This window comes from Diorhabda carinulata, chromosome 2 (assembly GCF_026250575.1).
Source record: "Diorhabda carinulata isolate Delta chromosome 2, icDioCari1.1, whole genome shotgun sequence".
Classification (NCBI taxonomy): domain Eukaryota; kingdom Metazoa; phylum Arthropoda; class Insecta; order Coleoptera; family Chrysomelidae; genus Diorhabda; species Diorhabda carinulata.
Window position 1 is genome coordinate 872,776 of NC_079461.1, and position 266,384 is coordinate 1,139,159.

General features: G+C 30.5%; 29 protein-coding genes and 2 long non-coding RNA genes across 62 annotated transcripts; 13 read left to right on the top strand and 18 right to left on the bottom strand.

Moving 5' to 3' along the window:
- The first annotated feature begins 5,428 nt into the window (after positions 1-5,428).
- Positions 5,429-11,799, top strand: LOC130902786 (phospholipase A2 group XV-like). The gene is made up of 6 exons (XM_057815091.1): positions 5,429-5,978; positions 6,036-6,357; positions 6,414-6,641; positions 9,557-9,728; positions 9,797-9,919; positions 9,979-11,799. Exons 1-6 carry the CDS (start codon positions 5,841-5,843, stop codon positions 10,247-10,249), a joined length of 1,254 nt encoding a protein of 417 aa, XP_057671074.1. The 5' UTR covers positions 5,429-5,840; the 3' UTR covers positions 10,250-11,799.
- Positions 11,800-11,890: 91 nt separating this feature from the next.
- On the bottom strand, positions 11,891-17,093 carry LOC130902777 (TBC1 domain family member 20). Of its 2 annotated transcripts, none has more exons than XM_057815067.1 (8): positions 16,833-17,093; positions 16,665-16,784; positions 16,461-16,610; positions 16,309-16,403; positions 16,006-16,199; positions 14,818-15,144; positions 13,835-14,035; positions 11,891-12,273 (listed from the first exon to the last, which is right to left on the bottom strand). In XM_057815067.1, the coding sequence occupies exons 1-8, from the start codon at positions 16,984-16,986 to the stop codon at positions 12,258-12,260; spliced, it is 1,257 nt and encodes a 418-aa protein (XP_057671050.1). In that variant the 5' UTR covers positions 16,987-17,093; the 3' UTR covers positions 11,891-12,257. The 2 variants fall into 2 exon arrangements, with proteins under 2 accessions (XP_057671050.1, XP_057671059.1); XM_057815076.1 differs by lacking the exon at positions 11,891-12,273 and adding an exon at positions 14,102-14,184 and having other exon boundaries at positions 14,007-14,035; positions 16,833-17,076.
- LOC130902758 (uncharacterized) lies at positions 13,122-22,884 on the top strand. Of its 3 annotated transcripts, none has more exons than XM_057815055.1 (2): positions 13,122-13,290; positions 20,742-22,884. In XM_057815055.1, exon 2 carries the CDS (start codon positions 20,752-20,754, stop codon positions 22,081-22,083), a length of 1,332 nt encoding a protein of 443 aa, XP_057671038.1. In that variant the 5' UTR covers positions 13,122-13,290; positions 20,742-20,751; the 3' UTR covers positions 22,084-22,884. The 3 variants fall into 3 exon arrangements, with proteins under 3 accessions (XP_057671038.1, XP_057671031.1, XP_057671023.1); XM_057815048.1 differs by lacking the exon at positions 13,122-13,290 and adding an exon at positions 18,403-18,534; XM_057815040.1 differs by lacking the exon at positions 13,122-13,290 and adding an exon at positions 19,129-19,380.
- Positions 22,885-25,002: 2,118 nt separating this feature from the next.
- On the bottom strand, positions 25,003-28,248 carry LOC130902751 (EGF domain-specific O-linked N-acetylglucosamine transferase). The gene is made up of 5 exons (XM_057815027.1): positions 27,291-28,248; positions 26,899-27,232; positions 26,570-26,845; positions 25,467-25,569; positions 25,003-25,410 (listed from the first exon to the last, which is right to left on the bottom strand). The coding sequence occupies exons 1-5, from the start codon at positions 27,967-27,969 to the stop codon at positions 25,246-25,248; spliced, it is 1,557 nt and encodes a 518-aa protein (XP_057671010.1). The 5' UTR covers positions 27,970-28,248; the 3' UTR covers positions 25,003-25,245.
- Positions 28,249-28,453: 205 nt separating this feature from the next.
- LOC130903485 (myosin-VIIa-like) lies at positions 28,454-55,052 on the bottom strand. 2 transcript variants are annotated; one of them, XM_057815603.1, is made up of 24 exons: positions 54,901-55,052; positions 53,577-53,837; positions 52,635-52,819; positions 51,836-52,182; positions 51,652-51,776; positions 49,471-49,606; positions 47,181-47,780; positions 45,875-46,104; positions 45,506-45,814; positions 43,727-44,061; positions 43,473-43,668; positions 42,398-42,656; positions 39,195-39,265; positions 38,895-39,127; positions 36,474-36,789; positions 36,236-36,415; positions 35,736-36,180; positions 35,371-35,661; positions 30,414-30,953; positions 30,122-30,351; positions 29,655-29,961; positions 29,382-29,596; positions 29,040-29,321; positions 28,454-28,763 (listed from the first exon to the last, which is right to left on the bottom strand). In XM_057815603.1, exons 1-24 carry the CDS (start codon positions 54,925-54,927, stop codon positions 28,578-28,580), a joined length of 6,306 nt encoding a protein of 2,101 aa, XP_057671586.1. In that variant the 5' UTR covers positions 54,928-55,052; the 3' UTR covers positions 28,454-28,577. The 2 variants fall into 2 exon arrangements, with proteins under 2 accessions (XP_057671586.1, XP_057671587.1); XM_057815604.1 differs by lacking the exon at positions 54,901-55,052 and adding an exon at positions 54,419-54,556.
- LOC130903486 (uncharacterized) lies at positions 44,625-48,414 on the top strand. Its single transcript, XR_009060748.1, has 3 exons — positions 44,625-45,234; positions 45,313-45,476; positions 45,548-48,414. It is a non-coding gene; the product is annotated as an uncharacterized LOC130903486 (long non-coding RNA).
- Positions 55,053-55,542: 490 nt separating the features above from the next.
- On the top strand, positions 55,543-57,068 carry LOC130903487 (heparin sulfate O-sulfotransferase). The gene is made up of 5 exons (XM_057815605.1): positions 55,543-55,836; positions 55,899-56,193; positions 56,246-56,381; positions 56,437-56,534; positions 56,587-57,068. The coding sequence occupies exons 1-5, from the start codon at positions 55,722-55,724 to the stop codon at positions 56,945-56,947; spliced, it is 1,005 nt and encodes a 334-aa protein (XP_057671588.1). The 5' UTR covers positions 55,543-55,721; the 3' UTR covers positions 56,948-57,068.
- Positions 57,069-57,931: 863 nt separating this feature from the next.
- On the top strand, positions 57,932-64,834 carry LOC130903453 (transcription initiation factor TFIID subunit 5). The gene is made up of 9 exons (XM_057815557.1): positions 57,932-58,069; positions 58,121-58,349; positions 58,401-58,748; positions 58,811-59,018; positions 59,075-59,194; positions 59,440-59,596; positions 62,406-62,726; positions 63,716-64,007; positions 64,573-64,834. Exons 1-9 carry the CDS (start codon positions 58,013-58,015, stop codon positions 64,788-64,790), a joined length of 1,950 nt encoding a protein of 649 aa, XP_057671540.1. The 5' UTR covers positions 57,932-58,012; the 3' UTR covers positions 64,791-64,834.
- A 72-nt stretch (positions 64,835-64,906) lies between these two features.
- On the bottom strand, positions 64,907-70,442 carry LOC130903454 (uncharacterized). The gene is made up of 3 exons (XR_009060743.1): positions 70,304-70,442; positions 66,651-66,774; positions 64,907-65,144 (listed from the first exon to the last, which is right to left on the bottom strand). It is a non-coding gene; the product is annotated as an uncharacterized LOC130903454 (long non-coding RNA).
- A 1,202-nt stretch (positions 70,443-71,644) lies between these two features.
- On the bottom strand, positions 71,645-103,302 carry LOC130903455 (DNA-dependent protein kinase catalytic subunit-like). The gene is made up of 26 exons (XM_057815558.1): positions 102,868-103,302; positions 102,455-102,808; positions 102,094-102,396; positions 101,836-102,044; positions 101,342-101,777; positions 99,384-100,592; positions 96,193-96,395; positions 94,258-96,128; positions 92,766-93,321; positions 91,966-92,236; positions 90,987-91,274; positions 90,749-90,930; positions 90,388-90,697; positions 90,166-90,333; positions 88,248-88,575; positions 87,789-88,199; positions 87,318-87,720; positions 86,882-87,252; positions 83,288-84,330; positions 82,591-83,054; positions 82,302-82,513; positions 80,401-80,663; positions 79,696-79,919; positions 77,615-77,815; positions 77,280-77,554; positions 71,645-74,262 (listed from the first exon to the last, which is right to left on the bottom strand). The coding sequence occupies exons 1-26, from the start codon at positions 103,001-103,003 to the stop codon at positions 73,554-73,556; spliced, it is 11,400 nt and encodes a 3,799-aa protein (XP_057671541.1). The 5' UTR covers positions 103,004-103,302; the 3' UTR covers positions 71,645-73,553.
- A 176-nt stretch (positions 103,303-103,478) lies between these two features.
- Positions 103,479-116,188, top strand: LOC130890931 (tetratricopeptide repeat protein 14 homolog). Of its 5 annotated transcripts, none has more exons than XM_057795366.1 (13): positions 103,479-103,776; positions 104,080-104,434; positions 104,493-104,618; positions 104,679-104,899; positions 107,093-107,230; positions 107,289-108,211; positions 108,276-108,609; positions 110,724-110,804; positions 112,834-113,078; positions 113,137-113,388; positions 115,081-115,573; positions 115,628-115,969; positions 116,040-116,188. In XM_057795366.1, the coding sequence occupies exons 2-12, from the start codon at positions 104,084-104,086 to the stop codon at positions 115,959-115,961; spliced, it is 3,498 nt and encodes a 1,165-aa protein (XP_057651349.1). In that variant the 5' UTR covers positions 103,479-103,776; positions 104,080-104,083; the 3' UTR covers positions 115,962-115,969; positions 116,040-116,188. The 5 variants fall into 5 exon arrangements, with proteins under 5 accessions (XP_057651349.1, XP_057651348.1, XP_057651350.1 ...); XM_057795367.1 differs by having other exon boundaries at positions 103,535-103,776; positions 115,628-115,989; XM_057795365.1 differs by having other exon boundaries at positions 103,503-103,776; positions 115,628-116,188.
- A 606-nt stretch (positions 116,189-116,794) lies between these two features.
- Positions 116,795-119,867, bottom strand: LOC130903858 (uncharacterized). The gene is made up of 4 exons (XM_057816205.1): positions 119,773-119,867; positions 119,653-119,715; positions 117,524-117,781; positions 116,795-116,973 (listed from the first exon to the last, which is right to left on the bottom strand). The coding sequence occupies exons 1-4, from the start codon at positions 119,776-119,778 to the stop codon at positions 116,860-116,862; spliced, it is 441 nt and encodes a 146-aa protein (XP_057672188.1). The 5' UTR covers positions 119,779-119,867; the 3' UTR covers positions 116,795-116,859.
- A 1,088-nt stretch (positions 119,868-120,955) lies between these two features.
- Positions 120,956-125,607, bottom strand: LOC130903856 (interaptin-like). Its single transcript, XM_057816204.1, has 7 exons — positions 125,316-125,607; positions 125,025-125,203; positions 124,752-124,889; positions 124,572-124,694; positions 123,438-123,897; positions 123,153-123,380; positions 120,956-122,519 (listed from the first exon to the last, which is right to left on the bottom strand). The coding sequence occupies exons 1-7, from the start codon at positions 125,494-125,496 to the stop codon at positions 122,458-122,460; spliced, it is 1,371 nt and encodes a 456-aa protein (XP_057672187.1). The 5' UTR covers positions 125,497-125,607; the 3' UTR covers positions 120,956-122,457.
- Positions 125,608-125,647: 40 nt separating this feature from the next.
- On the bottom strand, positions 125,648-132,567 carry LOC130890947 (partner of bursicon-like). Its single transcript, XM_057795408.1, has 6 exons — positions 132,240-132,567; positions 132,026-132,150; positions 131,151-131,313; positions 126,821-126,942; positions 126,357-126,482; positions 125,648-125,928 (listed from the first exon to the last, which is right to left on the bottom strand). The coding sequence occupies exons 1-6, from the start codon at positions 132,352-132,354 to the stop codon at positions 125,788-125,790; spliced, it is 792 nt and encodes a 263-aa protein (XP_057651391.1). The 5' UTR covers positions 132,355-132,567; the 3' UTR covers positions 125,648-125,787.
- On the top strand, positions 126,091-139,447 carry LOC130890945 (zinc finger CCCH domain-containing protein 10-like). Of its 2 annotated transcripts, none has more exons than XM_057795399.1 (9): positions 126,091-126,321; positions 127,738-128,099; positions 134,077-134,299; positions 134,356-134,651; positions 134,710-134,932; positions 137,155-137,218; positions 137,400-137,673; positions 137,737-137,993; positions 138,050-139,447. In XM_057795399.1, exons 3-9 carry the CDS (start codon positions 134,115-134,117, stop codon positions 138,335-138,337), a joined length of 1,587 nt encoding a protein of 528 aa, XP_057651382.1. In that variant the 5' UTR covers positions 126,091-126,321; positions 127,738-128,099; positions 134,077-134,114; the 3' UTR covers positions 138,338-139,447. The 2 variants fall into 2 exon arrangements, with proteins under 2 accessions (XP_057651382.1, XP_057651383.1); XM_057795400.1 differs by having other exon boundaries at positions 127,762-128,099.
- A 983-nt stretch (positions 139,448-140,430) lies between these two features.
- LOC130890946 (IST1 homolog) lies at positions 140,431-144,853 on the bottom strand. Of its 6 annotated transcripts, XM_057795402.1 has the most exons (9): positions 144,578-144,853; positions 144,309-144,471; positions 144,036-144,255; positions 143,832-143,983; positions 143,467-143,574; positions 143,311-143,361; positions 142,186-142,233; positions 141,497-141,535; positions 140,431-140,851 (listed from the first exon to the last, which is right to left on the bottom strand). In XM_057795402.1, the coding sequence occupies exons 1-9, from the start codon at positions 144,757-144,759 to the stop codon at positions 140,675-140,677; spliced, it is 1,140 nt and encodes a 379-aa protein (XP_057651385.1). In that variant the 5' UTR covers positions 144,760-144,853; the 3' UTR covers positions 140,431-140,674. The 6 variants fall into 6 exon arrangements, with proteins under 6 accessions (XP_057651385.1, XP_057651386.1, XP_057651387.1 ...); XM_057795403.1 differs by lacking the exon at positions 141,497-141,535; XM_057795404.1 differs by lacking the exon at positions 143,311-143,361 and having other exon boundaries at positions 144,578-144,844.
- A 125-nt stretch (positions 144,854-144,978) lies between these two features.
- LOC130903651 (clavesin-1-like) lies at positions 144,979-146,541 on the bottom strand. Its single transcript, XM_057815878.1, has 5 exons — positions 146,448-146,541; positions 146,223-146,317; positions 145,938-146,088; positions 145,227-145,534; positions 144,979-145,170 (listed from the first exon to the last, which is right to left on the bottom strand). The coding sequence occupies exons 1-5, from the start codon at positions 146,539-146,541 to the stop codon at positions 144,979-144,981; spliced, it is 840 nt and encodes a 279-aa protein (XP_057671861.1).
- Positions 146,542-147,332: 791 nt separating this feature from the next.
- LOC130890949 (alpha-tocopherol transfer protein-like) lies at positions 147,333-150,707 on the bottom strand. Its single transcript, XM_057795411.1, has 7 exons — positions 150,366-150,707; positions 149,053-149,281; positions 148,834-148,919; positions 148,587-148,781; positions 148,154-148,300; positions 147,835-148,087; positions 147,333-147,453 (listed from the first exon to the last, which is right to left on the bottom strand). The coding sequence occupies exons 2-7, from the start codon at positions 149,114-149,116 to the stop codon at positions 147,422-147,424; spliced, it is 777 nt and encodes a 258-aa protein (XP_057651394.1). The 5' UTR covers positions 149,117-149,281; positions 150,366-150,707; the 3' UTR covers positions 147,333-147,421.
- A 36-nt stretch (positions 150,708-150,743) lies between these two features.
- Positions 150,744-156,630, bottom strand: LOC130890948 (alpha-tocopherol transfer protein-like). Its single transcript, XM_057795409.1, has 7 exons — positions 156,367-156,630; positions 152,716-152,910; positions 152,569-152,663; positions 152,324-152,474; positions 151,635-151,828; positions 150,985-151,165; positions 150,744-150,906 (listed from the first exon to the last, which is right to left on the bottom strand). The coding sequence occupies exons 2-7, from the start codon at positions 152,876-152,878 to the stop codon at positions 150,773-150,775; spliced, it is 918 nt and encodes a 305-aa protein (XP_057651392.1). The 5' UTR covers positions 152,879-152,910; positions 156,367-156,630; the 3' UTR covers positions 150,744-150,772.
- A 2,893-nt stretch (positions 156,631-159,523) lies between these two features.
- LOC130904216 (alpha-tocopherol transfer protein-like) lies at positions 159,524-166,859 on the bottom strand. Its single transcript, XM_057816854.1, has 7 exons — positions 166,691-166,859; positions 163,471-163,616; positions 163,005-163,099; positions 162,670-162,820; positions 161,806-161,999; positions 160,424-160,602; positions 159,524-159,833 (listed from the first exon to the last, which is right to left on the bottom strand). Exons 2-7 carry the CDS (start codon positions 163,607-163,609, stop codon positions 159,665-159,667), a joined length of 927 nt encoding a protein of 308 aa, XP_057672837.1. The 5' UTR covers positions 163,610-163,616; positions 166,691-166,859; the 3' UTR covers positions 159,524-159,664.
- LOC130904215 (clavesin-2) lies at positions 166,697-183,235 on the top strand. 8 transcript variants are annotated; one of them, XM_057816846.1, is made up of 7 exons: positions 166,697-170,887; positions 176,683-176,862; positions 176,924-177,018; positions 178,395-178,548; positions 179,477-179,670; positions 181,540-181,801; positions 181,861-183,235. In XM_057816846.1, the coding sequence occupies exons 1-7, from the start codon at positions 170,806-170,808 to the stop codon at positions 181,899-181,901; spliced, it is 1,008 nt and encodes a 335-aa protein (XP_057672829.1). In that variant the 5' UTR covers positions 166,697-170,805; the 3' UTR covers positions 181,902-183,235. The 8 variants fall into 8 exon arrangements, with proteins under 8 accessions (XP_057672829.1, XP_057672828.1, XP_057672833.1 ...); XM_057816850.1 differs by having other exon boundaries at positions 167,999-168,926; XM_057816851.1 differs by having other exon boundaries at positions 169,434-169,663.
- A 2,041-nt stretch (positions 183,236-185,276) lies between these two features.
- Positions 185,277-193,432, bottom strand: LOC130904082 (alpha-tocopherol transfer protein-like). Of its 4 annotated transcripts, none has more exons than XM_057816639.1 (7): positions 193,364-193,432; positions 190,562-190,763; positions 189,072-189,317; positions 188,824-189,017; positions 187,676-187,786; positions 187,369-187,519; positions 185,277-185,473 (listed from the first exon to the last, which is right to left on the bottom strand). In XM_057816639.1, exons 2-7 carry the CDS (start codon positions 190,740-190,742, stop codon positions 185,385-185,387), a joined length of 972 nt encoding a protein of 323 aa, XP_057672622.1. In that variant the 5' UTR covers positions 190,743-190,763; positions 193,364-193,432; the 3' UTR covers positions 185,277-185,384. The 4 variants fall into 4 exon arrangements, with proteins under 4 accessions (XP_057672622.1, XP_057672618.1, XP_057672619.1 ...); XM_057816635.1 differs by having other exon boundaries at positions 193,335-193,428; XM_057816636.1 differs by lacking the exon at positions 193,364-193,432 and adding an exon at positions 192,470-193,237.
- Positions 193,433-194,074: 642 nt separating this feature from the next.
- On the bottom strand, positions 194,075-201,402 carry LOC130903493 (clavesin-2-like). The gene is made up of 5 exons (XM_057815616.1): positions 199,033-201,402; positions 197,683-197,904; positions 196,216-196,372; positions 195,496-195,800; positions 194,075-194,564 (listed from the first exon to the last, which is right to left on the bottom strand). The coding sequence occupies exons 2-5, from the start codon at positions 197,902-197,904 to the stop codon at positions 194,382-194,384; spliced, it is 867 nt and encodes a 288-aa protein (XP_057671599.1). The 5' UTR covers positions 199,033-201,402; the 3' UTR covers positions 194,075-194,381.
- Positions 194,783-206,906, top strand: LOC130903494 (transmembrane protein 18). Of its 2 annotated transcripts, none has more exons than XM_057815618.1 (4): positions 194,783-195,020; positions 202,510-202,627; positions 204,092-204,240; positions 205,550-206,906. In XM_057815618.1, exons 1-4 carry the CDS (start codon positions 194,910-194,912, stop codon positions 205,661-205,663), a joined length of 492 nt encoding a protein of 163 aa, XP_057671601.1. In that variant the 5' UTR covers positions 194,783-194,909; the 3' UTR covers positions 205,664-206,906. The 2 variants fall into 2 exon arrangements, with proteins under 2 accessions (XP_057671601.1, XP_057671602.1); XM_057815619.1 differs by lacking the exon at positions 194,783-195,020 and adding an exon at positions 201,518-201,727.
- A 673-nt stretch (positions 206,907-207,579) lies between these two features.
- Positions 207,580-222,739, bottom strand: LOC130903799 (uncharacterized). 2 transcript variants are annotated; one of them, XM_057816136.1, is made up of 15 exons: positions 222,382-222,739; positions 222,160-222,323; positions 220,413-220,559; positions 219,469-219,571; positions 219,157-219,405; positions 218,937-219,103; positions 218,493-218,879; positions 218,140-218,441; positions 216,191-216,452; positions 215,393-216,130; positions 215,044-215,338; positions 214,669-214,976; positions 212,046-212,335; positions 210,891-211,051; positions 207,580-210,829 (listed from the first exon to the last, which is right to left on the bottom strand). In XM_057816136.1, exons 1-15 carry the CDS (start codon positions 222,632-222,634, stop codon positions 208,893-208,895), a joined length of 5,763 nt encoding a protein of 1,920 aa, XP_057672119.1. In that variant the 5' UTR covers positions 222,635-222,739; the 3' UTR covers positions 207,580-208,892. The 2 variants fall into 2 exon arrangements, with proteins under 2 accessions (XP_057672119.1, XP_057672120.1); XM_057816137.1 differs by lacking the exons at positions 222,160-222,323; positions 222,382-222,739 and adding an exon at positions 221,191-221,271.
- A 2,307-nt stretch (positions 222,740-225,046) lies between these two features.
- On the top strand, positions 225,047-236,512 carry LOC130903594 (gustatory and odorant receptor 24). The gene is made up of 7 exons (XM_057815791.1): positions 225,047-225,337; positions 225,399-225,551; positions 227,582-227,806; positions 229,613-230,005; positions 230,067-230,138; positions 232,808-232,897; positions 236,347-236,512. The coding sequence occupies exons 1-7, from the start codon at positions 225,047-225,049 to the stop codon at positions 236,443-236,445; spliced, it is 1,323 nt and encodes a 440-aa protein (XP_057671774.1). The 3' UTR covers positions 236,446-236,512.
- Positions 236,513-236,859: 347 nt separating this feature from the next.
- Positions 236,860-248,998, top strand: LOC130903598 (uncharacterized). Of its 5 annotated transcripts, XM_057815796.1 has the most exons (10): positions 236,860-236,996; positions 238,670-238,758; positions 238,888-239,027; positions 240,301-240,508; positions 242,245-242,348; positions 245,872-246,060; positions 246,117-246,348; positions 246,404-246,531; positions 248,594-248,759; positions 248,829-248,998. In XM_057815796.1, exons 3-10 carry the CDS (start codon positions 238,964-238,966, stop codon positions 248,893-248,895), a joined length of 1,158 nt encoding a protein of 385 aa, XP_057671779.1. In that variant the 5' UTR covers positions 236,860-236,996; positions 238,670-238,758; positions 238,888-238,963; the 3' UTR covers positions 248,896-248,998. The 5 variants fall into 5 exon arrangements, 4 of the variants coding, with proteins under 4 accessions (XP_057671779.1, XP_057671781.1, XP_057671780.1 ...); XR_009060756.1 differs by having other exon boundaries at positions 238,670-239,027; positions 246,404-247,970; positions 248,833-248,998; XM_057815797.1 differs by having other exon boundaries at positions 236,879-236,996; positions 238,670-239,027; positions 248,833-248,998.
- A 153-nt stretch (positions 248,999-249,151) lies between these two features.
- Positions 249,152-252,985, bottom strand: LOC130903595 (cytochrome P450 6k1-like). Its single transcript, XM_057815792.1, has 5 exons — positions 252,857-252,985; positions 251,491-252,355; positions 251,221-251,433; positions 250,685-250,939; positions 249,152-249,689 (listed from the first exon to the last, which is right to left on the bottom strand). The coding sequence occupies exons 2-5, from the start codon at positions 252,344-252,346 to the stop codon at positions 249,520-249,522; spliced, it is 1,494 nt and encodes a 497-aa protein (XP_057671775.1). The 5' UTR covers positions 252,347-252,355; positions 252,857-252,985; the 3' UTR covers positions 249,152-249,519.
- Positions 252,986-253,724: 739 nt separating this feature from the next.
- LOC130903600 (probable 28S ribosomal protein S25, mitochondrial) lies at positions 253,725-254,574 on the top strand. The gene is made up of 4 exons (XM_057815801.1): positions 253,725-253,938; positions 254,042-254,148; positions 254,198-254,285; positions 254,351-254,574. Exons 1-4 carry the CDS (start codon positions 253,802-253,804, stop codon positions 254,526-254,528), a joined length of 510 nt encoding a protein of 169 aa, XP_057671784.1. The 5' UTR covers positions 253,725-253,801; the 3' UTR covers positions 254,529-254,574.
- A 1,073-nt stretch (positions 254,575-255,647) lies between these two features.
- On the top strand, positions 255,648-264,794 carry LOC130903596 (protein odr-4 homolog). Of its 2 annotated transcripts, XM_057815794.1 has the most exons (6): positions 255,648-255,893; positions 262,362-262,498; positions 262,565-263,071; positions 263,123-263,311; positions 264,086-264,473; positions 264,554-264,794. In XM_057815794.1, exons 2-6 carry the CDS (start codon positions 262,403-262,405, stop codon positions 264,709-264,711), a joined length of 1,338 nt encoding a protein of 445 aa, XP_057671777.1. In that variant the 5' UTR covers positions 255,648-255,893; positions 262,362-262,402; the 3' UTR covers positions 264,712-264,794. The 2 variants fall into 2 exon arrangements, with proteins under 2 accessions (XP_057671777.1, XP_057671776.1); XM_057815793.1 differs by lacking the exon at positions 255,648-255,893 and having other exon boundaries at positions 262,200-262,498.
- LOC130903599 (regucalcin-like) lies at positions 259,602-261,673 on the bottom strand. Its single transcript, XM_057815800.1, has 5 exons — positions 261,459-261,673; positions 260,621-260,821; positions 260,078-260,293; positions 259,850-260,028; positions 259,602-259,796 (listed from the first exon to the last, which is right to left on the bottom strand). The coding sequence occupies exons 1-5, from the start codon at positions 261,613-261,615 to the stop codon at positions 259,635-259,637; spliced, it is 915 nt and encodes a 304-aa protein (XP_057671783.1). The 5' UTR covers positions 261,616-261,673; the 3' UTR covers positions 259,602-259,634.
- Positions 264,795-266,384: the final 1,590 nt, after the last annotated feature.

Sequence of the window (266,384 nt, forward strand, 5' to 3'; positions counted from 1 at the left end):
ACGTATTTTATTATTAATTGACTCCTGTGGTTGGATTTTTGAGTCAAAAACGATTGTGGATTATATAAAAACAACTAGAGATTCGTTTTAATACAGTCTAACCAATTTTTGAAGAATAAATTCGAAAAATCAACTACGAAAGTTGAAAAAAATCACAAATAAAGTCGAAAATTATGAAAACTGGAGTAGAACCAAACCTATAGAGTTTGTAAAAGTAAAAATACGATGGTGGAAATTGCAAATCGATGTAAACAAGCCTCGCGATCGAACTGCAAATTTTCGGGAAGAAAATTAATCAAAGACTATGTATTATCGTTCAATTTATTCATAATTTGCTACGTAAAAAAGAAGAATTGATTAAAAAAATCGATCTGTCACTCAAATTACTGTATATTATTGTACAACAACCAAAATTCGAAAAATCGTGTTTATAACACTTTTAAGACATACTGTATAACTGAAAATTATTTCGAAACGTTGCCGTTATGTTTATACAGAGTAAAACATCGAAAACACTCCGATATTAGTCGGCATTCGATCGATTTCAATCGATTTTTCTTCAATACAAACATCTGTCATTTGTCTTACTTCAATCTCGTCCATCTTGTTTTTTAAATAGCTTCCGTTAATTCAGAATATGCATAACTTGAAATTTTCATCTTGTAATTCGAAATTATCGTTCGTAGTTTATCAATAAGTACGCCTCTGTTTTGTAATAAACATTTGAAGGGTTTATTTATCATATTAGTCATATTTGTTGTACGTGCACGGTTTTCGTATATATTGGACATCTTCAAGGAGCGTAAAATAAGAAATCGGACGCCTTCAACCGTGCAGGTAGCATTGATGGTACTAAGGTGTGGTAAATTACTACTATTAGTGGTACCCATCAAAGATTATTTCATAATTATCATTAGGATCTCACAATGTATGACGAATAAATAACAAAAGTTGGGTGTTGGCAACCGTTATATTTGTAACATGTAAAAATATGACCCGGATTGACTGAAACAAACTATAATTTGACGTATTTTGACACAAAACAAAGTGCGTTCCATGAAGAGAATTTATGAGATTCGAGAAAATGGCCGCGCCGTGATTCTCGTTTCGTATTTTATTGAAAATTCAGTCGCAATTGACGATAAAAACGTTTTATGAAGAAAAAAATTGTCTAAATCGAAATTCTACCAAACGAAAAAGAAATTTCCACTGAACGACTTCCAAGAATCGTTGCTAAGGTATTTAAAAAGATTGAATGAAAATTAAAGACAGCGTGACGGATTTTAACACCACATTCAAAAGAATTTCGAGTGTTAGGTGTCGTAAAAATACCTGTCCGTAAATTGTTTGTATATTCTGACAAATATTTCCGAACAATCGAATCGCTTATTATATGAAATTTCGTCAAACTAGATCGTTGAACTGGATTAAAAAACGCATTGTATATATTCGGTGTATGGAAGAAGGAATTTGGCGTGTCAAAAAAGTGAATCGAAATAAACCCACTACGAGGGCTGTTTGCAATGTGTCAAGTCGACTAGACTATAAAAACTTGAGATTTATGCAAGACTTTCGACCGTTAGGTCCTTTTTTAGAACTTACAAGTGTCAATTTACAATAATTTGTACACGAACTTCACTAAAAGATGTCTGATGGTCCCAGAAGTACCCAGAGAAGTCTACAATGGTATTTTTCAAGCAACTACCGCCATTTCTAGGTCACTTCTAGGACCATCATCAGATTGATTCATTTGACATTTGACATTTGACATTTGACGTTTGACGTTTGACGTTTGACGTTTGACGTTTGACGTTTGACGTTTGACGTTTGACGTTTGACGTTTGACGTTTGACATTTGACATTTGACATTTGACATTTGACTTTTGACTTTTGACTTTTGACTTTTGACTTTTGACTTTTGACTTTTGACGTTTGACGTTTGACGTTTGACGTTTGACGTTTGACGTTTGACGTTTGACTTTTGACATTTGACATTTGACATTTGACATTTGACATTTGACATTTGACATTTGACATTTGACATTTGACATTTGACATTTGACATTTGACATTTGACATTTGACATTTGACATTTGACATTTGACATTTGACATTTGACATTTGACATTTGACATTTGACATTTGACATTTGACATTTGACATTTGACATTTGACTTTTGACTTTTGACTTTTGACTTTTGACTTTTGACTTTTGACTTTTGACTTTTGACTTTTGACTTTTGACTTTTGACTTTTGACTTTTGACTTTTGACGTTTGACGTTTGACGTTTGACGTTTGACGTTTGACGTTTGACGTTTGACGTTTGACTTTTGACATTTAACGTTTGACGTTTGACATTTGATAAAATTTAGTAATCAAATTTTGATTTTTTAAGGCCCATTTAAATCGAGCTTTCTTGTTATCTTCAGAAAATCTTCACAGCATTCCATATCAACCTTCCACGAGTATTTCGAGTAGATATTTTCCTTATAATTCATATAAATCAGCTAAAAATGTGTGTACAATTATGAATAACACACAATTTTGACTATAACTATATAGAAAAGTTAATTTCGAACCCATTTTTTGATTCCTCAACTTTTCTTACTTTTTGAATAGCTCTCGTATCAAAAAATGAAGTTATAGAAATCATCTAATGAACTATTACCATTAAACAACTCTGTTTAGTCGAAAAAACTATAATTTTCACTATTTAAAATAGCATAACTAATTGTTTTTCCAAAAAATCTCGTTTTTCACAAACGTTTACTTAATTCTAGAGGGTACAATCCCTAAATTGAGATCGCCGATTCAAAATTCAGTTAGAACGATCTAATATTATCATGTCGAGATTAAAACTTTTCGAACGAACCTCGTAACAATGTCAATGTATGTTAATCGTACATTAATACAATTACAAATATAATTATTTTCATATTAAATACAAACTAGATTAAATAAAAGGAATTTTTTTATATGTAAATAAAAAAAAGCATTTTATCAATATCCGATTTCACGGCTGACTCGATTTGATATTTTTTTCTTGTTGTGGTGTCTACACCTACACGTAAATATGTGATCGTTGCAGGTGGTCTAGAAATCGCCATAAAAACAACCATACATACTTGTCCCTGAATCAAATAACCTCGAACAACATAACAAACCAATTTCGGTTATGTTTTTAACAATTACACATATTTTCATAGTTCATAAATATTATTTACTATTTGTGAATGTATAAAATAAAATAAATAACGAGATAATCGTAATAATAAAACACCATTACGTCGTTTATTAAATATTTAAAACGTATTAATTTCATAGCGTATTTCATTTTTACGAAATTTGTTTCGACGATACGGTACCCGTTGATCTTCCATCTCGAATCCATAAAAACAAAAGCAATAGTTAATAATGTGCAAATAGATTTCTTTAATAAGAATATCGTGACCGAAGTCACCATAATTCAAAGCATAATTAGTTTGAACTGTAGCAGTACTCGGTCATGACCACTCTTCGGGAGTCCTTTCTTCTTTTTTTTTATAGATAGTGACTAGTCTACCAGCAAACCGACAAAATTAAATATAAACATTACAAATAGATTTAAAATACCCACATATATATTTTTATTTATTTATTGTTGAAATATATAGTTAAATTTGTCTTAAAACTAAATATTGGCTAATATGAAATTATCATTTTCTATTTTATCGCACTATACATTTATTATACTACTGACAGTTATTGTAATTTTATCATTTAATTTTTGTATCTTATCATAAATAAAGTAAGTAACTTTATTTATTATTAGTGGTATTTATTTTCAATTATATTCTGTTAATTACATTCATCTACTAAATAGTTTCAATTTGTATTAAGTACGGAATAAATTTAACAACTTTTTGGTCGAATAGCTACTACCGATTCTTCTTTTCTGTTTTTATTCCAAGTTGTTCTCAGGTGGAATTCTACGAAAGGTTGAGACCACGATTCAAACAACTATTTGTCTACGTATTTATATTTTGTCGTTTTTAAGTAGATAAAATATAGTTAAAGACATGTAGCTTCACCAACAGGAAGAATAGTATAAATGATCACATTCTAACATCCACGTATCTGATTAATATCGAATACGTACGCGTGCACCTGATTCTCATTCGAGTCTCGTTTCGATAACAAACAACCACATCATCGGAGCTGTCAACTACGAAAAAAATTGAGAGAATAAATGTCATCGAATTAAGCAAAATCGCATTGAATCTAATTCGAAGGCAAGTAGGCGGTTGATATATTTCGGCCACACACTAGATAACTTATCAATGTCATACTGATCTAGATAAAGTCAGTTGATGCAAAAAATTTTGTCTATTATCATTTTTCATTCGCGCATAGTTTTATAATGAGTTAAAAGAAGGCGGAATTCTTACATTTAGATCTCATTAATTTAATAATTGTGATCAAATATAAACAACGTTGCCAAATTTTCAAAATTTATCAAATATCGCTTATTTGTATATGAATATTTCTTTATTAGAAACCGATCCGCTCGGTATAAGAGATGTATAATTAATATCGTCCAACAATGACAAGAAAATGGATGACCAAGATTTATAAAACAGTAGCAAATATGAATGGCAGCCATTAAGAACATTAAGAAAGTAACTAATGTAAATCGTAGAACAGATTAACCATATCCAATTATTAAATCTGAATTCATAATTAGATTTATAAAATATATGAATCAGAAATCACAACTAATAGCACTGGTTTGCTGTTACTTACTAACTATCAGTATTCTAAGAAAGATAATAAACTCCGAGAAATCGAAACGAGTTCTTACAATATACCGTTCGAAATAATGATAATATGTATAAATCCTCAATCGACACTAATCCAAAGAACAATCAGAATATAATAATATGAATAAATAACATGTACATAACCTAATTTTTTATTAGTAACAAGACGGGAATGGATTATATTCAATATAATGATATGTTACATAAATTTTAACATTAAAATATATTATTCGTACAAAGGCTTTAAAGCAAATAATAAATTACCTTAAACATTTAATAATTAGAATTCGAAATTTGAAAAATTTATGTTATAAAATTACCATTTTATACTATGACTGCCATCTATATTTCGTGGTTCGAACTTTACGTGAAACCAAATTAGAAATATTAGCTGCCATCTATAACGTGAAATTCGAACTTCTTGAATACAATACAGTTTCCATTTTAAGTCCATAAATGTTTTAAAAGTTTTCATTTTTTGTAAATATATTAAATTCAATCTTAACGTACGATTTTTTATGTAATTAGATGTTTATGATCATATTGCATACATACCGGGTGGACAACTAAGAACGGCTGTCAACTAAATACCAAAAAAAGAATTGCGACATTAAAGTCGCCATCTATATTTAGAAGTACGAGTTTCTAGCATTAAACAGTCTCCATTTTAACTCCTCGAATTTATAAAAATTTTCAATAATAATTACAAAATAATTAAAACGACATTTTTCATCGTGTTTTATATATTGTGAAATCAAAAATATTTATTGTAAATATCAAAATTGGTACATATACATATGATTTTTTAAACTGACACTGAAGACACGTGTTTATATTTACATCCACACAAAAGACGTCAAAAATTTTTAAGTGTTATTGTACTCTAAATAATCATCCGATGGGTAGCGACAAATATTACGTATTTTATTTATATAAATAGTTTTATCATGTTTGTTGCGGCAATTATCGATACATAAAAGTACCTACAATGAAAAAATGTTATAAATCATCAGTATTGTGTTATTCTTTGTACTGAGAATATGAAATTCCAGTATAACCTCACTTTATTTTTTCTTTTACTATTGTTCGAACAAATCAAAACTAATTTAAATCCTGTTATACTAATACCAGGTGACGGGGGTAGCCAATTAGAAGCCAGATTAAATAAAACACAAAGGGTAAGGTAATTTAATTATTAAATTGATAAAAAAAATTAGAAACGATATATTTTTTAGATACATTATTTTTGTGACTTATCCACCGCTGATTTTTTCAACATATGGTTAAATTTAGAACTTTTAATGCCTCTAGTCATAGATTGTTGGATAGATAATGTAAAACTTATATATGACAATACAACTAGAATTACTAGAAATAACGACGGGGTTGAAATACGAGTACCGGGTTGGGGTGGTACTGAATCTGTTGAATGGTTAGATCCAAGTCATACGTCAACCGGGGCTTATTTTAAAGACGTCTCGAATACTTTAGTGAGTATGGGATACGTGAGGAATCACAGTATAAAAGGAGCACCGTACGATTTCAGGAAAGCACCAAGTAAGAATTTTTTTTCATATTACACAAGTTTATTTATTCAAGTTACGGGTTTCTAGATGAAAATGGTGATTTCTTTGTACAACTTAAGGTTTTAGTAGAAGATACTTATAGTGAAAATAACAATAGTGCTGTAGTTTTGTTGGTGCATTCTATGGGGGGACCTATGGCTTTGAGATTTTTAAATATGCAAACTCAAGCTTGGAAAAATAAGTATATCGCAGGGTTGATTTCGTTAGCGGGGGTTTGGGGTGGTTCTATGAAGGCCATTAAAGTTTACGCTATCGGTAAGTTGATTTTATTTTGTAATTTATAATATTCATTGTGGTTCCATTGTATTATGGTATTTTTATTTTTTGGGTCTAGAAAATCGAAAATTATCATTTTTTTAAATAGTTTTTATGGTGAATTTGTAATGAAAAATCTTATTTGAACATTTTATGTAGTTTTATGACTTTGAATGTTAACCCACTTTTATAAAATGAAATCGTTCATAACTTTTTCGTAAAGCTTTAAATGGAGTTCATATATGTTTTTTTGTTAATATTCATAAAAAAATTCAATCAAAAGTGTTTGTTTAAATAATTTTTTTTGAAATTTGTAAGTAATTTTACAGTTTTACAGTTTAGTCTTCGTTTTTTGGCTCTAGAAAATCGAAAAATGATCCAATTTTGATAACCATTGTTTTTATGGTGAATTTATCATAAAAAACATGAAAATTATTGAAAATTCTATAACTTTACGACTTTAAATGTTAACATAACCCCACTTTTTTTAATAAAATCGTTCATAATTTTTTTATTAAGCATTAAATGGAGTTCATATATATATTTTTTAATAAATCCACACAAAAAAACGAATATTTCGAGTGAAATAAATCGTACAAAACGTTTGTTGATTACTTTCTTTTAAAATTAAACTGTAAATAATTTGCTAGTATCCTGATCCCTGCGCTTTTTGACTCTAGAAAATCGAAACTTGATCAGATTTTTATGATTTTCTTCGAAAAACTGTGTTTTCATTGTGAATTCATCATAAAAATCATGGAAAATAACTCATTTGAACATTTCATATGATTTTACGACTTCAAATGGTAACATACCCAACTTTTTTGAATAAAATCGATCATAACTTTTTCGCAAAGTATTAAATAGAGTTCATATATTTTTTTTATTAATCTACACAAAAAAACGAATATTTGAAGTGCAATAAATCGTACAAAAAGTTTGTTGAATCCTTTTTTATAAATTAAATTGTAAGTAATTTGATAATATCCTGATCCCCTCGTTTTTTGACACTAGAAAATCGAACATCGATCAGATTTTAATGATTTTTTCGGAAAACTGTGTTTTCATAGGGAATTTATCATAAAAATCATGGAAAATAACTCATTTGAACATTTCATATGATTTTACGACTTTAAATGTCAACATAACCCAACTTTTTTTCGTTCATAACTTTTTCGCTGCTCATTATTAAAAAAACTCATCGAGATCGAATAATTTATCAATTTTCTAGGACTAAAAAACGAAGGGGGAACATCGTAAAATTCAAATATTAATTTTTATACACAATAAAGTTTTATCTACCAGGTTTATATCGTTTACTAGCTACTGATAAACGCTGATTTTATGATAACATAAAAGTTTTTTTTCATTTCAATTTATTTTAAATTAAAAATTTTGATAAATCAATTTTCTAGTGGGCATTTTATCATAATCCAATTAAACAGTAGTGTTTATGTAATTTTGATTAATTTCCTTAGAGACTGACCGATTTAATGTTTAATATTTTGTTAATAATATTCCTATCAACAATTTTCGACTAATTTATTCGCTTATATTAAATGTTTCTCCTACCTGATATAGGTATAGGCGTTTTATTCATTGATTTACAGAAGGCTTTTAACAAATCTTTTAAAAAAATATGGAATATAAGGTAATTCCACCAAAAAACTAATAGGAATCTCAAGTGCTAAAGTACAATATTATGTATACTATAAGTTAGTTTCAACTCACTGTTCAAAATCACATAATATTCAATTCTCTCCAATACGCACGTTAACAAATAGAAAATAAATATTTTGTATTACAACTCTAGCAAAATGGCCGACTTGTCAAATTTGTGTATCCTAGAATATTATTTTAAAAGAAAAAGTTGATTCTAGAAACATTTTCATTCGTAAATATTAATAATTAGACATTTTTGTATGATTTTTTTGTCAAAATGTTTGTTTTTTTTATCTAAATTTACAAAAAATATATATAAACTACGTTTGATGTTTGTCGAAAAAGTTGTGAACAATTATATTGAAGAAAGTGCGGTTATGTTAACTTTTAAAGTTATAAAATCATATAAAATCGTTGAAATAGATATTTTCCATACTTTTTTCGTGTATATTTTGATAAAAAGACGATTTTTGAAAAGAAAAATGATTGAAATCGGATGTTTCTCGCTTTTATAGAACCTAAAAGACGAGGGGACTTGGGTAGTATAAAACTAACGAGAATTTCATTCGTATAAAATTGATAATTAGACATTTTTAAACGATTTTCTTTTGAAAAGGCTCGTTTTTTAGTACATATTGACAAAAAAAATGTTTAAACTAAGTTTGGTGCTACTCAAAAAAGTAATGAATGATTATATTGAAGAAAGTGCGGTTATGTTAACTTTTAAAGTTATAAAATCATATAAAATCGTTGAAATAGATATTTTCCATACTTTTTTCGTGTATATTTTGATAAAAAGACGATATTTGAAAAGAAAAATGATTGAAATCGGATGTTTCTCGCTTTTATAGAACCTAAAAGACGAGGGGACTTGGGTAGTATAAAACTAACGAGAATTTCATTCGTATAAAATTGATAATTAGACATTTTTAAACGATTTTCTTTTCAAAAGGCTCGTTTTTTAGTACATATTGACAAAAAAAATGTTTAAACTAAGTTTGGTGCTACTCAAAAAAGTAATGAATAATTATATTGAAGAAAGTGCGGTTATGTTAACTTTTAAAGTCAAATGAGATTTTTGTTTTGATAAATTCATTATAAAAACAACGATTTGAAAATAATTTATTAAAATAGGATTTCTTTTTCTTCAATTTCCCATAGTTAAATACGAGGGAACCACGATAGTATAAAAAAATTTTTTTTTACATAATACATGAAACTGTCAATTTTTTTAATAAAATGTGTTATTAAAGGTGACAATTTAGGATCTTTCGCCCTTCGAGAAAGCGTCATGAGGGAAGAACAAATAACGTCACCAAGTCTAGCTTGGTTATTACCGTCGAAACTTTTTTGGAAACCAGACGAAGTTCTTGTACAAACCAGTAAAAAAAATTACACCATCAACGATTTAGAAGAATTTTTCCAGTAAGTTGTCTTCGTACAAACATCGTTTAATGTTATTTTCAAACAATTAGACAGTTTCTTCTTCCTAGGGGAATCGATTTTATGGACGGTTGGGAAATGAGGAAAGACACCGAAAAGTATCAACTCGATTTCAAACCACCTGGAGTAGAGGTCCATTGTTTGTACGGTACGGATGTGCAAACCGTAGAACGGTGAGTGTTTCGAATCCGTCTTTCGAGGGGTATCGAGTCTTCGTTTGAATTTATTTCAGGTTGTATTATAAACCCGGTACCGATTTGACCGGATATCCAACGCTGATATACGGAGATGGGGACGGTACCGTCAACAGGCGGTCCTTGGAGGGATGTCGCCATTGGCAGACTCTTCAAAAACAAAAAGTTTTCGTTCAACAATCTCCGAAAATCGAACATTTGCAAATTTTGCACGACAAATCGACGCAGGATTACATCAGAAACGTTATGAAAAAATTCGCCAATAAAAAAAGAAAAAAGCAATTTTGGCATTATAAAATGTTGAATTGAAATTTTGTTAAATTAATTTTTATTTAAAATATATTAGTGACGATTTTTTTGATATTTTTTTTTAACTACGGGGGTCCAATTTTCGATTTTTCCACCATATTCCCTGAAATTCAATTATTTTTCCCTTTAGTAACATTTTTCAAAGTACCCTCGTATTTCTATTACCAGAAGAATATTCAATTCCAACTTTTCTTTTCCGCAAATCTTTGTGTCACCCTCGTATTTCTATTACCGGAAGAATATTCAACTCGCCCCCCTCGTATTTTTCACAAAACTCGCCTTTTTCGTAATATTTGAAAGTACCCTCGTATTTCTATTCTCAAAAGAATATTCAGTACAATTTGACCTTAACGTTATTCGTTGTAACGCCCTCGTAATTTTCTTTTCGATAAAAAATTCCTTTTCGTAATTTCTCAAAGTACCCTCGTATTTTTTACTCAATCCCAGCTTCTATTTTCCCTAATTATTTCTATTGCCCTCGTATTTTTTTGGGAAGAATATTCCTTCTCATAGCTCGCTCTTTTTGTAATTCCTCAAAGTACCCTCGTATTTTTATTAAGAATATTCAATTCCAGCTTCTCTTTTCCGTAATTCTCTGTATCACCCTCGTATTTTTTGTGAAAGAATATTCCCTTACATAGCTCGCCCTTTTCGTAATGTTTTGAAGTACCCTCGTATTTTTATTGTCAAAACAATAATCAGCATTCCTATTTGTAATTTTTCAAAGTACCCTCGTAAGCACCCTTGTATTGTTTTTTTAGTACCCTAATTTTTCTTATTTTTTTTCTTTTCAACATACTATGTAGCACCCTCGTAATTAGTTCAACAAAAAAATAATCTACTACCAAACTTTTTCCCCGAATTCTTCGTTACACCCTCGTAGTTTCCTTTTTAAAACAATATTCCGGTAACTCGTTTTTTTCAAAATTTTTTGTAACACCCTCGTATTTTTCTTTTTGATATAATGTTCTAATATCAAGTTTGTCAATTTAATAACGTTTAGTACCGCCCTCGTACGTTTATTATCTAATAGTATTTCAATACCAAGCTCGTAGTTTTCAAAATACTTTATACCACTCTCGTATTTTGTTTATCAACGGGATATTTAAATACCAAACTTTTTTTCCAAATACTTCGTGGCATTTTCGTATTTTTCTTTTCAACAAATTTTCTATGAAAACTATTTTCACGCAACATTTAATTGAACACTAAATTTTAAGGAATGTTTTATTATAAAATTATTACAGTAATAACCTCATTTTGACGTGAAGCAGCCATACTAATATTTCTTCTTTTTTAACATATACAATTTGTGTAGACAACCTACTGTAACGGATGTGACGTTGTATATAACGATATAAGGTGCATCAGCTTTTGTATGATATTTAACACAATTACTGACGACTTTTGAATTTATTTATTTATTATGAAGGTTGTTTTTTTTTTCGTATAGGTTTGTTAATTCTTTTTTAGATATTTATTATTTATAAATCTTCCATATAACATTTTTTTTAATTAATTTGTTTATGAATAAAAGAATTTGAAAGCAACGTTTGTTTTAATTTTTTTATAATTGTTCTTCATATTAAAAAAAGTGGGTAAAAAGGGAGAAATGGGATTGGTAATAATGAAACTACGGTTTTTTTGAAAACTATTTTTATTAATTATTAAATTAATTGCACAAATCACATGTTCAACTTCGGTTCTATCAAAATGACATTTAAATGCGATTTTAATACATTTGAGTACATATTTTTTGAGAAAAAACATAACACGACACCTATATAACAAACAATAAATTAAATAATAAAAAACAACTTAAAATTATTTATAATTTTAATCATTTTTGTTTCGTAATAAACACTTAAGCCATTAAATAATAATAATAAAGGCTTTGTTTATCGCTTTTTTTAAACCTAATTTATATACCCCTTAAAAAAATAAATTAAAAAATTGTATAAAATCTTTTATGCGTTAGAGAACTTATGGTACCGGGAACAAGCAAATGTCATGTGTTGAATATGCTGAAAAACGAAAATTTCATTAAAAAATTTACTTCGAAAATATTTAATTTTTGAAATAACAACTTATTGAAACGTGACAACACCGTAACTTATTCTACCGATAACACTTTTCATCAAATGGGAACGTAGACGCCATATTAGAGAGCGGTAGTTCAAATATTCCCTACAGTTTTGTGCCAAAATGGCGCATGAATAAATTTCCAAATACGGCAATAAATTTTTATATAGGACACCTATGGTAAAGCGGATATTACCGCCCGCCATATGCACCAAACTTCCGTTTATTGCTCCTTCCTTGATTATTAATACAATTATCATATCAATAACCTATGATAAAGAGGAAATTTCGAATTCTGTTAATTTTTTTATATTATTTATCTCAGATTAATTTTTTATGGCACGCCTATGGTAAAACAAAAATTACCGTCAGCCATAAGCAATAATCATCTCAAAGTCTATTGCTCCTTCCTTTATTCTTTATTCAATGATCCTACCAACAATCTTTTTCGTCAAATTAAAACGACATCTTGGAAAACGGTAGATCAAATTTTCCATTTTTATAACAATTTAATTTAGATAAAATCGTATTAGATTCATTATATTTATAAAACAATAATTTTTAATTCAGAATTCTATACATTTTTTTTTAATATTATTTACTTCAGAATAATTTTTTATTGCACGCCTATGGTAAAGCGGATATCATCGTCCGCCATATGTGACAACTATGTCAAAGTCTATTATTGCTCCTTCCTTTATTTCTTATTCTATGATCCTACCAATGAACTTTTGCATCAAATGACAACGTAGCCGCCATATTGGAAAACGGTAGTTCAAATGTTCCTTACAGTTTTATGCCATAGTGATACATTAACATCAACGACAAACAATTTCGAATTTGAAAAAAAATTATTCATGGTGATATATTTGTTAAAAATTTAATCAAAGTGAATTGTGAATAGTGAATAATTAAAAAATGTGTCAAAAGCGTCATAGGATTTCGTTAAAAATTTAGAGGTTAGTTACTACGAATAATTACATAAAATTGAAGATATTGATCATTTACCATCATTAATAGCAAAATTATGTAAAAATAATAAATTTGAATAAAAATTTGACATTAAATATATACCCTTTAGGTTATAAATAAATTTAATGATATGCTACGTTGCCGAGTTTAACTACATTATGGAGATTATCGGAAATAATATAAACGAGAACATTTCAATAGAATTTTTGTATTTTTATTATTATAAAATAAGTTTTTCAAAAATTTACATAAAAAAGCTTCTTATTTCAAAATTATGGTTCAACTTGACAATAACTTTCTTTTATTATAAAAAATGATACTTTTCCTTAAAACTAACTGAAAAAAAAATGTAATAAAAATTCATTTGTCTCAATTTTGAGTATTTGCTCAATTCCCTTCATAAATATAAGAATAAAGACAAAAATTATCCTTAGAAAGTCAATTTATGATTTGTATACCAATATTTTTTGGAAAATCTGACAACATGATTGGAAAAAACAGAATTTACAATAATAATAAATGACTACTCACCTCTTGAATGGATGTCGTCCTTCGGAAAACTTCAAATAATATATATATCCAATAAGAACCGTAGCAGCAGCGAATAACAAACCGTATTTTCCCTTAAACACCAACCAAGCAGGGAAATTTCGGTTCATCTTGTGCCACAAACTCTTGTTTCTATTCAATCTTCTTCTCATAATTTGTTCGTCTCTTTTACGTTGATCTAACCTAAAAAAACGTCCAACCGATGGTTTTTTTATGGGGGTAAATTTTTTTTATTGGTATCAAACTTACGAAAAAAACAAGCCATGCTCGAAATACTAAATAAGGGTAATGAATATTTTTAAAAGCGATAGTTGTGTGCATACAGGTTGTCACTATAACAAAGCCAGAGGTGCTATATATAAAAAGCAGATATTACTGTTTAATCAATTTTTTTTAAATTCTGATTAGGGTTTAGTAGAAGACACATGAATTTGTAAATCAAAAGATTTTTTTTCACATTCTTATGAATACGAAAATTAATAATACCCTCTGTATATATCATTTTACAATAATTTTTTAGATAATCGTTATAATACGCCCCTGTATATTAAAACAGAAGTTTGGAATTTTAAAACAAACCCCTAATCATGTATCTTTACTTTAAACCCTGTTATACAGAGCGAAATATATGTAATAGATAAATTAGTATCTATAAGTATATAAGTCACCTTGTATATTAAACATCCACCAAGTAAAAACATTCAGGAGCAAGCAAGAAAAGGACAAAGTAAAATATAACTAAAAGAAGTGCAAGTTATTTATTAAAAAAAACATTTGGAGATAAAAGCTACGAAAAAAAAACAAAATAAGAAATAAAAATATTTAGCTTATACTACAGATTTTTATGCTTATCTTTTCTCAAAAATAAATAGCTAAGCAAAAAAACGTAAAAGCGAAAATTAAATATATTTTTAAAAAAAGACATAATCGATCTGATTATTAACATAAATCCAAATTGTACATACTCTTTTTGCACCCGTTTCTTCACTATCTGCTCCAATTTTTCCGGAGGAAATTTCCTGTAATACTCAGAAGCCTTTTCCAAAATAATTTCAAAATTCAAATTGTCAGGTATCTGCGAAAGTAGACAATGAACACTAGCCATATCGCAACCTTCTGTAAACACTTCTTGTCTTCGAGATATTACCAAAGAAGTGGCTACGTACAGGGACATGTCTTGAGGAGAAGCTAAGAAAAAGTCGTACAGTCTAACCACATCTTTGTATTGGTTTAGAGAGTGGCCGAACCAAGTCAGGTACCAAGGCAAGGCAAACATGGTGCCAACTGAGGCGCTATGAAAAACAGGAAAATTAATTTATATCTACAACAAATTTTGTAACTACAGAAAGTTAATATACAATCCTCAGTACATATAAATAGCAAACATATAATAATAAGAATGGCTCAACACCCCCAATGGGTTTACACCACAAACATGCTGTCTAGATCCTCTTGTTGGGATGGAACAGACCCCATAGTCCATACTTACACCTTGTATCTGCCACACGCTTACTCTTCTTAAGTCACCCTCCACCTCTTTTAAACATGTTGTCCTAGGCCTGTGGCTTCTTTTTCTACCACAAATAGCGAACATATGTGGAATTCAATTGAAGTCTTTGAGCTCCATCTGATCCAAGCTAAGTTGATCTAGGGAAAACCCAGAGAGCTGTTGTAGGCTTTTTTAATCTGCATCCATTCCAATTTGAGCTAGGTTGATGTCATAAAGACCTGGAGGGCCATGGTCATATCTTCCAATGGCTAAGTTATATCAAAAAGACCTGGTGAGGCATAGTTAGCTTCCAATGGCTAGGTTGTGACATAAAGACCTCTGGAGAGTCATAGTTAGCCCTTCCAATGGTTAGGTTATGTCATAAAGATATGGAAAGGCATGGTCAGCCCTTCAAATCTAGGATAATCCTGTTTTGATTTGATTAAGTCGGATTTTTGTTAAGTTAGATCAAGTTAGTGCCAAGTCAGTCCCTTTTCTAAATCAAACTCCCCCGAAATTGGGACCCATCAGTGAAATTTGAACTTCAATATCTTTGAATGTAGACATTTGAGCCAAGCAGAATCTGGTCAATAACTTTGGCATTCCATGTGTATTATGTATGTGAAATTTCATTAGAATCATTAGAAAAATAATTGTTACTTACCTATCTAAGAAATTACATAGATCTATATCGACTTTAGATAAAAGAGCATAGATATAATTCAATCTGTAAGATGTTTTTTCCATTGTAGGTTCCATACATTCCCTCAAATGAGTTGTACTCAATTTTTCCATTATTCTAAACGCCACTACTTCTCCAACGACTAATAAAAAAGTTATAGCAACATCATGATAACCCTATAAACAAAATATTAAATTTAAACCTGTAAAAGAATCAAAACTGGATTTTTTCTTCAATTCTAAACACCATAAACTACAAAAAAATGATTTAAATTCTAGTACTTACCTGATAATAACGTAAATGTGGGTATTTAATAATAACACGCAGTATTAAAACAGTCAGTTGATCTTGTAAAGCTAATCTTTGTTTATACGGAATGCCTGAAACAAAACAAATATAAAAACTTTTTATTATAAACTTTAAATAAAAAAAAATACCTGGTGGAAATCTTTTCAAAGATCTATTAACATCTAAAACTACCTGCTGATATTCACTATGACTAGATAATTCTTCTAAAGAAGGTATTACTTCGTTTGGAGTAGGATCTACCTCTAATAACAAAGGCCAAACTTTGCACCTCAAATCATCTAAAAAAAACGTTATTCGGAGATTTTATACGAATATTTATAAAAATAAGATACCCGCTACTAATCCGTACGGTGATATAGCGAAATTCTGCCAAGTTTTTACAGTACTGAGTGCATTACTCAAAGCAGTTTCTATTAATAATCTTTTATCTGTTTCTTCCTCAGTTTCCAATTCTAAAAACGATATTTGAACACAGTTTTAAATATTGTTCGTATTATTACCTCTGTCGAATTTTAATTCTGACCGGGTATCTTCTACATCCTCATCCAAATCGTTATTAAATTCATCTGATCTTTTTTCAGAAAATGAACCATTATTGAACAAAGATGTAGTTTCTTCTTCTACACTACTAATTTCGTCTTCAAAATGTTCCATTTTCAAATCAAAAATATATAAATATACGCTTAAAACATCATCAATTATACCCTAAACAATTTTTAATAACCTCGACCCCTATCTCAACTAACAAATGTCAAACAGCTGATTAACACAATAAAACGTCAGTTCAGTGGGTCGATTTTTAGCGATGTTATAAATATGCTACCTACATATTTGTATCAAAAAGTAATTTTACAATTGGAAAATTCAAAATCATTTATTTCACTAGGTTTTAGACTTCTACGCTTTTTATTACGAAAAGAAGTTTTTCAATAAAGTGTCTAATTATGGTTCAACGCACTATGTTTAAAAATAAAGCGTCAATACATGACGTCATTACTACTAGTATCAATATATTTCGAAATATAGTTTTCAAGAAAAAACAAAATCACACTATTGGGTTACAATTTATATAATTGTCAATTATATATCAAAAATATAAATATATCAATCAGGAATCTACAGACTTACCAACTTAAAATTCAAATCAGTCCTAGTTTAAAAACAGGGTATAATTAAATTCTTAGTACCCTTTTGTCAATAAAATGTCTTGTCGATTTTGATACATGAGTTTCAGGTTTAAAAATTCAAAGTGGTCATGCTCAATCCAGATGATATTTCATTTACTGGAGAAAATTTTAAACAAATTGAAGATATCATAGACTCAAAAAAGATATTAGGCCAATATAGTATTAACGGAAACGGATTCCATTACCGATATGCGTATTCTTATCCAAGTAGCGCCATCGAAAACATTCCGAGTTATTCACAATTCGATGATAATGGTTTTATTAACGAGGGAGATTATTTGAACAACTCATTTTTAAAAAAAACCGATTCCGAAATAACCGTAGTGCGTGTTAAATGTAGTGATTTAACTATAAAAGGAAGAAGAAGTAGATGGGATATGCACGACATTGCCATTCCCGGAGACGGTTCTCACTTAGGTGAAAGTCCCTCCCTAGTTAACCTAGTTACTTTAGTCGGTGACAAGAGAATGCTCGAAACCGAAGAATATCTAGTACCTCTCTCGTCATGGGATCCATTTATTAAATTAGATGTTAAATTTAATGATGCTAAATATAATTCCGAATCGAATTTGAGAGAAAATTTCAAGGAAAATGAAGAAGAATCTGAAGTGAATGTCGATGAAAGTAAAGTTGTTTGTAAATACCCCTCGTGGGCTGGAAAAATTTCTAAATTTATTAAAAAGCACTACGTTAAACATAAACCTGTAGAAAATCACACTAATAAATATGAGAAATGACTGTATTTTCTTGAAATTTCCTTAAAAAATCAAAAGTTAGTTTTCCTTTTTCAATTATGCGTAATTAACTAATAAAAATTTGAAAACGTCAAGTAATTATAATAATAGTCACGAAAAATTGCCTGACTTTGATAACTGTCTTTTGTCAAAGCCATTGAATTAAGTCAAAACAAATCGTCCATTATAATTTAAATTTGTATTAATAACAAAACGTTATAATGTTAATATAGTGAAATTATTGTTTTATAATGAAGAACATCTGAAAGCAATATACACATGTAAGTAAAAAATGGATATTTGTAAATTTAAAACATCTAAAATCGTATACTCAAATAGGTTCAAAGGTAGTCATTTCATAAATAATTAAATGAAGAGTAGGGGTATAAATTTTAATATTATTACTTTTTAATCGACCAGATTTTTGTCTTTTTTTGTTTATACATTCATTTATTCGCTTTGAAAAAATATCCATAACTGTTTATCAGTATCCAACACGTCTTATCTTAAAACTGATAAGTGTAATGAATAATATAAAGTAAACATATTCTATTTTCTACTTAAAACAGTTGAAGTATCTATAGGGTGATTAAATAATACAGGTAATATTTTAACTAAAATAATATAATAAAAATTAATTAATTCACTTTGTATATAATAATAAAATAATATTAACAACATTTACTAACAGAATGAGAATTGTGAGTAATTATTATTTCACAATATATAAAATTAGTTTTGAAAATATATAAACAAGTATTTGGAAAAGGGTACTAACATTCAAATTAAAAAAAATCTCAGTGGCAAAAAATAATTTATAAATATAAAATTTCGTTGTTTATTTATATGTTTATAATAAATATCGTTAGAAAATGTGACACTTTTAGTCAAAAAATGTTGACAGTATACAAAAAAATTATTTGGTTTTGTCTACATACCATTTATGTAAATACTGTTGTTCGTTATGATACTATATTCACCCTGTAAGAAAAATCTGAACTTTTTTCTAATTTAGACTGATAAAATCTCCAAGATAATACATGTAAATAGATTTGTTGGTACTATATGTTGATAATAGAAAAGTGTAATATTAACAAAATGCGACTTCCTGCATATTTTTATGAAAAGTAAGTGATTCAAAATTATTTAAACTATGGTTTGTGGGTAACTATTTAATATTTACAGCAGCATAATTAATAAACAACTAAAAGTGGTTAATTATGAGTTGAAAGTCGTTGAAAGAGAATTAATTGTACCCATGTATTTTGAGTTAATTATTTTTTTACCAAACAAAGCATCTAAGTTGATTTAGTCCACAAAATGATCTTTAGAAAATCGTTTTTCCAAGTCCAAGTCTATGTGGCCTGCACGACTCCTTTAGATAAATTTAAAAACAACATTGGGCGTATTAATGGATTCATCTTTAATTGAAAATTCATACCACAAATTTGGTAAAACATCGTTTTCCTAAATACCAAAGCAAAAATTTTTGAATTAAATATTTTTAAACTTAAAAGCAATGTTGTGACTAATTTTATATAAATTATAATAAGTAACTAGTCTAAATAATTTCTACTAGGTTATTCCGAAAAAGTTAACTATCAGAAAATATATACGAGGGTTGTCTGAAAATGTTTCTGTCTAACAAAGAAATAAATCCCTTTTTGAGTCTATACAATTAGTCAAGCGGTGCTCCAACCTTTTTAACCTCTCAAAAATATAATTACCTTCGTCAGAAAAACACATTTTTTTGCCAAAAATCGATTTTATTAATAAATATAATAATGCCAACGCCTCTAACTTCTCGATGTCGTGCTTGTTGTCTCAAAATAGGCTTCAGTTTCAGAAATTGCTTCTTCATTTGAGCTGAATTTCTTATCGGCGAGTAGCTGGGGGCAAGATCTGGGCCATACAGTGGATGAAGAAGCAATTTAACCATCGTTGCCATTGACTTGTGAATCGGTGTATTGTCTTGGTGAAACAGTGACTTTTTTTTCGACATAAGAGGCCGTTTTTCTTGATTTTTGCATTCAAACGATCCAATGTAGCATTCACTATTGATTGTCTCTCCCTTTCGACGAACAATAGTCCATGCGTACCCCGAAATACTGAGCCCATAACCTTCCCAGCTGACTGTTGTGCCTTTGGAATTGGTTCACTGCCTTCAGTCCATCGTTTTGATTCCGGAGTGAAGTAATAGATCCATTGTCATATTTCGAGGCAAAAATTTCATTTATTAAGTGTAAACGTGGCCAAACACTATTCTAAATCATCAATACGTTGTTTTTGATACACAGTGCCTTCTGATACTTTTATGACTTTAGTAATTTCAATTTATGATTAGATATAACCTATTTGTGGACTTTTTTCAGAACGTTCACTATCGATATTGCCTGTCACTTTTTTCTGACTAATTGAAATGTCAGCTTCAGACAACGTTCGTTGTAACATTTAATTTGACGTAATTGTTTATTTTTCTCCCTTTTAGAATCAAAAAGATGATAGCGGATATCAAGGATGAGGGAATAATTACAAGTAATTCCATTCCGGAATTGAACAGAACAGGTTTCGATACTTTCATCGTGATATTACCATCATTTTTCTACGTTTTCTTTATGGTTTTCTTAGAAACTTATCTACAGACTGAAAAATTTAATCTATTTATATTAGAATCGACTTTCGTTATATTTCCATTAATATTAGGTATGACTTTGCTATCAGATCATCCAAATTTTGTATTATTTACACTAGTTTCATCGAGCGTTTTATTCCTCTTTTATATTTGGAAAAAAAATAATTCGCCGATTAAAAAAATTTCGTTCGATACTAATTTTATAACGAACACTAGATCGACCATAAACATTTTATCTGTGATAGCTATTTTGGCCGTAGATTTTCGAATATTCCCATCGAGATTCACCAAAATGGATACTTTAGGTTACAGTTTAATGGATACCGGGGTAGGTTTATACGTTTTCTCGAACGGTATAGTGTCGCCGGAATCTCGCGGATTGAATAACCCCGTAACGAAATCCGTTAGAGGTTCGTTACCGTTGTTTCTAATAGGTAGCGCTCGATTCGTTTTAACGGAATTGTTTCACTACCACGTCCCAGTTTCCGAATACGGACGCCACTGGAATTTTTTTATAACTTTAGGCGTGACGAAGCTTGTCACGTCGCTTTTATTGAATATGTTCAGTATCGAAAATCTTTATATTAACGGTACGTTGTTGCTGTTGCTCGATCAGATATTATTATCGGGGGGATTGGAAAAGTTTGTTTTCGACGATTTCGAAAGGGATAATTTTTTTAAAGCTAATAAAGAGGGTATAGTTTCTTCTTTCGGATTTATAATACTATATTTATATTCGGTTTATTTCGGTTTTATCTTAGATATGAAAAATAAGAATCAAAATTTTTTTAAATTGTTGAAAAAATTCCTAATCGCCAGTTTGATCTGTTTGTTTTTTTCTGTTTGTTTTCAACAAATTTTCGGTATATCTCGACGAATCGCGAACGCCGCCTACGTCTTGTGGATCTTATTTTTGGGTATTTTCATGACCGGGTTGTTTTATTGCTTACAGGGTATTCAAAAAGTAATGTTCATTCATAAAAACACCATTTTCGTTCCTTATATTTACCAAGCTGTCAATAATAACGGTCTAGTATTTTTTCTAGTCGCCAATGTTTTAACGGGCGTTATAAATATGACGATTATAACTTCGGACGTCGAACAATATACCGCGTTAACCATTGTTGTCGCGTATATGGCTGTGAATTGTTCGATTGTAGCTTTAATGCAATCTAGAGGATTAAGACTTAAATTTTAACAATTAAATCGTTGACATACAAATTTCAACATTTATAAACCACCTAAAAAAAAGTTCATGGCTCTTCCAGAGTTGCCAGAATTGAAAGATTTTCTTCGGTATAAGAATTTTTTATAAAATACACAGTATTGAACTTTTTTCTTCTTAATTTGAATATTAATACAATAATTTCACCTAAATTAAATTCATTCAACGGCATTTTGATAACTAAAATCCAAAAAACATCTGATGTCAATGAATTTTTTCGAACTTTGTAAAAATGAAAACTTGTACAAGCTTCTATTCAACATATAATTGTTAATAACTTTTTTTTACCAAAAAATAAAAAAATTAAGATATATATACACAAGAAAATAGATTTTTCATGCCTAAAATAATAAAACACTAAAAATTGACATTTTTTCACACATTATTGACAAATCATTAAAGCAATATAATTTGTTTTAAATAAAAAATAAATAAATAAACATTTTTATACGATTTTTTTCTATAAATCAACAAAAATATGTGAATAGCCTACGTTAATGCTTTGCAAACAAGTTATAAACAATTTTATTAAAAATAATGGGTTTATCATAACAATTAATTATATAAAATTTTTAATTTCCCCTAATTTTTTCATGTATCCTCCGTAGAAATGAAAGTTTTTTAAAAAAAATTCATTGAAATCTGATAATTTATCGATTAACTATAATCAAAAATGTAAATACTCTAAAAAAATTTAAACCTACGAATATAAAAGGCCATTTTAAATGTAGGTAAAATAACAGTATAAATTGAAATAAAAAAGAAGAAAGAAAAGCTTGTAAAAATAACAGTTGCCAATCACAGATAAAATATAATGACAATGCATTATTTCGGAATGACATCATTGACAGTTCGGCCATCTTTGTAGGATGACTCACTGGAATACGCGTTGTATTTGTAAATATTGACGAGTTTTTCATTTTTAAATCCTAATCTCACTTAAATTTATTTAAAAAATTCTATTTTCCTGCCGTTTTACTTAACAAAGAACATTGTTAGAAGGACTGGGGCCTTTAACAGGCACAACATAGGGGTCAAAATTGTCTGTAATTGTAAAATGTCAGATAATACAGGAGGTATGTAATAAGTAACGTTACAAGGGAAGAAGTAGGAAACTAACGCAGTATTACCAGACTTTCTAAAGATACTAGACGCCGCTTTTTAGTAGATAACTATGAAAGTTGTGGTATATTGCTGCATGAGAAATTTTTTTCTGTATAAACCTAAAGAATGGAACGCTGGACGTTATGTTGAAACTATACGATGGGTTTTCATTTTGAATATTTATTTAATAACAAAGTGAACTTATATTATTTATGAGACATCCTTTATATTCACTTCGATCTATTTCGTCGAAATAATAGCAAATAACAATAAAAGATATGAGTTGTCTAAGTTGAAATCTTGGACGCAAAATGTTACTGAAAACTTGTTGAAAATAAAAAATTCTATTTTATATTTTAACCCAATAATAATTAATTGTTAGTATTTTTATGGTATAAGTATAATTAATAAACATATGTTGTTATAATATTTATTTTTTTGTATTTTTGTTAACAAATATAAATTAATTGTAAAAAAATATGTAAAAAACAATGTTTCTAAAAAAAGGATTGAATAAATTATGTTTTTGTTAAACATTTCAATATTATTTACCCTAAAATTTTCCTTATATCAATCGTATTATTACAAAATAAGTTTCTTAATATGGCATTTAGTTTTACCAAGAAAACTGGAACCAAAACATGTCGAATAAATTCTAAAAATATATATTATAATACGAGTTTTGATTGTAAATCATATAAATAACACAATTTAAATGTACCGATCATAATCGTTACTAAAAATGTGGAAAGTCTCAACCATTATCTTTATTTATTTATATAAATGACATTGTGTAAAACTTTTCACTTATTAATACTGAATTTTCTTTAAATACTGCATTACCAATACTAAAAATCGCACTAAAAGTATTATAAATATCGTATGCAAAAATAAATGTTAATAGTTAAGTAACTATAATGCTAGAAAGTCAAATTTGAAGATTAACAAAAATGGGTCTTTTTTTCTGATTACTTACTGTAATTGCACAGTTCCAGGTTTCTTGAAAATATGGCAAATATTTTAGCATAAATAAAAGCACAAGTATATTATTTTGTTACACTCAACACTTTGTAATTTATTTCGTGTTAATCGAACTAAACTTGCATTATACGAGTAAAATAACTACTATTTCAATAAAGTGAAAAAAATAGCACCTTATTTAAGAAATTTTAATTGAAATCAAATATAATTAAACCCAACTTCTATTCAAAACATTTCTTGAGAGGTTAAATGAACTACTGCTTTTAGAATAAAGTTGCAAAGACATATGACAAATATTTTACATTGTTGCCACATTGAAATTTTTTCCGGTCATAGCATAAAATTTGGAAGTTAATTAAATTGAAAATATAAAATATTCAAGTAATAATCTTAAATAGAAGAAAAAATTATTAATTAAAAAAGAAGAATGATAATTTAATAATAAATAATTATAAAATGAGAATAAAAAACAACAAAACAAAAATTTTTACGAAATCGCTTGATTTTGACAAATCTAAATCTTACAACACGGCCGCTATCACGCGGCTGCCAACCTTTAGAAAATAAAAGTACTGAAATCACTGCACGAGTAATGATTTCACTTACACTTCGGATATTTATATTTTGTTCCATGCAAATGTCACAAATTGGAAACTTATAAGAAAAACTGTTATGTAATCATATTAGAATTTAGTACGAGGTTGTCAGATTTTTTTGCGTAAATGACAAGAAATTTTCACAAATCTAATTGTGACAACAATTTTGAAAAGTAATAGTCATATTATTATTTATGAGAAATGATTTCGCTTTCATTTTGGTTATTTAAATTTTATTCAATGCAAATGTGATAAACTTGACATGAAAAAAATTAATTACCTGCAACCATACTCGAGTTTAGTGCGAGTTTGTAAAATTTTTCTAAAAAGATATTATTCTTCATTAATTTCATTTTTAACCAACCGGAAACAAATTAATGCAGAATGTCTCAAATTATTAATAACAGCGTTGATAAACATATTAGTTAAAACAAGATATTAAAGCCTATTTTAGTTAAAGTTCTTCATGATGTTTTACTATATCTATATATTTGATATATTCCTGAAATTTTGGATGGTTGTTAACGTACTCTACTGCCCTGTTTACCAGTTTAACAAATTCTTCAGGATCAAATTTGTAATTGACGAATTTAGCGTGTGCCCCTCCCGAATATGATCCCTAAAATAATTTTTATATGAAATTTTTTCTTTCTAGTTACGTAGGCAATTACTCACATCGTCGATTATGGTCAATTTATTTATGTCCTCCCATGTTATATATTTGATTCCTTTCAATCTAGCCAAGTCAAAATAACAATTGTTATCTTCACAATTGTATCTATGGATAAAGTAAATACAAAAATGTATCAATTTAAGTTTGACAGTTACAAAATAAGGTTAAGTTTGACACTGACATTAAATTTATTGCCAATGACAGTGACAATAAAAAGAAGAATGACTGTTGTATATAAATCATTTGTTGCGAATGACAGTAGTTTGTAGATTAAGCATTTGACAGTGACAATAAAAAGAAGAATGACAGTTGTATATTAATAAAAAAAAGGAGAGAGAAATCAATCAGTAACAAGTTGTAGTCAAGTAATTCTAGAGAATTGGGGAGTAGAGAAAAAAGAAAGTTGAATTGGAGATGATAAATGATAGAAGTTTTTATTTTTTGGTTTCAGTTTTTTATAGTTTCCCTCGATCTTTTTAGTTAATTAGTCTCTGCAGGATCTGTTTCCATTGATAAAGCTTCTTCTGATCTTGGAGAAATTTCCTTCTTTAATAAAGCTTCTTCTAACCGCTCCTATTTCAGTTTTCTGTTGTTTCCCTCGTTCTCTCTGGTCGATTGAATCCCTGCAGGATCTTTTTTCATTGATAAAGCTTCCTCCGATCTTGGAGGATTGTCCTTTAACCATAAAGCCCCTTCTAACTGCTCCTATTTTAGTTTTCTGTGGTTTCCCTTGTTCTCTCTGGTCGATTGAATCCCTGCAGGATCTTTTTCCATTGATAAAGCTTCTGATCTTGCAGGATCGTCCTTTAACCATAAAGCCCCTTCTAACTGTTCCTATTTCAGTTTTCTGTGGTTTCCCTCTGGTTGATTGAATTCCTGCAGGATCTTTTTAATAAAGCTTCTTCTGATCTTGGAGGATCGTCCTTTATCAATAAAGCCTCTTGTAACCATCTTTATTTCAGTTAGTCGCTGTAGGACCTTGGGGAAAGTGTCTTAATTAATAGATCCTCTTCTGACTGCCCCTATTTCAGTGGTATTCCTCGCTCTTTTTGGTTAATTAGTATATATAATATATTGTTCATGATAAAAAAGTATATTTACTTACATTTCAAAAATTGCAGCCCATTCTGGTAAAAATAACAAATGAGTCAATCCAGCTCCGTGAATTCCAATAAAAATATCAGAGTTTCTGGTGAGTTCTAACTGTTTTTTGAAAGGCATATCCTTGCCATAAACAACCCTCTGTATCTCCAAATTATCGTTTTTTCCAAGAGCATTTATTAATTCTATTTCATTCAATATCCTTCTATATTTAGTTGTTCTACTTAAAAAAGTGATGCGAACTTTCTTGTTCTTTCTTTTATATTCAGAAATTTTCAATCTAGAATATAAAACTACTCGAAAAGTGAAAAAATATACAAGAAAATCTGTTACCTGTGTAAAATATGTTTTGAAAACGCATCAAATAATCCACTTTTTTCACAGCCGTAGATTACAGGTGTATTGTAATAAAGCCCAAAAATCATCCTCGGTAGAAGAGGGAAAACAACATTTTTAAAACAAACTACATCCCCTCGAAACGTTTTTAAATCCCACAAATCATTATCAGTGAATGCTTCCCAAGTTGCTTGGAAAGCTGATCTGTAATTATACGTTTCCCAAATTAAAACATGTGTGTCTGTTGAAAAAGCATCTTCTTGTGTGGCGTTCAAGTGTAAAGAAGCATATAAATTTAAGAAATCACAAAAATGGTGATACATATTAACAGCTGAAAAATTTAAAGAAAAACATAAATAACTTATAGTAGAGTTTTTTTATAAACTTACTAGCATCTATTTTCATGAGGAAAGTGGGTTTTTCAATAACTATATCACAGTGTCCTTCAACAATTGGTCTATGATCTAATCTCTTGAAATATCTCAATTCAGGTCCCCAGCTTTGCAAAGGGCTGATATGATCACATTGTTCCGTCAACCACTCCTTTTTCAAGTCACAATAACCTCCGATATCACCTTCACCTAATACATCCATTTTGTACCGAATAGGTTCATCTCTATTCATTAATTTAGTAAAATTTATCATTATGTTTCTTCCTCTACAGAATCGTAAATGTTCCGAACATTCCAATGAACTGTCGTGAGGAAAAAGTGGCTCACAAACTACTTTTAATTCCCTCAACTGTTGTTTAATATATCCGAAGTCTGCTTGTGTATAAAAAGTACTTTCTTGGGCTGCTTTAGTTTTCACCCACCCTTTATGATCTCCTGGACAATTAGGTTTCGAGTATTGTTTCTCCCATTCACAGTCGTATTCGTATCCCCAACATACATCTTCATTTAAATACGATTTATACGGACATTTATCATCATTTAAACATTTACCTGCCATTTTGGGAAAGTTTCGAAAATAATAAGGAATGTGTTCATCAGGTAGGTTGATTGTAGTAAAGTTTGTATCACAGTAAGCTTGTACGAATAATACTGTTAAGATTAATACTGTACTCATTGTAATAAAAACTGAATATTCTAATTTTCTTCACTTCACTGCTTTGATTTTAGTACGCAAATTGACTGAAGAATAGGAGATTTATTATTTTAATGTAAATTTATTAACGTATATTCAATGATAATTATATGGTATAAAACTTTTCGTAAAAAATATAAGCGTAGTTATAAAAACGAGATTCTTATTTCAGGTTAGAAAATTCTTCTTTTTCTATTTTTATATAAGAACTACTTTCGTAATAATGTATGTTAATTATAAATGAAGTATTTAGTAGATTTCTTAGAAGATTCAAGATAAATTTATTATTCTCTTTTTGTTTAGAGCTTCATAAATGAATTTAATTTTAAAAAATGGGATAAAAGTAAATAATTGGTAGTTTATTGGTGACTGGTTGTGGTACATAGTAAAAGGTACTTAGGTACTAGTTCTTCTGAAGAGTAGGCCCAGTTTTAAATTTATCTGCATAATAATTTTTATTAATAAGTTAAATAAAACAAAATATTTTTGTGAAATAAATTTTATCAATACCAAGTAAACTTATGACCATATACAAATAATAAGCACCATTAAAAGTATATAAATAATAAAGATTTATCACTTAAATTTATCTAAATCTGTCCATTATTGCGAATAAAGTTAGTATATGAGGTTATTAAATCATCCATTTTGTACCCTTGGGAAGTTTCACATAAAATTTTCGTTCTTCTCATGATATTACCTACCGTCATATGGAAATAAGCGTTACCAGACGACCAATTACTCAATTCGGAATACTCGTGAGTCGCCAAAATATCCTTAAAAATTATAATTAAACAATTTTTAATATAGTGTGATTTTTTTTTCATATAACTAAGAATAATGAACATTTTCATATTTTTTCGACTTAATAAGTTACATTAGGGGGTGATTTCAATTGGATGATAATATATGAGAAATTAAAAGACTCGCTGGGTTGTTATTTCTGTGCAACAGAGATATTTCGATGTGAGATATAGTATTGCCCTGATGTAGTAAAGATTTATGATTATGGTAATGATTATAGATATAAAATAAAAAAACTAGTGACTCACTTTGGTTAGAGGATGTATAATATTAACTCCTTTTCTATTTATAGCGATGATAATAACATCGGGGTAAGAAGGATCCGAGGTTTGTTTAACTTCGAAGAAAGCCGATCCGAAAGTGGGCCATTTGTATGTTATTTTCAAAAATTCAGTTTTAGCTTGTTCCGCCGTTAATTTCGATAACTTGTATTCGTTCAATATATTTTTTCTCCAATCAGACGTACTGGCAGCCTTCACTATATCCGCCGGTATGAGGTCTTTGATGTTGTGCTGAAGAGTAGAAGTAGCCTACAAACATAAACAAATCGTTATTCACTTTATTATCACACACAGAGGTATTCGTCTAACTTCGGAATTATTATCCTCGAAACGCGCCCTCAAAATAAGCGCTGCCAATTTGACAGCATCCTGTTTATTACATTTGTGATATCCTTTAAGATATTTCGGCACTTCTTGATGGTAATGGAAGATCTGATCGGCGTAATAATCCTTTTCCGGTACAGTCCCAACCCACAATTTTTTCATGAAGAATACTTGGTATTGCGCTTGCACTTGAATCGCACCTAGAAATTACAAAACCGTCGCATCGAAAGAAAATAATCGATTAAATCGATTACTCACTTCCCCAACTCGGTTTAGTCTGTCGGAACCAATCGATTAATTCGCTCAAGAAATCGTAGAAGAATTGATCTTGCGGTATGGAGAAAACTCTATCGGCTATTGCGACGAATAAACTGAAACCGTCGGTGGATTTCAGTTCCAATCTATTCCCGATCGATTTACAAAGATCCAAAGCTCTAGTCATCGAATCCACTACGAAAGCTTCGTCGGTATCGTCCGGGAAATATATCTTGTGGAATATTTCCATGCTTTTGTGTTGTACCGCTTCGACTTCGATGGTATTCGGGGGGAATTTTCTCGGTCCCAACTGGAAAATAAAAATAAAAATATATTGAACATGTTTACACTACAATTACCCGTTCCGAAGACGATAACTTGGGTTATAAAAACGCGCTTCGAACGGTGCAATTGTGAGTGTTGGTGTAGTGTAGCGTAATTATGTTTCGATATTAAAATCCTTTTGATACCTTTTGAGTTTTGGCTAATCTCTTTAAGCAATGCTCGACGAAAGGATGCGTTCTGGATTTCAAAAACTTCTGTAATTCCCCGTAGAGTTTTTCGCTCGGTAAATATAAACCCGTGATGAGATACATCAATTCCCATCCCCTCTCTTCGCTCAACGATAGTCTGTTGTACGTCAATTGTTTCATAATTTGACAGTACACTTCGTCTTGTAGTAAATCGTTTTTGAGAGGACCTAAAACCGATATGAAGTGAGTTGAACCGACGCGAGGACAATTTTTTTCTGATAGGACTCACCTTGGAATATCTGGTCGGAATATTCGGTGCTATATTTAACTTTTGGAGCCGGTAAATCCCCCATATACTTTAGAATGGCGGTGAAGATGTTGCATGCTTCTTTACTGGTTTCTTCGTTGGTCAATAAGGTCTTGAGCAACGGTTGGTAGATGGGTTCGTTGGAGTATTTCCACAATTCCTCTTTGGACATCCTCCTGGCGGCTGTTAATATGGCGGATCTGTTCGAAGACGTCGTTTTACCGGGTCTAAAGTGTTCTTGGGCGTATTGCGATAAAGTGTACATCTTTATCCTTTGCGTAGTACTTATCGACGATTCCGTTTTCTTTTCGAGGATTATTCCGTCTTTTTTGAAACACGTCAATATATCGGAAGGAGGTAGTTGTAATGTTGGTAATATGTAAACGTTTTCCGTTGGAAAATCGCCGGTTTTTCCGTTAGATTCGCCGTAACCCCAAGTGGATGTCAAGAGTTTTTCTCCGTTTAGACCGTTATTCAATACGATGAGGTCACCTTTACGTAACACCAAAAATGATTCTGCTCCTGAGAAAAAACGACACTGTGTTAACCGGTACTTCGTCTACTACAAAAATGTGGTACCGAGACGGGTTCGGAAGAAATGTATGAGAAAAAGTAAGTACTGCCAGTTAGTGGCGACAAATAACGAAATTTCAAGGCAAATATTGTAGTATTTGAGTATCCAAAGGTAGTACCTTAAGTTGGCGGTGACAAAAACTGGAATTGTAAGTGAAATATTACAAATACAAAGGCAGTACTTTGAGTTAGGGGCCGCAAAAACCAGATTTATTTGGCAAATGTAGCAATATTCAAGACAGTACTGTCCGAAACGATAAGAATAACCCCCTAATTGGATTCAAAGCAAGTACTGTCATATTAGGATGAAAATTGTGGTAATTGAGAGTGCGATGGCAATATATCGGATTAGGTGCGGTAAAAAATGAAGTTCTCAGTAAATAATTACTACATTCGGAAGATAGTATCGTTGAAAAATATAAAAATTACCTAATAAAGATATCTAAAGAAGCTACTGCTGGTTAGGGGCGACAAAAACTTGAATTTAAAGGTAATAATTACAATATTTAAGAATTCAAATGCAGTATTCTGAATTAGGGGCGACAAAACCTCAAGTTACAATATAGTTATCGCAATATTTGGAAATCCAAGGGTAGTACTTTTAGTTAGGGGTTAAAAACTTCAATCTTACGGTAATTATTGCAATATTTGAGAATATAAAGACAGTATTCTGAGTTAGGGGCGATAAAACCTCAAGTTTCAATGTAGTTATCGCAATATTTGGAAATCCAAGGGTAGTACTTTTAGTTAGGGGTTAAAAACTTCAATCTTACGGTAATTATTGCAATATTTGAGAATATAAAGACAATATTCTGAGTTAGGGGCGATAAAACCTCAAGTTACAATGTAGTTATCGCAATATTTGGAAAACCAAGGGTAGTACTTTTAGTCAGGGGTTAAAAACTTCAATCTTACGGTAATTATTGCAATATTTGAGAATATAAAGACAATATTCTGAGTTAGGGGCGATAAAACCTCAAGTTTCAATGTAGTTATCGCAATATTTGGAAATCCAAGGGTAGTACTTTTAGTCAGGGGTTAAAAACTTCAATCTTACGGTAATTATTGCAATATTTGAGAATACAAAGACAATATTCTGAGTTAGGGGCGATAAAACCTCAAGTTACAATGTAGTTATCGCAATATTTGGAAAACCAAGGGTAGTACTTTTAGTCAGGGGTTAAAAACTTCAATCTTACGGTAATTATTGCAATATTTGAGAATATAAAGACAGTATTCTGAGTTAGGGGCGATAAAACCTCAAGTTTCAATGTAGTTATCGCAATATTTGGAAATCCAAGGGTAGTACTTTTAGTTAGGGGTTAAAAACTTCAATCTTACGGTAATTATTGCAATATTTGAGAATATAAAGACAATATTCTGAGTTAGGGGCGATAAAACCTCAAGTTACAATGTAGTTATCGCAATATTTGGAAAACCAAGGGTAGTACTTTTAGTCAGGGGTTAAAAACTTCAATCTTACGGTAATTATTGCAATATTTGAGAATATAAAGACAATATTCTGAGTTAGGGGCGATAAAACCTCAAGTTTCAATGTAGTTATCGCAATATTTGGAAATCCAAGGGTAGTACTTTTAGTTAGGGGTTAAAAACTTCAATCTTACGGTAATTATTGCAATATTTGAGAATATAAAAGACAGTATTCTGAGTTAGGGGCGATAAAACCTCAAGTTTCAATGTAGTTATTGCAAAATTTGGAAATACAACGGCAGTACTTTTAGTCAGGGGTTAAAAACTTCAATCTTACGGTAATTATTGCAATATTTGAGAATATAAAGACAATATTCTGAGTTAGGGGCGATAAAACCTCAAGTTACAATGTAGTTATCGCAATATTTGGAAATCCAAGGGTAGTACTTTTAGTTAGGGGTTAAAAACTTCAACCTTACGGTAATTATTGCAATATTTGAGAATATAAAGACAGTATTCTGAGTTAGGGGCGATAAAACCTCAAGTTTCAATGTAGTTATTGCAAAATTTGGAAATACAACGGCAGTACTTTTAGTCAGGGGTTAAAAACTTCAATCTTACGGTAATTATTGCAATATTTGAGAATATAAAGACAATATTCTGAGTTAGGGGCGATAAAACCTCAAGTTACAATGTAGTTATCGCAATATTTGGAAATCCAAGGGTAGTACTTTTAGTTAGGGGTTAAAAACTTCAATCTTACGGTAATTATTGCAATATTTGAGAATATAAAGACAGTATTCTGAGTTAGGGGCGATAAAACCTCAAGTTTCAATGTAGTTATTGCAAAATTTGGAAATACAACGGCAGTACTTTTAGTCAGGGGTTAAAAACTTCAATCTTACGGTAATTATTGCAATATTTGAGAATATAAAGACAATATTCTGAGTTAGGGGCGATAAAACCTCAAGTTACAATGTAGTTATCGCAATATTTGGAAATCCAAGGGTAGTACTTTTAGTCAGGGGTTAAAAACTTCAATCTTACGGTAATTATTGCAATATTTGAGAATATAAAGACAATATTCTGAGTTAGGGGCGATAAAACCTCAAGTTTCAATGTAGTTATTGCAAAATTTGGAAATACAACGGCAGTACTTTTAGTCAGGGGTTAAAAACTTCAATCTTACGGTAATTATTGCAATATTTGAGAATATAAAGACAATATTCTGAGTTAGGGGCGATAAAACCTCAAGTTACAATGTAGTTATCGCAAAATTTGGAAATCCAAGGGTAGTACTTTTAGTCAGGGGTTAAAAACTTCAATCTTACGGTAATTATTGCAATATTTGAGAATATAAAGACAATATTCTGAGTTAGGGGCGATAAAACCTCAAGTTTCAATGTAGTTATCGCAAAATTTGGAAATACAACGGCAGTACTTTTAGTCAGGGGTTAAAAACTTCAATCTTACGGTAATTATTGCAATATTTGAGAATATAAAGACAATATTCTGAGTTAGGGGCGATAAAACCTCAAGTTACAATGTAGTTATCGCAATATTTGGAAATCCAAGGGTAGTACTTTTAGTCAGGGGTTAAAAACTTCAATCTTACGGTAATTATTGCAATATTTGAGAATATAAAGACAATATTCTGAGTTAGGGGCGATAAAACCTCAAGTTACAATGTAGTTATCGCAATATTTGGAAATCCAAGGGTAGTACTTTTAGTCAGGGGTTAAAAACTTCAATCTTACGGTAATTATTGCAATATTTGAGAATATAAAGACAATATTCTGAGTTAGGGGCGATAAAACCTCAAGTTTCAATGTAGTTATTGCAAAATTTGGAAATACAACGGCAGTACTTTTAGTCAGGGGTTAAAAACTTCAATCTTACGGTAATTATTGCAATATTTGAGAATATAAAGACAATATTCTGAGTTAGGGGCGATAAAACCTCAAGTTACAATGTAGTTATCGCAAAATTTGGAAATACAACGGCAGTACTTTTAGTCAGGGGTTAAAAACTTCAATCTTACGGTAATTATTGCAATATTTGAGAATATAAAGACAATATTCTGAGTTAGGGGCGATAAAACCTCAAGTTTCAATGTAGTTATTGCAAAATTTGGAAATACAACGGCAGTACTTTTAGTCAGGGGTTAAAAACTTCAATCTTACGGTAATTATTGCAATATTTGAGAATATAAAGACAATATTCTGAGTTAGGGGCGATAAAACCTCAAGTTACAATGTAGTTATCGCAATATTTGGAAAACCAAGGGTAGTACTTTTAGTCAGGGGTTAAAAACTTCAATCTTACGGTAATTATTGCAATATTTGAGAATATAAAGACAATATTCTGAGTTAGGGGCGATAAAACCTCAAGTTTCAATGTAGTTATTGCAAAATTTGGAAATACAACGGCAGTACTTTCAGTTAGGGGCCAAAAAACTTGAATACTAGAGTAAATCTTGTAAAATTTTATAATTCAAAGGCAGTACTTTTAATAAGGGGCGGCAAAAGCATAAGTTCTATAGAATATATTGCAAAGAAAGTAGTGTCAGTTAGGGTCGACCAAAAATTCGATGTTAAGAAGTCTAAAGCAGTCATTCGAATTAGTGGCAGTAAATAGTAAATTTCCAAATGCAGTGATTCGAATTAGGAGCAATAAATATTAGATTTAGTGATTTGTATTGTTTTTCAACAGAATAGACAATTGATCTGAAAAAAATCGAAAAATCCACGTCGATGTCGTCAAAATATTTCCAAAAAGACCATTAAAAACCTTAACGCACCTTTTGTACGTCGCAATTTCCCGTTATTATCGATTTAATCGATCACTAAGAAACGTCCGAAGCAAATAAAAGACGAATTAGATTCCAACCTTCCGCGAAATGATAAAAATGATCGATTATCGCGACGGTACTCACCTGCCGGATGCGAATAATCGCTAGTAGCCACACAATACACCGACCTCTTCTTCAAACCGTCCAAAATATATTGCAACAATCCGCATATACTCTGCGCGTCCATCGTATGGAAACCGTATTCTTCTTTGGCCACAGTATTGAACCTCAACGTCATCTGGTTACTCTTTTCGTAAGTAACGAACGATATATCGGCGAAAGTCAATTCCATATGGATCTGTTCCTCGTCGTCGATCATGAATATCCCCGTACTGTTAACGGCTATTATCATTTTGCTTTTGGGTAGTCGAGGACCTGCGAAAAAAAAAAAAAAAAAAAAAAAAAAATACCGGATCTGAATCTCCCCCCGAATATCGCTCGCGCCTTACCGGAAACTTGTACGGCTTCGTAGAATTTCGAAAACAATATAGGCCACGTCATCTGGGCGTACTTCACCATAGTTTCTTTGGCTTTTATCGACGGCAATTTCTGTTTGACGCAAGCCAAGTTGATAAACGCAGACATTATCTTATTTTCCCAATTGGAAAGATCGTTTTGGCTTCTTTTGACCAAATACGTCGGCATGTAATCCCCTATTCTGCTATGAAGTAGCTTCGGATTGAATTGGGCGCCGTTGTCCACGTAATATTGTATGGCTATTAGTACCGCGACGTCTCCTTCTTTAGAACAACGGTACTCGCCGTGTTTCACGCCTCTGATTATTTGATGATAGATCAGATTCGAAGCGACGGAATCGGCGGAGGGGTCGTGCCAAGGCGCGAAGATTTCTTTACGTAAAAACAATCGCCAGGGGGTGGTGCTTTCGTGTTGGCCCTGTTTAAATGGAAATTAAACGGATATGGATACGATAAGGGGATCGATTATTCACCTGTTCTTTGGCGTATTGTTCGCATTGCGATATGGCGTCCATTATATGATCGTTTTCGCTACCCAAGGACATAACCTTATCGTCCAAAGCTACGAATATCGAAAATCCGAACGTGTCCTTTAGCGTTAAACTCGTAGCGATTTGCGATAATATTTCTTCGGAAATCGTAGCGGAATCGGCCTGAAATTAATCATTTATTACCGATACTTCTTCTTATTCTTCTTCTGTTTTAACTTACTTCGACGATATGAGTAGTACCGTCCATTAGTTTGACTTCTAAATTGATGTGATCCTTATTTTTGGTGGCTATTAATTCCAACCAACTGGGCGGTTGGGTTCTGGTGCCGTTTTGGAAGGTTCTGTTTAATCTGCCTTCGCAATAGGGCGCGTAACCCGGCGGACCGGATCTTATGAAAGCCCTTAAGTAATTTGTGAATCGGTCGGAGGGGGCGAAACAACCGACGCATAAAGAAAGAAGAATCCAACCTCTGGCGTACGAGGATTTTATGTAATTGTTTGTTAATTGTTTGCATATCATGGCGAATATTTCGTCTCTAGAAAAAAAAAAAAACGTTTGAAAAATGCCAAAAATAAAAACAAACAACGAAGAAACGAAATACGCGAAGGAAAATGCGGGGAAATCTTATTAAAAAGCACAGTGAACAGATGATCAGAATGTACAAAAAACAAACAAAAAGAAAACAACTTTAGACTGCCTCAAGTGCGTAATGGCACAAAAAACTAAAGAAACAAACAAAAAATAAACTTAAAATCGTTTTAAGTACGTAATAGCTCAAAAAAACTAAACAAACAAACAAAAAATCAACTCAAAATCGTTTTAAGTACGTAATAGCACAAAAAAAACAAAAAAAAACTAAAGAAACAAATAAAAATCAACTTAAAATTGTTTTAAGTACGTAATAGCACGAAAAAAACAAAAAAAAAACTAAAGAAACAAACAAAAAATGAACTTAGAATTGATTTAAGTAAAAGAAAAATACCTAAAACCAAACAAAATATAAAATAAAAATTGTTTTAAATACGTAATAGCACAAAAAACAAAAGAAAAACTAAAGAAACAAACAAAAAATGAACTTGGAATTGATTTAAGTAACAGAAAAATACCTAAAACCAAACAAAATATAAAATAAAAATTGTTTTAAATACGTAATAACACAAAAAAACTAAACAAACAAACAAAAAATCAACTTAAAATCGTTTTAAGTACGTAATAGCACAAAAAACAAAAGAAAAACTAAAGAAATAAACAAAAAAACTAAAGAAACAAACAAAAAATGAACTTAGAATTGTTTCAAGTAACAGAAAAATAGCTAAAACAAAACAAAATATAAAACAAAAATTGTTTTAAATAAGTGATAGCACAAAAAAACTAAAGAAACAAACAAAAAATCAACTTAAAATTGTTTTAAGTACGTAATAGCACAAAAAACAAAAGAAAAACTAAAGAAATAAACAAAAAAACTAAAGAAACAAACAAAAAATCAACTTAAAATTGTTTTAAGTACGTAATAGCACAAAAAACAAAAGAAAAACTAAAGAAATAAACAAAAAAACTAAAGAAACAAACAAAAAATCAACTTAAAATTGTTTTAGGTACGTAATAGCACAAAAAACAAAAAAAAACTAAAGAAACAAACAAAAAATCAACAAAATTGTTTTAATAAAGAGAAAGGAGCTGAAACAGAAACAAAATCCTAACTTAAAATTGTTTTAAGCATGTAATAGCAAAACAAAACAAAAAACAACTGAAGCAATGTAAAAAAATTAACTTTAAATTGTTTTAAATATGTTAAATAGCAAAAAACCAAAACAGAAATCCACTAAAACTCAAAAAAAATCATTTAATTGTTTCAAATCTGTAATAGCAGGCTAAACTAGAAAAACAACCGAAAAAAAAACAAACTTGGTTGTTGTAGGGGTGTAATAACAAACAAAAAAACAAAAAAAATTTTCTGAAACTAAAACAACAAATCACTACTCTAATCGCAGAAAGAAACATAAAAAAACTGGAAAAAAACATAAGAAATCAACTTGGAATGGTTTTAGGATTGTAATAAAACAAAAAAAAAAACAAGAAAAAACCACTGAAACTACAACAAAACAAAAAAAATCTGCTTGAAATTGTTTTAAATATGTAATAGCAAAAATCGAAAACGAAAAAACCACTGGAACTAAAACAAAAAAATCACAAAAAATAGTTTCAAATTTCTAATAATAGAAAAAAACAAAAAATAAACTTGAAATTGTTTTAGGGATGTAATAACACAAAAAATTGCAAAAAAACGAGATAATCAAGAAAATCCACTGAAACTAAAACAAAAAAATGATTTAATTGTTGCAAGTTTCTAATAGCAGGAAAAAACAACTGAAAAAAACAAAAAATCATCTTGAAATTGTTTTAGGGATGTAATAATAGCACAAAAAAAGCAAAAAACGAAGAAAACCACTGAAAAAAAAAAACAAAAAATCAACTCAAATTTGTTTTAAGTATGTAATAGCACAAAAAATTAAAATAAAAACAAAACAAAAATATTTCAAGATGAAATTTAAAGCGAAAATAATAATTTTTGTGTTTCGAGTATGAGTCAAGAGATGGCGCTATAACTATTGAAAAGTGTTTTAAATGATACGTAGTTACCTAAGTTCCGGCCGCAATATTCCGTGACCAATTATAAAATGTAATTTTTCCAAATTATTCGTCCGCCGTCGATGTAACCATTCTTCGTATCTTTCCGTTGCGAAACTGTCCTCCACCAAACCCCTTCTGACGTCTTCCAGAAGTTTAGTTTTCTTTTTCAAAGTCAAATGAAGTAATTTCTGCCGTTCCGATTTCTTAAGCGAGGAGTGTATACGTTCCTCTTTCAATATTTCCTGAAAAAAAAGTAAAACAAAAACATCGTTAAACACCAAAAAATACACCAACAACCATCGTAAGTACCTGGTACTCTTTTCTGTTCGTGAAACTTCTACTTAACGTTTCCGAAACCACGGTCATTATCGATTCTTTACCTAAAATAAATATTTGGTTAAATCCGTTCTTCTATTTTTCATTAAAACACCATTTTTTACTCTAAAACACTGACCAGCAACTAGATTAAAATCCTCTACAGCCGTTACAATATTTTTTGTTTAATTTTATCATTTTATAATAATAAAAAAATTGTTTACGATTCATTTGACAGTACATAAGTTTCTATATTGTCAAATGTCAACTAACGTCATAGTTGTCAATGTCATTTATAGAAATACATTCACTTATTATTTAATTACACATTTTTAATATTTCAACGTAGCCAGATCGTTCCCACAAGGGAGAAACAACTTTTTTGTCTATATCGTCATTGTTGACCGGTTTTTATCTTGTTGTATCTCTTCAGAACAGTTTAACGTAACCAGATCGTTCCCACAAGGGAAAAACAACTTTTTTGTCGATATCGTCATTGTTGACCGGTTTTTATCTTGTTGTATCTCTTCAGAACAGTTTAACGTAACCAGATCGTTCCCACAAGGGAAAAACAACTTTTTTGTCTATATCGTCATTGTTGACCGATTTTTATCTTGTTGTATCTCTTCAGAACAGTTTTACGTAACCAGATCGTTCCCACAAGGGAAAAACAACTTTTTTGTCTATATCGTCATTGTTGACCGATTTTTATCTTGTTGTATCTCTTCAGAACAGTTTAACGTAACCAGATCGTTCCCACAAGGGAAAAACAACTTTTTTGTCTATATCGTCATTGTTGACCGATTTTTATCTTGTTGTATCTCTTCAGAACAGTTTAACGTAACCAGATCGTTCCCACAAGGGAAAAACAACTTTTTTGTCTATATCGTCATTGTTGACCGATTTTTATCTTGTTGTATCTCTTCAGAACAGTTTAACGTAACCAGATCGTTCCCACAAGGGAAAAACAACTTTTTTGTCTATATCGTCATTGTTGACCGATTTTTATCTTGTTGTATCTCTTCAGAACAGTTTAACGTAACCAGATCGTTCCCACAAGGGAAAAACAACTTTTTTGTCTATATCGTCATTGTTGACCGATTTTTATCTTGTTGTATCTCTTCAGAACAGTTTAACGTAACCAGATCGTTCCCACAAGGGAAAAACAACTTTTTTGTCTATATCGTCATTGTTGACCGATTTTTATCTTGTTGTATCTCTTCAGAACAGTTTAACGTAACCAGATCGTTCCCACAAGGGAAAAACAACTTTTTTGTCTATATCGTCATTGTTGACCGATTTTTATCTTGTTGTATCTCTTCAGAACAGTTTAACGTAACTAGATCGTTCCCACAAGGGAAAAACAACTTTTTTGTCTATATCGTCATTGTTGACCGGTTTTTATCTTGTTGTATCTCTTCAGAACAGTTTAACGTAACCAGATCGTTCCCACAAGGGAAAAACAACTTTTTTGTCTATTTTGTCATTGTTGACCGGTTTTTATCTTGTTGTATCTCTTCAGAACAGTTTAACGTAACCAGATCGTTCCCACAAGGGAAAAACAACTTTTTTGTCTATATCGTCATTGTTGACCGATTTTTATCTTGTTGTATCTCTTCAGAACAGTTTAACGTAACTAGATCGTTCCCACAAGGGAAAAACAACTTTTTTGTCTATATCGTCATTGTTGACCGATTTTTATCTTGTTGTATCTCTTCAGAACAGTTTAACGTAACCAGATCGTTCCCACAAGGGAAAAACAACTTTTTTGTCTATATCGTCATTGTTGACCGATTTTTATCTTGTTGTATCTCTTCAGAACAGTTTAACGTAACCAGATCGTTCCCACAAGGGAAAAACAACTTTTTTGTCTATATCGTCATTGTTGACCGGTTTTTATCTTGTTGTATCTCTTCAGAACAGTTTAACGTAACCAGATCGTTCCCACAAGGGAAAAACAACTTTTTTGTCTATTTTGTCATTGTTGACCGGTTTTTATCCTGTTGTATCTCTTCAGAACAGTTTACCATAACCAGATCGTTCCTACAAAGGAAAAACAACTTCCTTTGTGTCTATACGCCACAACGAATATTGATTTAACTTCTCGAACAGCTTAATCAACTTTTTTGTCTATTTCATCATTTTTGACCGATTTTTATCTTGTTGTATCTCTTCAGAACAATTCAGATCTTCCCTACAAAGCCAAATAACTACTTTGGTGTCTATACGCCACAACGAATATTGAATTGAATTTCCTCTGTAGAACGCCATCGACCATTTTTTCAATATCGACATATTTATTGACTTAACCGGTTTTGACCTTGTTGGATCCCTTCAGAACCGTGTAATAATCACAAAAAATTTAGGTGATATTTTTCAAATTATTAATTTTAAAGAAAATCAGATATACACCAGATGCACCTCCTATATCTACTAAATTCTATTTCGTGCCATCGAAAAATACAGCTCGAAATATCTGATTGGTAATTGGAAATAAAGATGGCGTCGCAGTAAGTATGTTGGGGTGTGTTTACTTCCAAGCACTGGTTATTGTTCAGACTAGAGGTATTTACACAGTTCTGAAGAGGTCCAATAATACCGAAACCGGTCAACTGACTATACCTTTCGATATTAACTAAAGAATCATCATCAAAACAACTAATTTTCTGTTTATATAAAATGACGATTATTGAGTTATCTCCTCCAAAGAACGAGATCGACACCTTCAATGCCCTATCTATAATTCATTAAACGGTTTTTATATCGTTGAATCTCTTCAGAACAGTGTATAATTTTTTTTAAGCACGATTTAGTGCAATAAAAACATATTATTTATAATGCTACACCCAGAAAAATGATTATTATTTGGTTTCAGTGTAATTTGATTAATTAATATTACGAGGTTTAATCAAAAAGTACATTGTAAGTAATTAAATAACTGGAAGCATTTCTTGGAGGGTTCTTTATGCACTTTCATGATGTTTTCAATATAAGAAACGTATTTAATATGTTTCGTTTTGATTTTTATCGCTTGGTGTCAAATCTGGTGAATAAGGGGGATGTGAACAAACAAATCATCGATCCAATCGATCTAATTGGCTAATATAGATTTCAAGTCGAATATCATAGTGGAATATCAGCGATTTAACGTAAAAAAAGCGACGAATATACGGGGAAGATTCCAAATATACTCGTACCTTTAACGGAATTATCGAATTTAGGTTCCGGATAATCCCCCATAAATCTGAGTATGGTCAACCATATTGCCTGAGCCGCGATCGTGTCATCGGGAGTCGGTAGATAATGCAGGGATTCTTTTAAGGGTTTCTTGGAAAATTGGTAATTCGCCGTACTGGAAAAGTACGTGGCGGCGTATTTCCGGAAACTGTACTCGCTCAAATCTTCCAATTTATCGTTAGCTTGGATTTCTATAGTTAGAGGTGTTTTACGGTATTTCTGAAACGTCAATTTAATATACAGAGCGATACTTCGAATATTACGCAACAACTAATATGTGAAGCCGGTCCTGTTTTATTGTGTCGAATTTCTGAAATTTTGATGAGGTTTTGCGGTAAAAAAATCAAATTTTCTATTATAGAGAAATAGATCTTCGGAAACTACATATTTTTATGAAAAATTTATCAAAATCCGCTCGGTAATAACGAAGTAATATTAGAAAATTTTGATATTTTGAAATTTTTTTTTATACCCTCCATCAAACTACAACTTTTTCTCTATAAATCGCAGCGAAACGCATTTCGAAATTGTTAATATTTATGAAATTAACGGCGATATAAAAATGTGTAAGAAAAATCAGTTTAGGCGGCCGCCATTTTGAATTTTTAAAATTTTTAAAACATCGACTTGTGTAGAAACATTTCCTCTTAATTTTTCATATAATATTAAACTAATTCTGTTTTTATTTATTGAAAAGAAAAATATTTTCAAAAAAAATTCATTTTTAGACCTAATTTTCCTGGACTATTATCATAGCACCATATTATTGGAACGCCCTATATTTTCACTTAACATAATGTGTTTCCGGTAGTCGAGAAAACAATTTTTCATATTTTTTGGTAACAAAAAAAAATCCAAGTTCAAATCCGGTTCCTGTTAATACAAAAAAAAATAAAAATTCGTCGCGCCACCTGTTGGAAAACAATTAAAAAACCATTGATTGTTTATCGTTGAGTATAGCATCGAATTCGTGTCAACCCATACGCCACCTGTTGGGAATAAAAAAAATTATTATAGTACAGTCATTTTGATTACCTTGGTTGGAGTATTCGGTAACTCATTTTCCTTATTATTACTTATCATGTCGTCTATTCCGTTAAATATAGAAGCAAAGTTATCATCGACAATTTTTTCGGCTTTCTTCAGTTCTTCTTCTTGAGCTTTCAGTTTAGCTTCGTATTTGATATTCAATTCCGCCAATTCCTGTTTCATTTTAGCCTCAGCTTCCACCCTGTAAAATCCAACGACAATAATTTTCATTTTTTAACGGTCATTTTTCATCTTCTCACCTATAATTCTTAACCCCTTGCTGTTGTAACATCTTTTCGTCGATCCTCCTCTGCTTAACTATATTGAATACCTGTCCGAACTTGCTCTTTCTTCTGACCAAATACCCCCTGCATCTCGCTTGGATGATGGTGATGTTCTTTTTGATTCTGAAGAAAGCGAAAGTCAATTGTCTGGATACTATGCAAGCTTGCATTCTCTTATAACCGTTTCGCATCACCAAGAACCTCTTTCTGTATCCTCTGGCTCTGAAATGTTTCTGGATCGTTATGGCTGCTTGCCGCATCTTCAGATAACGCCGTCTGTACACCCATCCTTTCAAAACTTTTTGTAACAACTGAAAAAATTTGTTATTACTATAGAATTATCGTTTCGCCGCCTGAATACGGTTCTGTTCACAACGGTATTCACCTTGACGTCACCAATTGTCAAGAAACAATTCGGATTCGGCGTGTTGAAACAACGGAAACTAGCTGTCAAGTTTAGAATCATGCGCAGTTACAAAAAACTAACCTTATTTCTATGAAAACACCACGTCATAATCTAACTTTTTTCTTTTATTTCGTTTTTATAATTTTTCTCAAATGATAATTGAGATATTTTTCTCAGTGTAACTTTACTATTAATTTAATAGCGTCAAATACTTTATCAAGTTAATCGGGGTATATTATAACTCCAAAATAATTTATTAACATATTTTTGTCACTAAATATACTAATTATAAAGAAAAATTGTCCATACTGCACCATTCTACCATTAGTTGTTTTAAAATGACAGTAATTTGAAATTAAAATTATTAAAAAATTGTTATTATCATGAAAACAAGCATGAAACAAGCAGTTCAAATTAGGCGCGTTGCGGTCAAGGAAACGGAAACGACCTGTCAGATTAGTTATAGTATATTTTGCATGTAAATTATTGAAATCATTCTGTGAAAACATAACATCATAACCTAATTTTTTTTCTTTTATTTTCTAAACAATAATTGAGATAATATTTTTTCATTTTTATCAGTTGTATTTTACGTACAATGATTTCGATTTTGATACCTATTTACATTTTTCGAAACTGGATTTGTGATTTTGTGTTAAATAAAAGTTTAATAATTCATGTCGATTGGAAGTATACCGTCACTACTAAATAACTCATCTACATTAGTTTCAAAATTACAGTAATTTGAATTGAAAAATTGTGTCATTAATTTTGTCATGAAGTATTTTTCATTATAATTAGTGATAAGTGCTTATTGTAATTACAAATAAAATAACGATTTTTAAGCCGAGTGGTTATAGTGTTTATAAAAAAGCTAATGACAATGTTACTTTAATTATACGTATTCAAATCGTTATCAAATTATCAATATTTTAGTTTAGAGGATTATAGAACTAAAAACAATTGTCAAATAACAGTATTTTGTATTGTACAAAATCCAGGCACGTATTGGAAACATGATGTTAGTGTATGTAATATTATCAACAAGAATACGTTCTATTCTTTTCAAATAACCCTTGTAAGTATTACAATTAGATAAAAAAAGATATTAGAAAGGATTTGAATGAAAATATTAATACGAAAAAAATTAAAATAGGGTATAACCTGAATCTTCAACATCTGAAAAGTTAGAAGGACTTATGGTAATTTAAGAAAAGAAGAAAGTTGAAATAAGGTTACCAAGAGATTAGAAAGGATTTAAACGGAAAGATTAACAAAGAAATAAAGAAAGTTGGGTATAATACGGATCATAACATCTGAGTAAGTATAAGAACATATTGTATACTGACCGTAATTGCTTTATCCAAAACTATGTTCCTTTGTTGTTCCAGATACTCATTTTCGTGTTGTTTCAAAAAAACCTTTGTGTTTCCCAGCTGATATTGTACGTTATCCTTGAAAACGTTTTTCAAAATACTAGCCGATGAATTTTTGCAATCGCCCTTGTAAGAAGGTTTTATATTTTTACCGAGATATCGAAACCTATCGACGAATTCTATGTAATTGTATCTAATGGGGTAACCTGCTTGGCGGATTTTGGCAGTTTCCATCATTCCCGAATAGCGAAGCTGTCTTGTACACAACAGTTTATCAAATTCCTGTCAAAAAAATGAACTGTTCAATCGAAAATGTCCGCACATCTCTTTGTAAACAGTTACCTGCGGTTTTTTGTTGTGATTCGGTTTGATGCATCTCACGAAAAACGGATGGCAAGTTTCTAAGGTTTTCATTAATTGATCCAAAGACGTTCGAAATTGTGACGACAGTGTTTTCTTCAAGTTCGTGTCTAATTCTTTTTTAAATAAATTTTTAAACATCGGGTTTTGAGATTTTAACATGAGTTTAAGTAAATCGTGACTGAAAGAGTCTCTATTCTTTTCCAAAAATCCTATAACGAAAATTGAACCCGCTTTAAATAATTAATTTTTTCAAAATAAATAAAACCAACGGAAATGTACAGATGTATGTAAAACAACACAAAAACTACAGAAAAAAAAAACAAATTAATTTTTCGAAATACACAAAAATAGAATAAGAGGTGTGATAAACAAGTTGGGCATTCAGCTTTAAAAATGTCTTTCATCTGTCGTTTTCAGGAAGAGCCAGAAGTCACACGGTGCTAAATCTGCTAAATAAGACGAATGTAAACAGACAAGCGGACTCTTAGCAATTAATAACTCCAAATCAAAAGCGAATTATCTTAACAAAATGACAGTTTATAATTATTCCATTTGGAACAAATATTCTGCGATGGTTTTACAGAAAAATCAACCATCATTCATTAATATGAGGAGATGAAACGTAGCCGTATAACCACGGTAATCGTTCAGAATGTCTAAATAACGCAGTTACATCAGAAAATCGTGTTGGAAAACCTCATAGTTGAATTAAGACATCACAAAGCATCATATTTCACCATTACCGTGCCACCATATTCGCCAGATCTAGCTCTCACGTGCTATTGGTGACTTTTAGACCTGAAAAAATGTTATAAAACCGTCTCATGGATGTCTTTATACGTTTTACATCAATTTTTGAGCATGGAAACGCTATAAAGAAGAAGAAACATCATATTTCACCAATATCGCGCCACCATATTTGCCAGATCTAGCTCTCAGGTACTATTGGTGACTTTTATACCTGAAAAAATGCTATAAAACCGTCTCATGGATGTTTTTATACGTTTTACATCAATATTTGAGCATGGGAACGCTATAAAGAAGAAGAAACATCATATTTCACCAATATCGCGCCACCACATTCGCCAGATCTAGCTCTCAGGTACTATTGGTGACTTTTATACCTGAAAATATGCTATAATGGAAGAAATATTAAACATACGAAGGAATCATCGTTGAAATCAAATCCTATATTTAGACCAAAGGGATATTGTTGCATAAAAATGGTTATCACTTTCGAAGGAAACTATCCTATTGAAAAACTTGTGTATAAATAAATACTCACCCTCGACGTCGTAGAACACCTCCCCAGCAAAATGTTTGATACCAAATGCTGGCGTCATTTCACTTTTCGGTTTGGAATAATTAGAATGATTTCCATGTTGTTTGTGCAACTTGGTCAAAAACGAAAAATCGGTCCCTTTCGGAAACTTGGATTCTTCATCCATCAACGAGAAAATATTCAACGGTTTCATACCGATAAGATCCAAAATGGTCTGGTTATCATTAAAGGTTATGTTCGCCCAACTTATCCCTTCTTTGTTATAATACTCCTGCTCTAATTTGAATATATGTCTGACGAAAAACTGTTGAAGATTCTCGTTGGCGTAATTAATACACGTTTGTTCGAAGCTGTTTATATTAAAATTCTCGAAACCGAATATATCCAGCACGCCTATGCTCGCTTTACTTATCTTTTTATTCAGAGATATCACGCTGTTGATTTTATCTACTATGAAGACAAATAATTGACCGTAAATTCCTTTTACGAATGCGTGACGCGAATCCGAAGCCTGCTCTTTGGTCAGGTTTGCGGTAATTTGTTCGCCTTGGGCGTAGATTGATCTCTTGGTCAAAGCTTCGTTCAAATCATATTTATTTACACCTAAAAACACATACTACACTCATATTTTCGAGACGCATCGTATAATTTTTGTATTTTGTAACGTGTCTCGATTCAATTTCAAAGTGCTAAACTCTTTAAAAATCTATAATGTACGTTTTTCATTTACGAGTATAACGCCATTTTGCTATATAGTCATGACGTCAGTTGATAAACTATAAACAAATCCAATAATTTATTTTATTTTCCATTTAATAAACTTAACGATATAAATTAGGACATCCTGTATACATTATTTGATATTAATCAAAAAGTTTGAAAGTTTTTTTTTTAAAAATAACACTGTATTTATATCAAATTGAACTCTGTACATCTGTTGATAATCAAAACAAAAATGTTCCCGCGCATTTGTACTGGATTCAAATTTTACTAAACATTGAAACAATTGTTGGTTATTTAAGAAAAATTTTATACTTTTTATTAACAATAAACCTTAATCAATTAATTTTTGATAAAAATTAGTCGTTATTAAGTAGAATTAACCTTAGATAACAATCTACTTTTCTTTTGACATCGAAAATCACGTGTCACTAGATGGCGCTCAAAATGTATTCTATAGAGGTGGGTAACATTATAATCTGTAATGCTGTTTAGTTTTATTATATGTTTTTGAGAAGATTCTTTTTTATTTTTGTGATTTCCGTTATTTCCTAAACGTGTTTGTGTGGTTAAAACAAAAAGTAGTGCTTAAAAATCTGTCTAAAAATGACGAAAATAACCCTTTTTAACATCGTGCACCAGAAGCACACCACTAAAAGAAAGTGAAGCGGGACATATAAAAGTTTGTATATAAAAGCATCAGGTCTAATTTCCCAGCCACGTGAGATCAAAATTAATCTGAATGATGTGGTTAAAGATTGGAAATGCATTTGTTTTAACAACTAGTATGTACACTACAATTTTTACCACGATTTTATCGTCAAGTGCACCTTGTGGATGTGTGGTTGTTTTTATCTTAGAAAATCACCTTTAACTATATTAAAATTTCACTTCTATTGTTTATAAAACAACAAAATTGATTTATATTGTTTTGTTTCCCACCTCTATTAAAGTTTTTCGCGAATATACAATAAAAAAATTGATGCACGTCCATGGAACGGGTCAACGAGGTTACATTTAAACAGCGTTGCCAAACTATAGAAGTAATATAGAGATTAAGGTAAAGTAAACAGAATTAATTTGATATTTGAAATCACATTTTGACGTTAAATATAAATTTATTTAATGTTTGTTATGCATATTAAAAATTTAAAAAAGTTTAATTTTATTGGGGATTAATAAATAACCATAAAATAAGTTTGTTTATAATAAAAGGTTGTAATAAAATTATACCTCATCAATAAATTTAGTTGTTCTGGCAGATATGCACACAATGTTATGAATATTTGAAATCATTTTATTTTTAAAAAAACATTTTCTTGGTAATTATAATAATCATGTTTTTAACGATATAATATTATAAGTATAATAATTAATATTCAAAATATTTAGTTTTTTGAGAATATATTAGTTGTTAGTGAGAATTACCGCGAAATTAGGTTATGGTATTAATAATAAAATAATACAAAGTAAAACAAAAAACCGAGTGATTGAAATAAGTTTTTTTCAAAAGTGGAGCTTCGAAATGATTATTTCATGTATAAAAATGGTTATTTTGAATGTTAATACGTACCTAAAAGTACGGAAATTGTTTCTCCAGCACTTGCATCTGCCAATTCAGAACTTTCCGAATGTGCTAGTGTTCCAGATTTAAATTTCAAATTTCCCAAATGTAGAATAACAGACAATAGATTAAAAATATCGTCAACCTATAAATAACAAAAGAAAAATCCGTTTTTCGGGAAAAAACAACCACTCTCCTGGCTATATACCACGGAAAACATTGAATTATATTTAGATTACGATTTTTTCTTGTATTATACCAAAAAATCAAATAAAATACCAAGAAATTCATAATAACATAATCGAACAATGTGAAAAAAGTTTATCCTCAGTGTAGAGGTAGTATATACAGTGTGTTCAAGTATAAGAAGGTTAGTGAATCGACAATTAAAAACAAACCAAATAGCCTGGGACTTCAATTCTAGGATCTGAGGTAGTGGTCTTTAAAACTTGACGAAAAACCGGGTCCCGACAACATACAGGATGAAATATTGAAATTAATAAGCTTGATAAACCACATAACCAAAGTTTTTACCAAAATTATACGCAAAATGTGAAACAAACCTACAGATTCTCGTACACTTGAGCTTTATCGATTCCTCCAAGGCTTTCGATAAGGTAAAACACGAAAAATGCATCGAGGTCAGATGGCATCAGAAGCAATCAACATTAGAGATGATAATGAAGAACTACAAACTATTGTGCAAGAAATATACGCTGCAAATGAAGGATACGGATTATTCTTGATCGGATCGAGATCAAGATGTAGATCCGATAGAAACTTTTACGTATCTTCGAACCGCAGTAAATGTAAAATGGGACCGGGAATCACGTTCGAACAACGTTTAACAACAAATAGAAACTTTATACCTTCTTAGAAACATTTTTATTGATGGAAAAGATAATTTTCATCGGAGAAATTGATGGAAAAGATAATTTTCATCGGAGAAATTGATGGAAAAGATAATTTTCATCGGAGAAATTGGTGTCAAGAGAGTTGTGCGACAGTCGCCTTTCTTATTCAACATTTTCTTCGATGAAATATTTAGAAAAGCACTGGGAGAACTATGAGATTGCATCAGAAGCTTTTTATTGATGGAAAAGATAATTTTCATCGGAGAAATTGATGGAAAAGATAATTTTTATCGGAGAAATTGATGGAAAAGATAATTTTCATCGGAGAAATTGGTGTCAAGAGAGTTGTGCGACAGTCGCCTTTCTTATTCAACATTTTCTTCGATGAAATATTTAGAAAAGCACTGGGAGAACTATGAGATTGCATCAGAAGCTTTTTATTGATAGAAAAGATAATTTTCATCGGAGAAATTGATGGAAAAGATAATTTTCATCGGAGAAATTGATGGAAAAGATAATTTTCATCGGAGAAATTGGTGTCAAGAGAGTTGTGCGACAGTCGCCTTTCTTATTCAACATTTTCTTCGATGAAATATTTAGAAAAGCACTGGGAGAACTATGAGATTGCATCAGAAGCTTTTTATTGATGGAAAAGATAATTTTTATCGGAGAAATTGATGGAAAAGATAATTTTCATCGGAGAAATTGATGGAAAAGATAATTTTCATCGGAGAAATTGGTGTCAAGAGAGTTGTGCGACAGTCGCCTTTCTTATTCAACATTTTCTTCGATGAAATATTTAGAAAAGCACTGGGAGAACTATGAGATTGCATCAGAAGCTTTTTATTGATGGAAAAGATAATTTTCATCGGAGAAATTGATGGAAAAGATAATTTTCATCGGAGAAATTGGTGTCAAGAGAGTTGTGCGACAGTCGCCTTTCTTATTCAACATTTTCTTCGATGAAATATTTAGAAAAGCACTGGGAGAACTATGAGATTGCATCAGAAGCTTTTTATTGATGGAAAAGATAATTTTTATCGGAGAAATTGATGGAAAAGATAATTTTCATCGGAGAAATTGGTGTCAAGAGAGTTGTGCGACAGTCGCCTTTCCTTTTCAACATTTTCTCCGATGAAATATTTAGAAAAGCACTGGGAGAACTATGAGATCGCATCAGAAGCAATTAGAGATGATAATGGAGTACTACAAAATTGGAATTGCCGCTCTATTTGTCATTTCCAGTTGTTTTTTACGAAAAAATTCAACCTAAAGTGCTGAAAATTTCTCTAAATCGAATCTATATCAAAATGGATGTGATAAAACTTTCAATTACCTCTTTATCGGTAAAATTGAGCACCTTGAAAGCGTTAATGATATCCGACCATTCAGCTTGTTCGTTTCTACCATCACAAGTGAAAGTCCTGCCGTGTTTCAAGTATTCGTAGGATTCAGGATTCCCTATAAATATACCGCACAGTTTCCCGTAAATTCCTTACGTAATTTATAAATTTCCCTACCTAAATCGAGAGCTTTCTTCTTCTCCTTGCTCATTCCAGCTAACATACTATAAAATATATGATAATTCCTTTCGCCTTCGTTCTGGGATATTATTCTACTTTTCTCCAGAAGGTATTGTTCGATAGTAGCTCCCTGTATAGCGCCCGTTTTGTTGAATTTAATATCGATATATTTTCCGAAACGAGACGAATTATCGTTCCTAACTGTCTTAGCGTTACCGAACGCTTCCAAAATCGGATTAGCTTCCAAAATTTGTTGCTCTATCCACGTATGTTGAGCGCTAGTCGATGCTAAATACTGTAAAATCAATTTAGTACTTTCCGTTTTACCCGCACCACTTTCCCCGCTAAAACAATCAAATTATAATAAAAACAAAAACAATTAAAAAGTTATATAAAGGGAGGTTTCGTTAAAGCTACCACCTCAAGACATCATAACCCCATTCTTTCACCAAAAGAATGGTGTTTAAGTCCAACGAGAACCCATTGAAACTCAAATAATGGAAATGAGATGCTGAACAGTTAGAAGAAGACTTAAGACGTCTCCTACTGGTTCCAAATTAACCCCAGCAGCTAGTCTACGATTTACCAAATAATTACGATCGATGAAGCTCCGTTTTCATATCGAAAGAAAGCATTTAGTGGATGTATGATGGAGATTCTTCATAATACTCGTCCACATACCGGATACCGGTACTGTACGGTGTTATTTACATGATGTCGAACTTTCTGCTAGGATGAACTTAAGAGGAAAACTTTGAGGTGGTAAAATCAGTAGGGAAAACTTCAGGTTACCTACCTTATGACAATACATTGATCTGTTTTGGTTGTTATCATGTTGTTGTAGCTGTTATCTCCGACTGCGAAAATATGTGGAGGCATTTCCTCCATTCTTTTACCTTTGTAAGTACTGATAACTGAATTTGTATATATCGGTAAAATTTCATAAGGATTTATCGCTATTAACATCGATCCTGTATAAGTCTAAAAAATAAATGAATTTTCCGTTTATTTTCAACCCTAAAGAGATGGCGCCAAGTACATCAGATCCAAAACTAAAATTTAATAATTTATCGAAACATTTTTGTGTAAAAGAACGAACTCGTTAACTTTTTCTTCCAATTGAAGCTGCTACAGAAAGAAAGAAGAAGATATTATTTAATACGAATTAACTGAGTGTGATACTGATCAGAAATTGGGTGAATGAAGCTTATTACTCATTCGACCAACCTCATAGACTATACCCAATGAAAATCTATGGTTTAATCTGGGGGAATCTGTTGTATCTACGGTTATTTTGGTACTCCTGATAATAATCAAACTTATCAGTCATTCATTCTGTCAATGTCATTTATTATTCGATCTATTTTTAACTATTTTCGCTGAAGAAAAATCACAATATGTATAATATATGAAGCGACGCCCTCTAGCATTCATATTACGAATAAAATTGCTCAAATTTATATATTTTGTGTTACTGGACGAAAGTTCTTTCGAACAACATCGAGGTTATGAAAAACGGCTGAACAGAACCGGACTTACAATATTTTTCTCATAATAAAAATTTCCACTCTCCCCTATCTCTTATTTGAACAGTTAGATTTGATATTGTGGGATGAAAAATGCGCAGAATTTATTGAAGAATTCGATTATCTCATATAAAGTGCCTTTTAATTGGATGAAATATAAAAATTTTTGATTTTTTAACAGACATGGCGATACCTTTGCATCTCTCACTTACATAAATCAATTTTTCTCTATATCGTTTATGTAAATTTCTCAAAATAGCATATTCCTGTAAATCCCCCAAATTTATCATATCCTCCACTCCATCAATAGAAGATATATGCATAGTTTTGATGACTTGTTGAATGGAGACATAACTTTCTTTGCCATCATCGTCTAGGACTCTAACTCTATTAGATTCTACACCTACTATTTTACAACCAATGGGTATGTCGAATTCCCCATTACCTACAGGTTTTACCCATATATAATCACCCTAAAACATGCAAATACTTGATTAGTTTGAATAATTTGCCCGCTAGTTTCCTATGATCCAATGTTTCAAGTTTATGCCTTTTTTTTTTAAATAATATTTTGTAATATGTTAATGGAATAATCTAAGATACGTATTCTCGAAGTTCCTTGTACACATATGATAAATATTTATTCATAAAATGAGTTTAAAAATATTGTATTTTTTTCAAAAAAAAGAGATTGAAAATAAAAAATATTCCAAGTCTTATTTTACCTAGTAAATATAATAATCACATATTTTTGTTTTCATATAAGAACGCCTTTTGTTTTGGATAATATATCTTATCATATCAAATCTTCAAATTACAAAGATAAGGTTACTGATTGAATAAAGATTTTATCATAGTTGAATATTTTCAACGCAAAAAATGTGGATTAGACCCCTACTATGCTTATTACATTAAAAACATTCAAAATATGTTTATATTTATTAAATTAGTTCAAAACATCCCAAGTGGAAGATTTTAGAGTCAATGTAATAAAGAAAATAGTATATTACGTAACGACAGTAGAAAGTGGTAAAGGCGCCAGATTTTAAATTACCTTTTTTTAAATATGTGTACAGAAAAGTAATTGGAAAACTACGACTAATGAATTTCATTAGTTTCATTATAATTTTTTTCAATTCTGTAATTCTAATAAAGCTCTTAATATGTTTTGATATTGTCATCTTCTTTTTTGTGAGAGGTCTATCATCCATTGGCCTTCAAGCCACTATTGATTAATAATTGAATCTTTTATACCAAACAAGTGTGTAAATATTTTAGCACACAGGTGAAATTTAATGTATTTTACTAATACAAATCGTGTTAAATTAATCATTTTCGTATCTGATTATTGAAAAAATATATATATAAAATTTAATTATTTTATTAAAAAAGTAGACTAATTTAAGGAAGAAAAAAAAGGGTAAAAGCTAACAATTTAAAAAACGTCATAATGCGAGTAATTACCAAATACTGTATATTTGAAATATTTAATAATAAAAGCTTTTTGTGTCTTTAATTTTCATTACAAATACTCACCACAACCAACCTAGGCTTATTAGCCATAATGGTTGCTTAGAATAAAACTTTTCCACAATCTTATTGTTCACCAATATTTTTAGACTACAATTTTGCGTAATATATTTTATAACTAATTCATGTACTATATAGTTATCAGACGAATTATCTCCCGTAAAGGATTATTGATAAAATATAATTACTAATATCGATAACGAAAAAAATGTTATCTCGTTGTTTGTCTTAATTCTTGGTCGCAATTATTTGTCATAAATCTCGTTCAGATCGAAAGTAATAGTATTGAAACTTTTAAAATAATAAAGGTTCTACGAATTCATTAAAATAACGAAGATGGTATTGATTCGATAATTTGCGCTACCTTTTAAAACTTAGTAATGTAGAAACTAATTTTTACATTAGCGTCATCTACTAGTAAAAACTCCAACCTTTTATAAATGACATTTCAATGGAAATTATTAATAATCGACGAGTCGGGAATATAAAACCTTTTAACTAAATTATCATTTATAGTTATAGTTTGAGTTTCTAAATGAATTTTATAGTAAATTCGTAAATAATTTGTGTCTTTATCTAATAAAAATATATAGAAATATTATTAAATTATTTATTTTAATAAAAATATGTTGAGTAGCGCCTCCTTATTACCCAACCACCTGAAAGACGGGTGTATCGTGAATTCCTAATAGTATAGAAGGTTTGAATGGATTTTATGTAAATAATTTACATTTTGATCGAATAAAAAAACAACGTAAACTATAATGAACACTTGTGGAATATTGTACGCTAAAAATAGATCTCCGATATCTCGTTGTTAATAAATTATGTCCATACCTTTAAAATTAGGTTATGTTTTGATTATTGTACTCTTATTTGGATCTCTAGCTGTATTATATCAATTTCAGCTTACAAAATTACAAGATAAATTAGAACAGTTAGGTAAGGAATCGTATGATTACGATCCATTCAAATTTTATTAAATATTTGATTATTTTTCGTAGAATCGAATCAAAATCGAAATGAGGTTATATTACGTACCGAAAAAAATATTATAGAAGATAAAGATTTGGTTATTTTATATAATCGCGTACCTAAGACCGGTTCTACAAGTTTCGTAGGTGTAGCTTACGATTTGTGTAAAAAAAATAAATTTCATGTTTTGCATGTGAATATTAGTGCTAATAGTCATACCGTAACGTTAGAAAATCAAATCAAATTTATTCACAATGTAACTAATTGGAGGAGTATAAAACCTGCATTGTATCATGGACATTTCGCATTTTTTGATTTTTCCAAGTAAGTATTGTTGATATATTTATTTAGTATTATAAATATTTAAAATTTTTAGATTTGGTGCATCTAAACCTTTATTTATAAATCTAATTCGTAAACCATTAGATAGGTTTATTTCATATTATTATTTTGTAAGATATGGGGATAATTATAGGCCATATTTAATAAGGAAAAAACATGGAAACACCATGGTGATAAAATTGATTTTTCAAATTTCTAACGGTTTAATATCAATGTAATTTTTAGACTTTTGAGGAGTGTGTAAATAAACAACTACCCGAATGTGATCCTAACAATATGTGGTTGCAAATCCCGTTTTTTTGTGGACACGCCGCCAATTGCTGGTGAGTAAATGAATTATATTTTATTGGAAACGTGTTAGGTTTTAAATTTCAGGAAACCTGGGAACAAATGGGCTTTGAATGAGGCCAAAAAGAATCTAATCAACAATTATTTTCTAGTAGGACTAACGGAACAACTTAAAGAATTCATACAACTACTTGAATTATCTCTTCCGAGGTTTTTTAAGGGTGCTACTGACCATTTCCAGCATAGCAATAGATCTCATTTGAGGCAAACTGTTCAAAAAGATCTACCGTCGGAAGAAACTCTGGAAAAAATCAAAACTAGCACCGTTTGGCAAATGGAAAACGAATTTTATGATTTCGCTCTAGACCAATTCAATTTTGTTAAAAAATTTATTATGAAAAATAAAGGGCAGGTTGTGATGTACGAAAAAATCAGACCCAAGGTGTAAAATCTCAAATTTATGCCAAACATTGTGTGATCTACTCATATATTTTATATACCTGTAATATATGAACTTATTTTTGATTGCAATTTCATTTCAAAATCAAAATAAAATGTCTTAATACTAATTTTTGTTTCATTATATTCCAATAATGTATTTTTCCCATAAAAAAAAACAAAACATCCAATCAAACCCCTTATCCTTCTAAGATATTCAAACATTTGTATCCTAAACATACAGGATGATGTAACATCGGCAGTTCGATAACCGTTACCAGTTAGGTTGTTACTCCCATCTCTAAAATATAATGCTACCATAGAATGATATTAAAGATAGAGTGAGTTAGTTCATTTGCTAATAGCTCTCTGTTCTGATTCAATCGATTCTTCTTAAATAGCAGATCTTTGTTAAATGTGCTTGCCAATTCGTTTAATCAATTTATTGACTTAGATTCGTTTTGTGGAGCATTTTGTACCTTTCTCCTCCTATAAATTATTATTTGCTTTTCAATATATTGAATAGCTAAGGTACTATTCCAGCTTTTCTAATGACAATTTTGCTTTAATTTCAGCTGCATCATTTACATTTCGACATTTTTTAATAACGGTTTTTTCAGTTTTCCAAATCGTACAGTGTTTACAGTGAGGTAACATCAATTTCGACAGTTACGTGGTTAGTCCTACCTCTAATGCATAAAATATATTGCAGATATTGAAGATAGAGAGAGAGAGCGAGGTATGAGATCATATTCATGTGCTAATAGAGAAAGAAAGAGCGAGTTATGAGATCATATTCAAGTGCTATTAGAGAGATAACAACCACTCTCTCTGTTCAGATTGTATTAATTCTGATTAAACTGAATCGATTTTATTGGCTTGGATCTGCTTTGTGGAGTATTTTGTACTTTTTATCAAATAGAATACAGAAATTTTTGTAATTTAGTATAATGACATCTGTCAACAATTAAAAACATTAATTTGACAACTGTCATTTACGTTGACATTGTTTGCTGCCAACTTCATTCATGTGAAAATAAACAAGCTGCTTATGTTGTTACAATAATTTTTTAAAATGGACAAAAATCAATTATCTGCTGTCCTCCAAGTACTAAAAAAATATAACTTAAAGGTGAGACCAACAATGATAATTAGTTTTTTTATTATAACGAATTTTGTTTAGGGTACGGAGGAACTTCTTCGAAAAGAAGCTAATCTTACCGAATATAATGAAGAATTGAAGGAAGATACGGACGTTAATAATGTTTTAACAGGTTATAAAAGTGACGGAGACCCAGAAGCTTACGAGACAGCTTATTCCGATCTTAAGAAATTCGTTGAGAATTCTTTAGATATATACAAACATGAATTGGGATCTATATTGTTTCCAGTTTTGGTCCACATGTATTTAGGTAAAGTTGTTTATTATAATTAGTATATTTTAAATTCATTTTTTTATATAGAATTAGTGTATAATAACCACCCGTCGAAAGCTATAGAATTGATGAAAAAATTCGGTCCCGAACAAGATTATTATTACCAAGAAGATTTAAAAAAATTAGCAATGATAATGAAAAAGGAGCATATGAATGGGAGCGAAATAGTTGAAACTTTCAAATCAAATCAATTCGTCATTAGAATATCCCGAGATACATTATCATTATTAAAAAGACATTTAAATGAAAAAAAATCAACTATATTGTTAAATATTATCCAAGATCACCTCTACTTTGATATGTATGAAGGTGTAGCAAGGAATAAAGCGCAAATTGATGCTACTGCTGGATCTATGGGGGGTGAAATATCCAAACGTGAGTTTTTACCAAAAAAACAAAATTAAATTTTATCTTTTATTTTAACTTTTTTTATTTAGACAATAAAACGAAGGTATATTATGGGATACCAAAAGGTCCTGATCCAATTACGATCGCTGCTCCTTTAGAGGAGGAGGAAGAAGGTGCCGATCAGGATAATCCTGATAAACCTAAAAAGAAAAAGGCTAAAAAAGATCCTATGTTTTCGAAAAAGACGAAATCAGATCCCAATGCTCCACCACCTGATAGAATACCTGCTCCAGAATGGTATTTAACTCAGAAGTAATAAAATTCACTTCCACTAAAATATATTGACATTGTAGGAAAGATAATGATCGAGCTGAAAAATTTAAAGCAAACAGAGAGATTTCAAAGAGGGTTACTTTAGGTGGAGATTCTTTACCATCTTGTTGTTGCTATACTCTACTTAATGCTAATTACTCGTGAGTATGTCTTTATATAGCCATTGTTAGGTGGTTAAATAATTTTTTTTAGCTGCAAAGTCAATTGAGCCTCTATTGCTTAATTTTTTGTTTTTTTTATATATCAAATAGGTATTGTTCTGTTCCAGCTTTTCTAAGGATTTTTTTTCTTCTGCAGTATCCACATTCTGAATCTTGTAATGAGGTTATTTATAATTTTTTTAGTTATTTGTTGTTTGATTGGTTTTTTCTTGTATATTTGTTAGAGTTTGCTGTGCAGAAATTACTGAGGATTCCAGTATGGTTGCTGTAGGTTTCAATGATTCCATAGTGAAAGTTTGGACACTTGTACCGCAGAAATTGAAGGCTATGAAAAGTACAGAGCAGCTAGAAGAAGTTAATATTGAAGCTGAAGATGTTTTGGTAAGTTATCTCTTTTTGAATATGTTTCACTTTTGTTTTTATGGAAGCATTTCTGGCCTTGAGTAAAAATATGGTTTTTCAAGTTTAATCTAATCAAAAATTGATTTTTTACAATTTGAATTTGATAAAAAATGTTAAATTTCAATTATATTCGATAAAAATTTTTTTTTCTGGTGAAGTTTGTTCGAAAATTGATGAAAGCTGCCTTTCAGCAGTTCTAAGTAAACTTAGTTGGTTTTTCTTAATTTAATTTTGTCAAATTTCGTTTTTCTAAGTTCAAAATTGGATTATAAAAGTTTAACTCATTCAAAAAATTGTCAGTTTGGCCAAAAAATTATTTTTATTTTATTTAAGTTTGTCAAAGTTGTATTTTCTAAGTTTTATTTCATCACAAATTAGCTCTTTGGTATTATGAGTGAAATGTAACTGAAAATTGGCTTTTTTCATATTAATTTTCTAAAAAAATCACTTGTCTAATATAAATTTGTTCAAAAAGTGATTTTTTCGATTTCAATTATATCAAAATGTGGATTTTATTAGTTTGAATTGGTTCCAACGGCATAAGTAATATGAATATGCCCAAAAAATTATTTTTCTGAGTTCAATCTGGTGAAAAAGTGGATCTTTATTACATTAAATTGGTTAAAATAGTTTTTCTGATATTAATTTGGCCACAAAGGGATTTTCATAAAATTAATTTAGTCAAAAAATGGCTCATCCAAGTGTAATTGGGACACAAATTGGTTATGTAACTTTAGTTTGGTGAAAAAATAATTTTCTGATATTAATTTGGTGAAAAATTGGATTTTTCTTGATTGAAATCAGTCAAAAGTTGGATTTTATTGGTCAGCATTGGCCCAAATTGGATTTAATTGGTTAGAATTGGCCAAATATGGATTTTATTAGTTATGAGTGGCCGAATTGGATTTAATAAGTGAGAATTGGTCAAAATTGGTTTTGATTGACGTAAATTAGCTAAAAGCTGGATTTTATTGGTTAGAATTAGTCAAAATTGGATTTTATTGATGTAAATTAGCTGAAAGCTGGATTTTATTGGTGTGAATTAGTCAAAAATTGGCTTTTATTGGTTAGAATTGGTGAAAATTAGATTATATTTGTGTAAATCGGTCAAAAATTGGATTTTATTGATGTAATTTAGCCATAAGTTGGATTTTATTGGTTAGAATTGGCCAAAATTGGATTGTAATGGTGTAAATTAGTCAAAAATTGGATTTTCTTGATGTAAATCAGTCAAAAGTTGGATATTATTGATTAGAATTGGCCAAAATTGGATTTTAGTGGTGTAAATTAGTCAAAAATTGGATTTTCTTGATGTAAATCAGTCAAAAGTTGGATACTATTGATTAGAATTGGCCAAAATTGGATTTTAGTGGTGTAAATTAGTCAAAAATTGGATTTTCTTGATGTAAATCAGTCAAAAGTTGGATATTATTGATTAGAATTGGCCAAAATTGGATTTTAGTGGTGTAAATTAGTCAAAAATTGGATTTTCTTGATGTAAATCAGTCAAAAGTTGGATATTATTGATTAGAATTGGCCAAAATTGGATTGTAATGGTGTAAATGAGTCAAAAATTGGATTTTCTTGATGTAAATCAGTCAAAAGTTGGATACTATTGATTAGAATTGGCCAAAATTGGATTTTAGTGGTGTAAATTAGTCAAAAATTGGATTTTCTTGATGTAAATCAGTCAAAAGTTGGATATTATTGATTAGAATTGGCCAAAATTGGATTTTAGTGGTGTAAATTAGTCAAAAATTGGATTTTCTTGATGTAAATCAGTCAAAAGTTGGATATTATTGATTAGAATTGGCCAAAATTGGATTTTAGTGGTGTAAATTAGTCAAAAATTGGATTTTCTTGATGTAAATCAGTCAAAAGTTGGATATTATTGATTAGAATTGGCCAAAATTGGATTTTAGTGGTGTAAATTAGTCAAAAATTGGATTTTCTTGATGTAAATCAGTCAAAAGTTGGATATTATTGATTAGAATTGGCCAAAATTGGATTTTAGTGGTGTAAATTAGTCAAAAATTAGATTTTCTTGATGTAAATCAGTCAAAAGTTGGATATTATTGATTAGAATTGGCCAAAATTGGATTTTAGTGGTGTGAATTAGTCAAAAATTAGATTTTCTTGATGTAAATCAGTCAAAAGTTGGATATTATTGATTAGAATTGGCCAAAATTGGATTTTAGTGGTGTAAATTAGTCAAAAATTGGATTTTCTTGATGTAAATCAGTCAAAAGTTGGATATTATTGATTATAATTGGCCAACATTGGATTTTATTGGTTTGAATTGTCCAAAATGGCTTTCTAATATCAGTTTATTAAAAAAAATGGCTCATTCGAATGCGATTCAACCACAAATCGATTTTGTAAACTTAGTTTGGTCAAAAAATAACATGTCTCTAATTAATTTGTTCAAAAAGTGATCCGTTTTGGTTTGAATTGGAAAAAAACTTGTTTTTCCGCTATTAATTCGGTCAAAAATGGCTTTATCAGAAAAATTAGTGATTTTCTCGGTTAAATTTTGTCAAAAAATCGTGTTCACAAGATTTGTTTGGTAAAAATGGATTTTTTGAGGTTAAAATTTATCAAAAAACAACTTTTCCAATATGAATTTGATCAAAAATAGTTTTCCCGAAATAAAAATTGGCTTATACGGTCAAATAATGAATCGCCCATATGAAATTTGTTCGAAAATAAAACTGTATTAAAATTAAAGAAAAATAAATAAATAAATTATTAATCGCCTCCGTTCCCCCCCACCGGCGGATTCTTTCAGGTACGTATGATGGACGAACGTTCGGGCGAAACGTCGCGCACCTTATGCGGACACAGCGGCCCCGTTTATTCGGTATCCTTTTCGCCGGATCGAACCCTTTTGCTGAGTTGTTCGGAAGATTCGACAATAAGATTGTGGAGCTTGCAAATATGGAGTTGTTTGGTCGTATACAAAGGACACATGTTTCCCGTATGGGACGTTAAATTTTCACCGCTCGGTTATTATTTCGCTTCGGCATCGTACGATAAAACCGCAAGACTTTGGGCCACCGACCATTATCAACCGTTGAGGGTGTTTGCCGGACATTTTTCAGACGTCGACGTAAGTTCGCACAATTCCCTTTCACTTCTATTCGTCTTTTTAACACTGTATATATAATACCCCATCTCTCTCTCTCTCGATCTCTAACAGTATATTTGTCTTTCTTTATCTTTGTCTTGGTTTTTACAGTGTAATTATTTGTCTCTTTTTATCTTTGTCTCCATTTTTACAGTGTATTTGTCGTTCTTTACCTGTCTCTCCATTTTTACAGTGTAATTATTCATCTGTTTATCAATTTTTTTCAACTTTTTCTCCATTTTTACAGTGTATTTGTCGTTCTTTACCTGTCTCTCCATTTTTACAGTGTAATTATTCATCTGTTTATCAATTTTTTTCAACTTTTTCTCCATTTTTACAGTGTATTTGTCTTTCTTTGCCTTTTTCTCGATTTTTACAGTGTAATTATTGATCTGTTTATCAATTTTTTTCAACTTTTTCTCCATTTTTAACGGTGTATTTATTTATCTCAGTTTCCACGTTTTTTACTAATCTTTATTCATTTTCTTTTCAACTTTTTAGCAGTGTATTCATTTAATTTTTTTCTCGATTTCTAACAGTGTACTTATTCATATATACTTTTGCATCTTTTTCTCGATTTATTTATTTTTCTGTTTAACTTTTTAGCAGTGTAGTTATTTATCTTTCTATCGATTTTTTACAGTGTATATATCCATTTTTCTGTTCTATTTTTGCTCTATGCAATCATTTTTATGTAACCATAGTATTTATTATTGATTTTTGACAGTGTACTACATTCTTTTTTTATTGCTTCGTTTATCTCTTTCCTTATCTTTTCCTCCATTTTTAATGATGTATTTATACATGTTTCCACCTCTTTTTAATAGTGCATTCATTCAAAATTCTAATAGATTTCCATTTAACAAAGCATTTAATTATCGATTTTTGACAGTGTACTTATTTATTTTTCTATTGCTGCGTTTACACTTTTAACAGTGTATTTGTTTATCTTTTTACACGATTTTTAACAGTGTATCCAGTTTCATCCGAACGCGAATTACGTGGCCACGGGATCCAGCGATCGAAGGGTTTGTTTGTGGGATTGCACCAACGGGAACCACGTGCGGATTATGACGGGTCATAAGTCGCCGATTTATTCTTTGGCTTTCAGCATTTGCGGAAGATATTTGTCATCGGGCGGGGCAGATAACAAAGTGCTCATATGGGATTTGGCCCACGGGCATTTGGTAGCAGAGCTGGCGGGCCACGAAAAGACCATTCATTCTTTGGCGTTCAGCAGATGTGGAAATCTTTTAGTATCCGGTATGTTCAAGAAATAATTTTACTTTTCAGATCGTTTTCCTTGCAAAAATATATAATAAAAAAATCCAGATTCACTGCAGGTGTTTCCGATGTAAAAGTGGACACAGCTCATTGTGATATACCCTGTATGAGCGTAAAATGAATCATTTGAACCCTTAGATTTAAACCAATTGCTCGATTTTGTTTAAATAAAGTTGTAATTACGGAAAAATACCTTTTCCATGTGTTTTTTTGGTGATTACACCATGTTCCGATATCATAGTTGCATCGTTAATAAAAGCTTTAGTAGATAGATTATTGTGCCCCCTATTAGGGCTTCCCTTATACATTTTGTCCTCAAATAAATGAAATAACTTCAACAATCGCACATCCTCATAAAAATATTTTATTCATCTTCTGATACTGTTCCTTTCCTTATAAGTATCCGAAACAGTTCTAAAAAATGGTTTTTTGGCCCCCTTTAGTTTCTTATAATTTCAATTAGATAACTTGGGAGCTCAGTACACCACTATCATGATTTATGATATGCTTTGGAGGTTTTCTTAAGAGAATTTTTATTCGGTAGGTGGTTTGGACTGTACTTTAAAAATTTGGGATTTCACCAAGTTGATAGAAGAAACTAGCTCGGAAGAAGTGAACGTTTCCCATAATCCTGACGTAAAAAATGGTACGAATTATGTTTTACGAACTTTTTCTACAAAAAGTTCACCTCTAATAGCTTTACATTTTACACGAAGAAACTTATTGATTGCCGTTGCTATTTTTGATAGTGTACATACTTAAAAATCTTTTTTTTTTAGTGTAAATAAACATTTTTTGTATATAAACATATTTGTTTCATTTCACTGTTTCGAATCGTGCAAAAATGTTGTTTCAGTGTAACTACAAAAAAAAACACATAAAAACCAACAAATTTTATTTACACTTAACCATAAAAATATGATCTAGTCTAAAATAGAATTTTTAACAATTATAAAAATATAAATAAATTGCCTCGCGTTAATTAGCAAGGGATGGAAATACCGACAAAACCGACGACATCCTTTGGGGTGTTATTTTCCTACATATTGAAAGTGATGATGTGAGACAAGATGCGTCGAACTAAATTTGTGGAATATTAAATTGTGTTGAGAGTATCTGAAAATTGACAAAAAAATATATATCAAACATGAAAATTATTATTAGATATTAAAATGTTTAACTAAAACAAGTTGAAAATGTCACAAAATAGTCGAAAAAATACAGCGCGTTGATTTGAGGCGGGAAATTAGTGTAAAAGTGTCTGAATTACTAAAGAAAACTGAATTTTAATAAGGAGTATATAAAATTGAGATTATTTCTCTTCAATTCGTGAAATTAGAAAGTTTAAAGTAAGTCCACAACATCATTTTTTTAAATAACTTGATCTCGCAACATTTATTTATAATGATAAGAGTCTACTTTAAACGATAATCTACTTTGCAACAACTTTTTTTCAAATTCTATACACTTTTAACACTATATCAACCGAAAATATCCAAACAAAGGACGAAACTCGAAAATAAGGGATACTTTCATTATTTGATGATAAATTTGAAAATAAAAACGTGTAAATGAACTTAAACATCGCAATTTATCATTTTTTTCGATATTTTTAATAGAAATAAATTCGGGTGGTTTAAAAATTTGTCGGAATGTTTACTTTAGTTGGGGTACCAAATTAACTAGAACTACTGACTCAGTTTGATCTATGAGAGTATAAAATTAGTGATTTCACTTGAAAAACACGTTAGAAATTATTCGTATTCTAAAATAACTGGTTTTTGAAAACGTGCCAACGAAACACTAGCCTGTAGGTAGATAGTAATAAAATTTTTCTCGAAAAATACGTTGAAAAAACTAAAATTAATTCGTTTCCTATATAATTAATTAATATAATTTATTCCGACAAGCTACCACAGTTTATAACTCACTTGATGATGATTACTAACGAAAGAAAAACGTTAAAAATAACTTCCAACTGATAATACACAAAAAATCAATAACGTCAATAAATTCCTAACCTTAAACAGAACAATAGAAAAAAAAGAAGATATTTCTTCTATAAATATATTAATCATAGATACATTAATTATATCTATAACGACCCCATAGATAAATGAATTAAAATATGGGAAAACCACAAAACAATTTATTTCATTCCTGTTTTTAGTTTATCTATGGTATTACGTTTGCAGTAGTTCTACTGTTTCGTATCATTTGTGTTTCTAGTTGTTTTTTTTTTCAAAATACGTACTGACCTATAATCACATCAATCACTCGTGAAATATAAACAACTAATTAAAAATAGTAAGTTATTTTTAGAACAAAAAAAAGCGGGTCACGCAAAATTTGGAACGATCTTATTCATCAAGTAATCCGTGATGGAAGCTGTCAACTCTGTCAGCTTTTATCGAATTTATTTCCATTATAAACAGTGAACCTTTTAATATTATCTATCCACTATTCACCTGTTGGAATATACCGAAATAAATAATCTATATATAAAGAGAGCGTTTTAAATATTTAAAAATAAAAATGATTAATGGTTATCTGCAGTTAATTGTAGATCAAACAAATTTTTTAATTCGTATAAAAGAATTTTTTTTTTTCGTTTTCACTTACGTTTAACATATTTTCTATAAGAGACCGGAATACAGGACCCATAATGCTATAAGAAGGAGAATAAGAATCATGTAGGTAGTGAGCAAACTAGTTCCTTCGTTCGGCTGAGGCATTGTGACGATTCCTGTGAAATAAAGTTACTACATTATGTATTTTTCCTATTATTCCTTTTAAGCTATAATAAAGTTAAAAAATCCTATATCATTTCCATATTGTAAACCTATAGCGTTAAAATTTGCGTTCGACTAACGCCCTCAGGGAACAGGAATTTCAACGATCGTGAGCATTGCAGCCTTCAAGTGGAACGCACCCCATGAAGCTAGGAATTTATTTTATAATAATGGCGTTTGCAATAAACAAACATGGTGGAAAGTAAATAGTTTAGATTTTTCTGGTCTATTGTACCCAATAAACGAAAAGCAATTTCTATTTCTTAGTTATTATTTCTACTACATAAATTCATATATAAAATTGGTTCCACTTAAATATTGTACTAGTGTATAAACAGCATATAGAGTTTTACAGTTAGGTTACGACTTATTACTGCAGTTTTCTATTATGGGTAAGTACTAGGAACAATAATTGATATTACTGAAATAAAACAAAAACGACACAGAAAAAATTAAGTAAATTATAAATAATGAAAAGAGCCCTGCACAATAATTCTGAGTAGTTGTTTTAAGATTATTAAATCTAATAGGTATTTAAAAATTGATCAAAAAAGACACTTAAGTCGTGGATAAATCGAAAACAAATTATTCAAGTATAACTAGTTGTTTTAATTATAACCCTCTGTATTTTTTGGTGTGTATGATATTTCAAAACAACTTTTTCAAAGCACTTTATAAATAAATTGTAAAATGTAAATGTAGTTAAAAAAATATTTAGGAATGCACGCTAGATTTATTTTGGATGAAATCCAGTTATCAATTTATGAAATTTTACCGAAAATATTGGTTTAAATGTTGAATTGTCAAAAAAGTCAAGGATTGTTTGCTTAGTAATTTATGTAGTCGAAATATGAAATTTTCTATTTAACACATCATCAATTCTATTTTAACGATACAGTCTCTTTCAAAACTGATTTCTTCAAATATTATGTCTACCACGAAAAATGAAATATTTTTTTTCGAATAAATTCAACTGGTATATTATTTTTTAGAATATACGATATTTACAAAAATTTCAGATATTTTTTCAAAGCATATGTTTTGATTATTGATTTAATAATACTATAAAGGTCAATTAAACATCAAATATAATCAATCCTGTACACACGGTAAAAAAATGTATATATCTATTAGATAAATCAACATTTGACGTGTCTAAGACCAAACAACATATTTAGATATATTGGGTTAACTTCATGATAGCTCGCCGAAGTTAAAAGAGAAGAAGAAGCATTCTACAAATGAGAGATTTAAACTTCGCGCCATGATACCCGAGGTACATCTTCGAAATAAATGCCAAATTAACCATATGTATTGAACATAATCAGTATAATTTATCTATTACATTATAACTTTTACAGTATTTTTATCTGGTTGTTTTATTTAAACTGAATTATGTGTTTTTTGTGTACAATTTAATATAACATTATTACATCACGAGCCAAAAATCTGTTCAATATAAAAATTTTATATTTTTATAATTCAAATTTATTGGATTTTATATTTAGATATGAAAGTAACGAAAAAATGTAACACCAAAGATGATTTGTTGTTCAATTTACGCATTAACTTTCATTTCAAAGCGAATTAGTTTTATTCGAATAAGAAATTCAGCCATAATTTAAAATTGATAGTTTGTGCCATATACTCTATTGTTACGTCAAATTTGTCTATGGAAGACGAAGTACACGTCATGAAGTTTATTTTTAATATAAAAGGTAAAAATACTGTCAGTTGATAAAAACCCCGTGAATATTTATAAACTTTTCTAATATTAGAAGATTTAAGTACGATGAACTTTCCTTTCTGGCATCATCACCGCATCACAATTGAATTACTTTTAAACTCAAACCGTGTTCTAATTAATTTTATTTGAATTACTTCCATTTCATTCAACGTATTTATCAATGGAAACATTTTTGGATTTAAATAGTGCATAAAAAAGAAAAAGTTTGAAATAGAAACCAATTTTTAATCATAATGAAGTTTTTTGTGTTCATTGGTGATAAATTAAAAAACGATATTAGTACGATAATTCGGATACAGTTAGTTAATGTTAGATTGGTGATTAGACTTCTATTAATTTCGATTAATTTTTCACATTTTTTTTTCAAAATTCGCCCACATTTATTAATAATATTTATGTCATATGTGTGTGAAGCTGTTTTTCTTGGAAGAAAATCTGACTAATACATTTTCCGAGAATAAAACGAACGTGTAAACACTAGAAGACTGGAAAGCGTTATACTTCAAACAATAATATATATTAATGAGACGCATAAAATTATTGGAAATGTTTTTCGGCATAGTTACGAAAATATCCGGAACGTGTGTTTTAAAAATGTAGTAAATTTAGATTCGAGGCACTGATTTACACAATTCCAATCAATAGTTCAACGAAAACTATTTTCATGTAAAAGATGTTTGTGAATTCCGAACTTAAATACGAGGTACGATAAAAAAATAATTCAAATAATTTCATTAAAAAACAAAATTTCCTTTGAAGTATTATTGATTAAAAATGTTAATGACTCATTTTTGGAATATTTTTTCTATCGGCTTTGTCTTAATGTCAGAAATTGCATTTTAGCCCATTTCTTATTATCTGGAAGAACCAGAAGTAGCTTGGTACTAAATCTGGTGAGTAAAGGGGGTGAGGATTGACTTAGACTTAGTAACGTGATGAAGAAAAGGAAAAATTGGTCCATTTTTATGTATCTTGGTACGAGATTTCAAGCTCCCCTTTAATTTTTTGAATATTCGGCTATTTGATTAAAAATCAGCTAATTTTTAGTGTATTAGTATCTGTTTTTGGGGTTAAATGATTTTCTGACTGTTTCTTGTGGATTCATTTCACTTTTCAACCGCTTATACCCCTTGTAAACCGTATTTAGAGTTAGTAATTTGACAGATTTTAAATTTAACACATTTTTTGAACATTAAATGAACCTTGTTTTACTATAGACCCGCATTAAAGTGAATATGGTAGTAAATAGGTTCAAAATTTCTTAGTTTGTTTCAATTTATGAAGATAAGAGTTGAATTATATGGTAAGTAATGGCTGTTATAAAAGTTTATTCACCGTACTTTTGGATCACACCCCGTGAATGGAAAAAAATATTTGGGATTCAATTATCATTTTTAAATGACCCGTTCGGTGTTATTGCATTGAAAAGTGAAGTAAATGAAGAAAAAGAGTGGGAAAATTCAGTCCATTTATTACATAACCTCGAAAATATTTGGAAACTATATTTTCCTGGTACATAACCTCAAATATCACAAAGCGATTTGGATGAAATTGAATTATTTTGTATTTAAATTATCGATTTTCATTGAAAATTAATCTAAATATTGAAATTATTTTAATAATTTTGAAATTTTATTGATAATTGATTTTTTTTTGGGAAATTTCTCGTTTAGGAAATCGAATGATATAAAAATCGTATTATACAGTATGATTTTTTTATAAACACAAATACTCACCTTGTTTGTTTCACAACACAAATCGGACTGATGAGCAAAAGCTGCGCGTCTCCTTTAGACCGTTCCGCCGATCGAATTTTCCACGCCCGGGGAGCGCGGGTGGCGAAATTTCGCGAATTTCCAAAAAAATCCCACGCCGGGAAAGCGAATAGAACTATTTTCGAACGAAATATAGTCGTTTAAACAGATACATTACCCCCCTCCCCCCCCCGTTTAAATTTTATTGCATCAATTTGTTATTTTCGTGTTCTACCGTATTTTTTCGAAAGCAACAGAGTCGTAAGCCTTTTTTATAACCATAAAGTGAATATACATCGCGCAATTATTCATTATACGGTGTATATACGAGGTGTATGAATTAAATAGTCAGACTATTGTGACCAATTTGGGATCCAATACTAGTTTCAACCGGTTAAAGTCATTTTTTTTTCGTTTTTCTTATTTTTTTTTTATATTTCCACATTTTCCAACGATTTTTTCTTCTCTAAACCATTCCGCTTTCATTTAATTATGTACCATTGAAAATGTCGAATAAAAACTACCAACAATTTAAAAAAAATCTTTTGGTTACAATTTTTTTTCCAAAAATCAATTTTAATCAAATAAATTCAATGAAACGATCGAAAAATTCCAAAACATTTATTATAAAACACAAAATAATTTGAATTTAAATCAAAGGGTACCATTCGTTAAATATCATGGGATAACCGGTACTATTACTATGTAACATGAAACAACCAATCAAAACACCAGATTCAAGTCCATTGGTTTTATTCATAATATACCGTAGAGAAGCCACTTTATAGTCAAGATTCAATCCAAGTGGCTGTAAAAAACAGCCCACCACAAGATCCAGATCTGAATCCAGGGGTTTCTTCCATAGTATATCGTAGAGAAGCCACATTGTAATTCAGATTCCATCCAAGTGGCTCCATAAATAAGCTAGTTTAAGATACAGATCTAAATCCAAATGGTTTCTTCCATAAAATATCTTGGAGGAGTTACTTTATTATCCAGGTGACACCAAACATCCATTTTAAGATCCAGATTGAAATCCAATGGTTTTATCCATAATATACCGTAGAAAAGCCACCGTATAATCCAGATTCGAATAAAAATACTCCTTAAAACAACCATTTTAAGATCCAGATTGAAATCCAATGGTTTTATTCATAATATACCGTAGAAAAGCCACCGTATAATCCAGATTTTAATCAAAATCCTCCTTAAAACAACTATTTCAAGATCCAGATTGAAATCAAATAGTTTCTTCGGTAATATACCGTAGAAAAGCCACCGTATAATCCAGATTCGAATAAAAATACTCCTTAAAACAACCATTTTAAGATCCAGATTGAAATCCAATGGTTTTATTCATAATATACCGTAGAAAAGCCACCGTATAATCCAGATTTTAATCAAAATCCTCCTTAAAACAACTATTTCAAGATCCAGATTGAAATCCAATAGTTTCTTCGGTAATATACCGTAGAAAAGCCACCGTATAATCCAGATTTTAATCAAAATCCTCCTTAAAACAACCATTTCAAGATCCAGATTGAAATCAAATAGTTTCTTCGGTAATATACCGTAGAAAAGCCACCGTATAATCCAGATTAGAATAAAAATCCTCCTTAAAACAAACATTTTAAGATCCAGATTGAAATCCAATGGTTTTATCCATAATATACCGTAGAAAAGCCACCGTATAATCCAGATTCGAATCAAAATCCTCCTTAAAACAACCATTTTAAGATCCAGATTGAAATCCAATAGTTTCTTCGGTAATATACCGTAGAAAAGCCACCGTATAATCCAGATTAGAATAAAAATCCTCCTTAAAACAACCATTTTAAGATCCAGATTGAAATCCAATGGTTTTATCCATAATATACCGTAGAAAAGCCACCGTATAATCCAGATTCGAATCAAAATCCTCCTTAAAACAACCATTTTAAGATCCAGATTGAAATCCAATAGTTTCTTCGGTAATATACCGTAGAAAAGCCACCGTATAATCCAGATTAGAATAAAAATCCTCCTTAAAACAACCATTTTAAGATCCAGATTGAAATCCAATGGTTTTATCCATAATATACCGTAGAAAAGCCACCGTATAATCCAGATTCGAATCAAAATCCTCCTTAAAACAACCATTTTAAGATCCAGATTGAAATCCAATAGTTTCTTCGGTAATATACCGTAGAAAAGCCACCGTATAATCCAGATTCGAATCAAAATCCTTAAAACAACCATTTTAAGATCCAGATTGAAATCCAATGGTTTTATCCATAATATACCGTAGAAAAGCCACCGTATAATCCAGATTCGAATCAAAATCCTCCTTAAAACAACCATTTCAAGATCCAGATTGAAATCAAATAGTTTCTTCGGTAATATACCGTAGAAAAGCCACCGTATAATCCAGATTAGAATAAAAATCCTCCTTAAAACAAACATTTTAAGATCCAGATTGAAATCCAATGGTTTTATCCATAATATACCGTAGAAAAGCCACCGTATAATCCAGATTCGAATCAAAATCCTCCTTAAAACAACCATTTTAAGATCCAGATTGAAATCCAATAGTTTCTTCGGTAATATACCGTAGAAAAGCCACCGTATAATCCAGATTCGAATCAAAATCCTTAAAACAACCATTTTAAGATCCAGATTGAAATCCAATGGTTTTATCCATAATATACCGTAGAAAAGCCACCGTATAATCCAGATTCGAATCAAAATCCTCCTTAAAACAACCATTTTAAGATCCAGATTGAAATCAAATAGTTTCTTCGGTAATATACCGTAGAAAAGCCACCGTATAATCCAGATTCGAATCAAAATCCTCCTTAAAACAACCATTTTAAGATCCAGATTGAAATCCAATGGTTTTATCCATAATATACCGTAGAAAAGCCACCGTATAATCCAGATTCGAATCAAAATCCTCCTTAAAACAACTAGTTTAACATCCAGATTGAATTTTCTTCGGTAACATACCATAGAAAAGCCTCTTTATAATCCAGATTCGATCCAATGGTTTTATCTATGGTATACCGTATAAAATCCACTTTATATAACAGATTCAATACAAGTGACCGCCTCCGCAATGTATTATAACACAATCAGTTGTCGATACATTGTTTTCCCCGACAATATATGATGAAACAGCCATTTTAATATCCAGATTTGAATCCAGTAGTTTAGTTTATAACGTACGGTACAGTAACAGGTTAATAGGCCGTATTTAAACCCACGGTCTCCATCCAAAATACATTCTCCCCAACAAATTATAATCCGTAGCGTGGTCTATCAAACAATCCACCTGATCCTCCGGACTCAGATCCATTCGACCGCTCAATCTCGCTCTTAAATTATCGTCGGGGTCGCCTTTAACGTGCCGAATGTAAGCCTCGGTGTAATTTTCCAATCTCGTGCCGGCTTTCAATTCCTCCAACATAATATCCGCCGGATTCGCTCCTCCGAGTTTGCGCGCCGCCTGATTTATTTTCACCATCGGGTACCAGGTGTCGTTTTTTTTAGATTCGGTTCGATCGGCGTGCTCCAACCAATCTATGGAAGGTTCCCGTATGAATACGGTCATAGTGGCGGATATCGGCGAGCTACTGGCTCTCAAACATCTCAAACAACTTATCATGTATTCTCTGAAGGAACCTCTTTCTTTCAGGGGTGCCATGAGGCCGATCAAATGCGGGGTAAGTCGAAACGGTACCAGTTCGGGTACTGGTAATATTTGGGTGGCGGTACCGAAAGCGTGACCGAAGTCTATGCCTAAAACTTTGCCGTTTCTTGTGCAGATTAGAATGTTGTTGAGGTGACGGTCTCCTATGCCGAGTATCCAATGGGTGGCGCACGTTACTGCGTAGGTTTTTATGAAATTGTTGCGCAGCGCGATGTAGTTTTCCGTGCTGGTACTTAAACACCAGAATGAAGTTCTGTAGACAAAAAAAATGATGTTAGTTTGTTCGGTTTGTGAAAAAAAAAATTCTACTGATTATTTAGCCCACCTTGCGACCTGATCTGAACCAAATTGATCTGCTTTTAAAAATACGAGACGTGTACACAAAATAATGAGGGAGTTTCTTTAAAGAAGGTAATTTTGAGATATAGAGCGTAGGATTTGTGGTAATAATGGAAATATTCACTCTATATTTGATGGAAGTTCTCAAAAAAGATTGATATACGAGGAAAAGAATCAAGAAACGCACTAAAAACATTTATTTCCGAGATATAGAGAGTTAAAGTGAAGAAACCTGAAATCAAAACTGGAAATTGAAGACCAACTTTGAGGTTATGTAACTTTGAAAATATTGAAAATAAAATGGTGAAATTGTGCTTGTTCATAGACAAATTATTTCTGAATCTATGGAAATTCTGTAAAAAATCTTGACAATAATAGTTCGGGAAATATAAAACAAAGTATTGAGGCATATTCGAAAAAAAAATACTTTCATTTATAAAATGATATATCTCGAAATAATGGAAATTTTTGGTTCATATTTGGAGAAAATATTCAAAAAAGTTCAATATATGAGAGGAAAAAACAACAATTTCCAAAAAATAAGTATTTCCGAGATATAGAGAGTTAAAGTGAAAATACCTGAAATCAAAACTGGAAATTGAAGACCAACTTTGAGGTTATGTAACTTTGAAAATATTGAAAATAAAATGGTGAAATTGTGCTTGTTCATAGACAAATTATTTCTGAATCTATGGAAATTCTGTAAATAATCTTGACAATAATAGTTCGGGAAATATAAAACAAAGTATTGAGGCATGTTCGAAAAAAAAATACTTTCACTTATAAAATGATATATCTCGAAATAATGGAAATTTTTGGTTCATATTTGGAGAAAATATTCAAAAAAGTTCAATATATGAGAGGAAAAAACATCAATTTCCAAAAAACAACTATTTCCGAGATATAGAGAGTTAAAGTGAAGAAACCTGAAATCAAAACTCGAAATTGAAGACCAACTTTGAGGTTATGTAACTTTGAAAATATTGGAAACAAAATGATGAAATTCTGCTTGTTCATAGACAAATTATTTCTGAATCTATCGAAATTCTGTAAAAAATCTTGACAATAATGGTTCGGGAAATATAAAACAAAGTATTGATGCATATTCGAAAAAAAAATACTTTCATTTATAAAATGATATATCTCGAAATAATGGAAATTTTTGGTTCATATTTGGAGAAAATATTAAAAAAAGTTCAATATATGAGAGGAAAAAACAACAATTTCCAAAAAATAAGTATTTCCGAGATATAGAGAGTTAAAGTGAAGATACCTGAAATCAAAACTCGAAAATGAAGACCAACTTTGAGGTTATGTAACTTTGAAAATATTGGAAATAAAATGGTGAAATTGTGCTTGTTCATAGACAAATTATTTCTGAATCTATGGAAATTCTGTAAGAAATCTTAACAATAATGGTTCGGGAAATATAAAACAAAGTATTGAGGCATGTTCGAAAAAAAAATACTATCACTTATAAAATGATATATCTCGAAATAATGGAAATTTTTGGTTCATATTTGGAGAAAATATTCAAAAAAGTTCAATATATGAGAGGAAAAAACATCAATTTCCAAAAAACAACTATTTCCGAGATATAGAGAGTTAAAGTGAAGAAACCTGAAATCAAAACTCGAAATTGAAGACCAACTTTGAGGTTATGTAACTTTGAAAATATTGGAAACAAAATGATGAAATTCTGCTTGTTCATAGACAAATTATTTCTGAATCTATCGAAATTCTGTAAAAAATCTTGACAATAATGGTTCGGGAAATATAAAACAAAGTATTGAGGCATGTTCGAAAAAAAAATACTATCACTTATAAAATGATATATCTCGAAATAATGGAAATTTTTGGTTCATATTTGGAGAAAATATTCAAAAAAGTTCAATATATGAGAGGAAAAAACATCAATTTCCAAAAAACAACTATTTCCGAGATATAGAGAGTTAAAGTGAAGAAACCTGAAATCAAAACTCGAAATTGAAGACCAACTTTGAGGTTATGTAACTTTGAAAATATTGGAAACAAAATGATGAAATTCTGCTTGTTCATAGACAAATTATTTCTGAATCTATCGAAATTCTGTAAAAAATCTTGACAATAATGGTTCGGGAAATATAAAACAAAGTATTGATGCATGTTCGAAAAAACATACTTTTAATTATAAAATGATATATCTTGAAATAATGGAAATTTTTGGTTCATATTTGGAGAAAATATTCAAAAAAGTTCAATATATGAGAGGAAAAAACATCAATTTCCAAAAAACAACTATTTCCGAGATATAGAGAGTTAAAGTGAAGAAACCTGAAATCAAAACTCGAAATTGAAGACCAACTTTGAGGTTATGTAACTTTGAAAATATTGGAAACAAAATGATGAAATTCTGCTTGTTCATAGACAAATTATTTCTGAATCTATCGAAATTCTGTAAAAAATCTTGACAATAATGGTTCGGGAAATATAAAACAAAGTATTGATGCATGTTCGAAAAAACATACTTTTAATTATAAAATGATATATCTTGAACTAATGGAAATTTTTGGTTCATATTTGGAAAAATTATTCAAAAATGTTCAATACATGAGAGGAAAAAACATCAATTTCCAAAAAACAAGTATTTCCGAGATATAGAGAGTTAAAGTGAAGATACCTGAAATCAAAACTCGAAAATGAAGACCAACTTTGAGGTTATGTAACTTTGAAAATATTGGAAACAAAATGGTGAAATTTTGCTTGTTCATAGACAAATCATTTCTGAATCTATACAAATTTTGTGAAAAACTTTATCGCTAATAGTTCGGGAAATATAAGACAAAATATTAAAGCATGTATCATCTAAAATTGAAAATTTTGAATTTTTTTTCCGTAAAAAATACGAAGACTACGAGATATCAGATATCTCAAAATGAAGAATGTTGGCACCTAAGAGCATCCCACGGTATTTTCTTAACGAAACCCATATATTTCGTAACGATTTTTTCCTTTTTGATATTTTCCGCGGCGTCTCCATGCATCCGGAAAAAATCTATTTCTTTCATTTTTTTCACGTTCAAAAATGAAATGTACTCCTCTCTTATCGACTCATGGATATCTTTTTGCCCCCTTTTCGTTTTGAATGATTTATCTAGGAAAGTTTGTAACGGAACGGCGTCGTTTATCCACTGTATGATACCCAAATTCGGCGTCAACGGTATAACCTAAAACAAACAATTCATATTATTAAAAATCAATTTTTTTTATGTTAAATAATCTCGTACCTGGTAAGTTAGAATATCTAAACCGCTGTTGGAACAAATGGCGTCGTTCCGCAAAATGTCGTTCATTAGACAAAACATCTGCTCGATTCTTTGATCTTGTCTTATATCTTCGCCGAATTTAATCAGGAACGGATATTCTTTGGTATTCATGCCGAGCATTGTGATTTTTATTGGTTTCCTCAAAGATTCCATAATTTTCACCTGGAAATAAATCATTACCATAGACAACTTCCCGTTCCAAAGTAACGGTTCCACTTCGAGATTCTCTAATAACTAACGCATCTCTATGTTCACGAATCACAATTTTTTTATCGTTCCACCGAAATCTGTAAAAATATTTACTTCCCGCAGTAGAGGTGGGAACTTCTAATTGCAAATCTGCTCAGTTATATTATAACAGTTTTATTTTCCCGTCGTAAGTCTGATAGTCTCTGTGGTAGAGATGGGAATTTACACTCGCAGATGTGCCAGTTCGAAAATAACTGTTTATCATAGAAAAAATATGTTTTGATACAGTTTGTCCCTAGTTATTGTTATAGATTTAGATTAATTTTAATTATTTCGTCACTACACTAGAATCCGTGAATAATTAGTTTCATTTTGTAGAGATGGAAATTCACATTTGCACGTGTGTCAGTTCGAAAAGTTTAGATTTAAATTGATAAAAAAATGTTAAACAGCCGTTTGTATTTCCAACTAGAAATCAAAATAAATAATTTTGTCATTGTACTGAAATCTGTGAAACATTATTACAATTAGTAGAGATGGGAACTTCTAGTTGCAAATCTACCAGTTCCTTTACAACAGCGTCAGTTCCCTTTGAAATCTTACATTTATTTTTTGTTGTAGAGATGGGAATTCACAATTGCACATCTGGTAGTTCAAATATAACAGTTTAACTTTCGAAATATTCTCAAAATCATAAAATTATAAAACAATTCGTTCTTTAATATTCTCGTAGAATTGAAAAAAAAATCGTTAACGACGCCATCTCTACTTCCAACTAAAAATCACAATCAATTATTTCATCGTTGTGTCGTATAGAGATGGGAACTTCTAGTTACAAATCTACCAGTTCCTTTACAACAGCGTCAGTTCCCTTTGAAATCTTACATTTATTTTTTGTTGTAGAGATGGGAATTCACAATTGCACATCTGGTAGTTCAAATATAATAGTTTAACTTTCGAAATATTCTCAAAATCATAAAATTATAAAACAATTCGTTCTTTAATATTCTCGTAGAATTGAAAAAAAAATCGTTAACGACGCCATCTCTACTTCCAACTAAAAATCACAATCAATTATTTCATCGTTGTGTCGTATAGAGATGGGAACTTCTAGTTGCAAATCTACCAGTTCCTTTACAACAGCGTCAGTTCCCTTTGAAATCTTACATTTATTTTTTGTTGTAGAGATGGGAATTCACAATTGCACATCTGGTAGTTCAAATATAACAGTTTAACTTTCGAAATATTCTCAAAATCATAAAATTATAAAACAATTCGTTCTTTAATATTCTCGTAGAATTGAAAAAAAAATCGTTAACGACGCCATCTCTACTTCCAACTAAAAATCACAATCAATTATTTCATCGTTGTGTCGTATAGAGATGGGAACTTCTAGTTGCAAATCTGCCAGTTACTTTATAACAGCGTCAGTTCCCTTTGAAATCTTACTTTTATTTTTTGTTGTAGAGATAGGAATTCACAATTGCACATCTGGTAGTTCAAATATAACAGTTTAACTTTCGAAATATTCTCAAAATCATAAAATTATAAAACAATTCGTTCTTTAATATTCTCGTAGAATTGAAAAAAAAATCGTTAACGACGCCATCTCTACTTCCAACTAAAAATCACAATCAATTATTTCATCGTTGTGTCGTATAGAGATGGGAACTTCTAGTTGCAAATCTGCCAGTTACTTTATAACAGCGTCAGTTCCCTTTGAAATCTTACTTTTATTTTTTGTTGTAGAGATGGGAATTCACAATTGCACATCTGGTAGTTAAAAAATAACAGTTTAACTTTCGAGATTCTACGATATTGAACAGTTTGAATAAAAATAAAATGATACTCACTTCCGGATGAAATCCCGCTATTTTTACGTGGTACTGCGGCAATGGCATCCGTCGTCCGTCATATTGCCCGGGTATTTCCAATTCCATATTAAGTTTATTTGCGGAAAAATTCGCCAACCACGGACAAAAATCTTTCAAAAGTTTGCTATTCGCGACATTCAACAGAGATCTCAAATTTTTAACGAATTTCGAACAAAACGCTTTGAGAGTAGACGATTCCATACCTGCAATTAAAAATGTCCCAGTATGCGATGTTGCCAAACGTACGATTTACCTAGATTTAGAGAAATGAAGGGATAATGTGCTGATACAGTGTTGCCAAACGCGGGTTTTCAATTAAACCGAAGAAATGATAAAATTTCCACAATTTTGACATACGAAAATTAATTACCGTGTTGCCAAACGTGGAATATACACCAAGTTCCATAACTGAGAAATACATAAATATAAACAATGTTGTCAAGAGTAATTTTTCCTCCTGTTATAAAGAAAAATTAAATAATCGGCACATAGAAATTACAATGTTGCCAAACGTAGATTCTCTTCCTCAGGTACGTGTAAATTTCGGCGTTGCCAAGGAGTTTTTTAGATAATCAGGCAACTAGAGGGATCTAGATAAAGAAAATAGCGGTGTTGTCAAATGTACGTTTCCCTAAATGTGGGTAAATTGGGGAAATGTTCGATTTTTTATCGATGGAAACTTACCAGACATATTCTCGAAGTTTTCTCGAAACTTTTTGATGTCCTTGAAAATATTTCCTTGCATATTTTTCGCGTTTTCGCTACCGCAGTCCGGTACGAAAATATCGTCCATAACGGCCTTTACATATTTTCGAACACTATCGGCGTCTGTGGAATTTTCGATTTTGCGCAAATGATATATGAGGATATTGGCAGGTACGCTGACGTAGGATAACGCCTTGAGGAATTTGTTGACGTTTTCGTCCTTCAATAACAATTCGTCCAATCTGAGAACCGCGAAAAAAAAACAGAAATTTAATTCATAACAAAATTATCCGGAGCCTGACCTGTTCAAATATACCAATTTTTTTACTATCAGTTCGCTGCCGCTGATTATACGAGAATTGCGACGTTGCCAAATGTAATATTTTTCCTCAAATATAGGGAAATGAGGGAATAGAAAGATCACAATGTTGCCAAACGTCATTTTCTTGAAATATGTAGAAATGTAGAGGGGATGTATATGCAGAAAAATTTTTTCGAAATTGACATGCAGAATAATATCGAAAATCTAGTTTCTCAAAAGGGCAATTTTTCTTTCCGAATATGGTAAACGGAAAAATTGCGATGTTGCCAGTGAAGAATTAACATAGAAAATGGAACAATTGTCGAGATAGAGCTTAACGAGATTTAAATGCGACGTTGTCACATGTAGTATTTTTTCTCAGATGTGGGGAAAAAAAAGTGCGGCGTTGTCGAACGTATTCTCTTTTCGTCAGATGTAGAGTAATTAAAAAATATGAAGATTGCAACGTTGCCGAACGTATTTTGTTCCTCAAACTTTTTGGAAAACGAACAGCAGAAAGATCACAATGTTGCCAAACGTAATTTTCGCCAAATCTGAAGGAATCCGACATATTTTTCCAATAATTAAGAAAGGAAACGGAAAATCTCAATATTTTCCCTTATTTAGAAGATTGCAACGTTGCCGAACGTATTTTGTTCCTCAAACTTTTTGGAAAACGAACAGCAGAAAGATCACAATGTTGCCAAACGTAATTTTCGCCAAATCTGAAGGAATCCGACATATTTTTCCAATAATTAAGAAAGGAAACGGAAAATCTCAATATTTTCCCTTATTTAGAAGATTGCAACGTTGCCGAACGTATTTTGTTCCTCAAACTTTTTGGAAAACGAACAGCAGAAAGATCACAATGTTGCCAAACGTAATTTTCGCCAAATCTGAAGGAATCCGACATATTTTTCCAATAATTAAGAAAGGAAACGGAAAATCTCAATATTTTCCCTTATTTAGAAGATTGCAACGTTGCCGAACGTATTTTGTTTCTCAAATTTTTTGGAAAACGAACAGCAGAAAAATCACAATGTTGCCAAACGTAATTTTCGCCAAATCTGAAGGTATCCGACATATTTTTCCAATAATTAAGAAAGGAAACGGAAAATCTCAATATTTTCCCATATTTAGAAGATTGCAACGTTGCCGAACGTATTTTGTTTCTCAAATTTTTTGGAAAACGAATAGCAGAAAAATCACAATGTTGCCAAACGTGATTTTCCGTTTTTAGAATCGAGGAATCGAACTAATACATAGATAACAATGTTGTCGAGTTCAATTTTTCGCAAATATAGAAAATTATCCGATATCCAAACAGAAACATTCGCGAATTATGATATAAACAAAGCGATGTTGCCAAAGTGAGCGTTTTTTTTACATTCGGGAAATTGCAACGTTGTCAAATGCGTTTACGCGCCTCAAATATAGAGAAACGATGTTGCCAAACGTAATTTTCACCAAATCCGAAGAAAAATTTGACGATTTCTATATAGAAAGAAACGTTTTCGGGAAAATGTCGTCGTAGTATGCGAATAAACGAAGATTACGGTGTTGCCGTACGTTTACGAACCTCTCTATTAACGACGCAGCTTCGACTCGAACTTCATTATCGGTAAATTTGTAATTATCCTTACTTATCCTGTAAGGATACATAATAGCTTGCGGATAAGTTTCGGCGATTTTTCTTATTACGTCCGATATGGCGAATAATTTTACGGAATCGACGTTGGCTAATAATTGCGGTATCCAATCTAAGAACATCCAAACGGGCACCTTTTCGGCCTAAGAACAAACAAAAAAAAAAAGAAGAAGAATGAAAAATACGGCGTAAAATGACGGTCGGGATTTCGAAATCTCACCTCTACCGTAAAAACGTTCCTGTATTCGCCTCCCAGATCGTCCAGCATCAATAAACAAGGAAACATCCGTCTCGCTTCGACGGAATTCATCCTCATGGCGCGTAGTACGAACAAAATTAAATCGACGTTTCGTTCGCTACAATTTTTATCGATTACGTATTGGGCCAATTTGGTATAAGCCTTGGAAACCGCTGCGTCGTACGCATCGGTGGTGGATTCTTCGCAATCCATCGTTTCGTCCGTACAATTTTCCACGGTTTTTTTGAAAATGCTCCAACCGTAGTTTTCGATGTCGGATACCGAATCGATTCGGCCGTTTAACGTAATCGATAACTGTTTTTGGAAATTTTGGAAAAGTTCGTTGCTCGCGGTCAAAATTTCGGTTGTAGTAACGAGGGCGTCGAAAATTTTACCGCTCGAAGACAATTTTACGGTTCCTTCGGTTGCGGTTTGTAGGAGATGTTCTGAAATTGAAAAAAATGGAAACAAACACAGAATAAAAAGTGAAAATCAATAGAAATTGGTCGAGATTAAGTCGTAAATGGGAAAAACGCGGAAGAAACTAGAGGGAAATACATAAGAGGGAAAAAGAAAAACAAACGAGGAACCGAGAGAAAGTGAAAGAATTATCGACAGAATGTACCCAGAGAGGCGTGGAGGAAAACGGGGCGGAAAAAAATCGAATAAACACACTTACGAAAAGTATTGACGCCCTTGAGGAAAAAATTTATTTTATCCGCGACGTCGTTCGCCATATTCCCCTTCAAAACGTAAATACTCCCTTTGGCTTCGTTCAATTTGGGATGATCTCGATTCAAATAAGGCCCCATGTATTTTTTGGCCATAGAAAAATTGCCCGCGTCCGCCGCGTAATTAATCAAATCGATATCCATGGAAATTTTCGTTTTATCCAACAAACGGACGTTTTCCTCGACGTCCAACCCCTCGATTTTCTCCAATTTATCTTTCAGAATATCAACGAACTGTTTCCTGTATAGGAGTTTAGTTTCGGCCAGAAGCACCGAAGGCGGTCGCGGTGCGTTCGATCTACTCGACCATTTTCCGACAAAACTTTTCAATTTAACGTCGATATCGTCGGTGAAATTATTGAAAAAATCGATGAAATCCGATATTTCCGCGACGTTTCGTAATCCGAGTAAATTTCGGTACCGTTGCGACTGAAACATCGGATTCAATATTTGCCAGTTGGCCAAGAAGTACTTGGAGTACGTGTTCGAGTACCGATCGGCGGTCGGTATGTCTCCTTCGCTCAACCACAGAGCGCACAGTTCCTCGGAGAAGCGACCGTTCAGATAATCCAATTTTTTCGAATCCTTCAAGCAACCGTTCAATTCGTCCAAAAATTCCACCTCGGAACTTCGTCGGAACAATTCGTTTTTGACTCGAGAGGTTATGTACCACGGCAGAAGTTTCTGTTTGGCCCATTCGTCGTTCCACAAACCGTCCCACGTATTCTCGTTATCCACGACCGATTTAATCGCTTTCGGGATTTCTCCCCATTCCCCCAAATTGGCGAAACATTTGAAATACGAATCGTAGTAAAAATCTTTTTTATTTCGCGATTCTTCTTCGTGTATCAATTGTTTATATAAATTCGAGGCTTCCCTGTATAAACATTTCGATTCGAAAGTTACGGCTTTTCGAAATGATTCCTTGCGGTCCATTTTTTCTAAAAAAATCGCTTTCACCACGTCCCAGTCTTCCAATTCTTTATATAACCTATAAAAAAAAATAGTTTGTGGAACTAAATTCAAATTTTTATAGGTTGGTACACTGTAATTAGTGTCAAATGACAACTGTCAACAAATTCTATTTGGAGGTTATGAATCCTATTATTTTAATATTGATTTCTTTTATTATGTTCGTACAATTAACATTTTTTTTAGTGTAGAATCTATTAATTCAACGTTCCACGAAATTTGATGAATTTTTCTTATATTCGTTATGGATTTTTTATTATTTTTTTCTCAAAATTTATTATTTCTGGTCATTTATGGAGTGTTAAGTTTGACATACTTGTCAACCGTCAACTGTCAATTAAAAAATAAGTGCTATCGTTATTTAGAGGTTATGAACTTTGTAACTGTTGTTATTCCACCAAATTTGACATACTTGTGATTCTTTTTTTTTTATTTTTTGTGTCTCTATTTTTATTTTTATTTATCAAGTTGTCACGCCTGTCAACTGACACGACTACCACCAAAACAAAAAATTCTATAGTTATTTAGAGGTTATAACCCTAATTACTTTTGACATCGATTTTGTTTGTTATGATTTCAATGTGTGTAGAACAGTATAAAATTATCACTGTCAGCTTTGGAATATTATTTCTACTTCTTCTATTCGTAGAACAGTACAAATTCACGTCATTACTTCATTTTATGTATGTAGGACAGTCCAAAAACCATGTCTGTTAGTTTTGGAAAGCTATTCCTACTTTCCATGTTTGTAGGACATAACAAAGTAACGCCATGACATCTTTTTATGTATGTAGGACAGTAGAAAGCCTTTGCTATTGTCTCAAATATGATACTACATCATTTCACATCTGTAGGACAGTACAAAGAGACTATTTTACTGCTTTTTATAAATGTAGGACAGTTGAAAGCCTTCGCTATTGTCTTAAAGATGATACTACATCATTTTATATATGTAGAACAGTACAAAGAGATTACTGTACTGCTTTTTATGTAGGTAGAACAATAAAAAACCATCGTTGTTAGTTTTAGAATATTTTTTCTGCTTTTTAAGTTTTTAGGACAGTACAAAGAGATAACTGTACTTCTTTTTATGTACGTAGAATAATATAAAATTATTCCTGTTAGCTTTGGTATGATATTTTTGACTTTTATGTTCGTAGAACAGTGAATAAGGAGACCTAAATTGCTTTTTATGTATGTAGGACAGTATAAAGTGAGGCCATTACTTCTTTTTATGTATGTAGGACAGTTGAAAGGCATCGCTGTTCTCTTAACGATGAAACTATTCCATTTTATACATGTAGGACAGTAAAAAATCGATTCTTGTTAGTTTTAGAATGTTTTCTCTGCTTTTATAAGTTTGTAGGACAGTATAAAGTAAGTCCATTACTTTTTTTTATGATTGTAGGACAGTAGAAAGCCTTTGCTATTGTCTCAAATATGATATTACATCATTTCACATCTGTAGGACAGTACAAAGAGATAACTGTACTGCTTTTTATGTATGTAGGACAGTAAAAAACCATCGTTGTTAGCGTTAGAATGTTTTCTCTGCTTTTTAAGTTTTTAGGACAGTACAAAGGAATGCTATTACTTCTTTTTATGTACGTAGAACAGTATAAAATTATTCCTGTTAGCTTTGGCATGATATTTTTGACTTTTATGTTCGTAGAACAGTGAATAAGGAGACCTAAATTGCTTTTTATGTATGTAGGACAGTATAAAGTGAGGCCATTACTTCTTTTTATGTATGTAGGACAGTTGGAAGGCATCGCTGTTCTCTTAACGATGAAACTATTCCATTTTATACATGTAGGACAGTAAAAAATCGATTCTTGTTAGTTTTAGAATGTTTTCTCTGCTTTTATAAGTTTGTAGGACAGTATAAAGTAAGTCCATTACTTTTTTTTATGATTGTAGGACAGTAGAAAGCCTTTGCTATTGTCTCAAATATGATATTACACCATTTCACATCTGTAGGACAGTACAAAGAGATAACTGTACTGCTTTTTATGTATGTAGGACAGTAAAAAACCATCGTTGTTAGCGTTAGAATGTTTTCTCTGCTTTTTAAGTTTTTAGGACAGTACAAAGGAATGCTATTACTTCTTTTTATGTACGTAGAACAGTATAAAATTATTCCTGTTAGCTTTGGCATGATATTTTTGACTTTTATGTTCGTAGAACAGTGAATAAGGAGACCTAAATTGCTTTTTATGTATGTAGGACAGTATAAAGTGAGGCCATTACTTCTTTTTATGTATGTAGGACAGTTGGAAGGCATCGCTGTTCTCTTAACGATGAAACTATTCCATTTTATACATGTAGGACAGTAAAAAATCAACGATATTAGTTTGAAAATGCCATTTCTACTCCTGTTTATAGGACAGTACATTTTCCACTAATATTAATAGCAACTTTTACCATAACTCATCCAAAAACATGTTTTTTTCTCACTAGTACGTACAGATAAATAGATAAATTTCCTGTTTGGAATGGAGGAGCGGATTTGGGCAAGAAAATGATACTAATTTTGAAAAAAACAAATTATGATTACAACGTGCACTTACTCCGCCAACTTAATCCAATAAAGCGTATCTTTATTATCTTCTTTGAAAGTTCTTTTGCTTGCGGTAGGTCCATCGATGTCGTCGACGTCGTGAATTATGTATTCTTCGATCAACAGGGCTCCGGTTGACGCCAAACCGCTTTCCAGTGCTACGTACGACAACAATTTAGGATCCACCGACATTTTTTCTTTGTTTTTCAACAATATATCCAATAGGGCGGTAAAAAGGTGTCTATTAAATTGTCCGGAAGTATTAAAGATAATTTTTATACCGTCCAAAACGGTCGTTAAGAAAAATCGGTTGTTCTCGATTTTTGAAGCGACCCCTTTGAATATCTCCAAAAACAGAATTTTGGAAATTTCTTGGTCGTGCTGGAAACAAAAAAAATGGCGAACAATATCGAAAACGGATAATAATAAATAAAAAAATTATTTACCGACGCCAATATCTGTAAAGGTTTCAACAACGCGGACAGAGGTATCTGTATATCGGGGAAATCCCCTTTCCGGTAACTCCTATAAATAGTAATCTTCTTTTCTCTTTCCAAATCGATTTCTTTTCTCGCTTTTTCTTCCTTGATTCGCTTGTTCGTCTCGTGGTGGGCCATCAACCTCGATATTTCGCTTTTATCTTTCAAAAACCTCCTCTTTTGAACCTTATAGAAACCAAAAGAATTCGGATCTTTGAATCGCGGTTCGACATCGACGCCCAAACTACTTTCCGACGTCGTATACTTCGAAATCTGCTGTTCTCGAAACGACTGCGTGGGGGCGAATTCGAAATTCGTTTGAGTGCGACGCAGAGCGAAAACGTCCCTATCGACCGAGCCAAACGATTCACTAAAAAAAAAAAAAACAAATCGCACGCCCTGTATTCGAATCAACTGAAACATTGTTAAGTAATTTACTTGTCGAAAGCGCCGATATCCAAAGTTTCGGCGAACATCGGTACCACCGAGGGATGCTGCAACTTCCAATCGGTCAGCAATTTGTATTCCTCGAAATCGCAATCTTCTAAAGGGTGTTCGAAAATTTCCGTTTCGTATTTTTCGCTTCTATCCAAAAGCCCGATCAGAAAGTACGTACAAAGACCCAACAGTTCATCTTCTATATCAGATTTGTACATTTTCGATAACAAAAAAGAAAATCTATCGGTGACCGTTGGCGGTAGGACGGAAGGATCCATCCAGAAATCGATTATCTTTTCTCGATTGTCCAAATTCGAATCGATCAAACCCGAAATTAGAATTTCTCTACAAGCGCCCGTAGTATCCTTTTTCAAATTGTAAATTCCAATGGCCGCGTCGTACATACAACCCCTGAAACGATTCAATTGAAATAAACGTATCGAATCGAGAGAAAACTACCTGAAAATGGAGTTGGGGTGGTGGATATTCCTGGACAGGGCCTCGGGGACTTTCTCGAAGTCCGGATAAGTCGCGAACACCTTCAAACACTTTTTGATTATTTCCAGAGTTAAAATTTGTATGTCCAAATTTGAATCCTCGATGTGTTCGTGCCAATTGACTATTTTGAAATCGCTCATTTCCTCCAGGATATCTAAGGAAGTGTCTAGCCGTCTGTAGAGTATTTTTAAGTGGATGATCTTTTGGATCGGCAATACTTGATTGTACGAACTTATCAGACGAGCCGCGTGGAACGTGTTGACTATTGTTGGGTATTTTATAGCTATACCTGAAAAAAAATACGATTACGATTGGACGCACCGTGTGGTCGTAGTGCGCAAGTCATTCGACGGTTGTTTTGCTTCCACGGAAAGTGGATTTTTTTACCAGCGTCCTATCCAACATTGGAACGAACCCTTGTTGCCAATAACGTCCGTTGTTCTTCATCACTTTTTGCCACATTTATCAAATCGATTTACAAAGATTCGATAGATATGGAATCGATTCATTCATATTAACGTAGATGTCATTCAAATATAATCGATTTAATAAGATTTGCTTCATATAGAATCGATATATTAGGATTCGATAGATAAAGAATCGATTTATTCATATTAACGTAGATTTGATTCAAATATAATCGATTTAGTGAGATTTGATTCAAATATAATCGATTTTCAAAGTTTAGAATTCGATTTATTCGTATTAACGTAGATTTGATTCAAATATAATAGATTTAATGAGATTTGATTCAAATAGAATCGATTTTCAAAGTTTAGAATTCGATTTATTCGTATTAACGTAGATTTGATTCAAATAGAATCGATTTTCAAAGTTTAGAATTCGATTTATTCGTATTAACGTAGATTTGATTCAAATATAATCGATTTAATGAGATTTGATTCAAATAGAATCGATTTCCAAAGTTTATAATTCGATTTATTCGTATTAACGTAGATTTGATTCAAATATAATCGATTTAATGAGATTTGATTCAAATAGAATCGATTTTCAAAGTTTAGAATTCGATTTATTCGTATTAACGTAGATTTGATTCAAATAGAATCGATTTTCAAAGTTTAGAATTCGATTTATTCGTATTAACGTAGATTTGATTCAAATAGAATCGATTTTCAAAGTTTAGAATTTGATTTATTCGTATTAACGTAGATTTGATTCAAATATAATCGATTTAATGAGATTTGGTTCAAATAGAATCGATTATCAAAGTTTATAATTCGATTCATTCATATTAACGTAGATGTCATTCAAATATAATCGATTTAGTTAGATTTGATTCAAATAGAATCGATTATCAAAGTTTAGAATTCGATTTATTCGTATTAACGTAGATGTCATTCAAATATAATCGATTTAATAAGATTTGCTTCATATAGAATCGATATATTAGGATTTTATACATAAAGAATCGATCTATTCATATTAATGCAGATGTCATTCAAATATAATCGATTTAGTAAGATTCGAATGATATAAAATGTATTTAATAAGATTTGATCGATATATTTAGAATCGATTTACTAGGATTCGTCATATTTAGAATCGATTTATTAATTTTAGTGTACATGCCATTCAAATATAATCGATTTAATAAAATTTGCTTCATATAGAATCTATATATTAGGATTTTATACATAAAGAATCGATTTATTCATATTAATGCAGATGTCATTCAAATATAATCGATTCAGTGAGATTCGAATGATATAAAATGTATTTAATAAGATTTGATCGATATATTTAGAATCGATTTATTGTTACTATAAGTTGCTAGCGACGATTTATCACAAATCGATTCACAGATAATCGATTGTCACAAATGGATTTATCTATTTTTTTCATTAATCCCTGAACTTACCTTCAAGACAGACGACGTACTTTTCCATATCCGCCATCTTACCCAAAACCCCATCGACTTTTTCCACGTATTCCGGAGAGTCTAAAACGCTCAAAAGAGAACCCAATGTTTCAGCGCAAGCTCTATAAATGTGTCGAGTATTGCAATTGAGTTTCCTCAACATTAAATCTGCGAAAGAAGAAGAATCGGTACCGTTTCCAAAAAATTCCCGTCGATATTTACCTAAAAATTCGCGTTCTCGCCCTATCGACCAAGGTCGTAAGCCGTTTACCAAAAAAACGGAAGAAACGTAAACTGCAATCTCGGAACGTCGTTCCGAGTCGAACATTTCTCGTATTGTATCGGTTGGTACCGCGAGGTACTGTTTCCAGGATTCTACTATCAATTTGAGTAGTTCCAGGTTGTATTTGAAAACGTCCTGGCGATCCTTTTCCAAATTTTTAACGAAAAAATCCAACAGATTCGAAGCTAATCGAGATTCGTTATCAGAAAGATTCGGTATTTCCGACGCCCACTGTGATATAATAACGAGCTAAAAATATCTGTTTAGATAGGATTCGATTTGATTTTTTTTTATATTTACCACGTCGGAAACGAAATAGTTTATGGTACAACCGGCGGAATTTTCCACCACGAATTGTATAAGAGGTTCCAAGAACCATTTTGCGTAAAAGGAAAATATTTCCAAGGAATTATCGATAATTTTCACTAGAAAAATTTTTACATTTTTATGTGTGTTATTATTTAAAAGCTGCAATCTAATTCCTAAGGAAAGAAAAAAATTTTAAAACAAATAAATAAATAAATTATTTTCAAGTTACCTTCCATCCAGGAAGGGAGTTTTACATCGTCATCGTCCTGTGTTGGTAATTGAAAAATACCTTTTGCACGCATGTGTCGAATTAAGCTACAAATCGTACTCATACATTCGTGTCTATTAATTTCAGTTGTATCCAAAAATATTTCGCTTTTTAATGCTCCACTCTCCCCTAATTTTGCTTCATCGCGTATAAAACTATTAGTGAAATCAAATTTTGTAACGTCTTCGCTTAAAGAACTGTTGAAAAGCCTTTGGGACTCGATGTATTTTAAACTTTTTATCGTCGTACCTGACGAAAATAATAATTTACCTTATATATAATTAGACAGTGAAATTTTATTAAAAACTATCTGGTTCATAAATCAACTATAATCTTAAAGGAAAATTTAGTTTTTTCGTATTGGTAGATTGTCAAAAAAAATAGTTCAAATGTTTAATGTTAATTATAGGTTATTAATTATTATCGTATTTTCACTTCTTCGATACATTATTTCGTGGTAATTTTGAGGTGTATAAAAAAAATTCCAAAATATTGAGTGCATATACTCGATAATTTTTATTACGTATAGAAAAAAACACCAGGATGGAAATTTTAGTTTTTTGATATTGGTAGACATGTCAAGATGGCATTGTCAACTGTCAAAACAAGTAGTTCAAATGTCCAATATTTATTATTGTATTATCGTTGTCTTTTTTTTTCAAAATTTATTATTACCACGTAATTTGGAGGTGCTTAAACAAGATTCCAAAGAATTGAATAAATATACTGGATAATCTTTTTTACATAACAAAAAAGGGACAAATTAAAAAAAGTTAAAAGCGTACCAAAGACGAACATTAATAACAAAAATATGATACTGGAAATAAATTATCTCTAATAGAAAATTTCTAATACTCAGAATTGAAGATATAGAAAGGTTTGATAATATTTTTATTTTAAAAGTTAAAATATTAAAGTTATTATTTCGTCTAACACTAACCTGTTTCGCTTCTGCTGCGTCTAAGTTCATCTCTAATGTTGACTAAAATCTTTTTTTGAACCGGTATCGAATCGAAATCTTTCGGAAAATCATACTGGATTTCAGTATTAACTATACCGTGCCATAATATATCAAAATTATCAGATTTAGATCGTCTAACAAAGAGTTTTTCATAATAAGCATTTTCTTTAACCGAATTGCATATGATTGAAGTTAAAGCGTTATAAGCGTGACATTTATATTTTCTGGTAATTTCATCTTTATTGGGTACCTGAAAATCGAAAACAAATAAGACTTTTAATTGATTATAGGGAAAATTGGTAGTAAAACTGAGTTTTATCAACTGCGTTAATAAACATTCATGATATTGATTAAACGAATCTTAACTTCTCTAGGGGCTCTTCATTCATATAATAATTACCTGTGGCATCATTAATATAAAAATAAAAGTTATTATCATTATATTTTCAAGACTATTTCTGATATGATAGAATCTAAACATTATTAATACAATTTCTACAAAAGTTGTATCACTTTCGGGTTCCTCTTATTACATTTTATCAAAAGTTTGTGCTACTATCAGTTTATACTTGTAGCTTTAGCTTTAGCCACCTGACACCGTAACTTTTCCAAAATCTTTCTTGAAATCCTGTTTTCAGTTATTTTTCGTGAAGATTTTATGAAAATAATAGTAGAAGTTATTATTAACTAAATTATTATAAACAAATACATTATATTCACATAAAGTAGGAACATAGGAATAGTTCAAATACTAAAGGTAAATAATAAAAAATACTAACCTGGAACGCGTTGAGAGCGAATTCCAATAAAACACGAAGCAATTTTGGTTGTTTGGAAGCAGTAGAAATAGCACAGTTTATTCTCTCTGGTGTTCCAATTGGTATTCTCAAAAATAAAATTTCCACAAGAATAAAATTGATCGTACAATTTAATAGGTCGTTTTCACGGAAAGTTTTCAGTATATTTTCGATGTTATTAACGAAAAATTGTTCGAAAACTTCAAGTTCGCAATTTTCGAACATAGGGGATAAAATTTCTTTAGCCATTTCGTACTTGTGCTCGATAGAAGATGAAATTTTCTTGTATGTTCTTTCCAAAAACAGACTTTGTAATCTGCTATCTAAACGTTTAGTAAATTTTTCTACCAAATTGTATATTTCAACGTTTTTGGCTTTGGTTATATATATTTCCGTTAGGTATTCGAAAATTACACCCGATTTTACTACAGGTAAGAAAGTCACTAGTTTGTTGAAACTATTCTCAATTATTTGGTGATCCTTAGATTGTGAATATATTTTTTCATTAAGGACCATCAGAGATGTTTTTAATGCGTTGCTGAAAGTAAATGTCGATAAAAATTTGAATAATAATACAGTTAGGGAAATATACAGGGTGGTTCATTAACCGTTAAAGATTCAAATTTGTTATTGGTGTCAGGTACTCATTTTTTGCTCCGCCCGTTATGATATTTTTTAGTAAACGTAACAAAAATTATACTCTTAAAGCAACAATTCGAAATTTTTTTAATTTTGTGAAGTGTAGGGGGTGGTTCATTAATCGTTAAAGTTTGATAAGTCTCAAATTTATTATTAGTCTTTAGTACCCAATCATACGTTTATATCAGCAATTCAATACATGGAAAGTTTGTTCTAAAAGTTCCGGAATTAAGGGGAAAGAAAAGTATTTGAAAAAATTCTTTTTTCTGGTTAAAAATTGTATTTTTTGCATTAATTTTTTTTTAAATAACCTCAAAAATTAATCTTTGGTATCAGTTAAAAACATAACCACGAAGGAAAATTTAGTTTTTTGATATTGGTAGACATGTCAACTGTCAAAACAAGTAGTTCAAATGTCCAATATTAGTTAGAGATTATTTGTTATTGTATTTTCGTTGTTTTTTCAAAATTAATTGTTTTCTAGTGATTTTAGGGTGCATAAACAAAAATCCAAAGAATTGAATAAATATACTGGATAATGGTGACTAAATTTATAAAAAATCTCTACACGTTCATTTAAGTTGGGGTGTTTTAGTTTGAATTTAGTGAAAATTCTCGCCCATATAATTCTATCGAAACAAATAACAATATATTTAATATTTCTACTTAAAATTAGCACCACTGATTCTATAGATTATTTTTTTATAAAAAAAATTCAATGACCAAATTAAAATGTAATTTCAATTTTAATGGCCATCTAACCTTTTAAATAACATTTTACACAACAATATTGAACCACCCTATATTATTTTTTTCAAATATTACATTTAATTACCTCTGATTTTCATTTAGATCAAAATCCATCATTTTCGCCATTAAATCGAACATGTCCAAATTGTCACTACCTGTACCATTTATCACACAAACTATTAACCAATTTTGAATATCAGGAGTTGTAGTATCCGATATTTGAACGAATTTTTTCAAAAATTCCATCCCAATTTTTACATTTCCACTGAAATAATCAACGAAATTGTTCCAAAACATCAACAAATTATTAATTATATCATTATACGACTTTTTATATTCTTTCTCTTCGATAACATAACTTAAAATGTAAATTATAAGTTCCATGGTGATATTTATGTTATTTTGCTTAAGGGAAAGTACTAAAAACTTTTCGAAATTATTAACAACAATTGGAATAACGCTTTCTCTAAATGTTGTTAAAAAATATACACCGAAACTAATCTTACAACTCATTTCGATACTTTGAACCTTCAATATCGAATGCGAAACTTCTATTATCCTATTGAACACAATTTCATCGTCCATAACAAATTTCAACACACCCTGTATGTAATTATAAGTAGTATCTTGTAAATTATTGATAAAAATAGTTCCATCTTGTTCTTCTTTTAATAAATTTTCCAGAAATATAAAAAGTAGTTTAGTAATATGCTTTTTAAGCGCCATTGTTTTCCCAATGGACGTGTTGTTGATTAAAACCACCCCTTTAAGTAAATTCCTCTGTTTCAAAGGCACATTTCTATCTAATTTTATAGGGGTAAATTGGTAATTTTTTATAATATCTTCAATACATTTTTTCAACCCTAATTCATTAGGGAATTTATTAGGTATCGTATTAAGGATAACTGTTAGTATATCTGTAGTTGTCCTGTTGTTTAATCCTTGGGGTTGAAGTATGATATTTGTAATAAAATACCAAATTTCGTTCGTCCAAATGTTACTAGAACTTTTAAATAAAATTTCGTTGTGTAATAATGCGTTTATCAATTTTAGTAAAGTTGAAACACAAATTTCCTTCATGGAAATAAATAAATTTTTTTCCATATTAGAAAAATTCCAAGTTTTCGTTTCTATTAGATTTAAAGTTGTAATTAAATCAGCAGGTAATAAAATTTGTAAAAAAAATTGTATCTCTTTAAAAATACTTTGTTCGAAATCTATTTTTTCTAAATTATTAGCAACGATAAATTTATATCCATCCAAAGCGCATATAAAATGGCGTAAATATTTAAATAAACTGGCGCAGTCGATATAGGATTCCCCTTTAAGGGAATTAAATTCAATTAATTGTGTATCGTATAAACTATATACAGTATAATCGATATTTTCTTCAATAAAACGTCTTAAATTTTGATTATTTCCAGTAGATAAGGGGGCTATATTTATAAAAATCTCCATACTGACACATCTGCAATGTAAACTACTACTCGCTGTTTGTTTTAATAACCAATTAGCGAGGTTTATTAACAATCCTTGTTCTAAATCGTTAGGGATCCTTCGTTCCTTATCAAACTTTCTAAAAATCGAAGGTTTTTCTATAATAACTCTTTGTAGATGTACCAGAGCTCGTTTAGTTTGTACAACAACCGAAGTTTCTTCGAAACCCCAAACAGAATCTAAACTCTGTATAAATATATGAAGTATTTCCAACCAGAATATACTAACTAATTTCTCAATTTCCCTCAATTCTCTATATATATTGTTAAATATCAAAGCAGCCCCTAATTTTTTAGCAGGATCCGGGTGGTTACTAAAAAACCTCATTTGTTTGACTAAAACTTTGATGTTGATTTGAGGATCGAGATTTTCGTGTTTTAGAGTCCATTTCACGAATTCATTGACGCATCTGCCGGAGAAATCTTTCAAATTTGAATTAGTAGGATGGGTTATGGTTTCCTGGAAAATATTTGAGGTTATGTTGTTGAAGTATTATTATTATTATTATTAATCTGTCTATTACCATCATGGTTTCGATGACGATGCTGGTGTGCAGACTTCGAGATTGGATTGGGGACGTGTACCAGTGGATTAATTGAAAAAATAGAGGCTCAAAAATTTGTCTTACAACTTGATCTATATCGCAGCTCAATATAATTAACGGTTTGAGTAACGTTTTTAGTACGACATTCAAATCTTCTAATCCGGCTGAGCTCATTGGTTTGGCTAAAATATTTTTTAAATAAATTACGAGGGATGTCAAAATGATGTATAAGATTTCATATGTAGGGACTTTTGAAACGAATAGTTTGATTAGGTAAGGAAATTATTAGGAAAAAATTCGGGATATAGCAAGGAAATTCTAAAAATACCACTAAGAAGTTTGTAATACTCATAAAGAAGTTGATATGGGACATTCTGATACGGAAAATTGAATTTCCCGAAAAACTATATACATTTGATCTTGAAATTAACATGATTTTTCGAGAAAAAAAATATATATTGCGTGGTTTTTCACATTACTTTTGTTACAAAAGTGTATTTTCAACTAATATGTCAAAAAATCCAGAAATTCAACAAAAAATTTGACATGCTTGTATAAATAATTCGATATTGTCGAAACCATTCGAGATATCGATTAATTTTTGACACGAATCGATTGAGAAAACGTGTATCTAAGTGACATTTCATGTTAGATTTTTCAAATTCTATATTTTGAAGAATTATACAGGGAGGGAAAAAATACAACAGCCTTTTTTTCATCATACAAAGTAAGTTCTGTTCGAATTTTGCTAAATATGTGTAGAAATGGGTTTTTTGATACGAAAAGTTCGAAAAGGACATCAGTTGTTCGGAAAAAAATTATTATAGACGGTAAATTGAGGAAAATTCACGAAAATTGGATTTCCCGAAAAACTATATACATTTGATCTTGAAATTAACATGATTTTTCGAGAAAAAAAATACATATTCCGTGGTTTTTCACATTACTTTTGTTATAAAAAGGTATTTTCAACTAATATGTCAAAAAATCCAGAAATTCAACAAAAAATTTGACAAGCTTGTATAAATAATTCGATAATATCGAAACCATTCGAGATATCGATTAATTTTTGACACGAATCGATTGAGAAAACGTGTATCTAAGCGACATTTCATGTTAGATTTTTTAAATTCTATATTTTTAAGAATTATACAGGGAGGGAAAAAATACAACAGCCTTTTTTTCATCATACAAAGTAAGTTCTATTCGGATTTTGCTAAATATGTGTAGAAATGGGTTTTTTGATACGAAAAGTTCGAAAAGGACATCAGTTGTTCGGAAAAAAATTATTATAGACGGTAAATTGAGGAAAATTCACGAAAATTGGATTTCCCGAAAAACTATATACATTTGATCTTGAAATTAACATGATTTTTCGAGAAAAAAAATACATATTCCGTGGTTTTTCACATTACTTTTGTTATAAAAAGGTATTTTCAACTAATATGTCAAAAAATCCAGAAATTCAACAAAAAATTTGACATGCTTGTATAAATAATTCGATATTGTCGAAACCATTCGAGATATCGATTAATTTTTGACACGAATCGATTGAGAAAACGTGTATCTAAGCGACATTTCATGTTAGATTTTTTAAATTCTATATTTTTAAGAATTATACAGGGAGGGAAAAAATACAACAGCCTTTTTTTCATCATACAAAGTAAGTTCTATTCGGATTTTGCTAAATATGTGTAGAAATGGGTTTTTTGATACGAAAAGTTCGAAAAGGACATCAGTTGTTCGGAAAAAAATTATTATAGACGGTAAATTGAGGAAAATTCACGAAAATTGGATTTCCCGAAAAACTATATACATTTGATCTTGAAATTAACATGATTTTTCGAGAAAAAAAATACATATTCCGTGGTTTTTCACATTACTTTTGTTATAAAAAGGTATTTTCAACTAATATGTCAAAAAATCCAGAAATTCAACAAAAAATTTGACATGCTTGTATAAATAATTCGATATTGTCGAAACCATTCGAGATATCGATTAATTTTTGACACGAATCGATTGAGAAAACGTGTATCTAAGTGACATTTCATGTTAGATTTTTCAAATTCTATATTTTGAAGAATTATACAGGGAGGGAAAAAATACAACAGCCTTTTTTTCATCATACAAAGTAAGTTCTGTTCGAATTTTGCTAAATATGTGTAGAAATGGGTTTTTTGATACGAAAAGTTCGAAAAGGACATCAGTTGTTCGGAAAAAAATTATTATAGACGGTAAATTGAGGAAAATTCACGAAAATTGGATTTCCCGAAAAACTATATACATTTGATCTTGAAATTAACATGATTTTTCGAGAAAAAAATACATATTCCGTGGTTTTTCACATTACTTTTGTTATAAAAAGGTATTTTCAACTAATATATCAAAAAATCCAGAAATTCAACAAAAAATTTGACATGCTTGTATAAATAATTCGATATTGTCGAAACCATTCGAGATATCGATTAATTTTTGACACGAATCGATTGAGAAAACGTGTATCTAAGTGACATTCCATGTTAGATTCATATTTGTAAGGAATATACAGGGAGGGACTTGGAATAAATTTTTTTTTGTAAATATAACACTATATGAATTCATAGTATCTGCATTTGAGGAATGGCAACGTTGTAATAAAAAAAAAATCATCGATATTTTACAAAGCGTGTTATATACATAAAATTAGAGGTTATGAGGCAAAAGTTCAGAGTTCAGACATTAAAACATAAAAATATCATCGAGGACTTTGTGATAACCAAAAAAAAAAAAAGTTGATTTGAGACATTCTGACACTACTCTAAGAGTTTTTTATACTATATTGAGTGAAAAAGCGTCAGAATTGAGAATTTGCTCAAAACCACGAGCAAATAGAGACCAAAATCCAAGAAAAATAAACGTGAGATCAGAAATAATGGAAACTGAGACATAAAATTCCAAAAAAATACCCTCGAGAAGCTCGTAAAAACTATTTGGGTAGTATATCATTGCTATGGAGAGTTGACTTGACAATTTTGAGTAAAAATTGTCGGCATTGAGAATTTGCTCAAAAACCAACGACCAAGATCCAAGGAAAATGGAAGTGAGATCAGAAAAACTGTAAATTAAGACGTAAAAATCGACGTAAACACAACGAAAACTTGATTATCGAATTTTTCAAAAGAAAAACTTACCTCTACCTAAAAACACCATCACACACGCCTGCAACAGCTCGCAAGAAGTTATCCTGGTTTTCCTATCGCTGCTGTATAGAGCCAGTTCCACAATCCTTGGTAAAAATGTATCCAAATGCATCTCCAATTGCAGATCTTCATAAGGCAGAGTAATTTTCAAATGCACATTTTGTCCGCTGATCTGATTTTGTATAAACGTCGAATCCGAGAAGATAAAATCCCGACAGTTCCTCAAACTCTGTCTACCAATAAAACCGAGTATTTTCCTTTGCAATCTTATCAATTCGGGTTCGGTTTCCTCGACAATTTTCCTCTTTTTCAAAACCTGAACGGTCTTCCGTCTCTTTCGCACCGATTCGGAATTGTAGCCTTTGAGAAACTTGCTTCTCAAAAAACTATCCAAGCTCGGAATGATCTCGCCCAAAATCGGTTCCAGGACGTCGTCCCGTATATTATCCTGCCAATATTCCAACGTATCTATCCCCATTTCCGCCAGAGGTAGATAACTTCTTCCGATTTCGAAAATATTGATGAAAGGGGCGATACAAGCCGGCAACATATCTTCTATTACGGACACGGGGGCTTCGAGCACGATTCGCAAACAAGAAATTAACAAATCGTCCTTAAATTCGGCCATTTTGTCGAAAAGGATCGACAAAAATGACGCCACAGATTCCTTGCACGATTTTACGTCGTTATCATCGATATCGAACAAGGATATTTGTTTGGAAACTTTCAAAAAATAGGAGATCAGTTTATAAAAACCGCTGATTAAAGGAAATTGCGTGGATTTCGTCATCACGTGATCGATCATCTTACAAATGCACCGTTTTAGTAACCTCGGATCCACGTTATCGAATATAATCGAATAAAAATCGACCGTGTTCAAAAATATGACGTAATCGTTAATTTTTTCCGTTTTAAAAGCTTTTTCCACGTCGGTGAAATCGTCGTCTTCTTCTTTTAGCGATACGTTCAATTTATTTATCAAAATCATCAGAGTTTTTATCAATTCATTAACTATTCTTTCCAGTACGTATTTCCTCGAATCCAAATAGAATCGGTACTTATCGTACTGCGTGTGCGAACGCAAATTTAACAACCCCTTCCAAAGGGGTAAATAATTGTTTACGGTCACGATACTTTGAGGGGATTCTTCTAAAAACGCCTCGACGGATATGTGTTGGTGGGAACAAGAATATATCACGCCTAAAGTGAATAAATATTTATTATAAAAGGGAAAAACGTACTTTTTCCGTGTATAATGCACTTTCGGGCAAGAAAATTACCATAGAAAAAGTAATTCCATGAAAAGTGACATTTTGTCACCTGTCAACAAAGTCAAAATGTCAAACTTTTTCCCATCACAGAAACAAGTAAATGGAACTTGGTTTATGCAATCAAAATTAAAAATTTTCATAAAATTATCAATCAAATTACTAATTGAAACACACTGAAATGATACTTGTAGTTCCCGCGGAAAATTAACAGTAAATTTAAACCAAAATTAAAATAAAAGTTCGCCAACGTTCAACTTCATAGTTTAATTCCTCAATTTTGTGAGGTTATGAGCACAGAATACGTGAGGTCAGTAAATTTTTATAAGCCCAAAAGACTTTTTCGCATTAAACGTACAAACACCATACCCGATGCTCCACTTCAGATTAGTAGCATTGTATCTCGTTAACGATCAAACAATATTCAAGAAAACCGTTCGAGGAAGGACACTTCGGAAGACATCTTGGAATGGGTGACAACGAATTCTCTTTCATTTTGTTTTTTTTTAACAACACATAATATTTTCAACCTCTTGTAGAGAGACTGTTACATATAGACACTTTAATAACTAACTTAAAGGGCCCTTCAATCTAAAGGGACCTTTAGTTAGAGTGAGATTATGAAACCCGCTGCATAAACCAAGCTCGAGTAATCGAAGATTTAAAAAAAAAACAAATTACCTTGATAAACGACGTTTTCAACGAAATTATCAAAGTACTTCGTATCCTTCAGATAGAACAGTGTAAGTAGTAGAGAATCTATGATCAAATAATGATGTAGTACCGGTAACAAATGGAATGATTTTATCATTGTAATAACACCTTTTTGTAAACAAAACAATTCCGTAGTACTCAATTGTTTAAATCTCACAAAATTCGCCACAGTTTGCAAATAATCCGGTAAATATTCTTTTTCATCACTATCTTCTTTATAATCTTGTATAAAAGTGCGTTCGAACGTTTGCATTATGAACAGAAATAAATCTGTTAATTCGTGTTGTTCCAAATGTTTATAAGCCGATTGGGAAAGTTCTCTTAAGCAAAATATCGAATGTCGTTTTATTAAATTGGAAGTATTTTTAGTAAGCAAAGATTTTTTACTATAACTTACAAAATACTGAAATAAAAGATTATGTTTGAAAAATAATTTAAATCGAAAAATAGTGATTATGTACCTGAATTATATTTTTACAATCAGAATTATAGCTTTCTTCTAAACCTTTAGATAACGTTTGACAAAAAGATCTTAGAGCAGCAGAACCAATTTTTTGACATTCTGAATTAAATGTAAACCAAACTAAAAGTTTCTCATGCCAGTATTTATATTCTTTTAACAAATGATCCTTGAACATCCAAGAATAATTCGAAAAAAATTTAATAGCAGCTAAAATATATTTATTAATATGCTATACATAAAAGTAAAATATCATTACCTTTATTTCCAATTTTGATCCTTTCCTGTTCATTTAATATAACCAGATGTTTCAAATTCTTATAAAAACTGTCTATTTTCATTTTATCATCACCAAAATTCAAATTCATAGGAAAACTTTCTATGTAGTACCCATATCCATTATAAAAACCTTCAAGAACTTTTTGAGAAAGTTTTCTTTGGATTGATGCGCAATACATATCAAAACAGTACCAAAAACGTGATTTAATATCTTGAGGTTTATCTAATATGAAAGGGAATTTTTTTGATATGTAACCCAACAATTCCATTTCTTTCGCTTTGACTATACAACAAAATCATATTGAATAGCAATATTTTTAAATAAAGAAAAAAATTAGTACCTGAATCTGCAGATGTTTGTCTGATGCTCATCATAATTTTATTAACAATATTTTTATAAACAATAGTAGCACTTGTACTAACACATCCGTCATTCAATTCTAAACTTTTCTGAACTATATCGAAAAATTTACATTTAATACTTGAATCGGTTGTTGAATGAAATATTTCAGAAGCTACGCTATATACTAAAAGTATATCCTTTTCAGGAATTCTACTGTAACAATTATTTAAAATCGTATATATAATCTCTAAAGCTTTTTCACAAGATTTTTTCAAGCATTTATTTTTTCTAGCACTATTTACAAACTTTAATAGAGAATTTTCTGTATGAAATATATGAGGTAAATATGAATCTGAAACATAAAAGATATTCTAAATAAGTAAAATTTAATAATCGTATCAACGTATGTACCAATAAATTCTCGATCAGTTTGTTCTTCGTTTAAAATTCTATTGAAAGAGTCTAAAATTCTAAAGGATTCGTTATATGTCGAATCGTGTATGCTCTTGTTTAATTTACTAAAAAAAGTTTGGGGATCGAGCTCCATTTTCACTTTTAGATACAAGATAACAAGTTGGATTTAAATAACCTTTAAATTTGATTATATTAGTGACATCTATAAAAAGCGGCAATATGAATTCGTTTTACTGATCACATGTTTTTGTGATGTGCACATCTTCGGATTGGCATCAACGAAAATAATGACGTCATAAGTGTCCCCAATTTTGTTGTCAAGGGAGATATTTTTAAATTTAGGAATGCTCGGTATCGTACCCTGTATAGATATAATAATAAACAAAACGTTGGCGTTCCTAGATAAATAAGATTCAATATATTCAAGGCTAAAAACCGTGCTGATTTGTATTTTGCCTGCGAATTGCATTAGAAATGTACCTTAACATTAACTGTGCTTCAAATAGATAAAAAGTCTTCAATATAAATAGAATAGTAACTTTATAAAAAATATTTGTATTACAACTATTCATTTTACAAATATTATTTTGGAACACATTCCTATATTTAATCTACAATTTACAGCGACCCCTATTTCCGTGCTTTTCAATTTCCTCATAAATCATTTCCGATGGTAACTTGGATAGTGATTTACGATATTGTGAGATAGCTAAATTTGAGCTCTATTATCTGAGAATTTGTGAATATTTTCAATTATAAAGTATATTTTTAATGTTTGTTTAACAGTTGTGCTTATAAATAGTCAATTCAAAATATTTTGTAAGCTATAAATCATACTGCCTTGAGGCGATCAAAATGGACGTCAGTGTATGTATCAATTAGTTACTCGTGAAAAATACTTCAAAGGTAAGTATTCGAAGTTTCTTTTTATAAAAAAATGTTTAATTATAAGAATATATTTGTTATTAATAAAAAATATGCCAGTCGTAATATAAAGAGTCATAATAATTAATTATCTTATGGACGCCATTTGTATTACCTTCATGACAATAAGTTTTATCGATATCATTTTTTTATATTCGTATAGCTTGTTATTACATTCGTATTGATCTAAGTACAATGTGTATAAAAACAGAATTTTTATTAAATAAAAGACTTTTGTAATTACTACAAAGTAACGAATCAATGAATATCGTACTTGTTTTGTAGTAAAATGGAAACTGTAAATACGCAGTTGATTTCAAAAGCGATCAATTTCCATGGACAACAATTGCAAAAATTATGGGAAGGCGAATTTGGAGAAAATGATTTGACGAGAAGAAATATAAAGGACTTGAATTACAATGTCTACGCCCAAAGACAGAAGAACCTTTCATTTCAGGATAGAGGTAAAAGACTGAAACTTCAACAGTTTCTAGTCAAAAAGGGAAACTTAATATACAGTTTGGATGCAACACAATTGAAACCCACTAAAACAGTGACTGAAGATATGTACGCCATTATGCCACCGTTTGAGACTTACACTAGTGTGGATAAACAGAAAAGGGTACAATTTTTCATGCAGGTAAGTCTAATTCAGGAAACTCGCAAAGAAAAACCAACTCCATTATTCTAAATTACAGAACGTCAAAGTGGGTGATTTGATTTTGGGTGCCATTGTGAGCAAGCAACAATCAGGGATGATGTTGAAAGTTTTGTGTACCGCTGGAACCTCCGCCATCTTGTACGCTGCAGATATAAACATAAAGGTTGATTGTACCATTTTTACTAAAACGAAACGAAAGAATTTAATTACTAATTGTTTACAGGCTTTTTGTCCTGTTGCTAATGTCATTCCTGCGGTTGATAAAAAAGGAGTAGCACGCAGCTATATGATGAATGACTATGTTTGTTGCGAAGTGCTTGAAATTATAGCTGACACTGATAAAGTTGTTTGTGGTATGAAGGGAGTTACAAGGAAACCTACAGATCCGGAACATCAACCTGCTTTAGGGCTTATTAGTAATGACGATTTCCCTATTGTATACAAGTAAGTAGATATCTCTTTGGTTCGTATTTTTCCATTGTTTTTTATATAATCAATGCACCGGATTATTTTATTTCAGGATATCTGTGTTCATTTCACTTCTGCTTGTTGATTATAGGTACTGTTATTTTTTATAGTGTATTTTGTACGGTACACCAAATTTGTAAGGTTCAAATATGTTTTATTTCAGTTTAAATATATAGTTTTTCAAATTGGAAGGATCAATCTTGTAAAATTTGAATATTTTTCTTCAGTATATGACTAATTGAGTCTTGAAACTGTTTGCACCGAATTATTAACAACTTTTTATATAAACCATTTTGAAAAACAACTACTATTTTCAGAATTTTTGTGTTAATGTCGATTGATATGCCATTCTAGTATGTTTTCTAAATATCCTGTTGTTTGTCCTATATAACAATTATTACATTTATTGTTACTTGCTATATGTTACTTTTTCTCTGCTGTTTGGTAATAATTTTTCTTTTTTAAATTATATTAAAGTTTGTTTTTGAATAGCCTTCAAATCTTATCGATTATCAGTCAGAATGTAGATGTTCTTTCTAAAGAGATTTATAACCAAAAATATATGTTTATTGCCATTGAATCTTTGAAAAATAGTGAATAAATTTCTTGGGAGCTTTCATTTCGGTCCAAAAATACCCAATCCAGTTGTGTGCGCTAGCTTCAAATGATTTGTATACCATAGCTATGTACTTTGAGATCATTATTAACCTATAATTGATGGTTACTGATTACCACTTCGAATAAGATGTCTGTATCTATTAATTATACATTTGGTCAATTGGTGTGCAACTGCTTTTTGCTTTTACCAATTCTAGAATTTTTAGATGACCTGTCAGGTTTCCCAACTTTATATATATGAATAGTTTTCATTTTATTCATAACAACCTATAGATATTGGAAATTTTTCATAAAAGATATTAAAAAAAAAAATTTAGTAGTTATTTCATTAGATTTAAATCGTTTATCAAATCAATCAAGGAATTGTATAAAATTTTTGGTTTTGGAGATCAAATAACTCTGAGGTGTAGTTGATTTCGTTTCGAATTACTTCCAATTTGAAAATTAGTTACAGGAGTTATAAAATTGATGTTTAAAAAAAATAATAAGAATAGTTCAATATAATTAATTTTTTTATCGGTAAAGGTGAAATAGGTGAGAAGGAACATTAACGTGGTGTAGAGGCAGTGCTCTGCTTTGTTCTAGTGTTGCTGATTTTCGAAGACGTTGCACTAAACTATTTTTCTCTTTTTAGACCTTTTGTCTTGCCATACAAAAATTACAGATACAGCTAAAGAACAAAAATAAATATAAAAATTGTAGTAAAAATTCTGTTTAGCACTGTGGCGTTATGCATCTAGAAAAATTTGCACCTTTTGAAAGATTACGAACAAGGTGAGGCTAAGATTTTTATCACTTGGATGTGTATATATATATATATCTATCTATCTATATTGTATAGTTTATTTTTTTTTATTTTGACTTTTGTATGTACAATCCAGTTCATGTGATGTATTTTTCGCAGTACAAGCTGAAAAATGCTCCTCCCCCAGACACAAAAATTAAATAATATATATAGAGGAATTTATAACGCAGACGATTATAAAAAAAACTTTTGTTTATGTACCTTTGAGGAGATTTGTATGTTTGACAAAAACGATATTCTTTAAAATATGTTTAAACAGGAGCTGTACCAAATTGGATACTCACAATTATCTTCGATTCATGGTATGTATGATATTTTCAGGGTTATTTCTTCTAGCAAAAATGATTCCCATCCAGTTTATATAATATTTTGGGCGATTAAAATATAACGATACTCGTTTATGATAAATATCACACGAAGAATATGGTAAAAAAACAATGTAGGAATGGATATAATGATGGAAGATTTCCATTTCCACTCACACTCTTCCAATTGTCAATCTCTAGTTTCTCGGTTTTCTTTTAAATCGATATTTTTTATTTTATTTAGATTTAATTTTAAATTGATCAATGGTAACAATGTTTTTTTGAAGGAGCAAGTCTATTTTTTATATAATACGTATATATATAAAAATAAAATTGAATCTTGAATGGTGAACAGCAGAAGGTACTCGAAATGAAAACGGTTAAAATTTGTTAAAGGACACTAGGTGGTTTCTAATCGAAACATCATTTTTTGGCTTACAGAAAAGCGTCGGATTACAAGAATGAATCATACGACAGTGTATTAGAGAAGAGCATCGGGTTCAATAACCCAAATAACATTCAATATCTATCCGAGATCATGGGTACTGACAAGCATCTGAGTTTCCTATCAGGATTAAAGTGAGTCATATTAAATAATTGTTATCGATATTTATGATTAAAATAATTTCATTTTCAGGTACAAATTCCCCGATAACGAATACGCCGGTGAATTGAGACAAGTACAAGCGAGTAAATGGGCGTACCGGAATGTAGCTGACGGTATAGATCATTTCAAAGCTGGAAATCACGTTGAAGCGTTTCAATGTCTTAATAAAGCGCTTAATATCGATCCGAAGAACGTCGAAGGTCTCGTAGCTAGAGGCGCTCTTTACGCAAACAGTGGTAATTTCCAAAAAGCTATAGAAGATTTCGAAACGGCGTTGAAATTGAATCAAAGTCACGCTAACGCTAGAAAATATATGGGAGAGACTTTGGTGGCTTTAGGAAGAAGTTATGAGGAAGAAAATAAAATAGAGGAAGCTAGAAAAGCTTATCAGAGTTGTTTGGGTATCATTCCGTATCACGAAGAAGCTCAGAATTCTTTGGAATTTTTGAAAAGTAAAACTCAACCGAAAAATCTTATTGAACCGGCCGAACTTTTGTTGCCGGCTTTGAACGTTTCCTCGAAAAATACCGATGTTAACGATGCCCTGAAACAGCTTTTGAAAAACGACGAAGACGAGAAAAAAGAGAAAAAGAAGAAGAAGAAAAGCAAGAAACGTAAGAATAGAAAAAGGTCGAGTTCTAGTTCCAGTTCTAGTTCGTCTGGTAGCGGAGAATCTTCTTCTAGTTCATCGAGTAGCAGTAGCGATTCTAGTTCGAGTTCTGGCGATTCGGATTGCAAGAAAAAGAAGAAACATCGTTCGAGATCGCACAGGCGTAAAGAACGGGAGAATTCTTTGAGTCCTTTGAGTAAAAGGATGGCTCTGATGGATCAGAGCCATGAAACCCCGAATGCCGGTTATAATTTCAATAAACCCGCCGTTAATACCACTTTCGAATTTAGTTTCGAAAAATCCGAGCAAGCTAAACCAGTTGAGAACGATTACGAATCTAAAGGTAAAAGAAAAAAATTGCGTTTGTTTTACAAATTCAGCATGTTTATAGTGAATTTATTTTCAAGTGCGCACGTTTTTGGCCGAAACCAAGGGCGATTCTGATTACGAAGATAAAGTTAGAAAATTCTTGGAGGAGAGCGCCAAATGGAAGAAAGGCAAAACCGACGAAAAAAAGAAGAAGAAAAAGAAAGATAAGAAAGCGAAAAAGGAGAGCAAGAAAAAATTGAAGAAGGAAAAGAAGAAGAGGAAACAGAGTTTCGATCTTAGCGAATTGGACGAGGCGAAGAAATGGAGAGACGCCCTTAAGAAGGAATTAAATAAGGAGAAGAAGAATAAAAGGCATACTATACCGTCAGACGAGGAGGAATACTTTTTACAGAAGTCCGGTTACAGCAAAAAGTGAGTTAATAATAACTATAATAATTTTATTGATTTATAAAAAAAATGTAAATTTTGCGGTAACAATTGATAAATTGATTAAATATTGTCCGCTAATTTTTTTCTTCACATTGATTTTGTCTTTGCTTTTGTACAAATGACTAGTATATATGACTAGTATTGTGCCTCCTATTCTAATTTTGGCACTGAGGATGCTCAATGTTCACAGATGGTTTATTAGAATCGCTCTAACTACCAAAAATCTTTGTCTTTATTCCATACCCTCCCAGGTGTAGTGCATAGAGATTGAGTCCTCTACGTAAAAGGTTCTGCAGCTTATTCAGGTGTCTATTAAGGGGGCTATGCCCCGACAAGACACCTATTAGTATTTATAGATTGTCTAAGTTGACACATTCAAAAGACGTTCCCTAGTTATAGTTTCCCAGGAGTATCTTGGCCTATTTCAACCCCTTTAGATTATTCCAGTTACTGGCTTTATCCCATCTACCCCCTTTTCCATTGTTTTCTCTATTATTCTGTAGATATTTATGGATGAATATCGTATCCTTTACATAACAGAATTTCCCTGTTGCACACTCCGCTTAGCCAAGCATCTTCTCTGGTTAAAACTTCCTAGGAGTGCCTTTGTCTGTTTCAACACCCTTTAGATTGTTCCAGTTACTGGTTTCCCCCCTAATTACCCGCTTTTCCAGTGTTTTCTAAATTATTCTGTAGCTGATTATCATGTCCTCTACATGTTGCGATCTCTGTTTAACCAATGATCTTCTCTGGTTAAAGCTTCCTAGGAGTGTCTTTGTCTGTTTCAACCCCTTTAGATTGTTCCAGTTACGTTTTCAACCCCTAAGGATCTCCTTCAGTGTTTTCTTTATTATTCTGTAGTTGATTATCGTGCTCTATGTAACACAATCTGTATGTTGCTTTCTCTGCTGAACCAAGTGTCATCTCTAGTTATAGTTTTCCAGGAGTATCTTGGACTGTTTCCAACCCCTTTAGGATGTTGCAGTTACTATTTTCACACCTTTCTACCTCATTTTCTAGTGTTTTTTTTTTCATTATTTGTAACTGATTGTGGGTAGAGATTGTCTTTTACATAATGTAATCTACACATATATCCAGATGTCCATTAATGCCTTGACAAGATTTCGGTTATTCTTTTTAAATTGTCTCTAGTTATTGTGACTAGTAGTCATCCAACATTCCTTTTAACCAGTTTCGTTTATTGTTTCTTGCTTTCAGTGGTTTCTATTTTGTTTGGTGCTGTTTCTATTGCTTGTGAGTCGCTAATTCTATGGAAAAATGAAGTTTTTTTGATATAAGAAATTTTTATATTCGGAGGTAATGAAAGTTCACGATATCTTCAATCGTGCATTAATGTGAAGTAGAAAATAACTGAGGGTCAGTTCTGCGTTTTCTACAATTTATCTGTCACTACTCCCAGTCCGATCTATTTATATGCCTGAACTTTCTTATTTTTATAAAGATTAGGAGTTCTTGATCCTTATTCATCTGTCGTAGTACCTCTTGTGTTATTGGTAAGTGCAGTCTATGGGATCTTGAGGATTATCTGATAGCAAATGATCTAATTAAATTAAAATTGAGCTCACCTGTTCTTATATCGATATAGTGGTTCAAATTGAATGATGATTTGAGTCGTTTTGATACAGAAGTGAAAATTACATTGACATATTTTTCTTTAATTTATGTGGCGTAATCCTAATCGGTCCAGGGTGTCGAATTTTGAAATTACAGACCAATAATTGTCAACTAATCAATATTTTCTTCGGGGTATTTGAGAAAAAAATCTCGTGCTGATTTTTTTTCTATTTTAGGTTTCTATTTTTAGAAAATCTGTTTTAAATAACAGGTGACATTTCGAAATATTTGCTAATATTTACAAGAAGTAAAAAATTTGAAATTTAAGATTTTGTGTGAAAGATAAAAATTATATCGCATCAACTTTGAGGAAAAGACACTATGCTTACTTTACTAACATTCTCGCTAAGATTAACCAAGCTTTGAACAATATGGTGGATCTTTGTGTTATTTTCAAAATTGCCTCATAGCCGAAAAGGAAAAAAAAATTGTATTGTTTTTTTGTGTGATTTTTGTTTCAGATTTATAGATAGTTTACCAGATTTAGAAGAATTAGAATCAAAATTAAATGCTTATTATGCCCTAGAAAAGGAAAATAAACGGTACGTTTTTTGTATAAATTGAGGCAGTAGTAGTGTTTTGGTTTATAGCATGTTTTTTCCCTTATATATATTTTTTTTTGAAAAATCAACTCAAATACTAAACTATAACTTCAATTCGAGTTAAATAACGTACAATTTTAATCAATATATGATGTTTCCTAACATGAACTTTTTTACATTTTAATCGACCCTCGTATATCGATATTTCCTTACAAATAAAAACCGCATTGGTCAAAAACCTAAAATTAGAGATCTGGTAACCATGTATACAATTTGTGGTTTATTTTTAATTGGATAACAGGAAGATAAATGTAGATAAGAAAAAAAAACAAGGTGGTGGGATTTTCATGATTTTGTTTCCATAAATTTCGTGTGTAGTAGTCAATTGAAATTCAATTCAAATTACCATATGAGACATAAGTATGTATTTTTGAATTGTATGTTAATTTTAGCAAAAAATTTATCGAAAAAAAAAACTTTAATTTCATTTGGTGAGTAGATGAAGATTGAAAACTAACCTTTAGTACCTCAAAAGCATTAAAAAATGTCGAAAACTCTAAATTTCTTATGAAATTGTTTTAAATTGATGTATAATCAAATTTTTGATCAAAAACAAATTTTCTTACAATTACAATATCATTAAAAATGGAATATAAATACTTCGGAAAGCTTGGAAAACAATATAAAGACTTTTCTTTCCATAATACTATAAACCCCTCAAAATGCTTATATTGGTACAAAATTTTTCAGCAAAGATGAATTCCAACTACTTAAATTTTCACCTTCACATTTTTTTCAACTATATTATGTTTTTGAGATATAAAAATTGATTTTTAGGTTAGTTTTCAATCGAAAACAAAACAAAATGGATACAGGCATCCCATTCGAAATGTTAATCAATGACCGCCAATCATGGATCTTATGGGTCACATCTTTGAGGAGGAAGCTGACATTTTTACCAAAGAACAAGCAGCCAAAGTTATTACAGACCTAGGGTCTTCTTGTGACATTGCGGACAAGCATTTTTAAAGCATATATCAAAAATTGGATAACCGGGACAACAATAGGCAAATGCTACTTACTCTAGTGTACTCTAGATCTCATGGTTGACAAATATAAGGAAGAAGTTGCCATTTTTACCAAAGAAGAGTCATCAAAAGTTATTATAGACCCAAAGTCTTCGGGTGGTATTGTAGATAAGTTTTCTTGAAGCATATATGAAAACCTGGATGCGCAAGGAGTCCAAATTTGGTTGATACAAAGACCGAGACAACAGTAAACAAATGCTGCTTGTCCAATTTGACTATAGACCTCATCAGACACAACTGAATGGAAGAAGCTGACATTTTTACCAACAAAAGGGTCAGTAAAAGCAATTACCGAGACTTAGTCTTCTTGAGACAATCCTTTTCTAAGCATGAACAAAAACTGGTGGATACAGAGACCAGGCAACTACTGTTTGTCCAAGTTATAGAACGCTTTATGAACCAGAACTCAAATTACAGGACTTTACACTCATTGCAACCTGTTTTAAAATAGAAGATGCAGGTTCCACCACAAAATGAAAAAAACAACCAAACGCCTGGTGCTTTTTTGAAGCATTAAGCTAAGTAAGGACTACTCCAAACTGAAATCTAATTTTGAGACCCGGACTCTGTTTAAGATTAAGTAGAGAACACCAACAATAATCGTAGAAGTATCATTTCAACATTTACCATTAAATCTATGATAAAATGATGGGAAATCAAATATTTCGATACTAAATTTTGTAATTCCTTTTGAATCACAGAAAAAAAAGTTTTGTCTATTTACACAAGTTTTTATTCCCATTTATCAATGGCTAGTAAGCAAAAGAAGTATGAAATTATTTTCTTTTTACAATTTTTGTTTTGAAATAGATTTTCAAAATTTAGAAATACTCGTATGTAGTAGGAGTATTGTCAAATTGTTCCAGGCATGTATAAGCTTTGCTTCTTATTTAAAAATTTCTTTGAGATTGAAATATATTCAATTTTATTTTCGATTCCAGCGGTAAGGAGCGTAGCGAAAGTCCCGAGAAGCGCATCATAGATTCGCCGTCTCCTACGAGGGAGCAGAAGGCGCGTCAGGCGGTGGCCGAGGCGGCGGCTTCAGCTGGAGCGCAAAAGTGGAAAATGCAAATAGGCCCAGGCACGTCCGGTAATTCGAGACTCAAAAAGAAACCCGAAAGACAACCGCCGCCGGCCCCACCCGATTGGCAACTAGAAAGAGAAAGAGAAAAACGAGGCAAAAGTAGTAAGTACTACAAAAAAATGCTTATTCTGTATTGTTAACGAGAAATTTCCACTTTTAGGTTCCGCTGCGGAGGATTCTCCTCCACAGAAAAAATTATCTTCGTTGCCGCCTCTACCTCCCGCAGAAAAAGCTGTAAGCGTTCGTAAAGCGATGGCGCTCAAAGAACCGCCTCCCAAAAAACCGGAATCGCCTAAAAAATTGAAACTTACCCCGGCACCGCCATTGCCCAAAATACCGCAAGGGCAGGTGGTGCTCGATAAATTTGGAAACTTTAGACTTATGACGCCTCCAAAGGCAGAACCGTCAAACAGTGAGTCGTTTTTTAATTTTTGTATTTCGGTTTGAAATATTTTATTACACTTGCATCTGCAGTCAATGAGATTTTCTGAAAGGAAATTTGTATCTTGGTATAATTTGAAGGAATGTGTAGGAAATCACCGTGCTGATAGTTTTTTGAGAGAAAAACAATTACTCTTCTGGCTATGTCTCGCGACGAACATTGGATTACATCTCATCTTAAAAACGTGACTGTTATGTTCATATGTAAGACTGTGTTATTGCCAACAAAGTGGGATTACATTTTGAGCATCTTAGTCAACATTATTTTTTGTACGAGGGTGGATCAATAAGTTCGAGACATTTCAAAAGAAACAGATTTTTAAATTTTGTTTTTTTCCACGTTGTCTCCTATGAGGAATTAGTATAGATAAGGGATGAATTCAAATGCAAATTGGAGAAGTTTTTCCCATAGAAACTCTGCGTTTGAAAATTTGAGTTGGCATGGTGTAAAAGAACTTTTTTCCATACTGAAGTATGCCAGGCAACGAAGAAGAAGACAGTCATGCCAAAAATGACCAAAGGGCCTTTCTATGGCTTATGAGATAAAAAATTATCCAATAACTATAAACGGATGGCTGAAGGATCAGGTAGAGAAACTGTCGAGACATAAGACAATCCAAAAGATGTCAGTTAGAAACTTCTTGAGAATTAAACTGGCGTCCTATGATTACATCTATGATTAAATAATGAAAAGTGTTTTTATAATTGAATATATTCATTAACAATTGCCATTTGAAAACGAAAATCTCACTGACTACTTAATTTCTTGTAGCAACTTTTCAGAGACCAATATTAGTGATAAAGTATGTTCTTAACAATTTGGTAAACCGACGAACTATAATAAAAATTATTAAAAAGAAGAAAGTAAATTGAATTCGAAGAAGATGTGGACGAAAAATGTTAAATTTATCATAAACGATCCGTTCGAGAAGTTGAACATAGGAGAGATATTATTTGTGAAGTTTCCGGAGAAATTATGAAGAACAAAGTAAGGTTACCGCCTCGAAAAAATATAAATCTTCTTATCTATTTGTTAATATTGTTTTATATAACAAATTTTTGAAGTAGCTTGGCTTTAGTACATAAAAAACGACAGATAAAGGAAATGGATACAAGTGGTCGTTTAATTAAATTAGAAGAAAGGAAATATTTTGAATATATGTTAACACTGGATCTAATAGGAACTCGAATTATCACTAAGTATGGTTGTTAAACGTATACAAGAAAATTGTTAAAATTATATAAAATATCACCGAGTGGCGTCCGAAACTTTGTTTACTTTTTCGGAAACCAAACAACCACATTCCATCCTCATTTTACCTTCTATCATAAAACAAAATACTTTCTATTAAAATCCTTAAACCGATCGAATTTATAAGGGTAGGTTACAAGTCAATTTCATAATTTAGAAGGAAGACCGTTTCTTATAAGAAAAAATAATTACTCTTCTGGCTATGACCGCGACGAACATTGAATTACATCTCATCCTAAGAACGTGACTATTAAAATAGTATCCCCACTCCTATAACTGTATTTCCGATAACTCTAATACTCACTTCCGTTCAAGAATTGATTTTACTAAAATTGATCGGTTAAAGTGACAAAGTTTTCGACGTCCGCATGTTGAACTTGAAATATTAATTCGATTTTTATTTTCCCTTAGGTCGCAGACCGCCTGAACCGCCGGGTAGGCCGCGTAGCGATAGCCGATCGCCAAAACGACGCAGCAGAAGTCGCAGTAAATACAGTAGATCGTCGAGCGGTTCGAGATCGCGTTCGCGCAGCTACCGCTCGAGATCGAGAAGTTATTATAGCAGATCGAGATCTCGCAGCGGTTCGTATTATTCGCGTAGCCGCAGCAGGTCGCGCAGCTATTCCGGCGATAGGAGACGGTATAATAGACGTGGAGGTTTCAGAGGTAGACACCTCAACGATAGAGGAACTTATTACAAACCGAGGTTCCAGACACCAAGGCATAACGGTCAAAGAGGTAGAGGTGGCAATTATTATAATAATAGGGATTCCAGGTATCTGGATCGAGATTATCGGGGTAGAGGACGACCTTATTCTTATCAGAATAGGGGTAATAGACGACAACAGAGAGGTAGATACGGACAGAGAGGTGGATATAGAGATTATAGGGATAGAGATAGAAGGTTAGTTTTATTTATAATTGTATTTAATATATTTAATTTTTTTTTTTTTTTAAGATACTCGAGGAGTAGGTCGCGCGATCGTGATCGTAGCAGGTCGTACAGCGGTAGCGGCTCGGATACTTCCCCGCCGCCGGCGAAACGAGATAAATCCTCCCCGCCGCCGGATAAAGAGAAGATTAATAAATATTCGGACGGGGATGCTCCAGTTCGACACGAAGGACCGCTTTCCGAAGGGGAAGATAGGGATGATTATATCAGCACCGATACCAATAAATTGATCGATAGAGAAATGGGAGGTAAATGGGCGGATAAAGATACAGAAAATTCAGCTGTAGAGGAAGTTAAAGAGGAAGCTTTAAATGAATCCGGAGAAGTGAAAGATGATTAAATCGAAAGGTTTGTCGAGTTTATTTTATGTAGGTTTGTTCATAACCATTTTTTTTCTTAAATACGTTCATATTTTTAGTTGTAGATTTTCGGCACAGTACCGTGTGGCAAAAAAAATGTTATTATAAATGTTCTACTATAAATGCCTTTTTATAAGTTGGATTAGTATAAATCGTGTTTATAATTTGTATTGCTCCAGTACATTAAATATTAAGTCAATTGTATAAATTCTTTTTTTCCTATAACCTTTTTTTTCAGCTCTTACTTAAGTTAGGTTTGTGGCTACACTGATTTAACTAAAACTGTCGATAGGATATTTGACAAATTTTGAAAAAGTTCTTTGAATGATCTCCAAATTTACACGTTGAATTTTTAACTTTTCGCTAGAACACTTGTTACCAATATGGCGGTGCTGTGACGTCAATACATAGTAAGCTTGTGAACAGTTGACGGCCTTTGTAGTCTTTATTTGACGTCGTCTGGTACATAGTGCCTTAACGGACTAATACTACTTGTGGACTGTTACACAGCTAACCAAAAGAAAGTGAATTGGATGGTTTTAATCAGGTGTTTACTATTTAGTGACGTCATTAGTAGCTGATTGTTACACCGTTTGTTTTCAATCGAAAATGTTTGTATTTGGTGAATTTTTTTTATTAAAATAATTATGTTTTTGAAAAATGAGAAATTTTTGAGACTTTTAGTGATCAATATCTTAATCATCTGATCAAATACCCTTGAATAACAGAAAAGTGCTTTATTATTAGTACTGATACAAAGTGATTTTTCTTATTTTATACGATTGTCGCCATTTTCTTTTATATAAACTCAAAATTATCAAAAAAGTTAACTTTATTGTCCAACAAATAAATAACAATAGAAATACAATATGGCGTTTCTTATTCTGGCATATTTGGTGTGGTCCAAACGTACCGAGCTCGTGGTGTAGCAGCCAGTTTAAAAGCATCTACAGTTTCTAAGGCGTATACCATAGCAGCTATGTAACCAATTATCTAAAAAAAAATGACCCTCGTAATAACTTCATGTGTCGAAAGAAATTTGAACTTGTATGGCAAGATACTGTCATGGAAATGGATCTTGAACAACGCTTCGATAATCAATTTGTAGTTTGTATGGAAAAATAATGTCAAAGAATACACTGGCGTGAGATAAGCCGAAGGACATACATAAAAGGACCTTTTGCCGCTCTTAGTCGTGAAATTCGACTCGTCACTAACCTATAGGCATCAGGGATGATCCGAATCGCCGCTGGTGCATGCTGGTACACTTTAGATGGTTAAAACCAAGGTGCATGAATGATCAAGAAGTTCTACGATTTCATAAACTTCTAATTCCTTATGGAAATTGATTGAAAGTGAAACTACAGAAGCATTTTTTTATCCCCCTGCGGCCATGTTTAAATGGGCATCAGCTTAAGCGTTTGTTTATCCCACGGCGGCCATGTTTAAATGGGCGTCAACTGATTTTGACAGTTCATTAGATAGTTCAATTGTCGTGCAAGATCGTTTTAACCTAATAAACTAATAAAACATATATACTCACTGCGGTAACTATGAATTCCTTTGACATCTCCGAAAGGGCAATCGACGATCCTAAAGCGTACATTATCGCGACGGCAATACAATTAGCACATTCGATCCAATCCCACGGGAAAGTAGAGTTTTTGAATACAGATCTATATCTTACTATTAAGAAGAATGTAGTTGTGCATATAGCGTAAAATAAGTTTATACCGAGCAGTATAATTGTTGTTTGGAATCCGCATACCGAAACTCCTATCAGAACTGCTATATTCAGTACCTGAATAATTATTAAGGATATTTTTTTTGTGTCTATTAAAAAAGAAGATTTGATAAGACAAATGTATGTAAAATCGTTAAAATAAATAAAAATGGCGTTTATCCGGACCGTAAGCTGCCATTTTGATATTTGCTTCGGCGGCAAATTTGAAAATACGGTAATTTATAGGCTTTAGACGTCTACTAAATGGTGAAGATAAAACCTTTAATGTTTTTTTTCCATTTTCACAAAACCGGAGTAATCTGTGACCAAAAGTTGAGTTGTAATCACCGTTCTAACATAAAATTATAAACATGAAATATTGTATCATCTATTTTAGCATTACTTTAAGACACCGATCCTTTTTTGGCACGCAAGCTCCAAATATAATTTCATGACAGACAGACACTTGACAACGCTGTAACTTATGCAGAGATCAAAATGGAGGCTACTCGAAATTTAAATGCCGACTCAGAAGTTATTCTCCCCCCTCCCAATCTCTGAGTTGAACTTAGTTTTATTTTATTCAAAATAAAAATCCGCAGCACGATTATTAACCTAAGATGAAAATATAAAACCGGAACAATAATTATAGCTCGCGTTTTTTGCATTTAATTTCTGTAAAACTAGATGTGTCCAACCGAAAGAAATTTTAGCACTATTACCAAAACGTGATCCCATTGGCCAAATGACCTCAGAATAGACGTCATAAAGGCGGATTCATAAACTTGCGGATGACGTTCGTTGCAAATTCTACTCCCTAGTCATTGTTGCCCTTAACCTAAAAATTGTGATTCTTTCTGGCGTCTGTACTGGTTTCAGTTTTCGTTAAATTTTTTTGTTTGGAATTCGGTATTTATAAAAAACAAAAGACTACCATATACAAACAACCGACAGAGAAATGACGCTCTAACGTCACATGTCAAAATCACGTGACACACGCAAACGAATGTAATTCTCTCTTTTCTATTGCTACGAACGGTCCACGGGAAAAGATAAAATTCGTTTATGGCCTTAAAGGCCGATTCATAAACTTGACTTTCCGTTTGTTGTTACAAAATTTAAAACATTGAAATGCATAAAACCATTCATAGTTGCCGTTGCTGACTTTAATAAAAACGAATTTTATATTTTCCCGTCGGCCGTTCGTAGTAATAGAAAAAGGGCCAATCATATTAGTTTTTGTTTGTCACGTGATTTTGACGTATGACGTTAGAGCATGATGTTTGGGTTACTTATCTTCTCGTTTGCTTGTTTTCTCTTAGTTATTTCCTATAATATCATTAATAAATACCGGATTACAAACAAAAAATATTACGATAACAAAAAGCAGTGGACAAGAATAACAAAATTTTTAGATTAAGTGCGGCAACGTCAAGTTTATGAATATTAGGAGCGGCAAGTTCAGTTTATGGAATTTACCAAAAATTTTAATAAAAAAAATTATCTAGTGGATTTTAACATAAAAAACGTTTTCAAAATTTTCATGATGGTGTTGTGATAATCTCATGATTTCAAATAAACAGTTAATTTTATTTTGTTTACATATTTTCGATTTTGAGGTTATTACGTCCGCCTTTGACCTTTAACCATATAAAAGGTAATAAATCAAAAAAATATATTTATTTTATGGTGATTTGTATCCAAATATTATAAATTTTTTGATTTGCTTTAAAATCATCACTTATTTTTAGAAAAATTACAATAAAACTGTTTCGTTTAGAAATTTTTGAAAGATCGATAAATTTGAGGTTACTACGTCTAATTTTCAACATAAATAAAACGTTATGAAGCTAATAAATTCTTAATTTGAAAAAATAATAGTGAATTCGATTTTCATGGTGATTTCTGTAATAACAAATTTAAAACTTTCTAATAAAAAAATATGTTACCTGTTCGGTAATTTTCAATATACCGGGATAACTTTTTAAAAACTCTACTCCGTATTTCTGTGCCTGCAACAAATATTTTTGATTTATTCAACAAAAATATTGTGTAATCTGTACACTTACACTCATTTTAATCTCCGCATTTATGGTTTTTAATACTTCAGGTAAGATTAAAATGTAGGTATGCTAACAAATACGTACAGCCAGTTTTATCTTTCCTTAGATAAGGAAAATATATTAATTTTACTACTAAATATATTGATAACGCTCAGTTATTGTTTGATTTGTGAATTGTTTACATTTCAGAGTACTACCACAACGTTCTTACTGTGTAATCTCTAAAATAATATAAAAAAATCTTTGAATAAGCAAAAAATAAATTTTTTGTGTATTGATTTATTGATCCGGATATAATATTGTAGAAGATAAAACAAAATTGTTAGTTAACTCTTTTGATATTAATCCGGTTTATTGCAGAATCATCTTGTACGATAGCCAAGCAACCAACAGAGCCCTAAGCTCCAATATTATAAAATCTAAACTAGTCTGGGACAAAATAAAGTTACTCTGCAATGGATTCCAGGACACCTTAGGGTAGAGGTAAACAAAATAGCTGATAGACTCGTTAAAGTAGACCTGAATTCTTCTGTGGTATCAAAGTAGTTACTGGAAAAATCTACACGAGTTGGATAGACAAATATACTAATAGGAGTCTTGTCAGGGCATGTAGTTAGCATTGAGGATCCCTAATAAAGGATCTACTGAATATATCAACCTAGACAAGAAGAAACAACCTGCGAATACTAACAGGAGTCCTGTTGGAACACTGTCCGTGCAGATTCTGTTGAGCAGAGGACGAAACTTCTATCCACATTCTCTCAAAGGATAAAACACGGAACTCCAGAATACTACACCTGAAAGTTTATGAAATAGAAGACAATTAGAACCCGAAATTCATAAGAAAAAATGGGATTAATGCTGTAAACACTTAGTATCAAGAAAGAATCTGCTGAATGTATCTATCTAGGCAAGAACCAAGATCCAATGGACTTACTGGAGAATGCAGATTCTGTTGAGCAGGGGATTAAACATCTATCCACGTTTTCTGAGACACTTCGGTACTTCAGAGCACTATACGGAAGATTTCTGGTAGTTGAGATCAGCAAGATAAGAGGACGCAATAGATCCCAATAATATTTAGTAGAATTATACCTTTGGGTCAAAAATTTTGGATCCAAAGTGGAAAAACTATTGGGATGTAGTTTTTATTCGATTTTTAGTAAGAAGAAATTAAATAAAACAACTATTTACGTTTATAGATTCATAATTTATTTTACATGATAATATACACATAAAAATATAAAAACAATAAAAAATCTATCAACTAAATTATTTAATACAAAACACCAGTTAATAATATATTGAAAATTGTTTGATTTGAAGTATTACTAGGAAATTGAGACACAAAACCCCTTCGAGAGGAGATATAGTCTTGTACAATATACTGTCTGGCCCTTTTAATAGTTCAAATGATCATATATAGAGATGTAACTTGAAAATTTATTCAAAAATGTTTGAATAAACTGTTAATTATTAAAATTGTGATGTACAGTAAACGGTATTTCATATAACACATTTATTAACAAAAAAATTAATAATAATACTGTTTCTACAGCGAAATATTAAAATTATTATTCGAACAAAATTATGTACATTATATGAATCAATTTTTATTAAAAATATTAGCGAAGAGATATTCGAAAAGAGATTTGAGATTAATCGATATGGGAATGTATCTAACTAGTACTTTTTTTTTTTAAATCACACTGTACACTATTGTTTCAGCTTTTATATACAGAATAACTTATCATTGAATTAATACAGAGTGATTGTTAATTATAAATATACAGAGATGCTTGGAAATTTATAAAATTGAAACCGGGTTATCATTATTCGGATTGGTTGAATGACATAGAGGCTCTATAGTGACATAAATAGGAAATATTCAATTAATACAAATCAAAATCGAAGAATGTATTTAAGGATGTAAGAAGACCAACAAGAAAATAACAGAAGACAATAAATTGATGCAGGAACCTAGAAACGGTGAAAATAGATGGATCGGTGTATGCAGATGATATAGTAATAATAGCAGATACATTTTTTTAAAAAATGTGAGAAATATAGGGATAAAGACAATGAAAAAGGATGATAATAAAGGGAATATAAGAATATTCTAATAATTAGGGGTAAATAAGTTACATTCGGGTACCTGGTGGTCATTTTTGTAGAAAATGATGAATTTAGAAGAACCAATTGAATATACATTTATCAATGGACGGAAATAGAAGACTACAAATTGTTTTATATAATAGAAACATTTAATTATGGTACTATCAGAAAAATAAATTATAACCGAAATTGAATTACAACTTTCAAGTCACCCTGTATTAAGTTTTTTGTTATTTAGAACAGTACCTTTCAGACACGACTAAGTACTAATGTAGATTTTTTTTTCGATGTCAATTTTAATATCGTACGGAAACTAAACTTACAGATACCCCAATTAAGAAGAAAAAAAAATATTTTTTCCTTACCCACATAATGGTCATATACAATATTTACAAAAATTATTTTAATATGTATAAAAATGGGGCAATAGATGCTAAGATATAATCGAAAGTATGATCGTTTCACTTTTATATGACACAAAGTGAAAAAACCACGTACGGAGTATAGAAAAAGTTTTTTTTAGACAACCTTGTATATTTTGTACGCGATTTTCTAACTATAAACACGAATTCATTTCTAATTCCTAACAGCCGGTTCTTTTTGTCTTTCTAAATGGTCATCGTAACCATCTCCATCGTCTGAAAATATTTTAAATAAAGAAAATATTTTTTCATAATTCTGACTCTATCAAAGTAAATCAATTAATCAAACAAATCGTTCGTAATAGAAGAAACATCTTACATAGAACTAGAACCTGTCAACTGTCAAGTCGTGCGCATGAGCTCTTCTACGCATACAAGAAGTTATGCACATGCGCACAAATATAGTTGTAGATACACTCGAACACAAATTATAAGTGCGTTCAGTACCTTTATTAACGTATTGTGGCACAGTAGTCACTTCTGATTCATTTATTCTGGCGTTAGAGTTATTAAAGAAATCAATTTGTTATTGACCTCCAACTCCATTCGACAAATTCAATAAAACGTCCTCTACCTATCTACACTTTAAATCAATCTTATCCTTTTGTTTTGAGCAAATTTTTTATGACACTTTTCATATAAATTCATATTTTCTTTTATTTGGGGAACAGAACGAATAAAATACAACAGATTTCTGTTTGGTTATGTTTTAAAAAATATATAGAGCATGAGCTCCTTTATATTCAAATCTGTTTTTCCTACTCGTTCCTTCTTCTCTTATTTTATTTTTCTCCTGTTGTTCAACGATTTATTATTAGTTACAAGATGATTGTGAAGAAAATTACTCACCGTCATCATTTTCTTCTAATTGAACATCATTCTGCAAATCTTTATATTCAGCTTGATCTTGATCGTAGTTCTTTTTATCTCTTCCTAATGTATCGATATGTTTTTTATCAAAATTAGGTTTTTCTGCTTGTTTGAATTGGTCGTTATTGTCGAATTGTAAACCGTCTTGATGTAACGGCGCATCAAATACTTCATGCGCTACGTTTTCCTTTTCCAATTCTTCTTTTACTAAAAACAAAATAAAAATGATATAATACAATCCGATTAGTCAAAATTGTGTCTTACCTATTTTTTCTCTGTGCGCTAATTCGTTAGCACTGTCTTTTGCATTTTGATATCTGGCATTTATAATTTCCTCTTCTTTCTTTTCTGGAACAGCTACCACTCCTTTGGGTAGTTTATGCTCTTTTACTGTTTCAGGGGTGACAGTAGGTAAAAATATTGGTCTAACTAAATTCAAACTCGCTTGAGAAGGTTTCAAAATTTTGTTATTTGAAGAAGTACTAGAAGATATTATTTTGCCATTATCGTTTATAGGCTCTGGAAGAACAGGAAGTTCCTGTTTCATATTCAACGGTTGATTTAGAGGGATATTTGAATCATTTGGAGGAGGATGTAATACATTAGTATCTGATAGTTTATTTTCTGCTTCCTCAGCTAATTTACTTTCTTTATCAGATTGTGGTTTTGGTCCTGTTTCTGATATTTTAGGTTCTGGAATGGTATCTTGATTATTACATTTTTCCTGAAAAAATACTTTTTAAGCTATTTGCACACTAATAAAAATATCTCTCGGAATATTCAGAGACTGAATCACTGAGGAAAAACTGTCCTTAAAAAATAACCAAACCGGGGACATACCTCAGGATGATATACCAAGAAAAAATCACCTCAATACTAAGCTTTAAAAGTAAGTTACCTTGCAATGAACAAAATAGCTGACAAAATCGATAAAACAAGGGCAGACAAACCCTTCATAGGTCCATAACCCTTTTGGGGTATCAGCTACGGAACAAAAAAAAAAGCATTGGAAGCAGGTGATGAGACAGTTAGAGAAACTACTGGGAGATTATATCCAGAAAAGATCTGATGAATGTATCATTGTAAGAGCAACCTATGAATACTAAGAGGAGTCCTATAGGGACACTGTTGCCTCAATGAACATCTGAAGTCTGCAGATTCTGGTAATGTGTGAGACACTACAAAACTCCAGAGCACTACACCTGGAAGCATATGAAATAGAAGACGAAGATCTCTGGCAGTTAGAGCCATCCCACGTTCTGGACTTTTTAATAGCAGTGGGATTAACAAATCCATACATACATATTCTGTTTAGAAAGAAGTTGTATAAATATGATAAAAATTACAGGTTTTTTACGGTAAATCGACTTAAATGAATAAGAAATTATAAAAACTCACTTTCAATTGTTCAAGTTCTTGCTTGAGTACAGCATTTTCACTCTTTAATTCCTCGTTGTTATGTTTATTTTGAATTTGCTTTTCTAATTTATCTTTTTCATTCACAAGTTGATCAAACTGTAACTGAACATGAATAAAAACAAAAATAACTATAACAAATTCGTGTTTTTGTATATTTACTTTTAGATTTTCTCTAGAAGATCTAAGTTTTTTCTGTTCTTCCAACAATTCGCTTATCCTAGCTTCCAAATTGCCAATTTCTTCTTGTTGCTGCTTCTGACTTTTATCCATTTCTTCTTTATAATCATCATATTGTGTCTATTAGTGAAACAAGGTAAGTTATTAAAATAACAATTTTGCGCTAATTCTATTTTTTAAATTGTATAAATTAAACAACAATTTTTTGCATACATTTATTCTTATATAGCATCTACTAGAATCGATAGATTTTACCTGTAATAAATTTAAATGTTGTTGTACAGATCCCAACTTTAATTTCATATCATTAGCTTCGTTTTCATATTTGCTCCTTTCTTCTTTAAGCTGATTTTCAAGATTTAATTTAATTTGATGATGATCTGATTGTTCAGATTTTAAACTTTTTTCCAATCTCTGTTTGTAATCTGATATAACTATAAATAAATAAACTCGAACAATACAGTGGTAATTGAATTTAAACAATATAAAAATATAAATTATTTTAGTTTCCTTGAATTTTTACTTGTCTGAAATGAATATAGATACCTTGCAACTGAGTAGATAAGTTTTCTTCCTGTTGGTGGCAAATATCATTCGCTTTTTTAACATCGTCTAACTGAGAAAGAGTGTTATTATAACATGCCACTATACCAACTATAATTAAAATAGCACATATGTATAGAAATACTTTGGCTCTAGTGCCGCGTATAACCCTAGAAGTGGTCATTACATTTATTTAACAGTTCTATTTAGACTTTCACTTATATTTGCCCTAAAATTAGGATTTGTTGGCAATGTTGGCAAAAAAATGTTTTGGTGTCAATTTTTATGTGTCAAAGTTCTTCTTTTTTATTTAATATATATCAACGTCTTAATGATCAAAAAGCCAAGAAATAAAAATATTAAGTGTAAAGTTATCGTAAATATAATTAAACAATCGATGGTTTTTGTATTTTTTAATGAAACTATATATACATTTTGCGGTTTATTCAATATTAAATGTAATAGTCAAGATTTTTCACAATTGATGTGATTTAAGAAAATGTCCTGATAAAGGAGTTTCATCAGAATACCCCGCCATTTCTTGTGGTATAACAGCACTCTCTTCGACTCCAGTACACGGTCTACACATACAGTCCAATGGAGCTTTTGTGGTTACCTATAAACATAAACGTCTACATTTTGCCATATAAAATAAATGAGATTATAAACATTTTATTTATTTAAAAAATTGGTGTGCGTCATCTTCTGCTCAGTAGCTCAATTATAATCACAAAAATTTCTCAAAATTGTAGTTAACTGTATCTCAGCTGTCACATGTATTATTTTGACATTTTATTTGTGTTACTGAATTTTAGATCAAATTGACAAGTTAATTAAGGTCGATTTTTCAATGTATCAAAATAATTGTTACTGATCATTACATTTTGACAGACAAAAGTTTGGTGTTTAATCGTAGGTAGTTAGTTGTCTCTGGAGTTTATATTGAATATTTGACTATTATAAAGACATTTGTCCAACAAAAAAATATCAATTAACACAGGATTTGAAGGTGAGTTTTTTTAAATTTAAAATTCTCCAACAAACCTTTATAAATTTACGTTCTCCTGGCTTCGCTTTCGGACAAAACAATGAAACTGAAGCTTCTCTTTCCCCTGATTCTTGGCAGCACATGCATGATCTTTCCATTTGCCAAATTTTGCTACCGGATACCTAGAAATACTTATAAAAATTAAAAACAATCTATATACGATGTATCTTCTCCTTGTCCCCACCTCTCAAATATTAATTTGATAAAAGCATCAACTTGAAAAATGTGTTAACAACTTTATTAACAGATTTTATTTTGTATTTCCCGTAGATTTTGGATTATAATAAATAAACATAAACTAAAAGTTTCTTAATATCATATCAAATTTAGTTATAAATAATTATTAATATTCGTCTTCAAATAAATGTTTAATATTTGATAATTTGACCCAGATAAATGTGTTAATTAATGAATTTAGAAAAGGTACTTTTAAATTCTTTTCTATATTAACATCACTTACTTGTAAATACGATGCACATCTCCCTATACAAGCAAAACTAGGTATAGGTTTTGGTACGCATCCGGGATACTGTAAAACGTGTATGACAGGCGTTACTTGACATTCATCAGTCGTACTAGCAGCTTCTACTGTTGCTGTTTTCAATCTGGGATCTATACACATATTTTCTAGTATAATAAGTAACAGAAATAGGTTCCATGTCTTATTCAACACTGAAATAAATTGAATTAATAATAGTTTTATTATCACTTATTTTGCTTACATATCGAAAATATCTTTACAAACATCCCACAACCCTTTGAAAGTATATAATCACACTGTTGCTTTTTTATAAGTCGTTTGCCTTTTTATAAAACACCCTTTTATCCGGACTAACTAGTCTTGTTTTTCTGATCCTCCAGTGGTGTAGGTTCACTTATAACATCAATTATTTGGATTTTTTTACTTTCTATTATGATTTTTATAAAAAATCTTGTAAATACATTTTTAATTACATATTTTTAGTTCATTTTAACTACTTATATTCTAATAAATTCATCGTTATATGAATATTATTATTCGTCGTTAGCAGTTGTGTTCATATGGTGAAAAATCTAGTTTTTTACTAATTTCTTAAGTTTGAATGTTATTTAATATTATATAATTTCTGTAATATCAATATTATCTATAGATACACCACTGGTTTAATGGCAATAACCTTCTAGGTTTCATTTCATCCGTTTATATGTGAAATATATGTTTTTTGTTGTTACCCCCTGCTTAACACCATGGGGGTGGTATAATGGCATGGCTGATGTTCAATCTGACAGGGGGTAGTATGTTGTTTTCCCTTTTTTGGTTAACAGTTTTTTTTTTAAATATACACTCATTTATTACAAAATTTGAATTGTTTTAAATCTTAATTGTTGATGTTATAGATCTTTATCCATGTTTTGATTTAGTAAATGGACAAATCTAAACGTCTCTCAAGACCGTCAAAAAAGTTTAAATCATTAAAAAAGATCGATTCCAAAGAGAATTCTTCAAATTTAGAATTGAAATCTAGATACGAAAGACTTTTGAAAGAAAACGCCGAGTTAGATAAAGCTATTAAAGAATTTGAAGATAATGGTATTACAACTGATCTTCATCCTCAAATGGACGCCCTCCATGAATATAATGAAATGAAGGATCTAGCCCAAATGATTTTAGGTTATTTGGCCGATGCCGAACATGTTACTGTAACTGAATTACATAAAAGGTTCAACTTACCCATCGATTAAATTATTTTTTTTAACAGGTAAGCGATAAATGATATTAAATATAAGTAAATAAATAGTTCAATTTGCAATAAAATTAGTTTCTGGCCATATAAATATAGTGAACATGAATTGGTATTGATCGGATGGGATTTTTTTTTATATTTTAAAATAAAACAAAAATTTACAGTTTATTTATTAAATTTTGAAAAATTCAATATATAGTACTTATAGAACTATAAAAATCAAAATCAAGTATAAAATAGCTTCAAAAAGGTTGAGGTAATTGAATTTTTGGGCTATCGCTTGAAGATTTTGAGGAAAAGAAGCCCCATAATGTATGAAATATAGTAATCGAAGGATATCTTCTCGAAGATGAAAAAGGAAGCTGGAATATTGAAAGAAGTGACACTTTTAGATGGGAAAGTCAAAAATGGGCAAGCTGATCTATGTTGTAATAATTTCAGACCAAATATGGACTGAAATGTTTAGAATTTTTGGTCAGTAAATTGAGGATTTTTAGGAAAAGAAGCCCCATATAGCAATCAAAAAATATCTTCATCTATTTATACCATACATTAAACTTTATTGTTTAGATGTCATTGTTGGGTGCTGGATAGAGAGGTAGATGACTAAAATCTTTAGAAAAGTCAAAGATTTATTTAGGAAAGTCAAAAATAGGCAGATTGGACCATGTTTTAATAGTTTCAGATCAAAATTGTTGAAGAAATTGAATTTTTGGGCTATAACTTGAGGATTTCTAGGAAAAGGAATCCAGAATCGAAGGATATATAGAAGGAGTGGTATTAGGTAAAAGTTTTTGAGGAATACAATCGCCTATGATGAAATAAAGTGATCAAATCAGCTGATTTTTCTTTCTAAAAATTTAATTCACAAAAAAAATTATTATCTAATACACATAAAGAAAAATAACTTCAGTCATGAAGCCCAAACTTATTGAAATATATGTTGAGAATTGTGGCAAATTTATTTTCAACTCAATACAAAATTTCACGGTCGTTTTCTAAAAAAAACAAACACAGACCTTTAAAGGGATTTGCAGGATTGTAGTCGTGATGGAATAAGCACCTCAACTGTATGGAGAGGCTTTTGGAAGTTGACCCGAAGACAAGAAAATCAAAGAAAAAACAATTTCTAACCAAGAAAATGATAAGAAAACTCTTGGTAAGGCTCAACTATGTAAGTTAAATCCAAAAATGACCTTTGGAGGGATTTACTAGATTAGAGTGATGAAGTAAGGGCTTCAACAGTACAAATGTTGATTTGAAGACATAAAAATCATTTATAACTCAGGAAATGCTTAGCTTGGCACGACAAAGACAACCAGGAACCTTTAAAGGAATTTGCTAGATTATGGAATAGAAGTGAGTGCCTCAATTGTACGGAAAGACTTTTGGAGGATAATAAAATCAAAGAAAAAATAATTTCTAACTCATAAAATGATGGAAAAAGGTTCTTAGGAAGTCCAGACTAAATCGAAGAAAACCAAGTCCAAGAGTTTTATTAGATTTTGGAGTGAGTACCTCAAATGTACAGAAAGGCGTTTCGAAGTTGACCGGAAGACAAAAAAAACAATTTCTAACTCAGAAAATGATGTAAAAGTCTTAGGATGGACCAAAAATACCAATCACGAACAGTTGATGACTGGAAAAAGGTGCTTTTCCGTGATAAAACACATTTATTTCTACAGGGATATCCATAAAGTTTTGTTAGAATAATTGAAGGTAAACAGGTTGTTAAAAAACCTTATAAACAAAAAAAAAGGCATCGGAAGATTAGTTTTTATTGAAAGCATTATAAATTCATCGAAATATTGCACCATAAGATTATTTTATTAATAAAATAAATTTTAAAATAATTAAAACAGAATTTTATATGGGAAAATAAATTAAAAGCACTTAATTGACCTGGTAATTCACCAGATCTAAATCCAATTGAAATATTTTCAAGGAAAATTCACCAAAGATAATTTGTATTATGAAAGATGGTGAAATAATGACAAGTATGTTACCACAACGATGAACTAGGGGACTTGAATCCAAGACGCGTTATTTAGATCATTTCCGCCGTAATTTTACTAAAAAAATTTCGAAAAGTGACGAATTTAAATATAGGGGATGCTCATAAACGCGAAAAATATAAAATTTAAGAGGAAACACTAAAAAATTTATAAAATCGTTTTTATTCCACCCCGTATACAGATTTTTCTCGATAATTTATAATCAGTTGGAAATATCCGTCGACGTACTACGTAAAATAAATAGTCACGCATATACAGAGTGATGTCGATATAAATACTTTATATACGAGGATGGTTCCAAAAGTAATTGGCCTGATGTAGAGATGGCGGTATTTACTTGGAAAATACCGCCATCTCTAGTGAGTATACAACTTGATTCTACTCTGGTTGAGACTATTCCTTCGTTATCAACACTAAAATATTGGGTAGCAGTTATTGAGACGCCCAAAATTAACGAATTAAAGTTTGAATTGCTACCTCAAGCGCCTTATTCGCCAGATTTAACCACCTCGGATTATTTCCTGTTCCCAGACTTGAAAAAATGACTCATGTAATCACACGAGTCGAAAAAAGACCTTTACACACGATTTGCATACAATATTTTTGTTAAATAATTGAAAAAAAAGTGGAATGAGACCTTAATATTTTTTTTCTTTATTCACTAGTGCGTAAAGTGAAGTTTTGCGCACTCGAAAGTGTGTTTTAAGTACGTATTTTAGTAAAAAAAATATTTTTTTCCAAAATTTTTATGTTTTATTTATTGGGCCTGGTACTTTTGGGACCGCCCTCGTAAATAGATGAAACTACGTATTGTAAGAACGAAGATAAAAAGAAGAATCTAATTACGAAGAAATATATAGGGTGTATCACCAAAAAAAAACGTATATTCGTATATTTTTCCATAATTTCATAAAGAAAAAACGACACAAATGTTTTAGATTTTATTTTTGAAAATACTTTTTATTTTCATACAAGCTTGCGTTAATAAAAAAGATCAAATTCAATAAATATTCTCCTAAAAAAAAAAATACGCACAAAAAAATTTATCGACTAAAATCGCCGCATTTGAAACACTTGCATTCGGAAGGTTCTCTAAGTTTGACGTCCAGAGCGTTGTTACCTTCAGACGTCAATCTTACACCATCGGGATCGTAACAATGAGATAAAGTAACTATTCTTTCTCTAAGATAACTTTCTCTGCAGCAATAGCATTCCTAAAAAAATCAGATTAAATATTATTATATCGTCGTGGAAAATAACGGCTTTCGTGTGATACAACTTCGACTAAACTCCCTATATAGAAAAGTCTAGACACGAGCGGTCGTTCACGCGATTGATACGCCCTCGAGCAAAAAAATTAATGACAGCTCCAATAAAACAAGCGCGGGAAACAATCATCTGTTCAAATGATCGAACACCATTGGGACATATATTCAAATTAGGGAACGCCCATAGAACACGTAGATTGGCCAAGAGGGAGGGGTATAAGTTCAAATACTATACTGAATCACGTGGCGAGAGGAGGAGGTGAAAACAAAACTTTTATTAAAGGAAATGATTTTTTTAAATAATTATTTAATAGCAAACGTAGTAGTGGGGTGGGAAAGAGGATTTCCTATGATCAAGTGGTTTATGGACAATCACTTATAGAAGTTTCGTGAAGTTTGTTTTGTTTACAATCGCGGGAGCACATGACAGGAGAGTGCTACGCGGCGCGCAAGCGTCATTAGTTTCTTGAAAGAATAAAATAGAAAAGGACACAATGATTTCTCTCTTACACATAGGCGTTATAGCTCGTGACCAGACTTTAACTTGGACTAATTCTGTAAAATAACTTCACACAAATTGACGAGATTTATACAAATTCCATTTATTAAATTTTGAAAGTTGATTTTCGTAAAAAACAATTTGGGAAGCTTAGTTTACCTTCAGAAATCCGGTTGGCGTTATAACTGATGGTTGTACTTGACTTTTACACGATCCTTCACATTTGTTGACTGCTATTTCGCCGTTACATGTCCTTTGAAGTCTTCCCAATTCGTCGTATTCCTCTAAAACAAAATTTCGTTCAAATATTAAGCGGCATTTGAACTTTGTAAACCATATATACAGTTAAAACTCGAAATGAAGTTCGATATACCTTTCGTTAAATGAATTTCGGAAGGTAGAGTTTCGCAAGTTTCTTCCGACATGTCATTTACACCGATTACATAAGAAAAACTTAAAATTCCAAAAATTACAAAATAAAACAACATCTCTTCGCGCTCTCTAACAGCTAACTGAGCTGGGATTTCTACATTCCACCCTTTTATACTTTCCCAATTCTTTCTACGATTTTCCCGAAGTGAAATTTATCGTTTTCATTTGATCAATCAATTTAAAATATCGTAAATATTATGTTTTATAATGTAAAATTCTATTCAATAATTTGGAAAATCGTCATTAATACCAGTGATATTTTTAATGAACGGAAGTGGCTACTGATCCGACGATACGTAATTCGAAGCAAATTTATCTAAATACGAGGGTTGTACATAAAATAAGTGCACTAGGAACACTTTCAGGTGGAATTTGACGTGTAGCCTCGTAAGTCCTGAAACATGGGTACGGATTACGCTCTGCGATTCGTTTTTTGTCCGTTAAAACCGTTCCTCCGCGAGGTGTATAAAAAAAAATGTATTAATACGAAAATGGTGCAGAAAATTGAAAAAATGACGGTTGCCGGATAATCGAACGAACTTTATATAATTTTGAAGATCTAGAATACCAAAAATGATGAGCTACAGCTTCTAGGGAAAGTGCTAGGCTCAATCCATCGACACTTGACCGAGTTCTATGGAGAAGAGTTCGCAAATACTGCAGGGCCGTATTTCGGATGTTATTGTCCAAAAGATCAATAGCGAATTGTTCAAATATCGGAGGATCACTGTCAGTGAACGCATTCCCGAAGCTTCCCGAGCTTCAGGTGTGTGTTTGTTGGATCTTTTGGGGGTTTTCAACGTTTCGACTGTGGTTTTTCGACAACGCCAAGTTGTTGGACAACAATTCCGTCGGTGAGGTTCACCTCCACGTAAGGAATTCAAACAAACGCGGTCTGCTGGAAAGATAATGTGTTTCGGGACACTCCTAATCGATTCCATGCGATCCTGAACGACAGATAGATATTGGGGACATCCAAAGTCATGACCCCACGTCGCTTGTCTACGACAGGAGCTTTTGGAGATATTTCACCCCCGTATTTAGCTTGGACTAGCCACCAGGAATTATTGAATATTGACGTAGACGGGTTTAAACGATCTCTTTACGTCCTTACGTTGTATTAGTAGTCACTTCCTAAAATTAACGAAAACGTTTGGAAAGAACATAAGTTTGTTGACCCCAAAACCGAGAACCTCCAGCGGGGTTACAAGCTTTACATTTTATCCCGAGAGATTGGCAGACTGTTATTTTTTTTTTGTATAACGAACGTTTAAAAAAAAATTAACATAACATGTTTTGAGTGCCTTTTTTTTGCCGAAACTTACTGATATCGATGAATTTTTGGATTTAAGCGGTTATCGTTGTAAAAAACTAAACATTTCATCAGAATAATTTCAATATCATCGTTTTATACGAGGTATATTCACGATTTAATAGATCGCAGATCCGGGCGCGCGCGGTATGTCAATAGAAATGTACGCCATTTTGAGTTTTTTATGACGTCAACCGTAATTGAAAATGGCGCGGCTCGTTGAATCAGTTCTGTGGTTCTGCGACGGTTCCGGACGAAATTTTATGAGTGATCGAATAATTAGAAGACTGTTCAATTAAGGACGTGAAAATGAAACTTTCGAGTCTGAATTTTCGAGAACGAACCCAATTCGTCTAAGAACTTTACGAAAAGATGTCTTGGATATTTTTTTCACGCCGCTATCTTCGTCCGTTATGAAAATATGGCCCGTCCAACGGATTTTTTAGTTTTTGTTGTTTTCTTTTAGTTTTAGGTAAATAAAATTATTGGAATAATCAAATCGAAATGTCCGAAAGTTCCGAAGACGCCGTACAATCGAATAAATCGAACGAAAAAGACAATATCTGTCGAGATTTTTTACGTGGAACGTGCAACAGAAACAACTGTAAATATAAACACGAAAACGAAATAAAACCCTTGAATTTCTGTCACGATTTCCAAAACAACGTCTGCCCCAGACCGTTTTGCAAGTGAGAACGTCGATATTTCATAAAAATTCGTTATTAAATAGCAAATTTAATCGTAGATTTATCCATTGTTCTCCGAACGAGGCCGATCATTACAAACGTACCGGACAGATGACGCCGCAAATCCTTTCCGAAGTTACGTTAAAGAATCTGCTCCCGGATCCGCCGCCCGTCTGCGATCAATTCAGACGCGGCCAATGCCGTAGATCCAATTGCAAATACCGCCACATCACCAAAGAACAAGAAGAAGCCGAAATTGTCAACGGCGAACACCAGAAACAACGTTCTTTGCTATACGACAACGATAACGGTAATATCGCCGAACCGCAGTTGGTGCCATTGGAATCTGTCAGAGGTAAGTTATGACGTCACTATATAGTACGTAAGTGTATCGATTCGTTTTGTTTTCGAAGGTATTCTTAGGAGAAACGGCGTAAGTTACGACGAATATAAAGACGACGGACTTCCGTTGATAAAACGACGGTACGCCGCGATGTCCGAACAAGAAATGATATCTTGCGATTTTTTGGAATCTCGACTCGGTCCTTATTTCAAAGGATATTTCGCTGGCGTTCCCCCTCAGGGTTATTTCGCCGGTAATCCCCCGCCGCATATGTTGGCCCGAGCTAATGCCAGGTAATATAAACATTTTATCCCACCCCCCTCTCACTTGTTTCCTTTTTCTCAATCTTTTACTTTAGCACATCATTTAGATCGTCATTTTTATTATAGGTACCGGTATGGGCACTATCAAGTGCCGTAAATCGGTCATTAGTTGAGATCTAGTGGTTTTAGATGCCATATTGGACACCATTTAGGTTATAGATGCCATATTAAGTGCCATTTATTCAACAGACGCCATATTAGGTGCCATTTATTCAATAGATGCCATATTGAGTGTCATAAATCGGTCATTAGTTGAGATCTAGTGGTTTTAGATGCCACATTGGGCACCATTTAGGTTATAGACGCCATATTAGGTGCCATTTATTCAGTAGATGCCTTATTGAGTGTCATAAATCGGTCATTAGTTGAGATCTAGTGGTTTTAGATGCCATATTGGGCACCATTTAGGTTATAGACGCCATATTAGTTGCCATTTATTCAATAGATGCCATATTGAGTGTCATAAATCGGTCATTAGTTGAGATCTAGTGGTTTTAGATGCCATATTGGACACCATTTAGGTTATAGACGCCATATTAGTTGCCATTTATTCAATAGATGCCATATTGAGTGTCATAAATCGGTCATTAGTTGAGACCTAGTGGTTTTAGATGCCATATTGGGCACCATTTAGGTTATAGACGCCATATTAGTTGCCATTTATTCAATAGATGCCATATTGAGTGTCTTAAATCGGTCATTAGTTGAGATCTAGTAGTTTTAGATGCCATATTGAGTGTCATAAATCGGTCATTAGTTGAGATCTAGTGGTTTTTGATGCCGTATTGGGCACCATTTAGGTTATAGACGCCATATTAGGTGCCATTTATTCAATAGATGCCATATTGAGTGTCATAAATCGGTCATTAGTTGAGATCTAGTGGTTTTAGATGCCATATTGGGCACCATTTAGGTTATAGACGCCATATTAGGTGCCATTTATTCAACAGATGCCATATTGGGTGTCATAAATCGGTTATTAGTTGAGATCTAGTGGTTTTAGATGCCATATTGGACACCATTTAGGTTATAGATGCCATATTAGGTGCCATTTATTCAATAGATGCCATATTGAGTGTCATAAATCGGTCATTAGTTGAGATCTAGTGGTTTTAGATTCCATATTGGGCACCATTTAGGTTATAGACGCCATATTAGGTGCCATTTATTCAATAGATGCCATATTGAGTGTCATATATCGGTCATTAGTTGAGATCTAGTGGTTTTAGATGCCATATTGGGCACCATTTAGGTTATAGACGCCATATTAGTTGCCATTTATTCAATAGATGCCATATTGAGTGTCTTAAATCGGTCATTAGTTGAGATCTAGTAGTTTTAGATGCCATATTGAGTGTCATAAATCGGTCATTAGTTGAGATCTAGTGGTTTTTGATGTCGTATTGGGCACCATTTAGGTTATAGACGCCATATTAGGTGCCATTTATTCAACAGATGCCATATTGGGTGTCATAAATCGGTTATTAGTTGAGATCTAGTGGTTTTAGATGCCATATTGGACACCATTTAGGTTATAGATGCCATATTAAGTGCCATTTATTCAACAGACTCCATATTAGGTGCCATTTATTCAATAGATGCCATATTGAGTGTCATAAATCGGTCATTAGATGAGATCTAGTGGTTTTAGATGCCATTTATTCAATAGATGCCATATTGAGTGTCTTAAATCGGTCATTAGTTGAGATCTAGTAGTTTTAGATGCCATATTGAGTGTCATAAATCGGTCATTAGTTGAGATCTAGTGGTTTTAGATGCCATATTGGGCACCATTTAGGTTATAGACGCCATATTAGGTGCCATTTATTCAACAGATGCCATATTGGGTGTCATAAATCGGTCATTAGTTGAGATCTAGTGGTTTTAGATGCCATATTGGACACCATTTAGGTTATAGATGCCATATTAAGTGCCATTTATTCAACAGACGCCATATTAGGTGCCATTTATTCAATAGATGCCATATTGAGTGTCATAAATCGGTCATTAGATGAGATCTAGTGGTTTTAGATGCCATTTATTCAATAGACGCCATATTAAGTGCCATTTATTCAACAGATGTATTAAATCAGTCATTAGTTAAGTTCTAGTAGTTTTAGATGCCATATCGGGCACCATTTATTTAATGCATGCCATCCGAATTCTAAATTTTTCTCAAATTTCTATTGCAGAACTTTAATGTTGGTGGAAGAAAATGCAATGTTACTGAAAGAAAACGCTCGACTCAAAAAACAAGTGCGTAAATACTTTCTCTTTTTTTTTTTGAAATAAATTATTTTCAAAACGAGTCCGACCCTGCGGTTTGTTTACATTTCTACGTCATAAGTCATATTCGATAGGTTAGTTCGGTAACGTAAACAAACAACAGGACCGTACTTCGATATTTTACGGCGTAAATTATTTAACGTTTCCGTAGGTATCGAATCTGACAGCCACCAATGAATTTTTATTAGAACAAAACGCCGCGTTGCGCGTCAACGACAAACGTAACGGTACGGTAAACGTACCGGCCGTTAGCATAACGAATTCCCAAACGCCCCAACAAGTTAATAGGACAGTGATAGCCAGCGTAGCCACCGTACCGGTATCTCTGGCAACGGTATCCACTTGTAACCCGGTATCTATTACCGGTTGTCCCGCCGTTAGCATGGCCCCAGCGCAGATTTTAGCCAACAGCCAACAAATATTAGGTAAGTCATCGGTGTATGTTTAATTTTTTTTTTTTTTTCATTTTTCCATATTTATTTTTGTAGTGACGACAAATCCTACGACCCAATTAGCGATCGCCAATAGTTCCCAGGCCCAATTGGCGATAGCCCAACAGAATCTCGCAACGAACCTCGCCGCCGCTCAACAGGCCGCCCAACCTCAATTGACGTCGCAAGCTCAACACATGGCCAATCAACAGATGGCGTTGGCTACTGCGGCGGGTCCACAATTGACGACGCAAGCGCAACAACTCGCCTTGGCGGCCGGTACTAATCAGCAATTGACGTCGCAAGCTCAACAGGTACTTTCGTTTATAACGGTGTATCGTTTTATTTATTAATTTGATACGTTTTTTAGTTGGCGTTGGCGAGTACCAACCAACAGTTGACGTCTCAAGCTCAACAATTGGCTTTGGCCAGTACCAATCAACAGTTGAGCACCCAACCTCAACAGTTAACCGTGACGAACGTACCTCAGCAATTAGCTTTAGCCAGTACTAATCAACAATTGATTGCTCAACAAAATTTGGCGTCGGAAATTCACAGGAGCACCTCGCAAGCTATAGCGATGTCTAATGCCGCTTCTCAACCGATGGTGTCGTACCCGATAATGACTCAAAGTATTAATCACGCTATGACGCATTAGTTGACGGTGTTTTGTGGATTCGGCTACGGGCGTCGTACTTATTGTTGATGTTTTTTCTTTTTTTTTTGGCAAAAAACTGGAATCGGGATTGTTTTTGGTACTATATTGGATGTTTTTTGGCTCTGTTTTGATGAATGAATCAATTATATATCAATTTAATTCATTAATTGGGTATAAAATTGATTTTTGGGCAGTTTTGATTCGTCCAAAAAGATTTTGTCTTTTCGTATATTTTGAAATCTTCAATCCTGAAAAAATTTGAGACTTTTTACTATAATATTTCTTGAATTGTAGAGCTTCGAATAAATTGTTCGATATGTAAACTTTAACGCCCCACACCTCACTAACGCTTCTTTGGATGACTCTATTATATTTTGGGGCGTAAATTTAGAGTATTCCTATCAAATTTACCACAAAATATGTCAATTTGAGCACAAAATCCGAGCAGATTGTTTATTTAATAACTTGGATTCTTCCAAATACTGATTTACCTTCTCATTTCGTTCATATCGTTGAAATTCTTTATTCTGGAAAGTTGTATGAATTATTTGCCAAATTAAGAAGAATTTCTGTAAGAATCGTTAAAATTTTAGATCGTTTACTAAAATATTTTTCGATTTGTTGAGCTTCGAATCAATTTTCCTTCGTTTTGTGAACTTTAACGCCCCATATCTCACTAACGCTTTTTTTGAATGACAAATTATAGTACCAAAAGCATTTTTGTGTAGCTTAACAAATTTTTGAGGGTAAATATTTTTTCCCGGATTAAGAACTGTGATTTTTATTTTATAAAACAGAAGATTTGGCGGAATTTGACGATGTTTTTTCGATTTCGGATAACTTTCCCTGTGAAATGATGTAAACAATATTTAAAGATGTAAATAATTTTTTTTTCAAATTTTATTTGGCTTGTATCTCTCTGTGCTTAGTTTCACTGAATTGTTTTATCTTGTAAAATTATTTATTTCGACTTATTACTAGTAGTTTATTGGGTTAGAATAGGTTTAAAAAAAAAACAAAAACTGATTAGTATTTTCGGTTATAGTTTATAAAAATCAACTTCCATGAATTGTAAATATAGTAACTAAATAAAATATTTATTAATTAGAATAATTGTTGGTTTTATTGAAATCTCACCTTTTTCTCATTGCATAATTAGCTAATAAAATGACAGATGTTTTACATCGTTGCCACGTTGTGTTTTTTCTTCAGTGGTTACCATAAAATTTGACAACGAGTAAATATCTAATAACTAATATCAATTATTTAACACCTGGTATCCATTAAATAACTAAATAAAGGTGCAAAAATATATGAAATATAGTAGAAACAGAGTAAAAAAATATTTCCAGATTCGACGTTTGGAATCTACGATAGATGTGTATATAGCAATTAACTGATAAGTGATCTATCTGATCCAAGATCATACTTTCCAAAAAAAAAATAAAAAAAATATTTTTAAGTTTTAAAGATTGTAATATATCAAAAATTGAAATATACATATATTCTTTTTTATTTTTGGGTATATCTTTATCTCAACAATAAATCTTACAACACCGCTACCTCACGATTGCCAAAGTTTGTAATATAATTTCCCTCGATATACGAACGATAATATCACGAACACTTCGGATACTCATATTCATTCAGCAGTTACTTCTTATTCTATATTTGTACCGAATTCTTTTGATGTAATCATTTCTCTAATTTCAATTCTATGACAACAGTACTATTTCCTCAACTTTTTCTAATGGTTATCAAAATTTTTTGAATTTTCTCAACACTTATGTTTAAATTTCACAGTGACTGATGATGATACATCATATCTTCCCTCACAACTACTTGAGTGATTGTCAAACATCAACTGACTGAACAAAATGGCTGAAATATAAATGATTATTTATTAACAAATTATTAGACTTTATTTATATAAAAATTACGTTTACAGAATGTCTACAATCTTCGAACTGTGCAGTATTTTCATAAAAAAATGAAAATTTAGTTAAAAATGTGTAAAAGTTGGTGATCTGTTGTGTATTTTTTTAAAAAGTGTGTATATAAGTTGAACCGGTACTAAAAAATAAAACAATAACCACGTTTTTAAAATTTATTTTCCGGTTTTTTTACATTTTTATATATTTAAAAATACATAGCAATAATATATTTATATATCTCACAAGGCATAACAAAAATTAGTATTGAATTTTCATTTTTTAACCTACAGCAAATATTTATAATACCTGTTCTATATTACTTAATTACAAGATAATAAAAGTTGTTTCTAGTTTCAACAAAAAGTGCGGAAAGCCCCCTCCCATCACATACTCAACATTCTTTCTAATATTTTTTCTTGAGCTCGTTAAATCTTTTTGTTAAATCATCAAAATCGATATCATCATCTCTTGATGAAGATGAATCATTTTCGATATTCGGTACTGAAGGCAATTCCGGTAAATCATAAACTTTATCATTCATTTTTAATCTTGGAGCTGGTTTTGGCACACTGTCATTATTCTGAAAACAACAACCCGTTATGAGAATTTTTCAAGTGGTGATATATTTCATAATATCATTAAACCCAATGTTAAATAGCTGATTTTGATGATGGAAATTGTGTTTGAAATGTAAATAACGATTTGGTTAAAATTCACACATTGAATTTAAAAAAAAAAATTATCATTAGGTGAAAATATCTGAATGAAGGTATTAAATGCGTGCTGGATAGTTGTATGCACCATTTCTAAGCTTCTATATTTTCTTCTGGATCATTTTTGCTCTGAATTCTCTATTGTTCTTAAAAACATCATTGTATTTTGTTTTTAGCAACATATAAAGTACAAAAATGAGTTTCTTAAGAAGAATAAAGAATAAAATAAGGTATGACAAAATGAGGGAAAATTTAAATTCAAAAATCGAAGAAAGACAATCAACTGAGCTGGAGTAATAAAAATAGCAACGAGGAAAAACGTAACAGGAAATAAAAAACACAGGATAGGAAACAATGGAAACTGCCGTTAAAAACAGAACTCATGTAAGGACTCAATTCCACATGCCTTACACCTGACAAGGTAGAAAGGCTTCAGGATGTGGTACATACAACTAATCATAGTTTAAGCTGTTATCTAATGATATTACAAACACTTTTATCACATATCCTACCTCTATATTGACATCTAGGCTTGATTCATTATCATTTTCCTAAAATGTATAGTGTTGGATAAATAATAGGCATCGAAAGTCAATAAATCACTACTACTATGTTTTTAAAGTAATTTGTATATTCAAAAGGAGGTGATTAGAATTATGAATTTAATTCCAATTTCTTTTTTTTAATGAAATGTATTCACCTATTACTTTGATAAAATCTACTGTGATACCATACGGTTTCAACAAATCAGCCCACGAAAGTAACATACGACGTCAATGAAGACTCTGGAGTAGACAAAATATTTATTGAGCCCCAATGAAGTCTCTGCAGATAAAAACAAAGGGGGTATATAATCTGACAGGTAGACAGTTACGAGTATCTGTGGAAATTGAAATGATACTAAAAATCCACCTTCATGAACATCAACCTCCAGGACATTTCTATCAGATGTTCATTTTGATGGTATGCACTACTATGTTGCTCAATGCAACAGACCCTGTTGTGCGTGTAATCTTTAGCAAGAACCATCTGTATGTAGTAGCGGCTAATATATTTTTTTTAATAATTATTTTTATTGTTAATACTCTCAATTTCAACTAATATAGTAAATATGGAAATAAAAAATAATTTCGGCAGCTAATGGGTTAAACATGCCTGTTATAAACAGATTTTCTATTATAATTTGAATACAACTATTTACCTCATTTTTTTTCCCATCTTTTGATGTCGAAGAATCAGTTTCACCGCTCTAGAAAATTTGAAAAATGAAAAAAAAAACTAATTGTCATAAGCATGCTGTAGAAATATAATAAAAATCGAAATTAAGGACACGAATAGCTTCAAAAGATTGCCACTAATTGAGATTTTTGAATCATCGATGCTAATCATACTATTTACTACTCCGATACTAATAAAAGTACATGAAAACAAATAAAGTAGAGAAAAAAATCGAAATATATGATAATAATCCATTGAAACTTCACAGGAAGTAAAAACCAGACATTTTTTACTCATTTGTAAATTGATTTTAATATTCTGAATCAATCGTAATTAACTACATCCAATTGTATATTTTTTTGGCTTTACAACCACTTTGTACCCATACCTAAAAGATATTTTGTACATCTTATTATTCTGCTTCCAAATTATTCAACATCTATGGATCATCTACTAGTCCCATAGTTCTAATCATTCCATTATCTTTGCAAATTTCAAGAAGGTTAAAAGCCCTCCGCAAACGATTTTCCCACACTTTGATTAAGATTAACAGCAACATAAAACTCAGCAGATTGTCCAAACTATTTTTTATGTTTACTCCCAATAACCGGGAATTTTAGAACTAAAACTCCTCTTCATAGATTCTATATCCATCAATTTGTGCTAGACCTAATTAGGGACTTCCATGAGGTTGCATTCCTCTGAAATATCCATTGAAATGTAACTTTTTTCAGCTTTTTATCCAAATAGTGTTTACATCCAGCTGAGTCGAAGGAACTTTTGTAGTTATTTAGCACCTTATGGAATCAGTAGAGTGCTTTCCTTCTGTTTCCATCCTGTTTATAACTTTTTTGATTCTTGTATGACTGAAGAGACTCACAAGAAGTATCATTATTAATTTTGTTCATATTGATGTATTTAATTCTGAACTACTTTGTATTTAACACGTTAACTTCCAGTAGTAAATGATTTTCATCTAAATATAAGTACTAGCATGGCAGTGAACGTGTTAATAATGACTCAAATAAATCACAATAAGTAAAAATCTGTAATGAAATTATAACTAGTAATCAAAGTAACCATGCATTAAAGAAAGTTTAACAATTACCTTGGGAGTTGCGAAATTGGGATAAAGATGTCTATAAGAAGGCAATTGTTCCTAAAAATAATTAAAAAAAAACAAACCTAGTACACAATAACACTATAAAAACAAACTTCCACCTATACAAGGGCAAGACAAATAAAAAATCTTAAATATACTTACACCTATATCTGTATTAACTTCTTTATCACCGTTAGGTGGAATGTTATAAGAAAATGGTAGATTTGGTGGGGCTGATGGATCTATATTCAGTTCCTTTTCTTTTGGAGCCTGTAGCACAACAAAATCATACATTTTTTTTACAAATTTCATTGTTTGTCAAAAGTAGGAAGTTTCCTGTGTTTACTTCCTCTGCAATTTTATATGTAAATGAGTGAATACACATAAATGACTCAAAGAGTAACAATTTTCATTTCTGGATTGATAGACCTGTACTTGGAAATCATTTAATTATCTTTATGAGGATAATGTATTAAATGGATTTTCAAAAATGTTTCTTTAGTATTCTTCAAATTTAGTATACTTACCGGATATGTAAAAGGTGCAGGCATGGGATCAGCCATATACGGTAATGGTGGAGGTTGAGGATACCCTAAGAACCCAGGAGGCTGTGGTAAACCACCGCTACCACCTCCACCCAAATTATTAGAAGAAAGATCTATCAATAGAGCATCGTGCCCTACAAACAAGAAATTTTGAATTATATATCAAATAACTAAATATAATGTTACCTTTTTCCATTGCCATTATTTGAGGATCAGGATCGTAATCAACATTATAACAATTAGCAATTTCAATCATGTATTTTTCAACAAGTAGCTTTGCAGGAGCTTGAATCGACAATTTATGCTTCAATTTAGCACTTATAGTTTCTACGGATTCGATTCTGCAAGCTTCAGCGTAAGAAGGTCCGTATTTAGAACTCAAAAGATCTGATATAACTTTTAATTCCTGGAAATAATAAGTTATAAATAAAATTGAAAGTATAATTTCAATATTATTACTTGTATATCGGACATAAGTCGCGGAGATACCCAAATTAAACTTGAAACAGCTTCTGCAATACCTTCATCTAGTTCTTTCATATTTGAAATAAGCCCGAATCTTGCCAATAATAAATCACAGTACATTTCTACAATTTCTAATGCTTCTACAAGATAATCTTCCCTATAAAAATAAACTAATTAATTAGGTGTGGTCACCTATTTTCTATTACGAGATTTAATTATTTATAGTATAACTTTTCTATTATATATAATTTGTTGTACTTTACCTAATTATATATTCTACCCTTATTTTTGCTCTCTCAACTTTCCCCGCTGCGATATAATCTGCAATTTCTTTTCTGGATTTTTCAGTTAATTCTGTTTTCTTTTTTTGGAGTAGTTTTAATCTCGATATCGCTAATCGTAGGTTCGTTTTTAATTTCGGGTAATTAGGACCACTCGAAAACATTTTAAAACGATTTTTGTTTCACTAATTACAACTTTTATTGTTTTATTATTAGGTATGAATCATTTAGTTTATTTGGCAATATAGACCTTGATATGTCATATGTCATGCTTCAAATAGTATTTGTGATGTTGATAAATCACGACATAAGTAAATAGCAGTTATAACTGGATATCAAAACGAAATGTAACAATTTTAAAATTTATTAAAATATACATAATTCTAGTTTGTAATGGCGTCTAAAAATAACCTTCTGTTAACTTGAAAATTATGAGCTATTTTATTTTCACAATCTAATAAGGTACGTCGAAGTTCAGTAGTGTTAATTTTTTGAGTACCACCGTATTCTTTGGGGAGGGAATCCTTATCTATATGTTGATGTAATGATTTGTAATCAAATAAATGGAATTTTATCTGAAAATAGTAAGAATATTCAAATAACGTTATATTATCTTAATTTTAGACTTTACCTGTTCTTTGATATGCTGTGGCAAAAACGGCCATACTAATTGCATTATTATATTGAGGAAAGTCGTGGTATTAACAATGTGATACCGAAAGTCTTTTATTGGCATAGAATAAATTCTTTTAATAGAAGTTTTAATAATGTGCGGCGTTGCCCACTTTATAACATTAAGAGGAATGTTGGCAACATCTACTATTATACAAAGTCCTTTCATCGATATATCCATATTATTAATAAATATTCCTTCACAACAAAGATCTTGCAAAATTACCAAGTCCTTGACAAAGTCCATAGTGAAAGGGTTGATTTTATCTATGAATGCAATGAGAAAAAAAAAATTATATTGGAAATTCTTATTGATAAGAATAATTGAGTATTACACATTTCTAAAAAAACTGTTCTTGATATTTATTGATTATATAATTTGTCGCGAAAGATAAAATCAAAATTGCATCTTACAGCAATAATACATTTTCACTCTATATTATTTATTTATCTATGGCGATTGTATGAAGTACATTTTCTTCTTTTTCTTTTCTATTTGATTTATTTTATTTGAATAAATTACCCAGAAGATAAGGTTAGTTAACCTTGATTAAATATTACGAATTTTTGAACAAAAGTTTTTCATAGTATTAGTGTTAAAAGAGATTTTAAAAATACATGCTAGAGGTACCTAGAATACTTATTAATAAAATACTATAATTGTTATTACCTAATTTCAGTAAATAAATGGGCCTTCCTTCTTTATCATGTTTATTTAATATGATGCTTATGTCTTTTTGTATTAACCGTCTTTTATCGATTAAACCTCCCATTGAAAACCATTTAGGATTTTCTGACAATAATTCGTAAAAATTTTTGATCTATAACAAATGAACTTTTTGTCAATTACGATGTTATAGTGTGGGTCAAAAAATGTCGATAATACATATGTGTACGATTTAAAAATTGTGATTTAAAGTCCTAGAAATAGAAACGTTTAATTTTAAATACGTACCCGTTGGAAAGCATTTGTAATATCGTAATCAACTGCAGCTAAAAATCGATACAAATAAGCATCGTCGCATTTTAGATGTTTCAATAAATTATCTCCTGGAAAATAAGTTTCATAAGTTGACATGAAATATGTACCATAAAAAGATGCTTCTAAACGTTATGTTAGATATAATTTATTAAAAAAAACCAATAAAATTTATTTTTTTTTGCTCGAGTTAAGCTTAACCTTGTAATAATTTCCTGAATTCAAAAATATATTGTCCATTATCATCATTAATACGACGAATTTCTATAGATTTGTTTTCCATAGAAGTCGACATATTTAAAACAATAAATTTAGCTAAAATATCGAATCAGTAGCTTGCACCAAACACTACTAATATTCCGAATGTACCATTAACAAAAATATATTTATCTAATTTCAAAATCTAAATACGCGATACGATTTAACGATATAATAAAAATAATCATTTTTGGTACAGTTGTTCTGATAATAATGTCTAATTATATGAATGTTCCTGTGAGGAAATAAATTTAAATGATAAGAAAATACCTATAAAACAACTATATGATTTTTGACATTATTTTATTAGGCATACAACTATTTTTATCAATAAATACGATACACCTGATATGAAAGTAAATAATTTACGTCCTGGTTCACTGGGTGTTTGAAAAATAACTACGCCACTGCTTTTTCATAGCACGACAACATCGGTCAGATAATAAATCCGCGCTCAAGGTTAATAGGTGGTAGGTTGCCCGATTGATCTACGCGTGACGTCATAACAATTACAGAAATATCACGGTTTTTGTCGATTTAATTTGAAACCATGTATATTAATAAAAAAATTCAATAAATTCATAAACCCAATCCATCAAAAATCCGGATAGAAAGCAAGAGTTAACTACAAATGGCACAAACCAAACGTAAACATTGTTTATTATTCGATGGTTTTCAACAAGTGACGTAACGGTTTCCTGTTTGGTTATCAGCTAACCTATCCTCCACTCACCTTGATCACCTACTGCACTTCATTGACTGTTTATTCAACATTTTTCGCATATTAAATAACATTTTAAATTTTTGAAGTGAAAAATAAACACATAATTAATACAGTAGACATTTATTTCCAAATAGTACAAAATTTTCACTCAATAAAAATTTTTACAAAAACCCTTTCTTTTCTTAAGAACAAATCAGACGAATTCGTATCCAGCCAACTTTAGACCTGTAAAATTAAATGTAAAAAGTATATAAAAGAATCATAAATATGGATGACAGATGTTTTACATCGTTGCCACTTCGTATTTTTTTTCTAATTATTCCTATAAAATATTATACGCTATGATTATATTCAATTGATAATTATAAATAGAATAATAATAAATTATTTATATTAGAATAATAATTAATAACTAATAGGATGTAATTAAAATATTATAAACACAATAAATTCGGAGAGAATCAGCTGATTTTGACAACTAATCTTTCAACACCGAATATTACATGATTGCCACCTTTTAGAATGTAATTTTCCCTGATACACGAGCGATTATTTCACTTACACATTTTTTATTCAATGGATATAAATAAAAACCCTGCTATATACCTTTTTGCGTACGGTTGTTGTGAAAAATATTCAACCATCTGGTAAGTTTTGAATAATTCACCGTACCATCAAACTCTATAGGTAAATTATGTTTTCCAATAGTTCCAGTCAACAGTTGATAATTATGACCACATATCTTGATAGTTTTTCTAATATTCTCATCCAAAAACGGCTTAAATAAAGAATATACCAGATAGAATATTTTCGGTTGTCTAACTACATAGATGTGTGACATAATCATTGGCAGACATTCCTAAAATAACATCATTCGAATTAATTATATATCGATCAAATTAATTGTATATCGGAAATATCTTACTGCCATAAAAAACACCATTCGTTTAGCAAACTTTGGGGATAATCCGTATAAGTGTTTCAGGGAAAAATTATGTAAATCGACGATAATGTCGATGGAATGAATTTCGTCTGCTTCTGCGTAAAGAAGCTCGCAGAGTAGACCTGAAAACTGTAAAAAAATATACACTGGGAAAAAGTGTTGTTGTAAAACAAGCACAAGTTCTACATTAAAGTGTTTTACTACACGTAAAATCACTTTTGATTGTTAAAAATAATAAAATGATTGTGATTTGAAGTGTATTTGGAAAATACAGAAAGTATGCGTGAAGGTATTAAATAAATGTGGAATTTATTGGAATTTAAAAGGTTGGAAAAACAGGTAAAGTGGAAATGTAGTGTAGATATGTATTTTTTGTTATTACTTTTTCAAAATGTATAAAAATTGGAATAAATACCTCTAAAATTTCGTCAGCTTCAACTGTTCCAGGGTCCCAATTTTCTAATCGTATCCAAACAATGTATTGTCCTTGAATACCAGGACTTAATAATATTTCAACAATTTGATATTGTATTAACAGTTCTATTCTTGTTTTTTTCATCGTCAGCCATCGTTCTTTACGTCTTTTTACAAAACTTTCGTAATTTTGAAGCTTAAACATTTATTATGAAAGAAAAAAATCAAAATTATTCAATAAAACTTACTGCTTTTAAAGCTGCCACGGTATCATACTGTCGTCCAACGAAAAATCTTCTCAAATAACTTTTGTCCAACCGATTGATATTTTTCTCTAAATCATTTACAAAGAATGTAAAATTTGTATCTAATGCATCGAGATGAATTATATTTTCAATTATGTAAACGTGCTTTCAACTTAATCCTAATCTTCTGGTTAATTAAATTTATTTCCTATTCTTACTTACCTCTAGCTAGTTTTTCAAATTCTTTGAAACTCTCGTATTTCTGCTCTTTATTTTCGTTTTCCATATTTGCTAATACGAACGGAACGACAACAAATGATTCATGACCTAGACTTTAATTATTACAAGTCTGCAAAAATTATTGTTTACATCTTTCGACATGACAGTTATGAGTGAACTTGGGAATGTAATGTCAACAAAAGACAGGACAGAAATAAATTTTTTCCTACAACTTAACAATGATTCATTGGTATAGATTGAAATATAAATTATCAAAAGTTAAAAATTGCTATTTTTTGTTTCTTCTGGTACGTTTTTATCAGTTTTGTATATAAAATATAAAAATATATCATTTTATCGACAAGTATTCAAAATTTCGTCAATATTGCTAATAAACAGCAATAGGGTTAGAAGAAAATTAAAACTGATAAAGAGATAAATGTTTTTTGGTCTGTTGACAGTTTCACTGAAATTAAAATACTAATAGCAACGTTGCATTTCTAAATGACAACTTTCTCTGGCACGTAAAGTCGCTTCAAAAATAACCTACAATTCAAAGAAAGAATTTTTTACTAAGAAATCGTAATTCTACCCAATAGCTTTAGTTTTTTACTTCCTCGTATAACTGTACTAAGTTTTTTGTATAAAATTCGATAAACTATCATTTTATAAACAATTTTGCGACATTTTATTAAAATACAACATTATAAATTATTCACTATTATATAACAGGAATCGACGGTTAGTCATTTTATTTGATCCCTTGTATATCTGTTGTTTCTTTATACATGTTATATGAAATATTTATCGAAAATTCTACAAAATTTATATTAAATATCCTAAACTAGAGAATGGAAAATTTTAAAAATTACTACTTTTTAGTATCTTGTTCGATTAATAGTTCTACTGAAATAAAAGTATTAACGGCAACGTTGCGTTTCTAAATGACAACCATCTCAGTTGCAAGGACGCTAAAACTTGGAACAGCTTGAGAGTTTTAAGAAGAGCATAATAATTGAACGCGAAAGAAATTTATTATATCATTTCACATATTATAATTGTTTTTATAATTTAACATTCAATAGAGTTGTATTAGTCATCAAAAACTAACTCTGGTTGTAAGTCGCTAGATGAAAGATTCTATTCTATTATTCTATTAATACTAGAAACTATTATTTTATAAACAATTCGGCGAAATTTAATTGAATTAGAACATTATATATCTGCAGGAATCAACGATTTGTTGATTTATTTGATCCCTTGTTTATTTTTTGTTTCTCTATTTTACATATTATATGCTGTATGTTAAAACTCACCTCTATGTAACATCGACAAAGAATTCCGCGCGCCATCTGTCGAAAGTCAATAAAAAACCATCGACACTTAATTACTCAGTGGAAACGTGCGGAATTGTCGTTGAACTGTAAATTCCTTCTTTTGAATTGAAATAATAAATCACATACGTCCTATTACGGACATGCTGAATGAGAATAATAACTCATCGTATTATACGAAATAGGACCTTATGGGCGATTTTCATTTGAAACACTATTGACTTTTAATAATTCTCTGATAAATCTCTATCAATTAATATCGAAAATTGATAAAATCAACTTTAAATTCTTATAATACACCATTTCATTTGTATTGTATCGAAATCTAAAATGAGAAGGTCATAAAATTATGTAACAACAAAATTTTAATATGTTTATTTAGTTTTACATTAATTTTCTCTAGAATCCAAAAACTCCTGTACTTGATACCCTAAATTTTCTAATTCAGCCTTAATTTTCCCGTCATCTGATTCCATCAGACAATCATACCACATATTTAACGAAAAATCTTTTTGAGCGCCCCCTGGAAAAAGTTATATAACTAACAACAATACTTTTACGAGAGGTATAAGAAGATTCAAAGTTGTGTTTGAATTCTTACCAAGTGATTTTGGAAGAAGTTTTTGATCAATATGAGTGTATAAAGTATCTAAATCATTGTGAAAATGTATCCTCTCTTTAACATCATTCGGTATTAATACTTTAATCATACTAAAAGCGGTGTCGAATATCCAAGAACTGTAAAGCATGTGCGCGGCTTCTATACGAGTGGGCATGGAAGTCTGAAATAAATTAACGATTTCTTCTATATTAAACGTACATGTTTTAGCTTCTGTTGTATAGGTGACGCTGTTTTAACAATTTTGTTATTTAATATAATTTAAACGAGATGAAATAAAATTATCTTCGTAAAATTCCATAATATTATTATATATTTCCGTAAAATTTTTTTTAATAGATATCTATAAATCTAACAATTTTTATTACTTGCTGGTAAACGTTACCAATTAGAAATAATGACATGCAGCGACATTACGATGCGGAAATTTATCAAACTATATTTGATATTTTAGCATTTCCAGTGTTGCCAGATTACTAACAATTTTCAGATTTTACGCTGGTTATTTTCGTTAAATTATCAGCTTTAAAAAAAAACTATTCTACTTCCTTTGCATTTAGAACTATTCAAAATTGATTAAGTGAACAATTATTTCAAACAATTAATGATATATTTGTATAATTAGTACTTACAACTGTGATATTAACTAAATGCTTGGCAAGAGTGGGAGTCATATACCATACCATGTCCAAGGATAATCCGCTAAGATCAAATATAACCACGACACCTTTTATTTGTGTTTGTGGTTCCATTATTCCGATTTGGATTATAAATATTACGAACTGCATGATCTGTTCTGGAGAAAATTCGGAAGGTACCCATTCGCCTGGAAAGCGAGTAACAAGATACCAGTGAATTTTTCACAGCGTCAAAACAGTACCGCAACTCTAACAATTTATTTTTTTCAAGTACCGAACTATTAATGGGACACCTAGTATACAAAAACTTTTTGAAATTGATGTATTGCACTTTTTATACTTTCTCTATTTCACATATTCATTTTTTTATAAGTAATATCTTCTGTATCTTTATCTCTGAATCATATAACCGTAAATTTGTTAGGTGTGTAATTAGCGTTTGTTATAAGATAACTTATCGAATACATTTATTAATTATAAGGAAGAAACGTAAAATACAAAAAGGGATTGGTCTGAGATTACAATATTGATCGAAACAAAAAAAATTGCTTTCGAGATCGCAAAATGGATTCCATGATAAAATTTGATTCATTCAATCATGAATAGGTGGCGTTGCAAGTTCGAGTATTCAAATTAAATATAATGATAAAAGTAAATGATCGAAATATTCAACATATAGTTACCTATTTTAAATATGAGCATTCTTCTTCCATGTTGATCTCTATTTAAAGGGCAATTAAATATATTTGTTTTCTTTATTTTCGATAAAGTGTGTAAATTGACATTTGTAAAATATTCTGGCACATCTTCGATAAAATTGTGATAATTGGCATACTGAAATTGAAGTTTCGGTTCTATATACAAATATACATACAGTGACTAATAAATTCCTAATTGTTTAGTGCTTTGCGGGTTGCATATCACTTACCAATCTATGCGCTTTGTTTAAAATAAAATGTCGAGCCCTGAGAAACCTCAAAAGGAACTCGTCATCAGTTCTCGAAGGCGTACACTCCCCTTTTTCTATAAACATTATATTTTAAAGAGAATATTAAACTTGTTAAAAGTAATTTACCGTAAATCATATCTTTTAATTCGCTTATGAGGAGATCTTTTTTGTCTCGGTTCTCATTTATGTTTTCTTCAGCCCATTCCAATAATTCATCGGATGGTTCCGATAAATCTAGCACAGCTTTTTTTATTTCTTTATTCATTTCGTTAATATTTGGCGAGTTCATTACTGTAAGGCATCCACGCGTCCACAGATATGCTGTTGTAAAATTTCACAAATAGAAGTTACAGACAAGACAAAAAAAAATAGCAGCTGATTTTTGTAGAATAATAATAATATTGATTAATATAAACCGATCACGATCTATTTAATGGATAGAAGAAGGTAAATTCAAACTTATAAATATAAATGACTTTAATTTGACCTTGACATTTGCTTGTTTTTCCTTAACGTCGTCTAAGATAAATTAGCGCGAAGGTCGATTTTTTATGGTTGTAAAATAGATTAGAAAAACGGTTTTATGAATAAAAACAATAATTTAATTGTATATAACTTTTAAAGTAGGTTTTGTTTTAACAAACACAAACAATGAGTCATATATCTCGTCCTTTATTAGGTACGTAGTACAATTTAGGTTAAGACCATTTTCTTATGGAACTATAGATTGTAGTCAGTAAGATTCTGGGTAGTTAATATAAATAGAGATGAATAAACTTGAGGACCTTGACAAAGTCGAAGACCTTCCAAGAAGTGTGTTGAGTCCGGTTTTATACAAAATGGTATTTGCATAAGTGAATTTGTATTGTAATTTTGGTGTAATTTACAGTTGCCTTGAAATGATTTTTTTCATGAACAAATCGTTATTTCTGAATATGAATTATTGCATATTCAATATTTACCCACGTCTCGTCAAAATAGTTTTATGAAAATCTCAAAATTAAGTTACAAATTAGATAGGAATTGTAATACGATGTTGCCAAGTTTCTAATTCGTAGATGATTGTAATAAAATTTTTATGGTTATAGAATATAATAAGTAGTGTTTTAAAGAATTGATTTACTATGAAGAAAGTAGACATTTTGTTTCTTTTTTCAGCGAATTAAAGACGAAAATGATCTTTAGAATGTCGTAATTTTTTCGGAAAGTACATATAAAAATGAAAAAGAAATATTTGAATATCATAATGCAATTTTTACTAATTAAATTAAATTGTTATTAAATCATTATGAATTTCTTCCAAGAAAGCTTGAAGAAGATTCTAACCTAGCCTAATCTAACCTAAAAAATTTTTTACAAAACAAATCTATGAATTTGAGGTTTTTGAATTTTTAATTAACCAAAAAAAAGTTGAATTTTGTTTCTCAAACTCACTTCTCATTTATATCTTAAAAGCGCTGATAATAATAACAAAATCAAAAGAAAAAATTATTGAAAACATTGATTTTTTATGATCAAACGTTTACCAAAATTTAGATTATTCAATCAAAGAAGATACCACAAAAACAATTTATGAATAAATTGAAATTAGATCAAAACTATAAAAAAATATATATGATAAATAAATCGATTAGACACAGGGTAGTACTTACCCCTACAGCTCTCAAATTTTTTTAATATAAAATATATCAACGAATTTTTAAGTCACGAACTAAAAGTTTCATTCGATTCTCCATAAAATAATGTTTATATTCACCTTCATTTATATAGAACCGATAGATAATATGCAAAGGTTATTTCGAACAATTTTTGTAGGTTAGGTTAACCGATTCAGTTAATTATAAATTTATATCAAGCGGTTCACTCTTGTTAATATAAATATATTGATAATATATAATTATTTGAGGTTATTTTTTATTAAAACAAAAATTTTGAACGAGTATGTGTTGAATACGACTCTGTAATCACTTTTTTTAAACACGTGGATATGTAAACATATTCATATTCGAAGTAAATATTATCTCAAGCTACAAAATAATTCTCAGTTTAAGAAAGTATGAGGTGGTTTTATTTTGTTTAGATATTTTAGTTACAATTTCAAGCTTTTGTTTCTGATGATTTATGAGTTGATGACTCATATCTACGAAATGGAATTTTATTGTCATGCTTTTTATTTAGTTCCTTATAATTAACTATATATTTGCATTTTTATCTTTAGTCAGCAAATACATATGTTTTCTATTGTTGTTAATGTTTTCGAATAACATTGAATAGACTATTAAACATTATCCTAACCAACAAGGACGAATCCAGGTACTTGATTATCTATGTAAAATTGGCTAGTAGGTAAATTGCAATAATTTTGTACCAACCGTGAAATCATTATAATTGAGCTAATACTCTTTGATTACTTTCGTGTTTTATTTCATATAATACGGGGTTTTTGAAAAAATAACACAGATCAAAATTAGTCCGGTCAAATTAGACCAGTCAATTAGTCAAGTTTATGCACATGTGATTGTCTGAAAGTCATTTAAGTGCGAAAAATCTAACCAAAAATATTCCTGATGTTATAATTATTCATTTTTCGCTGTGTTTAGTTTATTTATGACAAAATTAGGCCAATAAAAATTGAGAATCGTGCATTTAAATATCTAAAATTGTCTAAAAACTATTTCTCGTAAAAAATTATTGTTTTTGATGTCTCAATGTCAGAAGTAATATCAAAACTTTCCTCTTTAGCACATTTTTTAAAACCAGATGTCACATGGTACTAAATCTGGTGAATTAGGAGCTCAGGAAGTCATTTAGCTGCCAAAAATCGAACCAAAAAGATTTCTGATGTTATTAGGGTGAAGAAAATATATTTTTTTATTAGTTAATTGCAGAATAGTGAATCAAATGACCATAATAAATTATTTGTCCACGGTTTTTAGTTTATTTCTAATAAAATTATATACATAAAACTATTTCTCGTAAAAATGATGTTTCTGATGTGACTAGTGGTTTCAAAACTTTCCTTTCTCGCACATTTTTAAAAACCAATAGTCGCACGGTACTAAATCTGGTGATTCAGGAGCTCAGGGAGTCATTCAACTGCGAAAAATCCACTAAATAAGAAAGAAAATCTATTTTTTTCTCTCAGTAAGTGAATCGAACACGTTTTCAATTTTCTATACATTCATATCTTTTTTTTTAAGTGTTTGGAGGTTGTTATTAGAAATTGTGATACGTTTTTCCATCCGGAAATGGTGTATTAAGTTTCAAAATGGCGGAACCAACTTCCATGCAGAGTGATTTTATATTAATAAGTTTGTTTGAGCTTCTGTAATTTCAGTAAACAAATTACCACACGGTATATAGTCTTTTTCAACTTATTTTCAATCAATTATATACTATTAATTCATTATTTTCAGTAATTATCACAACACCCTTCTCATTTTTATAAAAATATGTACTTTTTGATAACCTTGTATATTTTCCCTAGTTTCTTTCTATGTCTTACACTGCTATGGATCTTTTTTATGATTTTTTGCTTTTTTTTCTTTGGTGTTTATTAGTTTTAGCATCTTTTATTTCACATTACCTTCACCCTTTCACTTATTTTTATATATTCACCACTTAACCTAATCGTTAACGTTAAGACCAAATAGACAAAGAAAAATTTAAATTAATATTTTTTGTCTCGCCAAATGTTGTCATGGTTACGCAGAATAACGAGATAAATACTAGTTTATTATTTATTTTTTATGATAAATATTTAATTCAAATTCTTACCTCTGTATGAAACGTTTTCAATATTAAAACCCTATCAACACAGAACTTAACGTAAAAACCTTTTCAACGGTACCAAGGTGAACGTATTAATGTTTCAACAAGTAAAATATTTTAAACTAACGCAAAAACTAAACATTCCATGCTACCATTAAACGTATTTTAATCTAATCTTTGGAGCACTTTAACCCAAAACATAGTTGAAACAACAACACAACTAATTCATAAGTATTTATAGAACTTCTGCTTTGAATGCTTCCAATAAATACCGATTGGTATTATAACATTTCTCTGAAATATGAGTAGAATTTCAATAAGGTTCAAATAATAATAATGAAAAAAAATCACGATTTGTCATTTGTTTTTGTTTCGTGCGAATCAATTATTGTTTATCCTTGTTAATGCTGTGTTTATAGTATTAAAAATAACAAAGAGATACTGAGATGACATCCTAAAGCATATTACTACAGAGTGTCTCATTTAAAATCATTTCAATTTTAAAGTAAATAAAATCTTAACGTGATAAATGAGACGACCTTTATTTTATTAAATATTTATTTATTAAATATAATAAACACTGATCTATACTAATAGTTTATTTAAATGAGATAAAGTATCGCGCTATATACACTATAACTGGTTGCATAAGTTAAACAATATGTTGAAAGAAACAATCTTGAAAATTATAAAAAAAAAATTACTACTATAAACGATCGAAGAATTATTTTTTCGAGTAAAAAGTTTTCCATTGAATCTAAGAATGTTTACAAGATCTTTTTAAGCCACGAATTTGTTTAAATAGAATGGAGTATAGCGTTACGTGAAGTATAACTGGTTGCATAAGGTGTAAAACATATTAATAGAACAATTTCGAGATATCTAAAAATTGAATAAAGAAATATGGATTAAAAATTATCTATTCTGATAAATAACATGAATTTGAATAACATGAAGTAACGCGCTATGTGGAGTGTAATTGGTTGCAGAAGGAGTTATTCTAATATAGATATTTCACCGCAAAATTGTATAAAATGAACGAAGAGTGTAACTGGTTACATAAGTGGTAAAAAATATTAGAGGAACAATTCAAAAATTTAAAAAAATGTAATAAAGAGAGTGAACGAGTGAACATTCATTTTCAATTGAATCATATTGTATTAAATGTGTGTAAGATTAAAATGTTTTCTAAACTATTCACGAATTAAGTTGTAATTATATGTAGAGTATAACTGGTTGCATATGATGTATGTATATCAATCATAATATATGTAATACTTCTATATGGACAGTTCTTAAGGGAAAAAACGTCTCTACGTTACGGTGCCGACACTTTATCTATACTGCGTATGCTTTATGGGCACAAAAGATGCGCAGAACTAACTGCATTGTTATCGTATGTGGTTCTTTAAGATCAATTATGTCATTTCAATACCGTTTCCTGTATATAAATATTCAAACTGTATTAAAAATGTTATATACCTACCTAAATTAGAATATTTCAAACATAGAATCATTGCCTAATATCCCTTACTAATAATATTATATTCTGTGGTGTGCAGAGATTAACTGGTTGCATATGATGCAGTTGTAAACTTCAAATATTTAGAGGAATTATAAAGTTTTTGATACTTTGGAAATCAAATTCATAACACAAACAACTGAACTGAACTTTTTCATAACTTTCCTTAGAAATGGAATTGAAAAAATGGAGAGTTTTTTATGGCAACTACGTATTAAATAAAATATAATAATTGAGCTGTATAGCTTAACTGGTTGCATATGGCGTAGTTACTATTGAATAATATAAATTTCATATAGTTTTAATAGCTTAGAAAGGAATTTCTACTGTTTTTTAATAGATAATTTCCAACTGACAATGAAAAATATTGGAATGCTACCAATAACACGTGAATTTTAAAAAAACTAAAATGTCTACTAAACTTCTTAAATTACCTTCAAATTACGAAGACTCCATTACGTATGTAAGTATAATTGGTTGCCTATAGGTCATAATGAAATATATCAACCCAGTCAATATGAGACAATGTTTTAAATAATGACGAGTTTATTAGTTCGATATTTTATTATTAATTGATATTTTATTATTAATTGATATTTCTAACAAAAAACCTTTGACGAAAAGTGACTTCATAACTAGGATCTTAACTTGCAAGACATAAATATGTACGTAAATATAACAGTTTAATACTTTGAAAATGGAGGGAAATTTATTGTTCATGACAACCATAGCAAAATGAAAAAGTGTTTTTTTTATTTTCGAATGCAAAATGATAAGTTTTCGATAAAATTAAATTCAAATTTTAGCATGCAAGTGCTGATGCTGGCATAATAATTTTTCGAAATTTCTATTTATATTATGTTTTTTTAGAGGTTAGGCTTATTATGAAATATCTTTATATAAAGATTCGATTTATTCTTAATAAATATTCAATAATACTTACTCAATATTTTCTTAAATATTTAACAATACTTACTTAATAGTTTCGACGGCATATGTATAAGGCAGTGGCGTAGTTCGAAAGGGTTTCACAAGTAACATAATCAATTTGAAATAAAACATAATGGGCAAGTGTCCTTCATAAAAATTGATTTGTGATTTGTTCCACGATACTTTATGTGTAGCAATTTTTTCTGTCGATTTTTGTTCATTTAAAAGTTATTAATTTCGCCCGTGTGCAAATTGAGGTTAGAGAACGCAGATAGACAGATATTGTGTGGTGATTCATTCATGTAAAGTTACTTTATACGGAAATTTATTGTGTTGCAATTTATTTTCACCATAATGAAAAAACAAATGTCTTTTGTACATGTTCCGTAAAAGTTAATATGAAAAATTTTATCATGTCAACCAGTGTAAAAATATTGATGACGTCAGTATCAACATATGTTTTACAATGTGAATTACGTTGCACTAATAAGTAGGGTGTGAATTTCCAGTTGACACACGCTACGCCACTGGTATAATGAATATTTTTTCAAGTACAGTGTAGCCAAAACATTTTGATTGAGATTTCATATCAATTTCAAACTATCTCAAATTAATTTGAAGATGAGAATGTCCCTTATTGAATTTAATGTTATAAAGATAAGAAAATTTGATATAGGGTGTATGTAGACAAGTATTATAAAAAAACACGTGTTCAAAAAAAGCTTATATTTGATTACATTTTACAAAAACTTCAATTCAAACACCTCAGGTCATCTTCAGATTATTATTGTTGGATTGTTGGAACTAAATTTAAATAATGTATTTAAAAATAATGAATATCTTTAATAAAAATTAATTGATTTCGTTTTTTAAGTTGTTGCCTACTTCTAAATCGGTTTTTTCTTCTTCTTCCTCGATGTCTTTGTATCCCAAAGTTTCCAACTCCCATCTGATCTTTTCACTTTTTTGGAAATTTTCTATCCAATCGCTATAATTGTAATCGGGGTGAATACCCCCGTACCTGAACAAATCAAATGAGTCTCATGTAAGTACGACTTTCTAGAACTATTGGTGATGTAATAGATAAGAATAAAAAAATTAAAGAAACGTAAATGTTTTACGATGCCAATGAAGTACAATAATGAAATAAAAGTAAAAAGAATAAGACGTTAGAAAAATATATCTTGAGCATATGAGCATAGATAAATATTACGAACAGAGTAGGCATGTATAGGTACGCTTGCAAATGGGAGTGTTCAATATTTAGAAAGAGAATGATTTATGTATTACTGTCTGAAAGAAAGAGATAGAAATATATAAGTGATTCTTTTCACTCGCGACACACTCCACCTCTACGCATGTCTACTCAATCTATAATATCTCTGTGATGACAGTGTTCAACAGTGATGCCAATTGGGATGTTTTCTCACTGAATTTGAGAAAAATATAAATTAGGTTTTTTGAATAGCTATTTTTATTATATATTTATAATATTGATGTACTTTGATTTTGGTTTGAATTTAGTGGGTTCCGGAAGGGACAAGATGCAGGGCGAGGTAGGGTAGTAATAAGAATCGAATTAATGGATATTCTACGAAAATGAAAAGTTACCTTTCAGGTAAATGTTTAGGGTCGATATGTTGATGAAGACTTTCCATATCATCTCCATGAAAAAAAATTCTTTCTTTCATACGATCGTCTAAAAACGGCTTGAAAATATTGTAAATTATATCGAATATCCAAGATTGGTGAACGATGTGTATAGCGTGAAGTTTCATAGGAAAAGAAGTCTAAAAATAACGTTATAGAGAATTTATTAAAAAAAATCGAAAACAATTTATTTATTTAAACAAAACTTTCTTCTTTTTTAATAAGTTAACTTTCCTGAAAATTCATTTTACCCACAGTTTTTCCTAATACTCGTTTTATCCAGCTCGAAAGTTTTACAATACACAGTTGCCAAATGTTTTTGATATTTAGAATACTATACAATAGAAAATTCTCCCTCGGTACGTCTATATCAATAAAAATATTAAATGTGGCAACTATGCAAGTGTATCTGTTTCCCGAAGACATGATTTACGATCTAGAAAATTTTTTACTGACTTTCCTATTGCATTTGTATTATATATAGCCAAGTTAAAAGCATTAAGGTGTTCTCTAATGTACCACTTTTACTTGAATTCCTAGTGATAATAAATAATTGAACATTTCTCTATTGAATAAAATATACAATGTTGTCGGTTTTATCAAAAATACTTGAACTTGAAACCCGAAATAATAAATAAAAGTCGATACGCGTACTATAAACGACGTAAATGTATTAATAATTTTAAAAAATCAAGTTTATAGGGTCTACTTTATACTTTTTTTGTTGATTTTCATATTGTCTAAATCAATACATAATAATTATCACTTTAACAAATAACGCGGAAAAATATATCAGCCGGCAACACCGCTCCTAATTACCCATCCGTAGCCACAAACATTCATTAACATTGACTATCGATTGTTCTAATTTCTCGTCTGGATATCGCTTCCTATATTAATGCACCCGACGTTTTTTTTATTACTTAATTATTCGAGAAAGTTTTATATCTTATAAATTTTATTTTATTTGTATATATTCACGATAATTATGAATGCAAAATAAAATTCTGTTGAAAAAGTTAACAGTGGTTACGTTAGCGAAGAAGTATAAGACCTTGAAAAAAAGAAGAATCGGCGTTTTTTAACTTCAAGTTCTTTGTTTTCTTTAAGTATGGGTGGAAATTTGATCAAAGATTGTTATCGTTAAATTACTACCAAAAAAATTCGGTTTTAGTTAATAATGTATTGTTCTTTTATTAAAAATAATCTCAATTATGAATATAAAATTAAGTGAATGTGATTGTATTGTTACAGGGTGAGTACAAACCAGAATTAATTATTTTATAACACTTTAATGTATGAAGTAAAATGGCATTTATTATGGGTAATCAATAATCACTTACCACCATGATTTGCACAATTTTATGGGCAATGGAAGGCGTCATATACCAAGCTTGTTGCATTGTCAATCCCCCTAAATCAAAAAAAGCTATTCCACCCAATATTTGTGCTCTTGCTTCTAATATAGCCAGTTCGAGGACTATCATGGTGGCTTGAAATAAATCTACCAAACTGATTTTATCCGGATTCCAGTTACCTAATTATAATAATAAAATAAAAAAAATGGAATATTAAAGTATTAGTGGAGATAAAGGTCTTTAAAAATTGAAATAGACCATGAATCCACGAATACTTTATGATGTTGTATACGAGGGCTGATTCTTTTGTTCTGTCCTTAATGTATTTATGAACTAATAAATTAATTAGTCCGGGAAGGAGGTCGAAATGTTTACCTCATATTTTTTGACTGTAATTGAAAGTATATAGACCTACAATCATTTTTCTGGAATCTTTAATTAATTTAAAAAAAAATTATAGTACAGTGACTGATTGGATTAAGGAACTTAATAAATCGCTTCTCAACAAAAATTTACTTATGGTGTTCTGTCAGGATCTGATTAGTTGTAGTTAAATTGAATAAATATTGAAAAAAAAAATATTTTGAAAATTTTGTCGATATCCTGTATATCAAACTACAACTCTTCTTCTTTAGTTTGCAACAAACAGAATCGTGTGGTTTTCATAATTTCCCTGGACTATATTATGTATAGTTGCATCAGAAATTGACAAGTTGACATGTCTACAGTATAAGCCGTAAATTTCAATATTCGGGTTTAGCCCCTAATGATAAATTTTTAATTGTTGAATCATTCATGAGTGGTACAAAGAGATCAGCCCTCGTAACCCTGCATCCAAGTCAACCTCACCTATTCTGTAAAGTAAAATTCTTCTTCCGGTTTGTTCCCTATAGGGCGGTACGATAATTATAGATTCTTCCCCTATTTTTATTAAATGTCTTAAATTTACACCCTCATAGAATTCTGGGTTATTTTCTTTGAACTCGTAATAATTAACTAACTAAAACAAAAGGTCAACATTTTGAGACGATTTTGTTTATATAAAATTTTAATATATCGCAGATGAAAGATTTTTTAAAAAAATTATATTCTACTCAATGCGAATTCACTTTAAATTGGTTCAAATTAACGGCATTTTTGAGGTTATGTACAAAAGGCGGCAACACCGAAAAAAACGAACTCACCAGTCTGTGTGCTCTCTCTATAACGAAATTCCGTGCCCTCAAAAAACGTAATAAAAAACTATCGTCCGTCCTATGTGGTGTACATTCTCCTTTCTCTATGAAACAACGGATTTATAATAAATAACATTGTTCCACTCTTATGATTTTACTGATTCATAAAACGCATTGTTTATTATTTAGAAATATCAACGACACAAATAGGGAAACTGTAAAATTGAAATAACAAGTTTAAAAACCGGAAATAACCAGAAAGTTGTTAGGAAGATAAAGTAGGAAACATTATTTTCAACAATATGGATGTTACACCGAAAAGTGTTACGATGTGTTGATGAACCGCCTACTTGTTTACGAGATATATACAGGGTCTAGTGAATATATCGAAATATCAAAAATAATAATGAGAAGTTTTGTAACAAACTAATTTTTCGTATACGAGGCGATATGAAAAAGTTGAAACGAATCTTACCGAAAATCAGATCTCTGAAATTTTCTAATATTTGATCTCTAGTGTCAGGATCTTCGTTTATATTCTCTTTTGCCCAATCCAAGAGCTCTTGGGGGGGTTCTCCCAAATCCAAGTCGGGGAGGATGTCCACATCCGACATTTTGTTCCTAAATATCAGCAGTTCGGTTATTTTATGATTCATACTTTTAACTCAAATAAAAAAAAAACAATTAACACACGAAGGTGATCACCATTTAAAAACGATTAAAATCAACAATTTATCATCAATCAAATTGATTAAAATGTGCAAAGGTTTTTAAAAATTATTAAGTTGGAATTTTATAACCTTGAACTGGGGTTTATTATGACCGTAGGTTTATAATTCATGATATACTGACATCTATGAAACGCTGATATAGGTTATGACATTTTATAACATTTTAATATTTGAAAATATTTTACGCTACAAGGGAAAATATTTTTTTGCTAATATTAAAAAACCATTTTATTAATACCAAACTCGTTTTTGGTAAATAGGACGAAGTTAAAACTTCTACTTAGACCTACGCTTGAAAAACGTGTTGTTTGAATGAGTTTTGAAATTGCATAACAGAATACACTGAGAAAACAAGCTCAAATCGTTACACTAAGAAAAAAAATGTAATAATAATTTCGTATATGATTTAGGAGAATTTTTAAGTATAAAAGACAGCTGGATATTGGTATTTTACACTGAAAATTTGTTTTTTGTTGTTTTTTCTCAGTGTAATCTGTCGGCTTATTTATACTTTGAAATTTCGTGGCCCAGTGAATTGGTCAGGGGATTTATTTATCATTTTGTCGTATTATCAATCACTAGTTAGTGATAAATTAAATCGAATTGTTCAATTCAATATGGCGGCTATAGTAGAAGGACCAAGAATCGCTATAAAACAGATTACATCAATAAAAATCAAGTTTTTCCACTGAATAGAGTTTTGTTTTCACGTGAAAGTAGAAAAACGAACTTATTGCAACGTTTGAGCGAAGATATCAAGCACAAACGGACGCAATTGGCTAAGAAGAAAGTGTGGTTTCATCAAAACAGTGCACCAGCTGACACAAACGTTACTACAATGGCTAAACTTGAAGAATTAAAGTTTGAATTGCTACCCCATGCACCCTACTCGCCAGATTTAGCCACCTCGGATTATTTTTTGTACCCAGACTTGAAGAAATGGCCTGTTAATGAAAGATTTTCCAACAATGTTGGTAGTTAATGGCTATTTTATTGGGTCAGGTACTTCTGGGACCTCGTACTTGGAATATTACGTAAACATTCCAAGATTGAATAACAGTTTCTAGTTTTTTGGCCTCATCAGTATAACATACTTATACAACTTCTTTGAAATTGTCTGATATCGATATTTAAAGATAATAAAACCATAATTATGATGTTAAATAAATATTGAAATATCTTTTAATCGTTGAACTTTGGAAAGTGTGATAAAAAAAATATATAAATGGAAAAAAACACGATTTCTAAAGCGTGTCCTTGGTTCTTGATTAATTCTAAAATATCAATCAATTTTTTTTGTCAATTGTTTATTATTCGTTATAAGTTCAAGTAATTACTGATTATTTTGTTATAAAATATGTAAAGAAAAACCTCATAACGACAAAAATTCAAAATTATAATTCTATTTTAATAAATTTCCAAATCTTACAGCGTTTAAGTACGGCCCTGTGCTAATTTATATGATTATGTTATTCTGGGAACTATAAAAACAAATGAAATGAAGTATATTCAATCACAAATAGCAACAAAAAAACCTGCGATCTTTCAAAGAACAGTGTCAGTTAAAAACACAAGAATCAACTTGAAATACCCAACAAAAAAAAACATTAGTTTTAACTCGTTTTCAAAAGACATAAATCTTATGTTGGATTAGTTTATATCCACATTTTTAAACCTATAACCTAGAAGAACAATTATTTTTATAATATTATTTCTTTCTATTATAAAAAATCGCTTTCTTATGCTCCCAGAAAAAAATTCTTTATTGTACGAGAAGATACAGGCTTTTTTGCCGCTTGTCAAAATGGCCGTTAATAAGGTTATGTTAAGTTACTGATGTATTTAAATATATAATAGATTGGGATACACAATGTGTATTATAAAACAAAAACATCCATATTTTCGTTAAAGGTATTCAGATTCCAATTAACATATTTCTCCAGTTGATTATTTCTATTATATCATAATTTAGAAAATTCAATATACCCTAATATAGAAGAATGAATACGAGGTGTAGCAATAGATCATTTCGAGTAACGTGATTTTAAACGTCGGCCATATTGTCGTGGTGAAGATTTTATTTTATTTGTATATAAAGAATAGATTATTTGAAGCCACTTATTTGAGTGACATGAATATCTTTTACCGAAACAATAGAAATAAAACCAATAGTAATAATAATTTTAATGTGAATAAACACAAAATTTCTCACGTAAGACAATAATATGACAGCCGGTTGTGACGTCATCCCGAAATGACCTATTATAAAAGAGGTTCCGGGATGATATAATTTTTTGCCATTGATTTCGAAAAATAAAAATCTATTTAAAAAATGTCTAAACCAAATTCATGGGAATATTAAGCCCAAATTAATATTGAAAAATGTGGTTATAAGGAAAAAACAATAAATGAAGCGTTTCTGAGATACAAGGCGTCGTAAAAGGAGACATGAATCATAAGAAAAAAAGAAAATTAACTTTACAGCCTAATAAGTGAAAAATTAATATTATTAGTAAGTTTATTATATCAGAAAATATAGAAAAAAATATTTCTTAATTCAAAAATCAATTATATTGATAGATAAGAGCAAAATTACAGCCAAGTATCATTTTCAAAAGGGGCTTAACGTCACGTCGTGACCTCGAATTAATTACAAAACTAAATAATTCTTAAGTCTCATTTGTTTTTGTATAAAAAAAATTATTAATAACGTTTAAATTCTATAATCTCAATAAAAACCTTATCAATCTAGTATAAATCTACTAAAATTAACATATATTAAAAATTTTCATTGTTTTTTTACAATTACTAAACTCGCGAAGTGTTTGTCAAATAAAAGCTAAATTCGGGTCAACAACTAGATCCCTCTCAAAAAAATAAAAATATCTCGTCTAATTTTTATCTCAAACAAATCAATTAAATAATACATTAAAAATAAAATGCAAGATAAGAATTTATCCTCACCTGTCTAACTATATGCAAAGTGGTACTTGCTACAAAGAGTTTAATAATTATCTTACGTACACCAGGCCAGCCGCAGCGCCACGATGAACGGTAAAACAACGAATACACATAGTTCATGGCTTTCTAGTTTTACCTTTCAGAAATACTCTCCCATCGTTACTCCAACACTACCGATTCTTCGTTTTAGCACTAATAACGTATAATTAAATAACAGACATGTATTTTTTATTATCTAATAAAACGTTAAATATAATCCTGTCATTATGGGCAACCATATTAGATTTCGTACTTGGTAAATACATATAGTTTTTTCAAAGTTTCGTTTCATTTGATGATGCTTTTTACTGTATTTTATGAATTCTGTTTAAATTTTTGATAAAAGATTTTGTCTATATCTACAAAAACGTAATAATGTCTAACATGTTTAATAGAAATATTTGTATTTAGTTGGTAGGCAACACACTAAACGAAAATTGTGTCAAATTGGATTACGTTAATATAAAATGTATGATTACCTATTGAATTCATTATTTTATTAAAACTATGAAAATAATGTTGATGCTACTATGCATTATTAAAATTTTATACCGGGTGGGCAACTAGGTATACTCTATTTATCCAAGAAATATAGTAAGAATATATTCACGCATATTGCACGTGATCAGACTTATAAACGGCTGGTAACAGGACCGCATTAAGGAAATAATTTTTGGTTCGATACACAATTATTATTACATTAGTATACGATGTAAATGTGAATTTCCGTTTTGGTGAACCAGTCTAATAGATATTTGAAGAAAAATTATCGTCGCTTACACATTTTTTAAGATATATCTACATGAGATTTTCGCTAATTTAAGTTAAATTCGGTAAAAGAAATCACAATATCTAAAATATATGAAACAACGCCCTCTAGCAACCAAGTTGATAATTACTTTACTTAAATTTTATATATTTTGTATTGGTTGACAAAATCTCTTTCAAAAAACATTAAATTTATAAAAATCAGTTAGGCAGAACCGGATTCACAGGCTTTTTTATTCATAACGAAGTTCCCACTCTTATTTTGAAAGGTAGACTTTTATTTTAGACGTTTAATGTATATAAAGTGCCGTTTAAAAAGGCTCTCGCGTCTACCAAACTAGTCATATTGAGATTAAAATTTATTGATTTTTATTTCACTTGTATTTATACTTAAAAGTTGCTAAAAAAAAACGTTAACATTTTATTTGAAATGAATAGTCGCTCATTTGATTTTTTAAAACAGCCAATCAACTTCGAGTATGCTACACATACACTTAGTATATTATTCAGAGATGTTTTCTTTATGTATATGAATAACAATCAGTCTGTAAGGGCATCAGTTATTATAATAGTTTGTTACAGTGAAATATATTTAGTTTGTGAGTGTAAAATTGAGTCAAAATAAAAAAAAACTGTAAAAAAATGTTGTTAAATATCGCGAGCTTTCCTCCAGTGACAGAAAAACTTTGTTTCGCGACGATAGAAGAGATATGACGAAGGCCATTCCCAGTTAAATACCCGCTACAGTTTCGATTATTTTGTATAGGCAACCCAACATACATACATGTAAAAATGTTTGCATAATATACATTTCTTAGGTCTTAAGTTAAAGATATATAACAATTACATTTCTTGTTTATATGAAACAAATTATATCAAATCAGATAAAGTTTGTGGTAATTGTATTAAAATGACGAATAATTATTATTCAATAACAGATTTCGGTTTAAAAACGTTATACAGTCAACATAAACCGCGATGACTTTCTCTTTAGTTTTCATAATTGATAAAAGCAATTTTTTTTTCACAAAAATGATTGCGAAATACTTGGAATCGAACACCATTACCTTTGCAGTGTTCAGCAGAGAAAGTAATATTTCGATCGAACTCAATGTAGACATGGTACACGTATTGATATGAAAAACGTGAATAACAAAAATAACAAACCGAAAACCAGTTAGGTATATATATAATAAACTGAATATCGACAAAAATAGTGTTATTTTAATTATTGTTAACATCCATTAAGTTGATCAATAACGTTGACGTATTTAAATGCAAAGTTCCCTCCTTAATGAAAAAAAAAATATTAAATATTCTTGAAATTTTTATCGTTCGTTATTTGTGGTTTTGCTTCGAAAACATATAGTGATCACATCTGCTTAAATAAACATGTCTGCTGAAATTGGTTATAAGAAACTCCTACCTGAACGTAAGTTTTTATCTTTTTTATTTCTGAATAAATTCAAATACCAAAAAAAATTCTTTGTTGTAATAAAAATATTAAAAGAACTATAAGAATAAAAAAAAATTATTTCGTCGTTGAGGTTAACTAAGAAGTAGTAAATTCGATAAATTTATGAATAGATTTATACAGTATGTCCACAGTTGGTACAATAAAACAGTTTTTTATATGAAAATATTTTTTCTGTAGTTTCCAAAACTCAATCGGTTTTAAATTTAATTTTGAATACACGATTTTATTACTAAAAAATAATTTAAGCAGTATACGAGGGTGAGACAATATTTAGTGCTTGTGAAACAACTTTGGGATAAAGAAAAAATTTCATATGCAAACCAATAACTACACTGTACTATACCCGAAACATTTGTATCTAAATAATTACGATATGATATTTATTTTTTAGTTAATTGATTACAGAGGTTACATAAGTTGAATTTACCAACTTCTCATACTGATATTAGATTAAATACAAACATTACAAGAATATTTTTGTGCTGGAAAACACACTGTATAATTTTAAAATTCATTTCTCGTTTTCGTGATAACAGAAATCTGTCTGATAAACGAATCGTTCAAGTGGACGATTTTAATGTTATAAAATATTTATAATAATATCAGTTTTAGTATGATATTACTATTTCGAAGTTAAACGATCATAGTTGTAAATATGGCTGAAATTATTTATGTACCGATGGCCCCTGAACGTGAGTTTTATTTTGCATAAATTATTTTCATTATTCATATTAATTGTTGATATAAATTCTCTGCAAGGTTATATGTTTAGTTATAATTGGGTATTATATCTAACCTTTTTTAACAAATTTAATAAAATTAATAATTATATAGGGTCATTATTCCTTGTTTTACGAAAACTTTAACCTACAACACCTTAGGAATAAAAAGTTTAATCAAATTCTTGAAAGGAGAACGATAAAAAATTTATAACCTGGGAAGTATTTTAAAATTCGTCTCCATCTATATATTTTCTCACTATTTCAAAAAATCTCCGTTTATTATTTTCCAGAGAAATCAATTTTTCATGAGTTTAAAAATATTCTCTTAAACTTTATCTTTACCTCAATACGACCCTGTACAATATTGTAAAATACGCGCGTTTTTAGGGCGGTGCTTCTGATCGGCCATATTTCGTTCTTCTTTCCGGAAATAACGATCTAAATCAAGTAGATCAACTGATTACAAATACTAATCACTCAGTTTCATGCTTTATTTAACCGTTTATGGGTGTTTTTATGTCTTAATTCAATTATATGTATAATAGATTCCAATGTTATAATGATTAGTATTCTTTTTTAAAGAAAATATAACTTGATATTTCCAAAAAATTTGTTTGTATTTACAACTTCGGCTACTTCGGTTTCCGAATGACAGTTATCGGAAATCGAGTTAACCGGATCATAATGTCAGAAGATTATTTATCGGAATAATTTTTTACATGGAAAGTATTGGGTAATCAAAAAATTATTCTAAAACGAAAATTACAACCAATGGCGTAGACTTTGAGAAAAGATCCATTACTTTCGTACGCTTCAGGATGTAACATTTAAACGTTTTAGTTAAATCTTTAACCTTAATCAAGGTTAATACAATAAATCTGAAGTTAATTTGTTAATAATAATATTGTGTCTTCATTAATTTTGACTACAATTATTTTGACAATGAATTTAACATACGGAATCCTTTTTGAACGTCGATTGAAATGATTTGCATACAATAGTATTTAAAAGGGTATCGAAATGGATTTGTACTGTTGTACACGTTATTCAACAGATAATAGCTTCTCATTGTGACAGTGTTTTTAAGGTTAAAAATTAATATATTTTTCGAAATGTTTCGATCTGAAAAAGAAAAAAAGAAAATTGAGTATATCATGCCCATTGAATTGGGCTCAAGGGATATACCAGAATCTCGTAAGTTATCCATTTGTTAACAAATTTATAATAAGAAATGACATGATGTTTTTTTTAAATAGGTTTCATTATATCAATTAATCATTTATACTATTAATCAAATTATGTTTGTCACCTACTTCAGTAAAAAAAATTTTTCTTTAATTAAATCATTAAATAGTCAATTAAATTGTTCGTTTTATAAATTTATGAATACGCATGCGTTAAGTTGGTGCATCCGTATCGTCTACGCGATTTGAATCATGATTCGTCAGTAGTCGTCTAGCCATGAAAGGAGGAGCATGTCAGTTATCATAAAATAACATCAAGTAAACCCGATCGTATTCGTTCCATCACAATATGAAGAAAATTAACAGGCTCGGTTTTAGAACCGTCTAATAATTTACATCCTAGATATCACTTTTTCAAAGATGAATTCCACTAAATTTTCTAAATGTGAAGAAGTAAGATAATCGATTATCCGATTTTAATTAAGACTTAATAGATTCCTAACTTACACACAATTGAATCGATTGTAAAATGTAAGTTATATGAATAAAATTGACAGTTGAACATTTATACTGACAGTTGTATCAAAGTCATTAACTTTGCATTGCATCAACTTTCCCAGTCACCCCTACCTGTTATTTCTAAAGTTATAAGGCAACTGATCCGAATATTCAACTACGCCCTCTAGCTGTGAATTAATAAACTTGAAATTAATTTTTTTAACCTAGATGCACGATTTAAAGTTTCTGTAATACTTTTACTAAGCTAAGTATATGTTAATATTGCGTAAAAATATAATAATTGAAAATTAAAAATTGATCTTTCATCTCAGCTTGTCCTCGTTTCGAAACTACAGGTTTTTTAGTAATCGATTGGGAGTCATTAACGACATTGAACCTTGTTCTTTATTCTGCATCATCATTCCGTAAAAAAAACTAATTATGTATCAGCCTCTCGGTATAATATCATTAAAAATTATATTGTTTGTCACTAACTACAAAAGTTTCATTTTTCTCTATAAATCGTTTTTTAAATTAATAAAAACTTAGGGTTCAACCTATTTGATTCAATAGCGCCCTCTATTCTACAATCAAAAAACATAAAACTACCTAAATTCATTGAACATATTTAATGAATCATACTGCATATATTATAAATAATATTTTTTCTCATAACGAAGTACGTAAACGATAACCTTGGACAATCAAAACTACAACTAATTTCCTGTAATTATTTTTCGTGATACAGGTTTACGTCTTGCTTAAATCTTATTTTATCTATCTCCTTTTATTACGAACTTAAAAATGCGCTTTATGTCAAATTATTTCGGCGTAGAATTGACCGAGTCGAGCTGGATGTTGGTGAACAAACAGTGTTGTCAATGCTAACAGAATAGCCTTAATTATAAAAATATATATACGTAACTAAGTATAAGAAGTGTTTTTTTATTATGTTTTGTAAAAATACATTAAAAGTAGATTATTATACTAATGACTTACGTCATTCTGACAGTTACGTCAAATATATTCGATTGGCATTATTGCAATCCGGAATTCTCACTTACATGTTATTTTCAATTAAATTGAATCCATTTTCTATCACATATAATTGAAAGAATTTATGATTAGAATTATTTTACATTATTGTCAAATGTTTTATCTAAATTGATGATTATCAGTAGTGGGAATATGAAGAAAAATAAGACCGGAAATATTATCCTTGAAAATGTCGTTGGATGTAGTGATTACTTAAAACAGTGTTGCCTCCTATTATACCAATCTATCAGTTGCCTTTTAATTTTAATAAATTTGCAAAGGGCGACTAAATTCAAAATAAGAAATATGATTATGGATATTTATCATGGACATATCCATCTTAACATTACCGAGCCAATGACCGTCTAATAAAAATAATAATATGTTTTGATACAAATCACGTTTGAAGTAGATTGCACTAGCAAAGTTGAAAAGAAGGTCAAGGTCATGTGAATAAATGAAAAAGGATTCGTCATTTTCTACAATATGCAATATTGAGTACATTCTACGTGAGTTTTGTCTAATTAGATGAAGTGGGTTTATACATTTTCATTTTCAAATGTTTATTTATATTTGAATAGATTTGTTGTATACCAAAAACGCCGTCACGTGATCGATACGTCATCAATTTACATTTGAATCGAATCAAAATGACAGTAGATATTAACGTTATGACTAATATTCCTAACGTCGGGATTTTTAAAATTATTATTATGTTTTATCCGAAAGTACAGTAGATTAAAATCTCTAAAAAATGTTTATTATAAGTTTATACGATTCGCTTAAGAAAAATCCACATAACCACAAAATATATCAACATCAAACTAATAGTGTATCTATTTTTCAATTCTGTATGTGCTGGGTTGAAAAATTTAATAATTTACTAGACTTTGTAGCTGAGAGATATACTGTACTTAAAATCTCAACTACTTACGAAGTATTTTCTTTTTTAATTTACTATCTATACTATTCTAATAATTTCTGATGTTATTTTTAAAATCTTCCCAATTGCTACAAAGCGCCACGACTCTTTCTTATACACTGTTGTATGCATTTTATTTTTATTTGTGATTAGAAAAAGATAGTAACAACACAGTACGTCTTATATAATATCGTGATTCTAGTCACGTGTTAGGAAAGAATCAGCGTTAAGACTATTACCCAGAATTCGTTTTTTATTTGTTTACGTCAGACTTTTTTAGGCAAAATTTAATTTAGTATTTAATTCACATTTCACCTGTAATGTAGTAATGTTAATCTATATACAATGACATCATAATTTTCCAACAGTAATTGGCACTAATTTTCAGTCGATAATTATTATTTTTGTCATTTGGAAAAATTAGAGTTCGATTAAACACCCATTTGACTAAAGGTCAAGGTTATGTTAACTAACACGTTATATTGATAAATAAACCAAAAGGAAACGAAAATATTAAACTTGAAATATTATTATGAAGTTTCATTGAAAATTTTCAAGTGCATTAAACTGTTTTAACATATTTTGTAACGCAATATACATAAGTATACAAAGTGAATTTAAAGTATGTAACGGCTGGCATGATTTATATCTATTTCGAGTTGCAAAATGGCCAATATTATTTACATTGTTGTCAGATTATAATTCTCTTTTCTCTTGTTTAATTTTCAATGTTAGTTTTAATGAAATAAATTTTATCTTGCGATTTATTTGTTAGGTTTGTTCATAAATAAAAATTCAATTTAAAATGCTAATATTACCTTGATTATAAAAAAAAACGACATGTGCTTAAACTAGTATTCATTAGCCAATCTCCTGTTTTTAACACATACGAAATCATTCAAGGAATGAAAAAAAAACTGGTAGATTAAAAAAAATAATCAAATGAGGGCTCGAGCAACAAAAAAAAATATAATAAGGACAGGATTACGATGAGAAATAATTTTAGGCAGGATATATATTTTATAACCACAAAGTGTGACGACAATATTTGCTCTATACAGGGTGATGTATGTCATAATGAAGGATATACACTGGGTGTATAACTACTTTGTTAAATAAAATAATTTAAGTACGGAAGTTGTTTGAAAATTATATATAATCAATATTTTCACAATTTTAATATATAGGGTAGTGTTTCTAAACCTGAGGAAAGCCATAAATATACACGGGGACGTTAATACAACAAACATAACTTTCATATTTTGTTCTGCTAATTTGTTTCACTTTTCTGCTCCACAGCTGATATTTTACACTAGTATTTAATATATTAAACTTCTGAAAGGGCACTAATAACACGATGGTTTAAGGGATTAGGGTCTAAATAAAATATACACCTCACTAGGTACACCATTTTATTTTTTATTGAAAATTAGATCTCGAAAATTGAATGATATTGAAATTATGTTTTTTATAATGAATCACCCTATATATTATTTTGATTTCGGCGGACTAAACTAAAGCAGTTGCCTCCAATTAATGGACTCGTCCATTTGGCGGTAAACGTGGAAGATACATGAAAGTACACCCCTGCCGCACACGAAATGGACTCGTCTTATACGTGTATTATCATCGAGATGAAAATATTTTTCATTTACAAAAGAAAAACGTCTAAAAAATGACCGATATGATTAGTTACAATTATTATAATATGAGAAAAATAACGTACAATTAAACTAACTATGTTGTTTCGACGATAAATTATTTTCAACGACCTGCAAACCGAATGATCGGTTATTAAAAATTTTTACATAAAAATTTCTGTCACAAAAACCTTGAGGTATCTTTTACAATTTAATTTAGTTACTAAATACAAAATTCCCACTTATTAATTTTTCGACAATTATTTGTCCAAGGAATGCATTAAAAGTTCTTACAGCGTTGCCATATCTAAAATTGATACACTATATCGTACTTCCTTCATTTTTAAAGATATTGTACATAATATCGGAGAAGTTTTATGCGTAATTTTGGACATTTCCTCGTTATCATCAATCTCACACGAGTCTTAAATCTCCTTATCAAATTACGTGTCGACAAATAACTACAACTGACATCCCGATTTGATAAAATTTTCTTCTGCGTTTTGTTTTTTAGTTTTTTCGTTATTTGCGCTTTTTAAAAACAAATATGCGTATCTCAAAATTATTAATGCCTAACTTCCTCAGTTTAAATTCCCTATATATATAAAAGATTCTTGTATATCTTAAGCTTTGTATTATGCAATTTTTTTACAAATTAAACGATTTCTACTCTTCTGTATCTTGGCAATTATTTATTATTAATCGTAAACTAATACAAAATTGATTACAACTTAATCGTTTCAAAAAAAAGCTTTCCCATTGAATTAGTGAGCATCGAATTTCTACGGTTTTTAAGTTGACGTGGCAACGTCGCATCCGTTTCCATCTGTATTTATATGTTACTTTTCTCCAATAGGTTCACACATTTTTGTGTATTCGCGCCTTTCAGTCAATAACGTGAGTTGTGCTAGTTTTATATAATCTGAATATTGTTCAGTGTACCGCTAGTATACAGACATAGAAAGTAGAACTTGTTCTGAATTCATTCTTCGGCCAACGAATTGATAAAAAACTGTGAAGAAACTGTTTGATAAATATTAATAACTTGATTTTCCATAATGTCCAAAGGTGATATATTTATTTATATTAAAACATTCCTCGGAAGAATTATAAGTTATACGTTAAGGATTATTTTAAAGAATTAGGTTAGGATTCGATCTTTTTCATATTTTGTTTAAGGTTATTATATATACAGGATTGGATTGGAATTTTTTCATATTTTTATTTTAGGTATTGATCATTTTATGTATATAACCGTTTGAAATGAATTGCTTTTTGTTTTTTAATCTCTTTTAAATAATTTAGATGGTTTTCGAAATGTTTGTGTGAGAAATAATTTTATATTTTTACACTTAATAATCATAATAAACAATTAGATAACCATTGAAATCAATATTTTGGTTAGTAATGGAATTATCAACTAAAAAAAATTAACATTTTAATTTAAAACATTGAAGATAATTCTATTTGAAAGTTAAGTTGAATTTCAAGGTAATTGAGTCATAGTTTTTTTATCTATTTTTTTTAAAACGTTCGAAGTAAGCACACAATAACAAATATTTTAATATTTTATTTCTGTAAAAATATAATGATCTTAACAACAAATATGACGACTCAGTGCAGCTGTTAACATACCACCGCCATTGTTGCCAAATATCCTAATTTTTCCGATCGGTATTCTTTTGATTTGAATATTTTTCGTCGTTACAGTTGCTCCAAGTCTGCTTTCCGTTATGGAAAAGCTCCCCACGGTAAAATTGGGGGATTACGTGCTGCAATTCGAAATAGACGAATTAAGACCGGAAGTACAAGAAATCGCTAGGAAAGAACTGAATGAAAATCCGGACACTAAAAGGGAAGCTATAGCAGCACTACGAGATCTTTTAAAAGGTAACTAAAATGAAAAATATATTATTAGAAGTATATATTCAATTTTTGAAATTTGTTACAGAGGAAAAAGACCTTAAAGTACCATTAGATAACGACCTTTGGTTAGTGAGATTTTTGAGACCATGTAAATTCTATCCTGAAAGCGCCCGTGATTTGGTGAGCATGTTTTTATTTAATTTAAGTAGAATTAAACGTGGCAACGTAGCATATGGCAGTTATAACCTTAACAGTATTCTCTAAAAGTGATTATCATTGTTGGAAACGTAATTATCAAAGAAAAAGCAAAATTATTATGAAAACTTTTTGAAATTATAATTGCCGACCTTTTTTCAGTGTATACTTTCAAAAAAAAAACACTTACGAATAAATTTGATAAACTTTACAGTTCAAAAAAGAATTTAATTTGAAATTTTTAATTTCCATCGTCTCCGAAGTAGAATTTAACGTGGCAACGTAGCATTTAGTTAAATCCATTATGGCAGTTGTAACCTAAACGGTATTCTCTAAAAGTGATTATCATTGTTGGAAACGTAATTATCAAAAAAAAGCAAAATTATTATGAAAACTTTTTGAAATTATAATTGACGACTTTTTTTCAGTGTATACTTCCAAAAAAACCACTTTTGAATAAATTTGATATACTTTACAGTTCAAAAAAGAATTTAATTTAAAATTTTTAATTTCCATCATCTTCGAAGTAGAATTAAACGTGGCAACGTAGCATATAGTTAAGTCCAATATGGCAGTTATAACCTAAACAGCAATCGTCTAAAAGTAATTATCATTGTTACAGTCGTAATTATCAAATAAATAGCAAAATTAGTATGAAAACTTTTTGAAATAATGATTGTATGAATTCAAACACAAAAATACTAATGAATAAATTTGATAAACTTGATAATTCAAAGAGTAATTTGAAGTTTTTAATTTCGATCATGTCTGAAGTAGAATTAAACGTGGCAACATAGACAATTGAACTCAATATGGCAGTTAAAAGTGATTATCATGGTTACAAACGTAATTATTAAAGAAAAAGCGGAATTAGTATAAAAACTTTGATATAACTGCAAAGTGTGTGGTAGAACTGCCATCAACTTCTGGTAAAACAATTATTCTTGTTCTATGTTTATTTAACCACGTTATACATATTTTGAAATAAAAAAATCCCATTAAATTATAATTATTATAATGAATGTTTACTATTAAAACATATTTTTTTAATTACTTCCATAACTATGTCGACCAATGGTGATTGCCATCGCTATTAGTCATTATATTTCCGTAAAAAAAATATTTTTATGAACTCATTTTTTTTAATATAAAACAAAATTAAAAAATTTTCCACTGCTTTAAATTAATTTTGCTTTGGTGGATTTTGAACTAGTTCCAGCTGATTCAATTGAACTGTAAGTACATACGAACAAGTTAGGATGAAGATACGAGGGTAGGTCAAAAATAAATCGGAATTTTAGTACAAAAACATTTTTGGAATCGATTCTAAATTGTGACGCGCGAACTTTTTTTGTTTACAGATTAAAAGATATTATAAATTTAAAGTAACGCACGCCGATGTTTACGACGGTTTGATGCCCAGTAAAGAGAAGAATATTTTCGAACAAAATATTTTAACAGTACAACCGAATAGAGATCAATTCGGTAGAAGAATTTTAATTATAGAATTAGGAAGTAAGTAAAATTGGGGTAAACCGTGCAGTTATTGAACACTTGAGAAAATTTTCATTTTCAAAATTTAACTTTTGTATTACCTATAATGAAAAATTAATGTTATCGTTCATTATTTTCATAGTTATCGCACAATTTTTTGTTAATTATACGAAAATGGTCCCAAAAGCACCTAAACAAATCTACATATCTCCTGAATCTGGACCATTGGGCACGAGCCGCCCCTGACTTCAAACGAAGAGTCGTATGACAAATTTTTTTATGTCACAACATTATTTCCACGTCATCTATTCACTACCGAATTTTTTGCGGAACACCCTGTATACGTTTAGTGATTCGTATTTTCTTTAAAAATTTTCCAAAAAAAAATACCTTGCCGCACAAAACAAAGTAACATTTACAATAGTAAACGAATTAAACACTTTTTAAATGCAGTAACAAATCGACGGATATGACGTCACGCTTTGGTTGTCTAGCGAGAAAGATAGTTGAATAAATATAACAGGGACGTAATGCCATCTATGATAAAATATTCAAATTTATATAAATAAACAATTTATTCTTTTTGTAGGATTCTAAATGCGAGTGTCCAATGACTGTATGACGCACCCTATTTTTTTATTAATTTTTTTTTGTTTAACGTAATAATCAATTTATGTTTAGTTGTTTTACATCGTAATTAATTTGTAATGTTTTCATTCCCCGATCGACTATGATAAAATATTGGCATTCAATTAAATAAAGTAATAAACAAAGTTGTTTTTCTAATTTAAACAATATTTAATTAAATAAGTATTAAAACAAACATACGTATCGAAATAATGACAAGTATAGAGATGGGAACGTGAAAATAACAGTTTAAAAAAAACTGCATATAATTTTTTTTTATTTTCTGGATGTTTTCGTTAAATTTATCATCGTTTCCAAATAGAAAAATGGAAAACGGATGAAGTGACATTAGACGAAGTATACAAAGGTTGTGTGTTGTTCCTCGAAGCGGCCATGTTGGAACCGGAAACACAAGTATGCGGCGCCATTGTTATTTTCGATATGCTCGGTTTGACTTTATCACAAACGACTAAATTCACACCCGGATTCGCCAAAAGAATCGTCGATTGGCTTCAGGTAAGACAAAATCGTTTTAATTAATTATATGAAGTCAAAATATGCTAATTTCTATATGGTATAATTACATAATTCGGCGACACAGTATGAACCAGTATATTACGTAAAGTAATGGAATTTTTTACAGTCGAAAGTGATATAAGAACAGGTTGTAAATAACGTCAAAACGTTGCTTAGCTTATTTATTCATATTAATTGTTTTATATTCATATTTTTCACCGTTTTTTGTATCGCTTAGTGTATATTTTGTGTTTTTTATCATTAAACGGAATTTTTATTTCGATCTTGACTCTTTTCGAATACATAACCTCAAATATTTACACGCAATGCACCGGATTGTACACATAACATTACGCGTCTTTATTTATTAAATCTCCTTGAATTAAGTATTATTACATTATTTTTTTATGACAATTATCAAGTAATTGCTTCATTTTGTTTCAGTTATTACCCATTAGATATTCTAATCACATTCCGTTTAACTAATTTTAGTCACATCTCTTCGAAAGACGGTCACACTGTAACACATTATGAATAAATATCGAAATTTTATTATTTATTACGAACAAATAACTGATCAATGAATTTATGCACAATCTTACGAATCTCGTTGTAATTCAGTGTTGCCAAACTTGTTTTTTTAACCGATTCACGATTATCATTTAAATCATTCAAAACATTAGGATTTCGTCGATTAGAAGACTGTGATGGAAGTTTTTCAATAAAAGTAACGAAATATCCATATTGACGATATTAACGTGGCGAAAGCTGAGTTTAATATTTTGTATTATACAAATATTTGCTAAAAGTGCTTCAAATTCGCATAAAATACTTCAATCTGGCAACACTGTGGCAAATGACCTCGTTCTTTCTCTTCTCTCGCTGTAATTCAGTGTTGCCAAACTTGTTCTTTTAACAGATTCACGATTATCTTTTAAATCATTCAAAACATTCGGATTTCGTCGATTAAAAGATTGTGATGGAAGTTTTTTCAATAAAAGTAACGAAATATTCATATTTACGATATTGACGTGACGAAAGCTGAGTTTAATATTTTGTATTATACAAATATTTGCTAAAAGTGCTTCAAATGCGCTTAAAAAACTTCAATCTGGCAACACTGTGGCAGATGACCTCGTTATTTCTCTTCTCTCGTTATAATTCAGTGTTGCCAGACTTTTTTACCGACCATTTTTAATTGATTTACTAAAATCTTTCACATTATTCAAAACGCAGTTCAAAAACTAGATTTTTTTATAAAAATAAAAAAATGTTTACGATAATAACGTGGCGAAAACTGCGTTTAATATTTTTTTTATACAATAAAAACATTCTTCAATTGTTACTTTTAATTTAAAATTATTCATATCTAAGAAAAAACTTTACTTCCGGCAACACTGTCACAAATGACCTCGCTCTTTCTCTCTTCCATTCTCGATTTCGTTTGGTATCGTAAACGTACAGATCCGGCGGTGCCTTTGCGTCTTTTTTGGCGCCAGCCTTTTCTTATTAAACTCGTTCAAAATCAAGAATAAATTGATTTTTTCTTCCATTTAAATATGCTAATGAAATAATTTTTTTCATCTCAATAGTACCTTTTGTTTTATACAAGTAATTGTAACAAAAATTACTGTTTAATGTGTTTCAAATTCGAATAAAAACATTCAATACTTTTTACTATTCTTCATATCTAAGAAAAAAACTTCAGTTCTGGCAACACTGTTGCAGATGATTTCGTTCTTTCTCTTTTTCTTTCCCGATTTCGTCTGGTTTCGTAAACGTACAGATCCGGCCTAGCCTCCTGTGTCAATAGTTCAATAACAAAAATAGTTTTTTTTGTAAATATGCTAATTAAACGTTCTTTTACAGGACAGCATGCCTTTAAGGTTAAAAAATATCCACATCGTGAATCAACCTTATATTTTCAAAATAGTTTTCGCATTTTTCAAACCTTTCCTTAGGGAAAAATTGAGAAGCCGTATCATCTTCCACGGTACGGATCGCAAATCGTTACAGCAATACATAAGCCCTAAATGCTTGCCTGAATGTTACGGGGGTACTTTAGATTTACCAAGAATAAACGGTAACCAATGGTACGAACTGTTGGTTATGTGCGATCAAGAATACACAGGTAAGTACTTCAGTTTAATCGTTAATATCAAGAAAAAAAATTATTAATTGTACTTTCAGCGATCAATTCATATGGTTATAACAAAAAGGGCGAATTGTAAATCGAAATAGAAGAAGAGAAGCCATCCATCTTGCTATAACACCTACTGTCGATTATTCGTTATAAATTTTTTTGTAAAAATGTTGCCAGTTTTTGATATGGTTAGATCTAAATATTTGTTTCAATGTTATACAATTTTAAATTAATGAACACACTATTTATCCTGATAAAAAAAAGTTTTTCCCTTGCCCAGGGAAAGTTAAATCCTACTGGAAAATGTTCCTGATACTCCAAACTGTTTATTATATCAATTTTTGAACAAATTTTTTTGTTCTTCTATTATCCGAGTCCTTGCGTCGGTTCAGCTCGGTTCTTATTAGCTTTTCATGACTTTCCTGGTTAATAATTAGTATTAGATATGTTCATTGCCCTCTTAACAAGCGAAATTAACTTTTCGATTTCGCTTTTGGTACTAAAAATTTTAGAAATTGGTATCTATTTCTTCAGTTTTTTATCTGATCATCTCACATTTTCAGTAGTACAAGCACCAGAATCAGATCCTGGTGTTGTCCTACAACTTCTATCTTCATTTGGTGCTGCTTCTTTATTGTTTCATAAAAGCTTCCAGTTATTGGAAAGAAACGGTTTTTACCAATTCTATCATTTGTTAAACGGTTTCTTTTCTTATTGTGAACCTAGCTGTAGGTAGTAAAGGATCTTTCTATCGCCGCGGAGCTTGCAGGATAATAAAAGAAGTGCAACATCTCTGCCTAACCGCACTTTGAGATCATGGTAAACGTCAGATGTTTGGGGTATTCAAATATGTCCGATTGTGATTAGAGTCTGATAAAGTAAAAAATTTTGGAGGATACTAACTTTTTGCACCCTTTTTTCTTGACAAAAACCCGGTTTTATGTATTTTTCTTCGAGGAAAGAACCTACAGCACACCACTAATACAGTACAAGAAATTTTCCAACTTTCCTTTCCCTTTTACTTGTAGAATAAGTTGCATTTATTGTTAATTGAATATTTCATCGTTAAAACTATTTTATTGGTTCTATTTAGCTCAATAACCTATGAAAATCTTTAATCGAGGAAATAATTAGGTGCTCAACATTTTTGTTGTGTTTATAAGAGAATTTTGAAAGGTTTTATACAATTTTTTATAGGTAATTAAAAGAAGTGGTGTTAGCTTTTGTTTTTAGTAAAATTTCCATTAAATAATCAGAAATTTATTAGGTTTACACACATTTTTTCTTCAAGTATTACTGCCCAAGAATTCTGTGTGATAGCTTACATCACTCCTATTGTTATTGTTTGTACAGTAAAATAAAATTTTATTATAGTATTGTTTATATAAATATATAAAATTGGCATTAAAATTTGATAATTAATTAGCGTTTTATTACCTAGTCAACCATACCTTCAAATCTGAAACAAGTTTGTAGTACCGATCAATTATAATTAATTGTCATTTTTTTGTTCACATGAATAAAATATCTGTAAACAATATAAAAAAATAGGTGAAAACACACGTTTACTAGTAATTTTCATAAGTTCAATAATAATTATTAAGAAACAAAAATTACCTTTATATAACTTATTAATTTTCCGCATTAATTCATTTTATGAAATTGATTGTTTTATAAAGTGTGAAATTATAATTTCACGCATTATTATTTTTCAATAACCTAAATTATTCCAACTACGCAACAACACTGATGATAAACATGACAATATTGTCAATTACATTGTCATTCTTTTTTGAAATTAGAATTGCCTCAGCTTGTAGGTTATTCAGCCTATTTTAATGGATGTTTTTAAAGTTAAACAGATACGTTAGAATTAGGCCATCTAACGAAACAGCTGATCTACGTCAAAATGGCGGTCCTGAAGTAAACAATTAATTTTTTCGTATGTACTCGTTTTTTTTTTCAAAATTACTTATTCGATCTGTAATAACTAATATAGCAGAAACTGAGTATTTTTGCAGTTGTTTAGTGTACGTCTTTAAGCAAATTACAAAATTTAGGACACCAATCCTACTCATTTTCCACAAATTTCCAATATACTTTATTTACCGCTTGCCTACACTAAACAAGACACTGTATTATGAAAAAAAGAATAAAAAGCTATTTTTCCATAAGGAAATTTCAAACTCCTTTCAGTAGAAACTCTTCAAGAAATGATTTTGCAATAAAAGCGAAAATAATAAGATATAAAATAGAACAAATAATTTCACATAAACTTACGGTAAAATCATTTGTTTACCCCATGACGGGTATTTTGACAATTTGTTAGATTGCTCAATTCGTAAATGTCATTAGTTTTTTACGAAAGTTGTAAAATGTTGCCAGATTTATTCTTCGTTTCTGATAAATTTAAATAGTATTAACTATTAAAAAACAAAGTTTCTAACTTCACCTTCATTTCACTTATTTGAAAAGTTGTGATTCATTATTTTTGTACCCATATATAAACACACACATTCATTCGATGAAATGTGAATATGGAATGAATTGTGTTAAAAAATGTGGAATTTTCATTTTATGTTCCACTAGATCTCCATATATACAATCACACTGATAGTTTGGTAACACAATGATATTTCCATTGTCATTCTTTTTTGGATTTATGAAGGCGTCAGCTTCTAGGGTTATTCAGCTAGTTTTATTAATTATATTAATGTTTTACGAAAATTGTAAGGTATTACCAGAATTATTATGCCTTCCAAATGGCAGTTGTAATTGTTTATATAACGAATAAAGCTTAAATCAGTTTATTCTTGACAACTTTTATTTGAGACAAATAATATTTTGTATTGGTATGTCAGCCATTTTTTAGTATTGTCAAAATAGATGCATAGACTTAACAACCATAGATAATTTATATTTAGATGCTACATAACAATAATAAATTTCAAAAAATGATTTCAATCTATCACAAAAAAAACTGACGAATTGCAATATTATTAATAGCTCCAAATTCAAAAATGTCACTTAACGGTAGTTCATGCCATGAACTAATCAATTATCTTAAGCACTCAGCGTGTACTGTCTAAGAAGTATGTAGTCTGTGGTTATTACTGCTGTTATTAACGATATTTCTGATATTTGCAGTAAGTATAATAAATTGTGAATTTTTCATAGAAAAAATTATAACTAAACAATTTATTTATATGAATAAACTTCCAACATATAATTATTTTTGCGTCATTTCTATTTATGTTTGTGTGCTTTAAACGGAATTAAAAAATTGATCTTGAGTTCTCTGCGTGTACCGTCTATGAAGTAGTTAGTCTGTGGTTATTGTTATCGATGGTTGACGAAAATTGTACAGTGTTGCCAAATACAAGATTAATTCTTATTTATTTTCCTGACCATCGAGTTATTTTTTTTGGATTCTACCAATGGTAGGTTAGAAATAAAAAAACTATTTAGTAAATGAGAATTTTTATTAAAAAATAAAAACATATATTCCACAAAATCGATCTATGAATTTTAAAATACATAGTGAACTTAAGATTTGTTTTAGTTCCTCACGTTAATGGCATGTTACACTTATTTCCTCTTTAGTATCATTAAATTTTTGTACTGTTTTTGTATCTTCCTTATATCCATAAGTATTATATTCTAAAAAAAAAAATACAAAATAGTTTCCGCGTTATAGAAAAATTTCAATTAATAATCATTTTTTTTGTTCGAACCACGCACTTGGATATAAATTTATCACCTCATTAGTCACATATTATTATTAATTGTTGGTATTGTATGATGTTATTGACACATCTATTTTCAAATCAATTGTTTGAAGTTCACGTTTCTAGTCAGATAAAAAAAATGTTATTGCTAATTGTTTAAAAAAACGAACAATAAACTTTCTCTAATACTTTTCAAAAAATAGAAATTGTGTACAATAAAATTGAACATTTTATAAGCATAAATACGTTATTTTATAAGAATATTTTCTAGAACAAAAGAAGTTAAATTTTAAATTGAAAACACTTTGTATTCATTTCCTAATCATTAAAAATAAAATAAAATTAATTCAATACGTTTTGAAATCAAATCTGACAACAGCGCGACTAACTAAAATGTGTGACATTGAAATTTGTAGGTTACTTGGTAACTTAAAACCGGAGATTTATTATTCAAAACATATTGTTTCAGACAAACAAATTGTTGTTATTATGTTTAGTAATATGTTTATTCGTTGATTTATACAAATTAAATATTCATATTTATGAAATAGTCAAAGTAACATTTATTTCCATGAAAATAAATTTTATTCATTTTATATGTAGGTAAAATATGGTATCGATGTTTGCCAAAAAATCGATCCTATAGGAAAAATTCGATTCCAATATAAACAATAGTGAATTTCATTTATTTATACACATTTTATTGTTGTAAATTTAGTATGCTCATATTTCGATATCTATCACGTTTTTAGGATATGTCTATAAACAATGGAAATCGATTCCGATTCGCGAAATTCAATTATTGAAAAAGATTCTTTCTTTTCGAAATTAATAATCGATTCATTTAAAAGAATAGAAATGAATCTTATCTATTCTTCTAGAGTCCACGAAATACAGAATCGTGCATAGTCGCCGAAGACGTTAAATAGCAACGGTCATAATTTGTTTAAGAAACGAATGTTGCCAAACTAGATCCAATGAGAGTAGTTTTTTGTAGCAGGTTAATTGTCATGAAAATGAAGTTTATCAAAAATATTTGTGATTCGTATTATTTATTTTTAACCACATCGTGGGTGAAAAAGCTTTATAATTATTTAAATTTTTTTTTCTAAATTGACAAGTTATTCTAACTAAAGAAATTTTATTTTTTCTGTATTTCAACGCAATAATTAAGGGTGAAATGGGGTGAAAAATTGTTAAAATAACACTATATTAACTGAATTGAACGAAACGAAAATAATTCAATAAACACCCACAATGTGAACAGTATTTTACATTAGATCATTTACTCTATTTGGATACAAAATTTTTGTAATATACAAAAATATTTTGTAGATAATGTGTGGCATAACCTGACAAAACTGTACTTCACGACCCACGTATCCAATTTAAAATTGGCAACGTTGCACTCTCTTCCATAGATTTAATATTCGTGACAGTGGCTATTTGCGCATATTATGTATATGCGTAGTCAGGTCCGTATCGCAAGATTTAGAAAAGTGCAATTTTATTTATTATATTGATAAAGGTTCAATTCAAGTTTATATTTAATATTAATAGAAAGCTGATCATGTAAGTCATTAATGAAATTCTCAAATATTTTTTTTTAAAACTACATCAACTTTCCCGAAAAATTGTAGCTAAATATGTAATGGAAAAAAAGTGATTTTACTGCAACAAACTCATCAATTTAATGGTTTATCTAAATTCAATCAGTTACAAAGATGAAGTTATGTTAAATAAAGCAATAGCCACTGTTAAATCCAAATTTAATCCCATTTAAACACGAAAATTGGTTTAAGATAATTATACTTTGAAAAAACTTACCTTCAAAATTTTTTTCGTAATAGAAAAGCATGTCAGAAAATAAAGATCCTGGATATTCTGGAATATCAGCAGTACCACCGTATTTTGGGGGTAAACTTTCCGGGGAAATTCGTTTTAATAAATTTTCAGCATTATGTCCATGGAAAAACAACTAAAACCAACCCTTATAATTCAGTAATAATACAGTGTATACGTGTGAAGATATACGACAACATGAGTATTTGGGTTAAATTGGGTTATAAAAATCCCTAAACTTTCGAAAGTATTCTGGAAGAAGTTAATACCTAATAAAATAAATATAAGTTACCGCTTTTTTTAATCTCTCCCCTAAGAATGGTTTAAATATCTTATAACCCATGTTGAATATTAACGGTTGATTTATAACATGAATTCCTTTCAGCCTTACAGCACAACATTCCTGTAATATTAAACAATTTATATAAATTAAAAAAAAATTATTAATTTAAAGTTCTAGTTCAAAGGAACCTTAAGCCAATCCTGGTAATTAAACATTCAAACCCGAACGAGCGTGGATCTAATGAGACGGAGCTTAATGCTACGTTGCCACAACAATCTTAAATTTATCCCTAAACTTTTTTTATTTTACGTACTTGAAAATATCTTTTAGTTTTTGTTCTAAAGTAAATAATTTAATATTTTTTCTTTGTTTATGATATCAAAAACAAAAATTTAAAGTAATAGTAAACACGTTTTGACCAAAATCACATCAAACGTATGACGTCAGTCCGCGTATCTATTTCATATGTGATGAACTGTAGTCAGCTAAAATTTTCATATAACAATCGCTGTTGCCACATCAAACAATTGACCGGACATATGGAAAAATCAGAAAAAAAAAACGTTCACTCTGTTGCATGTATAAGAAATTTAAAAGTTATGTTCGAATTGAAACTGAGAAACGTGGCAACCTCGTCTAAAGCGTGTAACCGATCATCATTTGAAATTTCCACAGAATTAATATTGAAAATAGAGAGAGAGGTATGAGGCTTTGACAAGAGGGCCTTACTGTTGGTAGAGAGAGATAGAACACCGGTATGCAACTCTCTGTATTTCTCTACTCTTATTGGATCGCCATGACGTCAAAGTTTCATTAGGGGTATTGAACCGATGGTCTTTCTCTTTCTTCCAATAGTATAATTTCATTTCATTTACATATCGCTCTCTCTTTAACATTAAATCATAATGCTAGTTTGCGCATGCCTACGTTTTTAAGTAAAATCAAAATAGAAATTTCAATTTAATTCTAAATTAAATTATTTTTTTACAAAAATAATACTTTGACGAATAATAGCATTAATAATTTTCGTTAAAAAATATTTTTGAAGTTCATAAGCATATCGGTACATGTACGAATTGGAGAACGTATTTAAACAGCGTTGCCAAACGTTGAAAATAGTATGTAGATTAAGGTAAAAAAACCAAGTTGTTTATTACCTGTATCCATTCTAAAATAATTTTTGCTAGCGTAGGGGTGATCTGATAAATGTGAATTAACGCTAACCCTTTAGTATCCAGAATAATTTCGACACCACCACATTGAGTTTTCGGTTCTAACATGGCGATTTCCATAGCTACCATTACAGCTTTAAACAGATCTTCCAATTTCACTTGTTTAGGGTCCCATTTTTCTTAAAACGACCCGAATATGGTTGACACTATATATTTTATAAGAATAAACTTACCTAAGCTGACGATCATGATTCTGCAGCCGTTAGACGTTCTTGTTGGTAGCATTTTAAAAATTTCTTTGTCGAAAACATGTCTGATACCAGCTGGAGTGATGTTGCAACTAAATTTAGGATACTTTATTTTGAACCCGTAGTATTTTCTCATGATTCTGAAAGCACTTTCGGGAATAAATCGACACGGCCTCAGAAATTTTGTAAGGAATTTGTCGTCGTCGATTGGTACGTAAAAATCTGGTTCATCTAGAATATAAATACTCCAATAATTTTAGAAAACACAATATCACATGCGAAGGTAGCCAGACCGGATCTGTACGTCGAGACAACAAAACGATATAAAAAAGGAGAGCGCGGTTAGATGCAACAGTGTTGCCAGAATTATAGCACTTCCCTAAATTCGAAATAATATTTTCTTTAATGCGGATGTGGAGATTTTCAATTCATTTACAGGGTTTTGTTGAAAAAATTTATATCCAGCCAATATACCAATACTTTTGAAAGAAAAAAACAAAACTCGCATTAGAAGAGGAGAGATTATGGTTGCCGTGCCGGATCTGAACTAAACCAATTGAATTTAATAGAGGGAGAACGAGGTTACATTCAACAGTGTTGCCAGCCTTATAGTATATACTTGATTGTGAAGAATTTTTTTTATATAAACATATTGATACAGGATTTCAATATATATTTATCTAAATTAGGAAATTGTATATGTAACGATTATTCCAAGAATTTTATTTGGAGAAAAAGCTAATGCCGGGCCTGTACGTTGACTATAATACCGGAAATCAAGAAATGGAGGCTGAACGAGGTTGTCAGAGTTGTAGTATTTCATTAAATGTGAAAAATTTTATATATAATTTATACGTACGAAAGTTTTTATTTGAATTTAAAGGATTTTGTAGAAAAATTATACAATAAGCTTATATTCCGATAATTTTTTGAGGAAAAACCATTGCATCATATAAGCTAAGCCGGACCTGTACGTCGACGATACCAGCGGAGAGAGAACGACGACATCTATGGCAGTGTTGCCTGGTTTAAAATTTGTACACTGAATTCAATTGTTTGTATTTAAATTTGAAAAAAATTGTTGCAAAATTCTCAATACACCAACTATTTCAATAATTTTGAATTGTTATATAATTATTTAGATAATTGTATGATAAAAAAACACTACTCAGCATCGCAGCTGAAAAATCTTAAATAGGCACGCCGAATCTGTTTTTTAACGATTGAGATAAATATATAGACAGAGAAGAAAGATATGGGAACGATGTTTTACGCGACAATGTTGCCAGAATTAAGTTTTTATCCGAATTTGATAAGAGAAACTTGTATATTATTGGATTAATTCTGGCAGCACCGAGAAAAATATTCAATATTATAAACATCAAAAAAAGCTGATATTCTGAATATAAACAACTACGCCTTCGGAATTAGTGAAAAATACACATAAAATGAATTTTCACTCATAATAAATTTACCTCCTAACAATTCCTTGAGTTTTTCTAATGCATATTTCACATTTTCCGGCGTTTCTCTCAATTCTTGCTCAGCTCTTTGCTTTTCTTCCGGCGTTAAATCTTCTAAATCTAATCGTAATTGATGCGAGCCCAATTGGATGTAAGGCACGTTATCTAAACTTTTTTCGATTTTTATCGACATATCAACTCACAAAAAGGACGTCTAGAATAATAAAATGAACAAATACAACGAATACTATGGTAGAGTAAGATAATAAAAAGTTTTTTTTATGAATCAGTCGCAATTATGAGATAGTGTGAAGCCAAATCCGGTACTGATAACATTCAAACAAGTGACTGAACTTATTCATATTTGTTCAAAATACGACAAAAAAATTTATTCAATATAAATTTATCTAAATAACTTGGCAACGTTGTTAAGTGAAATTGAACGAATTAGCACAAAACACTATAAAAAACTAGCACAGAATATTATATTCAATAGAGACAACAATTAGAATCTGTTTTGTGTCAGTTCGTAATTAATTCAATAGAAAATATTATCAATTATATTTGAATCTTGATAAGAGTGATGAATAAGTAATTAAGCAACTTAATGAAACGTTTAGTTTTAATAAAACACGGAACTTTACTAAAAGAATTGAAGTTGCAAATGCTAACACAGTGTTGTCAAGTTCAGCATAAATAAAAATTACATATAATTGAGTGTAATTATACAGTAATTATATTTTTAACTATTAATTAGAAGTATATTATAACTACTTGTATTTAAACGATGGAAAATATATTAATATCCATAATTTATCGTTAAACATAAATTAAAAAAATTAATTGTATACACTGCAAAAATATCGTTAAATGTTCATTGTTAAATGCTTATAATCAATTGATATTAGTTTTTTAACTAAAATTTATTTAAAAAAATGTGTAAAGATGAGAATTTCCATCACGTGACGTTGAATTTGACGTCTCCGCAATTTGAGGTTAGGTGTTATAAATTTGAATATTTTGAGATGGAAAATAACAATGGCGGACCTTTTCGATCTCTATATACTTATGTATACATTATATCTGTTAGAACAGTATGTTTCGTTGAATTAAGAAGTTAAATGTCAAGTACAACTTAGGAAAAGGCCGACCTTTGGAATATTAGTCATTACGATTATTATTACTGAGTTGTCAGAAATTTTGATTTGATTTATATGAATATTGGTACTGACGTATTAATCACGTGATGGAAGACTTCCGCCGTTTCTACTTTATAAAGCGAGAATTATTTTGTTTTCTAATAGATTTATAATAAAACAAAGAATACATACCTATCACTATTGATAATAATTCAAGTCAATAACATTTGGTGTTAGATATTATGAAAACACTTTCTTTCATTGTGATTAAAAACAAATAAAAAATAATAAATTAATGCAATTCGTGATGTATCAAAGATGATTAACGATTATAACTCCCAGGACTAACACGACCGTTCGAAACCCACACGCGCTATTGAATAAAAGGTTAACAATTACAATTGTTATCAAAAATTTAAAAGACAAACAATTTCTTTGTTTCTATCAATTACACGGTCGATTCAAATTAACAAATTTTAAAGTTAAACAATGAAATAATGTGTTTATGCATGAGGAAATCTTGCAAAATTAACTAAAATGGTCATTCGATCTAAATGCAATGTAAATAGGACAAAAGACGTCATTTAAAGATTTGATAAACAAACCAGAAACAATTATATAGTAGCAAAATCATTTTTTACGAGTCATTCTTGCTAACTTCCCCGCCATTTCGTTAGGAAATTATAAAGTACTGTAATGTGGTAATTTTATGAATCTATCAGCAAATTATTATAGGAAAATAGTAAAAGATTTGAAAACTATACTAATAAACACTACTCACTTAATATTGATGAATTTAACACTCATTTTAGATACACTTATAACCTAACCTTAACTAAACACACATCACACTAAAGAGGTTGATCGATAACTAAGAGCATTTATGTTTCTTTTACAGGGATCAACTGCATCAAGGGAAATAAAAATGATATTTTAAATATAATATCGATCAAATAATTTATTTAATCATGTTAATAGGAATAAATTGTCTTGTTAAACGAAAGCGCATTAAACTACAAAATATTAGCGATAATCCAACGAAATTAGAAGTCTAAATTACCACTGGTTATAATCGGCAAAATGGCGGGTTCAAGAACACGTGCAGTTTAATTAATTATTTCACAAGTATGGATAAAACTAACTAACTAAACTCTGTTTTTTTTTAATTACCGCTACGTTTTGATGAAAGCCTGTCATGTTCCATCGATTATGGGGGAATTATACTTAAAATAACAATTCAAAAGCCTTTTATAATGGCGCAGTTTTAGACAAAATATAAATGTAAATATTGTAGATGAATTGAAGTATGCAGAGTTAAAAATATAACCTCTAAGAATTATTATGAGATAACGATTTTACTTCGTATTTCCTCTCTAATCATATCTAGAGCTTCCTCGAAAATTTACTCTGATGCTAATGTGGGTAACGCATTTCAACCGATACCGATTGTGTGGCAAGAGGGTAACGCATTTTGATCAACACTTTTCCCCTACCCTCCGTAGTTGTGAAAGATCAAAATAGTTTTTCGATAGAAAAATGAGTAAAAGAAATATTACAAACTTAAAAATAATTAAAATTTCTTTATACGTAAAACAATAAAATAAATAGAATGTTATTATAAATTTTAGAATAGTTATTTTACGTACCTTTTTTCAAAATAATATACCTTACTTACAGTTATGAATATATTTCTTCACTATCACTGATTAATCGATTAACCAATACTTATAAACATAATACAGTTTTCCATTGCCTCATCTGCTCATTTATATACGTCAACAGAACCGGTTACAGATTATTTATTGCATAAAAAATAATAATCGTTTGTATTATAGTATTAAGAATGTGTAATCTCTTAATTGTATTTTCTCGGAATCAAAATATTTAGCTTAAATGAAGAAGGATGTTTATTTTCTCAATAACATTTTTTTAATATAACCTGTAAAATCTGATTCAAATAATCATTTATTGAATACTTCAATGCCAAGCCACCCATGTTTAAAGCCTACTCTGATGAATATTTAACACCTTTGACCTATGTCTTATTGACAATAGGTGTTATTGTACTGAAATTCACGCATTCGTTTCAAAAAAAAAAAACAAAAACCGATCGTATACTGCTCCATTTAAAACGAATAAATCTGTAAGTATAGCGCCATCTGTTTATAATGACACTTATCGACCAGTGTTATACATACCTGGTCAGAAATCATTTTTTGTTTTGTTTTTAATAATTAGTGTGACTGTTGTAAAACTAATTAATTACTGTATAAGAAGGTGAAGTTTTAATTACAAAATATATTAATTTTCAACATAAATTGATGTTAATCTAATTTTAAGTCTTAGTAGTTCTTTGTGAGGGAATTAAATTGAAAAAAAAAATAAATACTGCTTTAATTTTATTAACACACTTTATAAAAAAGCTATATACAAGGTCTGGAAAAAATTGCACAAAATATTGTTTTTTTTTTGTAGATAGAAATACAACTGGTAAAAGTAGTTACAAATTTAATTTCGTGATTAATCATAACAAACTTAACCCTAAAAATGAATTGTTGATGACTCAATTATAGCAAGTCATCTGTCATACTGGTAGTTCCGGCTATTAAAAATTAATTTTTTTTGGAATGTGTGGTATGGAATACGAATTTTACGATTTAATTCTATTTCAAAAGAATAGTTTTTTTGTATTTTCATTTGTCTCGTTTCCCAAAAGAGTTCATCAATTTTATATGTTCTTCGTGTTCTTTCAAAACTGGAAACCAATCTTTTCCGGTGTAGTTTATTTCCGGTAACAACCCGTCGTAATTCTTGGGAAGGTGGGAAGGAGCTAAATATTTATGCAGAGAAGACATCTTTTTACCGTGGAAGAAAATCTGAAAAACGAAGTAAATTTTTTCTAACTTTGTTCGTTTCTAAGATAAAGGAGAATAGATTCATAGTTTATTGAATATTTTTGCAGTAAGTTGTGGGTCACAAAATGGTAGCTGACTGTTACTGCCATGGAACACACAATATTAACCATCAATATCAAATATTATTGAGAACCTTCTATTTTTTTTATTTTTCTATGATAAACTACAAGTCAGTTATTAATTTCAAAAAGAAGAAGAGAACTAACCAAAAGGGAAATAGCGCGGCACGAAAATGTAATGTACATATTTATTTTAAAAGAAATAACAACTGTGATCTGTGTTATTTGTTGTGAATACAATTATTGAATGATTTATTTATTTGTGAACAACTCCGAACGAGTATTAGTGAAATATAAACAAAATAGTTTGAGTAAGCAATTCAAGTGTTACCGGGGTAAAGAAAATGTTTCGAGCAAGGTAAAGTTCATATTATATAATCAAAAAACACATTAATCTTTTATAGTAACAATTGTAGTATAAGTAAATTCAATACTAAGACTAAAGAAAAAACCGTGTTGTCAAATATATTTAGTTGCCCATCTCTAGATAGCAGCGGCCTGAAGTAATATGTATATAGCGGGCAGGTTTGCCAGTTCGCTTATACGTATGTGCCTATTTATATGGAATTATATTTCCATAATCTCCGCTGTGTTATACACGTGCCCCATATTTTGATTATTCATGACAAATTTACATTTTTTTTACAATCTAATTATTTTTTCAAAGGATATATGATTTGTTAATGAAATCTTTTTCCCATCCCTTCTATATACTTGAAGTTAGCGGTTACAGGAAGATGTAGATGTTATAAATGTTTTTTTAATATTATAAAAAATAAAAATGATAAATTGTGTTAGTGTTTCTAATAAGGAAATATGAAACAAAATCTTACCCTTTTGTTAAGTTTAGCCCTCAGCAAAGGTTTGAATAAGGTCCACACCATATTGAACACGAAAGGTTCTCTGACCATGTGGACTTCTTTGAGTCTCAAAGGCATGGCGTCCTGTATGAAACTGAGTAGAAGAAGAGCGAAGGAGGGTCCTAGACCACGAACTTGTTTCATACCCATTCCGTTATAATCCATAATAACTACCACACCTCTAACTTGGGTTTGCAGTTCTAGTACTGCCACCTCGTGGATCAAATAAAATATACGGAAAATTTGGTCGGATGTCACTTTTGAAGGATCCCAAGTTTCTAAAATACATTCCATATATGTATTTCAATTAAAAAAGAACAATATCGACCTTTAAAGATATTAATTTACAATTAGATTTGGATAGTAACAAATATTGTTTTTCATTTTTAACTATGTCTATGTTTTCCCATCAGAACAAATATTATTACACATATTTGTTTTTCATAGCAATCAAAAAACACTTTGCCGAACGTACTTATGCGTTTTCAAATGTTAATATTTATGTTGTGGATGAAAATCTAAACTGTGGAAAATTTTCGTATTTAGAGGTAGTGTTTTAATTCGTGTTTTTTCATAATTAAGTGAAGTTAAGTTTTTGTCTTCTCAATTAAATCGTCTTAATTATTGTGGCCAAAAAAAATAAACCATTTTGTTCTATATTTTTCTCATGAAAATGTCATATATAAGACATACCTCCAGCGTGTACTAAAAGTACTCTTCTTCCTTTATGATCCAAGTTTGTTAATATATTAACAACGTTGTGCTCAGTAATGGCTTCTTTTTCATCTTCGGGCATCAGATTATTTAGAGTACCTTTGTTTTTTTCTTTAAAATCTGTTATTCTTTTCATCTAAAACAAAAAAAGAAGAAGTGTATTGTAAACTCTATGGTTTCACATAAAACCGATAGGAACGACTTTTAAACGTCATCTGTCAAAGTTTTGTTTCTTGACCGCGCTAATAAATGCCTATCAAAAGTCATTTGTTAAAGTTTTTGTTCCTGAAACGCGTTAATTCTTTTATAAAACCGATTGCAATTATTGTAAAGTAAAAATACTACCGAATCTGATATATTCACCAGATTTAATCACCAGGGTAAATGATTTATTTTACAATCTTATAAAAACCGTGTAAATAATAATATGTTATCGAATAAATGAGGCAGTTATATTGTTTAATTATTAATAATTTTTATTAAATAAGAATCATTTTATAAATTGAGTAATCGAGAACGAATTTGGGAACAAAGTAAACAATTCCAAGTGGTATAATTATGTAATAACATATTTATCTCTGACAAGTTTATTTACAATAAGTTTAGCTTGTTAATATTGTAGAAATGGAAAAAAAAACAATTTTTAATTTCAAACAGTATGAAATCATAAAATTTATGATAATAACAAAATACTTTTGAGATTTTTTCAAAATTTTATTCATGTCGATATTGTGAACAACCCTAATAAGTCTAGAACTTATTTGTCGTATAAAAACAATGTTGCCAAATGTAATTTCTTACTAGGAGGTAGTTTTCAAATCACAAAAACGATAATTAGGTCACAAGGAATGTTCTGTAGGATATTTGGCAACACTGTCTATTTCGTACGTCTCAGACTGATATATTGTTTTTTATAGTAGACGTAAATTTTTAAATTTCTGCTTCTTCTTAGTTAAAAGTAAATGAAAAGATTTTATAAGGTTGAACCGAAATTATTTGGTTATAATTTTATCTAAACATAAAGTTGGAAAAATTCCATGAAGATTTTTAACACTTGAAGAAACAAACATAAAAAATATCTTTTTTTGTGACCTGACTAGATAAGAATTTTTGAAGGTAATCAATTTATTAATAAAATAAAACACTTTTAATTTGAAAAACAAAAGAAAATAGTTTTCATTTTTTTAGTTTCTTGTTTTCAAAGTAACCTAACCTAAAATATCTTTTATCTTAGAGGTGTCATGTTAAGGTCTCTGAGTCTTTAAATACCGAAAAATACGATTCGGAAAACTGTTATTTTATAACTGATATCTCCCACCTTCAATACACACAAACAATCTAAGTCACGTAAATCTTTATCTCGATGTTTCATAACATAAATAATAAGATATGATTCATTACAAACGTTCATATTAAAACAATGACACGGTTGAAATGAAGACTCACCAGTTCGTAAGCACTTTTGGCATACCATTTACAAGGTCTTAGAAATATAGTTAAATATTCGTCGGTATCTTTAAAATAAATCGAGCTGTCATTGGCCAAAAGTTCTCGCAGCTCTGCCAACCCATTTGCCACATTTTCGGGTGTTTCCCGAAGTTCATTTAACGCTATTTGTCGCGTTTCTTCATCCAAAGGACTCTTATTGAGACTGAAAGGACTACTCATCTAAAAAAATAATATATAATAATACTTTCAAACTGTTCCCCGTATATTTATTATAGTTGTTCTAAAGTATGGGTTTACCATTCACAAATTATCATTATCATTACAAAATTTTCCTGTTACATAATTTTTTTATTTTATATTTAAAAAGAAAATCTTATTTTCTTTGAATTCATAGTAAAATATACAAAGCTGGCATCACTGGATAAAGGTGTCGCCACCTACTAGCTTTCTTAACAACACAGTTTTATGTCCCTTCAATTCAAGGTCAAACATTTTTATTAGTTCTTCCTACAACTGTGATGAGGTCGCTGTAACCGTTGAGGGTTTTTGTTCTATTCTGTATGTGTACAAAATAAAATATAACCTAATAAAAATGTTCAATTATTTATTTCTTGTGTTTATGATACGTTGAATTAAGTGTATTAAGTGGTTTTGCTTAATACAGATATATATATTTGTGTTAATTTGTTGTATGGAAGTTGGTGTTTAAAGGCAAGTAGGAATAAGAATAGAATTTTGACAAATTTGATGTTTATGCAACAATTAAATAAAAATTAAGGTTAGTTTTGATTATGCCAAATAGGAAATACTTATTGTTAATGGGGTAGTTTACGTGATAATTTTTAATGAAAATTCAATGCAAAATGCAAAATAACTTGTAAGTTATATATTTAAATCGCTTTAATATACAGATATATCAATATACCGTATAATAATATGAAACAACTTCAATGACATTGACCTCGCTTTTTTTCTAATTGTAAATATTGGATTATTCGTTCTACTGTTTATGGAACTTATCTTTCTAATTCTATTATCAATAAAAAGGTGGCTTAGGTCTGACCCCATACAAATATTTTAATTTAATCTATTGAGATTACAACGAATACAACATATTGATAAAAGCATCTCACTTATTGATACATTTCATTTAAAAAAAGAATTGAAATTTTCGAAATATTTGTAGAAATAAAAATAATTGTTATTGAAATAGTTCTTGTTATATTTATTTTATTAATAACTAGAAAAAATTATTAAAAATAGAGGGATACATATTTCAATTACATTGATGATAAAAATAATAATAAATATTTCACAGAACTCTTAAAAAATTATAACAATACTTACCTTTGTATTTTTACTTATTGAAATATTCCCAATTCACTGTTGGTTAATATTATTGAAAAACTTGTCTGCAGGGAGAGGACATACAGAGTATTCTATTCGGATTGTATTCAATTTAAAAAGGTTTTATCTGTTCTTATCCAAGTTATATGTAAGAATCAAAGTTCATAATTTAGTTTCATATTATAGATATAATATTGATATTAACAGTGGCGCACTTTTTTTAAATTTCTAAATATAAGATTTACGTTATTTTCTTATTTCAAACAACGAATAAAATAACACTTCGTGAACATTGATATTTATATCATCTAAAAAGAATCACCACAAAGAAATTCATAGTGTATATATGAATACCACCTTATTATTATTATATCTCTTATTTACAAAACAAAGTGCATTAATAAAGATGATAACAAAGTACATTATCTGCCAGAATGCCATTTATCGTATAGAATTACATAAAAAAGTCATGTATTTATTTGCAAATATTATAAATAACTGCTTAAAGTTTCTTTTAAATATGTATGATTTTGTTTCATACGAAAATAAAATTGAATATAACCCAAAAACAAAGTTACAACTATCAGTTTATTAAATTATTCGAATCAAGTCTCATAATATATAGATGACGCCATTTTCTAAACAAAGCAGTGACACAAACACAGATCACTTATATATCGATGGTTCACAACAATATTATTGTTCTAGCTATAGACATGGTAATACTACATTGCGCATTTAATATACTTCCTATATTGGAAAGTTGTATAAATTTTAGAAAGAAACCTGCTAACATCTGATAGATATAATTATACCGTATCAAGTTCTAGCTTTGAACCTTGAATTTCATCGAATGCGTGGTCTAGTATCACTATGTCTATGGTTTTAACCATCTAGGGATGACTAATAATTTGACGTCTGTCAGGAAACACTGGAAAATGTATTTGTAGCGCGAAATTTAAAAGTTATTTACGACCCTAACTCATTTTTTTAAACATTTTTACTTGTGATAAGTATAAAAGTACTATATATTTAAGGTACATATTGACACAAATACATTGAAATTTCTAAATAAAGTATTGTTTATTATAACATTACATCCAAAATATTATCAAGATCTCGAGTGAGTATTGTTGACATGCAGCAGCCATCTTGTAAAAACATTTATAAAGATATAGAATTAATGCATCGTATTAATGGATTCTTGGAGGAAATATAAATAATTATTTTAAAAACCAAATTACTATTGGTACTATCTAAAATGTCCGTATATCTTAATTCCTATTTATGTCGGCAGGCCCATCTAGGGCTCTAAACCGAAAATAAAAAATGACCTTGACCCTGAAAGTGTCCTGTCTATAAAAACAAGTGGTTCGTTGACGTGGATTAAAATTTTCTATCAACGTATCTAAATGCTGTTTGCGTTTTGTTGGTTTTTTTTGTATACATTATTTTTCAAGTATGACGAACGCCACTGTTTTTGTAAAAAACATGTATGGAAAGTAATTTTAACCTATATTAGATAATTTCGAGTATCATATCAAGATTATAAAGTACATTTTATGAAATGTATGTATGTACTTATGATACTTATTATCATTCTTATTCCATCAATAATTTTACATCAAATTTGTTATATATTTGTTGCTATTCTAAACTTTATTCAATGTTTTGTATCCTATATTTCCCTTATACTTATTCATAAAAGCTCTACCACTGCTTCAATTATTTTGTTGGCAAATCATTTGTTCTTATTCACCATGCAATATTATTAAACTCATTTTTTTACTCAAAATAATCTTTATTATTCAAATAGTAAATAATAACGCAATTATTTATTATAAACTGTTGGGAAACATCGGTAAAAAATACATTTGGTTGACTTATTTCAAACTATTTCAACATTTTATTTTTTATCTAAAGAATCTTGAGGTATTTTTATAAATCAACATTTACAATTAGTAATAAGTGAAAAATGTAATTAAAAATACAACAAGGACGATAAAAGACAATCTCTAACGATGAATCATATACTACGAGAAACATTGTTAAATTAACGTATGCATTTAATATTCAGTCTATTCACTAACAATCAATTTCAGTGTTTTCAATATAAAATTACATTTTATTCTCTTCTTTCCCTTTTCCAAAATATTTGTTTCATGTGTCATGGGATAACTCCAAAGCAAAACAATGATTAGATCAAACGCTCTTTATAAAAAAGAAGATTCAAAAATCTACTAAAACATAAGCTGCAAGTTAATAAAACGAAGAAAATTCATATGTTCTATGATTGACAGACTACATAAGCTGTAATCATAGATGTATGTGATTGTAATATTCTAATGAAATACATGTGAAAGTTATTATTTAATTTTTTTTTGTAAGTTTGTACCACAAATGTACAGTGAAAGTGTATGGGTTTCAATATACAATGTAAAAAATTTACTTCGAGTTTTATTCCATAACCGACAAATTGACAGGAGACATTATTGACAAACAAATGACACAATTTATCTATGATGGTTAATTGAGTTTAAGTATAATATTTATAATTGTATGCAATTGATATGTGGATGTATATAGTGACAATATTCTAGAATAACAACATATATTTTTATCTTTTTAAATCATGTTCGATAGGGAGTTTGTTGAAGTTAACCAAATAAATAATTTTTTGTCGTTTTTGTGGAATGTAAGTAAAAATTTTAAACGTTTAACTTCTATAATCATTCATTATTTAAATCAAGTGCTTAGTTTCTAAGCGGTCGCTACAAAAAAAACTTGATACTCACAATATAATAAATATTTATTAACCGGAATTTTAATTATATGTTAATTGTCGGTAATATTATTGAATTTGTATCGTTGGATGTTTATTTTGAAATTTTTGTTACTGAGAATGAACAGTTATTTGAAATATGTAATATTCGTCTAATTTATTTACGCAAATTAAGTGATATTTTAGAGTATGATAATATTTTGCACTGGACGAAATATATATGATATATGAACACTATAATTATCGAATGCAGTCTAATTTAATCCATTTTACTTACTAGTGTTTTTCGATATTTATATGTTAAAAATAGAATAAAACAGTCTACTTTAAAGAAGCTCTAGGATTAAAATTTTAGTAAAAACAAGTCTGGTAGGTCAAAAATGTTATTGTTAAATGGATTTTATATTTACCATCTGTCGATAACCCTTATACTGATAATAACTTGAAATACTAATTAATATGATTATTGACTTTAATTTTAATAACAAAGTATTACTTTTTCATAAAAATATATGTGTAAATATAGATATTTTATAGTAAAAATCCAAATCTAATCCTTTTATACCAGATCTGACCTTTTTTCTAATATGCATCAACACTTATCTTAAACGTGGTACTGTTTTAATTGAGTTATCAATGATGAAAATACAGATTTTCACTTTTTCTATTGGTTTGATGAAGTTGACGTATTATAGATCGAATGGAGGGACCCATGGCTGATAGCACTTTTTACTTTCCACATTTCTATATTCATGATGGCCCTTCTCACACGAAACTATGGAAATTTCCAAGCTTTATTATTTTTCTGTTTATGTAAGTTTCTGCAATTTATCCATCATTAATTATTAACATATGAACTAATAATATTTGGTGAAATAAACACATGATTTTCTGTATCTTCATTAATAATCCCTGTAACACAAATTTATTTTCACTTTCCACTTGTATTGTCATATTTTGGTTTGTTTCTTTATTTAAATTTTAAAAATCTATTTCAGATTTGTTCATATTATCAAATTAGCACAGGGGTTGAGACAAGTAATGATAATTTTTACAGATAATTCATAATATTAGTTTTCAAATGGTGTTGTGAGTTGAGGACTCAAAATAAGACTGTCTAAAAGTTTCGATCCTTTATTTTATCTTCATCAAGGCTACAAATATGTAGTACATGATAATTTAAACGTTAAGGAAGATAAATAAGTAGTAAAACTTGATAAAGATCAAATAAAGGATTGAAATATTGACATTTAAAACAAAAAACTTTTATACAGTTTTATTTTGAGTCCACAACCCACAACACCATTCAAAATTCTATACTAGGAAAGACAATAATATCAAGAATTGTCTCTTCAATGGACACCTGAAGACCTAGCAGAGGATACAACATGCTAACATTGAGGATGAAATTTCTATTCACCTAAAGGTGTATAAAATAGAATGGAGGTTAGAGCTATTCCACATCTCAAATTTTCTCAAACGAATGAGATTAATAGGATGCGAATATGCAAACATAGAGGTTAGAGCTACTCCACGTCCCGAATTTTCTCAAAAGACCAATTATGAACGCTGAATGTCCTCAATGGCATAACAAAATAGGTCCTTTTGGTGGTGTATAATGTATATGACACCCTGTATATACATACAACCTCTGTTTTATGGGAAAAACAATGGTTATCATAAATGATAGCAGAACGATGGAAAATAGACATTTTCGAAATTTATTATGATGATTTTGGATGGTTTGATTATAAAAAAATCATGATAATAATCTTGATTTAGCCTTTATCAGCCTTTAAATCAACCCAAGTACTCTATGTACTTAATTTCTCTTATAACTTAAGTTCTTTTTATTAACATATTTTTTCTACATATGTTTGATAATGATATTTTGATTTATATGCAACTTGAGCGGCTTTATCACTTCTTTTTAGCTAAAATAGTAATTTGTTGTTAACAGAAATGTGTATCGGTTAATGTTTAATGGCTAACTGATAGTGGTGACTTAGGTAGATAACCTTTTATAAGGGTTAGTTACCCCTAAATAGCACTAGCAAGGAATATTACAATATTTTATATCATTTTCAAGCTAATACTGATTAGCTTTAAGATATTACTAAGAAAATTACAATTTCATGTTCAGTTTTTTTGCCAGTGTTGATTTTAGTGCTAGTGTATACTTTATAACTAGTATCTGTATATTAACTTTGTTATTAGTTCAAATGTTATTTGATTCATAGAAAAAATTTATTGTATTTGTTTGAATTGATGTTTTAGTGTTATTAGTATATTTTTCTGAAAGTATAAACGAATTGGCATCGACTAATTGGAAGATTTTCTCAAGGCAGCAGTACTTTGACAGTAATGGATTGTTTATATCAGTAGTTTTCTCGATACCAATACTTATCAACTGCATATTGATGGTGGTAAGTAATTTTTCATAAATTTCTAATTTTCTATATTAATTTGTATAAATTTTCTTCAATAAATCCTTGATCTGGTGGAAAAAATTCAGTACAAATCAAAATTTTCCTTTAATATACCATTTATAATCTAAAAAAAAATAATTCCATGTGATAAATATTGTGTTATAACCGGAAAAAGTATCCTTCTTACAAGGACCAAGATTTTATATAATCAGGATCTCCGGAAGTGGTGGTTATACCAGAAAACCTAAATAAATCCAGAAAATCTTAACGGAAAACCACAAAATGAAATTGGGAGACTTAATAGACATCACCTAATGGAAGATTTATATGGAAAAAGACATGAAATATGTTGAACCACGAAGGAAACTATTTTTATGAATAAAATGCAATTTATTTTTTTTACTTGACTAGTGACTTGAATATTCTCAGCTTAGATGGTTCGATGGAAGCATTTCAATACATATCACTCGGTATTTGGATCAATAGTTGGTTTTTCAAATTTATGATTATAATAATTGAAAGTTTAGTATGTTAATGGGTTAAACTAGTTTCTTATCTTGAACATTTTCATTATTAGAGTATTTGAATTGCTTAAAAAAACAAATAATCGAAATACACATGACTTAGATTGCTTTTAATAGAATTCCCAATTTAGGATATAAAAAGAAAATTATGAAATGAGACGGTGGTACGTATACCGATGGACTTAAAAACACTTTTGGAACAGTTTCTAAATTGATACTTTTTTGATTTAAATTAAAAAAGAAACTCGAAGGATTTAGGATAATAGGAGGAGAAAGGAAGAAATAACAAAAAAGGAAGTGGAGAAGGAAAAGAGTGGAAACTAAAATCCCAGTACTTTAACCCTCTAAGGGGCATAAAAAGTTGTAGATATGAAGAAAACTTGCCTAGAATTAGTAGAACAGGAGAAAGAAATAGAGCGGAAACAATATGATATAAGAATGTAGCAGAAATGGCTGGAAATGAGTGGAAAAAAGGTAAAAGAAAAATGAAAACTAAAATTCCAGTACTTTAACCCTCTAAGGGGCATAAAAAGTTGTAGATATGAAGAAATAAACTTTTGGATCTTGTTTAAAAATCAATTTTCTTTCACGAAAGCTACTTGTTTGATCTTCGTACTCATATTTTCAAAATAACAAAGAAAAATGTGTATGTTCCAGATACTATTATGACAGAATACCCATTTTTTTCATATTATGCAATAAAACTAGAAAAAGATTTACCGTTCTTTTTTAATAAATATCTATACATCAAAATACGAAAAAAAACCTTTTCTATATTTTAGGGGAGCTGGTTGTATCAATCGACCCAATTAATGACAAATCTAAAAGTGGCCCAACTGAAAGAACAAATCCGAAAAGAACAAGAAAAAGAAAAGCAAAAAAACAAGGAGGAATGAGACAAAAAACTCGTTTATATATTAATCTCTCCAACACTTACACAATCAATATTTAGTTTACATAATATAAAGTTGTGGAAATTATTTTTTACGGTGGTAATCAGGTATTCGGATTTAGGGTTTTATTTATAAAACGTTAGGGCTATAAAATTTTTTAGGCTTATTTTTTTTATTATTATAATAACCTCTCTGCGATCCCTGTAGATAATTTTAAGCTAAAATTTTTCTAGAAACATTCATTTTAAAAACATACTTTCCAGAAAAATTGACTTGCCAGCACTAAATTTTGAAAAATATATTTTTTTCCCTAATATTGATCTAAATGAACAAAATTAATTCAAAAAAATTGATATTCCCTTCTCTATTTTGAATTACAATATAATTGTGTTGAAATTTATTATAAAAATCTTCATCAAGTCATTTCGAAATGTTGAAAACGTTCATATATAATGTCCCAACTTTTTACATACTGATTACAATCAATACTTTTCATTGATCAATCCATAATTTCAATTCCAACCTCATTAAGATAATTTAGGACAATTTGGACAAATTTCGGTCTAGAATTACTTTACCGAAACATCAAATCCTCACCAATGTAATGACCAAATACCATCAGAATCTCCTTTGTATCACTATCTGCTGTTATACAACCCTTATTAATAACTACCTAACCTAAATTGACTCTCCAAATAATAAGCTGGTTTTTAGGAAGGTATATCTTCTATTTGGTTTTCGATAAACTGTTCTAGTCTATCGGAATTGTAGAAAACCTTTCATCTGATAAAGAACTCTTTCCCAATATTCATATTATGAAAGAACTTTTTCCCTCCCAATCTTCATCTGGTCAAAGAACAATTATAGTGCAAAATTTGAAAGTTACAGTTACCATTTGTTACACGCAGAAAAGAGAAATATTAATTTTGAACCTGGTGTAAATAATTGGAGCATCGTGTGTCTTTTGACTCCTTATAATGCATTTATGTTTATAATTTTTAGCAATAAGATTAAAAAAAAAGTTTAAGTACTAAAGTCAAATTCTGTTTCTACTAACCAAGCAATGTTTATATATATATATATATTTTTTTTTGATTTATTTTTGTTGAATAATTGACTAGTCACTTTCTGTGTCCCAAAATATGCCATATGTCATTAAAACTTGTGAATTTAAAAAAAAAGACTGAATGTAATTGGAATTGTAGATGTATGTATTTGTTGATAAATATAAGCTTTTTGAGTAGAATTTTATTTTTTTATTAAATTTGACAGTATCTCTTCTTTTCCCTGTCACCTATACTGAACCAATGCTCAGGATGATGGATATAGATGTCCCATTCAAAATGGTATTTAAAAAATGCCAATCATGGGTCAATAATAATCTTCCGGAAGTACGAAATGTATCTTCATGGTACATACATGATGGATTTCCGTATTACCAGAGCATTTTTCATTGTTGCCTACAAAACCATTATTGTCCTTGTATGATTTTACGCAACCGTCAGATGTCGTGTTAGTCGCTTAGCTTACTTATATTTACCTCTTGTCAACATACGCGAGATAGTTGTGTAGTTACTACCATCTATCGCACAATAGCCGAACTAAATCTTTCTAAGTTGAAATAACCTGTAAATAATGAAATAAAACACAGGGCCGTAATTTAAAATATTTTATTTTCGAAATAAAATCGCAAATAACTAAAAAAAAAACAAGTTTATTAAACGTACAAATAGTGCAACACGATTTTGAAATACACTGAAAAATTATATTTCACCTATAAAAAAAAAATATAAACAAGTAGTTCGACACTTCGTTCAAAGTAATAATGAAGAAGTTACTAGATCCATTAGTGTTAGAAAAAAAACACTGTTGCCGCTTCATTTTTATTTCGGACAAAGTTTTATAAAATAATAATCATATTAGTTTTTTTTATTTATTTAAATATCCAATAAACTCTATTTAATCTAACCTCTTCGAGTCTTTGCGGACGATTACATCTATAGAACAGCACTTTTTATACAAAAAAAGAAGAAATCTTATAAGCTAATATATACAAGGAAAAACGGTTACTTACAAAGAGATCGGGAACTGGCAACCCCACAATTTAACAAAGACGTCAAGAGATTCAATACTAGCTAAGATTATGTAATTCTTAAATTTGAGTTGGTGAAAAAACTCAATTTAATGACGACATAATAAAAACTAGTCAACACTCTTAGACCAGAAGGAATTAGAACGAAATCGTCCGCGAATTTTTTTTATTCCTGCCTTTTGGAGTACCGGAAAAGTACTTACGACTCGTGGAGAACTCCTTGGGTTTCCATTGACATTTTCCTGGGAAATGAGATTTTCAAAAAGCAATAAAAGTATCCTGTCTTGGTGTCCTGATTCCTGCCATGTTTAGTAGCCTCATTTCGATAATAAAAATAAACTCAAAATTATATTATCTAGTAGTTGGAGCCTTTCAAATATAATATCCTGCTCCAAGGACCAAACAATCTAATCGTAATTATTATAATAGGGTTCGGGATTCCCAAAGAGGTCCAAGCGGACCACCAAGGATCCAAGGGCGACTCGACGGGGATCTACGTTGGTACCATTGGTGTAGGGATAGTAAAAAGGTTATTTAGTCAGAATATGATTGATTACAAGAAATTAGGGAAAAATAAAATAGAAAATACCGGGGGGGGGGGATGCAGAAAAGCGTTAATTTAAGGTTATGTTGTTGCCGGATTCCCGATCTATACTAGTGGCAATCAAACGCTTTCTTTAAACATCAGTCTACCCATAAGAATCCTTAAAAAGGGATTCGGTACAAGGTTTTAGAAACCTAGATAATTGCCTCCCAATGTTACTCGGAAACGAACTTTATTAGATGCTTCATATGGAGAAGCCGGTAGATTTTATAACTCGAACGATATCAGAAACATTCATTTTCGTTTAATACTCAAATTTAGTTCAAAAAATGTAAGTTTAAAAAAATTACTTTTCCCGTAACAAATATTGCTCAGAAATGTGGCTCGTTCTGAATATACACACTATTTCTGAGTAGGTATCAATTTAAAAAACGATTTATTTGGAAAAACAAAATCAAATTTCTGAGTATCGATTCATATTCATCTAGGAACTAATAACCGCCTTAATCAAACACAAGTTTTCTGAGTCGTCGAGTTTCCCTCCGGATCTACACACCAAAACATCCGATTGTTTTTTTTTCTCTCTCAAAATTCAACTAGTCCGTATCCATCGGTGTCGGTATGTCCCCACTATCTTCCGTTATATCCATCATTTCTTCCGCTACATCATCTAATTGTTGTTTATTGCCACTTTCCGTATCCATAGCTTCGCTTTCGCCGACAACGTCCGATAAAAGACTCTGTATATCATCGGAAGTGATCGTTGGTGCTTTGTCGGGAGTTTTTTCCAATACGTGATTCTGAAGATCCGACAACGTTTCGTCATTTGGAAAATCTACCGGTTTATCTAACGAAATATCATCTAGAAGTTTTTCGTGCGGATCTTCGATTTTTTCCTCATCTTCTTCATCGTACACTTCGTCTTTTTCTCTAATTTGTTGACTGTCTTCGTATTCTTCGCGTTGACTAGTCTCACATTCGTCACCTTCTCTCGTTTCTAGGTTATCTTCAAGATTTTCGTGCTCGTCCAAGATCTCCGGACTTTCCTCGCGTCCAATTTCTTCGTTATCTTCATCTTCTTTATGGCCAATATTTTCTTTATTTACAAATTCTTCGTTTTCATTGTCTGTTGCTTCGGTTTCTTTGATTACTTGTTCAGTTTCTCTATTTTCTTCCACTTCTTGTACAGTTTCTTTGATTTCTTCTACCTCTCCTTGTTCAGTTTCTTTGTTATCTTCCACTTCTTGTTCACTTTCTTCTATTTCTTCCACTTCCCCTTGTTCAATATCTTCCATTTCTCCTCGTTCAGTGTCTTCCGTTTCTTCTGGTTCAGTTTCTTCCGTTTCTCCTTGTTCAGTTTCTTCAATATCTCGTTGTTCAGTTTCTTTGATTTCTTCATCTTCTCTTTGTTCAGTTTCTCGGTTCTCTTCATCTTTCCTACGTTCAGTTTCTTTATTTATTTCTTCTGTTCTATCGTCGATTTCTTCTTCTTCTTCATCTTCTTCATTTTTATTGTCTTCTTTACATTCAGAATCTTCATTATCTTCGGTATCTTGTTTATCTTTTGTTTCATCTTCTTTATATTTATTTTGAAGACTATCTGAAGCATCTTCTATGGCGGTTTGGGAATCATTTTCATCTTTATCGATTTTATCTTCTTCTTCTTCCTCTTCTAATTTTTCATTAGAATCCTCAATTTGTTCCTTATCGATTTCGTTATCTTCTATTTTATCTATATTTTCTTCGGTTTGTATATTTTCCTCTTGGTTTTCTTCTTCGACATTTTCCTCTTGATTTTCTTCGACGTTTTTCTCTTGGGTATCTTTGATATTTTCCTCTTGGTTTTCTTTGACGTTTTCGTTGGAATTGTCAGTTTTTTCTTCATTTTGAGTATTTTCTTCTACGTTTTCATCGATATCGTCAATTTTGTTATCAGATTTTTCATCGGTATCGTCTGCAATAGTTTCAATAGGTTCTTCTGTTGTTGTTTCAATGTCGTTTGTTTCTTCGGAATTCTTGATACTTTCGTTGTCATTTTCCTGTACTTCGACATCTTTGTCTTGATCTAGAGGCATTTCGACGTCTTGATTTTCTTCGATTTCCAAGCAATCTATAGTCTTAATGGGATTTTCCTTATCTTCTAGATGTTGTGTTTCTTCTTCTTCTTCTTCTTGTTTATTTTCACTTTCGTCGAAGGCGATGGCGTCGACTTCGTCGTTCCTATTTTTATCCAAATCGTTATCTTCGATTTCTTCCATCATGACAATATCGTTATCTTTATTCGCTTCCGGTATATTAGAGGCGTCGTCAAGGGCGTTCAATTCTTGCATCTGTTTCTTTTTCTTTTCTGTTCTCGGTCTGGGTTTCGAGTATTCAGATTTCGACGATTCCGGTTTTGGCGATTCCTCCGGTTTCCTTACCAAACCGAGCACGTCCAACATACTGTGCGTTACAATCGCCGATTGCGCTTCACTTTTAGACGGATATGATGATTTCCTTTCGCAGATCGCGAGATGTCTCGCCATTTGATTACCTAGAATCGTAAATTATAATAATAAAAAAATAATAAAATAAAATTATGCGAAAAGACTCACCGTCCAAACTACTAAAACCGCATATGCAAAACATTTCAAAAGGAAGAATTTCTTCTGCAATCGGATTGTTCGTTTTGCTACATTTCGCGTTGTGTTCTTGCATTGCGTTGGTACAACAAGTAGAATACTGACAGTTGGGATTTTGACAGCTCTCAAACGACCTAAAATCGATACAACTCAATATAAATGATTACAAGTCTTTATTAAAAATATTTGCACAATTGAACGTCCTATTTCAACGCATCTGCACAATTCGAAGTCCTATTTCAAATTATTGTTCAGCTCAAAGTTTTATTTTGAAATTTGTACACTATACAAAGACTCTTCTGCAAGATTTCACAAATTCAAAGCCTTATTTCAATCATTACACAAGATAAGGTCCTTAATCAAAATACTTGCATAATTGAACGTCCTATTTCAACTTATCTGCACAATCCGAAGTTCTATTTGAAATTATTCTACAGCTTAAAGTTCTATTTTGAAATTTGTACGCCAAACAAAAACTCTTCCACGATATTATAGAAATTTAAAGTCTTATTTCAACGTATGGCACAAGCTAAAGTCCTATATCAAAATATTTACACAATTCAGCGTCCTATTTCGAAATATTTTACAACTCAAAGTCCCATTTTAAAATATTTACACCGTAGAAAGCATTTTTTAGAATATTTGGATAATTCAAAGTCTTATTCCAACATACTTGTACAACTCGAAGTCCTTTTTATAACAATCGTGCAAATCTAAGTCCTATTTCCAAAATAATCAACAGTTCAAAATCCCATTTTAAAATATTCACACCATACAAAGATCTCTTTTAAATATTTGTGCAAACACATGTCTTATTTCAATCTCTGTGCAATTCGAAGTCCTATTTTAAAATATTTGCACCATCTCAAGTCCTTATTAGAGTATTTGGGAAATTAAAAGTCCTATTTCAAGCATTTCTACTATTCAAAGTCTCATTTCAAAACATTTAGTAACCCAAAGTCCTATTTTAAAATATTGTACCATCCAAAGTCTTATTTTAATACTTGCGCGATTAAAAAAATTCCTATTTCAAAATATTTGCGCAAACCAAAGTCCCAATTTCGAAATAATTTAATGCTCAGTCCTATTTTCGAATATTCAATTGTGACTGATCATTTTTCAACTTACGGAAAGTGTTTGGGCGTATCCATGGGGGTGTTGCATTCCTTGCACAAAAGTCCTTTGCCTAGATCGAAAGTTAAAGCTGCGAAATTGATAACCTCGGCGTCTACGGGGTATTTATCCATTTTGGATTTGGGTACCATAACGCCGTTCCGAGGGGCGTTCCAAGGTACTAAGCCCGTTTTACCCCTTTGGGAAATGTGCATCTTATTCTGGTGTTCTTTGATGACGTCTTTTTGGACGAACCATAAGTTACATTTGCCGCAACGTCGTGCGAACTGTTTGCGTTGGTGTTTCTGCGAAAAAAAAATATTTAGTACTAACATTATCTTTCGATATGGTTTAAGGTAGTTCTAAATAGTATAAGTCCTAATTTAAAACGGACAGTCTTATATATAAAGGTCAATTTGCTATCAAACGTTCATATTCATTAGAATAATAAGTTTCATAAACTATCATTTTTTATAATGAAGTTCTATATTAAGGTTTAGTTCTTAAACTACATTTCACAAACACAAGTCCTAATTTTACACATTATTTTTAACCATTTCATCGTTTTTGTTGAAATATTTGTTCTAATTTAGAGCACTGAGTATTTGTTTTACGAGCATCAGTCTTAAACTAACAAGTCCTATTTTTAAGCATTTCCAGGAGTAGTGGAGATTTTGAATATCCATAAAATTATATAAGACCGTCCAAATAAAGCATCAATTCTAAAGAAATATTTTAGAAACTCAAGTTCCAGTCCTATTTTTGAGAGTTTCAGTCACTGTAATTAATACTTTTCAAATATTCAAACTCTAATTTAAAAAATAAAGTCTTATTTACATACACCAGTCCTAAATACATATTTTCAAACGATAAGTCTTTATTTTAACTAGAATTTTCGGTATCTTTTAGTATTAATAAAAATATATAAGTTCTAATACAAAATATTAAGTTTTATATTACAAATATCAGTTCTAAATAGATATTGCATGAACTTGAGGCTTTATTTTAGGGAATACTATCTAGTGATGTTTAAAACAATCAAATTTACACATTCTAAAGAAAAAATTAAGTTCTATTTCAAAATATAAAAGATTTATTTCATACAAATGAGTTTTAAATTGATATTATAGCAACGCAATTTTTATTTTAAGCAATATTTTCAAAATTTTCGCATTATTTTAGTATTAATAATATTAAAATGAGACTTGCAACACAAAAATAAGTTCTTTTATAAAATATTAACTATTTACAATGAAGATAATTGATAAAAAATCGGCCAAATTACAAGTTTTAAAGATAATAAAGTTCTAATTTGGAATTTATTTTACAAATCTCAATCCTAAACTGACGGTTTAGTATCGTAAGTACTTATTTCCAACAATACTTCAAAACGCTGTTAGTATTAATGAAATTATGAGACTTTTAAAATTTTTGAACTTCAAATTTGAAACAGTAAGTCTTTATTTCACAAAGATTAGTCCTAAAACGACATTTTATCAACGCAAAACTTAATTTTGGAATATCTTTTCAAAAGTTTCGTCATTTTATGGAATGAATTAAAATATATAAGACTTTTAAAAGACTTGAACTTAAAATTTAAAATAAGTCTTTATTTCCCACAAAAATCAGTCCTAAATTGCCATTTTATCAATGTAAGTCCTTATTATAAGTCATATTTCCAAGATTTTCGTAATTTTTATTATTAATATAAGACTTTTAAAAGACTTGAACTTAAAATTTATAATAAGTCTTTATTTCCCACAAACATCAGTCCTAAACTGCCATTTTATCAATGTAAGTCCTTATTTGAAGTCATATTTTCAAGATTTTCGTAATTTTTATTATTAATATAAGACTTTTAAAAGACTTGAACTTAAAATTTAAAATAAGTCTTTATTTCCCACAAACATCAGTCCTAAACTGCCATTTTATCAATGTAAGTCCTTATTTGAAGTCATATTTTCAAGATTTTCGTAATTTTTATTATTAATATAAGACTTTTAAAAGACTTGAACTTAAAATTTAAAATAAGTCTTTATTTCCCACAAACATCAGTCCTAAACTGCCATTTTATCAATGTAAGTCCTTATTTGAAGTCATATTTTCAAGATTTTCGTAATTTTTATTATTAATATAAGACTTTTAAAAGACTTGAACTTAAAATTTAAAATAAGTCTTTATTTCCCACAAACATCAGTCCTAAACTGCCATTTTATCAATGTAAGTCCTTATTTGAAGTCATATTTCCAAGATTTTCGTAATTTTTATTATTAATATAAGACTTTTAAAAGACTTGAACTTAAAATTTGAAATAGTACGTCTTTATTTCACAATCACAAGTCCTAAACTGACTTTTCATTAACGTAAGTCCTTATTTGAAAACATATTTCCAGGAGTTTCAACATTTTCTAGAATCAATAAAATCACATGACTTTTAAGAAGCTTGAAATTAAAATTTGGAATAGTAAGTCTTTATTTTATGAACCTCAGTCCTAAACTGACGTTTTAGGAACGTAAGTCCTTATTTTGAGCAATTTTTTTCAAAAATTTTCTAGAATAAATGAAATTATACGAGACTTTACAAACATTGGACTTTAACAAAGTAAGTCCTAATTTCGCAAAAACAAAAAAAAATCACCTGTAAGTGCTGAATGAAATAGTTCATATTCTGTACGATATTTCTGCTGGAAGTGAATACGGTAGTGGATTTTAGACAGAAGGGACATTGTATGGTAGGACCGTTATCGTGAGTCCTGTAAAAATGATCGATGGCCTGTTTGTGATTCGAACACCTATAACCGCAAGTGCCGCACTGATACGGTAATTCGCTGGGACAATGTTCTTTCGACATATGTTTTCCCAATACGAACGGATTCATATATTGAGTCTCGCATATGAGACAACAGAAACCGTTGTCGAATTTGGTTTCGGCGGGATGTGATGTAGCTGAAACAAACAAAACAATACGATACAGGAAGGGATTCGACTAGTTTATCGGTTTGGATAGTTTTACCTATGTGCTTTAATAGATCGTTCGCCGTCGCGACGCTGGTTAGACAGTATCTGCACAGTTGGGCGTCCATGGAGACGTTATGGGCGTGTTTGAATAAATGACTCATGAGTTGTATGTTGTTATCGAATACCGATTTGCAGAAAGGGCATTTCATATTTAAGGTTATCTTTGGGGTTTTGGAATAGGTATCGATTGTACCGTAATAATAGTTTTCTAAAGGTACCATTTGTTCTGGTACGTCAGGTGAGGTACTTTTCGGCGGTCGGTTCACTTCCATAGGAGCTTGTTGAGTTGACTGCAAAAAAAATTGTCACTACAATTTTTTTTTTAATAAAAAAATGTTATTTACCTTTGGCGGATCCGGTTTTCGGGCGTTTCTAGACTTTTTGGCGTTTTCAACTGTTTTAGACGGATTACAGAGATTCATGTTCCAACTTTTGAACGGATTTTGTGCTACCTTATTTAAACGGACTATTAACGATGAACCGCTTTCGTATTTGGTTTGTTCCGCTAAATGAGATACTATATTATCGAATGCTTGGAGAGACGACGTTCCGAACCATTCCCTCCACACCAATTCATCGAGAAACTGTTGAATTATCTGTCTGGATAATAACGACAAAGTATTTTGGAACATCCTTGGTACTATCCTTCGTAAATAATCCATAATCTGTTTATTATTTCCATATTGGGTAGATGAATAGTGTACTACGTTAGAAAAACCCATACTGATCAAAGTTTGTTTGTCAACCGTCAAATCGGCTACTAAAATACTCTGAGGATGTACCCATTGAATCAGAGGTTCCAATATCTTCGAGAATCTCTTCTTATAGTTTCTATCGCCTTCTATTTGTGGTTCTACGGCTCTGAGTCGGATCAGTTTCGATTCGGATTCCAGAACCCCTAAAACTTCAACTTTGACTTGTCTTTGGTTACCGTCTTGGGAAGTGGTTCCCAAAGATATAACGCCCACTTCTACTTTAACGCCCGGACCGCCTATTTGTCTGATATGAGTTTGTAGAGCAACCGTACAAGTAGACCGTAGCCACGTAAACATACCTTTAACGTATAAATTATCTACTTTCACCTGGAAATTATAAAAAACTAATAAATTACGAAAAATAAAATTTAAATTAATCATTATTACCCATTGCGTAACATTTTGAATGTTAGTTTGACAAGCCCAATGGTATAATAGTTTCAAAATAACCATCGGAGGATGGGGAGAGCCTTCGAAAAGCGATCCGCTGAACACTGAAACGAATTTTTGAGGACAACATTCCGATATCCAAACGTAACCACCGGAATATGGAAATTTCGTAACGTCGCTGTACATTCCTAATTTTAATTGGGTATTGGTGTGCACTGAACATTTCTGTTCCGATCTGATCAAACCTTGCTGAATCAACCTGAAAACAACAGAAATTTTACAAGTTTCCTATATATAGCTATCTATATATCACCAATATATAAAATTTTTGGTAAAAATATTGATTGGAATCAAATTTAGAAGAAGATACAGCTTTTAGACTGGAAGGACGAGAAATATGAGGGAAATGAAAATAACTAAAGGTTCCAATATAGTCTAAGAAGGCAAAGACACTCCTGGGACATTATAACGTATTAATTGTTTAAATACAACCTACAAATACTAATAGAAATTCTGTTGGGACACTGTCTGTCCCAAAGGACTTAGCAGAGAATGCAGGTTCTATTGCACATTCTCTCCTACTGTAAAACACTACTAAACTCCAGAGCATTGCACCTGGAAGCGTATGAAATAGAAGACGAAGATATCTGGGAGTTAGAGCAATCCTACTTTCTGAGTTATTGCTGTAAATACTAACGATTCTCAAGAAAGTATCAGCTGATGGTGTCGACCTAGGCAAGAACAACCTAAGAATACTAAAAAGAATCCTGTGAGGACACTGTTGCCCCATTGGACTTGGCAAATAATGCAGATTCTGTTGTGCATAGGACAAAACCTTTATCAACAATCTTTTAAAGTGTTAGACACTATGAAACTCCTGAGCGCACTATAAAGAAAAAAGATGTATGAAGAAAGGGAGAGCTGGATAGAGAAAATAAATATGACAGGGGAAAATCGAGGTATAAGATGGCATGAAATGAAAAAAAAAAAACACCCAGTATAGAAAAATATTCTGTGCAGTAACTCAACTCCAACAAGCCTTACTTGCGAAATGATAAAAATGCATCAAGATTGGATAGACTAACAAATCAAAAATAATTAAGGGCAGAAGCCATTGAAATGTATAGACAGAAGATATGGGTAAAAGAGAAACAGGAAGAGAGGGATTAATTGAAGATGTATCACTTAATAAATTCAGTTTTGTGCAACCGGAAATAGTTAATATAAAAGAAACAGTTGAAAATAATGGATCAAGGGGGTATTCTAATCTAGAAATTTGAAAAAATCGTTTTTTTGCATATTTTCAAAGCTTAAACCCTTGAGAATATGAAACAAATAAAATTGTTATTATGCGATAGAAAAATCTTCACAGATTAGGAATTTTTAAAATTTTTTTGTTCCAGATCACTACAAGGGCTGGAATCATATCAACCGAGGTGCATCATTTCAAAAATGCCTAAAATTTAATCTTCTAGACCAAAATACCCCCTTAAAGACACCAGGGAAAATTAAATGTGAATTAAGAAATACTGCACAAAGAAGAAAATAAAATGACAGTTCATTTTAGATATTTTTCTATATATAGGAATTATATTCTCACAAGACATAACAAAATTATTCCATAAAAAAAGTTCCTCTACAAGGATTTTTTCAATATCATTTAGTTTATCTGTGTTGTACATTCCTACTATTTGATTATGTCATCAAAACAAACCATCAAGTGACATTTTTCAGAAATATCCTTACTAGAAATTAATATTTAGTCTGGGGGGGAATCGTTTAGATAGTTCTAGTAAGGATTGAAACACCACTTTGTCGTTGTAAATAACGCGACTATATAAGTATTGACTTGATCGGATCACTAAACACTTCACTATCAAACTGCACTTTCCCCTTGTCCCGAACCGATCACTCCCCACTAATCACTGGAAAAAAATCATGCTTACCATTCGGTGAATTTGGTAGGGGCGTGCATAAGCACCGATTTGACTTTGGCGTCCAATTTCGGTCTGTCCAAGGATAAATCTTGTACCCTCAAGTGTGGTCTGGCTACAACGACCAAAGACGGATACGTTTTGCCTTGTAGTTTATTGAAAGAAATTTCTCTACTGTCCGGTGCGGATTTACCATCGTCGGAAGTTAGATCGACGACTACTTTCTTGCTACCTTGTGCAGAACCGGTCGTCAGACCGCCTTCGACGTTCGATTCCGATGGTCGAACTTGGGTCGTGAACGTATTAGGACTAGGCTGAAATTTAAAAAATAAAACACTCGAATAAACACTTTGAATCTGACTCACCCCTCTTCCTCGAGTATTGGGGGTATTTGTTTGCACAACTGTGATTTGCTTCTTAATTACCGTAGGTACTTTTGTTCTAGTTTGAGGCGTCGCGGCTTGCGATCGCGTTTGAGGCGTCGCTTGAGTCTGCAGTCTCGTAGGCGTTGTAGTTTGTACCTGAGTTTGAGCTCTAGTCGGAGTTGTAGCTTGTGTTCTGGTTTGATTTGCTTGTCGCGTTTGCAGAGTTACGGAAACGTTCTGGTTACCGGCAGCTTTTCTTGTTGGAGTAACCACCGGTGGTGGAGGTGTTATTTTATTCATGGATCCTCTACCGCGAGCTCTAGTTGCAACTCGAGGTGTAGTTAGAGTCGAAGAAGTCGTTGGGGTTTGTTGAAGATTCTGCGCCACCTGAAATAATCATAAACACAATATTTTCGACGTTTTTTTTTTAATAATTCATCTTACCTGTACTTTTCCTTGATATACTTTCGGAGCAGGTGGTAGTTGTGATGTTGTAGTCGGATTTACGGCTCCAACAACTAGACCCATCCTTGGATCCATTACAAGTTGATAACTTTGTTGTCCTCCTAGATTATTATTTATTATTAAGCTAGTTGGAGGAGCTTGGGCGCCTGAAATGGTTAAATATTTAGTAAAATCTCAATAAAATGAAAAGAAATAATACCTTGTATAGCACTTTGGACTTGTTCAGCTACTTCTACGATGGTACTCAGTTCCCCTTTGTGGATAACTTTGGCGTCACATTGTGATATGAGAGAATCTAATTTCGCTTGGATTTCTTTTTCTTCTTCTTGGAGTTTTTTACTGCGGTTGATTTGAATCTCTTCGAGTGGTTCAATCCAGCAATCCAATTCGAGTGTATTCTCTGCGTCTCGATTCGTAATTGTTTTCAAAACTACTGCTTCTCTGTCAACTGTAAGAAATATAGATTTATAGAATAATATTTACAAGGTGATTAAATTGTGATGATCCTTACCGGCTGGTTTGATGGTATTGCCGTCTGATGATTTTCTATGACTCAATTTGTACTTTTTCTTCGGAGGTGGTGGGACGTGCGGAGATGTGTCTATTGGTATTACCTGTATTCAAAAATATGTTTTTTATTAGTAGGAAAACGGTAAATAAAACGAGGAAAACAAAATTTATCACAAAAAACATATAAAAGGGTGTAAAAAGTGAAAAGTCCACTGAAATATAACAACTAATTGTAATTTCAAAGTTTACTTTTGGATTTTCATCACTTAGTTAACCCATCTGGGGTCGAAAACTAGTAAAACAAAATAAAAACATTGTTTTGTGAAAAATCCTCATTTTTTGTTTTCCTCTCAACTTAAATAACTAAATAAGCAAAAAAGCATTGAATTGCACCAAAAAATTATTAAAATAACTAAAGCTGTGTTAAATTAGCACTTGACACATTCAGATTCTCAAAAAACATTTTTAATCACACAAATATTTTGAATACATCGATATTGAAAAAAAAAGTTAGTGATAAAACGTATCAAATCAAAATTATTAGTAATACTTGAATTCAAAGTTTATAACAAACCAAATATTGTTATTATAAAAATGTTTTATTCATTCAGTTTCCATGCTTTTAAGTGAATTTATAAAAAAAAATTGCTGCTAAATACTACATTTAACATATTATACCTACATCAAGAAAATACTGGAAAATCCATGATATGAAAGCAAGAAAAAATGTACGTTAATTATATAACATTTATAAAATATAATGTGCGACAAGTTATTTATTGATAAAACAACAAAAGAAAGGAAATACGTATAGAAACTTTTTTATAAATTAAACAGTTTATTCACAAAAAAATAAAATATCTTTTATCATTTTTCTCATTTTACTATTAAAAAATGTATTAAATTCATTATTTGTGTTAAATATAAGTCTCATTATCTACTTACATCATCAGGAATTTCCACAGTATCATTTTCATCATCCAACAACAGCTGCATTTGTTTCAGAGCTTCTTTACTGGCTGCCCTCCTAGATTGTGTCCTGGATCGCGGAGGAGGGCTATCAGGAGGAGCTGGTCTCTTCGGCATCTTTATCTACAAAACATTTAAATCGCGATTCTTTTCAGGAACATCTCATATGTAATACATTATTATCACAACACAATTAAACTCGTTAACTACGAAATAATTAACGATTTGTTAACTAAATATTGAGTATTTATAAAAAACGATTCATTTGGGAAAGAAATTGTAATAAAAGTACGTCCCCTATTAACTTATATCTAATCCCTACGTACCGTCACTGTTTAATAAGAAATTTATCAAGAAAATAAAAAAAAACAAATAAACTTAACCTCAAATTTCATCAATAGGTTTATTATTTCAATTGATTATCAATAATATTACCAGTTTTTCACTTATAGAAATAATACCGAGGTTAGAAATTTAAACATGGTTAAGGGGGTTGAAATAAGGCACTATGTAAATTTTAATTACAGGTGGGGCGAGTGGGTAAATATTTATACGCGTGCGTTTTCAACGAAGTAATCACTTTTAAAATTTAAACGATTTATAGTAAGATTCACTTAATGATAGGTACGATAGGCAATGGCGGTAAAATAACTTTCTTGACAGATCTAATAAAACGTCTCATCCAACACAATGATATCACTATTCACAACTTTCAACAGATCGATTTATATATTTTTTAGAATGATTAACATACTTTTTTAAAAAAAGCGGCAAATTTTTTTGAAAGAAATGTCAATAAATTGTTATTTTTCTTAATACCGGCCCATCCTCCATCTTGATTAGTTTTGACAAAACACGATAGTATAAAACATTGTTGCCGATGCGACTACGAATTTCTTGATCATAAAGAACAATTACGTACCAATGAATATTTATACTTTACCTAAATGATATTTACTGAAGATTAATTAGAATAATAATAATTCCACATCAAATATTTGAGAAACAATTAATTAGATATTATAATATAAATATTAATATTGAGTTACCCATATATTATAAGTTTGGAATAGGAAGAATTTTTTTTTCAATTAATTGAAATAACGTTAAAAGTAGAAAGTAGTTTGAATTTAGAACTTTAAAATTTTTTTAATATCATAAATTTAATAAATTTTGTACCATAGCGTATAAAAAATTTCATACTAATTCGAACATCGGCAACGATGTTTTCAAATAGGAGGAGCATCCCTAGCGGCAAATTCAAATTCAACTTATTAAATCCAAAAATAAAGCGAAATTATGCGAAAATAAAATATTTATTTACGTTCCAAATGTGAAAAATTTAATGGAATATTAACAAAATCTAATCTACCGTGTATTATAAATAAGTCAGAATAATAACCAAAATGGCGGCTTGTCCCGCTTCACCCGATTAAAAGACAACGCCGTTCAAAATTATTCACTATAGTAGGCCAGTTCTTTATGTGAAAACGTTGGTGAAATAACCGATCATGATATGATTGGTCTACTGTTGTTTACAGTTTCGAACACAAACAAAATTATAGCGAAAAATTGGGAGTGAAGTCCTTTAAAACAGTATCAGGTACAGAAACACAGGTCACTATTTTAGAAAATAAACACTACAAATAGTAGGAGGGTATTTAATTTAATTTATTTCGGTTTGCAGGGTTTTTAATATAAGTTTGTAAACATAGCTTCCTACCTTTTCGGGTTTCTCTGGTTTTTCAATTTTTTCCTCCTTGACTTTCACCTCTTCCACTTTGATTTGTTTGGCATTATCCTTTTTGCTGATTTTTATTTTGAACGTAGATTTTTGTGGTAGCTGCAGATTTGGCACCACCTCAGATTTTAGCGCCTTGAATTCGCCTAAAACATACAGGGTGGTTACAAAAAAAGCTATTGCCTTACCTATTTATTCTCGTACAGGTGTTCTTTGATCCCGATGGAGCGGCTTTTCCCCCCATTGTGTAATTTATTTTAGTAATAGCATAATCTTGACTCTTGAAATGTTTAGAACACACTCGAGACTTTTTATTAATTTCTGCTTCAGTTCGGTTTATAGCTTTTAACCACTTTTTTCGTACATCGGATTCTTTAGGTATCTGATGAAACTGTATGTTATCCGTAGGGGAGTCTCCCGAATCACAACCCGGCACTACACAGGTTAATTTTTTCATTTTAACACTGTTTGTTGTAAATATACGGAAAATAACATGCTAACTGGCAACTACAAGGTTATGTTAGTAAGATACTTCGGTTACCACGACACAAAAGTGAAAACTAAAAGGCTAGTTGTTGTTTTCAGAGTCATCTACTACAATATCTCCGACTGTTTCCTATTTTACCCACACTATTTCAATAATAATGTTATGCTACTGACTGATAGAGGACGACACGATAAATTATAACATTACAGAAATAATTATATATTGAAATAATGAATTTAATCAATAGAAAGTAACAAGACGTTATAAATTATTCTTTTTAGACGAGTTTATCAAATATAAATATAGGGTTAAATTAAAATTTTCTATTAAAATGTTATTATATAAACAGATTGAGTTTGTCTGTCTGTCCAAATTTATTGTATCTTGGTATTACGTCATTTGCTGAGATTACCAGTGGCGTAGAATAAGTGTGATTTATAAGTATTTAAATATAAATGTACAAAATATGACGTTATACTTTGTTAAATTCACGTGAAAGACGTTTATAAATCTATTTATTGTCTTATTGAATAATACATCTTCGTCCTTGGATATAAAACGAAAGCATTATGACGGGAACAATTAATCAAAAAATTATTAAACGTGACATCAATTACATATTCTAATTACCAAACATAAAAGCTACTAATTTTCTAGAAACTTGACCGGTTTTTTCTTCTTCTAACGAAATACAAATATTTACATCACAATCGACCTTAGCGTAGGTCGTCTACTTAGTTTCAGTTTTCCTTTCGGAAAATTTAGTATTTAGGATGAGAGAGTGTAGGTACTTTTGTTTGGTTTAATTTGAGACTTTTTTTTACGGGATTAATCATTTATACAAGGTAAATTTTTGAAAAAAATTAATTAAAGTAATAGTGTATTACAAAAAGAAAGATTTTTTTGTAACAGTCATTTAGGCCTTTTTATTTGCCGTTGAAACAATTTATTCGGCACGAATTAGTAGTAGGGGTGCGAATCCACGTGATATTGAAGCTTTCCAAAAAAAAAAACAACGCGACACGGTCCTTTTCGACTTTAGAACCACCAGTTTCTTGCTATATCCCAATATAAGTTTATCTACAGTCCAAACTTGATCTGGGGTCTAACCTCTAACTTTTTGGTGACCAATTCATCTGCAGACGCAGTTTTTTCGTTAATTTTTATATTATAAAGCCTGTCGTTTAAATAAAAATCATCAAATTTGTATTTGAAACACATTTAAGTCGTTTTAACGAAGATGAAGGGCCTGGTCGTACTTATAACCAGTTTTTGCTGTTGATCGATGATATATTTCTGATCCTCGTCATCTCCTAGTTGACCAAACGATTCCTTTCCTCGTAATTCAAAAAGAAACTTATTCCTCTTTGATTAGCAACAATCTACCAAAAGCTAGAAGATTTTTTTCATCGTCCAAACCCCATTTGACCATTCCTTGGTTTTAAAACTGCTTCTTGGGAAGCTACACGATCCTTTTCGACTTTAGAACCACCAGTTTTTAGCTATATCCCAATATAAGTTTATCTACATTCCAAACTTGATCTGGGGTCTAACCTCTAACTTTTTGGTGACCAATTCATCTGCGGACGCAGTTTTTTCGTTAATTTTTATATTATAAAGCATGTCGTTTAAAGAAAAATCATCAAATTTGTATTTGAAACACATTTAAGTCGTTTTAACGAAGATGAAGTGCCTGGTCGTACTTATAACCAGTTTCTGCTGTTGATCGATGATATATTTCTGATCCTCGTCATCCTCTAGTTGATCAAACGATTCTTTTCCTCGTAATTCAAAAAGAAACTTATTCCTCTTTGATTAACAACGATCTACCAAAAGCTAGAAGATTTTTTCATCGTCCAAACCCCATTTGGCCATTCCTTGGTTTTAAAACTGCTTCTTGGGGAAGCTCTTCGATATTAACGATAAGGAATCATCCAGCTCTATCTGTTCTTTTATATTTTCGTTCTGTTTTTCTTCAAAAAACGAATCGAAGTGTATAATTGGCGCAGTCTATGGTATAATACATATTTATAGGTGCTGAACGCAGGTGTTTCATCCCTATAGTTTGGAAGTGATTCCTTTCTATTTTTTGCTTTCGTTTTTGAGTCTTCCAACACCTCCTTTTCTTTGGTCTTCCTTTTTCTGGTTCCTCTTCATTCAACGTCCATAATTCTTTTTATTTTGCCCCAAATAAATTTCGTATTTTTTATTCCTCGAACTTCTCTTCTTCTACTTTGTCAAGAGTCAACGTTTCGGCTCCGTACCTCACTATTGGTATTTATATAGGTTTGTACAGACGAAGCTTCAGTTTTTTGGAGGTTTTTTCGTATCCGCTGCTCCAAATTATGTTAAGACATAAACATATTTTTAAATATTCTAGAAATGTTTGGTCAGAACGTTCTTACACTAGAAGACGTCATGTCTGGAAGAAAAAGAAGTGTGTATTTAGGAGGTGCGGCTCCTTTCTATCAAAAACCTGAAAAGAATCCGAATCCGGTGACGAAAATTGCACCTTTCGTACCACAAGGTCCAGGACCTGGACGCGATATTCTTCGAAATTTTCATACCAAAGATAAATATAATAGTGTATTATATAAAAGTTTGAAACCCTTATTGAATTTTATGAAATTCGTTGGGATTTTTCCAATAACAGACGACGAGTTGGTGTTTCAAGTAATAACCAGATATAACTAGATTTTATATAAAAACAAAAAGATTATATAAATTTTTTTAGGTAACTATTGGATCAATTATTTATTCTGTTTGTATATTTTTTATAATATTAGGATACGTAGGGTATATCCAATGGGATAAACTGGAAATGGTTAGGTCTGCAGAAGGAAAATTCGAAGAAGCTGTAATTGATTATTTATTTACGTTGTATTTGGTAAGAACGGTTTGTATATTAAGTTGACACAACCTGTCATCCCTAGTTACAAGTCAAATGTCATTCATGTCACTTATAAAACTCCATTTTATAAATTACAAAGTGATCAAACTGAAAAGAATGGTGGTAGAAGATTTGTCTGATTCTAAGATCTCCACTACGTTTGAAAATCTCTCGAGTGATGGAAATCGATGATTAAGTATCGAAATATGTCAAATCTAACATTGGAAATCATAAAATTTGACATTTCGCAGAACTATTTCGTACGATGTTATTCTATGATTTTTGACGTGACTTTTAAGTTCGCACAACCTGTCATCCATAGCTACAAGTCAAATGTCATTCATGTCACTTATAAAACTCCATTTTATAAATTACAAAGTGATCAAACTGAAAAGAATGGTAGTAGAAGATTTGTCTGATTCTAAGATCTCCACTACGTTTGAAAATCTCTCGAGTGATGGAAATCGATGATTAAGTATCGAAATATGTCAAATCTAACATTGGAAATCATAAAATTTGACATTTCGCACGATATTATTCTATGATTTTTGACGTGACTTTTAAGTTCGCACAACCTGTCATCCATAGCTACAAGTCAAATGTCATTCATGTCACTTATAAAACTCCATTTTATAAATTACAAAGTGATCAAACTGAAAAGAATGGTAGTAGAAGATTTGTCTGATTCTAAGATCTCCACTACGTTTGAAAATCTCTCGAGTGATGGAAATCGATGATTAAGTATCGAAATATGTCAAATCTAACATTGGAAATCATAAAATTTGACATTTCGCAGAACTATTTCGCACGATATTATTCTATGATTTTTGACGTGACTTTTAAGTTCGCACAACCTGTCATCCATAGCTACAAGTCAAATGTCATTCATGTCACTTATAAAACTCCATTTTATAAGTTACAAAGTGATCAAACTGAAAAGAATGGTAGTAGAAGATTTGTCTGATTCTAAGATCTCCACTACGTTTGAAAATCTCTCGAGTGATGGAAATCGATGATTAAGTATCGAAATATGTCAAATCTAACATTGGAAATCATAAAATTTGACATTTCGCACGATATTATTCTATGATTTTTGACGTGACTTTTAAGTTCGCACAACCTGTCATCCATAGCTACAAGTCAAATGTCATTCATGTCACTTATAAAACTCCATTTTATAAGTTACAAAGTGATCAAACTGAAAAGAATGGTAGTAGAAGATTTGTCTGATTCTAAGATCTCCACTACGTTTGAAAATCTCTCGAGTGATGGAAATCGATGATTAAGTATCGAAATATGTCAAATCTAACATTGGAAATCATAAAATTTGACATTTCGCACGATATTATTCTATGATTTTTGACGTGACTTTTAAGTTCGCACAACCTGTCATCCATAGCTACAAGTCAAATGTCATTCATGTCACTTATAAAACTCCATTTTATAAATTACAAAGTGATCAAACTGAAAAGAATGGTAGTAGAAGATTTGTCTGATTCTAAGATCTCCACTACGTTTGAAAATCTCTCGAGTGATGGAAATCGATGATTAAGTATCGAAATATGTCAAATCTAACATTGGAAATCATAAAATTTGACATTTCGCAGAACTATTTCACACGATATTATTCTATGATTTTTGACGTGACTTTTAAGTTCGCACAACCTGTCATCCATAGCTACAAGTCAAATGTCATTCATGTCACTTATAAAACTCCATTTTATAAATTACAAAGTGATCAAACTGAAAAGAATGGTGGTAGAAGATTTGTCTGATTCTAAGATCTCCACTACGTTTGAAAATCTCTCGAGTGATGGAAATCGATGATTAAGTATCGAAATATGTCAAATCTAACATTGGAAATCATAAAATTTGACATTTCGCAGAACTATTTCGCACGATGTTATTCTATGATTTTCGACATGGATTTTTCTACACCTGAAGAAACGTTTGATGTCTTCAAAGTCATATACAATTAAAAATTCATTTGTATATCTCACAACTCAATAAATTCTCATATTTTTTAGATTCCAATAATAACAAGTCCAATAGCATGGAGCGAATCTAAAAAATTAGCGAGAGTTCTGACGAATCTTATGGCTTTCGAAAGAATTTATTATAAAATGACAAAGAAAAGATTCGCGCAATTTTTGGGAAACAAACCTTTCGTTATTACCATAGCTTTACCTGTTTTTGCTTGCGTTACTATGGTAGTAACACACGTTACTATGGCACATTTTAAAATTTTGCAGGTAACCAAAATATTTACTGTACTTACCATCTCCACCAAAAGAAACTTATTTCTCTTTGACTAGCAACGATCTACCAAAAGTTAGAAGATTATTCAATCGTCCAAACCCCATTTGACCATTCCTTGGTTTTAAAACTGCTTCTTGGGAAGCTACACGATCCTTTTTGACTTTAGAACCACTAGTTTTTTGCTATATCGCAATATAAGTTTATCTACAGTCCAAACTTGATCTGGGTTCTAACTTCTAACTCTTTGGTGACCAATTCATCTGCAGATGCAGTTTTTTCGTTAATTTTTATATTATAAAGCATGTCGTTTAAAGAAAAATCATCAAATTTGTATTTGAAACACATTTAAGTCGTTTTAACGAAGATGAAGTGCCTGGTCGTACTTATAACCAGTTTTTGCTGTTGATCGATGATATATTTCTGATCCTCGTCATCCTCTAGTTGATCAAACGATTCTTTTCCTCGTAATTCAAAAAGAAACTTATTCCTCTTTGATTAACAACGATCTACCAAAAGTTAGAAGATTATTCAATCGTCCAAACCCCATTTGACCATTCCTTGGTTTTAAAACTGCTTCTTGGGAAGCTACACGATCCTTTTTGACTTTAGAACCACTAGTTTTTTGCTATATCGCAATATAAGTTTATCTACAGTCCAAACTTGATCTGGGTTCTAACTTCTAACTCTTTGGTGACCAATTCATCTGCAGATGCAGTTTTTTCGTTAATTTTTATATTATAAAGCATGTCGTTTAAAGAAAAATCATCAAATTTGTATTTGAAACACATTTAAGTCGTTTTAACGAAGATGAAGTGCCTGGTCGTACTTATAACCAGTTTTTGCTGTTGATCGATGATATATTTCTGATCCTCGTCATCCTCTAGTTGATCAAACGATTCTTTTCCTCGTAATTCAAAAAGAAACTTATTCCTCTTTGATTAACAACGATCTACCAAAAGCTAGAAGATTTTTTCATCGTCCAAACCCCATTTGGCCATTCCTTGGTTTTAAAACTGCTTCTTGGGGAAGCTCTTCGATATTAACGATAAGGAATCATCCAGCTCTATCTGTTCTTTTATATTTTCGTTTGATATGGTTTATTCCATTGAGCAAAGAAACCAAGAAACTTCAGTCTATCTCTGGACTACTCTTTTTTGAATGGCTTTCGTTTGATCTGTCGTAGTCTTTTCAACGACAGTTGGTCATCTTTCCAAAGTCATTTTACACATTTTGACTTTTTTTATACTTGAATGAACAACAGTAAAATGTGTAAATATCTATTGCCTTCATTTTCCAGTCCTGAATTCCTCTCTCTGTGCACCATCTTTTTCTTGGTCTTTCTTTTTTTCTTTGTTCTACGTCCATCGTTTCTTTTGGTGCTCTAAGATCTGTACGGAACCCAGCCACTGTATTTTGACTAGTTCCGCTTCTCCAAAGAAATCCCATCTTCCGTTATTTGTTGTTCTCAGCAGCAGAAAGATGGATGATTGCTTGGTGTCCAAATCCTCAGTTTGAACTGCTTGGATATCATTCGAAAACAAATCGAATTATCAGTGATGATCAGGGGTGTTTAAACCAATCGCTTCGACAGACGATTTTGTCCAATTTCGAGTATAATCTGTCGATTTTGGTATTCGGATTACTATCTAATTGAAACCCTTTGGTTTGGTGCGTTTAATTCTATAATTTCATCAGTACTACAATCAAATTTTGATATCGAATCGATATCGTGTTCAATTAGACGACCCATTGAGCCGAAATAAACTTTTACCTGTAGTATAAACCGAATATTTTTCCAGGTGATCCCTTATTGCTACATAAACGTAGTTACGTACCTGATTGGGGGTATTTGGTACATGCTCTGCGATTTACTGGCCAACATCGCCTTGACAGTGGCCGAGGATTTTAAGCAAATCCTTAGGAATGCGAGTCCCGCTAATAAAATAGCGGAATTTAGATCGCTGTGGATGTTGTTGAGTAGAATTATCAGAGATACGGGCAACGCTTTCGGATTTACTCTAACTTTTTTGTGTCTCTATTTATTTTTGATAATTACGTTAACGATGTACGGACTCATGTCGCAAATTCAGGCCGGATTGGGCGTTAAGGACATCGGTTTAGCGGTGACGGGATTTTTCGCCGGTTTGATGTTGTTGTTGATCAGCGACGAAGCGCACTACGCCTCTAATTGTGTAAGCGAAATGATTGAAACACTTTTTGTAAGTGGTAACGTTTGAATGGAACTATTTTCAGGTGAAAGTACAGTTTCAAAAGAAATTATTGCTTGTGGAACTGAATTGGATGAGTGATGATACTCAACAAGAGGTAAGCCAAGTTCTTTCCCATTTTATTTTCAAAATAACCAACGAAATCGAAAGATCGACAAATTTAAAGTAAAAAATGTCGTATAAAGTTTTTTCGCCAGATCGATGGTTTTTGAGTTATTCGCTATTGAAAAATACGTCAAAAAAAACCGCTTTTTTCGATAGTTTTTTACGTATAACTCTGTAACGATGCATTTTATCGAAAAAATTGTTATGAACAAAAATGAAGCTTATAAAAAAACAAATAAATTAAACTAATTTCAAGATCTTAATGTTTTACCTAAAACAAGTTATTGATACTTGAATAGCTTTTTGTTTTACGCAATTGAACATTTAACCTCAAATAACGGGAAAATGGTACATTTTTCAAAAAAAAGTCATATAATACTTTTTAAAGAGCTTAAAAAGACCTTTCGAATGACTATTGATAAAAACCGTTTTGACTGGAATTTCAATGAGATACGATGTAAAATAGTTGAAGCTAAAAAAAAAATTGTACTAAAACTAATGCCATTTCATTGAAAATCAAAATTAAACTTATTCCTTGTACCAAATACTTTATTTGGATGTTATTTACGATATCTGAAAGTTTGGCTGATCAGAAATGCACAATTTTGAAAAAAATGAGCATGAAATAATAATTTTTTTTAAATTTTTAAAAAAAAATTTTTTCTACTCATTTTTTCTCCATAACCATAAAAGATACAAAAACGATTAAACAGTCAAATTAAAGCATTTTTTATGACGATTATTTCGCTTTTTTTATTTTTTTTGTAGCATAAAAATTGACGGAGTTATAACCAAATTAATCTGTCACTATAGTGCGAGGATTACTTATCCGTAGCCCTTTGACCCTTTATTAATAAAATGTGAAAGTTCTCAAGCCCTTCTAACATACATAGACTTGTAGCCCTGAAAATTACCTTCAAAATGGTTTTTTGTAGGATGTGATATCTTCAAAATTAACGGAGTTACATAAAAAATAAGACTTTGAGATTTTTTTGTGAATTATAGGTTATGAAAAAGTTTAAAATTTTGGCGCACGGATTTTTTCTATTGATTACAAGGTACATTTGAGATGATATACTAATAATCTTGGTAACGGGGTGGTTCTTAAGGGGTGTAGAGAATGAAAAATCACTTCGTGTTTGGAAAACGCACTCGAATACCGAAAGATTTCAAAATCAAAACATTAACAGTCATTAAACAATTTTTTTTCCATTTTTTTTTCAGAGGGGTAGTTCTTAAGGGTTGACAGGGTATAGACAATTAAAAATTACTTCAATTAGAGACAAGAAATACCAAAAAGAATGCAATATCTAAAAGCTGGCAGTCATTAGATTTATTTTTATTTTTTTCTCCGCAAAAGGGTAGTTTTTAAGGGTTGATTAATCAAAATTAATTCCCAATGAAATTTTATTAAAATACTTTGAATTTTTCACAATAAAAATGACATTGCAACGTTTTAAATCGTTAAAAAATTGTTTTCTATGTTATTTTCATCAGAAGGGTAGTTTTTGACGATTTTTAAGGGTTGATACTTCAAAATACATAAATTTTCTATTATACAATATGTTAAGATACTTATACTTCATAAACGAAAAACGTTTGAATCGAAAAAAAGTAGGAAAAACTATAATATTAATATTTTTCTATAAAGGGCGGTTTTCACCCCTTAAAAACAATTTCCACATCTTACAACCATGTAGATCTTAGGATAAGATGGGGTTAATTCTAAATTTTCAGGAAAATCGCAGCTGCATTGAATAATTCGGAGATTTGACACCATTTTGAACTTGACACCATGACCTGCATAAATGTGGTTGACGCAACGTTGATTCTTCTTCTTTAATCCACGCGTGGTTGTGTGCTTGTCGATGTAGACGTATGAATTTAACTAACCCCATAAAAATTAATCTAATGGTGTTAAATCACACCATCTAGGGGGCCAATTCGGATCACCTAAATGAGAAAGTTCGCGACCTGGAAATGTCTCAGTACTTGAAGTGTTTCATGGGCTGTACGGTCTTGTCGAAACCACATATTGGCTATATCAATATCATCCACTTTCGGCAAATAGAAATGTCTAATCAAGTCGCGATATCGAGCACCAATAAGTCAATGCTTGATCAACGTTTTTTCCAAAAAAGTATTCTTTAATTATGGCCCAAAATCATGTGTGGGTTTTGAGAATCGTATGTGGTTTAGTGCTCGAAAAATCAGCACTCATTTGATGACTATAAATTTTTATTAAACCTCAACTGTCAGCTGTCAATTTGTTTTTTTTTGTCTTAGGGTTGTCGACACTTTATTGCATAAATGGCGGCAAATTTAAATACTGCATTATTGGCTTAGAAACAATAAATAAAAAATATTTTAGCTTCAAATTGCTACATGCTACAGATAAATTACGTTTACACAAATCATTTATATATCTAAATAAAATTCTAGAACAAAAAGAAGCGAAAGAAATAAATAAATAGACTTTTTTATAAATTATTCAGAAGAAATACCGTAAATAAACCGCCTGCTACTAAAAGAAATCCCCCGAAAGCGCCGCGCGAATTCGCCAAACCTTTAAAATTGCGTAGTAGCTAGACAGGGCCGGTATAAGGAACAATTTCGCGGACTTTTTCGTAACAATATTTTAGTAATAACGTTAATTTTCAGATCAACATGTTTTTAAGAGCGACAGAAATGAATCCGACCGATATGAGCCTTGGTGGATTTTTTGAAGTCAACAGAAATTTATTTAAATCGGTAAGTTGAGAAAAATACAAATTTTACACCATAAATATACTGAGTGTTATCTATTCGTAATGACAAAAATGTTAATTTTGTTATAGAAATCGATATACGAGGTTCATAAGAAAAGTTAAGACGTATATTATTTTAAATTCGAGTTTCTGTAAAATCGCCGACCCTTTCGATTCATTAAACATCAAATATATTTCCTAACTATAGTCGACAGCATCAACGGTCAGGTACGAGGGTCGTTGCAAAAGTTTTGAGATATGGCAACACCACGAAAACGCGAGCTCTCGCACATCGGTACAAACAAAAACGTTTTTGGACAGTCAAAATATCGAATTGACGCGCCATCCGCCGTTTGACAGCCAATTATTTCTCACCCTCGTAGATGAGCGAACTGCAGTAAATTCTACCCCTCAAGATTGAGGTACACTGAAAATATTCTATGGTTTCCGGGGCATATTAATAACACTAAGAACGGATTTTCGTGGTCTCATTGTTAAATGGTTTGAATTTCATAATTCGATACTGATACACCTTGAAATAACCATAAAAATTGCATACAGGGTGGAATTCATTGGAATTGGCCCTGGTATAGGAGTTGTTTCTCGGCCAGGGATAGGGTTGAAAAAAGAAGAAGAAAAGGGAAGCTGTAGTATAAAAAAAAAACGGTTCTTTTCAGGTTTTCGTTGCCTTTTTTGTTTTATTTTATATTTCTTATTTATTACGTAAGCGGGTAATTGTATGATCAATATTAAAAGTTTTTGTCTGGTCAAATTAGAACACGAAATGGTGGAAAAAACCAAAAATTCCAACGGAGCCGAATTTTCGTGGTAATTTTGGGCTTAGCATTTCAAATTCCCATCGATTCCTTATACGATGAAAAAGTTACCCCAAAGTTAAGGGTCAAAATTTAGCTTTTTGCTGCTGATATAGCTCCCCAAGGTCAAAATTTGGATTTTTATGCTCAAACAGTTACCCAAGATCAAAATTTGAATTTTTATGCTGAAATAGCGCCCCAAGATCAAAATTTGAATTTTTTTGCTGAGAAAGTTGCCCAAGGTCAAATTCAAAATTTGAATTTTTTTACTGAAATAGCTCCCCAAGGTCAAAATTTGGATTTTTATGCTCAAACAGTTACCCAAGGTCAAAATTTGAATTTTTTTGCTGAGAAAGTTGCCCAAGGACAATTTCAAAATTTGAATTTTTATACTGAAATAGCTCCCCAAGGTCAAAATTTGGATTTTTATGCTCAAACAGTTACCCAAGGTCAAAATTTGAATTTTTTTGCTGAGAAAGTTGCCCAAGGACAATTTCAAAATTTGAATTTTTATGCTGAAATAGCTCCCCAAGATCAAAATTTGAATTTTTTTGCTGAGAAAGCTACTCAAGGTCAAATTCAAAATTTGGATTTTTATGCTCAAACAGTTACCCAAGGTCAAAATTTGAATTTTTTTGCTGAGAAAGTTGCCCAAGGTCAAATTCAAAATTTGAATTTTTATACTGACATAGCTCCCCAAGGTCAAAATTTGAATTTTTATGCTGAAATAGCTCCCCAAGATCAAAATTTGAATTTTTTTGCTGAGAAAGCTACTCAAGGTCAAATTCAAAATTTGAATTTTTATACTGAAATAGCTCCCCAAGGACAAAATTTGAATTTTTATGCTGTAATAGCTCCCCAAGGTCAAAATTTGGATTTTTATGCTCAAACAGTTACCCAAGGTCAAAATTTGAATTTTTTTGCTGAGAAAGTTGCCCAAGGACAATTTCAAAATTTGAATTTTTATACTGAAATAGCTCCCCAAGGTCAAAATTTGGATTTTTATGCTCAAACAGTTACCCAAGGTCAAAATTTGAATTTTTTTGCTGAGAAAGTTGCCCAAGGACAATTTCAACATTTGAATTTTTATACTGAAATAGCTCCCCAAGGTCAAAATTTGAATTTTTTTGCTGTAATAGCTCCCCAAGATCAAAATTTGAATTTTTTTGCTGAGAAAGTTGCCCAAGGTCAAATTCAAAATTTGAATTTTTATACTGACATAGCTCCCCAAGGTCAAAATTTGAGTTTTTATGCTGAAATAGCTCCCCAAGATCAAAATTTGAATTTTTTTGCTGAGAAAGCTACTCAAGGTCAAATTCAAAATTTGGATTTTTATGCTCAAACAGTTACCCAAGGTCAAAATTTGAATTTTTTTGCTGAGAAAGTTGCCCAAGGACAATTTCAAAATTTGAATTTTTATACTGAAATAGCTCCCCAAGGTCAAAATTTGAATTTTTTTGCTGTAATAGCTCCCCAAGATCAAAATTTGAATTTTTTTGCTGAGAAAGTTGCCCAAGGTCAAATTCAAAATTTGAATTTTTATACTGAAATAGCTCCCCAAGGTCAAAATTTGAATTTTTATGCTGTAATAGCTCCCCAAGATCAAAATTTGAATTTTTTTGCTGAGAAAGTTGCCCAAGGTAAAATTCAAAATTTGAATTTTTATACTGACATAGCTCCCCAAGGTCAAAATTTGAGTTTTTATGCTGAAATAGCTCCCCAAGATCAAAATTTGAATTTTTTTGCTGAGAAAGCTACTCAAGGTCAAATTCAAAATTTGGATTTTTATGCTCAAACAGTTACCCAAGGTCAAAATTTGAATTTTTTTGCTGAGAAAGTTGCCCAGGTCAAATTCAAAATTTGAATTTTTATACTGAAATAGCTCCCCAAGGTCAAATTTGAATTTTTATGCTGAAATAGCTCCCCAAGATCAAAATTTGAATTTTTTTGCTGAGAAAGTTGCCCAAGGACAATTTCAAAATTTGAATTTTTATACTGAAATAGCTCCCAAAGGTCAAAATTTGGATTTTTATGCTCAAACAGTTACCCAAGGTCAAAATTTGAATTTTTTTGCTGAGAAAGTTGCCCAAGGTCAAATTCAAAATTTGAATTTTTATACTGACATAGCTCCCCAAGGTCAAAATTTGAATTTTTATGCTGAAATAGCTCCCCAAGATCAAAATTTGAATTTTTTTGCTGAGAAAGCTACTCAAGGTCAAATTCAAAATTTGGATTTTTATGCTCAAACAGTTACCCAAGGTCAAAATTTGAATTTTTATACTGACATAGCTCCCCAAGGTCAAAATTTGAATTTTTATGCTGAAATAGCTTCCCAAGATCAAAATTTGAATTTTTTTGCTGAGAAAGTTACCCAAGGTCAAAGATCAAAACTCGGATTTTCAAGCGACGTTTGGCGTATTCTATTGTCGATAGAAAATACCAAACATTGATTGTAGCTAAAAAGCGTCCATCCAATACTCCTGCACTATTTATATGAGATTATTATACACTTTTTCAATTATTAGAATCGCAAAAATGTCAGATGTTAAATCGAAATCGTTTCATTTTTTGTGGGAATATTTGGGACTCGTTACTAGTTCTATTTTGGTGGAATGTTAAATAGAAACTTAATTTTCAGTTAATAGCGACGATGGTTACATATTTGGTGGTGCTTTTACAATTCCAGATTAGCATTCCCGAGGATCCTGATAGTGAAAATTCAACAAAAAATCCTTAAGCACATGAAGAAATCAATAAATTTTTAATTGTAGTATAGTTCCAAATATATAAATAAAACAATTCTTCTTATGAAACCTCGATTGAATCTAAATAAAAATAAATTTTAATTCCCCTCGGTATATATTCGATTCGCGATTTTGTGTATATGGCACAATGGGGCAGTGGGAAACGCAGAAAATTTGTGGAATATCCCGAAAGCACCCTCTATACAATCCTGACCCGAAAGAAGGGTGGATTAAAGAGGGGGTGGAAAGCGACGTTGTCGAATCGACAATAATGTACGACAAAAATAACACGTAAATATATAGTTGTTTAACGGAACAAACGACTCTAATCTGGTAAATTAGGAGTAGATTTGGCAACGTGGCGGGAAAATGTAGTATGATCGTTCGTGTTTTTCGTTGTACGATTTAAAACTAATTTTCGTGTGTCTAGAGAAGGTGGTCGTTGTGACGTGACGAACGATTACGACGTGTTTTCTTACATCACGATGTTTTGTGCTTAACGAAACATCACCCTCAGTGTAAATATTAGCACCTAAGGAGACAGGTAAATAAATAATTTGGTTAGTTAACATCTATGGTTATCGATATTAGAGGTTATGAATTTTTAATATAAAATGATGTAAAATTATTTTTTAACTTGTTAACGTTACAATTTTATAACTTTTTATCACATCTTCTAAATCAAAAATAAATGTAAAAAATAATATTATAGACTCAGAAATACTCATAAACTGTAGTAATGAAAATATACACTTTTTGTTGAAAACTATATATTAATCACTAGCTAAGTTTCATTTGAAAAGTTTATACAAAGTGTTATGATAAAAAACTGGGCGCCAATTTCATTGGACATTATTTACTATTGAAAATGCTGTATTCTTCTGTTCTACAGAATGACCTTGACAATATCTTTTAAAATTTACATCAAATACTTAAGAAATAACATGAATATTGAATGGAAATATAGAAATAAATTCAACATTAACATAAATAAATAATAGTAATTGAAAAACTTACGTAAATGAAGTTAAATTTGAGATATGAAAAATAAATATATAGCTTCACACAATAAACGAAAATAAAATGTTTTGAACAGTCTACTACTTATATTTAATTTGAAAAACCGACTACGATACTGTGAAAATAACTGATACTGAATAAATGAAATCACTTTTTCAAAAAATATGAATTATTATTACAATTGTTTACTTATAGTTTGAAAATGACAGTTAAGGCATATTTTCGTGATTCGTTTTTTAGTAATAAGAATTTTAGCGACTACGAATTTTAATGTTTCTAAATCAAATTCCATTATTGTTTAGTATTGTTAATACAATTTTATATTAATTATTGTAGACTATTGTTAATAAAATTTCATATTTATTATGAAACAAATTATATTATCATTATATTGTTTTCGAATGTCATCAAAGATGGCTAGTTATTATCAAGGTAGAGACCCAAAACAAACAAAGCATTCTAGATGACTATATGGTGGTATTCTAATATGAAGTTTTTATATATAAATTCGTTTCAATCAGTTTTGAACAAACTCTGTATATTATCGGTATTGATTTTACCGGAAGCAGTATAATAATAATCCTACAAATAAATTCAAAAGGTATTATAGAGTTTGTCGGACGAGGACATCAGTTAACATCTATCTTTCTTCACAATTATTTTGGGGTGATTCAAGTTGAACGATAATGGTCGCAATTAGTTTAAGTCTTTGTAAATTTTGAAAATTGGTACATGATTTATAGTTATTATATATTGTAGTAAAGATACATTGAAAAACAAGTGCAAAATTTAGTTCAATTTCTAGCCAATTGTAACATATTTGTTAATATTAAATTTGTTTTTATATATAATATAATAATTCATTGAGAATAATAGTATGAAACTAAATAATCTAGTTAATTGGAATTTATTATTTTTCAAACTCGCTTGTTTTTTATCACAGTACAGCCCTGTAACTTCCGCCATCATTCTTCTTCTCAATTCTTCATGGAGTAATTATATTGTTAAATCTTATTTATAACCTCAACTAGTGATAATTTCTTTTTCTTATTCTGTTATTTGTTTGTTTGTACAGCTTAAGGTAATTCAATATAATATTTATCTGGTATTATGAAAGATGAAAGAATATTTAAAAAAATAGTGAAATGCTTATATAAATAACTAAAAATAACTAATATCGTTTGTATTTATTTTCAGATTAAATACTATTTATACGATATACAAAATAATGTAAACTAAAAATCAAACTCCAGACAAATCTATCCGGCAGATAAACAAAATCGAAGGTATTGAAAAATTTAATGTTATTTCGCGTAGTCGCCTACATGCAAAGATGCTTGATATATTGTAAATCAATACAAAAATCGAAATACAAATTTTTACGTATAAATCAGTATCATCTAATGGTATTTTAGATGGTTTTTTTTTGAGTTAGAAACATAATTATGTTTCTGAATAATCGAATCAAAAATAACGATCACTGGAAAGGACATGATCATCTTTTTATGGATCCTAGTTTTCAGTTACTTATGGGATACCAACTACGGATATGTAGGTAAGTTTAAGACTTTAAGATATAAATATATGGAAAATTTTATGCGTATGAGCTATAATATAGTATTGAAAGTGTCTTTAAATACAAGAAACACAAAAAAAAAACATTAAAATAAAAAAAAATTCGTACAAATCTGTAAATTAGACAATTAAGAATTGAAGTTACGTCAAAAACATAACCTCCTAGTCCTGGTTTGATGAATCTTAAAAAAAATATCAATTTTACAGTTAATGTTTCTATAAACCATAGCAAATAAAGTCAGAACGTATCAGCTCCTCTATATATGAATTATATTACGCTTTGCTTTGGCTTGCGCGAGCCTCAACTGTTACAACTTGACGTTTCCATTGTTGCCAAATGTGTTATATTCAAATTAAAACCATTGAAATGCATAAAAACTTTCAAAAGTACTGTTTGTTGTCACTTGTCACATAATATTAATCTCTGAGAGTTAGGGTAAGTAATTTTTCAATATTCATTATCCTGCAGTAAATTTTGGGTTAGGAATAATGTTCATCCAAAAATCAAACTACAAAATACCACATCGTCATAAAATTATCGATCATAAATTCTTGATATTACATGATTTCGGGTAGATTATTCCACGTGATCGATACAAGATGGCTACTGCCGAACTTTTTCGTACAAAAGCGATTTCGTTAAACGTCGTACACGAATTGGGCAGGGATTAGGACAGTGTTGCCAATTCGAGTTTTGAAAAAGGCGTGGATTAGATAAGATAATTCCTAGAGGAGATGGTGTATTAGGAGTATTTATAGGCTTTTGTAGTCATTTATCATTAAAGAACAAATAAATTTTTCAGTTATTACTAATTTTTATTATTCTCAACTAAACTACATTTATACAAATGTTTGATAAAATATTGAATTTATTCCAACGTAGGTTTGTGTAGTGGTAAGTCTCATAAAATTAATTTCAAACTATCCACTGTCTTTTGAAATATATTCTGAGACTAAAATCCATAGGCTTAGAGAAAAAATCGTAAAAAACGTAAATTTACGTAGAAAGACGTAGAGCTGGCAACACTGGATATGGATATACGATGACAACCATTCTTAACTGAGTTATTGCGAAAGAAATTCATTTTAATCGATCCCGTCCATACAAATATAAAAATATTCAACTACTTCAATAATTAAATTCATTATATTATTCTTATTTAAATAATATTCAATCCTCTATGGAAATTCGATAGTTTTCCAATGCGGTATTTCACTATAGTATCGATACTATTCGATTATTATATTTGCAGAAATAGTTGAAACTCAAGGTTGCGACACCTGCAAGTTGATGCTGACGTGTCGCCATCTGACAGACGTGATCGCTATTCTGAAAGTCGATTTCGTCGGGATTCAATCAAATGGTATTTTCGAAGTTTCCTCGAGAAACAATACATTCGTTAGTGTTATTAACCCGCCTACTTTCCCTCCAGTCCATCCCAGGGACGTACTTAATGCAAGGTAAATTTATTTTTAATTAATTAAATAATCGATACAAATCTTTTACTATAGCCATTATAATCTGAATATAACGGTCTGAAATGCATCAAAATAAAATGCAGTTTCATGGGTCAGTTATCATTTTTATCTACCCTTAGAATCGGGTGACTTACATATTGTGAATAAGACACGTCATACCCTAACATATGGTCGATTGATTTTGCCTATTATACGTCAATCATTATACAGTGTATTCGAAAAGTAACTTAGATGTTTAATTAATTTTTGTTATAAATTTTTTATTTCAATATATATTTTTGAAAATGCTTTGATATAACTTGTTTTAATTTAAATATTATTTTAATCAGCGTCGATATCTAAATAACGACTTCGCGTGCCAGTTTGTCACTGATACAAAAGCGCCCTTTTGCTAAAATCACCCCAAGCCCTAACACCCCCAACTTTGTGCAATGTATCATTAATAAATATTTGGTTGCGAATGGGACAATCGATATCGACATATAGTAAATTGAGTAATGGATATGTTTTAATATACACCAAGAAAAATCGTTTATTGTAATAGTTTTAGTTATAACTAAATATTTCCGAAAATATTGATTTTAGAGAAAATTGTTTCAAATAAAAAATTAAACTCATGAAAAGCTCTACAAAAAAGATAATATACATTTTCTACGTAAATAAATTGTTTTGGCTGTTATGACCCAAAATATCTCATCACGAGCCATATGCCGAGATATCTTGGGTCGTAACAGCCAAAATAATAGGTTTATGTAAAAAATGTAAATTGTCTTTTTTGTCAAGCTTTTTAAGAGCTTCATTTTTTGTTTAAAAATTTTTTCTCTGAAATCGATATTTTCGGAGATATTTAGTTATAACTTTGAATAGTGGTGGGGAGTAAACGTAGCTTTTTCGAAAAAAAAAAACGGAGGTCCAATGAAATTTTTGTCTTATTAAATATAACTTAATATCAAATTACTGAATATTTATTTCAACTCTGACATAATGAAAAAATGACTAATTTCTTTGTTTATTCAAGACGAAACTTTTTTGAGTGTACAATTTCACTTTGTATTCGATAGATCTTTTCGAAAGACCAAAATAGCATTTTTCATATTTTCTTAAGTGGTATTAATTACGCGGTATATAATTTCTTTGATGGTCTCAATGCCGTATCGATTAAATCTATTACTAGAAATAACTTTTTTATCTTCACTTTACATTTGGTTTTATGTATAGAGGCTTGGAAAAAAACGTAAAAGTGAAGGTTTCTAGATCGATATTCGGCATAACTATTTCGATTTTGGAATTTAATTCCACGAAAATGGAATAAATTTACTACTATTCCATTCTTTTATAGCCAATTGGGCTTTAGAATCTATGTACAGGGGCGGAACTCGCTGGAAAAAATGTTTAGTTCAAAAATAATTAATTTTAAATCAGTTTTTTCGTTTACAAGAACAGATTATGTCATTAGGAATGAAAATATCTTCAACTATTGAAATTATGACATACTATTAAAGATATTTTTTCGAAATACACGTATATTTATTTATGGTTAATCATTAATTTTCAAATATATAATTTATTAAATCAAAAATAAGTACGCCTCTGATAAAATATTCTTTATTGTCTGTCACTGTTGCCACAATATCGTTATACATCTTTGTTTTACACGTTCTATGTCAAATGCATCTCTCTCTTTTTATTTGTTGCTAAGAGATGCTTTTTCATTTTAGATGTTCAGGTTTAAATCATTGCAGTTTTATTTTTTCCGAAGACTGTCCAGGTTCGGAAATATTTGGTAGAGGAAATATAACGATCGAATATGCTTGTATCACGCGTAAGTATCTACAAAAATACTACACGTGAATATATAAAACATATTGAAATACGTTAAATTACACGATTTTGTATATATAATTGAATTATGCCATGTGTTACGAGCAACTTCACATCTCTCATCAATTGGTATTTACAATTCAAGAAGTTTTTAATTACAACTATATAGTTTTTACTGACACATTTCGTTTATGTATATTTAAAAAAAATGTTTCCTATCACGAAATTATCACATATGAGTTTGTTTTTGTTATTTTTTTTTAATTAACGATAAATTTGGTGATTATTTTGAAAACAATTATTTTTTATAAATGACTTAATTAACGGTTGTTGTCCAGCTTGAGAACACAAACAACGTGTTGCCGGCTCTTCAAAATTATCTTAAATATAGCTTCAATTGTGTTTAATCGGCACTGTTGTCGAGTCACGTAATTAATTCCTTAGGATATTTTCACTTTCAGGACAATTTTTACATTACTAATGATTTTTTTTAATTGTTTTTCCACGTGAAAAAATAATGTTTAAAGCTTTTTCTGTCCGTAATTTATCCAACAACAAAAACAGTTTTCTTTATGTGATTATTGAAACTAATCTATCTGTCAGATTTATCTGAAAATTTGACAGATGACGTCATAAACATGGCGGAAAATAACAATATAATAAATGAACATGTTGTCAATTTCTTATCGCTTTCTCGTCATAATGCCCTATGGAACAAAAAATCATAATTTTAAATTGATCTTAGTCATATTAAATCTGACAACTTCGCTTTTTTATGTTTTCACTTTATATTGGATAAATAGAGAGGGAAGCTCGTTGTTACTATTTTTATTAGGGGAGATAGGGACATATTCAGGAGACAGAGTTCTGATTCTTTTTATTAGGGGAAATGGGGACACGTTCAGGGGACAGAGTTGTGATTATTTTTATTGGGGGAGATAGGGACAATTTCAGTAGAAAGAGTGGTGATTATTTTTATTGGGGGAGATAGGGACAATTTCAGGAGAAAGAGTGGTGATTATTTTTATTAGGGTAGATAGGGACAATTTTAGGGCACTTGTGATTCTTTTTATTAGGGGAGATAGGGACACGTTCAGGGGACAGAGTTGTGATTCTTTTTATTAGGGGAAATGGGGACACGTTCAGGGGACAGAGTTGTGATTATTTTTATTGGGGGAGATAGGAGATAGGGACAATTTCAGGAGAGAAAGTGGTGATTATTTTTATTGGGGGAGATAGGAACAATTCCAGGAGAAAGAGCGGTGATTATTTTTATTGGGGTGGATAGGGACAATTTTAGGGCACTTGTGATTCTTTTTATTAGGGGAGATAGGGACAATTTCAGGGGACAGAGTTGTGATTATTTTTATTGGGGGAGATAGGTACAATTTCAGGGGACAGAGTTGTGACTCTTATTATTAGGGGAGATAGGGACACGTTCAGAGGACAGAATTGTGATTATTTTTATTGGGGGAGATAGGGACAATTTCAGGAGAAAGAGTGGTGATTATTTTTATTAGGGGAAATGGGGACACGTTCAGGGGACAGAGTTGTGATTATTTTTATTGGGGGAGATGGGGACAATTTCAGGAGAGAAAGTGGTGATTATTTTTATTGGGGGAGATAGGGACAATTCCAGGAGAAAGAGCGGTGATTATTTTTATTGGGGTGGATAGGGACAATTTTAGGGCACTTGTGATTCTTTTTATTAGGGAAGATAGGGACACGTTCAGGGGATAGAGTTGTGATTATTTTTATTGGGGGAGATAGGGACAATTTCAGGAGAAAGAGTGGTGATTATTTTTATTAGGGGAAATGGGGACACGTTCAGGGGACAGAGTTGTGATTATTTTTATTGGGGGAGATGGGGACAATTTCAGGAGAGAAAGTGGTGATTATTTTTATTGGGGGAGATAGGGACAATTCCAGGAGAAAGAGCGGTGATTATTTTTATTGGGGTGGATAGGGACAATTTTAGGGCACTTGTGATTCTTTTTATTAGGGAAGATAGGGACACGTTCAGGGGATAGAGTTGTGATTATTTTTATTGGGGGAGATAGGGACAATTTCAGGGGACAGAGTTGTGACTCTTATTATTAGGGGAGATAGGGACACGTTCAGAGGACAGAATTGTGATTATTTTTATTGGGGGAGATGGGGACAATTTCAGGAGGAAGAGTGGTGATTATTTTTATTGGGGGAGATAGGGACATTTTATTAAAAAATAAGATAGAATATTTTATTCCCTGTCTTAGGCCATTTATCTGATGAACAATTTCATCAAAACCTACGAATAGAATTCAAGATTCACCAAAAGGAAGGGAAAGGGGGGTAGGGAAGATTCTTTTTAGGTTTTGAGAAAAAGTACCGTCTACTAGTGGTCTAGGGGCGAGAAGGGTGTTTCTAGCAAGGTTTTTAATGATAAAAATCATTTATGGGGCATTTATACTGCTCGGAATTGAGGTTATGTCTTTATCGATATGAACAGTGTTGCTGGTGCTGAATCAGCACTTGTATTTTCAATTCTAGGTCGCAAGCAAAATATTTTTTGAGTAGGTGATTGGGGATGAAGTAAGCGTTTGTTTTATTTTCGATTATGGGTCAGATGTATGTTTCATTCGTACGAAATAGTTTAGATTTACCTCCGCGTGCCTTGATGGGATACAAAACAATATCAAAACATCAATAAATCATCGTATCTATAATACATCTGGCTAATTTCAATTTTAGGTGTTCGGGTTTTTTTCGTTTCTATCTATCACCACTCGTATTAAAGAAAACTGAACAAAAAATTCATTTTTATCTCCATGACCGTGTAATTTTCCGAATTTGTGAATACACAACGATTTCTTTTGTCCCTATTCACAACAAAGGAAGGTATTAAGAAGGTCCGTTAATCCGAATACAACACGTGGGGCAAACATTCACAACATGGTTGACGTATCGTGCGGAATTTTTAATATTTCGGATTTATTTTACACGTGCTCTTCTAGGGCTCTCCCTTTGTATATTTTTCTACGATATACAATAACCCTGCAGTCTTAACATCGCGTTAAATATCCAGGTTAGCGTCGTAATCCGTTTTTGGAGCAGTTTTGTCACAATTTTTTCCTTTGGAGTTGTCCCCTTATGTTTATCGCGTCGATTTCTGTTTAGTTCGTTTCGGATAATCTGGTCTGGAGTATCGTTAAGAGGGTGCTAGATCTACTTTTTCTTCCTAGCTTACCCAATATACCTGACTTTGGAAAAAACCAAAAACCTTCTACCTTTCCGCGATTCCAAACACCTCGGCCGGGTTCGTGTATCGGTCGGTCAGGTGTGGACGGATTATCGATTTGTTGGGGGTGTTGTTTAGTCGATTATATGTATTTTTGTTTCTTGGGGCATGATTCCTGTGCCAATTCGTTCTCGCTCTTCTTTTCACAACAATAAGTCCCTTCTGGAGGAGTAGTTTGTTTGTCAGCTTCTTGCAGTAAAATAATTATTATTTATTATAAAATATCGTTTCCTGTACATGGTTATAGAAGACAGAATTCATAATTATTGCAACGATATCATCCAGCTCTCGGATTTGTATGGAAAAGGACTTTCGGATGGATACATTCATAATCCCGGTTATCCTAGATTCTATTCGGGACCGGAATGTAAATGGAAAATCGTAGGGCAGGATAAACAACGTATTAAAATAACTATTCTCGATATAGCTTTAATAGGTAAACGCCGTAGAAATTTCCGCGAAATTTGATGTACAAATATAATGTCGTTGCAGTTGATCGGCCTAACTGTGCGGATGTTCTAGAAATAAAAGATACAGAACAAGTTATATATTCGACGTGTCGACAGGAACATCCCCCTTCAGAAATAATTTCAGGAACCGAGTCAATTGAAATAGTACTGAAATCTACACAAACGTTTAACCCTCGTAGAGGTGTTTTTATACATTATACTGCTATTGGATGTCCCGATATTGAAATTCCCCAAGACGCCTACTTAATTTATAGGTAATTTTCAACTCCTCTCGTATAAATCGGATATAATTTTCTTTTTTTATTACAGAAATATTAATTTAATGGTATTTAGTTGCTGTTTAGGATACACGTTTCCGGATACGCGTACTAGAATCAAAACCGTCGGTTGCCAGGGGGCGTTATGGAACACTACACTGCCACTTTCGCATTGTCAAAGTGAGTATTTTAATTAAAATTATCGACAAAATCGAATATTTTAGAATTTAGAAACCCATCGGAAAAATTTTTCGTACGCCTATGTGTTATGCGTCACAATATAATCAGCAGTAATTTATCTGACCTTTGAACGTCCGACTAACATAGTTAATGTCAAAATTTTCTTCTTTTATTATCTAAATTCGTTATTAACGATATATGACGTAGCAACTCGGAAAAAGAAGAAGAAATGTAACCGAAATTAATACAGTTCTTATTTTATTTTAACGTATAAAAGCCAGACAGTGTTTTTTATTCGGCTGTTAACTTTATAATAAAAATAAGACGCCATTTAATAACGTATTCGATGTTTTTACCTACTCTTTTAAATTGTACTTTTCTTACTTTATCTCTCTAAACCTCCCTTTTCTTTATCCACCCTTGATAAATCCATCGTCTGTGCAGAAAATTGAATTCGATGTTATTTACTTTTGAGGATCTGATCGTTTCCAGATGGTTGAACGTTAAAGGGTGTGGACAATTGCACTGAAGGTTTAAAGATTGCAATTTTTTTAGAAAATTTATATTTGATATATTCATTTTGTATACGATTTGTATACGGGTCCAATAATGTTTTTTACACAATTTTAGTCTTATTTATATTGATTGTTAGTGAGCTTTTATGGCGATTCAATTTCAACAATTGTTAAATGTTGGGGTTCACCGTATTTTTGGTGATAATTTTTTTTTCATTTTGTCTATTATTTTGGTTCATTTGAGATAAAACTGGGACTTTAATTTTAAAACGAAAATTTCAACTCTTTTGGATCATTAAAAAATCCAAAAATCATAAATTTTCCATTTTGCCTTAAAAAACTGTATTTTTTGCTAAGAATGTGTTTTTTGTATCGGAAAGTACATAAAAACAAAATTTGATTAAAAATCTCAACCTAACCTTGAAAATTACAATTTTTTGAACAAATATTAGGGAGGTCCTCATTTCCAAATAAGGTTTTTTCTTTCAAATTGTAAGTTTTGGTAAATACTTTTCGAAAAAAAATGTGAAATAAATTTTTCGATAACAAATTGAGAAATTTATGGTTTTTGGATTTTTTATTAACCGAAAAAATATGAAATTTTCGTTTTTAAACCTAGGTTTCATATACGCTGAAAAAATAAACAAACTATATGAAATCAACATCAACAAATTGTAAAAAAATCGTATAAGTTCATCATCGAGATTAAATTAAACTCTCCCGTGCAATTACTCCACGCCTAGATAAATAAAGTGAGCTCCAGTATCCATTTGGTCGCCAAACGAAAATTAGTAACAAAAGTTTAGAAACAGTGCGCTGAGAACTAACTAACTAAACGTTTACCGTGTCATTATTTTTCTCATTAACCAAAGTGTCCGCTGGATTTTTAGAAATAAAAACAAATGAAGAAATAGCGTAAACTAGGTAAGTATTTTCATTGTTTTGTTCGTACATACCCTCGTGTTTTCTTTGTTTCACAATCTGTCAAAACATTGTTAGTAATGGAAATGAAAGTGCTCTTCAGGGTTACGCAAATCCATTGTTTTAATGTTGGTTTATCAGTACAGATTTTTAGAGCGAAAATAAAAGTTAGGTTAGGACAAAACACACGTGGATCTGTTTATATCAAAATTAGAATGTATTATCATTGTTAAATATTAGGTTTTCCAAATAAATGGAAAATTTTATTGATAGTTATACAACGGGTATATTTACAACAAGCAAATAAAAATTTAGAACATATACGGGGCAATTCGAAATTGAGGTAACGAAGTTTTAAGTATTTGAAAAGTTTGATTGTGATATTTTGCTAATATTAGAACATGTTTTTTCATGTGTGCATTCAATATCCTGTTGCTTTTTATCTTATATCAAGTCGTTTTTTTATCCAAATTTGCATATTTAAAACGTAATATCTTTGAAGTGTAACTACACTGAGAAAACAGCTTGTACAAAATTTTTTTTTCCGAAATATGATAATGTCTTTTGTTTTGATTTAAGCTACAGTTACAACAATGTAGGCGAAAAAATAAAATGTTTATTTTTAGAATCAACTACTCCATATTGGAAGGAATCAAAAGAAATAATAAGAATATTTCCTAGTAAAGTAGAAGACAATATGGCTTCAGAACTAGTTTTACCAGCCACTTTAGTCGTATGTCTATTTGCTATAAATGCTGTAGTCATATTTTTCATATACAGGGCGAAAAAAAGGTAAATTTGTAAAGCTAGTGTCACACGGTCCAGTTGGAATTTGATTTAGCAGGTTTCGTGTTTTTTTAGGCAGGAAGTGACGGACGTAAAAGAAGAAGAATTGAATTCTTTTACACATTCTTCACCTGTTGTATAAGAATTGCCTTAATTTAATTGTATAAAAAAATATTTTTTCTTATATATGTCGGAATATATATTGTTATTTCACATTTTGACTTGAAAAATAAAAAAAAACAGTAGATTTGTTTGTTATTTAATCATTAAATAAATCTATGTTCAATTAAGTCGTAAAATTTGATCATTAACGCCCCTTGTCTTCGTATACTTGTATAATCAAGGTTAGAAACAAGATAACAAAGATTTCTACATGGATATTTGTCAAAATAAAACAATTTAATTGGTTTAGTTCTTTATTTGATAGTTAATACATCGTCAATAACTTATTCATTTTCAAATTTGATACCAACAATACCGCTCACCGTCACCAATCAACATAACCTCATTGTTTTACATTTCCTCAATCTCCATAACGTTTTCAAAGTCTGGCAACGTTGTTTAGAAGTAACCTCGTACTCGTTTTAATTCAATCATCAATTTTTGTAGTGTTATATCAACATATCGATTTACAAGGTGTTGTAAATAACAAAGTCGAATAAATTTCTATGTGGCATCAAAAAGTTTCTATTTCTAAAAATATTAACGCAGCATCTACTATTTACCCGCGTTTGGGCACACTACAAATTTTTGCAAAATAAATAATTTATTTCTGTATTTGTGTAACAGTCATTTTGAGCCCATTCAAAGGTACCATGAACGGAGTTCTTGGATTTAACACCAAAGGCACTGGAGTGTCTTCGCATTTTTCTACTTTGAATTGTTGTAGGAAGTAAACTAGTCCTATTTTAGCACATATTAAACCGAACCTGTCACCTAAAATGCAATGAACCCCCTTAGATTTTGATGTTTTAGTTTTTAAAATAATATTCCACACAAAAAACTCAATATCTTTTTTATTGCTAAATCGTTTTGATTTTGATTTTCTTCTGATTGAAAATTGGTTTTCCAAAAAGTGCAAAATTAAACGTTTTGATCTATTTAGGTCTTTATTAAAATTTAGCAACAAAAAAGGGCCCAAGAAGTAGAAAAATCACTCAATAATTGACCTTACAAACTGAAATAAAAGGTCTACCTATGCTAAGGCTCACAAAAATAATGTCAACCAATACTATGAATTACAAAAATAGTGTCTACCAATGCTATAGGTCACAAAAAGTATCAACCAATACTATGGATATCGAATATAGTGTCTATCAATGCTTTGGATCACAAAAATAGTGTCAACCAATGCTACAGATCACAATTTCGATGTTATTATTATCATAAATGATTGGGTACCATCATGACACATAATTTGGGATGAAAACTGAAGATTTATTGGAAAATATTTCATTACAATCTATCCAGAATGCTCCATCTATAAAATAAATATTTTCTATTTGTAATTACTCCATATTATTGTTTTTTTTTGTATTTCGAGATATTACCACTAATTCAGAAATTATTTTATGCAATTGTGTGCATAAACTGAACAATAAGACTGATTATCATCAAATTTTTATTTATTTTATATAGAGAGCATCGAGGAATGGTGTAAAATGACTTATTTTCACAAAATCTCCCTTTTTATGTCCCAATTTTTGAATTACCTTTCTAACTTCCCAAAATTTGTTTTTAAAACACCACACTTTGTACATAAGCTCACTTATAAAGCCCTTTATACAGATACAACTTTGTGAAATGGTGTTAAACGATGTATTTTGATAAAAATTTCCTTTTTTATTCGAAAATAGACTCGCAATGGTTTTCCAACTTTCAAAATTTGTTTTTAAAACATCAAACTACCACACTTGCTTCATAAAACTCACCTATACAGTTCCTTGGACCCATTCCAAACGGCATATAAACACACGACTGAGTATAATTGTGTTTGTTTCCATCAATGAATCTATCCGGATCAAATCTTTCCGGATTTGGAAAGTATTCAGGATCATAATGTAAGCCGTCTAATGGAATCAAAACTGGAGTTCCTTTCTCTATCAACAAACCAGTCTCTTCGATTAAATAATCTTCTCGACAGTTCCGGTTTAAGAACGGACCGAAAGGATATCGACGTAGAGTTTCTAAAAAAAATATTTTTATATAAAATACTGTGATATGCGTAAATAACACGAAAATTAATATAAATGGAGAATATTGTCGACTCAAACTTGAATTATAGTATAAATATAAACATACTTAATGACTTGTATATAAATTTGACAATAATTTAATTCTTAACCTTACTTATACACAAATCAGTATATACACGAAGTTGGCTACCAGATAAGTATAATACATTAACCCGAATCTACCCGAAAGAAATATATATCGAAATACGAGCATATAATAAATCCGAACTTACCCGAAAGAACCATATCGAGATACTTCATTTTTTGAATATTTTCGAAAGTGACATCCCCTTCGTTTTTAATGTGTAAGAATATTTCTTCTCTCAGTTTATCTTGACAGTCAATTCTAAGACAAAGTTCGTAAAGAGCGAAAGCTACAGCGTTGCTTGTAGTTTCGAAACCAGCGACGAAAAAAGTCATTGATTGGGCTATCATTCTGTTAACACCTGTAAATATAAATATTATTATTCGAACGTTGTTTTTATTTTCATAACCTAACCTACCAAAATCAACATTTAAATCTTCTTCTTTGCGATTGTCTCTTAGCTGCAGTAACAAATCGACAAAATCATTTCGTTTGACGTTATTTTTTTCTCGATATTTCAAAGTATCTAAAAATATTCTTCTGAGCAATCCGTATTCTAAAAATTGCAATTTTAACAAAGAAACTAAGATAGGAGCGAAGAAATACGAAAACAAATTCAAAAATGATAACTTAGAAGCGAACATATTTTGTGTAAATTTGTAGAATTCGGAATTGTTATCTTTGAACGCTTTTGCGTCGTAACCGAAGAAACAGGAAGCGACGACATCTGTCATAAATTTGGAGGAGATTTCCTTAACGTCTACGTTCTTCCGGTCAAATTGTTTTAAGTATTCTTGCATCCCTCTAGCGGATAGTTTCACAATATTTAACATTAATTTCAATTTTCCAGAGGTGAAAATCGGTGTTAGTCTCGCTCTTATATATTTCCAATCGGGATTCCTCATTATAAACAAACTATTTGCCGCTAATTCATCGGCATTTTTGTCACAAGCAAACGTCCTATCGTCAAAGTTTTTGAAATCTCTTATCGTGATTTTCTTTATTATCTCTGGACTTCTTACAACTAAATAAGGTTTTCCTAAAATGTATATTCCAAAATAGGGACTGTTATATTTGCTATAAAGATAACCGAGATGTTTTCCTATTTGCATTTTTCCAGAAAATACTTCCCAAAAGTTCCCCACTAAAAAATACGGTTCTTCAAACGGCACTCCTCGACTTTTCCAATAATTGTGATTTCTCGTCAAATATTTGTACAATACGTACAGAGTTAGTCCGAATAAAAACATCGATGGCCAGTTGAATAATGGCATATTAAAATTCTGTAACAAAACATTCAAAATAAACCCGAAAAGTTAATAATTGTCGAGAAATGTAAATAGTTAAATAAAAAAATAAGATCTATTAGATTTGTGATCTATAAAGTGAGATTGAAATTTAAAAAAGAAGAAGAAATGAAAGAAACTCATCTCCTAACTACAAAAATATGTATATTACATAAAAAAACAGAAAATACTAAATCTATTCACGTTGTAATCTTTCGGATGTGGTAATGAAGAAAAATAAAGATCCAGCTATCAATATGCGAGTAAAAAAGTAGCTGGAAACCCCTAGCTATGAAGGTAAAAGGCAATCGATAGAAAAGAAGAATTGTATTGAAAAGATATAACCAAAATGAATTATTTACTAATATCATTATAATTCATTATTAATTCTAAGTTTAGAATCTCATATTACCATTTAAAATAATGTTCTTATTTCATATCGATGGCTGAGATGAATGAAGCTAATTGAAAAGTAAATAATTTCTAATATTAACCGACCTTTATTATATCTACTTCCTTATTAATCACACTTTTTTTGGTTTAATAACGATTAATTACACTTTTTGAATTTGTTTTCATTAAATACTTATTGTATTTAACAGCTGAAAAAAGAGAAAACGTAAGTATAAATATATATATTACATATATAGCAAGTTTTATAAAACCGCTGACTGGTAATTGTGACAGAAAAGGTGTTAAATAACAGACAAAAATGCGAAAACGTGTTTAATCTATATAAACTACTAACCTACAGAGACTACACTATATTATCTTATACATATTCACGGGTTTTAATATACAAGATAATTTTCTATTATCTCCACCCTCATAAATAAACTTCTTAATGTAATTAAATCAAATTATTTCGTTTTTATTTATATCTTTATTATATATTATGAATAATGCACGAAGCAATGAGTTATGGAATACCCTGTATACTAGATCGATTATTTCGTTATTGTCTATTTCATATATCTCACGTCTAGAGTTTATTCATTCTTAAAATCATATACATAGAATTCAAAACAATAATTCAAATAGTTTTTTTTTTGTATTAATTCATTTATTAAATACCAAATATTATTTATAAAATGTAGGTAATCTATTGAAATATAATTACGCAAATTTTTAATGTCGAGTCATCTATTGTTAAAGACGGAAGTAAGTCGAAACGTCAATTTTTACATGTTATTATAAACTGATTTTTATAGAAAAGAGACTTAAAATTAAGACAAATCATTACGGATAACATAAAAAGGTCTAAGAAGTAAAAATATAATGTGAATAGATTTAATTTTATTAATTTAAGTTTCACTAAATTTAGTGGCTGACTAGCTTACTTTATAAGAGGTTAACCTACTAGCGCATCAATCATAAAAAGAAGAAGTAAGTCGATATAATAATAACCTAAATTATTTACTAATTATTTATTACGGAAATAAGATGCCTTTTATGATAGGTAGAGCTCCTATCAGGAGAACAATTAAATATTTAGAAGCAGGAAGGTTGGTTTTAAAAGATAAGATAAAAATAGTCACTGTAAATTACAATACACATGGTAAAGAACATAATGGAACCAAGTAAGTTGTAAAAATATTAATTTGATTCCAAATTCAATTAGTTTATCAATTAATAGGAATTGTAATTAATAGATGTAGGCTAGGATATATGATTTTATTGCAGGGAGTTTGTTTTTTGGTATTTGCCACAAATTCAATACAAGAATCGTGACGTGCAGATCACTACGTTGAAAAATATGACCCCAACACCTTTTATAAGATGTTTTTATGGCAAGTAAGGATGTATATATTGAAATTATTGTTAAATAATTATTTTTAGATACTGGAGAACAGATGTTAATAGATACATTCGATCGTACTAAAGAAGATATTTACGAACATCTTATTAATATTGTAGGAAAACCTAAGTAAGTGTTTTTTGTTAATATCGTATATATTGAGTGTGTGATTATTATTTAATGTAATTATTAAGGGATGTTTTGGCAGCCGAAAGTATGGTTAAAGAAAAGGAAGACAATCCTGCTAACTTTGGAAAAGGATACGATAAACATTGCATTTGTGAAATACCTGGTCAAGTACCTTGTCCCGGTACTTGCCCTCTACCTAAACACTGGAGAGGAAAATACAAATATAATAAAATTGTGGATTAATTTATTTTACAGTTTATTGTAGATTTAAAATTATTTTATATTAAAGTACATCGTTTTCTTTATTTTTCTACCTTAATTTTGAAAATAAATCAGTGAATAGTGATAATTTTATGAAAGTTTGAAGTAAAATATGATAACTACAACTACGACAAAACTCTGAATAACAATCTGACGCGCGTTTCGATCACCAAGATATCATCTTCAGGGCAAACTTCAGTATTTGATAACCAACACTCTCAATTACACAGTCTGACACGCGTTTCGATTACCAAGATATCATCTTCAGGGCAAACTTCAGTCTCTTCATAAATTTTTTGATAATTAACAATGAAACTAATCTAATAATACTATAAAAATGTAATTTAATAAATCGGTCTAGAAACAAGAATGACTTTCGATATATTTTATTTTAATAATTCAATCGCAAGATTTCAAACTTCTTGAGTTTTTAATTGATATAACTCTATGTAAATCAATAACAACTAACCTAGAAATCAAAATATAAAGCTCGTATTCGCTGATCTTTCGCCAAGCACAACATGGAGAAATTAGAGAAGCGTTGAAATGGTTTTATTGCTCTTGAAGGATATTACATTGATGAATGAGATCGGTTTTTTGGCAAAAAAATGTGTGCCTTAGTCACACGACTTATTGAGTCATGTGTAACAGCTAATACGATTTGGGTATTTTACAAGAACGAGAAAAAACAAAATGGTTAGAAGAATATAAAAAACAAGAACAGCAAAAAAGAAACAAACAGGAAGACAAAAAAATAAACATTAAATGAAATGGGATAAAACATTATTTAATGGGTAGAAATAATGTCATGAATTGACATTTGCATTGGTGGCGTGAACCATAGATAAACTTTATATACGGAGAGTCTTTTACCTACTAATAATTATGAGTTTTTAAAATTTCTTCTCTACTATTTTTACAATGACGGAGATAATTTGTAATAGCACATATTTATTTTTTAAATATAGACTAATTATTTTTCATTTTTACAATTATAACTTCAAGAACCAATTAATCTATCTATCAATGTTGTAAACAAACATGGCGCCGATACATGACGTCAACGTATTGACATCTTTACAACTTGCCAAAAAATTTCTGTTACGGAATACAAAACAGGAAAAAGTTTGTCATTTCGAGGTTATATTTTCGTCTTTTTTGTTATTAATTCCAGTGCGCTTTTGTTTATTATAGTGGTATTGTGTTAATTGTTGTGTTTACTTTTAATTTTATATTAAAGCATAGTGCTCTTTTTAAAAAATGTCGTTTTCTGACCTATTTACTGAGGAGATTATACTGATGTTTCATTTTAAGTGCACTTGTGAAATATAAAAAAGCAGTGAAAAGGTAATCATTCCAATCTTAAAGATACATTTCTCAAATTTATTTACACCCTTTCATACATATTTAATATCGTTTTGTTATATTTCTTATCAATTAACAAATAAAAATACCTAGGACTATAATAGTTTATTTAACTACAAAAAATTGGTGGTAACTAAAAAATTTTGTCAGCTCCATAATTTACTATCTAAATGTTTCACAAAGTAAAAATAATAATGAAATTGGAAATTAAAGATGTAACGTGTTTAAGTTTTTAATTTTTATCAATCTTTCATTACTCAATTGATTTCAATCAATATCAGAGAATAAATTTTTAAAAAACTAATTGGAATATAATTTTTTTATATTAACCCGAATTTTTTAAAATTTCGATGTCAACTATTCTAATGGCTTTCGATACCTATATTTTTTTTGTAATTGTATTAGCTCTCAAAATTTGATACTATTTCCATAATATATTTTTAAAATTAAATAACATTATTCAAATTACTAATTTTTGATAATTTTAATTTTTACAAATAGAAATTTTATTTTTTCTTATTACGTCGTTTCAAAAGAAAAAATTTCATCACATTGAAAGAGTTTAAATTTTCCAAAAAATTAGCATAAAATAATATATATTACCTTGTTTATTTTTATTAAAAACCAAAAATTCATGTCATCAACAATATTATAATGCACAAATTACAACGAAACGAGAGTATATACAAATTAAAGACTCACTTAAAAATTTCCACCGATAACTGAAGAAAATACACTTTCAGCCGAACAGCAGACAGAAATTTCAAGTTCAAGAACACAAACAGGTGGGTCAGTTATAGATCGGTATTTGTTGACGTGCACGTTGTGACCAAAATGTATACTTAGTTTTGGGCACTACACTTTCATTCAGGGCCACATTTAGGCCTTTTTATCAAAGCGGAGAGCAATCTCTGTAGCAAATGTACTCAGGGCCGTAACTGCACATTACAAATTAAATCATTTCACATCGTAAAAGTCGAGAATTGATAAACTAATAGTTTTTAAACTGATTCCAAATTCTTGTCGGGTATTCAATTTTATATTTTAATAATTTTCTTGGAAAACCTAACCTATAGGTCGTTTCGAGTAACGTGATTTGAGACAAAAAGATTGTATTTAATTTTTGCTTGGAGAATTGATTGTTTTGATTGAAATTAATACAATCGACCAAAAAAAAAAGAACATAAAACACCAATATAATCATAATTTTATTGTAAATAACGCAATATTTGTCCCCTAAAAACAACATGGCGGTTAGTTGTGACGTGATTTCAAAATGACCTTTGTCGTTTAATATTTTTTTCGAAAATCTCACTGAAAATAACGTTACATATTGAAGTATATATATAAGTTACGAAAATAGATTTTAAATACAAATGTGTAATATATCAACAAGATGTTATTAAGTAACTATTGAGTCCCGCCTCTACATCACAGATTTATATAAAAAAGAAGAAGAGACGTTGATTAAAGGATAGAACACGAAATGTACACGTCACGTTGCAGTGTTAATAATTAAGATTCTAATTTATATATTCAAATAAGTGATATGTTTTAAGATATTGAGACGATAATGACATTAAATGACGTTTAAATCAATAATTATTGCATAATAAGTTTTCACTATTGTTTTAACAGAAACAATAACAGAAAAGTAATTTACGATCGACTTTATTTCCACTTCATAAATACTAAAGCCCTCTGTAGTTATTAGAATAACCAATGCCAAATTGTGTAAGAAATCAATTTACACATTATATCGAGTACGTTCCTGTAAAGAAATAACCAATTTATCTATTCTATTCCATCGCATAAAAACTGTTGAATAATACATAATTTATATAGAAAAGGTAAAAGAGTAGTTGAGAAAAGGAAATAAAATAAAAAGTCTCAAGAGTTAAATGGTGATTTTTGTTTTTGTTTGACGCGGTTCGACGAGAACGACTCTCGCGAGGAGAGGGTAATGGAGGGAGACGTAAAATAATAATTCTGAATGAAGAAGTGATAATAAACAATACAGTAAGGGACGTACGGATACGGAAAATTCTCACAACTCATTTCTAACAATTCACGAATCTAACTAGAATGTTTGTTATTAAAAAACCGCAATTTAATTAAGAAATATTTTCGTTGAGTTCGAGAAAGGTAAACGGCCTCGAACCTGGTTCATTAGCCACAAATGAATTCATTACAACACTTTATTTATTTAATTTATATACAACCGAAAAATATTGATTTTGTGGTGAATCAGTGTGATTTGTGTGGTTATTAAAACAATATGTATTTAAAAATGTAATTTGTTCGTGACCTTCACAATTACTTAATATATAATCTCGATCAATTATTCCCAAATGAATTTTTCTAAACTGCTAATATTTCTAGAGTAATGTCGAGTCAAAATTTTGATTGTTTTATTTTAAAAATGTACCGAAAAACAAAATTATACACTATAAAGCAAATAATCGTTATTCAATAGGTATACCTCGTTAACATAACCTAGAATATTTATATTTGTACTTCAAATGAATTGTAATGAATTCTGTTCAGTTAACTCAGACAGACTATCCAATCTTTAAATTTCAAATTTAAATTTAACTTTCAGATACCTACGTTGTGATAAATGATGTTTTGAATCTATTGGTATAAATTGAATGTAAATTGTATACGAAATCTATTTTTGTACAGGAGTTATGAATTTATGCAGTTTTTCTTGAAATTCCAGTATTTTCTCTTTGAAACTGAATTAATAAAAATATAGGTACTTAAATTTTGATCTTTTATTAGATTTGTATTTCTAAAGAGATTTAGTAGTGAGAGTAATCAAAAATGTTTGAAAATCTTCGTGTATTATTTCAAGGTTAAGTATTCGAGTGGTTACAAATTAACGGTAGTGAGAAAAAACGCAGACTTCACATACCTCGCCAGTCTGGGTGAAAATGGGCTGTTAAAATGTCTAATCATTAAAAACAAATAAAAAAAATATCCATAATAATTTTGGGCACTAATTATTGATAATTATCGATAGTTCTCCGTTTATTGTGGGCGAGTGTGCGCAGTTGTACGATTGTAGCGATTTTTACAGAGGCGGGATAGACTGTAGTTAAATGATTAAAGTTAGGTTAAGTAATGAAGATGTGCGTATAAAATAATAAATGAGAAGATACAAATAGAAGAAATAGAAATAACTCAATAACACTACATAATAAAAGAAGAAGATTAAACCTGCAACATAGTTATTTTTGTTTTTCACTGTTAATTTGACATATAGATTATTTATTTATCTGTCAATGGATTAAATATGACAAAAAACAAAATTTACGATATTTTCATGAATTCTCGATATTAATCGATAGTTACTACACGAATTATTGATAAATATCGATAGTTCCCTCTATATCTTTATTTATTTTGGGCGAGTCGGCGCAGTTATAGTGAATTTTACGGAGGTGGGATAAACTGTAGCTTAAATGGTCGATGCAAATTGAGGTTAGATAGTAAAAATATATAATTAATTCAATAAATGAGAAGATAAAAATAGAATAATCACTTGAAACAAATTGAAAATAAAATATATTTGATAATAATTCAATTATATATACAGGGTAAAGAAAAAACGAGTGAATAAAGTTAGTTTATTGCTTATTTTCCATTTCCAATCGGTCCAAAGGAATTTAAATAAAAAAAATTGAGTTTATAATAATTATTTTATTGAAAAAACGAAGTTTACATTTTTTCCAAATCGACTGGTACTTCGGCGAAACCTTTAGCGTTGATACCTGTAATCTTAAAAGTAGCTCCGTCATCTGGACCAGGTGTTATACCTACCTGTCCACTGGTTACGTACAATTCATCCAAATTAGCCCCGCCAAAGCAAACGGATGAAATCTGAATTGGAAAAATAAATAAAAATACTCCAAGTCGAATAATTTCTAACTTACTATTTTTGCCGGCATATGGAAAGTATCTAATAGAGTTTCAGGTTTTTTTGGATCGATTTTGATAACTCTCGAGCCCCAAACAGCTACGTATAGATTACCATCGGTATCTATGGTCATTCCGTCGAAAACCATACCGTCCAAACCGTTCTTTTTAGCAGTAAATATCGGTGTACCGTTCGCTGAAATTACCTATTTAACTTGATATTAATTTAATACGAATAAACTTACAAATCGATCCTTTGTTCGTATCCCAATCGTACTGGTCAACTGTACCGGTACGGGAATCGATGTAATACATTTTTTTAAGTTCGGTATTAAACGCCAATCCGTTGGCTATACCGATTCCGGTTAAATGTGGGGTGGATTTTTTGTTTTGGATACTGTATAAAGTACCTTTGCCCAAGGGAATGTCTGCTATAACCACCGGAGGACCCCCCATGGTACCTAAATCATTATTTTCATTTAACGATACTGAAATCATATTTCTCGTATTAATTTTATAGTTAATAATCGATTATACACAAGTCCAAATTTTTTCCTTTCCATTTTTTCCTAAATGGAAGTTATCCTTTGGTTTGCCACTGCTAGTTGTTGACCTTGGTGTGGGAAATCATAAAGTCACGTAGAGGTCGTAGTTAAAATATAATACGCAACTCGTCGACTACTTAGGTTGATACATAAACTATTATATAAAATTTTTTTTAGGTTATGTACCATATTTTTAATACTATATGAAATAATATTTTTATTTGGTGATAAGTTTTATCATACCTATCCATAGTTTTCCCGAAGGATCACATTTTCCATCGTTAAAAACGTTTTTGGTATTCTGATCGACTTCCAACAATTTTACCATTTTAGATGGTTTCGGGCTGACGCCGTCCCATGTAACTAGCATCAATTCTCGTTCGAGAGTTATAACGAATTGATCTTTTTTTCCTTTTACTGGAATTATGATTGATACATTTTTACCTGCAACAAAAATTAATAAACTGTAAAAAGAAAACTAGTAAACGCGATAAAAACTAAAATAATAAATCTGTCTATATCATGGTACACCAGTTAATGAGGCCAAACATAACCTAAACCTCATGAAACGTCACATCAATAACTAACTGAAAAGATAGCTAAAGAATATAATTTCTAACAGGTATTTTTTCTAATAACTCTGTAAAAAGATAGAGCTGACTAATTTCATGTTTTGTTTGTTAGATTATACATATTTGGCCAACATTATGAAATATCCAAGTACAATATTTCAACTTTTTTAAATACTTCAACGAATTCAGTATCAAAAACATGATATTACCTATTGCAAGATGGAGGTCAAGGATATTTTCCATAAAAACAAATTAATTTAAATGATAACCACTATAGATATGTATAAAGAAAAATGTAATTAAATTGGTAATTAAAAGATAGAAACTTTATTTGGATAATATATATACATGAAAAAACATTAATTAAAATAAAAAGTGAAGATGTAAATATAATCAAAACTTTCATTCTAATACTTCTAATATAATGAATAGAAGTTATTTGAATTGAAATATTGGACTAATTAATTTTTCTAACAACTTAATTATAAAAACAATATTTTTTTACTTACCTACATAAGCGCTTGTATGTTTTTTGGTTTTTGGATCATATTTATTAATAGTATAACCATTGATATCAACAAAATAAAGTACTTGAGAAGATTCATCCCAAAAGGGAGCTTCTCCCAATTTGAAATTACCGCATAATTTTTCAATAGTCGGTGCCATTATGATAAAAATTATTTTATAAGTGATTTGCTCACATTCGTAATTAGTTTTTATAGTTGCATTTTATCAGTACCACCAATAACAGTGTCGTAGATATCTTCAGTAATTTATTAAACAATTTTTATTGATCGTGTTAAAATATTGTAAAAAAATTTTATCGAAAATTACGAGAACGCTTCGGAATTTATTACCAAAAAAATATTAATAGTTTAATTATTATTATTATAAATTGTTATATACTGTCTATTTAAATAAAGTATTTTATGTATGTTATAAACTAGTTAAGAATCTTTAAACAATCGAAAATAAAATTAATTAAAATATAATTCTCTAATTTATCTATGATAGTAATCATCTATGTATTTCTTCATCTATAGCCAATAATGTTAAGGTGTAATTTCATGTTGTCGCTCGACGCTGGCTTAGAGCTACAAATGCAGTATAAACTCGACTCGAATCAATGCAACGGCAAGCTTCAAAACGCTGAAAAAATATACTACTTTTGTCAATATATAATTCATTCAATAATTGCTTGATTAAATTTTTAGCTTGAATGGATGAATTATTGTGATGGATGAATATATATCGTTATTGATAAATACTTTTATTTAATTGAAAGCTAAACAAGGTCCCAGTCAAAATTGCACCACGTGATCTCATTTGACGTTCTAGAGAATCAACATGAAATTGCACCCTTAATCTTATTGCCTTGTCAAATGTCAAATTCACACCTTTCAATTTTGTAGGTTAACATAAAGTATTTTTTTGTAATTTAATATAAATAATAATGGTAAAGACGATTATAGTTGACGAAAACCTACTATTATATCTGACTGGTGTATCTCAACAAAATGCATATGCTGTAGGATTAATTTTAGGACAGGTAAATTCAACCATAACCTTTAATTCGTAACATATGCTCATGTTTTTTTATTTATCGTATTTTTAGTCGTGTTTGGGACAAGATTATGTAATTCATTTTGCAAAAACCCCACCTTGTCAATCGGAAGAGGATAAAAAACTTGGCAAACCACCTATAGAACTAGGAAGTTTGACTGATGTTAATGGGAATTGGTTGGCTGATCATGCTAGACAAGCTACCAGGATGCTGTCTGGGGGTCTACATGTCTTAGGATTATTTGTAATAAGCCCAGACGATTGTTTAAATCCGTTGAATCAAAAAATTAAGTCACTTCTACAAATTGTCCACAATGATTTAAATAACAACAAATATATTTTTGGAAGTCCCAAAAGTGAAAAATTGATAATACACCTTTCATCAAAGACTCAAAAATATTACGGGAAGACTTATGATGTTCACAATCATAATGTTTCACCTATTGACATCAAAACTCAGAAAAAAAAGTGGATTCAAGTACAATGCGATCTCAAATTGAATAAACTTAGATATCTACTTAAAGACGAATGTGATTGGCCGTTAGAAAAACATATCAAGGTAAATTTTTTATTAAATTTAATAATAGAGGGCAAATTTTTATGATTACAGGTCATTATGGACGAAATTAATGGTACATTACAGTCAGCGGTATATTTATTTGATGGGGAATTCAAAGACAAAAGTGATACTTTAGAATCGATAGGTACTAAGAAAATACGACATTCTAGAACAAAGAGAGGTGTACAAGATGATGCTGAAACTTTAAAACCATTAAAAGTGTCTATTTTACAAACTAAGGTAAATGTATATTCATTTTCACAGATTTTCTCTATTAAAAATACCAATACATTTGTCAAAGTGATTCATTATAATAGTTCAGAAATTATCAAAATACTAAGCCTCCCTTGCCATCAAATTAAAGTTGACATGGGAATTCCAAAGAAAACTATGTGAAATGGGCAAAGATAACAGATTGTCTTTATTTTGGGCTCCTGGTTACAAAGGATTCAACTTAAATGAAGAGGTTTACTGAAAAAGAAGCATTCCAAGATGTAGGAAGAAGAAGAAAACAGAGAAACTCCATTGGTTCATAAGTCTTAGTAGAATAGTGAATAGTAAAGAGGAATTATACCTTGGAACCAAAGGCAGATATCTTGAATTTTTTGATGTCATCAGCAAGTTATGGGACTTGCCCAAATTTTTCAACTGTACTGGGTACTCACAGATGATTTGGTCTACTATTAGTCCTTCCATGTACCAGCAAAACTAAGGATCATCCATGATGCCAATAGTGTAAAAATGGCTTCTTAGATGACCATGTCTGGTACAATACTTTTGGCACACCAAGAATGGTTCTGGGCCAATTCCAGCATGTCTTGTCATTACAAGCATACATAAAACAACTTTTGGATAAGATAATAAAGGGGTGAAGGTGTAATCTCATTGTAACCTCTACATATATTGGAGTGCTTTGGAATTTGAAGGGAGAAAACAGCTCTGGGTGGTTATAGTGTAACATAATCTTCAATTATGAACCTATATATTTATCAATTTGAGGTTTTTGTTTTTTAGTGTGGGCAAACTGTTTTGTACGAAAATATAACAGATACTTGCGGTAATATACAGTTAGTTGGAAAAGTGGCCTGTAAACTTTGGTTACAACCGAAATTAACAATTAACGAAGCAGCAGATGCTGTCAGGGAAGATATTTTAAGGAGTTTAGCTGCAAGGTTAGAAATGCACTGGGACTCTTTAACGGAGGAGGAAAATTCTGAGGATATAAACAGTGTTCATGAACCTCCAAGGCGAGTTCTTATTTCACTGCCGAATAGTGAAGTAGCTCTTTCAGACTATCTATTTCCAGGAGAAGGTCCCCAAGAAGCTAAAATGTCTTTGGAGGAACTTTTAGATATTAAAATTGATGGGGAATTGGATATAACTGATGTCGAAGGGCAAGCAGGTGAATATTGAGTATAAATTACTCTGAAATAAGATTATTTTTATAGAGTTCTATATTATAAAAAGTCTGTTGTGTTTTAGATTCATTGGAAGTTAACAAATATTACAAAAGTGCCTTAAATTGTGATTTTATTGAAGATTTGCCGAAAATTACTAATCCTGTAAATAAACTGATGTATGTAGGACTTGCGATGTCGTTAATTATACTACTTATAGCTATAATGTTCAATTTTTTTTAATTTAAATCCGCAATTTGTTAATTTTTTGTTTTTATCTAAAAATGGATGTAATTATTTTATAATAAAAATACGTGTACTGGTTACTTTTTGTGCTTATTTTAACATTGTCCAAACCCATTTCCTGATGCACGTTTCAATCACCAAGTTATCATCTTCAGGGCATACATTCTTTGAAGATGATAACTTGGACATCAAAACGCTCGACAAACAGTGTTGGTGTAATGGTAGCATTAATAGTGAATTCGATGTGATTATCACCAACAGTTCCAGAAATTCCTACTTGATAATAAAGATAATATAAGAGAAAATTATTATTCCTTCAACTATTGAGTACAATTGTTCACATTAGCATTCGTTTTTGTTTATGGCATGTGTTAAGTTGAAAATAAAAGCGTGGAATTCAAAATACAGGAAAATTGATCTCGAATTGACCCAATACACACTTCCACTCTATTACAAGGAGTATTTGTAGTTTTACAGAGAACGCCATCTAACGTTAATAGCCAAACTAATTTTCTCATTTGTAAATATAGATATAAGACGTATTTTTAATTTCCTACAGGATGCTGTCTAGCGGTTAATAACGAAATTAAAAGATTTTTCGTCTCTATAAATCTTCATAACTATAAAACTACTCACTAGATGACAGTAGAATTTAATAAGAATGAACACTTTAAACTCATGGAAATAATACTCATTCAAAGGTGAGAAAAACAAATTATTGTGAAAAATACATCTAGTTTACTCCAAATGAATTTTCTATGCAGATATAAAAAGTATTATTAATTTTTTACCGATTGCCATCTAACGAGTAATAGCCAAACTAAAAGATTTGTCATCTCTATAAATTGTGCAACTAGGAATATATTTCCTGAAGAATTTACTAAAACTAATCAGTTTAAATCGATTAGTACCATCGATATTTAGTCATAGATATACAAAGAGACAATTCACGTGATAGGTACGTTCGAATAAATGTCTTATATAGGTGAAAAAAGTATAAATTTGAATTTTGACATAGTTTGCCATCTAGCGAACAATAGCCCAATTTAAAAACTCGTTAAATCTACATAGCTTTGTAGCTGATCACTGGATAGCTGGAGAGTTTATTAAAAATGTTACCATATCGAAGAAACAACTCATTAAGAAGTTTTCTCTTGTTTATTCTGAAAAACTTTTCTGTTAATTTGTGATTATTATTGATTTTCGGTTTTACCGTTTGCTATCTAGTGGTCAATAGCCGAACAAAAAGTTTACTATCTTCACATACATATTTAATTTTGAAACTATACGATAGATGGCAGGAGAATCTATTAAAAAAATTATAATTGATGAATATATTATTATTAAATTAGAATGTAAAAGAAAACAATCAAAGGAGAAGTTGTCTCTCATTCGATTATCGTCTTTTATATATTTTTCGTTTCCTAGTGATCTATAATCAAACAAGTATATTTACGTGTTATTTAGACATTATCCGCTATGTAGTATGATAGTATTCGAACTAAATTTTGTTTAATTGGAAATAAGACATTGCGAAAAGAAAACCTAAATCTTGATAAATTTTTGAAAATTGACGGATGAGTTTCGAATCAGTTTATATAGAAAACTTTTTAGTATTAATTTATGGAATGGCGGATTTTTTGCGGCATCTAGTGGTCAATAGCGGAACT

Coding starts and splice junctions, on each gene's coding strand:
- LOC130902786 (XM_057815091.1), top strand. CDS start 5,841: ATGAAATTCCAGTATAACCTCACTTTATTTTTTCTTTTACTATTGTTC. Junction 6,358..6,413: donor CGATTTCAGGAAAGCACCAA/GTAAGAATTTTT, acceptor ACGGGTTTCTAG/ATGAAAATGGTGATTTCTTT. Junction 9,729..9,796: donor GATTTAGAAGAATTTTTCCA/GTAAGTTGTCTT, acceptor TCTTCTTCCTAG/GGGAATCGATTTTATGGACG.
- LOC130902777 (XM_057815067.1), bottom strand. CDS start 16,986: ATGGAACATTTTGAAGACGAAATTAGTAGTGTAGAAGAAGAAACTACA. Junction 16,404..16,460: donor TTTGAAAAGATTTCCACCAG/GTATTTTTTTTT, acceptor GTTTTGTTTCAG/GCATTCCGTATAAACAAAGA. Junction 16,200..16,308: donor CACATTTACGTTATTATCAG/GTAAGTACTAGA, acceptor TTTTGTTTATAG/GGTTATCATGATGTTGCTAT.
- LOC130902758 (XM_057815040.1), top strand. CDS start 19,319: ATGTTGATAATAGAAAAGTGTAATATTAACAAAATGCGACTTCCTGCA. Junction 19,381..20,741: donor CCTGCATATTTTTATGAAAA/GTAAGTGATTCA, acceptor TCTCCCTTTTAG/AATCAAAAAGATGATAGCGG.
- LOC130902751 (XM_057815027.1), bottom strand. CDS start 27,969: ATGAGTACAGTATTAATCTTAACAGTATTATTCGTACAAGCTTACTGT. Junction 26,846..26,898: donor TCAAAACATATTTTACACAG/GTAACAGATTTT, acceptor TTTATATTCTAG/ATTGAAAATTTCTGAATATA. Junction 25,411..25,466: donor AATTGACCATAATCGACGAT/GTGAGTAATTGC, acceptor AAATTATTTTAG/GGATCATATTCGGGAGGGGC.
- LOC130903485 (XM_057815603.1), bottom strand. CDS start 54,927: ATGGCTAATAAGCCTAGGTTGGTTGTG. Junction 53,838..54,900: donor ATAAGCCTAGGTTGGTTGTG/GTGAGTATTTGT, acceptor TGCATGTTTTAG/GGTGATTATATATGGGTAAA. Junction 49,607..51,651: donor TCAATTTTACCGATAAAGAG/GTAATTGAAAGT, acceptor TGTTATTTATAG/GTTGACGATATTTTTAATCT.
- LOC130903487 (XM_057815605.1), top strand. CDS start 55,722: ATGTCCATACCTTTAAAATTAGGTTATGTTTTGATTATTGTACTCTTA. Junction 55,837..55,898: donor AGATAAATTAGAACAGTTAG/GTAAGGAATCGT, acceptor TATTTTTCGTAG/AATCGAATCAAAATCGAAAT. Junction 56,382..56,436: donor AAAAACATGGAAACACCATG/GTGATAAAATTG, acceptor TGTAATTTTTAG/ACTTTTGAGGAGTGTGTAAA.
- LOC130903453 (XM_057815557.1), top strand. CDS start 58,013: ATGGACAAAAATCAATTATCTGCTGTCCTCCAAGTACTAAAAAAATAT. Junction 58,350..58,400: donor TTTGGTCCACATGTATTTAG/GTAAAGTTGTTT, acceptor TTTTTTATATAG/AATTAGTGTATAATAACCAC. Junction 64,008..64,572: donor TGGAAATCTTTTAGTATCCG/GTATGTTCAAGA, acceptor TTTATTCGGTAG/GTGGTTTGGACTGTACTTTA.
- LOC130903455 (XM_057815558.1), bottom strand. CDS start 103,003: ATGGAGCTCGATCCCCAAACTTTTTTTAGTAAATTAAACAAGAGCATA. Junction 91,275..91,965: donor ACGCAGCAGAAGCGAAACAG/GTTAGTGTTAGA, acceptor TATTTTCGTCAG/GTACGACGATAAAAAGTTTA. Junction 88,200..88,247: donor CACCCCAACTCCATTTTCAG/GTAGTTTTCTCT, acceptor GAATCGTTTCAG/GGGTTGTATGTACGACGCGG.
- LOC130890931 (XM_057795366.1), top strand. CDS start 104,084: ATGGAAACTGTAAATACGCAGTTGATTTCAAAAGCGATCAATTTCCAT. Junction 108,610..110,723: donor AAGTCCGGTTACAGCAAAAA/GTGAGTTAATAA, acceptor TTTTTGTTTCAG/ATTTATAGATAGTTTACCAG. Junction 113,079..113,136: donor AGAAAAACGAGGCAAAAGTA/GTAAGTACTACA, acceptor TTCCACTTTTAG/GTTCCGCTGCGGAGGATTCT.
- LOC130903858 (XM_057816205.1), bottom strand. Junction 117,782..119,652: donor TATTGAAAATTACCGAACAG/GTAACATATTTT, acceptor ATAATTATTCAG/GTACTGAATATAGCAGTTCT. Junction 116,974..117,523: donor AGGAATTCATAGTTACCGCA/GTGAGTATATAT, acceptor ATTTTTTTTTAG/ATAATTGGTTACATAGCTGC.
- LOC130903856 (XM_057816204.1), bottom strand. CDS start 125,496: ATGACCACTTCTAGGGTTATACGCGGCACTAGAGCCAAAGTATTTCTA. Junction 123,898..124,571: donor AAGAACTTGAACAATTGAAA/GTGAGTTTTTAT, acceptor GTATTTTTTCAG/GAAAAATGTAATAATCAAGA. Junction 123,381..123,437: donor AGCGCACAGAGAAAAAATAG/GTAAGACACAAT, acceptor TTTTGTTTTTAG/TAAAAGAAGAATTGGAAAAG.
- LOC130890947 (XM_057795408.1), bottom strand. CDS start 132,354: ATGTTGTTTTATTTTGTAATTTTTGGAATTTTAAGTTTTTCTTATGTA. Junction 126,483..126,820: donor GATGTGCATCGTATTTACAA/GTAAGTGATGTT, acceptor AAGTATTTCTAG/GTATCCGGTAGCAAAATTTG. Junction 125,929..126,356: donor GAGAACGTAAATTTATAAAG/GTTTGTTGGAGA, acceptor TTATGTTTATAG/GTAACCACAAAAGCTCCATT.
- LOC130890945 (XM_057795399.1), top strand. CDS start 134,115: ATGTCCGAAAGTTCCGAAGACGCCGTACAATCGAATAAATCGAACGAA. Junction 134,652..134,709: donor GCCATTGGAATCTGTCAGAG/GTAAGTTATGAC, acceptor TTGTTTTCGAAG/GTATTCTTAGGAGAAACGGC. Junction 137,994..138,049: donor TGACGTCGCAAGCTCAACAG/GTACTTTCGTTT, acceptor TACGTTTTTTAG/TTGGCGTTGGCGAGTACCAA.
- LOC130890946 (XM_057795402.1), bottom strand. CDS start 144,759: ATGTTTTCGAGTGGTCCTAATTACCCGAAATTAAAAACGAACCTACGA. Junction 143,575..143,831: donor CTGCACCTTTTACATATCCG/GTAAGTATACTA, acceptor GTTGTGCTACAG/GCTCCAAAAGAAAAGGAACT. Junction 141,536..142,185: donor AAGATGGGAAAAAAAATGAG/GTAAATAGTTGT, acceptor TATACATTTTAG/GAAAATGATAATGAATCAAG.
- LOC130903651 (XM_057815878.1), bottom strand. CDS start 146,541: ATGTCGACTTCTATGGAAAACAAATCTATAGAAATTCGTCGTATTAAT. Junction 146,089..146,222: donor TTACAAATGCTTTCCAACGG/GTACGTATTTAA, acceptor CATTTGTTATAG/ATCAAAAATTTTTACGAATT. Junction 145,535..145,937: donor CATTTATTTACTGAAATTAG/GTAATAACAATT, acceptor TTGCATTCATAG/ATAAAATCAACCCTTTCACT.
- LOC130890949 (XM_057795411.1), bottom strand. CDS start 149,116: ATGGAAAACGAAAATAAAGAGCAGAAATACGAGAGTTTCAAAGAATTT. Junction 148,088..148,153: donor GAATGGTGTTTTTTATGGCA/GTAAGATATTTC, acceptor ATGTTATTTTAG/GAATGTCTGCCAATGATTAT. Junction 147,454..147,834: donor CAACAACCGTACGCAAAAAG/GTATATAGCAGG, acceptor TTAATTTTACAG/GTCTAAAGTTGGCTGGATAC.
- LOC130890948 (XM_057795409.1), bottom strand. CDS start 152,878: ATGAACTCGCCAAATATTAACGAAATGAATAAAGAAATAAAAAAAGCT. Junction 151,166..151,634: donor ATTTAGTTAATATCACAGTT/GTAAGTACTAAT, acceptor AATTTATTTCAG/ACTTCCATGCCCACTCGTAT. Junction 150,907..150,984: donor ACTTCTTCCAAAATCACTTG/GTAAGAATTCAA, acceptor AACTTTTTCCAG/GGGGCGCTCAAAAAGATTTT.
- LOC130904216 (XM_057816854.1), bottom strand. CDS start 163,609: ATGTCGGATGTGGACATCCTCCCCGACTTGGATTTGGGAGAACCCCCC. Junction 162,000..162,669: donor AATTTTACTTTACAGAATAG/GTGAGGTTGACT, acceptor TATTATAATTAG/GTAACTGGAATCCGGATAAA. Junction 160,603..161,805: donor AAATTGTGCAAATCATGGTG/GTAAGTGATTAT, acceptor CGTTATTTTTAG/ACTTCTTTTCCTATGAAACT.
- LOC130904215 (XM_057816845.1), top strand. CDS start 170,806: ATGTTTCGATCTGAAAAAGAAAAAAAGAAAATTGAGTATATCATGCCC. Junction 177,019..178,394: donor CTGAAAGCGCCCGTGATTTG/GTGAGCATGTTT, acceptor TTTTGTTTACAG/ATTAAAAGATATTATAAATT. Junction 178,549..179,476: donor TTTAATTATAGAATTAGGAA/GTAAGTAAAATT, acceptor GTTTCCAAATAG/AAAAATGGAAAACGGATGAA.
- LOC130904082 (XM_057816639.1), bottom strand. CDS start 190,742: ATGTCGATAAAAATCGAAAAAAGTTTAGATAACGTGCCTTACATCCAA. Junction 187,787..188,823: donor TTATTTTAGAATGGATACAG/GTAATAAACAAC, acceptor TTAATATTACAG/GAATGTTGTGCTGTAAGGCT. Junction 185,474..187,368: donor TTACGAAAAAAATTTTGAAG/GTAAGTTTTTTC, acceptor TTTTTTTTTTAG/AATATAATACTTATGGATAT.
- LOC130903494 (XM_057815618.1), top strand. CDS start 194,910: ATGATTTATTTATTTGTGAACAACTCCGAACGAGTATTAGTGAAATAT. Junction 195,021..202,509: donor AAGAAAATGTTTCGAGCAAG/GTAAAGTTCATA, acceptor GACGTATTATAG/ATCGAATGGAGGGACCCATG. Junction 204,241..205,549: donor TCAACTGCATATTGATGGTG/GTAAGTAATTTT, acceptor TCTATATTTTAG/GGGAGCTGGTTGTATCAATC.
- LOC130903493 (XM_057815616.1), bottom strand. CDS start 197,904: ATGAGTAGTCCTTTCAGTCTCAATAAGAGTCCTTTGGATGAAGAAACG. Junction 196,373..197,682: donor CCAAAAGTGCTTACGAACTG/GTGAGTCTTCAT, acceptor TTTTTGTTTTAG/ATGAAAAGAATAACAGATTT. Junction 195,801..196,215: donor ACTTTTAGTACACGCTGGAG/GTATGTCTTATA, acceptor AATGTATTTTAG/AAACTTGGGATCCTTCAAAA.
- LOC130903799 (XM_057816136.1), bottom strand. CDS start 222,634: ATGAAAAAATTAACCTGTGTAGTGCCGGGTTGTGATTCGGGAGACTCC. Junction 220,560..222,159: donor AACCAGAGAAACCCGAAAAG/GTAGGAAGCTAT, acceptor AATGTTTTGTAG/ATAAAGATGCCGAAGAGACC. Junction 215,339..215,392: donor GAAAACCGGATCCGCCAAAG/GTAAATAACATT, acceptor TTTTTTTTGCAG/TCAACTCAACAAGCTCCTAT.
- LOC130903594 (XM_057815791.1), top strand. CDS start 225,047: ATGTTTGGTCAGAACGTTCTTACACTAGAAGACGTCATGTCTGGAAGA. Junction 227,807..229,612: donor CACATTTTAAAATTTTGCAG/GTAACCAAAATA, acceptor ATATTTTTCCAG/GTGATCCCTTATTGCTACAT. Junction 230,006..230,066: donor CGCACTACGCCTCTAATTGT/GTAAGCGAAATG, acceptor AACTATTTTCAG/GTGAAAGTACAGTTTCAAAA.
- LOC130903598 (XM_057815796.1), top strand. CDS start 238,964: ATGATCATCTTTTTATGGATCCTAGTTTTCAGTTACTTATGGGATACC. Junction 246,061..246,116: donor TCTCGATATAGCTTTAATAG/GTAAACGCCGTA, acceptor ATGTCGTTGCAG/TTGATCGGCCTAACTGTGCG. Junction 248,760..248,828: donor ATATACAGGGCGAAAAAAAG/GTAAATTTGTAA, acceptor GTGTTTTTTTAG/GCAGGAAGTGACGGACGTAA.
- LOC130903595 (XM_057815792.1), bottom strand. CDS start 252,346: ATGCCATTATTCAACTGGCCATCGATGTTTTTATTCGGACTAACTCTG. Junction 250,940..251,220: donor TCTCGATATGGTTCTTTCGG/GTAAGTTCGGAT, acceptor TATTTTTTTTAG/AAACTCTACGTCGATATCCT. Junction 249,690..250,684: donor GGGTCCAAGGAACTGTATAG/GTGAGTTTTATG, acceptor ATTGCATTTTAG/GTGACAGGTTCGGTTTAATA.
- LOC130903600 (XM_057815801.1), top strand. CDS start 253,802: ATGCCTTTTATGATAGGTAGAGCTCCTATCAGGAGAACAATTAAATAT. Junction 253,939..254,041: donor AAAGAACATAATGGAACCAA/GTAAGTTGTAAA, acceptor ATTTTATTGCAG/GGAGTTTGTTTTTTGGTATT. Junction 254,286..254,350: donor AATATTGTAGGAAAACCTAA/GTAAGTGTTTTT, acceptor GTAATTATTAAG/GGATGTTTTGGCAGCCGAAA.
- LOC130903599 (XM_057815800.1), bottom strand. CDS start 261,615: ATGGCACCGACTATTGAAAAATTATGCGGTAATTTCAAATTGGGAGAA. Junction 260,822..261,458: donor ACATACAAGCGCTTATGTAG/GTAAGTAAAAAA, acceptor TTTTTGTTGCAG/GTAAAAATGTATCAATCATA. Junction 260,029..260,077: donor TACGAACAAAGGATCGATTT/GTAAGTTTATTC, acceptor AGGTAATTTCAG/CGAACGGTACACCGATATTT.
- LOC130903596 (XM_057815794.1), top strand. CDS start 262,403: ATGGTAAAGACGATTATAGTTGACGAAAACCTACTATTATATCTGACT. Junction 263,072..263,122: donor CGTTAGAAAAACATATCAAG/GTAAATTTTTTA, acceptor TTATGATTACAG/GTCATTATGGACGAAATTAA. Junction 263,312..264,085: donor TGTCTATTTTACAAACTAAG/GTAAATGTATAT, acceptor TTTGTTTTTTAG/TGTGGGCAAACTGTTTTGTA.